Consider the following 281,430-nt stretch of genomic DNA (forward strand, 5'->3'; position numbering starts at 1 on the left):
GTGGGATTTATATCTGGGATGCAGGGCTGGTTCAATACCCACAAAACAATTAATGTGATATATGACATCAATAAAAGAAAGGACAAGAACCACATGATCCTCTCAACAGATGCAGAGAAAGCATTGGACAAAATATAGCATCCTTTCTGGATAAAAAAAATGCCCTCAAGAAAGTAGAGATAGAAGAATCATACCTCAAGATCATAAAAGCCATATATGAAAGACCCAACACTAATATCATCCTCAGTGGGGAAAAACTGAGAGCTTCCCCCTAAGATCAGGAACATGACAGGCCTGTCCACTCTCACCACTGTTATTCAACACAGTATTGGAAGTCTTAGCCTAAGCAATCAGAAAACACAAAGGAATAAAAGACATCCAAATTGGCCAGCAGCAAGTCAAACTTTCACTCTTTGCAGATGACATGATACTCTATACGGAAAACCCAAAAGATTCCACGAAAAACTGCTAGAAGTAATCCATGAATTCAGCAAAGTTACAGGATACAAAATCAATGCACAGAAATCGGTTGCATTCCTATACATCAATAATGAAGCAACAGAAATGACAATCAAGGAATTGATCCCATTTACAATTGCACCAAAAATCATAAAATCCCTAGGAATAAACCTAACCAAAGGGGTGAAAAGCTATACACTGAAAACTATAGAAAGCTTATGAAAGAAATTGAAGAAGACACAAAAAAATGGAAAAACATTCCACACTCATGGATTTGAAGAACAAATGTTAAACTGTCAATACTACCCAAAGCAATCTACATATTCAATGAAATCCCTATCAAAATAACACCAGCATTGTTCACAGAACTAAACCAAACAATCCTAAAATTTGTATGGAACCACAAAAGACCCTGAATAGCCAAAGCAATCTTGAAAAAGAAAACCAAAGCAGGAGGCATCACAATCCCAGACTTCAAGCTATACTACAAAGCTGTAATCATCAAGACATTATGGCACTGGCACAAAAACAGACACTCAGATCAACGGAACAGAATAGAGAACCCAGAAATGGACCCACAAATGTATGGCTAACTAATCTCTGACAAAGCAGGAAAGAATACCCAGTGGAATAAAGACAGTTTCTTCTACAGATGGTGCTGGGAAAACTGGACAGCCACGTGCAGAAAAATGAACCTGGACCACTTTCTTAAACCATACACAAAAATAAACTCAAAATGGATCAAAGTCCTATACATAAGACAGAAAGCTATCAAAATCTGGAGAAGAAAGCAGGCAAAAACATCTTTGAGCTCGATCGCAGCAACTTCTTACTCAACACGTCTCTGGAGGCAAGGGTAACAAAAGCAAAAATGAACTATTGGGACCTCATCAAAATAAAAAGCTTCTCCACATCGAAGGAAACAATCAGCAAAACTAAAAGGCAACCAATGGAATGGGTGAAGATATTTGCATATGACATATCAGATAAAGGGTTAGTATTCAAAATCTGTAAAGAACATCTCAAACTCAACACCCATAAAATAAATAATCCAGTGAAGAAATGGGCAAAAGACATGAATAGACACTTCTCCAAAGAAGACATCCAGATGGCTAACAGACACATGAAAAAATGCTCAACATCACTCATCATCAGGCAAATACAAATCAAAACCACAATGAGATACCACCTGACACCTGTCAGAATGACTAATATTAACAACTCAGGCAACAACACATGTTGGCAAGGATGTGGAGAAAGAGGATCTCTTTTGCACTGCTGGTGGGGACACAAACTGGTACAGCCACTCTGGAAAACAGTATGAAGTTTCCTCAAAAAACTAAAAATAGAACTGCCTTAGGTAGTTCTATTGCAATTGCACTCCTAGGTATTTATCCAAGGGATACAGGTGTGCTGATTCGAAGGGCACATGCATCGCAATGTTTATAGCAGCACTATCGACAATAGCCAAAGTATGGAAGGAGCCCAAATGTCCATCAACTGATGATGGATAAAGAAGATGTGGTATATATGTACAACGGAGTATTACTAAGCAATCAAAAAGAATGAAATCCTGCCATTGGCAACTGCGTGGATGGAACTAGAGTGTATTATGCTAAGCGAAATTAGAGAAAGACAAATATCATATGAATTCACTCATATGAAGACTTTAAGACACAGAACAGATGAACACAAGGGAAGGGAAGCAAAAATAATATAAAAACAGGGAGGGGGACAAAACATAAGAGACTCTTAAATACAGAGAACAAACTGAGGGCTGCTGGAGGGGTTGTGGGAGGGGGGATGGGCTAAATGGGTAAGGGACATTAAGGAAGACACTTGTTGGGATGAGCACTGGGTGTTATACATAGGGGATGAATCACTGAAATCTACTCCTGAATCCATTATTGCACTATATGCTAACTAACCTGGATGTAAATAATTAACTAATTAATTATGAAGAAAAAAAGAAGAGAAAAAAACCGATGCATTTGTAATGATATTCAAAAAGAGAGAACCAAAAAAAAGTAGTTATCAATTGCTGCATAAAGTACCCCCAAAATTCAGAATCAAACATCAAATGTTTATTACCTCACACAGTTTCTGCAGATCAGGAATCTGAGAGCAGCTCAGCTGTTGGCTTTGGGTCTGTGACCTGGGCTGTAGTCATCTGATGGCTAGACTGGGGGCTGGAGGATGCACTTCTAAACTCATTCAAATGGCTGTTGGCAGGGGTTTCATTTCCTCACGACGTGGGCCACTCCTCACAATGTGACAGCTGGCCTCCCTCAGAGTGAGTGATCTGAGAAAGAGGGAGAGAGAGATCAAGTTGGAAGCCACAGTCTCTTTTATAACTTAACAAAACATTAGAAGCAACATAACATCACTTCTGCCACATTCAACTGGTAACACAAACCAGTTCTGGTACAATAGGCACGGGAGCTACACAGGAAAAGAATCCTGGAAAGGTTCACTGATAGCCATTTCAAAGGATGGCCAACACATGGTCATGGCACCTAGGGCAAACAACTATTTACTCTGAATACTAGCAGTTAAATTAAAAAGAAAGTATTTATTTTTATTCCTGTATGGTTATTTCAGAATAATCAAATCACCCTGAATTGATAGGCTAATGAGAGAAAATCCTTCTTTTTAAAGAAATTTCTGTTCATAAATGTTGACAAGACCTCTGGACTTAGAAAAATCACAATTCTGCAACCCCTGATGAAATGGTTGATTTAGGAAAAGATCGGTAGGTGAAACCACCAAACGAAAGATTGATAGGGAACTACACATGGACAGACACAACAATCAAGAGCTGCACTCAGTGAACAATCTTAGCATCACAGAGTGTGGAACAAGTCGGACATTATACACCTCCCAATATAAAGCAAAAAGAAGTACATAGCCCCACCTAAAAATAATTCTTACCCATAAAAGTAAACCAAACTTGAACCAAACTTTTAGAGCTAACAGGAAATACAAGGCTAGAGTAATAAATGAAGATACAAATAGACAAAACCAGCAGCATGTGAAACATTTAGGACAAATACCCAATTTGTTCAGGGGGCGTGGAATAGAAAATGGAAGAAGGTACTATTCTAGATCTAAATTAAAAGAAAATTAAAAGAACCAAAAAAAAAAAAAAAAAAAGCATGTAGACTTTGGATCTTGATTAAAAAATAAGCATGCTTTACGTATTTGGACAAGTTTAGCATGGACTCAGTATTAAATGGAAACCAGGAACTTGTTAGGTGGGATAATGGCATTGTAGTTGTCAGAAAATGTCCATATTTTTTAAGAAATGCATTCTGAAAGAGATGGAAACAAACCATAAGAGACTCTTAACCACAGAAAACAAAGAGTTGACGGAGGGAGGTGGGGGATGGGCTAGATGGAGATGGGCATTAAGAAGGGCACTTGTGATGAGCACTGGGTGTGTATGTAAGTAAGTGATTAATCACTGAATTCTCCTGAAACCAATACTACACTGTATATTAACTAAGTAGAATTTTAAAATTTGGGGGAGAAATGTATTCTGAAAAGCACAAAATTGAAAAAGCATCTTTGGGTTTTGCTTTAAAATATTTTCGCATGGAAAACGGCAGGGAAACAGACCAAACCAGAATCCGAATCTTATTAAGTCTGAGTGATGAGCCCATTCGGGTTCATTAGTCTTCTCCCAACCTTCTCCAAACTTCCAACTAGGCTTAAATTTTCACAAGGAAGTTTTTAAGTTTTGAAAAAGGGCATTCCATTATTTATCTCGTGATCTGGGTTCCTAATTAAGTGACTTTTTCACCTATTTCTGTCTCCAAATTCCTGCGAAATCACCGCTGTGCGGACGCGCCGGCCACCGCCGAGGTCGCGGCCTCTGAACGCGCGAGGCTCGGGGACGCATGCGCGAGGGGCCCCGCGGGACTCGGAGCCGACTTCCCACCAGCGAGTGGCGCTTCCTAGAAAGTCGCCGGAAGTGGTTCCGGAGGACCAGAAAGCGGAGTTAGCGCAGGTGCCCGGGTATCTGGGCGCCCGGAGAGACCTGGGCGGGGAGAGTGGTGCCTCCACCCCGCGCGGGGCGGGGACGCAGCGGCGGGCTTTCGAGCCGCCCCAGGGGCGGCCCCAGGGTTGTGGCCGGGTCTGCGAGTCTCTCCCACACACACCTGCCCCGCCCCGCCCCTGGCTCCTGTGGCCCCAGCCGCCCGGCGCTCGTCTTTGTCGCCCGCGCCCCTGCCTGTATTCACTCTCTGAGCCGCGGGCGCGGGTGTAGACCGGGATTCTGCGAGCACGGTGGGCAGAGCTCAGGTGTTAGCGGGGCGCGTGGTGTGCGCATCCTAGCCCCGCGCGTCGCGGCGGGATGAAGAGCTGCTGAGCAGGCGAAGACACAGCGAGTGCGGCGTCGGGATCCGGGGAGCACAGGGCCCCGGGGTGTGTCTTCTCGGGATACCTTGGGAAGCTGGGGGGGGGTGGCGGGGGGGGGAGAGGGGGGCGGAGCGCCAGTGCAAAGGCCCTGCGGTGGGAGAGGGTGGACCTGGGAGGGGAGTCGTGAGACCGTGTAGATTACACCGCTTTGTGCGCCGCTGTGTATGAGCAAGGCGGACACTGGACACCAGGGGTTTTAGGCGGAGCGGAACTCAGCCGCCCAGGTTGTAGACAGGCCTCTCTGACTGCGGTACTGAGAAGAGACAGGCGGGAGACCCCGAGAGGCGATGCGGACCAGGCGGGAAGGGAGGAGGCTGGATTCCCGGGCACGCGACATCCCCAGCTGGCCTCCCCGTCCTGAACCCTCAGTGGCTCCCCCTTTTTGCGGTGTTCAGCTTCCTCCCTGTCCCTTGCCCTCGAATACGCAGGGAAACAAGGTACGAGATGACAGCGAGGTCAGTGCTGCTGATAGGCCCCGAGTCCAGGGCAGGTTTTGACGCATGAAGCCCAATAGCACCTGCCCTGGGGGTCCGCGGGGGCCTCTGGCGGGCACCACCAACACGTGTGTCCCAGAAGGCCGCTGGCGTCCCCCAGGCTACGTCGAACCGTGGCGTCCGGGCAAGGCCAGAACTGACGGCGGGAGCCTCGCCCAGCCAGCGAACGACCTGGCCAGCAGTGGAAGACCACAGAAAGCCAGGGAAGGATGCTGGGGGTGAGAAAAGGAGGGTCTGCAGCATGCGGGGGGGGGGGGGGGGGGGGGGGTAAGGTTTTCTGCTGTTAAGTATTGCGTTTCCTGGATGGCCTGGCGACCACCTAGGCTTTCCAGTAACAGACAGTAATGGGATGCCCTTTCTGTCTCTCCTCAGGGACGAGTCCCTGAATTCCTCGCCCCTCTTGATATTTCTGGGAGTTGACGTCCACAGACAAACCTTCATAGCTGGCCAGAGCTTTTTCCCCTCCCTCCTAACTTCCCGGAGTGTTTCTGTGCCTTGTGACAGGTGATGCTGTCAGACGGGAGTTCCGGACCACACCAGCCGGCCCCTGATGCCGAGCTCCTGCAGGAAGGAGGTGAGGCGCACAGGAGGCTGTGCCAGGAGCCCTGGCAGCTGAAACGGAGCAGGGGCGTGGTGGGTAGGGTGCTTCCTGGGGCCTGGAAATCTCCTTATTGAGCATTTATTGGAAGCCTTCTATTTTTTCTGTACTAGGCTTGGATCCGTATTGAGAGAAACTAAATTATTCAGTTTCTGCCCTCATCTTAAATCAAATTTGGAAAAAATAATAAAAGACTCTACAAAGCCGGAGATGCCTGGGTGGCTCAGTCGGTTAAGTGTCCAACTCCTGATTTCAGCTCAGGTCATGCGTGAGCTCATGGTTTGTGGGATCGAGCCCCACATCGGGCTCTGTGCTGACAGTACTATGGAGCCTGCTTGGGATTGACTCTTTCTCCCTCTCTCTCTGCCCCTCCCCTTCTGTCTCTGTCTCTCTCAAAATAAATAAACTTTAAAAAAAAGTTTTTTAAGGTACTTCAGAGCAGTTTATCAAGGAAATGGAATGCATTCAATCACTTGTTTTTTGTACAACTTGACACATATGATAAATAGCATATATGTGTGCATAAAACTTAAATAATTCAGTAACTCCTACCCCACCCACCGTGAGTTTTACCAACGTTTAAATTTTGAGTGTATGTAATTTTACTTCTGTAACCTTTTTGGAACCCTGAGATTTTAAAGGTATAGAATGAGTACCTGGAAACAACTGGCCAAGAAGGAGCAAAGGTCTTGTCGTGAAGCTTTGGGAAAATGCGAGGCTGGGTTTAGAAATGCTCTTTGATGGGACATGTGCAGAGGAAGGTGGACAAGACTGTATAGACGTGGCTGCTGGAAGTAAAACCCAGGGCCTGGCGTTTAGCAATTCTGGAGTCCTACAGGCAGACCCTGAATGGCACCGACTTTTGGACAGAGGACGAGGCACCAGGCACCTCAAAAGTAGGCTTTTAGTATTTATTATCTACAAGGAAAAAAAAAGTATGTTATTGGCACTTCCAAAGGAGAAATCCTGACATTTCTACTGTATAAGGAATCATAAATGAATCAATCTCATCCCAGATACTATCTGTGCCCAGCTTTAACAAATAGTTTTGTTATGGACTGAACGTGTCCCCTCAAAATGCACATGTCCCTGAACCCCTGTGTGATGATATTGAGAGGTGGGTGGGGCCTTGGGAAGAAATGAGGTTTAGATAAAGTCATAAGGATGGCAATGAAGAGAGTAGTGTCCTTATATGAGGAGGGGCCCAGAACTCTGTCTCCCCCATGTGAGAGGAGAGGGACGGAAGCCAGGAGGGGCCGACACCTGGATCTGAACGTCCAGCCTCCAGAACTGAGAGAAGTGAGCCAGCCAGCCTGGGGTATTTTGTTAGGGCAGCCTGAGCTGACCAAGGTAGTTTCATGTCGTGAGCACACAGCCTGTGTCCCAGATTCATTTTTAACTTGAGGGCAGAAACTGACCTTTCAAAATCTAAAGCTAAAAAAGCCTAAGAATCACTGTGGTGACCAGGGACTGGGGAGGGAGAGACACAGGCAGGTTGTGTGATGCATAGAGAGTTTAAGTTTTGCAGGATGAAAATGTTGTGGAGATGACTCACATTGTGTGTTTTCAACACTGCTGAACCATACACTTAAGAATGCTTACGATGGTAAATTTTGTCACATATTCTTTGCCACAGTTCAAAAAACTTTGGGGGCACCTGGCTGGCCCAGTTGGTGGAGCACATGACTTGGTCTCAGGGTCGTGAGTTCAAGCCTCCCATGGGGCACGGAATCTACTTTAAAAAAAAAACAGCATGATGAACACTTTTTTAAAAGAAGAACCACTATGACTTAATGACTTTCCCAATCTGTGAAGAAGATATAGTCAAAATCCAACGGGGACATTTCTGGAGGGGACTTTGGGCTAAATAGGGCTGTGCTTTGTCAAAACTCAGCCAATGGCACACTTATGACTTGTGTATCTTACTGTATGTAAATTTACTCAAAAGCAAGAATGTAAACACATACTGAACCCCAGTTAATGATATGTGAGAGAAAGTGTTTTGGGGTAAAGTTGCTCATGTCTTCATTACTTTGAAACTCAGCAAAGACGAGTGGATTAGTAGAGACAGGGCTAGTTAGACAGACAGAGGTTTATTGCAAACATTAATTGTGGAACATGAGTGGGGAGTATGTGGATGTTTACCAAACAGTTCTTTCAGCTTTTCTGTATATTTGAAAACATTTCACAATAAAATGTGGATTGAGGGGCACCTGGGTGGCTCAGTCGGTTAAGTGTCTGACTCCAGCTCAGGTCATGATCTCACAGGTCATGGGTTTGAGCCCCAAGTCGGACTCTGTGCTGACAGCTCAGAGCCTAGAGCCTGCTTCAGATCCTCTCCTCCCCTCCCCCATTCACATCCAATCTCTCTCTCTCTCAAAAATAAACATTAAAAAAAAGAAGAAAATAAATAAAATGTGGATTGAACAAAAAACCGAGCTGAGAGGTTACATTTTTGATGTCATGACGATCCTTGCAGAGCAGACCTGCCTCTGCTGTGAGCCCAATGGGTGTGGGACCATGTGCGACCAACAGTCATAGAATGCATGGGCTCGTAGGTGAGACATAGAACAAGAGAGCAGGACCCATGAGGACTGAGACACAGCCCAGGTCTAAACCAAAGAACAATGTTCTTGGGAAATTTCTCTGGGAAGAAACCAGTTTGCTCCTAAATTGAAGTTTTGGTAAAATTGGAATGAAATTTTGGGGACCTAAGTCCACAGGGTGATCCTAGAGTCTTATCAGTTGGTGACCAATCTCGCTGGTATCTTCTGAAAGAGACTGCTCAGACTCGGATTGGGGATGTGTTGAAGAACTTTCTAGAAAGGTTAGTCACTGCAAACACAAGCTAAGGAAAGGTGGAGCTGGTCCCTGAGGAGTGAATTAGGGCTCCCTAGCCAGCTATGTGGGCCGGCCGAGGTGGAGGGCCGAGGTGCCCTACGGGCTGCCCCAGACACCTGGACACCCATGCTGCATACACTGTGTGCACTGCAGCACGGTGAGGGGACGGTGGCTCCATGCCAGGAGCTAACGGGAGACTCAGAGTCGGGACACGTGCTGCTTCTCTAATAAGAACAAGGGAAAATGGCCCGAGGTAGGCCAGCTAGTAAGTTACCTAAAGGAACAAGCTGTGGGCCAATCCCCATCCATCCCCATCCCTAGTCCTTCTGGAGGAAGTGACCTCAACACTCAGATCCTGGAAGAAGGTCATCGAACCAGCCAGGAGTCAGTGATGTGGGCTTGGGGACAGGTGAGGTTATTCTAGGATGAAGAGCGACCACAGAAAACCATGTTGTAGGTGAGGGAGAGCAAGCATTTACCGTCAGCATGGCTGTGTGCCACGGCCTGCTGCCCAAACTGGAAACAGGCTGGAGAAATGAGGGGAAGGTGTGGTCTGAGACTTGCACGTTAGGGAAGAGGAGGAAAGCACAGGGTCTCGCCAATACCGTGCCAAGTTGACTCATTTCTCTTCCCTCAGCCCTGCAGGCTCCTCAGCATCCTGCCTTTGCCAACGACAGAAGCCACGGAGACCGGCCAAGAGCAAATACCACACCGGTGAGTGGGGCCCAGGTGAGCTGAGGCCCCTCCATCCTTCCTGGAAATACAGCACCATGTCCTGAATACGGCCTCGTTTTCACTCGCTCCCTGACCACCCCCCCCCCCCATCCAGGCATTCCACTCACAAGGAACATTTTGTTGGATGACACCATTCGTGGATTGTTCCCGGTCATGATTTTCGCTGTGCACAGCCTATGCCCCCTTCCACCGCAACCCCAAATATATGTGGAACAGTAACCACCTTTCATTTCTAGAAACCTCCTGAGAATCCTTTCTTCTGCGTCTGTTTCCTGGGGACTGGGGTTTCCTCCGGGTCAGCGGGAGCGTATCCTTGCAGGACGCGGTGACGTTTGAGGATGTGGCCGTGTGCTTCAGTAGTGGAGAGTGGCAGTGTCTGACCCGCGCCCAGAGGCACCTGTACACCGACGTGATGCTGGAGAACTATGGCAACATGCTGTCGGCTGGTGAGGACACCCCGTGCTTGGCTTAGTCCTTTTTCCTGTCCTTACTCTTTACTTGCTGTCTATTGACGTCTCCGGGCCTCCCAGTGAAAGTCAGAGCCCTCATTCTTGCCTCGCAGCCACAACGGGGAAAATACAACCAAGTGACTGCTTCCTGGGGTCTCCTCCTCTGCCCTTCTGAGCGTGACCTTTCTGAGGTCATCCCTACATGCTTGCTTACACCTTGGCAGACCCCCCCCCCCCCGAGTACACCCTTTTCTCCCCCCTGCTCACACTCTCCTCTGCGGTGTGAGCAGGAGGGTCAAGGCCGGGTGTTGGGACAGAGGTGATCTGCTATGCACACTGACTTCCCTTCTCCACGAGCAGGCCTTGCCTGCCCTAAGCCACCCCTCATCTCCCATCTGGAGCAAGGGGCCGTGCCCTGCGCTGAGGACCTGCAGGACTGGGGGTTCCTGACCTGCTCCTTCCCAGGTGAGTGACGGGGAAGCTCCAGTCACCAGCCGTGTGCCGTGTGACAGCTGGTTCTGGTACGTTCTTAGTGCTGCGTCATCCATCCTCACCCTCCTGGAGGAAGTCCACTTAGAAAACCCTAATGGAGAGAAAACAAACAGCAGCAAATCGGACAATTATCCTGTCATTAATCGCTTCTGTGCACCCTATCCAACAGGCCCCTTTGCGATGTGGTCCTCTGAAAAGCTCCAAGAATTCGGCTCCCTTCTGTGGATCAGTTACTCCAGGGCCCAGCTTTCCTTCAGGACCTTCCCCGTGTTGGGCTTCTGACCCTTCCTTTCCCTGTCCCCCTCACGCTTCAGCTCTGAGCCCTGAGGTGGATGCACACGGTGCTCACCTGGGTGGTCCGGCCACAGACACATGCAACACCTCCCTTAGGTGTCGGGGCTAGGATTTCAGCCCAGGTGCTCCCACTCCAGAGCTGCAGACTCCACCCCCCCCCCCATCTGTCTGGTTCACTGTGGAGCGCCCCGAATGGAGCTAGGATTTCAGGCTAGATGCTCCCACTCCAGAGCTGCAGGCTTTACCCCCGTCTGTCTGGTTCACTGTGGAGCGCCCCCGAACTATTTTATGCGGAGCAGTGGCGTGATAAGACCTTATTTTCTGAAAGAAGATTTGGGAAGCAGAGTAGAACACAGATGGTGGGGCTGCAGTGAGCAACCCGGAATGAGCTGATGACCCGGCACTAGAAGTAGAGGGCACAGGTCAGGGCGGGGGTCATGGGAAGACTGACAGCAGGAAGAGTTAACCCCTGCTGGCTTCTGTAAACACACACCTACTATCGTACTACTCACACTACTCGTGCTACTTGGGCATGTCAGCCCCCTGTGGGTCTGCCTGCCTCTGTCCCTCCGCCCCTCCCTCCGTGGCCCACTTTCCTTCTCAGTGGCTCAGTCCATGTGCCCACGCCTTCCCTCCCCTGAGCGGCTGGGGCTCTGGATAGAAGTGCGAGCCCAGAGGCTAGGGAGCAGTCCAGGGAGGAGTCCAGGGAGCGCTAGCCCAGAGTCCAGGGAGGAATCCAGGGAGCCGGGCCCAGACGCAAGGGAGGAGTCCAAGGAGCACGGTCCGGAGTCCAGAGAGCAGGCCAGGAGTCCAGGGAGGAGTCCAGGGAGCACGAGCCCGGAGTCCAGGGAGCGGGGGTCCGGCTTGGGTCGGCGCCGGCCCAGACCCCCCCCCCCCCTTCCCCGCCCTACCCCAGCAGCAGTCATACCGCAGACAGGCCCCACGGGGGTAACTTGTACAATGTCCGGGAGGGACAGGGTTGAAGGCTGCGTCTCCTGCCTGAGGTGGGCAGGCGTTTGGATTTGCCACTCGCTTCTCTGGAGAGTCTGGGGGGCGAGCAGGTGTGCAAGGATCTTCATCAGGTTTATTCAGTGTGAACAGCGCGGTACTTGGGAACCTGCCACTACCGAACCCGCCCCAGCCTTTGGCGGTCAGATCACCCGGTCCTGACCCGGCTCCACTCGCCCCGGTGTTTGCTTCCTCTTTTCAGTGTCGGCGGACCACACGCGGCCTGAGAACGGGGATCGCCGCGGGCCGGAGGCGAAGCGTGTCCTGGAGCGCGGAGGGGTCTGGGTCCCGGAGCCTGGGTCCCCGAGGAGGTCGCCAGGAGCGGACGGGGGGACTGGCAGGCCCGCAGCGCGCAGCGCCCGCCCGGCCCAGGGCCCCCGGCCATGTGCCCAGTGCGGGAAGAGCTTCCGCGGCCGCTCGGACCTCGTCCTGCACCAGCGCGTGCACTCCGGGGAGAGGCCGCACGCGTGCGCCCAGTGCGGGAAGGCCTTCAGGACCGGCGGACAGCTGGCGGCGCACCTGCTCACGCACACGGGCCAGAAGCCTTTCGGCTGCGCGCAGTGCGGGAAGGCCTTCGGCAGCAGGGCGGCCGCGTGCCGGCACAGGAGGGAGCACGGCGGGGACAGGCCGCACGCGTGCGCGCAGTGCGGGAAGGCCTTCGGCAGCAGGGGCCGCCTGCGCCGGCACGGGCTGGTCCACAGCGCGGAGCGGCCGCACCGGTGCGGCGTGTGCGGGAAGGCCTTCGGCCTCAAGCACTGCCTGACCGCGCACGGCCGGACCCACACCGGGGAGAGGCCGTTCGGCTGCGCGCAGTGCGGCCGCGCCTTCCGCGGGAGCTCCGACCTGGCCAAGCACGCGCGCGTGCACTCAGCTGAGCGCCCGTATACATGCGGCCAGTGCGGCCGGGCCTTCCGCCGCCGCTCGGACCTCCGCAAGCACGCGGGGGTGCACGCGCGCGCGGGGCCGGCCGGGTCCCGGGGGGCCCCCGCCCCGGAGAAGCCCTTCCGGTGCGGCGAGTGCGGCAGGGCCTTCCGGCACGAGTGCCGGCGCCGCGCCCACGAGCGGGGACACCGCGGGGACAGGCCGTACCCGTGCGGGCTGTGCGGAAAGGCCTTCCAGGACCGGCACTGCCTCACCGTGCACCAGCGGGTCCACACCGGGGAGAAGCCGTTCGCCTGCCCCCAGTGCGGGAAGGCCTTCAGCGGCAAGTCCAACCTGACCGCCCACCAGCGGGTCCACACCGGGGAGAAGCCGTTCGCCTGCGACGTGTGCGGGAAGGCCTTCCCCCAGAGCTCCGTGCTCACCCAGCACAGGCGGATCCACACGGGCGAGAGGCCCTACCCCTGCAGCCAGTGCGGCCTAGCTTTCCGCCAGCGCGCGGCCCTGCTCGGGCACCAGCGCGTCCACACCGGCGAGAGGCCCTACGAGTGCGAGCAGTGTGGGAAAGCGTTCCGGGTGAGCGCCAATCTGACCGGACACAAGAAAAGAATCCACCCGGCGCGCAGAACCCACGAGCTGGACGGCACCTTGGGGGCAGCCCTCGCCCCAGGATCGGCCTCGCAGACCCTGTCGGTCGTCGGGGACTGACCACCAGCACCCGGGGTTCCGCGCACTGGTGCCTCCCGGTTCTCGGGCCCTTCCCTGACTGGGATCCCCGGAGCCCATCCTGACCCGGCTGCTCAGGGACTCATTCCCAGGGCGTTGCCCAGTAGCCCAAGGCTTTGCCACGTCAACTCACTTAACCACAGAACTGCCCTGTGGGATGAGGAAGCGAAGGCATGAAAAGAGGACACTCGCTCAGGATCACTTCACCGGGCGGTTCTGCACCAACGCCCCCCCACCCCTCCACGCTCAGACTCGCCCGCACCACGTCTTAGATGCGAAGCCACAACTCAGCTCAGCATCCACGTGTTCTACCTGATGAAACACTGACCATTTTTTAGCAAGGTTTTTCTGTGTTGTTTTAACTTAAGGGCTGAATGGTACTTCCCATGTGGGGTCAGGATGGGAAAGGAAGGCAGATTTAGAAATCTGACGTAAGCGGGATGCACTGCTCAAGTAACAGTTTACATGGGAAAGAGCACAAAGCCCATCTCACTTTCCTATAAATACATCAAGATGTCAACGTGTTCATTTCTTACAGATTTGCTATATTTATTTGTGATGGATGAAATGCTCTTTCAAGTGTCTTAGAAATTTGTGGCTATTGTTTCACATTTTTCAATATCTCTTTATACTTTTGCCCTTCAAATGCCACAAGTACTTTCTACAAACAGAATTAAGACCCACGGTGAATAAGGCTGTCAGAGACTGAAAATCCTAGAAGATGCTCATGTCAACATAATTAGCATAATGACCATAACTGAGAATTAAATGTAGTTCTAAGTTCCTCAGCTCCTGGGGCGGGCGGGGGGAGGGGACAAGATGAGCAATGGGCTATCCAACATTTCTCAAAGGTGTTTTACACGTTAAAGTTTTCCAAATATATTTTTGAGAGAGACAGCGTGAGTGGGGGAGGGGCAGGGAGCGAGGGAGACAAAATCCCAAGCAGGCTCTGCACTGTCAGCACAGAGCCCAATGTGGGGCTCGAACCCAGGAAACCGTGAGATCATGACCTGAGCCGAAACCAAGAGTCCGACACCTAGGTGACTGAGCCACCCAGGCGCCCCTAAGTGTTTTAAAAGAACGACTTTAGGAAAGGCTGGCTAGGGGTGGCTTTTTTAATTAAAGACGTCTCAGTTTATGATATGCTAATATCTTTTCTAAACCTTGAAAGAACAATAAAAAAATTGCTTTCCAAAACTGACCACAGTCCTGTTTGAAGCATTTAGTGGGCTCCTGTATCACAGAAAACGTTTTGGGAAATGGTTACAGGTTATCTAATACTGAAGGACAAAGTGTCCAAGAGATGCAATTTTCTAGTAACAATATGGTTTATTTTTAAAAAGGATGGATTGAAACATTGTTCCTTAGGTTCAGTTTCTAATTTTTTTTTTTTTAACGTTTTATTTATTTTTGAGACAGGGAGAGACAGAGCATGAACAGGGGAGGGTCAGAGAGAGGGAGACACAGAATCCGAAACAGGCTCCAGGCTCTGAGCTGTCAGCACAGAGCCCGACGCGGGGCTTGAACTCACGGACCGCGAGATCATGACCTGAGCTGAAGTCAGACGCTTAACCGACTGAGCCACCCAGGCGCCCCTAGGTTCAGTTTCAACAAAAAATTTCTTTTTATTTGTGTGGCCATTTCTTACATAGTTTATTAGTGAAAGCCAAGATGAAAACATTAAAGACATAACTCAATGACATTGTCTCTATGGAGGAGAAAATTCTGGATACATGGCTTCTGGGTGAGAAAACATGACCTAAGGACAGAATTCACGGTATGTCTGGAGCACTGGCAGTGGTTTTCCAATAATTTTTTGAGTCTGAGGACCGCTGTTTGATGGTCAACAAATACCAGCAGCACTCTCCCCCACATGTGCACACATGTTGTACTTTAATGCTCGATGGCAAAATATCGTGCTTTCCTAGAAAATCTGAGGTTTTGTTTTTCACAGCAGGTACCTGCTCTTGGAAAATGCATATACATGTTCATAACATTTATTTCTGCACCCACACGCTACGGTGTACGTTGGGATTTGGGGCTCAAAGTCCTCAGCCCAACTTGAGAACCTGACGGTAAATCCTTCATCTCCCTTCTCCAATGAGTTTTAACAGAATCTGGCGACAGGACAAATCCCGTTTAAGTTCTGGACGGTCCTCGAGCGTGGACGTTTTGTGTTGTTGACTGGAGAGCTACATTTCAGACACCAGTTAACCACAGGGCATGGCCAGCCTGACAATCTGTTGTGAGATTCAGAGGACTCTGTATTGATGAGCCCACATAGCAGCCTTCTACACTCACCCGCACCCATCCATCTTCACCATGACTATGTTTTCCTAGAATTCCGCTATGATCCTGACACCTGCTGGAAAGACTCTCAGTCCTGCAGTGAGAAGCTCCCATTACTGGCTTAAACTCCGGGAATCTCCTGGTGTTTCCTGAGCATCAAAATGAATATAGTGAAGAAACACTGAAGAAAGTTCAGATATTTTACCTTTGGGAAAAGTCTGTACATTTAAAAGAGGTCTGCCATAAGGTAGTAGGTTTGGCCTGAATGATGTGGAAGGAATTCAAAGGTGAGCAGCATAGTTGAATAACAAAACATGTTAGTGTTGAAACCCTAAGATTCTTGTAACTAATTCTGAGGAGTTACCAAAACTAGAGTTATTGATTTAGTTATAATTTACTTAAAAACTCACCAGGTAATAGTTTTTTAACCTAATTACATTCTAAATGCAAAATCTGAGAAAAATTTCACACTAAACATTGATATAACGAGATTGTTTTCACTTGACCTTCACAAAGGAAGTAGAGAATGCCCACTTCACTCATTTTTCAAAAGGAGTAAGATACAGGTTTCAGATTTAAAACCACCCATGTACAGAAATGTCTTTCTGAAGCTTTTTTTTTTTTTTTTTTTTTTAGAGAGAGAGTGAGAATCTTAAGCAGGTTCCACATTGACATGGGGCTCAATCCCACAACTCTGGGATCACGACCTGAGTGAAAATCAAGAGTCAGATGTTCAATCAACTGAGCCTACTCCCAGGCACCCACTCTTTCTGTAGCTTCTACGTGTGGGTGCGGTTCGATGCCCTGGGATCATTACAGAGCAATGTTAACCCACTTCTCACAAGATACTCTTTCAAAATTTTCAAGACAAATCAAACATTTCTTTTTCCACCAGACAAAATACCTGAAATTTCTTTAGTGCTTTCTCACGAAGTTTATTTTTAAATGTTCAAGAAACCTCAAAAGATTCCTGGAGTCCAAGCCTGGAAGCAGGGTTTCTCACTGCGGGACTGAGAGTCAGCAAAGGATCTTTCAAGCAGGTGGCAGGACCCTAGCAGAATTCTAGGAAGACATAGTCACGCTGAAGAGGGGTTTGGGAGGGTTAGGGTCTGGAAGTCTTAGCCTCCCCTTCTGTTCCATTGGTCGACTGCCTATCCTTACACCAATGCCAAACTGGTTAATTACCACAGCTTTATAATATGTTTTCATCTCGTAGACGAAGTCCTATTTCTTTTTCTTCAAGACTGATTTGACTGTTCTTGGCCAAGACTATACTTGTTCATGCATTGGAAGACTCGGTGTTATTAAAATGTCAGTTCCCAAAATTGACCAACATATTCACTGCAACCTAAATAAAAATCCCAAGAGTGCATTTTTGTGGAAAATGGCAAACTGATTCTATAATTTATATTGCAATGTAATTCTTAGCCAAGAATTTGCCTTATGAAAGGCAAATTTTTATCCTTTTACAAGTAAATTTTGGATAATATTTGTATACCCTCAGGTCAAGAAAAGATTTCTCAAACAAGACACCAAAAAGGTTACTTTTAAAGAAAAATTTCTGATAAATTCAACTAGATTAAAATGAATTTCTTTCATCAAATTCACCATAAAGAAAAGGAAAGTACAATTTTCTCATGAATTGAAAAAACATTTTGAACTCACATACTTGGGCAAATAATTGTCATCCAAAATATTTTAGGGTTAGTCACATGAACTGCCATATTTAGAGGTTGAATAGTGGCAGTTTAATATGGTTTGACCTTATATAAAAACTCCTTTAAATCAATAAGCAAAAGACAACCTCAAAACAGGCAGAAGGCATGAAGAAGTGTTTCACAGGAAACAGAATGATGACCACACACAAAGGGTGTACAGTCTTGTAACCAGGGACTCTGAGCACAGTGACGGCTGTGAGACTCCGCTAGGTTGAGAAAGATAAAACGGACCTGACCAAGTTTTGGCAAGGACGCGGAGTTGTGGTACTCACTGGCCGTGCTGAAAACTGATGCAGGCACACTGGGAAACAAGCAGACTCTCCTGTAAAGCTGAACCATGCCCTACAACTCTGTGGTTCCATTCCTAGGAACGCGCCCCGAGAGGGTCCTGCGCGTAGGCACCGAGAGCCACGTGCAAGGATCTTCACAGCACATCTGCTCATAGTAGCAAAACCCCGGGAGCAACCCAGTGTTCACCAACAGTAAGTAGGAAAACAAACGTTGCCAGATTTAAATAATGAGTATGTCACAGAGGTGAACGTGCCCACGAACATGGGTAGAGAGCGGACGTTCTTGTCGAACGGGAAAGGCAAGTCCCATAAGACAACGTGCAGTTTGGTACCATTTTCACAAGGTTCAAAAACATGGAAAACAAAATAATACCCTGATTAGTGATCTATTCATAAGTGTAGATTGTTTGTTTAAGTAAAGGAATGATAAGGAGTCAGTGACAAAAGGAATCAGTGATAGGGTAAGAGAGAGGTTCATACTTGGTGTGAACATCTTAGTAATGTTCTAGCCCGGGCCGGTCCGACAGAGACAATGTGCCAGATCTGTGCTCGCATTCCTAAAACTTACAGTTGACAAATAAATTCACAAAGCCAAGTTGTCCCAAACATACTTAAAAGTTTTCCAGTAACAGAATGCAGAATTGTCTTTTAAATTTAACTTTTAAATAGTTAGAATTAAAAATTCAGTTCCTCAGTCACACTAGCCACATTTGAAGTGCTCCGTAGCCATAGGTGGCCAGTTGATACTGTGTTGGATGGTTCAATTCTAGATTTTGAGTGACAAGTTCAAAAGTGCTCATTTTAATATTGCACTTCAAAATTTTTATACTTGGGTATCTTTTATAATGTATAAAATATAATAAAAAGAAAGCACAAAAACCTAGAGGAGCAGTCTGGGGATCCCAGTTAGTAGAAGTTCCAAAACAACAATAAAAACAGACAGGAAATTATCAACATAATCACGTAAGAAAATTAGTTCCTAGAGAGAAAGCCCTGCCTAGCACACAATTCAGTGAACGGCAAAACATCTACACCAGACACACCAATGAGAAATCACAAAATCCTGTGCATAAAAGAAAGACTTCCAGAGTTTTCAGGCAGGAAAAAAAAAAAAAGTCAAATACAAAGGACAAGAAAATAAATTAGCTTGGGAATAAACAAGAGTAGCACTTGAAGATGACAGACCATAGAGCAATGCCTTCAAAATCCTAATGGAACATGTTTTTAACTTCAATTTCTATACTCAAAGGATTAACCCACTAGGAGGTAAAATAGGTATCTTAAAGACAGGAAAGGTCTCAAAAACTTTACCTCACATGCTTATTTTATCATACACTCCACCCAAACAAATCAATAAAATAAACCCATCAATCAAATAAATAAATATCCAAAAAGCAAACTTTGCAAAAGGAAGCAGCCAAGGCAAACCACTGACCCCGGCAGCAGCCGATCCAGATCAGCGAGGCAGAGAAGGCTAAGAGAAAGATCTCCAGGGAAAAATAATAACTGATGCATTGGCTACTTGGGAAAGAATATTTAGGAGTGTCACTGCTATTTTGAAGAATTAGGGGGAAATATCCAATAGTGGCAGGAAACGAATCAGGTGAAAACATAAGGTAACTAACAAATCCAGTACGATCAAATTGCACGAGATGGGAAATATCAGCTATCTCATCAATGGCATCATCATTTCATACCTGTTTCAGTAGGAGAAAGTGCACAGTACAGAGAGGAAGGAAGACAGAAATCAGCTGTGGGATAGGTGCACAAATTCCAAAGCAGGAAGAAAAGACAAGTGTTTAAAAGGACAAGGATGGAAACAGCAATAGGAGGATGATGACTGTTTGGCTGACCCCTGATGTACTCCTCACATCTGGGTCCTTTCGCAGAACTGTAATCCCTGGATGTGAACTGCAGCTTGTACTTATGTGGTACAATCTAAACACTAACATGTAAAAGTGAAAGCACTAATTTCTCTTTTCTCTGTCGGCTGACAACATGCATCTATCAAGTCTGATAAAGACACAGATTAGCCTGTCGGAGCATCAAGGGTGCGGGCAGAGCACAAGAGATGCAAGAGATGTAAGTTGGGCAAAACTCTACCTCCACTCTCTCGGGATCCTTACCTGGCCCGACATAGGGCAGGAACAAGACAAAAACACACAAACTGACCTCATGGAAGTTTTACACAACACATGAACCCTCCTAAGGAAATGAATATGCAACCAGTGGCAAAACTGAAATGCCTTTACATTAGGTTGAACAGAGAAGCAATTGTGGAAAGGAAACTAAAATAGGTGAGGCTAAAGGAAAAATTATTTTAAGGAGGTCTGTGCAGAATTCTCTCAACTTCAGCCTCCTGCCCTCCATGATAAGAATGCTACTTTTGTGTTGGGATATAAGGTGGACATCTTCCACATACGGGTTTTATCTGCTTTCCAGAAGAAAAAAGAGAGGGTCAGAACACCCTTCTTGCAGCTGTATTTGTAAGTGCCTTTAGCTCAAAATAATTCTCATGGCAAAGAATTATTCTACCACCCTACAGAGGCAAAGGACATTTTATTTCTCACCGTAACAGCAAGAGCCAGGCTCTCAGCCTCTACAGATTCCTCAAGCACCAGCTCCCACAGGGGTGACTCAGATGGGCTGAGATGGATGCCTGCACACACAGTGGGTAGCCACCCTGACCACAGGGAGCTCAGTATGAACGTCTATCCTTTGCACCAGATGGAGACACTATCTCTATCTTCCCAGGCCGTTCCTTATATGAGTATCCTTGAAAGACAGTGCAGGAGAGAGGGCAGTTACTGCTCTGGGGGATAATAAGAAATATATAATTGGTCTTTGCCCCATTTCCTGACATAGGTCCTAAGTCCCTTGGAATTTCCTGGGTGCCAGGAGCCTCTTTTGTTCTAACAAGGCCGTGTTGGTAGGTTTCAGAATGGGACTAGTCGCTAGAAAGACCAAGCCATAGTTAGAAGCCTGGGACTTTCAGCCCCAACCCCCGTCCCCAAGCTTTCCGGGAGGGGAGAGGGGCTAGGGATTATAATCCATCATCCCTACGTGATGAAACCTTCATAAAAACTCCTAAATGACAGAATTAGGAGCACTTCCCAGCTGATGAAGGCCTGGAGGTGCTGGGAAGTGCCCCACCTGGCGAGGGCAGGGCAGCTCTGGATCCCCCCACCCCCTGCCCACCTTGCCCTGTGCATCTCTTCCACTTGGCTGTTTCTGACTTATAGTTGTTTATAACAAACCAGTAAACGAAAGTCAGATGTGGGCCTGAGTTCTGAGCCATTTGAGCAAATTATCAAACCTGAGGAGGGAGTCTCGGGAACCCCCGATTTGTAGCTGGTCAGTCAGCTAGAAGGGAGGTCTGCGACCTGCAAATGGCATCTAAAGCAGGGTACAGTCTTGTGGGCCTTATGGGTGTCTGCAGAAAATCGGAGAATTGGTTGCTGGGGAGTGAAATCGGCACAGATACAATGCACGCAGAAACGGAGAGTCTGGTGAAAAACTGCCTCTTGTCCCAGCAGTAGCCACTGGGAACAGTGTGGTGTGTGTCCTTCCATCCAGCCTGAGCCCCTGCTATTCTCTAACTTCTCTGTTGTCCTAAATCCGGAACTTCAAAGTCCACTCGCGAACTCTCTTTTTAGGTAGACATGTTACCATATTTTCGTAATAACTTATGTAATGCTTGTGAACCCCACTGGACTCTAAGCTTCACGGTGGAGGTGGAGGTTCTCTGAGCTCTTCTCCATATCCCCTCCCTAATAGTAACCCTGTAGCTGATAGGAGGCAGAGGGAGGCCAGGGAAGGCATCCTGGAGAAAACAGCTTCCACACTAAGGACTAGAAGATGAAAAAGAGGCCTGTGTGCGTAAGATCTGCTCAGAGCAGGGAGCCCCCAAGCGGCAGCGACGTGCGGCGCAGCTGAGCAGAAGCAGAAAAGCACGCAGAGGGGAGGGGATCGCCTCTAGAAGTAGCACTCGGCGCTGGATGGCACCCGCCGCAGGGGGGCACTCGGCGATGGGGGCACCCGGCACTGGGGGTACCTGACGCTGGGGGGCACCTGCGGCTGCGGGGTACTCGCCACTAGGGAGCACCCGACGCTGGACGGTACCCGACGCTGGGACGCACCGGACGCTAGGGGGCACCTGGCGCTGGGGAGCACCAGGCGCTGGGAGGCACCCGGCGCTGGGACACACCTGTCGCCGGATCGCACCTGGCGCTGGCGGGCGTGTCCGCAGTCATGGGACCAGTACCCCCTCCGCGGGGGTCTCTTGTCGGATCTGCACAGGGTTCCAGACACGAGACAGGCCGCTGCCGGGGCCTCAGGAAGATCCGGGGCCATTCTGGACACATCTTATTCCTTCACAGGCGTCGGAGGATGTGCCTGGAGATACAAAGGGATGCCGGAGTCTGTCGTACGGTCCTTCGTACTGAGGACCGCGAGAACAAAAGCACCTCCTGGCCGGGCTGCGGCTGTATCCGGAGCAAACACGAGGCAAAGGAGGAGAAAAAGGGGCCTGTCTCAGGATGTGGGGACGGTCCACACTGCGCGTGAAGAAAGAAAAAGAAGCTCTGGCAGCGGTGGGATTCGAACCCACGCCCCCGAAGAGACTGGAGCCTTAATCCAGCGCCTTAGACCGCTCGGCCACGCTACCACTTCCGGCGCAGATGCTCCCTCCCGGCCCCCTAGAGGCGTGAACAGCAGCCGCCGGAGACTTCCGCCTCGCTAGGCCTCCGCCCTCTGACCGGCAGCCCGCCTCCCTCACTGCGGGCGGGGACCAGGCAGTCCCTGAGGAGCCGGGCGGCGGTGGCGTAGCAGTCTCTGTGTCGTCACAGAGCAGATCGGCTGCTAAACTGCGCCGCGTCTGCTCTGCGCAGGCGCGGGGCTGCCATGACCCGCACCTTTGACGAAGGCAGTTTGGTCCATACGTGAGAATACGCTGAGGGCATTTTATGTCAGAAATAAGGTCGCAGTAAAGTTAGCTGCAGTTTCTGTTTGATCTGCTTTTATCTTCAAAACTTTCACGGAGTGTGTTTGCGGACATTCCAAGGAAGCCTAGCCTTTGGTACCATTTCCCACACTCGTTCCTGGAACTCACCGCACGTTCCCGCGGCTCCCGTCACTGCCGGAAGCCGCAGACGCGCGTGCTCTCGCGGGGATGCTTGTGCTCTCGCGGTAACGCTCGTGGTCTCGCGGGACATGCGCTGGAGGGGATGCGCGTACTCCCGCGATCCTGGAGGCAGAGCTGTGGTGTCCTCGCGCGCAGGCTCTGGCGGAGGGGGTGGCGCCAGTCCCCTGGTGGCTGCCGGACCCTGGTTGTGGCCACATCCCCCCATCCTCCGAGGTCAGCATCCACGGCTCTCCTCTGTTCACACGGCCTCCGCCACCTACAGAGGTCACCAGCTGCGCCTTACAGGGTCAAGCTGGAGCACCTTCCAAATAAGCGTGGAGGGCACACTTCACCTCCCCCACAGGAGCCCCAGGGCACCCCTGGAAACACTAGTTATTTTACTGGGGTTTGGCTGGACCGTCATCCTTGAGAGAGAGCTGCGTAGACTCGGGTACGACCAGGCAGGTGTAAGGCGCTGAGGTTGTCTTGTGCAGCAATAACGCCCCTTGGAAATGTTGGCCTGATAACCTGCTGACAGAGTCCCAGCAGCCTTCCCAGGTGCGACAGCGCCCACACCTACTGTCCTTGACAACGTGTATCCACCTGGACAGGAATAGAATATTCCAGATGGCGGAATATTCACACTGCGGATGACAGGACCCTCTCCGGCCAGACCCAGGAGCCCCATACTCCCAGCCAGGCACGGGGTGTCTTGTTTTAAGTTGTGGTTAAAAACACATCACGCACAACTGAGCATTTTAACCGTTTATAAGGGTAGAGCTCAGTGGCGTTAGGTACGTTCACATCCCGCTCCTTGCGTTCTCTCCTTTCCATTTTGTAAACAACCGGGGGATCACAACTCAGAGTCACAATTTGCCCAGAGAGCCCCACCCGGTGTAGGGGTGCCATCCCATCGATGGGGCTGGGTCATGTTTGTCCCTCTTCCTTTCTCCTTTGAATGGAGAGAAGGCGGTGCATGAAACAGCCAGTGACTGTGGAAGGAGGCTGAGGGTTTCCCTTGGGAAGCAGATGGGAGAGGGAGGGCAGGTGGGTGATTGATCAATGAAGTGTTAGTGTGGCTTCAACAAACAAATGTATGTCACAAAGTGATTCACTAGTATCTCCTCATCCTTAGTTGCAATACTCTAGTAATTACCTGCAAAACTTCTTCAGGAAAATGACTAAGAAAAAAGATTATCAAGAGAGCAGAAGCAACATAGTCACCCTCCGAGCTAAAGCCTCCCTTTCCCTAGTCCCACAATATATCCCAAGCTGGGAGCCCCCTTCCTCACCTGTGGTGTCTGCTGCCCTCACCTGGGCTCCCCGTCCAGTGCTCCCTGAATCCCTCGCCACTACAGCAGTGTCCTCTCCACCATCAGGACTGTGTACTCCCATGGGTTCTGGATCTCCCGACGCGATGGCCAGAGCTTGGTACAGACCCACCACTTTGTGACCATATTTAATGCTTAGAGACACAGAGCAAGAATACCATCCTGCTACATGTTTATTGATTCAGTGTTTCACCAATTTCACCTTGATCCATCAAAGCACCAATCCAAAAACTGATTTCTCTCTCTAGTGTTTGCATTCCTGCATGATGAACTCAGAGGGGAAAACAGAAGGATGAAGTAAGCTGAGAGAGACTATACCAACAAGTGGACAACGACAGTCTACCCAGTCATTCAGCAAGTATTGACTGCTAGCTACAGAGGATAGTTTGCAGGGAGGGGGACAAAACGTAAGAGACTCTTAAATACAGAGAACAAACTGAGGGTTGCTGGAGGGGTTGTGGGTGAGGGGTTGGCTAAATGAGTAAAGGGCATTAAGGAGGCCCCTTGGGAGGAGCATTGGGTGTTGTATGTAGGGGATGAATCACTACATTCTACTCCTGAAATCATCATTGCACTATATGCTAACTAACTTGGATGTAAAATTGAAAAAAACTATATATATATATATATATATATATATATATATATATATATATATATATATATAATTAGATATATATATCATATATATTAGATATATATTAGATATATATATCATATATATATTAGATATATACATCATTAGATATATATCATTAGAAATAAAAAAGTATAGTTTGTCAGCTTCCAGTATATACGAGGCTATTCTGTGTCTTTCTGCCTTATGTTTCACAGGAAATCAGCCCTCTAGGCCTGAAGGTAATTGCTTCCTGAGCAATCTTTTCACATTGTCATATTTTGTCTTCTCTGAAGCAACAATCTTTGCTTCATTTCTTTTTATATCTATTTTTAGGGAGCAGTCTGGGTGGGAGCCCTGAAGGTGCTTAATGTCTTTTTTTTTTTTTTTTAACTTTTCCACATAAAGCTAATTAGATTAGGGACAAGGGACTCTTCTTTGAAAGCTATATGGTTTTTCTCCTGTTATAAGCTGTTACTTTTTCTCCATGGAGAAAAAAATTTCCCTAATCTGTATCCTAGCACAGTAGGTTCCGTTTACTCTCCAGACTGCTACCTGTGGGTTTTGGTTTTGTATATATAATCAGTGCCAAGCATAGTGCCCAGGTCTATGGTAGACAAACTTATTGGACAACTTGATCTTACATATGTGTCAAACTTTATTAACTGAGGGAGGTATTGGCAGGATGACAAAGGACTGCCCCAGCTCACAGAGGTTTGGGGAATTCATGATTTTATATAGAGGGGAAGGGGCGGGAATGTGAAACTAATCAGAAAAAGAGAACTGCTTCATTTAACATGATCATTAAAACATCGTGTCCCCACCTGTTGGTACAGTGAGATCGGGGCACCACGACCTCGTGTGGCAGCAGAGAGGTCACTGTGCATGGAACTCGAGAAATGAGGAGGAAACAAGCACTACAACGTGGCTGCGATCTAGACGAGCCGAGTAAGAAGACTGGTGCCGCCGCGGGACAGACGGGACTTCACCGTCGGCTTCCCCAGGTGTGCGTTCAGGGACGCGGCGACCCCTCGTGCGTCCGTCCCGGCAGTTCCTCGGGCAGCTGTTGCCACCGACGTCCCGGGGAACAGGGCGTCCAGGGGGACAGGGCGTCCCGGGGGTCAGAGCCACGGCGGGGGACAGAGCGTACCGGGGGAGGGGGGCGTCCAGGGTGGCACAGGGCGTCCGGGGGGAGGGCAGGGCGTCCCAGAGTCAGAGCCGCGGCGGAGCAGGCCGTCCAGGGGTCAGAGCCGCAGCGGGGGACAGAGCGCCCAGGGGGGAAGGGCCACGGCGGGGGACAGAGCGTACCGGGGGGGTGGGAGGGGAGGCGTCCAGGGGGCCACACGGCGGGGCTGGGTGTCCCGAGTGGCAGGGAAGGGCAGGACGGGCTGCCAGGAAGGCTTGTCCCGGGCGACCCTGCTTGCATCAGCCGCCGCAGTCCTGGGCGCTCGAGGGGGTGGTGGGACACCCCCGCCTGGTGACTTCCTGGCCCCTCCCGGCCTCCTGCCCGTGGTCCAGGTGCTCAGCTCGTTCCAAAGAGCCCCGCAGGTGACCGCTTCCCTCCGAACTTCCCGGCTCCGGAGCCCTCCCGTGGGGTCGGGGCCGCGGGACTCTGGGAACCGCGCGGCGCTGGCAGTGCAGCCGGGTGAGCGTTCTCTCATCGTTTTGTTTACACCACGGAATTATGTTGTCATTTTGCACGTGCAACACCAACACTTGTGGAGGGTTGCAAAGATGCCTCACGTGAAAATGAAAAGTTAGTTCTTGTAGAATTGAATGCCAAGGGTACTTGCTCCTGCCGGCCGGCGCAGGCAGAAAAAGTCACTTTCCCTGACCGGGAATCGAACCCGGGCCGCGGCGGTGAGAGCGCCGAATCCTAACCACTAGACCACCAGGGACGGTGTTGTTAGAGGCTCCGAACAACCCTACAGGCTGGATGCACCTGCCTCCGGCCTGTGAGCCGCTGCGCGACCTCGACTTCGGAGTCTATACCTGCGCGGGGACGCGCGGGGGGGGACGGGGGGGGGGGGGGATGATTGTGTGGACCCCACCCTCGGGAGGACGAGGGGCATGTGGACTCTATCCTCAGGGGGGACGAGGAGCGTGTGGACCCCACCCGGGCCCCACCCGCAGGGGCGACGGGGCGCATGTGGACCCCACCCGCAGAGGGGACGAGGGGCATGTGGACCCCGCCCGGGGTTCATGGCAGAGCTAAACCAGTCCTTAGGGCGGTCTTCATGGTAGCTACCTGGACTGTCTTCCGTGCCCCTCCTCGTCGATCGCGGAGGGATCCGACACGAAACCGTTCCGTTATCTTTGGTTTCCTCAACATGCTTCAGCGTGCTGAGTACGTAAAGACTCCAGTGATAAAGTCATCTATCTTAGAAGAGGGCTAAGTGGGCGGAGCCGAAATAGCTCAGTTGGGAGAGCGTTAGACTGAAGATCTAAAGGTCCCTGGTTCGATCCCGGGTTTCGGCAAAGAGCTCTCTTTTTTTTTTTTTTTTGGAGCCTGTAATAGTTAGAATATTGATTTTGACCCCAACAAGTGTCACAATATCCGTTGAACCGAAAAAAAAAAAAGAAAAAGGGCGACTTTTTCTGAAAACGTGCAGACCAGGAGGATGGTGCGATAAGGACGCCCTGGGAGAGGCCGGAAGAGAACGTGTAACGGGAGGAGCCAAAAGTGCTCAAGGAAAACCACTTCCCTCCCCTCTTCCCTGCGGCATCTGCTTCTCTGGCTGCAGCTCGGCTCCGCACAAACCCGCCCTCTCTTCCCGCCCGCGGACTCCATCCCTGCACCCGGAGCCCGAGGCAGGAGGCCCGAGGCGCTCCTTTCCGCGTCATGACCCCCTCCCCCACCCCCAGCCCCATTCTCTGCCAAAGGCAGGGACTGCAGGTGTACAGGGGGAAGGGAAGTTTAATAGGAGGAATAGCAATTCCATTTTATTCTCCATTTCACGTCCCTTCAACAAATATTTATTGAGTGAGTGCGCTCCACGCAGCTCTGCAGAGCAAGAGAGGCAGGAAAGGAGAGCACAGGAAAGGTTCCCGGGACAGGGAACTGGCTGAGAATGTACCCCGCCGAGGCGGGGCGGGGCGGGGAGCGCGGCAGAGGGAGCCCAGACGCTGCCTTAGCCTCCCTAGCCCTCCTGCTGACCTGCCCGCTCTGAGCTGGGCCCAGTCTTTGCCTTGCTTCTCAAAGAACAAGGTTTCCCTCATTTCCAAGGCTGATTAACACTCGTCTGAGCTAATGACCGCTCGGCCCATGCCATGCTGCCCTGGGTCTTGACCTCTCCCTTACCTGCCTCTTTTCACGGTAGGAATGCCTGAATCTCCATCTTCACACACCAAACACACACTTGCCCTCCTGCCTTGCCCTCCGGATTCTTCCCGGACTCCCCTTCACCCACCACCACACCCGTTGGAAGAACAGCATTTGTCTCCACTTCTTTGCCGCATCAGTCCCGCAGTAGCTGAGGTCTGCCCTCAGAGAACATTACCCTGCACTTGCCAGCCTTCAAATGCCTTGGTTCTTTTTTGGCCCTAAATTAATGGTGTGCAGGCTGCACACTGCTGGTGTCCCTCCCTGCCTCCAGCGCCTTCCCTTGGTCCTGGGACTTCCACTCCTGCCATCCTTCTCCCGGCTCTGTCTGCTCCGCTTCTGACTCTCCTCTTCCCCTCCTGTAAGGACCCCTAGAAATGGTTACTTTCCAGGTCCTGACCTCCATCATCTTTGAATTAAATTTTTAATTGTTAGACAACTGTAGATTCACATGCAGTTATAAATAAGGCACTGAGATCCCAACCAGGCACCGTTTACCTGGTTGCCCCCAGTGGTGACATCTTGCAAAACTTGAGTGCAATGTCACTAGCAGGTTGCTGATATGATAAAGTCAAGATACAGAACATTTCCATCAGCACTGGGATGTCGACCTTTTACAGCCACATCCACTTTCCTCCTGCCCCCCACCCCCACATATGTGGCAATCACTAATCTGCTTTCCATATCTATAATTGTAATTTCAAGAATGGGACATAAATGGAATCACAGAGCATGGAACCTCTTGAGATTGTCTTTTTGCACTCACTATGATAATTCTCTGGAGATTCATCCAGGTTGTTGAATGCATCAATGGTTTATTCCTTTTTCTTACTGAGTAGTATTCTCTAGTGTGAATTTACCACACTTTGTGTGAACTTCCTCCCACTGAAAGACATCTGGGGCATTTCCAGTTTGTTGCTATTATGAATAAAGCTATTATACACCTTTGTGTACAGGTTTTTGTGTAAATATCAGCCTGCATTCCTCTGGAGTAAATACTCAGGACTGCAACTTGGTACTTGCATGTTTGGTTTCTAAAGAAACTGCCAAACTGCTTTTCAGAGTGGCTGTGCCATCACCTGCCCACCAGCCGTGTACACAGCCTCATCAGTCTTTGGTGTGGTCAGTTTTACTCTAGCCATTCTGACAGGTACAGAATGATACCTCGCTGTGGTGGTAATTTGTCTTTCCCTAGCAGCTAATGATGTGGAAACTTTTTTCATCTGCTTATTTGCATTTATGTACCTTCTTTGGTGAAATATCTCTTTAGGTCTTTTGTCCAATCCAGTAAGAACATTTGTGCGCAGATTTTTGTGTGAGAAGCCGCTGAAAACAACTTGAAGTTCGGACTTGTTACCAACTGCCTTATTATATACTTGTCACAGCGTGCAGTTCTTATGCAGCTGTATTTACAAAATGTGATACAGCCTTACTGCTTTGGGAAAGGCCCAGGGCACCACGGAGAAATCCCCGCGATAATAGGCTGGTCAGAAGAGTGTCCTCCAGTCCCAACTGACTGCACCACCCTCCCCTGCATCAAAACCTAAACATCAAGCATAGGATAGTGTTTAAAAAATAATAATAATAAGACAACAGGCCCCAAAAGGAGTGGCTTATGCTAAGCACCATGTCACCAAAACAAGACTTAATTAGTTTTGGCTCTTCCAGAGATGGAATCTTAAACCAATCAATCAGGAATTTCCCGATCAGTGTAAGTGAGGTAGCCTGCCTGATAGACACCGCCCCCTCAACAAAAGAAGTTGGTAGCCAAAAAAAAAAAAAAAAAGGATTGTTCCGAGCAAGTGAACTTCCCATTGGGTAAGGGGCAGGAGAGTCTTAGGAGGATTACATCAATTTACTTTGGGGGGGGGGCGGGGGGTGTTGAGAAGGCCCAAGTGACAAATTACCTCTTTGGTGCTGATCAGAAAATTCCCAACCGACCTGTTGAGACTTTCACTTCCAGAGAAGGCTGGAACTGCAGTCAAGTTAGGTGTTACGCCCAGGTTTGGTGACTTGGCCTATATAACACCATTTGGGGCCTGTGCTTTCTTTTGAACAATAAGTATATATTTGGTCTTTATTGTGTTCCTGGCACTGAGCTCCCACACCTCATGGAATTTCCTAAATTGGGAGAACTACAGAGGTGTGCTTTGTTATGTTAATGAGGTGACTTTTGGATCCCCAGGGGACAGAGACTGGTTGCCAGGGAAACCAATCAGGAAATGCACCAGTTACTAGTTTAGCTCGAGAGAATCGGAGGTGCACGGGCCAGGCCGTTGGAGGGAAGGTAAGGATGAGGCGGTAACAGGAAGGATGACAGACCCACCTTGTGTAAAAGCCAGTCTCCAAAGACTGACCTGAATGTGGCACATCTGTCACCGACCGCCCTGTGGGCCGGTCCCAGTGAACCTGGGCTGACCTCCTAGAATGTCACTGAAGTGGCCCTGTGACATTTCTGTAAGAAAGGGCGGTTAGTTAGTCTCTAAGAGGAAGCCTGGAGGCCAGCCCGGAGGAGGCTGTGCACAGCGGTGGGGAAGGTCAGAGTCCTGGCCAGGCAGCACTTCCCGAGGACCCCCATCACACTAGACGGGCGAGGTGGCTACAAAGTGGGTCACAGTTCACACTACTCCTTCATTATAGGACATTAACATACCAAAATCTCCTCCCTAAGGGAGCCAGGACAGGAACCCGTAACCAAATAAGGAGGAAAAGAAGCATGTAGCCCTGCTTCCAAGAAAGCCCTGTCCCAAGTAAGAACATTCCAGCCCCTCCTTAACCGCTGTCAGTAAAAAATACAAACCCAACCCCCGGGGCCCGCAGCTCGCTCTAGCATGTTCCCGCTCTCTCCCTCTCTCTCTCTCTCTCTCACCCTCTCACATCTCTAGAGTGTACTTTTTGAGGAGGGAGCAAAAGGCAAGCTGACAAGCTGCAAACAGCACCCCCACCACTACCAACCAGGTGGGACATGTGTGATGTTCCTCGGGCTCTCCTGGATGCCCAAGAACAAAAAAAGGGGGAAAACAGAGGGTTAACTAGAGATCACAGTCCTGCAGGACGGGAGTCTCCATCAGTTTACAAATGCCTTAGTAACTAACAAGAAAAGGCAATCTTATCCATTGTCTAATCTCCAGAAACCTGTAGACTCTGTTTCCTGGAGCCCCAACACCACCCTCCCCTCCATAGTGATGTGGGAACAAAGGCAGAAGGAAATGGCAGGTAGAACTAAGTTTCCTTATAACCTGCAGCCCATTGACAAATACTTGAGAGTAAAACGTTTCTCCAGGAACCCCCTGCTGTCTCAATGCTAACGCTTTGCTAGAGGGAAAACCACCATACCTTGACACTAGCTAGGCCTCCAGTGTCCTGTGAGTCTTCTCTAGCACATGAGAATCTCGCTTGAAACTTCCCCTGTACTTTACCTGCCTCAACACCATAGTATACAACCAGTCTGTCTTCGTGGTCCTGGGCAACTCTTTCTGCCCACCAGTCCCGTCCCATGCTTCAATAAAGTCATGTCTTTGCACCAAAGACGTCGTCTTCAGGAATTTTTTCTTGGCCGTCAGCTCCAGACCCCACCATCACCGCAAAAACCTCATCCCTCTTCACTTTAATAAACTTAACGTGCTTGCGTCTCTCGTCCACTGCATTGTGTCTACTCTTGAATTCTCTCTCCTGAGGAGACCCAGAGCCTCAGCGATGTCTTTTGGACAGGCCAAGTGGAGGCCTCGGGGCCCAGGGTCTCCCCAGTTCCCCAACAACAGCTCCAGGCCTGAGGCCCGAGCCAGAAGAACCCTTGCAGCTTCTCACTTGGTTTCCTGGAAAGCTCCCCCTCAGAACCCGGTAACCAGACTGTGGGAAAGCAGCCACGTGGCAAGGCCAAGGCGAGGCCCCCCAGGGAGCAGCTTCAGCTGAGTCCTTGTGTTATGGAACCAGGCTGGAACGCTGGCAGAAAAACCAAACAGCACTTGGAGATCTTGGTGGTTCGGAAATTTATTTAACACCGGCGGGCTCAAAGGAGACCATTTCTCCAAAGATCCGAGCCCCGAACGCAAGCGGGAAGGGTAATTTATAGTTGTCAGCCTCCATATCTGTGGAGGTTTTCTCGGGCACAGCAAACAGGGCAAGAAGAACCCGGAAGAGGGGTCTCCAAGCCAGAGACCAGAGCTTGTTTTAGTCCCGTTGGCCATCTTTGGCGAAGTACTTTATTCATTTCTCCAACACTAGTAGATCAGAAGCATCAACTGCCCCTGCCAGTCAGGTGAGTGCGCCCTCGGGGACATCCCAGCCCAATCATGCCTGCTGGGGAGGACTGGAGTTCCTGCTCACATCACATGAAACAATTGCCCAGTCAAGCCCACAGAATCAAGAAAGAGAATAAAATGGGGTTTGTTTTGTTTTTGTTTTTAGAAATCATAGCACATTGCCCCAAACTTAATTGGCTTCAAGCAGCACAAACCTTGGACTCCTGTCGCCCCGGAGTCTGGTGTGGTCCCACCATGCTGAAATCAAGGTTTTGGCCAGTGCATTTCTTTCTGAGAGGCTTTAGACACTGATGTCTTTGTTTTCTGCTGGCTGTAGGCTAATGGCCATTCGTGACTTCCAAAGGCTACTAAGAGCCATCAGTGGGGTCCTTCTCAAATCACACCCCATGACCTACTCTCTGCTTCCCCTGCCACTTTTAAGGACTCTTGTGATCAAGGTCCTTGACCTTCATTGCATCCCCCAAGTCCCTTCCACCATGTAAAATTCACAGGTTCCAGGGATACATGGATACCTTTGTTGGGGGGTGGGGGGGAGGCATTATTCTTCCTTCCACAAGCCTCTATGCTTTGGAACTCTTGTTTACACTTTTATAGATCATCAGAACACATTGTGAGCTGTGTCTTGACAATGCTCCAGACTTTAAACTTGACCTCAAAGACCATGCGGAGACCGAGAAGCGTCCTTCTGGCCAGAGAGGTCGGTGTAACTGGTATTTTTGCAGGCTGGTCCTGCCAGTACTGTGGGAGCTGGGCCACAGCTGACACACAGGTGCCTTTATGCAAATTATGTGACCCACATGGATGGATGAATTACAATAAAGTACCAAACAGGGGAAATGCCAACTCTTTTCAAGGACTCAGGGCTGGGGTCTCTGGGCTCAGCCCAACGTCAGCCCCTATTCACCTTCTCCACAATGGCTTGCAGGACACGTCAAGTGACAGGCCCTGAGTAGAGCACAGAAGAGGGAGAATCCATGGGACCAGGTCGCTGGAGGAACATGGCAAGTAAAACAGAACGGGGGGTTGAAAAGGACAGGAACATGATGATGCCATTCACCTGCCATCACAGCAGCTGGTCTCCTCCAAGGCGATGCTTTTCTTATGAAGATGTGAGATTGGAAAACCAGGGTCTAAACAGAACAACAGGCCCAGTCCACACAGGTGGAGAAATGCCATTGTTCACTGCCACATGGGAGTCCCCAGGGTCAGAAGACAAGTTTGGAAGTGAATGAAAGGAAGCCAACAGAGCTGATGAGGACGTGTTGCTGGGAATCATCTCCTTAACATACTTGAGAACTGGCTCAGAACTGAGGGGTCTCAGCAGGTGGGGAGGACAGAGCAGGAGATTGAGGAGAAAAAGGAGGGGAGAAAAGGATAAGAAGACAATGACAGGAAGATATTTCAGGATAAAATCTAGGCTAGACTAATTGTCAAAGAGGGAAAGAAATATTAACAATTCCCTTAATCTGAGAACTGTAGTTTCTTCCCCCTTAAGAATCACAGTTTCAGTAAATTTGCCTGCATGATTCTGTCAGGAGCCAACTTCTATACTTCCACCTTCCCCAGGTACCTATGAAACTTGTGAGAAAAAATCCTACCCATGCTCTCTTCTCTTTCCCTGCAGAGAGAGGATACACCACAGCTTCCAAAACCTCGTGGAGCAAATGGGGCCCAGGTGTGCAAGCGGGATGCTGGTTCCCTCAGCCCTTCCTGCCATCCAACCCTCCTCTCTCTAGGCTTTTCACTGCTGAAGGTATTCTCTCCCTCCTCCCCTAGTGTTTCTCAAATTTCTTCTAGTAGGATCCGTAATTAGAAATGCTATTCACATCACAACCCTTACTTATTTGTAATGCATGCTGACATTTTGCAACCTATTCTTTCATCTAAATTGAAATTCTAGGGGCGCCTGGGTGGCGCAGTCGGTTAAGCGTCCGACTTCAGCCAGGTCACGATCTCGCTGTCCGTGAGTTCGAGCCCGACGGGGCTCTGGGCTGATGGCTCGGAGCCTGGAGCCTGTTTCCGATTCTGTGTATCCCTCGTCCCCCGTTCATGCTCTGTCTCTCTCTGTCCCAAAAATAAATAAAAAACATTAAAAAAATAAATAAATAAATTGAAATTCTAGTTGTGATCCACTGAAGTGATTCATGGCCCACAAAGGCATCACAACCTGCAATTTGAAAAACTCACCACCTTTGACCTTACACTTAAACTTCAAGTACCAACCCAAGATGTAAATTTCAATTATATCTTATACTGACCACTTCTTGCCTTTCTGGCTCATTTTCTCTTGCCTACTGGCAAATTATTTAACGTGTCTCTTTCGTCCTCACCTCTACACCTCCTTCCATATGCAGCCCAGGTTTCATGGGTAGTCATTAGAATTACTAGCAAGGATAGCCTTCATTTCCTTTCCCCACTCCCAGCCCCTGGACAAATCAAAAATGCGCCACCACTTTCTCCAGACTCTGACTATCTGTGGGTCAAGAACACCCCTGACTGTGCTCCTCTTTTTAACCCATTCTAAACCAGACTTCTCCCCCCACTCCACAGAAACCCTCTCGTGTCCCCGCAGACTCTATGCTGAGAAATCCAGTGGTCAATTCTCAATCTTCAGTTTGCCCACTTCTCAGGAGCATTTGGCCCAGTTGATATTTCCTCTTCACAAAAACACATTCTTCACTTTGCTTCCAGAATACCACACCCTCCCAGTTTTCCTTCTACTTAAACGCAGTTCCTTACTTCCTCATCTTCCCAACCTCTAAAATTTGGAGTTCCCCAGGGCTCTGATGTGAGTCCACATACGTTCTGTATGTACACCCGCTGCCTGCCTGAGCTCACCTGATGACGTGACGGTAAGAACCCTCTGCCCTGATGCTTCCCATACTTAGACCTCCAACCCCATTTCCCACCAAGTGTAGTCAGTGATGTGACTGATGTCTCCTCCGCTGAATGTCTAAAAGGCATGTGCTCACAGATGCCTTGATCTGCTCTCCAGCCTACAGAGCTGCTCCTTCTGCATTTGTCCTCATCTTGATAAAAACACAGCAGTAATTTGTTTTTCTTTTATTTGTTTATTTATCTTGAAAGACAGCAAGTTGGGGGAGGGCAGAGAGAGAGAGAATCCCAAGCAGGGTCCATTTGCACTGTCAGCGCAGAGCCCGAAAACACAGCAGTAATCTGAACTTGTGAAATAAAACTTGATTTTAAATAAGTTATACTTTTAGTAAATAAATCAAAAAAGTCCTGTTTCACCTGTTTGGCTGCCCTTTCCTGTGAACATTTTCTTTCTTTCCAAAGCAGTGTTATTTCCCGTCAACACGAGTCTGTGTCTGCATGTGTGTGTATAAACTTTTGTCACGATCTACATCATACCATCAAACAATGTTGGAGAAAGAGCATATAAATTTCTGTTTTATTGTGGTCCTTTTCGCTACTCTCACCCTCAAAGTGTTTCCAAATTAGAGGATATTCTATCTCACACTTTGAAAGTGAAGGTTTGACAGGAAGCCAGCGGTTTGACATTTTTTCCTATGGCAGATGGTACACAATAGCCATCTGGGAGGCACATGCCTCGGTCCATTTCTATGAAGTCGGAAATCTCATTCAGTTCTTCTGCACATTTTGAAGAAACTACACAGTGACCATAAAGCTCCAAAAACCACAACAGCCTCAATATCACGAGGAAACAAACACAATTATTTTTTAGCAGTGCTGTGTACAAGGTGTGCAGAACACTTACCAGATAATATCTTTTCATTTGCTTTGGTAAAAAGTTTGTAGGCTAAATAGAATTTGTCAAAATTTACATTTGTGCTTTTTGCCAGATATACAGATAGGCGGGCAAGGTCTAGTTTGTATTTGAACAAGGTACCAACAACCATTTGTTTTATGTATCTGGTAATTTCGTTAAATCTACATACTGACCGAGAAGAAGGTTTTCAATGCCATGATGCAAATAAAAGGCATAGGGGCTGGGGGAAATCTTCTGTCTTGCTGCTGTATTTTGACGCATGACTTAAAGTGATAGCACATGGCAGACAGCAAGGTCCTCTGAGGAATCAGCTCCAGGCTACCAGGGGCCAGCACGTGGTACTAACGTGTCCTCTCTAGCTCATGCACCTGCTGCAACCTCTGATCAGGAAAGAGAGCAACCAATAACATCATGCCTGTTTTTTCCTAGTATTAGACCCCATGCCATTTTCAACTGTTAGTGTCATTTGGGAGGTGAAAGATCTTTGGTTAGAACGTCATCGGACTTGTGGACTCAGTGTCCCTGTGCAGGTCCACACCTCCTCCTCCCCCGTGGGGGGTTCCAGATCCGCTTCTCTAGTGAGGTTCTCCCTGTTTTGATTACCTGGCTCAACCAGTTGTACCTGCTTTTTCATTTTAGAGCTTTTCACGATGTCTGGGTCGCACTGGGGCTCATACGGCAATCATTCTCGTTTTCATTACCGGATCTCTTAGAAAATGTGGTCACACTATTCACAGTCTTAAAAATCACACTAGCATGAGAATGAACAAGTCACTGGGTGAAAGGCACAGCCCCGGGGAATCAGCCCATGACATTGCACTAGCCTGGCCTGGGGACCGATGGTGGCTGCACCCGTGCTGAGCACAGCAGAGGGTACAGACTTGCCTGGTCGCTGTGTTGCACGCCTGAAACGAGCACCTGTGTGTGTCAACTATGCTTCAATTAACAGTACTTAAACTGCAGAATTTGATTCAAAGCACGCGAGTTAAGCTACAGGCAGAACACAGCTGCTCCAAAAATGCTCACTTGGCATATTGAAGTCATTCAGAGGGCGTGTCTCTAGAATCCCAAACTACAGCTTGCAGACAGGCAGGGGGACAGGGACTCAGGAGCAGGAGTCGGACGGACGACAGGGGCGGGGAGGCGGGGGCAGGCACTCAGGTGCTGGAGTCGGACGGACGACAGGTTCGGAGGTGGGCCAGGCACTCAGGAGCGGGAGTCGGACGGACGACGGGGGGGAGGGGGGGGAGACAGGCACTCAGGTGCGGGAGTCTGACGGACGACAGGTGCGGGGGTGGGACAGGGACTCAGGTGCGGGAGTCGGACGCGCCGCAGCCACCCCTCCCCGGACGCCTCAGCGTCTGGACCGCGCGGCCGGGGGTGGGGGGAGGCCGAGAACGGGCGGGACCTGGGGCTCCTCCTGACACTGGGGGCCGCAGTCGTGTGTGTGCAAGGTGGTCCCGCGGGCGGGCGGGGTCCCCGAGGGAGTTCGGGACAAGCTGGAGCGGGGGGCGCGCGTCCGGGTCCTGGGCCTCGGCCTCCGTGGGCCCGAGGGTTTGGCAGCTCCGGCCGGAGGGCGTTTTCTGCCCGGGGCGGGGACGGCGCGAAGCTGGGCCACGTGCAATCTGGGTAAAACCGTGCGCCGAGGGCGCTTCGCCACCTGCCTCCTTAGCGCAGTAGGCAGCGCGTCAGTCTCATAATCTGAAGGTCCTGAGTTCGAACCTCAGAGGGGGCAGCTCACTTTTGCGCCCTGGCGGGTGGACCCGAAGTCCCGGGGCCAGGGAGAGGGAGGGGGTGTCAGTTTTCTGGCTCCTGGGCCGTCTACACCCGCCGCGACTTATCCTCACCTCTTCCCAAGAGCCAGATCTTGCGTCCGAGTCCCTCTGATTTCCGTTCTTCCTTGGGGCAGTGGCCTTGACCGGTGCCACTCAGTGTGTTGCAAACAAGATGGGACGAGGAAACGAAAACCTGACGTTCAGTTTTCCCAGCGAGGCCTGTGGCCTCCTCTCACATACACCGCAGGTCCTGGCCGCGGCCTCCGGTGTAACCCGGCCCTGACTACTTTCCCACCTACACGCACCGCGCTGGCCGGTGCTCCACAGACATGCGTGTCCGGCGTTGCTGAGACCACCCCGCGCGGGGAAGACGCAAGGAAGGGTTCTTCCCCAGGACCTTCAGAGGGAGCGCAGCTCTGTCAATACCTTGATTTTGGACTCTAGCCTCCAAAACGTAATTAATCACTTGATTTCTGCGAATAGAAAATTAAGCTCTAATTGTGTTAAGCCACACAGTTGGTGGTGATTCGAGCCGGCAGCCCTAGAAAATTAACACACCACGCCTTCTCGGCCTCTGACCTCCCAATACATCAGAGCACCTGTGTTCTTGTCTTCACAGCACTTACTGCTGACCTGCCTCGTCCTTTTATTCAACACGCTTACTATCACCCACCCATGCCCTTACTCCGTACACTCCACGAGGGTCCTCCTGATTTGTTTTGTCCACTCCTGTAGCTCCGGTGGGTATGCCTCACTACCTGACCATGAGCCCTCGTCAAATAAATCCATGAGTTAATTAACATTTTAACTCTTTCTGTCTTCCTTCCATATTCCCTACCACTCTCTTACTCCAGGCAATCAACATCTCAAATTTGGATCTTTGCAAAACTGCTCACAGGGGACACACCTACTGAAATCCATCCTGCAGGCCACACCTCTCTGGCTTAGTGCTGGGAAAAGACAGGGCAAGACTTGGATTGTTCCCGCAAAACGTCTGGGCCTCCGAGACTTTGTATTTTGGGAGAGCTCTCTCAACAGGCCGCCGGGATGCAGACTCAACACGGCACATCTCAGTGTCTTCAGGCCCCTCAGCCTCTGGTTCCAGAAGCCTGTATCCCCACAGCTTAACGGATGCACTTAAAGATTTGGGAGACACCAGAGGGCTGGATGGGCTGGATCTTCAGGCAGTTCCTTAGGGAATGATCCTTCCTGGTGCCATCGCTGTTCAGAATCTGTTCCTCTCCTTTGCAGAAACAGAAACCATGTTAATTCACCCCAGAGTTTTTCAGGCCTGGAGGACAGACACACTGTAACCAAATGTCAGAGACATTCCAAGCCAGGGTGTGAACGTATTTCAGCCACATCTGTAGTCGATTAGCATAATCTCATCTATGTAAAGCAGACTGCAGTGGAAATCAAGTACATTGGAAGGTTGCTCCATGCATCGGTGATACAAATCAAATATCAATGAGTATGATACCAGGCAATGATGGTCTTGGCCCATGTGGTTGGCCCCAGGGCAGACATGGAAACCCTGAGTTCTGATCATAGCATGCTATTTTCTTAAGCAAGTTTACAATATTACGACACCCTTACAGAATAGTGTACAATACAAGGCTACATGAGAGTTCTGTTTAATTTGTATCCTTGTTACCCTTACTGAACTTGAAATGAATATCCAAAAACCTTCCTCAGCCCTTCACTTACAAACCAACTCTTAAAGACACCTGTGCCTCACTCAGAAATCCTACAAACAGCCAACCACATCCTTTACAAAGTGGGTGTAGTAACTACTCCAGCCTTTTTTTTTTTTTTTTCACTTAAATGAGACTAATAGGCAAAGATTATGATCTTGGTGCTATGTTCACGTTAGTTCCATTCACAAAGATCTCAGCTGTCTACATTAGTAGAAATCCCAGGTATTCCTACTATCTTTACTTTGTATGGGAGTCACTTACCCATTTTGTTAGCTGAAATATTTGACCCTTGGGGGTGTTGCGATTTACCTAATCTGTCCCTGTTTCTGCACAAAACATCGCCTTCACAAAGGTGGAGCCTGACACCAGCAGACACGCCCGAACAGGGACTTGAACCCTGGACCCTCAGATTAAAAGTCTGATGCTCTGCCGACTGAGCTATTCGGGCCCCTGCTGCAGTGTGTTTCCTCCATGTCCTAGTGTGAAATAAGTGTTTTGTCCAGAGTGCAAATGTCTTCCTTTTTGTTCATTCATTTATTATTTCTAACCCTTCCCTTTAAATTCTGTCCATGTTCCTTTTCCTTATTCCCAACCCTATTTTCACTCCTTTGAACATGGCTCCAGGCTATTTGTGGCCCCAGGTCACTGGGGAAAAGTAACTTACCAATCATCCACCAAAGACTGTCCTGTGGCTCATTTCTAGGTATGTGTTTATTCATGCCACCATTTAAAGCAGATTTGCCGTGGTCTTCACAACTTCACTATGATAACATGAAGTGGAAAATGTTAATGGACTTAAATTAGAATAAAGGAATAGAGGCAGAAAATTAAGAAAAAAGTATGCTCACTGTACACAGAGCCCCCCACCCTACCCACATCTCCAGTTCAGCCGACGGTAAAGGGACGGCACCTTTTCAAGGGGTAAGAGGACACTTCTCCCGGAAGCGTTGTCTAAACAGAGAATCGGAGGGTTGGTATAAGACGCTGGACAAAAATGTGGCTGGCTCCCGCATCCCAGGAAGAGGGAAGAGCACAGCACCTTCAAAGAACTGAAAGCAGACCTGAGGTGCTGGCAGGCAGGGCGGGTAGATGGTGGGGGAAGAAGGCAGGGACACACCCGAGAGGACAGGTCCTGAGGTTATGGCAGGAGTGTAGACTGGAGACCTCACCCCTGCAGCAATGCCTAGGTACTGGGCATTTCAGGCAGGGAGAAACAACCTGATCAGAGATGATCCTGGAAAGCGTATGCTGGCTTCACATAAAGAATGGGCCAGAAGGGGGCGAGAGGTGATGGGGACCCACGGAGGCCGTGCAGATTTGGCCTGGTGGCTCTGAGGCAGTAGCCGAACGGTGCAGAGCACGTCCTAGGCCCAGGACTCCAACATGTTGTTCACCTGACTGCATTGAGGTCTCCTGGCAAAGGGGCGGGACCTGTGGGAAGGGCAGAGGCCCAGCCCCAGCATCACAGCACAGAGAGCACAAGGATGGGCTTGAAAGCTGAGAGGGAATGGATTCACAGGGAAGGAAGGACACAGCTTTGCCTGGCACATGGTAGGCCCTCAGTAAATACCTGTTGAATATTTCCTACACAATAGGCTGAGAGGCTAAGAGCAAGATACTAAATTTCAATCGTGTTCATTTTTGTGTGAGTTGGGTGCTTATCTTGACTCTGGAAATATCACTTCAGTGTGTTTGCTTCTTGTCTCTCTGTGGGTGACTTAGAGTCCAGTAAAGGGTAAAAGAGCAAGAGAAGGGGACAATGTGGTGAGACTGGGGGCGGAGTGGGTACGGATTCCCTGTCTTGTGGGATGTCCCTGGTGACCTAAGCAATTCCAGAAGAATGGTGAGAGACGACCAATCGGTAATTAATAACAAAGGATTGCACCCCATGGTACACCCCCCCCCCAAACAGCCCTCCCTCCGCGCCTCCTCTCTGGGCCCCAGAGCCAGTAGGTTTCTTGACCCTGGTGTTTTTGTAACAAAAACAATTGCCAGGCCTATCTGAAAGGCATTTAAATAATGTCCTGGCTGTGTCTGAAGTTGGTATAAAAAACAACCGTTAGAATTTTGGAGCATTTGGTTCTCGGTGGAAAGTCACTATTTTGTAACTGAGCGTCACATGGCCCCGTTACACAACAGTGAATTAATTGTCCGTCAGTCTTACCCGGCGATTCCCGCGGTTGAAAAAGTACACTTGTGGGAGAAAGGGATGGAGAAGGAAGGCAGACTCGTCCCCCACCCCATCCCCCGCATTGTCGTGGGGTCGGGGGAAAAATACGTGCCCCCTCTGAGGTTCGAACTCAGGACCTTCAGATTATGAGACTGACGCGCTGCCTACTGCGCTAAGGAGGCGCCTGTCCTGTTCCTCTGCGCACACTCCTACAAACACACCGCAGGACCCAGCTCCTGGGTGGGTCGGGGTCGTGGCTGCGCCGGACAGGGAGGGGCGGGGGTCACGCTGCGGCCGCCCCGGGGCACCTCGTCCGGGCGCGATCGGGGCTTGCGCTCCTTCCTTGGCTGCTGCTGCTGCTGCTTCTCCGCAGCGGCTCCGGGGCCGGACCCGGACGGCGGGACTTGCTCGCTCCTGAGGCCGGGGGACTGACTCTCTGCCGGCGCCTGGCTCCCGCGCGGGTGAAGATCGGACAACGCCAGGAAGCCGAGTGCGCGGGTCGAGCGCGCGACCTGGGGCGGACGGAGGGGGCGAGGGGCACGCGGGAGGGCGGGACCTGCGCGACCTTGAGGTCGGGGAAGCGCGGGCAGCCCGAACCCTCAGGGCGGTAGCGTGGCCGAGCGGTCTAAGGCGCTGGATTAAGGCTCCAGTCTCTTCGGGGGCGTGGGTTCGAATCCCACCGCTGCCAGGATGCTTTTACTCCTCTGTCCACGTACCTGCCCGCTCCTTCACTCCCCGCTCTCGCCAGAGTCCCCCAACAGGGCATCGGCCCCCAGTCCATGATGACAGTGAGCGAGCCGCACATCGGCTGTGCGGGGTGGTGACCCCCCGATCCCGAGTACCCAACGTGTGGCACACCTCCACTTTACTGCTTTATTTTAGAAATACTTGGGTGCCTTCTTCGTGCGCCGCGTCCTCGCGGGCGCTCCCTCCGCTCCTGCGCGGTCCACTTGCTTCTGCCCTCAAGGTCTCGGCTTGGAAGGCGCTTTCCCCAGGAAGCCTTCCTTGATCTGTCCCTCCAGAATTCCAGCCAGTCAACGAAGGCACGTGAGGAACGGGAGTGAGGTTCCCTGCGCCGGTGCCTAGGAGGGGGACAAGCATTAGACACTTAATGGCCCCTGGATGACACAACTTCCGCAGAGAATGAGCTGAGTGACATTCTAGATCTGCTATCAGGACAAAGAATGTAATCGAACATACGACCGCACAAGGTACAGGGAAGGACCTTTCAGGGGCTCACAGTGTCGGAGGAGAGACCAGGGGGGGAGGGACTTGTTAGAGTGGGTTCTTGTGTGTCTCATGAATCGAATAAGCGGACTCATGAATTTATGAATGAACTTTTAAAACCCCAATGTGGTAAACACAGTAAAGGAGCAACGCAGCGCGCTGGGGAGGACGCAGCAGGCCCGGGCGTGGCCAGCCTTTCCGCGGCCGGCTTCCCTCAGTTGCGCCTCGCGTTTGGTGGCCCGCTCCCGTGGGCACGCCCGGGGCTCTTGGTGGCACACTGTGGGCACTTGGTGGCCCACTCCTGTGCGCACGCCCCAGGCACGCTCCGCTGTCGCTCAGTCGGTCTCTTGGTATTTACCAGAACTTTCGGAAACTTTTGTGTAGTTGTCTGCTTTTCCTCATGTGTCATAAGCTTCGTCAGATTACACAACCACATTTCTCTTGCTTCCCCATGTCATGAAAACTACGTACACGTTTGTGTTAAATTCCAATGAATAAATATATGAGAGAATAACTTGCTAATTTGTGAGGAGAGCAGGGTATACAGAGCTGAGGACCCAGCTCTGGCAGGGCCATGTGTCCCGAAGGCCCGTTTCTAGAGGACACCCCCGGTGAACTGGGTTGTGGGCGGCTGATTACACCACACTGACCTGATCCTTGGGGGCTCGCTCTGCTACCAGGTAACTGCAAGCCATTCTTGTTTAGGTCACCAGGGACCAGCTTGTTTCTGGACTGTGGGGCCCAATCATCTCTCCCCTTCCCCGGGTAGCTCCCCCTTTGTGTCTTCATTTGTTTGCTTCTGCCCTGCAGTATTTGTTAGCCACGCACCGGCAATCCAAGGAAAGGGTGCAGCCTTTTAAATTCCACACTCAAAAATAAACCAACCCCTTGCCTTCTTTTCCAGGTCTTACCCACTGTCCTTGCCTAGGGAATAAATGTGCTAAGGTTGAAAACCCAATCATTCCTACCCCTCCCCTTGCCTATCCTCAGAATATTCTGGCATCCTTTCAAAACGAGTGGACACTTTCTTTTTCTTTAAGAAATAAGGATGTAGCTCATCCAAAAAATAAAAACAAATAAATAAATAAATACAGGATGCCCCCTGAACTGGGAAAAAAAGACGGGAATTATTGGATCTAAGCTAGCTTAGACCATCTTTTAAAGACAGAGAACTCATGAAGAGGGAGAGTTATATGTGTGGACACTTACAAGAACTTTACAGTCACCTGGCCAAAAGTCCTTGGGTTTCACTGCTTCTCTCTACACCATATTTAATAAGCAGCTATTTTGTGACAGGCGCCTTGCTTGGCTGGAGATCGAGCAACAGGATGAATTACAGAAAATGACTCAGGGATTCCTTAGCAACTCAGCCTTGGGAGACTACCAGAGGCACATTGAGAACATGACCAATACTTAATATTTAGGTTGAATAAAGAGTAATTTGTACCTGAATATTTCATGCTGTATATGTGATCTCTTTGTTATGTGTTGTTCTTACAGTTACTAGGTAAATAATCATGGTATCTTAACAAAGTTAAGATTTTGAAAAATAAGTGAGTATGTCTAGCACGATCATGTCCTTCCGGTCTTGGTCACCAACGCCTGAGGACGCCCGTGTAGGGGTCCACATGAACACTGGAGTGTCCACTGGGAGCCGTGACCTGGCCAGCACAAAAACCAAGCAAAACCAAACCAAATATGCATCAGTCATCCCCTTTAGGCTTGTCAGATTTAGCCTATGGAGGAATGGGAAAGGAAACCCTCCCGAAAGTCTAACCCTGGGCTATCCCTCTGAGCAGTCATGCTCGCATCCTTTCGTCTACACCTTCAAGCAACAAGAACTGATGAGACTTCTATGCCCTAGCAGACTTGGGGCATCAAAGAGGAACAAGACCGGGTCTGACACTTAAGACATTTTGCAGTGGGAGGACACATGTTCAAATTCCGAGCCCATGATTACAGCTGAGCAGGGAGGTGCCAAGAAAGTCTAAGGTTGCTCCAAAGGCCTTGGCAGGTATTTTGAATAAATAACTGAGGCTATAGAAAGGAGATGTTATATTTTTCTTTTCTCCCTTTTGAACTGTGAGATGAAAATCCAATTTATTTTTGCATGGATCAGAAATGAAGGCAAACTCAAAACCACCAGAAGTAAGAATATCCTTAGGACTCCGTGCTTCCCCTGACATCGAGGGTAAGAAACCTGGGGGTTCGGCCCAGTGGAAGGTCAGTGCAAGCCCCCTCCCACCACCTGCCCCCCATCTGCCTCTCTTGTATTTGTCTTTTCCATCGCCTTCAGGCTGGAAAGTGTAGGAATTTTTCCATCTGCCAGAAAATGCCTTCATAAATGTAAAAAAGAAGGAAAGAAAGAAAGAAAGAAAGAAAGAAAGAAAGAAAGAAAAAGACAGGAAGAAAGAAAGAAAGAAAGAAAGAAAGAAAGAAAGAAAGAAAGAAAGAAAGAAAAAGAAAGAAAGAAAGAAATTAGGAGGAAGAGGCAGAGCTTTTGTTTAAAGTGGTGCTTGATTCCTTAAAAAACTACCCTAGACCCAGCAATAGCACCACTAGGTATTTATCCGAAGGATACAGGAGTGCTGATTTGAAGGGGCACAAACAGACACCCCAATGTTTATAGCAGCACCATCAACCATAGCCAAAGTATGGAAAGAGTCTAAATGTCCATCAACTGATGAATGAATAAAGAAGACGTGGTTTATATACACAATGAAATACTAGTTGGCAATGAGAAAGAATGAAATCCTGCCATTTTCAGCAACGTGGATGGAACTGGAGGGCATTATGCTGAGTGAAATAAGTCAGGCAGAGAAAGACAGATATCATATGTTTTCATTCATATATGAAATTTAAGAAACAAAACAGAGGAACATGGGGGAAGGGAAGGAAAAATAAGATAAAAACAGAGAGGGAGACCAACCATAAGAGACTCCTAAAAACAGAACAAACGGGTTACTGGAGAGGACGTGGGGGGAGGGGCTAGATGGGTGATGGGCATTAAGGAGGACACCTGTTGGGATGAGCACTGGGTGTGTATGTAAGGGATGAATTCCTGGGTTCTACTCATAAACTCTACGCTGGGTGCTAAGTAACTAGGATTTAAATCAAAACAAACAAAACTGGTGAAATGGTGTCTCATCTTCAATCGTTAGGACAAGGCCACAGAAGGAAGGTCTCAGATGGATGGTGCACAAGGCCTTTTTCACGTGGGGTTCCATGGTGTAATGGTTAGCACTCTGGACTCTGAATCCAGCGATCCGAGTTCAAATCTCGGTGGAACCTTCCTATTTCCGGTCCTTTTACATGACTTCGCTCCCAGGCCTGGACTTTTGCGTTGCTGCGTGGCCAGCCCAGGCACTCAGGGAAGGCCGTGCCCACCCAACAAAAAGCACGCCGAGGGCAGCGAGGTCGCGGGGACAGTAACCAGCACTGGGGAGTGGGTAAGGGGGTGGGCGGGAATGGGGGAAGTGGATGGGGGGGGAGGGGAAGGGAGGGGAGGGGATAGTAAGCGGACAGACTTCACGGGCCGCAGAAGGAAAGCGCAGCTCAAACCGAGGACAAAAACGGGGGAAAAAAAAAAGCATGTGTCAGAAGTGGGATTCGAACCCACGCCTCCACACGGAGACCAGAACCCTCGAACCGAGGAAGCGAAGCTTGAGTCTGGCGCCTTAGACCACTCGGCCATCCTGACACCCGGGGGTGCGCTCTGCGCGCGAACAGACTCTTTCGTCGTCTCCAGCGCGCGCCCCGTGCGCGCCCCCGGGGTTCAGTGCTGTGTGGGGTGTGTCCCTGGAGTGGAGGTGCTGCGCCCTTTCCTCGGCGGGTCGGAAACTCCGAGCTCCGGTGCTTTGCTCCCCGCCGAGGCTACGATTGGGGTCCCTCCCCGCGCTCTGCCCTCCCTGCGCCGTGGGTACCCCAGGGCGCAGGACGCTGGCACCCAGAACGACCCCAACTAGCCCTGGAGAAGCCGTTCGTCTACCAGCAGCGCAGAACGGGCGGAGCTCAGCGCGGGCGGGCGAGCGGGTGTAGACCCGGGGAGAACAGCGGCGGTCGGTGTAGACTGCAGCGGGGAGGGGCGGGGCGGGGAAGGTCTAGAACCGCCGGTAGCTTCGGGCGCGGACGCGGGAACCCGGAGCGGCAAGGAGTCGCGCCGCTGGGCTCTGGCGCCCCCTGCCCGCAGATCCCAGAGCCCGGGGACAATCCTGTTCTCCCAGAGCCCCGGGGACTTCCCTGTCCTCTCGGAGCCCCGGGGACGGTCCTGTCTTCCCAGAGCCCCGGGGACTGTCCTGTCCTCTCGGAGCCCCGGGGACGGTCCAGTTCTCCCAGAACCCTGGGGACTGTCCTGTCCTCCCAGAGCCCTGGGGGATGGTCCTCCCGGAGCCCCGGGGACGGTTCTCCTCAAGCCTGGGGACTTTCCTGTCTTCCCACAGCCCCCGGGGATGGTCCTCCCAGAGCCGCGAGGACAGTCCTCTCGGGGCCGCAGGGACGATCCTCCCAAAGCCTGGGGACTGTCCTTCCAGAGCCCCGGGGACTGTCCTCTGCATCCGCCTGGGGCCGGGGCTGGGCTGGGCTGTGCTGGCATCACAGAACAGACCCAGACCCTTGACCCTTGGAGGCCCCGCACCCACGCGGCCAGGTCCCCACATCAACCTTCTCCACCCCAGGGATTCCGCAGCTGGGCTCGTAGTCCTCACTTCAAACAGGAACCATCAGATGTCTGTGAAAATATTTCTGGAATAAAGACAAAACCAACAGGCAGGAGGTGGGACGAGAACTAAGGCGAAAGAAACACCTTCGGGAAACTGGATTTTAAAACCGTAACTAAGTCCCGAGTGACGTAGGAAACAACATTTATGAAACACGGCGAGAAGGGGAGGCGGGAAAAAAATTTAGCGTAGTGATTTCAAAGCAAGGTTGTGGAAAGCCCTGGAAGAGTGTGGTGCACGTGGAAAGCAGGAGAGGCTCCAGAAGGAAGTAGAAGGGTGTCTGCCAGCAGGTGTCAAAACCTGGGTTGCTGAGGGAGGAAAGGAAAAGATGAAGGGAAGCAGATAAAAAGGAAACACAAGGTTCTTTTCCAGAACGGAAGACTGAAATCTGAGATAAAAAGGGGCCCCCGAATGGCCTGGGTCCGGCGAGAGGAGAGCCCACAGCACAGAGCAGCATCACTAAGTACAGCAGCGTCCTCCTGTCCCACCACCGCCGGGCCTGCGGTGGGGCCTGGGCGGTGGCTGGACGTCACCCCCTGATGCCTTAACTATTACTGCTCTCACCGCCAGCCACAAAGGGGCTGAGGGGGCTGGAAACCATACACTGAGACAGGAGACTTTTAAATTTGGGGGGGAAAGTCTGAGGACACTTCTTGGCTTGTAACCCTTTGGTCTCTTGCCTGGCTCCCTAAAATCCCTCTCTTTTCAAAACTGTTAAGTTGTCTCTACTGTATTATCTGCCTACAAAATAACAGATGCTTGCAGTCAAAATAAAACACATCGCAGAAAAATGGAAGTTAGAAAGCAGACATCAGTCAGCATCTATGCCTCCTTCCAGTCCTGCTGACACGTCACACCCTTATTAATTGGGGTTAAATTTCCCTACGTATTTCTTTAGTGTGTGCACGTGTGCGCTATTCTCTTATAAAAAATTAATTCATTCCACACAATGTACCACAACTTCTTTCTAACATAGCAACTACCAGGGATGTCTTTCCACGTCGGTACACGCATGCTTTTTAACGACAGAACAACATCGAGCATGCACCGTAATTTTTAAACTAATACATTTTTGATGATTTTTTTCTGTGCTGCTTTCTTTTTAACTATTTTGGTTCTCCCTTTCTCACTAGACAAAAAAAACACAAACAAACAAGCTAGATTTGAGTAGTAAAATAAACCTGAAAATAGCAAGATACATGCTGTCTTAGAATGGAAGTGTTCAGACTCTGAGGAATGCACAAACTGTTATCTCCGAATGAAACATCTCAGGCTTCTTTTACTGTGAGAAGAGATTCCAGAGCCTGTTTGTAAACGGACCAGTATCTCTCAAAATCAAAGCGTAAATTTCTGGAACAAAACTCACTCCTTTATTCAGGCAAAACCATCACTGAAGTTTGAAGTTTAGAATAGAATACCCATTTCTCTGTGCTGAAAGGGTGCTTCACATGCTTGAGAATTCATTCGTGTCCTTAATACAACTTTTTTTAATTTGCCTTGGATAAGGAAGGTGTGCACGTGGTACAAAACTCAAAAGCTACAGAGGACTTTTCACCCCAACGCAGAAAGGCCCCCGGGGTTCCTGGGAGTCTGATCGCTTCTCTGCAGGGATTTTTGTGGGCCTGGCCAGCCCCCCACCGTGCTGTTTGCACCCCTCCCGGCCCCTCTACATCAGCATGAGGGCAAAGGACAGAAGGCGAAGAGGGCCGTTCCTCATGTGTCACTTTTACACGCTGCCCTGAAGTGCTCACCCAAGATGAGTGGTGGCAGTGCAGTTACCGGACTTGAGACACTTGGAATATTTCTGTTTTCCTCATCTTGTGTTCACGGTCGTTGTGCAGTAAGGAATCTGGCCTCATCTAAGGAGAGGTCTGGCCCTCATCTTCTCCTGGAAGTAAGCTGTAAACATATGAGGTTCCCCTAGGGACAGCAGCCCCTGTGGTCCCTGTGGGCCCCTCCCAGCACCTGCGACAGACAGACAGACAGACTCAGCCCATGGCCCACACACTCCTTGGGTTCTCTGCACAGGCACTCCTGGCTTCGGGATGCGGGAAGGTGTTGGAAAATGAAGACACAAGGACAAGACAGGCCCAGGGAGGGTTTGGCCGCAGCCATGTTTCACGTGCTATTCGGAGTGACTTCAGAGAGATGGGTGAAAGGCAAGAGGTTTCATAAAACTCTGAAATTGGGTCACAGACATTGCTAAATCAGGGCTGGTGACAGAAACTGCCAACAGCCATTTTCACCTTCCTCCTTCTTTGCCTAGGAACCCAGATGTTTATGCTGGGTCAGCAAATGTGCCCGGGAAACACTGCACTTCCCAGCCTCCTTTTGCAGGTGCCCAAGACATTTCAGTGAAAGTTGCTGTGGAGAAGAGCATTGGGAGTAGGATCCTCGAAGACCCTGTGATGATTTGTCTCAGTTTATCTGGGATGATGTGATGCGGTGTTGAGGTCTGGGAGCAAATAGTCAAGAAAGAATCTTGAACTATTTTCAGTACAAAAAGGTGGTTTTATGAAAGCACGAGGACAGGACCCGTGGGCGGTTGTGGGGTTGTGAGGAGTGACAGGTTACATACCCTCAGGTTGGGAGGGGGTCAGGGACAGCGTGAGTCTGTAAGGAATTTGGGAGCAAGGTTCCCAGGGCCTTGAGGGGCTAGCTGCTGTTAGGTCACTGACTACAGTGGAGCGAAACCTGGGTCCTGAGACCCTTCCGCTGTGTATCAGCGGCCATAAGCCTGGAGGATGATAGCAGGCATATACCTTGGGGGGGGGGGGAGGTGGAGGTAAAGGAGGTTCCCAAAGGAATTTTATATGTCAAAGTGGATGTTGGCTGATGTCCAGCTAAGGTTGCCTTTTGCCTCCAGCAAAGTGGGAACCTGGGGGCCGCTGAGCTTCCAGAGGAAGGTGGCTGTTTCAAGTACTTGTCGATGGGCTGCAATTGTAAGGAAGTTTAATTTTTCTGCATGTCTTTTGCCTTTGTTCTCCACATCCTGGGACACTTCTTATTTGAATAATGCTTTGTGCAGATTTTTGTGTGAATGTAAGTTCTCATTTCTCTGAGATAAATTCGCAATAACAGACACATTTGAGACTCCAAACTGTAGCAGCCGTTTGGTTCCCTCATAGGGGAGGCGCCCCCTGACTGCTCTGTATAAAATAACACCCCCATCACTGCTCCCTCCGCATCCTGACTCCTTTTTCACGGCATCTTCCACACGCTGCATTTATTTCTTGGTTTGCTTTTTGTCCATCTTTCTTTCTAGAAGGCAACTCTGAGCACAGAACTTTATTTTGTTCCCTGCAGTATCCTGGAGTCTGGAAGACAGTCAGGCACATCCTGGCCACTCAATAAATATTTGTTGAATGAATGAATGAGTGAATGAATGAATGAATGAATGAATCTCAGACATCTTTCCATATTCGTGTACTAAGATGTAACTCATTCCTTTGGGTACATACATAGTATTCCATGGCGGGTGTGCATTCAGTGTCTTCCATCAACCCATCCCCTCATGAAGCCTATTTATGTCGGTTCCAATGTTTTACAAACCCAAACAATGTTCGAATTATAGTCCTTATATAATCCATCATCTCTGTGCAGAGGGGGCAGAAGTGGACTGGATAGTTCAAAGAGTATGTGTATTAAGATTTTTTTAGCCATTGCCAAATTGTTCTCAACAATGTTCTCCCAGCTTACACCCCGCGTCGTCCTCGAATGCCTCATTCTCACCAATACCCAGTATTGCAGTTTTCTAATCTTTACTAATCTCATAGATACAAAGCATCACATTTCATCTCATTAACTTTGAGCTGAACTTTTCACATGTTTATGAACCAGTTGTTCTTCTTCCTACACTGTCTTCTCAGCGTTTTCTTTTTGTCTCTTCTCAGTTATATTCGTGAAAGTATTTTGTCTCTCAAGGAAATTCATCCTTTGTGTTATTTGCTAAAAGTACTTTTTCCTAATTTTCCTTCATTATTTGACTATTCGTTTGAGAGGAGGGAAAGGGGCAGAAAGGGAGACAGAATCCCAAGCAGGCTCTGTGCTGTCAGCACAGAGCCCGACCTTGGGACTCAAACCCACAGACTGGAAGGTCATGACCTGAGTTGAGATCAAGAGTCAGACACTTAACTGACCGAGCCACCTGGGGGCCCTGATTGCTCAGCTGTTTAAAGGTACTTTCCTGGGGTCGCCTGGGTGGCTCAGTCGGTTAAACGTCTGACTTCAGCTCAGGTCATGATCTCACAGTCCGTGAGTTCGAGCCCCTCGTCGGGCTCTGGGTTGATGGCTCAGAGCCTGGAGCCTGCTTCCGATTCTGTGTCTCCCTCTCTCTCTGCCCCTCTCCCGTTCATGCTCTCTGTCTCAAAAATAAATAAACGTTAAAAAAAAATAAATAAAGGTACTTTCCTGTACAGAAGTCAGTCGATTTTTACTTTTATGTAACCAAATGTATCCGTTTGATGGATGGCTTCTGGGTTTGTGGTCCTATTTAGAAAGACCTTCCTCTAGACAACATTTTTTTAAATCTTTTTTTTTAAAAGAGCTTTCATTGATTTGTTTTTTAAAATTTAAATCTTTCACTGATCTGAAATATAATTTGGTGTAATAAGAAGATGAGATTTTCTCCCCAAACAGGATCATTTGTTGAAGGTAGGACACCAGTCTGAACTTTCCCTTTTATCCAAACTGAACTCTTACTCTGATTTGGGTCCACAGGCCAGCTTCTATTTTGTCCCATTGATCTGGCCATCTATTCCTTAATTATCCTAGCCTTGTGTTTCTCCTGACTGGTCTTTATTTTTATTTTCCAGACTAACTTTGGCGTCACATGCTGAAGGCAGATAAGAGGAGCGGAGGAAGCAGAAATACCTTAGGCATCACCAGGCCCTACTCAGTTTGGAGCCCAGAGAAAGAGCAATCCAAGAAGGGAAGGGGTCAACCCTGTCAAATGCCTCAAAACCTGTAAGGTAAAGACTGATGTGTCCTCTGGGTTTAGCTAATATTAGGAGCTCATATTTAGCAGCTAGATTGAGTAAAGAGAGTAGGTAGGAATTTATTTTAAAATAAAATAGCTTAGGGGCACCCAGGTGGTCCAGTCTAATACGCATCTGACTCTTGATTTCGTGCTTAGGTCAGGATCTCACAGTTCGTGAGTTTGAGCCCCCACATCTGGCTCTGTACTGACTGGTCCTCCCCTGCTGGCTCCTGCTTGCGAGCATGCTCTCTCTCTCTCTCTCTGTCCCTCTTTCCCTCAAAATAGAGAAAAAAAGAAAAAGAAAATTGTTTATTAATAAAAACTGTATATTATTACTTAGGGTTGGTTTTAGTTGCATATGCAGACAGTCCAAGTAAGTGGCTTCAATAAGACAGTGGCTTTAGCGGACCATGAAGTCTGCTGCAGACACTCTGCAGTGTGTAAGGACCCAGGCTTAGTCGCCTTTCCACTACACCCTCCTAGTCGGCTTCTGGTGTTCCAGATTGCTTCCTGGTCCAGGACAGCCGCTCAAGCTCCTATCATCTCGTGCACATTCCAGGCTGGAAGAAGGAAGGACAAAGGTTAATCCCAGGGTCACAGTGCAGTTCGTTAGGCTCTAAGGGGAAGCCTGGAGGCCAGCACAGAGGAGGCCATGCCCAGCTGTGGGGAGGGTCAGAGGCCTGTCTGCCGCACTCCTTGAGAAGCCCCCGGTGGCACACCAGGACAGGAAGCTCCTGGTCAAATAAGGAAGGGAGCCCCCAAACCCTGCTTCCAAGAATCCCCGCCCCAAGCAAGGGATTCTCCACAGCCTTGTTAACAACTGTCAATAAAAGGCAGAAACCCAACCCCAGGGCATGCAGCTAACAGGCTTGCACCCTGTGTCCTCTGGCTCTCTCCCTACAGGCAGCTCTCTCCATCCATCCCTGTCTCCGGCTCTCCCAACTCTGTCTTCAATAAACTTTCCTGCTGTGTTGCTCGTCCACTGTGTTGCCTCTGCCCTTGAATTCTTTCTCCTGATGAGACCAAGAACCTTTGGTGACAACTTTGGGCGGGGCTGGGTTGAGGCCCCAGGGCCTGGAGTCTCCCCGGTTCACCTGATAACAACATATCCATAACCAGTTGGACAAGGTAACACTGCCTTCAGGAGGTACTTTCGCACTGGCAGCAAAGGGCCCAGGAAGTGTCTTTTATTGAGCATATTGAGCAATCTGGAATAAAATTGGAAGGTACGAGTGGAGACTGGCTGTAAAATATTATTCTGTTCAGACAGAAAGGCACTTATTAAAATAAATATGTGTACCAGAGCCCCAAACTGGAGACCAGGAGGTCAGTTTCTTCTGCAGAGATATTTTTACAATCTTTAGTTTTCAACACTTAAAAGTCATTAAAGTTTCGTATAAAACTCTAGATTCCTGCCTTCTCTTGAGCTAAAACTTTGGCAGTATGCTGGGCCCGCATTTTCAACGGCAATCTTTAGTGAGAGAGGAGAGTATCTGCCTCTTGGAAGGGACATCTGTCCTACAGTTAGTCACTGTCCCCATTTTGCCTATTGGTTCCTGGTCTGGGCTACCTAGTAAATTCCCCTCTTGCCTCTGGGCACCTGGGTGGCTCAGTCCATTAGGCATCTGACTCTTGATTTCCACTCAGGTCATGGTCTTGTGGTTCATGGGACGGAGCCCCACGTCCGGCTCTGTGCTGAGCATGGGGCCTGCTTAAGATTGTCTCTCTCTGCCCCCCCCCCCCCAACTCACACTCTCTCTCCTTTCTTTCTCTCTCCAAATAAAATAATAATTTTTTTAAAAGTCTCCCTTTTGCCTCTAATAGGCATGTGTGTTTGAACGCTGGTCACTTTACAACGGAATAAATAACAAATTATTTTTAGTCTGATTAGAGCAAGTCGAAATAGAGAGCATAGACAGTCTGGAGAGGACTCTCCTCTTTGAAGTACTTTAGCGTCTGGTATCAGTTTCCTATTTATGAAGTATGTTGGGCTGTGTGAGGGCTAAAGTCACTTCCTACTTTAAAAGTATGCTTAGGGGGTAAAATGGGGAAACATTGGGCGGGGGGATGAAAAAAGAAAGAAAGAAAAAAGTATGTCCTGCTTTAGAACTTTGATAGAGAGGTGAGGGTTCCATGCAAGGGAGCTGAAGTCTCTGCCTAGAAAACAGCCAAGTGCTCAGAATCTGAGGTTCCGCGTGAACGTGGGAGACTCACAGGGGAAGAGAGCCGTCAGTGTGCTGTTTGCTTAGGTTACACTCTGAGGAGGGGTAGGATCGGTGAGCAGGCCTGCAGAGGGCTGTGGTGGGCACCGCTTAAGCCCTAAGAAGCTGGGTTGGGGTTGTGGCTTCCTGAGAGGACAGTGAAGGTGTTAGTCTGCGGTGGAGGCCAGAGCGCTCCCTGGAACCTGGTGCTCAACGGTGTGGACAATGTCCGGGAGGCAAAAAAAAGGGTAGCTTTGAAGATTTGAGTGAGAAGTGACAGAATGAAAGGGGCATTTGGGGGCTTTTCTAAGGAGGAGTCCCATCCTGGCGGTGTCAGTAGGGAAATTACTGGAAACGCTCAGTCACCTGGCTACTAACTCACCTTAAAACGTCTGCAATCTGACAGTGTTGAAATAACTTCGGTCAAGGTGTAACAACGGAAATTAAAATAAAGAGAGGCCTGTAGAGAGAGAAAGCAAGGCGAGACTGTCCGGATTGAATGAAACCAAGAGGATGAGGACAGTAGTGAGGAAACAGCAAAGGAGACCAGGAAATCCCAAGGTGGGCACACTTGTCCAGTGGTGACCAGGAAGGGGCAGGCTTGCGGGTTTCTAGCCAATTCTGTGCCCGGTGAGCACTTTCGGTGTAATGGATAAACACCCTTATGGCTAAAACACTAAACGGGGTGGGCTCCCTCCTTGTTGGGCTGTAGTGATCATTCCCATTTCTCCGGAGAGGATGCTGAGGCTCTGGCGGTAAACCCGCTGGCTTGGGAACAGTGGGAAGGAGCCGAGCTGCATGGGTCTGATTCTGTGTTACAGAAATGTTGCCAGCACACAGGTAAGACGTCCTTTCTGGAAACAAAATTGCGAGGGTTCCGGCTGCTCGCATGCTCCAGTCTCCTGGAAACGCCACAACTGTCCTCGCCAACCCCACCCCCCCACCCCCGCCCCCCACAACTAGGCTGAGGCGGGGGGCCGGGCAGAGACCCTGAGCAAAGCCCGGGTGAAGGTGGGGGGATCCAGGCTCAGGGAGGGGAGGTCCAGGCCCGGGGAGGTGGAGGGGCGGTCCAGGGCTGGGGAGGTGGTGGTGGTGGGGTCCAAACGTGGGGAGGTGGGTGGAGGTCCAGACTCGGGGAGATGCGGGGGTGGGTGTCCAGGCCCGGGGAGGTGGAGGCGGGGTCCAGGCCTGGGGGGAGGGGGGACTAGGCCCCGGGAGGTGGAGGGGGGGTCCAGGCCCGGGTAGGTGGGTCCAGGCTCAGGGAAGTGGGGGGAGTTCCAGGCCCGGGGAGGTGGATGGGGAGGGAGGTGGATGGGGAGGGAGGTCCAGGCCCGGAGAGGTGTGTGGGGGCGATCCAGGCCCGGGGACGCGAGAGGCGAGGCGCGCACAAACCCGGGGCGGTGAAGGCGCGCGGGATCCCGGCCCAAACCCCGCCCCCGGGCCGCCCCTTCCGCTCGCGCCGGGATCCGCTCGGACGCGGCCACGTCGTCCTGCGCGCCCCGAGCGCCGGCCGCGCGAGTCCGGCCCGCGGCGCCCCTCGGCGGCCCCCCCCCCCGCCCCTCGCGCAGCCGCGGGACCCCCGCCCCCCCCCTTCCGGCCCCCCGGCCCCACGCCCGCTCGGCCCCGGGGGCGCGCCGCGGCGCAGGGAAGGCGCGGCGCAGGCGGGGGAGGCCCAGCGCGCGCGCGCCCCGGGGTCCCGGCCCGGGAGGCGCCGCCCGGAAGCGGGAGTGGGGCCGCGCCATGGCCTCCGGGAGCGTGGCCGAGTGCCTGCAGCAGGAGACCAGCTGCCCCGTGTGCCTGCAGTACTTCGCCGAGCCCATGATGCTCGACTGCGGCCACAACATCTGCTGCGCGTGCCTCACCCGCTGCTGGGGCGCGGCGGAGACCGACGTGTCGTGCCCGCAGTGCCGGGAGACCTTCCCGCAGCGCCACATGCGGCCCAACCGGCACCTGGCCAACGTGACCCAGCTGGTGAAGCAGCTGCGCACCGAGCGGCCGTCGGGGCCCGGCGGCGAGATGGGCGCGTGCGAGAAGCACCGCGAGCCGCTCAAGCTGTACTGCGAGGAGGACCAGATGCCCATCTGCGTGGTGTGCGACCGCTCCCGCGAGCACCGCGGCCACAGCGTGCTGCCGCTCGAGGAGGCGGTGGAGGGCTTCAAGGTGAGGGCCGCGCGGCGCGCGGACAAAGGCGGGCGGGGGGCGGGGGCGGGGGGCTTCCTCCTCCCCGCCTAGAAAATGGCTGAGCCGGACGCGGGCGCCGCAGCCGTCATTTCCTCCGCGGAGCCCCGGCGCCCGCGTGCGGGGGAAGCCGGGGGTCTCTCCGTCCCCCCCACCCCCGGGCACTTCCCCGCGGAGACCCGCCCCCCCTCCCTGGACCGAGCGCAGGATGCGCGTCAGACCGCGCGCTGCGCACACGGATCGCTCGCGCGGAGCACACGCGCACGGTGACCGGCAGGTGCTCGTGTCCCGCAGGTGCGCGTGCCTCCGTCCGCGCGCGTTTCCCCGGCCCTGGCCTGGGCTCCGGCCTGTTCTGGAAGCTCACGGAAGGCAGCGGGGTCCTTTCTTGCTGGAGGCAGTTAGGAGCCCCGAGGCTCCGGAGTCAGCAGCTACTATGAAGGTTGAACGAAACAGCACGAGTGGGTGGCCCTTGTGAAGCGTCGAGCCAGCACGCTGGCACAGCCAAACAGCCACATGGAAACAGAGTGTTGAGTGTGACAGTTGTCAGGCTATGTGTGGGGAACGCATGTGCTGTTGTCCGTGTGTTTGAGGGCTGCGGGAAAGGCACACGAGCAATGGCCTGTGTGTGTAGGTGAAAGTGACTACATTCATGCATAATTAGTCACGTAGCCTTTACGGTGCTTTCAGGTACATTATTTTATGCTGGCGATAACCTTCGAGGAGGCTGCGAAGGTAGTGGTCAGGGCATTTTCTCAGTGTGCGCCTCTGAAGAGCCCCCGCTTACCCCTAAGCCTCCACTCACCTTTTCACTGAAGGATGCCTTCCTGGGATAGGCAGGCCACCCGCAGGTTTAAGACACACACACTGACTGCCAAAGAGAGGAGTGACCCCCTGTGCCCTGGGGATGGCGGTGCGGTCCCAGGACAGGCTCTAACCAGGGAATGTGGTCTCGCGTGGGTAATAGGCACAATGGCCATGCTGAGGTCTGCCTAATTTCCAACTGTGCAACTTTTTGCTTTTGCCAGGAGCAAATCCAGAACCAGCTGGACCATCTGAAAAGAGTGAAAGACTTAAAGAAGAGGCGTCGGGCACAGGGGGAGCAGGCCCGAGCTGAACTCTTGGTAAGGGAACTCGGAATTCACTGCTGATCTCGCCACTGCTGATCTCGCCACTGCTGGTCACTCTGTCTTGTGTGAGGCTGTTACTTCCCTTAACGTATCCAGTCAAGGCATCCAGAACTTCTAGATGCAGATGAAACAACCCCACGTGGCAGTTGGGGACTCACCTGGAGAACCGAGGGGTTCCCACATTTGGGAAGAGCTGAGGTTGGGACCCCTGGAGATCTGACCTTTCAAAAGTGTAACCTGTTAGTTTCGTGTACTTGGGGTTGATCCTTGACAACACTGATACCCGTGAAATTCTTGGCCATGGTTAGCTTCCTTTGGTGCCATTCTGCTGACAGTGCCTTATGAAGTAGCCTCAGCAAGTGACTCATGTCCTAATTTGTGATCGAGGTGTGTGTGTGTGTGTGTGTGTGTATTTTTTAACAGCCAAAACAAAATAAACTAGAAGTACAGACTTTTTTTTTTTTTTTAATATTTACTTAGTTTTGAGACAGAGCACAAGCAGGGGAGGATCACAGAGAGAGCAAGACACAGAATCAGAAGCAGGCTCCAGGCCCCAAGCTGTCAGAGCCCATTGTGGGCTCGGGGCTCGAACTCACAAACGGTGAGATCATGACCTGAGCTGAAGTTGCTTAACCGATGGAGTAAACCAGGTGCCCCCATAGACTTTTATGATATATACTTATGTATCCACCATATAGGTGCTTGAGTAATTTTTTAAAATAGCAAATAAAATATTAGAAATTTCCTTGGGGTTGCCTGGGTCGCTCCGTCAGTTAAGCGTCCGACTTTGGCTCAGGTCGTGATCTCGCGGTGTGTCGTTTTGAGCCCTGTGTCGGGCTCCGTGCCGACAGCTTGGAGCCTGGAGCCTGTTTCAGATTCTGTGTCTCCCTCTCTCTTTGCCCGTCCCTGCTCACGCTGTGTCTCTCTTTCAAAAATACATAAAACAATTTAAAAAAATTTTTTTTTAAGAAATTCCCTAGAGGTGCTTACATCTGAAAGGCAAGTCTTAGACTAGTAGAGTCTGGCACCATCTTGTGAAATTTTGTCAGTCCTGGACAGGGAACTTCTCAGGATGCCTGCAGACACCGCCATTTCCTCTGCCCACACAATCCTCTGAGACCTTAGCTCGCCTTGCTTGAAAATAGTTCTGATGGATGGAGAGTGTCCTAGTGAGCCTGAGTGGACTCAAGTCACCATGCACACAGCCATTGTGTCCCCTGGGGGACGGTTGTCAGAGGGGAGGAAGACCCATCTCTGAGAACCAGGACTCTTGCACATGCTTCTTGGCCCTGACACTAGCCAGTTGGGTAGATGGAGAGTGATACGCCCTCCCTGGACCGGTCTGCTCCTCTGTGAAATGGGTAGGCTGGCCTCGTGGTTTTTCAGCAAGGCTAGTACTGCTCTCTCCTTCCCTCCAGTGCTGTGTGGTTTGGTTGTCACTTGAGGAACTGAGTGACTGGGGAGGGGAGGGCAGAGATCCTGAATGTCCTGCAACGGGACAACAGGGTCATGCCAGGCAAACTTGTCCCCCCACCAGAGTGCCAGTAACAACCCCTTTGAGAAGCACTGAGTCAATTGCTCTTTAAGGTCTGTTTCAGCTTTAATTTTCCATTTCTAAGATTACACTGTATCCTTTATATCTTTAAAAAACTCAATGTAGCTAAGGAGAGGTGTGACCTTGTGGGAAGGATTTAAAACAAGTGTGTGAGCATCACTGTCCCACAGTGAGTGCTTAGGAAGGGCGGTTAGTCGGATGCTTCACGAAGGGATATCCTCAGGAGTCTAGCTTAGAAAGCTTCTGTAAAGGGCCAGATGCTAAGTATTTTTGGCTCTGTGGGCCGCATCATCTCTGTCACAACTGCTCAACTCTTGTAACTTGACGACAGCTAAGTACAATATGTGAACGATGGGTGTGGTTGTGTCCCAATAAAACTTTACTCCACAGGAGTAAACAAAGGGAGTTGAGCACAGAGCTTTAAGGGAGGCCTGTCATTGGGAGGTGGGGTAGAGAAGGGAGGGCGGACTGGCTTTGGCAAACAGGTCTGCACCAGGAGGGAACACACCCAGAGCCAGGGAGGGGGTAGTTGATGAATACCCCTGAAGGACAGAAAGAAGGTACGGGTGACATGGGAAGGGCCTCAGTGACGTGGCCAGGGTCATGATGCAAGGAATAAGTGTTCCAGTCCGTCCCCCGTACCTGACCCGTCACTTCCTGGCAGTCTTTCATGCCTCCCAGCCCCCTGCCAGGCAGGTATGTTCTTCTCTCTTACCTTCTGTGGCTTCTCTGTCACTGCGTGTGCTCCGCGAGAACACTGGGATGGGATGATGAGGTGGGGGGGGGGGGGATGACAGTCCAGGACAAACACAAAGGGCGCTAGAAGAGAGCCTTCCCTCTCCTCAGTGCCCCTGCCTGTCCCCTGCGCAGAGCCTGACCCAGATGGAGAGGGAGAAGATTGTCTGGGAGTTTGAGCAGCTCTATCACTCCTTGAAGGAGCATGAGTACCGCCTCCTGGCCCGTCTGGAGGAGCTGGACCTGGCCATCTACAACAGCATCAATGGCGCCATCACCCAGTTCTCCTGCAACATCTCCCACTTGAGTGGCCTGATTGCCCAGCTGGAGGAGAAGCAGCAGCAGCCCACCAGGGAGCTACTGCAGGTAAGCGTCAGTGCACCTGTCCACACGGCCCGCAGGGAGCTCAGTGGGTAAGCGTCCTGCGTGGGCAAGTGCTGTGATCACAGGCAAGGTTCTTGGCTTCTCTGGGCCTCAGTGACCCGATCTCCTGGTGTAAGGAGGGGTTGGGCCCACATGCCATGTAAAGACCACCTCCGTGCAGTATCTCGTCATTTTAACATGCACACATGTGTGAGCACAGCCAGCAAACGGTCAGCACTGGAGCCGGGGTCATTGGCCCAAGCCGCCCTGGGAGTCAAGCCTGGGGTAGGGCCTGTGATACGGCTGGGTGGCCCCCCAACCCAGCCAGACCAGGACAGAGCTGGTGTTCACTCAGTGCGTGTGGATAGTCTGCTCTGGGTCAGGCACTGGTCCAGGCACGGGGTGAATGGTGCAGAGGCTCTGCTGAAATTCATCTCGTGTGGAGGTCGGACAACAAAGGAGTGAACAGCGATAGAAGAGATGTTGATAAATGCCGTTAAAAGGGAGATGATGGCCAAGGTCAAGGGTCAGCAAAGTGCTCCCCTCCTGTTTTTCTGTGGCCTGCGGGCCCAGTGTGGTTTTTACACTTGTAAGTGATTGGAAACCATCAGAATTTTATTTTGTGGAACGTGAAATTATATAAAATTCTAACTCTGTCGTGTGCGTGTTGTTGGCACGAAGGCCACACAGTGCGTCGTTGCTTTTCCACTGCCAGAGCAGAGGGTGCGCCTGTGAGACCCACACGGCTCGCAAAAGCAGAACAACGTGCTGTGTGGCCTTTGAGAGCTAGTGTCTGACTCCTGCTTTAGGATAAGAAGGCCTAGCCTTGAACCTTAATGAGCACCGGTATTTCTTTGCCAGGGAGCAAAGGAGGACTTTGCAGAGGGAACACGTGGCCAGAGTGTGTGGCAGAACGTGACCAGGAGGAGGGAGGGGGACAATAGGGTCCCACGCAGTCGAGGGCTGACATCCACTTGGTTTAAAGCCGTGGGCACCGCAGATGCTCTTCTGTAGGAACGCTGAACAGTGTGGGGCAGGACCCACGTTGGGGACAGTGGTCACTGGCAGGGTGAGGGACGCCACAGGGCGGGTGAGTATGTCGAGGAGTAAGACCATAAGGAGAGGCAAGGAAGTACTCGGAGGTGGGGTGGGGTCGTGGGGCTTTGTGGGGAGGGGATGCTTAAAGAAACGAGGTAAACAGAAGCAGAGTCTGCTGTAAGGATGCGGGTCGGGAACATCACTGAGGCTGTAAATCACTGCTGTCTGCCTGAGAGGGAGGGCAGAAGGGAAGGAGGACCGACGTGTGCATAGGAGTTAGTTGAGGAAGATCTTTGGGGGGACAGGAGGGTGAGGGGAGGATGCAGGCAGGGTGAGGCTGGACAGGCGACCCTGGTGTCTCTTCTTCTCTTGACTTTGGAAAGCAGGATCGTCTATTGTTACCGAGCAGGAGTTCGGGAAAATGTGGGCTTTGGAGAATGGGGGGAAGGTTTTAAATAATTGTTTCAGAGTCTGGGAAGACCAGGTGCTTTGTGAGACGTGGGAGGGTCACTCGGTCAGGGAACGTCAGTTTATCCTGGGGCCAGTCTGCCCTGTCGTGTGACTTTCTCTGAGACCACAACTGCTGGGGTACAGGCCCAGGGGAAGCTGGAATTTGCGTGTATCCAGGATTAGGGCTTTATTAGGTGGAGTGGAGAGGTTTTTTTCATTTTATTGGGAGAAAATTTACATAAGTTCATCATTTCAACCATTTCTTTTTTTTTAGTTTTTTTAATTTTTAATGTGTATTTATTTTTGAGAGAGCGACAGAGTGTGAGTGGAGGACAGGCAGAGAGAGAGAAACACAGAATCTGAAGCAGGGTCCAGGCTCTGAGCTGTCAGCACAGAGCCCGACGCAGGGCTCGAACCCACAGACTGTGAGATCATGACCTGAGCTTAACAGAGTCACCCAGGCGCCCCCATTTCAACCACTTCCGAGTGTAGGACTCACGGGGGCACCTGGGTGGCTCAGTTGGTCGAGGATCTGACTCTTGGTTTCAGCTCAGATCATGATCTCAGGGTCATAGGATCAAGCCCTGCATCAGGCTGAGTGTGGAGCCTGCTTGGGATTCTCCCTTCCCCCCACCCCCTTTCTCTTTCTCCTCCTCCTCCTCCACTGCTTGCACTCTCTCTCAAAAAAAAAAAAAAAAAAAAAAAAAAAAAAAGCGTACATTCAGCAGTATTTAGTAAACTCACAGTATTGTTGGGTCATCACAACTCTGTAGTTCGGGAAGGCTTTCATCATCTCAGAAGGAAACCTTGTATCTATCCATTTGTTGAGCAGTCAGTCGCTCGCTCGGTTCTACCCACTGGCGACCGCTAGTCGGCTACACGTCTCACGGGTTTGCCTGTTAGAGTCCGGCACCTGGAGGCCTTTCGTCTGACTCCTTTCACTTGCAAACCTTGTTCTGGGTTCAGCTGTGTCAGTGCTGCATTTGCTTTGGCGGCTGCGTAACGTTCCCCTGTGTGGATACGCAGCGTGTTTTGTTTCCTCGTGTGGCATTCCGTTCGTGAGTTGGCGGACGTTTGGCGATTGTGAATGGCGCTCTGAGCGGCAGCGCCGGACTCGCTTCCCGCCTGGTTGCGTCACGTGGTCAGGGGCCACGTTCCGGTCTGAGTGGATGTGCTGCCAAAGCGAGCGCTCGGGGTTTTAAAAATTATTACTTCTTAAGGTGGATGATACTTGCGAGGACGTTTTCGAAAGGGTGGATCTGTTGAAGAAAAGGGGCTGTGGAGGTGGAGGAGGGAGAGGGTCTTGATCACGACCAGAGTGGCTATGGTGGACAGCGTGGGAAAAGCGGGCTGAATCTTACTTCACAGGGAACTATCAGAAGCATTCCCCCTGAGGTCAGGGACAGGACAAGATGCCCGCTGTTGCCTGCCTCTACTTAACATTGTATTGGAGGCTTTTGTTGGTTTTCTCACAATTTTTAAAATGTTTTGTTTATGTATTTTATTAACTTTTTTTATGTTTATTTTTGAGACAGAGAGAGAGAGAGAGAGAGAGGCAGAGTGTGAGTAGAGGAGGGGCAGAGAGGGAGACACAGAATCCGAAGCAGGCTCCAGGCTCCAAGCCGTCAGCACAGAGCCCGACGCGGGGCTCGAACTCACAAACCGCGAGGTCATGACCTGAGCTGAAGTTGGACGCCCCACCGACTGAGCCACCCAGGCGCCCCTAAAATGTTTTATTTTAGTGTTCATTTATTTTTGATAGAGACAGCACAAGCGGGGGAGGGGCAGAGAGAGAGAAGGAGACACAGAATCCGACAGAGTCTCCAGGCTCTCAGCTGTCAGCACAGAGCCTGATGCAGGGCTCGAACTCCCAAACTGTGAGAACATGACCTGAACGGAAACCAAGAATCGGATGCTTAACCCACGGAGACAGCCAGGTGCTCCCAGAGTAGCAAAATTTTCCTAATTCGATATGCTGTTAGCAAAGATGTGGGAGAGAGAACTTCTATGCTGGTGGGAAGACCAAGTGTTTGGCAGTATTTAACAAAGTATGTGTGCAATTAGACCTGTACCAAGGGTCCTTGCAGGAATTTACCTAAGTATGAAAATAGGTACAAAAATGCATACACACAAAGTTACATGATGTAACATTGTAATAGCAAAGTACTGGGAAAAACCCACCTTCCAGACTCAGATTGGTTGAATCAATTCTGCATGTGTACACGCTATGGGATAGTAGGCAGCTGTACGGAAGAGGAAGGAAGATACCCATGAGACCCATGCACTGATGCAGTGTGTCCAGGAATGTGTTAAGTGAAAAAGTGCAAAATGCAGCATATGCTACTTTCTGTGGCAGAAAAAAGATAATTGAAAATCATGTATCTGCTTATTTTTGCAGAGGAAACCATGGAAGGATAAACCAGGTGGGGGAAATGGATGGAAAGGGATGAGGTAAAAAGTGACAGAGACTCTGGCCAAGTCTCAGTTTTTAGCACCAAAATAAATAAGAACAGTGATGGATTATAGCCTATTAAAGTAAGAATATACGAGTCCATACTAATAATAAATAGGAGGAAACTACTCTTTCCAGGAGAATGTCGATTAAGTGATATGGGAGGAATTTGGGGGCGCCTGGGTGGCTCGGTTGAGTGTCCGACTTCATCTCAGGTCATGATCTCAGGTTTGTGAGCTTGGGCCCCGCGTCCCGCTCGCTGCTGTCAGCACAGAGCCCGCTTCAGATCCTCTGTTTCTCTCTCTCTCTACCCCTCCCCCACTCGCACTCTTTCTCTCAAAAATAAACAAACATGTAAAAAATAAAATGAACTTTGAAGCTAGAAAAGGACCACTTAACAACCATCATAGAAGTTAATTCAGACAGTCGTTATCAATGGATGTTAAATCTAAGGGAGGAAGTTTGAGAAAGGTTGCAATAGTAACACAATTTCAAAGTATCGCTTTCACATTACTTACTAGTTACAAGAGGAAACACGGTACCTAGCCAGTGATCAAAATATCGCCAGTAAGGGGCCAGGGAATATCATGTGTCTTTAGGAGGATGCACCATACACTCCTCAAGGGGATACAGCCTGGATTTAATCATGAGGGGAGTGTCTGAAAGACTGCAAAGGACAGGAGACATTCTGGCGTAACAACCAGTGTCAATGTCGTGAAAGCAATGCTGGGGAGCCACTCCAGATGGAAGGTAGTGTCAGGATAGCTGAATGCGGCGAATGGTCCTGGGTTACTAGGGGGAGGGGACTAGCTGTGAGGAACTTTGTTAAGATGAACAGTTGGGGCACCTGGGTGGCTCAGTTGAGTGTCTGACTTCGGCTCAGGTCATGATCTCCTGGTTCCTGGGTTCGAGCCCCGCATTGGGCTCTGTGCTACCAGCATGGAGCCTGGAGCCTGCTTCAGATTCTGTGTCTCCCTCTCTCTCTCTGCCCCTCCCCGGCTCATTCATATTTTCTCTCTCTCTCTCTCTCTCTCTCTCTCTCTCTCTCTCTCTCTCTCAAAAATAAATAATAAAGATTAAAAAAAAAAAAAAGAAGATGATTGGTTAAAGAAAAATATGGACTGTGGGTTAGATAATTGTTGCATCCATGTCATTTTCTTGGGCTTGATTACTGCGATTGTGTAAGAAAACATGCTTGTCCTTAGGAAGTACACACAGAAGTATGAAGGGGTAAAGGATATAATGTAAAGAGTGATCTTAAATGGTTCTGAACATAAACGTGTTCATAGTGATTTGGTGACAAGTATACACGAGCTATGTACTAGCAGTTTTTCTGTGTATTTGAAATTATGTCACGATAAAAAGTCAAAGCAAGTTGGACAAGTGAACAGTTGGGGTGCATGGGTGGGGTACTTGACTTGGGAAATTTGATCAAGATGTCCTTGGCCGGTGGGGCGGGAGCCGGACACAGGACATGCTGGGACAGCAAATCGTGTGCCTCCTGGTTTCCTTGGCCCGATTTTTAGCCTCTTGACTGGGTTGTGTCCACATCTCCCTGGCTTCTCACAGGAGGGCCAGCCCATGGTTGGGTTTTCAACAGACATCCCTGAAAGAAAAGCGAAGTTACAGCTTCTCACAGTTACTCTTCTCCTTTCTCTCGTAGGACATCGGGGACACGTTGAGCAGGTACAGTGTTCTCTCCCCCCAGTGTCCAATTGAGTGCAGAACGGCATGTCCCTCACACTCCTAAGTCCCGAAAGGAGCCCAGAGCCTCGGAAGGATATCTTCCCCAAGTGACATGTCCTGCCCGTCTCTGGACTGAGTCACTGTGTGCAGAGAGCCACACGGACCATGGATCTTCTCAGTAAAACTCAGGAATTACTGACAAATTGTGAGGGTGAAGGATGGAATTGTGCTTGTGGTTTGTGAGGACACGTCTGGGGACCTAGTGAAGGCTCCCAGGGGCCCAGTCACTTCTTACGGGTTGCAGAGTCCTGTCCCCACCACCCCTCCTGGTTCCATAATGGGGAGAAGAGAATGGCTCAGGGTTACATAATTACTGCCCCGTTCCGGGGATCCCGGCCTTGTCCTCATTACTCCTGGGCTGTGTCCGCGATGGGGAGTGAGGGACAGCTCCCTGGATGCCGGGCCAGGAACGAGCAGGGGCACCCCCGTGTGGGCAGGTGTTTGCAGGGCAGACAGTGAGGGCCAGTGGGCTGGGCCTCGGGGACACGCTATTTGGTGCAGGGGCAGAGACTGACTTTGAAGGAGCCGGACGCTGAAGCTGCTTGACATGCTGAACGGTGAAAACCTCTGGGGGGCTGCAGCTGGGCCATGAGGGAGCACTCCCCAGGGGCCCTGAGGGAGCACCCCAAGAGCTGGGGCAGGGCCTCGTGCATCCGTGGAGTGACTTGGCTGGGAGGCCACGTGGATAGAATTATGTTGGTAAAATTGCGGGTTTTGAGGAGACGGATTAGAACGCGTCCAGTCCCAGCCACGTGGCCCCAGTGATTACGGCCCTTACTTGTTGCTTGTGCTGTTTGGTGCCACAGTCCATCCTGGCCCCACCTAGGGAGAGCAGGTCCTTCAGAGCCCAGCACCTCGTGACGTTCGTGTTTGGGTTTGGCCATGGGAAGTAGGGAACCCAATATCTCGTTGGCTTAGGGCTTAAACATGATGCAACGTGTGTCGCCGTGTAAGAGACGTGCAGGTAGGTGGCCCGGGGCTCGTCTGCTGGTTTCCTTGCCTTCGCTCTTCTGTGGTGCCCGAGTTGTGGTCCTGGATCTTACAGTCTAAGGTGGTCGCTGGACCGCTAGCCAGCCACACTCCTCTTAAAGCAGGCTTCTCAATGGACACAAGACCCTTCTTCCGTCTCATTGGTCAGAACTCAGCCACAAGGTCACATCTAGACCGGGCAGCCAGGAACCCAGGAAAGCTCGGAAGATGGGAGAAGGCGTGTCCGGGAGGCAGTTGGCAATCGGTTTTCACCATAGACCCACCCCCCCCCCCCAACCCCCCACAAGCAGGGAGCAGAGTGGGCACCTCTCTGAAGATGTTCTCCCCGTGTTTGGGAACCTGAGGGCACTGGGTCATTGTCCACCGTGAAGCTCAGGTCTTGGATGGAATCTGGTGCTTTCTGGCAAGTCAGCCTTATGTTCAGTTCAGGTGAACCTTCCTGAGGACAGGCCATTTGAAAATCCCTGAGCTACGTGCTGTGGGGGGTTTGGAATGAGCAAGATGTTTCTTCTGCTCTTGTTGAGAGGATCACGGTCTAGGAGGGGAGCAGGGAAAGAGTTGTGGTGGCTGCTTTTAAAGACTGTTTGCTAGTGTAACCCAGGCTTTGTCTGGGATCCTGAAGTTGTGGGGTTGGGGGACGTATTTACTCATTTTTGTTTTGTTTTGTTTTTTTAACTTAGAGCTGAAAGAATCCGGATCCCTGAACCTTGGATCACGCCTCCAGATCTGCAAGAGAAAATCCACATTTTTGCACAAAAATGTCTGTTCTTGACAGAGAGTCTGAAGCAGTTCACAGGTAATGCAAACAGAGAGATCCACTGGGGGAAATGGATTCGTGCTCTGAACATCTGCCTATTGCCTGAGGGGAAGATCGATATTCCAGCCAGCTGTGGGATGCAAACTGAATGTCTCCTTTTCTCCCCTTAGAAAAAATGCAGTCGGATATGGAGAAAATCCAAGGTAAATATGTACCTTTACTGGGCTTTTGATGTTGAAGTTTCCTGGGAAGATGGACATCTACTTAAAAAAAATTTTGTTTTAATGTTTGTTTATTTTTGAGAGAATGAGAGACAGAGCACGAGCAGGGGTGGGCAGAGAGAGGGGGAGACACAGAATCCGAAGCAGGCTCCAGTTTCTGACCTGTCAGCACAGAGCCCCACACGGGGCTTGAACTCACAGACCAGAGATCATGACCTGAGCCCAAGTCGGATGCTTAACCGACTGAGCCACCCAGGTGTCCCATTTAATAATTTTTTGTTTTTTTTTTTTAATTTGAGAAAAAGAATGAACAGAAACTATGCCAGTTGTACTTGATGTGATCCGGTATTTAACGTTATAACTTCTGCCCGTGGGCACTGGTGCTGACCAGGACGGGGGGTCACGCAGCACCTGCAGGGCAATGGCGGGAACAGGGTTTCAGGAGTCAGGCCACCCAGGGCCCAGCTCTGGCACTTACGAAGGATTCCACACTGTAGTTTCCTTGTCTGTAACGTGAGGAAGATAGTTCTCACCTCACAAGGCTGTAGAACTAAGTTAGCTACCATTTCTAAAGCCTTTAGAATGGGGCCTGACACATGATAAATCCTATATTTTTGTTTATTAGATAAAGTGTTTTAGGTATTTAAGAGAAGCCCCTTTAAATGTAAAATTTTCTGGTCACGAGCCACATTCAATTAGGAGTTGAGTTTATCCTAAATGCTAAAGTTCCTAGGTGGTCTTGTGGGATCCGAAACCCTTATATGGAAGTAAACCCTTTTCTTGTTTATTACAGCTTACAGATCCCCATACTCTCTGGTGGTTTCCTGTATGACGTATGCTAAGACCTTGTTTGCATTTTATCTTTCCAGATACACACTCTTTTGGCATCTTAGCAACACTTAGGTAGGGGACACCCAATGTCTTCCACAAGCAGACAGATAGGGAGAAACTGTACCAGAGACTGGATGATCCCAGAAGTGGTCAGTTCAGTGGTCAGTGCAGACCTGACCTTCCTTGGTATGGCTCTCCTGCCACTTAAAAGGCTCGTGAGAGCTCATTTGTGAACATGCTTTGTCCACTGGGAAGTGCCTTTCAAGTGAGTGGTCCTGTTTTCCCAGCACGGTAGCGGCTGTCACCCAGCCCCTAGAGCAGAGGCGGCTTGTGGAAGCCAAGAATTCTGTACTGTGTGAACATGGAACCCAGTTTCCCCCTGCAGAGCCAGCTGGCCCACTTTGGGGTGGGGTCCTTGATCTTGGCTCAGTTTGGCCCCGTTTGCTACCAGCCTCAGGCACGTGGTTATCCTTCCCACACACAGTTCCCAGCCCCCCTTCCCCTCGGATTCTTGCTTGAACGATGGAGTCACGTGCCCTGTAGAGAACTCTGTGCATGATGGCAGCAGGGATTCTGGGCTGTGTAATGAGGCCACGGCTTGATGGTGCCGGTGACCAGAGCCCCTTCTGTTAGGCATTTCTTGGAAATACTCACATGACGTCCATAACTTCTTCTCTCTTGTTCTTTCAGAATTGAGAGAGGCTCAGTTATACTCAGGTAGGTGATGGAGACAAAACTGTATGGAAACAGGAGTAAAAATCCTAAAGCCCAAACTACTGTTGTGAATGATTTGAGAAATTGCCTAAATTTGGGCTCTTCAGGTTATGTGTGTAAAAGTGATAAACACAACCAGATAAAAACCATTGTCTCTATGTGTTTGCAACGTGTTTGCTTCCTAAAATGCCCCAAAGCCGAAGCCAGTGGAGGAAGTGGAGGCCAGGAGCTTGAGGAGAAGCCTCTCCCCCTTCCCACCATGCCCTGTGGCTCTGCAGCCCAGCCTCAGGACCGCCGTGGGCTTCCACTTAGTGAGCTCAGCTTTTGTTCTCAGCTGGGGGTCCAGGAATGTCGGGTCCTCCCATCTCTGGGCGGGAACTGAACGAAGCCCCCTCCCCATGACCGTCACTGTCACCCAAGAGTCAGGGGACTGGGTCCCAAGGACCCAGAGGCACTACATCATGGGTGTGTGCTGTCTGCAGTCATGTGCACCCCCCCTCATGAAGACCGGTCTCTGAGCACAGCAGGTCTACGTTCGTTGGTGTTGGCCACTGTGATCCGTATTCTACTGTTTAAGCAGGTGCTAAGCGCATGCCTCACGTGTGTCCTGCCCTGTCTGACACTGAGCAGGGTGCCGTAGAGGGAACAAAAGAGCGGGAGACGCTGTTCTGCCCTGGAGTTTAGTGTCTGCTGGGAGGTTCAAGGCACACCCACGGCATGGCAGACAGATGACTGTGCACAGATTGTTGAACCACGAACCCAGTGTGGGCCCAGGTCACCTCCCCGGTTGCCCATCATGAAGCTTTCACGGGAGTCCTTCAGCCTGCCTGGGCTGTGGTTTGGAGTTTTCCTCCCGAGCAGGGTTTGACAGGCGTGTGAGAGCCCCTGGCAGTTCAAAGCGGGAAGTCCCCGCACGTTGGCAAGGTGCACCCAGGGGTGTGTCGTGGGCGATAAATCATGTCGGGCCTAAGGGAGGGAGAGGGTGCTGGCACGGCTGGCTAACAACAACTTTCTGATGAAGATGTGGGTCTTGCACTGGACGTTAAAAAGAGATGAGTGGGGTTTTTTGCACGGTCAAGTAAGGATACAAAAGAGTGATTTGAAAGGCGGGCAAATTGATAACAGGATTGCAGTCCCTTATTCACATACCTCGGATCCCAAAAGCTGTCTGGGAGATTCAGCCGACAATGGGTAATGTGGCTTAAGATGTAGAAGAAAGGGAATGGAGGTAAAACGTCGGCACTGTCGACCTATCTGGGCTTGGAAAGGTGATGAGCTAATCCGGAGTCATCTTGGGGATGTTGAGTCCAGGATGAATTTGAGGTGAAGGCGGCCTACAGGGGGCGCTCGTATTCTCCCCTTGGGGAGGTGGGGGAGAGGCCAGGAGCCCTCCAGGCGCTCTCCGGGCCCTTGGCTCACCTGCCCCTCGCCTCCCCTCTGTCTACGCAGTGGACGTGACTCTGGACCCGGACACGGCCTACCCCAGCCTCATCCTCTCCGATAACCTCCGGCAAGTGCGATACAGCTACCTGCAACAGGACCTACCTGACAACCCCGAGCGCTTCAATCTGTTCCCCTGTGTCTTGGGCTCTCCGTGCTTCATCGCTGGGAGACACTACTGGGAGGTGGAGGTGGGAGACAAAGCCAAGTGGACCATCGGCGTCTGCGAAGACTCGGTGTGCAGGAAAGGTGGCGTGACCTCGGCCCCCCAGAATGGATTCTGGGCCGTGTCCTTGTGGTACGGGAAAGAGTACTGGGCTCTCACCTCCCCAATGACTGCCCTCCCCCTACGGACCCCTCTCCAGCGGGTGGGGGTCTTCTTGGACTATGACGCTGGCGAGGTGTCCTTCTACAACGTGACTGAGCGGTGTCACACTTTCACTTTCTCTCATGCTACCTTCTGCGGGCCCGTGCGGCCCTACTTCAGCCTGAGCTACTCGGGGGGGAAGAGTGCGGCCCCACTCATCATCTGCCCCATGAGCGGGATCGATGGGTTTTCCGGCCATGTTGGCGACCATACTCATTCCATGGAGACTTCCCCTTGAGGAGGTGAACTCAGGCCACCGGGGCTGGCGGCCGCGATCCCACCCCGGGCGGCAGGCGGCTTGCTGCCTCGCCGCTTCTGTTGTCTCAGCCGGACGCCCTTAGGCTCCCCAGGTCCTGCAGCGGGACGCGGGGTGTCCACGTTCTCTACCCTCTCCCCCTTCCCGTGCAGATTGTGAGATGTAATGACACGTGCCAGAGTGCCCAGAAATAAAAACCGGATGTCCGCCTCCGTTCAGCCCGTCCTGGAGGGGAGAGAGTGTGGACGGCCCTTGGAGAGCCGCTGGGGACACTTCACCGGGGCTCCGCCCGGCACCCTCTGTTTTGGCCCCACAAAGTGGTCACGGATGTTTGCTGTTTTCTGGGCTGAGGCTCCTTTTTAAGAACCTGGACAGGAACCACAGGGCCCTGCCAGCATGGCTCCCTTGATCCCGGGTTCTCCTTGGGGAGTCGTACCTCTACCCCATTCCCATTCTGCCGTAGTTTTATTAACTCCATTAAAGAGGCCTCTGTGTGTTTTGATTAGTTACAGTTATTTTACAGTAACGGTGGGAAATGGTGCCACCTCTGTTATGAGATAATGTTCTAATCAATGTGCTCTTTGCCTCTGTCTGTTCCGAGGGCTTTGTCTGCTCCCTCCATTCTGACCGGTGCACATCATCCAGGATAATTTCCTGCCAACACTCTCCACTGTCCCCAGATCCCCCTCACACTCCTATTTGTGGACTGACGGTCAGTCATACCCCATCCCTGGAGTGATTCTGAGGCACTATTCCAGGGATTCATTGACTTTTTGCCTCCTTTTCTCCATTTCCTGTGGGGAATGACCTTTCTAGTACGTGTACCATTGAGGGGCAGCTCTATCCCCATAGCCGTCGGGTCACGAGGCTAAACAGATCACTTCAGCAGGCCCCCACGATGGCTCTTCGTCCTCCTTTCCTTTGGGTATATGCCCCTCTGTTTGAAAATAAAGTGACCATGGATGTTGTTTACATTGTTGTTGCTTTCCGGGTCTTGGTAGGATTGGGTTTAGATGTTGGGGCGGGGTTGAAGGGGTTAGCTCGCGGTGAGTTCCCTATGGGTCCGAATCCTGGTCTGGCCAGTGTTTTACTTCTACCTGGATGATAAAACAGGTTTGGGTGCCACGTTCCTGCTTTCTAATGGTGCCGAGAGAGCAGTGTCAGCTGTTCACTGTCTTGTAAGTTCACCAGGAAAGGGTTCTCAAGTCCTTCTCTTTTAAGTTTATTTATTTTGAAAGAGAATGTGAGCAGGGGAGGGGCAGAGAGGAGAGACAATCTCAAGCGGGCTCCGCACTGTCAGTGCAGAGCCCAATGCGGGGCTTGAGTTCACGAACCATGAGATCATGACCCAAGCCAATACCAAGAGTCGGACGCTTAACTGACTGAGCCACCCAGGTGTCCTTCCCAAGTCCTTTTTATAGCTGGCGGTGGGATAATGCAGCAATGCTTGGCATAGATCAGAGGGCCCAGAACCACCAACCTAAGCCCTTGGGGGTACAAAGGTCACCACGTACTGAGGAGGAAAGATCTGGCTGAGAGAATAGCTTTGTTCCAGGGATTTGGATCATTTCTGCTTCTGGACACGGCCTCAAGAAGACAAGACCTTATGGTCTGTACTCAGTCCTGTTCCCAGCGTTGTTTGGGAAATCATATAACTAGGGTCTACAGAGAGGGGCTTCGATGAGGGTGTAGGGTATGTATGTGGAGCACCACGAACTAGACAGACCAATGCACAGATAGTTCTTGAATGTTCCTAACAACCCTACAAAGTGGGTACTATTGCCCTTACTGTACAGATGCAGAAACCGAGGCACGGGGTGAATGGCTTACCCCAGACACAGCTGGGAAGCCGTGGAACCGGGACTCACACTAAGATGGAATGCTCGACCGCACACACCTGATCGCAGCCCTCCGCACATGTGGATTCTGCTTTCCCGAGTGGGAAACAGCGTTGAACAGAGGCCTTAATGGCACTGGTCCGTCGACCCGGGGCACCTGCCTTCAGCAGGAAGGGTCTGCAGCTGGGAAGCTGGGTGGGGTCCCCATCAAAATTGCATTCCAGTGTCACTTAATTTAGTCCACTGGGGCAGGGAGGAGGAATACAGGCACGCAAAGAGGGCACCTTGTGGGTATCCAAGAAAGAGTGTCTCTGGGGTGGACGGCGGTCCTCACAGCCAGTGCTGGGGCTGTCTGAGGGGCTCGCAGTGGGTCTCATTGGTCCCCAGTAGACCCAGAGCTCCAGGAGCAGCGTCGCGATGCGTTTTTGTTAGCAGCAGCAGCCAGAGCAGTGCTAAGTCTGTCCGATTCAACAAAGCTACTTCCCATGTGAATGTAGATGTGCCCCAAGAGTCAATGGTCCTAACCATGCTGGGTGAGGATGTGTCTGAAGACCAGATACCTTATGATTGATTCCCATCTTGCAATGTGAACAAAAGGACCGTGGGAGGATACCACAGAGGTGGAGGCTTAGGTTGATATGTGTTACTGGTTACCTCCCGTTCCTTGTGGTGGGTTCATACGTATTTAAAAATTACTTAAATTCTTACTTAAACAACAACAACAATCCTGCCATTTTGGATAAGGTTGAATGAATGTCCAGATGAGTCTAAAGGTACTCATCTGCAGAAAGGTGAGCAAAGCTTGAATTCAGTGAATCAGGATTTGGGGCCCAGTAGCATCCTTTTGGCTCCTATCTGGTTCTTTCCTCAGAACATCCCAAGTTAACTACACATTAGGATTCCAACAGCCCAGTCTTTCGAGCTTTTGCTGCTCCAGGCTGTTACTGTGTCTGCCTTCAGCTGCTTCTTTTTTCTTTTTTTTTTTTTTTAAATATTTACTGTATATTTATTTGAGCGAGAATAAGGGAGAGAGCATGCGAGCAGGAGAGGGGGCAGAGGGAGAGAGTCAAGCAGGCTCCACACTCCGCACAGAGCCCAACATGGGGCTTGATCCCACGACCCTGGGATCTTGACCCCATCAGAAATCAAGTGTCAGTCGCTCTACCAGCCGAGCCCCCCAGGTGCTCCTCTAAGGTTCCGTGATCCTGGCCTGGCAGGCCGAGAAGAGCATCTTCCCCAAGAGCAGACGGGCCTGCAAGAGCCCAGTTTGGAGAATAAAAGGAAAGTGTGCCTGGCCCCTGCCCTCCAGGATGTGCAGTTGAGAAGATGAGAAATACTTGGGGTGATTACTGCCTAACACTTAAAGGAGCCATGAAACTGAAAGCAAATCTCTGTCCTCACAGTAAATGAGCCACTTGTCAGGGCAGTTATCTGTGGTCCAAACCCAAGACGCGACGGAAATCACACATCTCTTCCCAGCAAAGAAAAAACTGAAAAGGTTCTTTCTTCGTGTACTAATGGTGGGTGCATTGCCTCTTCACAAACGAAGGACAAAGATTCTTTGATTCAAACGGCACAATCACCCAGTGTTGGGTACCCCGGCTGAACTGGACTCCCCAGGAAGACACAAGAGAACGTGGCTCCTGTAATAAAGTCAGTTAAGAGGAGAAAAAATAACACGATAAAGAAGTAGAAAGCAACAAAAGCTGATTTGTGGGCGAGGGGACCGAGCGCTGCAGACCTCCCTGTGCAGCCCTGGGGTCCGAGGTGGCCGAAATCCTAGGGCTCCACTTCCTAGTGGCCCCTTTTCTGGAGGCGGACAGGCTGGTATTCACTAGCTGAGGGCTGCAATACAATTCTACCTGACCGTGCAATCAGATCACTAAACCTGTGCGCCTCCTTCAGCCCGGGAGTGCCCCCTCCACGCGGCCTCGGTGAGGAAGAGCAAGGAAGCCAAACCAGTGTAGGTTACTGGGGACCTTTGCTAGGGTGTTCATGGAGTAGCTGGGTTTCAAACCACAAACTATAATGGTATTGGCCCAGTTACATTTCCTTGTTCTCCATTGAAGAGAAAAGCGGCTTATTTGCTGGCTTAATTTTACATTTGAAGTCTGAAGTGTAGCCAAGGCATGTGAAGGTATCTTTTTGAGGTATACTCCTCTCTCCCTGGTTCCTCATTCAGAACACACAGGATTTGTCTGGATAATAGTGGGGGAACAACTGCCAGACCCACTTTGGGGTTTGGATGCACAACAAGAATGTAATAGAAAAAGAAGATAATTTATTTTAGGGTAGAGATTTCACATTTTTCAACCTACACATTAAAAAAAAACCCAAAAAACTGGAGCAAAATATGCCAAAGTATTAACAGATGCTTTTGATGAGGTTATAGGTGATTCTCATCCCCACCCCCCATATTGAACTCTTCACTATGGAAACCTTTAAGCACACACAAAAAGTGAGGAAAATACACACAGAACTCCCCATGATACCTCCTAGCTTCAACAACTATCAATTTACGGCCAATCCCATTTCCAATATAGCCTCTTCTGCATTCCTACCCCCATCCCTGTTACTTTAAAGTAATTCTCGGACATGATAATCAGAGAATCAGATGTGTTTACCAGCGTCACATAAAACACTCATTTTGAGGATGGGAATTAAATTCCATTTTTCAGATTGGTGTAGACCACCACCATCAGATTTTCTTTTTAGTTCCCTCCACCCTTTAAACTTTTCAGGTCTTTCAAAGTCCCTCTTGTGGAAGATGTTTTCATAAAAATTTAGGGGGGCACCTGGGTGGCTCAGTCAGTTAAGCATCCCACTTTGGCTCAGGTCATGATCTCCTGGTTTGTGAGTTCGAGCCCCACATAACGCTCTGTGCTGACGGCTCGGAGCCTGGAGCCGGCTTGGGATTCTGCATCTCTCCATCTCTCGTCCTCTCCGCTGCTCATGCTCTGTGTCTCTCTGTCTCTCAATAATAAATAAACGTTAAAAAATATTTAAAAATAAAAAAAATAAATATTTAGGATGGGGGAGTCCTATTGCACGATAATTATTAGTAAATAGTAAAAATATTTACATGTTTAATTATACCTCACCTTATTCCAGAAAGGACTTCAAGCCATTTAAAAACCAAAATCAAGGTAGCAGCGGTTTAACATGCCATAAAAGAAGGAAGAGAGATAAGGATGGGACAAAAGTGACCAGAAATAAAAGTAAATGTATAGCATGATAAAAAGGACCTTAAATATGGACCAGAGTTCGATTTTTAAAGATTTATAAGGGAACCCTGTTAATTGTATGACTCATAGTTGGCTGAATGTTTAAGGGACTTAATGAGATTAAAAGGTAAAATATAGTGAAAGATAGGAATTTCTGCCTGGGTTCTTGATAAATACAAACTGTCACAAGGGTTTATGTTTCTTATAGTGAGTTTTGCAAATCAATACGGAGAGATGAACACTTCAGTTTGTTAAGCAATGTGAGAACCATTCAAACACGAACCTTGAACCTCACTCAGAGTTGCAGAATGATGTCCTGTCACCTTTCACCCGTTAAAATGTTTTGTTGTTTAATCAACCCTTTGTTGGCCAGGTTTGCGATATCCAGATGGCTTCAAATTTTCTGGTGGCGGCTGGACAGCATGTATCAAAAACTTTTAAGACTGGATAAACTTTAATCTAGGGACTCCACTTCTAGAAATGTAAGGAAATAATTATGGGTATTTGAAAATATTCATCTACACAGGAATGTTCCTTGAAGCGTTTGCTGACGAGAGTGAAAAATTAGAAATAACCCAACGTTGGACAGCACCCGGTTTGACCAGGTATCTGCAGGACCTTGCAATTAGGAAACCAGTAACAATCCCAGCTTTTTAAGAGGTTACAACTGCCACGCCTACCACATCTAGAATCACTTGTGGGATGACTTCCTTCCCACGGAACTACAGCTTCTTAAAGTACAGCAAACCTCACACCTTGCAGAGAGGGAAATTAGGAAACCATGTACTTCTCACTCCCATTTTCTCTTTCACTGTCAAAAACAGGTGTGAGACCAAGAGAGTCTGGGAATCTAAAACAGGGCCTATTAAACCTCAAATCAGTTCTTCTTCGTGAAGAAAAGAGTAACCTGTGCCTCCCAGAAAGAAAAACGTTTGTGTGTTAATACAGAAAATAACCCATCGGGACAAAATGTACTGAACACTCTCAAATCTGTCCCTACTCCCTGAGCTTAGCCCGAAGCGGAGCTGCAGAAACAAGGGTCAGATCCATTTATTGGGCCCCTACTTTGCACTCGGGCACCGTCCTGGACCCGCATCGGGCCTGCCAGGGTTTCTCCGCACAGTTTACCACACCCCCAGGGTCTCTCAGTCCAGCTGCTGGAAAGGGTTTTCGAGCTTGTGGTCCCGGCCCGGAGCTCAGATTACTCCGAGCAAAGCGGAGAAAGCGGGAAAGCCCGCGTGCGGAGGCGTGGCGCTGTTGTCCCCCACCTGGCAGCAGACGCGTGGGGCTCAGATCCCAGCATCCGGGAGCAGCCCGAGGGCGGGGAGGGGCTCCTGCACCCACACCTGCATCGGCTCCCGAACCAACACTCTCATCGGCACCCGCACCAATACCCTTATCTGCACCCGCACAGGCACCCGCACCAACACTCTCACCTGCACAGACACCCGCACTGTTACACCTGCACCCACACAGGCACCCGCACAGGCACCCGCACCTGCACCCTCACCCGCACAGGTACTTACACCTACACCCGCACAGGCACCCCCGCACCTGCACAGGGGGGCGCAGGCACTTTCGGAGCCCAACAAACTCCCCGGCGCGTGCGAGCACTATTGGGGAGGAAGAGGCCGCGCCGCGGAACTGAGGTGTTTTGTACGTTGGTTGTTGTTCCTCCCTCTCCTGAAAAGAAAACCAGCAGCGCGCCCGGAGGCTGGGACCGGGCCGGGGGCTCGGGACGCTCCGGCCGGCCGGCGCCCCAGCCGCGTTTACAGGAACAGCTCCTCGCCTCTCGCCCGCTTCCTCTCCCGGCCACAGGTGGCTCTCTGCTCTTCCAGCTGCTGCGGGCACCTCTGACGTCAGCGCTGCCTCCGGCACAAGCGTGTGCGTCACAGAAGCGCCCGGCCTGGACATCTACTTCAGTAGAAAATCTCTCCCCTTCCGCAGGGTGTCAGGATGGCCGAGTGGTCTAAGGCGCCAGACTCAAGCTCCGCTTCCCCGCGCTGGGGATTCTGGTCTCCGAATGGAGGCGTGGGTTCGAATCCCACTTCTGACACATCCTTTTTCTCCTCCTGTAATTTTCTACGCAACGGCATCGACTTGAGAATTATGCACGGAGCTCTCAGAGACATATAGTATTAAAAATTGACTTAAAATTTTCTCACAGAGGCCGTTAAAACACCGAAAATAGCGAAGGCGAAAGTATCGCGATACTTCTTGAAAGCCGAGTGATTTGGGAGCGGAGATCGCCAGACGTTGTAGCCGCTGAGGCATCGCGATATATCGGGAACCCGCGAGATTTGGTCCGCGTAGCTGCCGGCGCTGCGGCGCGGGGAGGAGGGCGGTGATGGTGGGTGTGTGTCCTCTTACCCGGTCCCACACCCGGCGCTGCCCGGCGCGCGAGGCCCGTGGACTGCCGCCCGTGCAGCCGTACACGGGTGCTTCGTGCTGCCCTGCGCTTCCCAGTCGTGGAGCTAGTCTCACGGGTGGACGACGCGTGCGCCCGCGGTCAGGGCTGTGTGCCCTCGGTGCCCTGGGCGCCGCGGCAGCCACACCGCCGTCCCCACCGCGCTCCTGCATCCCCACTCTGTCCGTACTTGCTCGCGTGCCTGCACCTGTGTTCCCGCGGAAACGCGGTCACCGCGCACACTCCCGCGTCCCACTTCACGGACTGCGTGTGAAGTCCGCCCCTCACGATCGGGGTGCTGCGGGTCTCTGCGTGACACGGACCCGTCCTGCTGCCTCTACCATCCGTCCAACAAGTGTTTAATGAATGCCTACTGTGTGCCAGGGGATGCAGCCCTGGTTGGGCCAGTGAAAATACAACATAGGATGGGACAGGGTGGGATAGGATGGGTGGGGCTAGGGTAGGATAGCATAGGGTAGGGTTGGTAGGGTAGGGTGGGTGGAGCGGGGTAGGGTAGGGTTAGGTAGAGTGCGATAGGATAGGGTAGAGTAGGGTGGGGTAGGACAGGAGAAGATAATTTAGAAATAATAAAATTAATTTCTGCCCTTGTGCTTATATTACAGTTAAATAACTTTTGGTTTTGCCTCAGGAACACATTCCAGCCTTGCCTTATCACTCAGGATAAGAAGTAAGTCCTGAATGTTGAGGTTAAATGTTTAATGCCAGGTCTAGAGGATTCATGTCTGAATGGCCATGTGTGTTCCTGTCATTGTGACCACTCATAACTGGACTCATCACATTATTGATTTTATGCTCATCAGTCAAAATGTGAGAGGCGGTGCAGGTAGGATTCCCAGGACATGCCCATCATGGACAGGATCCAGCGTTCCCATTTGGAGGGCCATGTTCTGAATGCACATAGCGGGAACCACATGGTTCAAGTACTACAAGACAGGCTCACTCCCTGCAGTATGAAATTAACTGTGGTCAAGAGAAATAGGTAATGAAATATAAAAGCTTAAGGGGGGGGGGAATGAAACTAATTCTGGCAAGGTGTCTCCTGATTAAATACATACACATACAGCACATCATGTATCTTACGCATGTATAACCACTGCCCTCATAAAATTATTTTTTGCAGGAGGAGACAAATGGATTTCTAAAGACTTTGGAAGAATTTGTAACTTCTGATAGAAAAGTGGGTGACTTAGAAAAGGACGGGAAGATAATGTGAGGGGGAGGAGATAGTAGCTGGAAATCTCTAGAAGGAAAAAAAATGCTGTTCTCATAAATGACTTTTTATATGCCTAGTATATTGGATCTTAAAAGTTTGATTTTAGTATGATTGCGTGCACCTTCACAGAGCTGCTGGGTGAGTGTGTCTACTGGGTTCCAGGTGTAGACATGAGAAGAAGGAGTAGAGAAAGCCCTTCTTCTAGTTTCAGATCTAAACCATGCTCTTTAGTCTACATTTGCCAGCCACAAGTTGGTATTTTGTTTCTGCCTTTGGTGTATACCCCGTTTCCAAATTGTTAAAAGACTGTGTTCTTAAAAGAAGGTAAAATTGTAACTCTCATCCAAATAAAAATGAGTATGTGTCAGTGTAACAACCAGTAAGAAAATTTGAAGTACTACATATTTATAAGCAATCTGGAATGCTGAAGTAAATTTATGAATAGATTTACTTTTTTTTACCTGTCAATTTCTAGGGCAATGATCTCCTGCATTCCACTGGACACGATTCATTTGCATTTCTGTGAATGAAAATCATTTGCACTGTTAGCAGTTTGCTACAACTGGAAGAGTTGTAAGGTAGCTGCAAATATATGACAATCTCTGTTATGGACTGAATGTTTGTGCCCCTCCAAAATCCGTATGTTGAAACCCTACCTCCTAACATCATGGCATTAGGAGGTGGGATCTGTGGAGGTAATTAGGATTAAGATGTCATAAGGGTAGAACCCTCCAGAATGGGATTAGGGTCTTGGTAAAGAATCCTGAGAAACCTGCTTCCTCACTGTGCTCTTCAGCCATGCGTGGACACAATGGAAAGACTGCCTTCCAAACACAGGAAGGGGCCCTCACCAGAACCCAGCCTCTCGGACCACCCTGATGTGGGACTTTACACCTTCTGGAACCAGAAGATACAAACTTTGGTTAGACAGACCACCTGGTTTGTGACATTTTGCTACAGGAGCCTTGCTAAGACAGGTGTTCTACTCAAGTATCTTGAAAACTTTGTCTCGTCCATTTCAAACTCCTTTCAAAACAGAACACATCCTTCCTTAGCTCGCTAGTACACTCACGTGGAATTGGGTTTTACAGCTGCATTTATTAAAGTGGAAATAGGCATTTATTCACCACATCTCAGCAAGCACCTCCAATTTGCAATAACTCTGTAGACAACCAATGTAATTATTTTTAAGATTTTATTTTTAAGGAATCTCTATATACATTTTCGGGCTTGAATTTTACAACCCCAAGATCAAGAATCTCATTTTCTACCAACCGAGCCAGCCAGGCACCCCAATGTCCTTCTTTTTTGTATGCAATAATAGATGTTTACTGAGCAATTCTACAAAATTTACATTATGTTACATGCAAGTGCTTTATATATGTTTTTCACGTAGCTTTGTTTCCATTTACACAAGGTAGCCATGTTGTCAGGTGCCCTAGGAAGACCCCAAGCCCAGAGGCCTCTGCCCAGCTGGTCCCAGGGATGTTGCCGGAGGATCCGGGTCTTGTCGCAACAAATAATTTAAGGACAGACCAGACACAATGGTTGAACGATGCAAGTAGGAATGTTTATTAAACTGAGCACACCCTCAAGATGTCAGAGCGGGTGAGCTCAAGGAAAGCCGTATGCCTCAGGTTGGGGTTTTGATCTCTTACTGACAGTTGTTGGCTGGGGGGTGGAGTATTTATTACTGGGGGAGGGGGTTTGGGGGCAGCTTTCCCCACCTGTTCTCCCTTAGTCGGTCAGGGTTTGCAGCCTCCTTTGTCTTGGGTGCGTCTGGTTTGATCTGGCTTCTTGTGGATTTGTTGTGGGGTGCTGCCAGACCAGTCTTGGACTTCCCCACAGCCGGGCACCACTATCCCTTGGCTGGCCTCCAGGCACCCTGTTAGAGCCTAACCTACTGCCTACTCTAACAGTGAAAACAAAGAAAAGGAGAACGGGAGGAGAAATGACTAGGACTTTCATCTAATTCAATCATTCAAGGTTTGAAGTCTTTTTTAATTACTTAGTTAATTTTTGAGAGAGAGAAAGCATGAATCAGGGAGGGGCAGAGGGAGAGAGAGAATCCCGAGCAGGCCCCGCACTGTCAGAGCAGAGCCCAACTCAGGGCTCGAACCCACAAACCATGAAATCATGACTAAGCCCAAGTAGGAAGCTCAACTGACAGAGCCACCCAGGCGCTTGAAGTATTAGCTCCACACTAGATGAACTTGGGCTAACAATTTCCTCCATGAAACTTCTGTTTCTCGATTCCTTCCCTCCTGTCCCCTTCCTTTTTCTGCCAGACCCCTGTTAACTCTGGAATCCTGGACACCTCTTGCACACTTCACCTCCTCAAAACTATCTTCCCCAACAAGAAAAATGAAGAGCAGATTAAATAAAGGAAAGGAGATTCAAAATTCCTTGCAAAGGAATGGGTATGGAGGAGGATGTGGTTTCTTATCCAGAATCCGTCTTATATGCCTGGATCTACTCTACTCCCTGTGATGTTCCAGTTTCTGATTCTTGCACGGAATGAGAATTATTCTCAGAAAAGCTTTCACAAAACTTAAAGAATCTCCCACTTGTCATACCCCTCCGTTTGCAAAGTAAAATGGCATTTAATCTACGAGGTAGGACACAGGGAATGCCTGTTAAATGTCTTTTCTTCAGAAACCTCCAAAGAGCCCCCTCCTCCCAATGTTAATGTGACTCCTTGAGAAAACGTAAGATAAACTCCTTGAGACAAGGAACCCAGGATGCAGTTGTACTGCACTGTGATGAGTGCAGGAGGAGCTCGAAGAGAAAGCTTTCTTGAAGTGCTGTGTAAGTGAAGACCTCAGTATAAGGCAGGGAAAGCCTGAAAAGGATCTCGGGGAGTCCGATTTTAGCAGAGGGAACAACATGTACAAAGGCCCAGAGGGACCCAGAGTACTTCAAAATGGTATTTGTGAAGTGTTTGCTGCAAGGATGTGGTGGGGAAAAAAGTCGGGGAGATTAACAGGGACCAAATCATAAAAGAAATCTCTACACCCACTGTGGGGCTCAAACTCACAACCCCGAGATCAAGAGTCCCACTCTCTACTGACCAAGCCAGCCAGGTGCTCCCAGAAGGCTTAATTTTGTAGTCTGGACTTTGCAATACTGAGGATCTCAGTCTCCATGCTGGGGCTGGGTGGGGTCATCTATGTCTATAGTCTGTTATCAGTTGAAAGAATCTGAAAGTGGAATTAGAAGTAAAGTAAATATGTAGTTCCTGAGCTGGAGAAACGTGTTAGAGAGCAGAGTTTGATCTGGACAGCTCAAGGAAGATGTCCTTACATGTTATGAAGGGAATGGGTATCAGATGGGTATTCCTTCCTTTCAGATCAAGACATTATCATCAGGAAAGGGATCAGAATAAAGCATGAGTTTGAACGGCAGCAAAATATACTTTTTTTGGCATAAGGATTACTTTGAGAAATAGCAGACACAGGAGAAGCCCAGAAAAGAGTACAGTTACCCTTTTGTAAGGATGTCTTGCTCTCTGTGAGGAAGAGAAGGTCGACCCCGACTCACAAGAAACAAGAAGGCACTAACAAACCTTACTCCTGTTCATACCTTTCCTGGTTAGCTCCCACACCTGGTCTCCCTTGCACGCTCTTTGTTCTGTCTTTAGCTGAAGGTGAGATTCCAGCCTGAATTCTCAGCCACCTCTGAGAGTCACTCATTTTTCCCTAGGTCTCTCCCACGTGTACGTGAGATATACACATTAATAAACTTGTGTTTCCCCCTCCTTAATCTGTCCTTAATCTGTTTTACCGGGACACCAGCCAAGAAGTTAGAAGGGTCGAGGGAAAATTGTGTTTTCCTCCCTTCCAAGCGTCAAAATTCTACACGAGCGTTTTCTGGGCGTGTCATCCATTGATTCATGTACAGGACGCTAGGGGAAGCAATGAACATTTGTTCAGGTTTCAGAGCCCACGCGAGCCTGGAGAGGGTGTGGAATACGAGATAGACCATCAAGGTGTCAGACTGCAGAACCCGCCCATCGTGGGGCTGGGACAGCACGGCGTCTGGGCACAACTGGAGATTTCTGGCAACAAGCTAAGGTTCTCCCAGCTTCCTGCCTTATTTCCAGCATCAGGGTGCATGCCTCTTCCCAGCACAAAAAAGGGGGTCTGCAGGCGCTCTGGGCCGTGTTGGTGGGAGAAGCAAACAACCCTGAAAGGACGGGCGCACGGTTGACAGCTGCGAGGCCTGGGGGCGCTCTGGGTGCAGCAAACGCAGACTACGGCACCACCGAGAGGGGGAGGCCGCCTGCGTCCTAGAGAGCCCTCCGAACCTCTAGGTTTTCCCTTGCCGGCTGCTCTAGGACCCACCTCGGCCAGACCCGGGGGCCGCTGATATTTACTTCCGGCTCCGCGGCGCGCGGCCCGGCTTCCGGTGGGAGGGGCTCTGCCGGCTAAAGGGGAGGGGAGCCTGCGCGGAGGGCGCGGCCGGAGCGGTGCAGAGGCCGGATTGGGGCCTCGCGGGCGCGCCCTTCCGCTCCGAAAGTCGCGTCCAGGCGGGCCACCGCCCCCTCCTCCAGGCAGGCCGCCCCCCCTACCCTCCAGGAAGACCTTTCCCCCCACTTCTCCAGGCCATCTCCCCCACCCCTCCCGGTAGGCCCCTCCGCCCTGCTCCAGGCCATCTTCCCCCCTCCTCCAGGCAGGCCACCCCCTCCTCTTCCAGGCGAGCTGCTCTCCCCCTGCTCTAGGCAGGCCATCCTCTCCTCCTCCAGGCAGGCCGCCCCCCTACCTTCCAGGCAGGCCACACCCCGTCCTCCAGGCGGGCCACCCCCTCCTCCTCCAGGCGGGCCGCCGTCCGCCCCTCCCTCCCCCCCCCCCCCCCCGCTCCAGGCAGGCCACCCCCTCCAGTGGGGCTCCCGAGTCTATCGGTTGTGTCGCACGGAAGACGCGTGAACCCGAGACCTTCCTGTTTCCCCCGGAGAACAGGGGCCCGGAGTTACTTGGAATTACTGATCATCTGTCTTCTGAGCTCCCAGCCTGTTGGGCTGTGACGTCACGGACGTGGGGGGAGGGGGAGGGCCTGGGCCCGGGTCCCCTCGACCCTCCCCACACGGTCCCGGTCGGGGAAGAGAACTGCCCGCCTCCAGCACACCCTGCAGGAACGCGGGCGCGGGTGTGGCCACAGGCTGGCGGACCCCGGACCAAAGCCGTCTGCACCCGGAGGGGCCCCAGCGCTGACCTCCCCCCTCTCCCCTCATTGTAACAGTAAATGTCACACCCGGGGTGGAGATCACAGCCAGGGCCCCCGCCTCCGCGCGCTCGCTCTTCACCCCTCTCCCGCCCACCTGTCCTGGGGTGAGCCCACCGTCCGTCCGGCCGCCTCCGGGATGCGGGGCAGCAGCCCCAACTCAGGCGAGCCCGACGCTCCTGGTGGGCCGCGCGGGTCAGCTCCTGCTGCGGGGCGAGCCTAGGGCCCTGCTGGGCAGCAGGAGCGCGTCAGAACCTGAGGGTGTACCTGTGCTGTTGTTGCGTAGACGGGGAGCTCAGCCCCTACACGGAGGTAGGCGTGCAGAGGGTCAGTCCCAAAGCGCAGGTGAGCAAATCCCTGGGGGGGTCACAGCTAGTTCACCGGCGGCAGAAACAGCAAGAATCTCAGTGTGGGGAGTTCCAGCGTGTGGTCCCTCGTCTCTGACAAGCTTTCTTTGCTTAGGACAGCCCCTCTGGAAATGTTTTTGGTAGCATGCAAGTAATTTTAGCATTTATTTTCTATTTCCGCGGTGTTTCCTGAGTTAGCATGTATCTGGCTGGCATCGAGCTCGTCCCGTTCGGAGCGTTTCCTGCTTCCTCGCAGCTGGAAAGAACCTCGAGGGAAATCTCTCAAGGAGAATGTAACGGGCCCTGTGTGGGGGTGTCTCAGTGCAGCAGATCATGAAATGAAGCCAAGCGCGGCTGGCGCTTTGACCCCAAGTTCCAGAGGAGCCGGTGGGGCTTGTGACCCTGAAGGTGAAGGATGAACATGTGTGGAAACGAGAATCCAGCATCGGAAGGAAGGAACCTCATTCAGGCAGTTTTGCTACCAAGAGGCGCCTGGGCCCCCGGGAGGCGCTGCGCCGGCTCCGCGAGCTGTGCCGCCAGTGGCTGAGCCCAGAAACACACACCAAGGAGCAGATCCTGGGGCTGCTGGTGCTGGAGCAGTTCCTGACCATCCTGCCCGCCGAGCTCCAGGCCTGGGTGCGGGGACAGCACCCGGAGAGCGGAGAGGAGGCGGTGACCGTACTGTAACGTCTGGAGCGGGAGCTGGACTGCATGAGGCCGGCCAACAGGTGGGGGAGAATGTGAGCTATCCCGCGAGGGGGTGGGGGGGGGGGTGGGGGGGGGGTGGGGGGGGTACGTCTCTGCTCTGGGGAGGCATCTACCCAGCAGCTGCAGGGTGAACAGGTTTCAGTTTTCTCTAGACAAATGCAGGGCTGCTAGCTTCAGGTTTTGTTCTTGTGCTGCCAGTGTTTTCTGGGATTTTTCTCTAACGTCCAAGATTCTTCACTCTAACCAAAGCCCTCCGAAGACAGTCGCAGAGTGCAGCGTTGCTTGGGCAAATACCTAGCTGCCAAAAGGAATACAGAAAGTGACCTTTTCAGCCTAGAAATGAACCTTTCTGTTGCAAGTTCGGCTTTCTGAATAGAGGGTTCTGGTGCCCAGTAATACCTAGAATGTGTGCAGGGACAGAGGCTCAGATTTGGTGCAGTTAGGAGGGACAGAGTGTGGAGCCAGAAGATCAGTCACACAAACCCTCACTAGGACTTCTACACAGAGAAACCAGGCATGGATGGTGGCTTGCGTTTCTTGCTTTTGTTGGTTGTTTTTTTTTTTCTTTTGAAGTTTATTTTGAAAGAGAAAGAGAGCAGCAGAGGGGCAGAAAGAGAGAGAGAGAGAGAGAGAGAGAGAGAGAGAGAGAGAGAGAATCCTAAGCAGGCTCCAAGCCCCACGCTGTCAGCACAGAGCCCATGTGGGGCTTGAACCCATGAACTATGAGATCGTGGACTGAGCTGAAGTCAGATGCTTAAGCCACTGAGCCACCCAGGTGCCCCTGTTTTTATTTTATTTTTTTAAGGTTTACTTATTTATTTTGAGAAAGACAGAGAGAAAGGGAGAGCGAGCATGTGCCAGTGGGGGAAGGGCAGAGAGAGAGAGGGAGAGAGGATCCCAAGCAGTCTCCTCCCACTCACTGTCAGTGCTGAGCCTGATGTGGGCCTCGAGCCCACGAACTATGACATCATGACCTGAGCTGAAGTCGAGAGTGGGATGCTTAATGGACTGAGCCACCCAGACGCCCCATGTAATTTTTTTTAAATCTCAGTTTTGTAGTTTTCTTCATATAGATGTTGCACATAGTGTATTAGATTTATACTGAAGTATTTCATTATTTTGGTGTCAATGTAAATGGTATTGTGTTTTTAATTTCAAATTCCAGTGGTTCGTTGCTGATATACAGGAAAGCAAGTGACCTTCGTTTATGGACCTTGATCTGTCAACCTTGCTATCTATAGTCACCTTTTAGTTCCTGGAGTAGATTTCTTTTTCTTGACTTTCTGAGACTTTGTGTATAGATTATCATGTCCTCTGCGAACAAAGACAGTTTTATTCCTTTCTTCCCAACCTCTATACCTTTAATGTCCTTTTCTTGTCTTGTTGCATTAGTTAGGACGGCATTGAATGGGAGTGTTAACAGGGGACGTCCTTGCCTTCTTCCCGATCTTAGTGGGAAAGCTCCTAGCTTCTCACCATTATGTAGATGGAAGCTCTAGGTGTTTAAAAATATTAGTTATCATCCTGAGAAAGTTCCCTTCTCTTCCTAGTTTGCTGAGAGTGGTTATCATGGAAGAGTGTTGGGTTTTTTCAAATGCTTTTTCTGTTCATCTTCTCTAGCCTGTTGGTGTGATCAATTATACTGATTCATCTTCAAATGTTAGACCAGCCTTGTATACCTGGAAGGAAGCCTATTTGGTGATGGTGTACAATTCTTTTTATACGCTAATGGGTTTGGTTTGCTGGTATTTTGTTGAGAATTTTTGCATTTGTGTTCATGAAAGACATTGTAGTTTTCCTTTCTATAATGTCTTCATCCGATTGTGGTATTAGGGTGATGCTAGCCTCTTGGAATGAATTAGGAAGTATACCCTCTGCTTCTGTCTTCTGGAGGAGAGTATGGGGAATTGGTACCATTTATTCCTAAAACTTTTGCTAGAATTCACCAGTGAAACTGTCTGGGCCTAGTGCTTTCTTTTTGGAAGGTTATTAATTATTGATTCACTTTCTTTAATAGTTATAGGCCTCTTCAGGTGATCTTTCTCCTCGTGTGAGGTTAGGTGGATTGTGTCCTGGGATTGGATCAGGCTTCTGGTTCCTCCCATCCTGGGAGTTCATTCCCTGCGATCTCCTTCCTGTGTTTTGGCCACGGGATCCTTCTGCAGCCCATATACCTAGCTGCTTTCAGGTTCCACTGTTCAAGTCCAGTCCTTTGAGACGCAACCCAGGAGCTCCTCCACACGAGGCGGCAGCGGGGGGCCGGGGTGGGGGGTACCTGCGGAGCAAGCTGAGGGCAGTGGGAGTGTCCTCGGCTGCAAGCATGTGCCAGCTGCAGGGTTCCAACTGGTTCTGTTCCTCATCGTTGTTCAGTAGAGCTGCGGCATACAATGCAGAGTTTAGTGGGTTGAGTCGTGTATTAACAATTCCCAACTGAGTGTCCGACTCTTGATTTCGGCTCAGGTCATGATCCCAGGGTCATGGAATCGAACCCCTCGTCAGGCTCTGTGCTGAGCTCTGTGCTGAGCCTGCTTAAGATTCTCTCATTCCCTCTGCCCCCTCCCCCACTTGAGCTCTCTCAAAAGCCAAAAACATTACAAATAATCCCAGTGTGGGGGTGCCTGGCTCCCTCAGGTGGTAGAACACATGACTCTTGACCTCGAGGTCATGAGTTCACGCGCCATGTCGGTGTAGAATCTACTTAAAAAAATGCACTCGATTGGTCTTACAATAATCATGTAGTAAATAAAAATACATTAAAAAAAATCTCAGTGTAAACATCAACAAGTCAGTCTCTTGTCCAGGCAAATTATTTGCATTATCACGAATCCTGCTTTGATGTTCTTGCTGACTACATGGTCACGCGCTCCCTCTCTTTCATTCTGCTGTTTGTTGACATTGCTACTTTCCTTACCCTTTTCCAACCTGACAACCAAGCACAAGCTTCAGGGGAAGACGGTTGAAAGCAAACTTGCTAAATTTTCTCACAACTCAAGAGAATAGCTCTCTTTTAATCTAAACCAGCTCCTTTTTCCAAGTTCTCTATTTCTGTCAGTGATGTTCTTGGTCCTCCAGGCTCCCAACCCAGAGGCTTTCCTTAACTCAGTTCAGTCCAACAGATGTCTGTTCAACTTTGTTGAATGTTTGAGACCCTGTGCTTCAGGAGAGGGTGATCATGACTGCGTCCCTGCCCTCCTAGCCCTGATTTGCAGTTAGACTGGCATGGGATGCCAGCTATGAATTTTCGTCACAGATCAGCAAAATGGTTAAGTGGCAAAAATAAGTCAACAAATAGTGGGTTAAGAATCTAAGATCTTCAGTGGCTTCAAGTTTGGAGCTATTGCAAAGACTACCACTAGGAATATCCGTTTGGTGTGCATGTATATGCACCTCTGGCTGTGCACCTGATGGTGGGAGGGCTGGTCCCTGATTATAGTAGTACTTGTTGAATAATCTTCCAAAATGGTTCTATTACCAGCAGATGGTTCTACTTTCTCTACAGCCTTATCACTACTCAGTTTTGTCAATCTTTTTACCTTTAGCCACTCCCATGGGTATCTAGTATTATCTCTTTATAGTTATCATACATGTTTTCTTGATGACTAATGAGGATGAGCACATTTTCATGTATCTACTGGACCTTTGGATGTCTCTTCTTGTAGCATGTGTATCTGGCTCTTTTGCCCATTTTTTCTGTTAGATTATTTGTCCACGGCTTTTTTAAGTGTCATATACATCATTTAATTCTTTAGTTTGTCTCTAAAAACTGTAAGGGCTGATAAGTTTTTATTAGTCTGTCTTATTATTTTTTCTAAGAGTAAGATTTCCAGTTTCTAAACCTGTTTGGACAGTAGCCAGGTCAAAGGAGAGAGTTTTATGTTCTGGGTCTTCTGGGCTCTCAGGAAAATCCCAAGAAATGCCTGTACAAGAGCTGTGTTCAGCACAGTGACCTCAGGGCTTGGCGGGGGAAGAGGCGTGAGGGTACTTGCTCCTGTAGAGAAGAGAGAGTGTTGCCATCTTCGTAGGGGTCACTGCTATCTGAAGACTCTGGCATGTGAACTAGAGGCAGGGAACATTGGTTGTTAGTGTAGAAAAGTAGATAAAAAGCCCTTAGAGCCAGGGACGTCTTCAAGGAAGATAGATTTTTGAAGAGAATGCACTGTAGCTAACCAAGGCTTTGGGAGAGTGGCAAGTGTAATAACAGCACAAAATCACTCTCCTACTCTTTAATCACCCTTCCTGTTCTCAGAGATCACTCTAGCTTTGTCTCTGAACATGATTCCTGTACACGTTGCTGTCAGAGATGAGATGCCCCAGGGACCCAGGCTTCCTCAACAGCTGTCTCATCTTCCCCATGTTACAGAAGCGAGTCTACTTTTGACCCTACTCATTTTGTGATTTGTATATGTCCAAGAGTTTGAACCTAGGAAAGACCGAAAGCAAGGATTTCCAGCCATAAGGTGCAGGAAGGGGTAGTTCCATCTCCAAAGGAAAAGTTGAGAAAAGAGGCTGATTTGGGAAAATATGATCACTGGGTTTTGAACAGGGAGAAGGAAACGGAACGTCCTAGTGAAACTGAGCTTTTGACCTCCGCCAAAGTACAAAACTTGAGCTTAAGCAACATTAGGGCTATTTGTGAATATATAGGCAAGAAAGATTAAGCTGTAACATTTGCAAGCCAGTCAAGTCAACGTAAAGAGAAGGGTAGTGGGGTACGGGCTGCCAGAACACAGCAAGAGACAAGAGACATAAAAGGGAAACCAGTCCTCTGGTTAGAAGCAGGACAGTCACTTCCTGGGAGCTTGTACATCTCATCTGGTCCTTGTAGCCAGCGGGTCAGTAAGTTCTACCCGACTCCCTTCAAATGTTTACACTCATCTCTGCCTCCTTCGATCTCGAATCACCACTTCCTTGGAGCCCTCCTACATTGTTCATGTGGCCTTGGAACCAGTGTCCCTGTCTCCAGCCCTACCCCCATCCACCTGTTGTGTGGGGGTCCATCTTCCACACCATCACCCCAGCGACGGTCGTAAAACCCAGAGCCAGTATCATGTACCACCTCAGCATCTGCCGACGGCTCGAGACTCTTCATGTCCGGCCTCCTCTTCCAGCCTCGTTGCCTTTCCCTTTCCTACTCAGTCTGTACCTCTGAGGTCCCAAAGGACCGTTTCCAGAATGCCCTGGTAACTGTGCATACGTTCCATCTGGAAGGCTCTTATGTCCCATGTCTAACCATCCGTACTCATGTTTTAAGACAGCCCAATCAGACTGTGCTTCATGGAGCTTTGCGGTCGATTGTCTCAGAGTCAGATCCCTCAAGGGCTCTAACCCTCCCCTTCGTCAGAGCACCCGCCATATCGCGTTGCACCTGCATACTTACCTGTGTGTCTCGTCCCTCCCAGAGCATCTTCTTGTTTCCTCAGGTACACAGCAAGGAACAGTGCAGCCTTGGTGCAAGCCACTATTCGGGTGTAATACACATAATTGTGGCATCCTAAAAACCAAGAGAGTTTCTAGAAATATCGAGTAACATTCTTAATCTTTTCTAACGTTTTGCTTACAGCAGCAGGCGGGTCGTGTGAGGATTCAGCTAACTGCTGGGTGGTGTTGGACAAACACACACCAGGGCACCAGAGAGTGAATCCCTCCTTACGTTGTGTACCCTAAGTGCCTCACTTGCCTCACCCCTGCTCTGATCCTGATATGAGTTGAATTTCTGAAGGATGAATGAGAGCTGAGAAAGCAGAGAAAACAAATATGGAAAGGCACGGTCGAGGGGGTTGCGATGCTTTCCTGAAACTGGAGGTCTCTGAATGTGACTAGAAAGGGGGGGGGGGGGGGCGGAGAGTCAGAGATGAAGCACCAGAGAGGCTGAGTAAGGGCTGAGCTGGGGGCGCCCGGCTGCTCAGTCGGGAGAGCATGCGACTCTTGATCTGCAGGTGTGAGTTCAGGCCCCACGTTGGGCCCAGAGCTTCCTGAAAGAAGAATTGCATTGTAAGGGCCAAGCTAGAGTCTTGTCAGCTGATTAAAAGCTAGAGTCTTGTCAGCCAGCAAAGCAGGCTGGAGATAGGATGGCAATTGATATTCTGTGTCTGACTTGGTAGTGACAGGTAGGGCTTGTGGCAAACACAAAAAGACATGCTCCATTCACGATCAACGTCATCCCCCCCCCCTCAAGAAAAGACAAACAGAAAAAGAAAAAGCACCCACTGGTGTGTGGGCCAGAGCTTCCCTGAAGCCTTCCACAATTATGTTCCTGGTGTTCGCCCTCGGTGCCTCTGAAGGCCGGTCACCGGGGACCCTTGAGGTTTTATACGAAGTCCTCAATTGCGTCCTTTCCTCTCCCTGACGTGTTCTCATGTCTAAGAAGGTTTGCACAATCATGGAAGCTTTACCACTCTCATTGTGTTCACAGCGGCCTCTCCGCGGCGTGGATTTGCTCATGTGAAACACACAGGAGCATGCATGTGCCTCGTGAGCCGGTGTCTGCAGAGCGCCGTTCTGTCCTCACAGTCGTCACAGTACCGGCCCCCGGCGGGGGCGGGGCATCATGACCCTGCCCACACGGGACGATTTGTTACCACAGTAACAGATTTATTAAGCGCAAAGTACTTGTTAATGTAACTATTCTGTTCTATATAAAACTATGATACGGTGTTGAATTTCTCAAGGTTACCTCTCTCCAGGAGATACAGTCAATGTGCTCAACTTCTTTGTGAAATGACCTTTTTTCACTTTTTTCACTTTACTGCGCTTCTTTTATTTATTTATTTTTTAATCTTTATTTTTGAGAGAGTGGGAGTGGGGGAGGGGCAGAGGGACAGGGAGAAACAGAATCCCATGCAGGCTGCATGCTGTCAGCACAGAGCCTGCCACGGGGCTCAAACCCACAAACCGTGAGAAATGACCTGGGCTGAAGTCGGACGGACGCTCCAGTGACTGAGCCACCCAGGCTCCCCGGGCTGCTGCTTTTAAAAGAAGCTAAGAGGGGCGCCTGGGTGGCTCAGTCGGTTAAGCGGCCGACTTTGGCTCAGGTCATGATCTCGCGGTCCGTGAGTTCGAGCCCCACGTCGGGCTCTGTGCTGACAGCTCAGAGCCTGGAGCCTGTTTCAGATTCTGTGTCTCCCTGTCTCTCTGACCTTCCCCCATTCATGCTCTGTCTCTCTCTCTCTCTCTGTCTCAAAAAACGAATAAACGTTAAAAAAAAAAATTTTAAAGAAGCTAAGAAATATGAATCTCGCTTCCAAAAGGGAATCAACTTTTAATTAAAAGGAAACTGCAGAGCCAGTCACATGAAACAAAACACTTTGTTTCTTCAAGCAGTAAATCGGCCGCCTCTGTGCTAACATTCAGAGCATTGCCACCTTCTCGTCTGTTTATTTGGGGCATGTTTTGGTTGTCACAGTGACTGGGCTGTGCCACTTAGGTTTCGTGGGTGGGGTCCAGAAATTCTTCACGTTACGGTATCTTATCTGCCACGTATTGTGTACTGTACCGGCAGTTGTACACAGGAAGAATTTTTCCACCCAAAAGGCTACCTCTGGTCCCTTTGGAAAACACTGAAGTAAAGAGTGGGCGTATTTCCAACGCAGGGAGACAAAGGTTTGCTCCTTAAACTGAGGTCAAGTTACAAGTAAGCTTAACTGTGCTCTCTTCTTTACCAAAAGTGACGCAGTGCTTTTAATGCCACATAGTGGGACGAATCCATTAGAGACGGACACGACAGACACCACGAGGCTGACGTGGCCCCGATGCCGTGGTGGCCGTGTAAGTAAACCCGAGCGTAAGCCCGTCGGTGCCTCCTCACTTTGCTGCTGCTCTGGTCCGCGGCCCTCCTCAGCTGCTGGGGGCCTTCCTGGCTGCCTCCGGCCTCGTGCCGCCTGAGTCAATCCAGTTGTGCTTCAATAAAGTCTTAAAATGTTTAATACGCCTCCGTTTGTCCGTTGTCCGGCGCGAAGAGAAGATCCCATGTGTTCTGCACCTGAAATGCAGACCCGTTGTGTCTGCAGAGAGATCACGGCTTGTGACAAGTGTGGAAAGTCACAGCCTCGGTGCTGGTTGTTGTCCATCGTGGGAGTGTGGTCAGTCAGCCGTCACTGACGCTGGTTTTCTCTTCGATGAAACTCAAGCTGAAATGAATTTACTGAGGCAGCTTTTCACCTGTTTTCCAGGCAAAGCCGCCTCCTGGTTTCACCCCCGCGTTTTCAGACGGCACAGCTCCTGGTGTTAGACTTCGGCCGCACGCGCCCTCCGCAGCGGTGAAACTAAAGGTGGTCTGGACACACTCCAAACTCATACACCACACGCAGCGTTGCTTAGAGCCCGTCGTCCTGTCACCCCTGCGAGCCTTTCCTGGGGTCCCCTACGGCCAGGCCCGGTGCTCCGCTGGCCTGGGGACGGAGAAGCATGTGGACACGGACAAATGGGGGAGGGTGAGTCTCCTTGCTCTGCCTGCTGGCGTGTGGGGACCGTGTGCAAGTCCTCCGGGAGACCGCTGCAGAAATAGCCCTCCTGCACTCCCCGCCTGTTGTGCGTGTCTGTGCACGAGGGTGCAAGATGCCGCTGTCAGTCTCTCACACACACCCTGACCCGCAAGCCCCTTCTGCACCCTCCGGTGTCCCCCATAGCACCCTGTGGATGTTACCGTCATAAGTTCCCTGGGCTCTGTTCCTCTGTAGGTTAACGTCCTTGAAGAAGGAATCATGTCTTTCATTCATCTGCAAATTCTCAGCGCTGAGCATATGACCCAGAAAATGGTACCGATACACGTTCACATTTCCTGCGTCTAACTGGTCCTGAGGTTTACTCTCTCCTGGTGCTTGGATCTGTCTCCTCCCCGCACCCCCCACCCCGGCAGGGGGGGGGGTCACAAGATCCCTGTTTAGCTCCAATTTCAATGTCGATTCCTCTCAGCTCCCGTACGTCATTGTCCCCAGCTCGTTGGCACACTGAGCTGTCGTCCTCTTAGGCACCTGTTCTAAATCTTTGGAAATTTATTCTAACCTGCTTGTCTGAAATATGACCCTTCCAGCTTAACTATAATTTCATTCAGTACAAACTTATTACAAATAAAACTTCCCCTCCCACAGCAAAGCTCAGTCTAGTTCACTCAGGGTAGACTCAGTGTTGTCTAAGTAGCAAAATGCAGTTACGTGTAATATTTTATTTACAATACTCCGTGTGGACATTGGAAAGACAAATATTGGACAGTACTTGAAGTCATCTTATATGATGAAAATCCCCAAAAGGGCAGAAGGCTGGGCCCTTAGTTTTTACCCCAAGTGACCTTTGTTGTGAATGCTTTTTGTTCTGTGTGATCTGAGACTACTTTGCAACCAGTTATTTTGAATAGGATTTGATATGTTTTAGTTAAATATAAAGCTGTTGGTCGGAAGTACACCTGTTTTTATTATAATCATGAACATCTAAAGTATCAAAGCAAAAGAAAAAGCATTTTAAATATCAGAACTGGAAAGCACATGACCAAGAATAAAAACCCTTAAACTAAGTATATCTAATTTTGTGGAAACTTGTCGCATGGTCTGCTTTTTTCTCCTTTCCTTACAGATGCATGAAAACATCATCACATGCATTTTTGGTGTTTATATTGAAAAACCAGTGTCCTCTGCTGATAGAGCCTTTCAGCTTTCTTCTGTCTCGCCCCTTCCTCATTCTCTTTATGTATGTATGTATGTATGTATCTACCTACCCACCTACCTACCTACCTACTTAGTAGCCTCTGGCACCCAGCATGGCACTTAAACCCACAATCCCAAGATCAAGAGTCACACACTTTCCCACTGAACCAGCAAGGGGCCCCTCTTTATCCTTTAGAAGAATAGACCTCTTGGCAGAATGAAAATTTAGAAAAACTATGAACTGGGGTGGACAGGGCTTTAGGACAACCATGGATTTTGAAAGAAATAGTAGTCATTCTCTCTGGGGGCCATCAGTGTTCCCAGCATTCAACCCCAGATCAGTTCTCTATATTTCCTTGGGTCTTTACACAGAGCAACTTGCCTGTAAATTAATCCAGTGGACTTGGGCAAAGCCACGTGGTTGTTGAGTGAGCGTAAACAAAGTAGGTGAGCTCAGGCAGTGGAAGACTCCTGGGAAAACCACAGTACAAGCGTCCAAACTTGATCTCTCTCTGGGTCATTAGGCCAGATTTCTTTCTGTCTCTTTCTCTTTTTCGTGCTTTCTTTCTTAGTTTCTTTGTTTCTTCCTTCCTTCCTTCCTTCCTTTCTTCCTTCCTTCCTTCCTTCCTTCCTTCTTTCCTTCCTTCCCTTCCTCCCTTCTTCCCTTCCTCCCTTCCTTCTAGTTTATTTATTTTGAGGGTGGGAGTGCAAACCAGGGACAGGCAGAGAGCGAGGGAGAGAGATATAATCCCAAGCAGGCTCCACACCATCAGCGCAGAGCCTGACATGGGGCTTGAACTCATGAGCTGAGAGATCATGACCTGAGCCGAAATCAAGAATTGGGATGCTGAAACGACTGAGCCACCCAGGTGCCCCTAGGCCAGGCTTCTTTAGTAGAGAATTCAGCTAAGTCCTTTGTGCTGGGATCATTCAATTTTTTAAATAAATTTGATGTGGAATTTATTGAAATGGGACAGTACTCCTATTTTAACTCCATTTCACCCAATTTTATTATGGACATCCCCCTTTCATGGAACATGAGATGAGAAAGAGATTGGTTCACCACTTCAAACAGTATGCTCTTCCTCAATATGATAAAGAGCATCTATAAAAAACCCACTGTGAACATCATCCTCAATGTTGAAAGACCGAAAAAGCGTTCTCCCTAAGATCAGGGATGAGACAAGGATGCCTTCCTCAACACTATGCTATCCAACATTGTACTGAATGTTCTAGCCAGAGCAATTAGACAAGAAAAATCAATCTAAGGTGCCCAAATTGGAAAGGAAAAAATAATACTGCCTCTATTCACAGGTGACATGATCACAAAGAATCAACAGGAGGTAATAAGTGAACTCAGAAAAGTTGAAGAGTACAAGATCAACACACAAAAATCAGTTCTGTTTCTGTACACTAGCATTGAACAGGATTCCATAAAGAAAACTAAGAAAGCAATCCCAGTTATAATAGCATTAAAGAATAAAATACCTGGGAATGAATTCAACCAAGGAGGTGAAAGATATGCACATTGAATTCTATAAAACATTCCTGAAATTAGGATCCAAAGAGGATGTCCTGTGTTCCTAAATAGGAAGACAATATTGTTAAGATGTTAATACTACCCAACAATATATATTTCAATATAATCTCTATCAAAATTCCAACAGCTTTTTTTTTTTTACAGAAAAGAAAAAGCTATTCCTCAAATTCACATTAAATTTCAACGTGAATTGCTGAAGCAATCTTGAAAAAGAAGAACAAAGGTGGAGGACTCACACTTCCTGATTTCAAGGTTCAGTAAAGACTAAGGCAACCAATACATGCCAGTATGTGGTACTGGCATAAGGACAGACATACAGACCAATGGAACGGGATTGAGAATCCAGACTAAAAACCAAATAATCCAAGTAAGAAATGGGCAGAAGACATGAACAGACACTTCTCCAGAGACATCCAGATGGCTAACAGACACATGAAAAGATGCTCAACACCACTCATCATCAGGGAAATACAAATCAAAGCCACAATGAAATACCACCTTATACCTATCAGAATGGCTAACATTAACAACTCAGGCAACAACAGATGTTGGTGAGCATGTGGAGAAACAGGATCTCTTTTGCATTGTTGGTGGGAATGAAAGCTGGTGCAGCCACTCTGGAAAACTGTATGGAGGTTCCTCAAAAAGTTAGAAATAGAACTACCCTAGGATCCAGTAATCACACTACTGGGTATCTACCAAAAAAATACAAAACCCCTAAATCAAAGGGATATTTGCACCCCTATATTTGTTGCAGCATTATTATAGCCAAAGTATGGAAGCAGCCCAAGTGTCTGCCGATAGATGAATGGATAGAGGATATGTCATATGTATGTACAATGGAATATTACTCAGCCATCAAAAACAATGAAATCTTGCCATTTGCAAGGACCTGGATGGAGCTACAATGTATTACACTAAGTGAAAAATAGCATATGATTTTACTCATATGTGGAATTTAAGAAATAAAACAAATGAACAAAGGCAAAAAAGAGGGAGAGAGAGAGAGAAACCAAGAAACAGACTCTTAATATAGAGAACAAACTGATGGTTACCAGAGGGGACATGGGTGATGGTGATAAAGAGTACACTTATGATGAGCACTGAGTAATATATAGAATTGTTGAATCACTAAGCTGTAGACCTGAAACTAATGTAACACTACATGTTAACTATGCTGCAATTAAAATAAAAATGTTAATTAAAAAAGAACTGAGAGTCTAGGGGCACCTAGGTGGCTCAGTCGGTTGAGCGTCCGACTTCGGCTCAGGTCACGATCTCACGGTTTGCGCCTCCCCTGCTCTGCCCCTCCCCGCTTGTGCTTCACCCCCCACCCCGCCTCTCTCTCAAAAATAAACATTAAAAAAAAAAAAAAAAGAACTGAGAGTCCAGGATCAAACCTCTAGGTTTATGGCCAAATGATTTTTTTAGGATGAATATTTACGTATGTATATATTTTAATGTTTATTTATTTTTGAGAGAGAGAATGCGAGTGGGGAGGAGCAGAGAGAGAGGGAGACACAAAATCCAAAGCAGGCCCCGGGCTCTGAGCTCTCAGCACATAGCCCAACGCAGTGCTCAAACTCGTGAACCGTGAGCCAAAGTCCCACACTTAACCTACTGAGCCACCCAGGCACCCATTATTTTTTCAATTGTGAATTTAAAGCCCATAAAATTTACCATCTTAACCGTTACTGCTGTTCAGTAGAGTTACGTATACCCATATTGTTGTGGAACAGATCACCGGAACTCTTTTTATCTTGCAAAATTGAAACTCTAAAACCATTAAACAACTCCTCTTTCCCCCACAGGATGGTAACTGCCATTCTATTTTCTGTTTCTTTTTTTTTTTTTAATGTTTGTTTATTTTTGAGACAGAGAGAGACAGAACATGAATGGGGGAGAGTCAGAGAGAGGGGGAGACACAGAATCTGAAGCAGGCTCCAGGCTCCGAGCTGTCAGCACAGAGCCTGACGCGGGGCTCGAACTCACGGACTATGAGATCATGACCTGAGCTGAAGTCGGACACTTAACCGACTGAGCCACCCAGGCGCCCCTCTATTTTCTGTTTCTATGAATTTGACTATCTTATTTATTTTTTTACGTTTATTTATTTATTTTGAGAGAGACAGAGAGAGCATAGGAGGGGCAGACAAATAAAGAGGCAGAGAGCGAGAATCCCAAGCAGGCTCCATGCTGTCATCGCTGAGCCCAACCTGGGGCTCAAACTCACCGATCTCATGACCTGAGCCAAAATCAAGAGTCAGACGCTCAATCGACTGAGCCACCCAGGTGTCCCCTGAATTTGACTATTTTAAATACTTTATGTAAGTGGAATGACACCACATTTGTCTTTTTTGGTGACTAGCTTATTTCGCTTAACAAAGCATCCTCAAGGTTGATGTATGCCTAGCCTGTGACAGGATTCCCTTCCTAAGACTAGGTGATACTCCACTGTAAGTACCACATTTTGTTTATTCATTTATCCTTCCAAGGACACTTGGGTTTCTTTCACCTCCTGGCTGTTGTGAATAGTGCAAACATCTCTTTGACACCCTGCGTTCACTTCTCCTGGATATACACCCAGGACTGGAATTGCTGGATCATATTTTTAATGCTTCTGTTTTTAAGTGTTTTGAGGAAACTCCGGGCTGTTCAGACCCATTTACGGCATTTGTTCACCTGTTGAAACTGAAGCCATGTCGGCTACACTAACAGGAGTTGATCTGGAGGACAGTTGGGTCTGGGATAAAAGCCTTTGGTGGCTTCTCTCCGAGATCATTGTTTGGGAGATGGTGGAGTTATGTGCCTGGCAGCTAATGACAATCTGGAGAACCCCGATTTCAAACCATGTTTCGAGCCACGGTCATAGGGAACCCTAGTCAGAGATCTTGTTCCCAGAAATGCAACTCAACCTTACCCCTTTTCATTGATATTTTAGTGAACCCCTCCTCCTCCCCCAACAAAAATGTTCGGTGATGTCAGCTTGGGGAAGACCAGGTCCCTCCAGGCACATCCCGCCTGAGGAAGCCCCGTCCCTACTCTCGATCTCAGCCTGACGCTCATCCCTTCCCAGGGCTTGCAAGTAGTTTCTGTTTACCTGATGCCACGTGTCGGGTCTACTGGAAAGAAAGCTCCGAGGACGCACCTGCTACCTCCGCCCGGTTCTTTCTGAGGCACCTGTCACCCAGGAAACATCTGCAACTGTCACTCCAGAGGACACTGCCCCTGTCACCCCGCGGACACCCGCCGGTTAAATGAGGAGGAAAAGTCTGCCCGCCGGGCTTGAAGCATCACCCGCGGAGGAAAACAGCGACCACGAAGGGACTCGAACCCTCAATCTTCTGATCCGGAATCAGACGCCTTATCCATTAGGCCACGCGGCCAGCTGACAGGTCGCCCCCGCCACGTTCGACACAAAGAGTAAGTGGCGTGGTGGGGAGGGGTCCTTGCGGCCGCGAGCTCTGAGGATGCTGCCCGGGGGGGTGGGGGGGGGAGCGTACGACCGCAGGGCGCACACCTGACCGCGGGGACCGCGGGGACCGCGGGGATGCGGGCGGCTTGATGGCGCAGACGGGTGCGGCCGTCACCTGCCGGGACCCGCCGGGGGCGCGGCCTGGGGGCCCCCAGGAAGCCGGCCGCTGGGTTTCCGCGCGCTCCGGAGAAAGGAGCGGGCCTCGGGGACTTGCGCGTGTGGCTGGTCCTGGACGCGCGATGTCCCCGCTCCGTCTGCGGCCTCATCCACGGTCAGGGCTCGGGAGGAAGCTCGCGGTCACCGGGAGGGAAGGGGGGGGGGAGGGTCTCCCGCCGGCGTCTCCCGGGTCTCCGGTTTCTCCGCCGCGTCTCCCCTGCAGGTGGGCGCGGTGCCCCTGGTCGCCCAGGCCTTCAGTCACCATCTTCGGCGCGCCCACTGTGGGGGCCGGACCTGGGGACGCGACCCGCGGCAGGTGCGCGGCGGGGCGGAGTTGGGGTGGGGGGCGGATGGCCCGAGGGGGCTCGGGCCCCTCGCTGTCACTAGGACACAGCGCTGTAGAAACTCAGACACCACACCCCGTTCATTTCAGGAAGGGGGTGAGGGGACGAAAACGTGACCCCCTTCGGGCCTCAGTCTGGACACGGAACGGACCAGTAGGTGGACAGGAGGGACACACATGTCTTTCGTGTCAGTTTGGGGTCACCCGGGAGCCTTCACAGGGAGAGGAAGAAACCGCGAAACCTGAGTGTTTCTATGCCGGGTTCGACGAAAAGGGGGCGAGGTGGGGTGGGAGTAGGACAGGCAGAAGGCAGGAGGCCACTGTGGCAAGTTGGGGAAACTCAGCCAGGCCCGCTTGTTCGGCTCCTTCCTGAGTCCCTCTGTCTCCTCAGGTGAGGGCGCTCCTCTCAGCACAGAGAAGGCGCCTCTCACTTGATGGGGTCTTTACCTGTTTGGAGGGTGGGGGTCAGAGTGACCTTCCTGCTTCTGCCATTTTCTCAAACTCCTTCAGCTGAAGATACCCAACATGCCAGGATGCCTCATTTTGGGGTAAGGCCCTGAACCCCATGGTGTGAAAGAGTTATAGTTCCTGTTCACCAAGCATTGTCACTCTAAAATATGTATTTCTGCAAGGGCTGGGGACCCTCAGTCAGTTACTCTGGGAGCAGGGCCACAAGAAAATAATTTCCGTGACTCTCAAGATCTAACCACAGAACTCCAAACCAGTCCAGTGCTCTGCCAACTGAACTGCTTCAGTTACTAAGAACATCGTATGGACGCTTTGCGCCACAAGTAAGGTGATCTTTGTGTTGATGGGCTTCCGAGTGGGCTAGTCATGATCAGGGAAAGCTGGCCGAGCCCTGGGGAAGGCCGCATAGACCGAAAAGAATGAATGCATCCTTTGTTTTCATACACCGAAGTAATAGTTGGGCCCATTTGCCACAAACCTCCCTGAAAAAAAATCTTCACACGTTCTCTCTAAATCTACTGGACCCTAACTTCTGTCTCTCTTCCTTTCCCCTCTTTTGCCTCATTAACAAATTTCCCATCCCCCATCCATAATTAGAAATCAACGTATTTGCAGGGTCTTAGTGTTTACACTCTACAGAGGGGGAAAAGGAAGAACGAAAAGAGAAAAAAAAAGGGAAAACATTCCTACATAATAGTATTTACATCTATAGTATCTTTCTTTCTGTCTGATCCCAATTTGATAAGTCACATGGCTGCACAAATTTCCGGCTTTTTTTGACCATGACGTACCCATCAATCCTTAGGTAGGCGGGGGAACGCTGCTTTCCACCAAAACAGAAACCTGGTTTCAAGTCAGAGCTTTACTCTGAAGGGGTGATGGGAGGGGGCAGGTTGGGGACAGACTACAGCCCTGCCAGTTCTGTTATGGCCCAAATGGCAGAGACGAAACCATCTGACACAATATTCTAAGACCAAGGACGTGCTAGAATTCATGATTCTAGTAAAAATCTTTAGGTCAAAGAGTGAGAATACAGACAGAAGGAATCTTACCACCCCTGGCAAACAAATTTACAAATTTGAAGGTGGACTGCAGATCCCAGCTGGAAATAAGTTTTGCATGACAATTAGGTAGCACTCTTTGGAAACAGGTGGTCACCGTCCAGAGGAGATAACATTACATTTCAGAAGTCTAAACTCTTCAGGGGATTCGTCTGGATTTTTATCTAGACGTCATTACATACATCATCCCTTCCCCAATTTTGCATTTTTTATTTCCTTCTTCCTTCCATTATTCTTGTACTTGGTTAGACTAGACCGACCACAGTTTTCCTTAAATATGATGTTGGCCTTGGATGCATATGGATGATCTTGTTTCCATTAAGAAAACATTTCCTGTTTAGTTTTAGGATACAGTAGAAGCATGGAAGCAATCTTCTCCAACCTACCTGGGATAGCTTTAGATTTCTGATTTTTTTTTTTTCCTTTTTAGTCACTGTGCTGCACATCACATGCCAGGACTTACTGATCTTATAACTGGAAGTTTATATCTTTCTCTCCCTTCACCCATTTGGCTCCCATTCTGGCAACTACTGATCTGTTCTCTGCATGTATGAGGTTTTTCATTTGTTTTGTTTTGTTTTAGATTCTACATGTAAATGAGATCTTTGTGTCACTGTGTCTGACTTACTCTACTTAGCATAATGCCCTCGAGGTCCATCCATGTTGTCACAAATGGCAGGATTTTATTCTCTCTTTATGGCTGAGCAATACTGCGTTCTGTGTGTGTGTGTGTGTGTGTGTGTGTGTGTGTATCACATTTTCTTTATCCATTCATCCATTGATGGACACATAGGTTTTTTCCATATCTTGTATTATTGTAAATATTGCTGCAGTAAACATAGGGGGCGCAGATATCTTTTCTATTAGTGTTTGTGCTTTCTTGGACACATACCCAGAAGCGGAATTGCTGGATCACAGGGTAGTTCTATTTTTCATATTTTGAGGAACGTCCATACGGCTTTCCAGAGTAGCTGCACTAATGTGGATTTTGAATTTTTCCAAATTCCTTTTGTTACCTATTGAGATCATGTCGTTTTTTTCTCCTTCAAGCTATTAATTCATCTTAGTAATTGTTTTTTTTTTCCCCCGATGATAAATCATTCTTGTGTTCCTGGAAAAATAATTTGTTTGGGTCAACATGGTGTTTGTGTTAACATGCCTGTATTTTATTCATAATTTTTGCAACAATACACATGAATGAGATTGGTCTTTGATTTCCTTTTCATTCAGCTTTGGAAAGTTTTGGAGTAAGGGTTACCCGAGCTACCGTAAATGAATTGAAAACCTTACATTTTTTTTTCTTACATTTTTTTTAGTACACTGCAAAAAAGCTTAAACGGTATTAGAAGTGTGCATAACATTGTTCCAAAGCCTGCCCTCGTTTTAGGTGACCACACTGCTTTTCCTTCACCAGCTCCTCAAGGATTTCTGAAAACTGTTAGTATGTCCTGAATATGTTTGGGGTTTTGTGCAGGATCTGGAGCTGTCTGAGGCTCCTGCCAGAATGAGCTGGGGATATTTAGGATCAGCTCAGTTTCCCTGAAAACACGTAATTTCAAACTTATTTTCTTTCTGGGTTACAGAATTTGTCCAATAAGAAATTGTTTCATGTTGGACTACCTCAGCTTTGAGAAAGTCCATCTCTAGCAGGAAAAGACAGTCACAACTGAGGTCAGGATGCTGACATTCAAATTGGCCTCAGGACCTTATCTTGCTAAGCAATACTGGGCACCAGGAAGCGGTGTGGTCCTAATCGTACTAATACTGTCTTCTCTAACACAGTCTAACAATTAGTGTATCTCGGCCACAAATAAGTCTTAACAGCAGGCTAGGTTAGAAGGCAAAGGTGTTGTGAGCAGGACTGGAGCTTGTAGAGGGGAGCCCCAGCCGGGTCCGAGCCCAACACCTTAGCCATGTGGTCATCACAGCATCCGATGTCTCAATTCCTTATGTATCTATATCAATCATAACATTTTGCTTCAACATCACAATGTTTTAGGTAAACAGGTGTGATTTTTAAAATTCATTGGCAGGGGCAGATCCATGTGTCATGAGACCTAAAGCTTATATATAATATCAGGGATCACCTTTAAGAAAAAATATTTGTATTCAAAACGACGAATACAAAGTCAACGGTGAAAGTAACTATTTATTTAGAATAAGAACATAAATAGAAACAGATTACAAACTTTAAAAAACTGATGGATTCCACAATCACAGAGTTAGCTTACTGATATACCTCTATAATATGTTTCTCCTACACTGCTTCGCTGCATTATTTTTATTACCTTTCATATAACAACAATTGTGTCATATTATTTTCTATAGGTGGAAGTAGATAACTCAGCCTTTCCTCTAACATGGCTGGATTATTTTGTAAGATATAATTTGGAAAAGGATGTTTTCAGCCTCACAACTGATTGTTAGCAAGGCCAAGCAGACTTATTTGTTGAATTGTTGTTCACATTGGGAAGTCCTTGAAGCTTTTTCACAATGAACTGCCCTTCCCACTCTCCCACGCAGCATGGGAAGAGAGGGAAGTCCTTGGTGAGTTAGGGCTGAGGTACCAGAAGCTCCCAGGAGCCTGTCAGCCAAGACCCCCAACTCTTGCTGCTTCGAGATCATGGCTCATCCTGGCTTTTCTGGTGTTTAAAAAATGATTAAAGAAGACGAGTTAGGTGATACAAACAAACTTCAGTGCTTCATGAAGTGGACAGTCTCCTTTCAGAGAACTGCAAAATGGGGTTAAAGGTAGAGGAAGCTTTTATAGCATAAAGAATAAAGAACAAGGAAGAGAAAACAAAACATTTCTGATTGGCTGGGGCCGCATGGACCTTGTCTGGAGAGAGAAGGCCCAGTTGACTGGGCGCTGGGGAGTGGCAGACTGGATACTCTGCGGTTCTGGTCAAGCAGATCATTCACAGGAACACGGAAGTTACCTATGTTTTGCAGACGTTTACAGATGTGCCTTCCCCCCAGCCCCCCACCAGCAGGAGTGGCTCCAACATGGGCCTGGAAAGCTATTTCAACAAGTGTTTATGTAAGAAGGAAATAATAGAGAAGTTACTTGGAAGAATGCCAGGATGACCTGAATCCCCTCAGTACCTTCAGTATTTGCTGACACTTGTAGGGATGCAGAAAAAGAGTCCAAATAAATAAAATCAGGAATAAAAATACCTGTGGGGGGATGGGCTAAATGGGCAAGGGGCATTAAGGAGGACACTTGTTGGGATGAGCACTGGGTATTACATGTAGGGGATGAATCACTGGGTTCTACTCCTGAAATCAGAATTGCACTACACGCTAACTAACTTGGATGTAAATTTAAAAAATAAATAAATAAATTTTTAAAAAGAACGAAAAATACCTAATTATCTGGACAGGGATTTGTAAGAATTCCCTTCTCTCTTCCCTTAACATGGAGCTGGAGTAATGGAGGCACAGGTATGGGTAATCACTGCAGCCTAGTTTCCTCCTTCCAGCCTTTGCAAGGACCTTTCCATGAGCAACTTCTACGTGGGGTTGGCTCTCTCAAGCTGAGGAAATTTCTCTTACAGCAAACAAAAAGACACAGAAATGGAAAGTGAAGAAATTCAGAGATGATTCCAGGTAGTTCAACAGCCAACTAATAGGAATTCTAAACAAGAGAAGAAAGGGAATGAGAAAAAAGAAGAAAAGAAGAAGGAAGAACAAAAGGGAGAAAATTATCAAAGAAATATTTTAAAAATATGTTCCTAGAAACGGGCACCATGAATTTACAGATTAAAGGCGAATTAGTTAAGAGAATGCCAACTGCTGTAAGACCAAACAACATCCCAAATATGTAATGACTTAGGCAGAAAGGAAATGTGTTTGCTGCTCACACACAGCAGAGACCGGGGGTTCCTGACCAGCACAGGGTGTCCCTGCAGTCAGGGACCCAGATCCTTTTGGTGTGTGGGTTTACCATCTTCCACACATGGCTTTCAAGTCTGCCTGCTTATCAGGAGAGGGTATGGAGAAAGAACCTGTAGGACTGGTTGAGATTCGGCCCTGGAAGAGGGACAAATCACAAATCACGTCTATTTCTCACGGGCCAGTCTTCTGCAGACGCAAAAATCAAACTCTCTAGATTTGCGCTGTCTGCAGACTTCCAGATACACGGATTGTAGTTTTCATCAGACATTTACCCAAGGCTGTCCCATATGTGTCTAAAAATTGTCCAAAATCAAACTCCATCTTCTGAATCCCGTCCCACTTACGACAACTAAAAACATATAGCATAAGCTTTATGCTATAAAAGCTTCCTCTACCTTTAACAGCAGAAATCCTATTGCTCCCAGCTAACTAGCTTGGAGGAAGACAAAGACGCCCACATCAGTCAAGCTATGTGTGTGTGTTTCTAAGGGCACGCTACCTTCTCAAGCCCACCAAGACTCTAATTCCTGTCCATTCACTCTCCTTGTCAAAAGGTCCCATCCTTCCCATCCCTCGCCTCTGCCGGTTTAGGCCTTGAACACTGCTCCGCCGAACAACCACCAGACAACCTCCTTCTGTACAGCAGGACAGAGCAGGGTTGAACGGCAACCGTGGCTCTCCCTCGTCCCCCCAGTTCTGCTGTTCGGATTTGTTGTTAGCCGGCAGGTGCGAGTACCCCGGGCCAGCCATAAATGTAGAGTCTCCAGGGCCAAGCCCGATTTCGATACCTTTACGCTTGGAGGAGAAAGATAATTTGCATGTCCACGGATAGAACCTGAATCTCGGCTCCTGCAATAAAATATGCTTAGATGCTTACATTCAGAAACTTCGTGTTTTGTTTTGTTTTGTTTTGTTTCCTGAGAGCCCTGTAAAGCATACGCATTTATCTACATTTGTCTCTCCTCATCCTCTGCCCCAGGTCCCCAGCTCAACACGCTGAAGCCACGCGAGCTCCCGGGGTCGGTATTCCCCGCTGCCCCAGCGGCCCGGGCCGAGGCAGGTGCACCCCCACCCCAGGACCCACATCGCGGCAGCGCAGACACACGGTTGGCTTCCCTGCCTCGCTCGGGAAAGACGCCCACGTGTGGTGACCGAGCAAGCAAGTGCGCGGGGGGGGGGGGGGGGGGGGCGGGGGAGGAGCCGTTCTCCGGAAGCGCAGACTTAGGGGATTTGGAGGGGAAGCAAATTCACCAAACGTAGGGACAGGCACGCTCGGCGAACACGTTCGCCCGGCTGTGCAGAGACGTCTTTCTTACCAAGAGTGGCAGCGCTCTTCGCGATAGGGGCCCCCGTCCAAACCCTTCGTGCAGCTCGTGACCGGGAAGGTCAAGAGCCCCCCGAGTCGGCAGTGCCTCGAGTGTCCCCAGCGGGAAAGAATCCACCCGCGGGGCGGCGCACCAGGACCCACACGGCGGGAGCGTGCACACGGCCGGTCCAAGGGCCGATTCAGGGAGCCGGGTTTGCAGACCGAGCCCCCTGGACGCGCCGGCCCCGCGCTCCTCGCAGTCTGTGCGGCTCGGGCCCGACCCGGCGCTGCGCTCCGCCCGCTCTGCCGGCATCCCTCGCGCATCTCCGGGCCCCTCGGGTCCTGGGGGTCCTGGTCCCCTCATTGCTCCTCCCCCTCGGCCCTCGGCCGCCTCTCCGGACACACAGCTCCTCCCAGACCTCCGCCTGGGCGCGCAGTGAGGTCCCACACGTGACCGCCGTGCGGCCCGGGTTCTCCTTCTCCCAGCGCGTCCTCGGGGCAGTCTGGTACTGGGCCCGCGCACCCGCCTCGGAACCGCGAAGGGTTGTGAGCCGCCACGGAAACCCGCAGCGAACATTCATAGGCATATTTCCGGGCCTCTGTGTGTGCGAGGGGGTGTAGCTCAGTGGTAGAGCGCGTGCTTAGCATGCACGAGGCCCCGGGTTCAATCCCCGGCACCTCCACTTTTAAAGACGCAGGTTTTGCTCCAACAGCCCTCCGGCCGCCTCGCTATTTATTAAAACGTGTCTGCGCCTCTCTCGTCTCTTTGTTTTCTTGCAGTCCTCCGAACTCACATGAAAAACAACGAGAACCACCCGACCCCACTCTGCTTGCGGTGCGCGCGCATCTCTGCTCCGGGACTGGGCGTAGCCGAGCCCGCAGCCACCTGCTGGCGGGTTCTGCACCCGAGAACTACCGCAGCAGCGACGACCAGGCGCACCTGCAGCGGCTTCACCTCGCGGTACCGTCGGAGAGCAAGACGCACGGAGGCGCAGCGCACTGGACCCTGTCCTTCGATGCCCTCCTTCTCCGAGCTGCTGGGGCGGCGGGGGGGAGGGGGCGGACGAAATTGGGCATTCCCAGCACCCCCGCCCCCAGTCACAGTCCTCCTTCCTCCTTCCGCCCTCTCCTCCCATCCCCTCTCTCTGCTGTTACACCTTTAAAGTCGTTCCTGACTTTGAAGAAACTTCTCAAGTATCACGTAAACTTATCATCTAGACAGAAATTCTTTGTGTTAAATAAACTCTATCCTTCTTATCTGACTGACTTGAAGAAGCACCTGCTTGGCTAATACTGATAGATGAGTTAAGAGGGGAATCAGAAAATAAAGAGACAGCCCCATCCCCTTTCTTAGCACCCCCGGTTCCATCCCACATTTTGAAGGGCTTTTGTACATTCAACGTGTGAACACCTCAGCACACACTTCCAAGCTTCAAACACTCCACTTGGCAAAGAGCCAGTCCAGGGCCACCTCCTAGGCCTAGAAGCATGCATGCTAATGGCACGGTCTGCCCTCAGAAGGATGGCCTCCGAAAGGGGGGTGGGTGGGTGACGTCTGTTCAGGCCCTGGAAGAGGGGAGGGTCTGGGCTGTTTTGATAGAGAATTCTGGGAGCCCCCATACATAGAGTGTGGACCCAATACCCACAGGAAGAGACATGGCCAGGAGGGGCCCCAGGACATAATCATCTCTTGCCCATTGTTAAACATGAAACCGAGTGGATGCCCCAGAGTTTAAGGGGATATTTGTGTTTAATCAGACTTTTCCAATGTAGGTCTAAGGTTAACGTTACAGGCTATCTTTTCCAAATTAACCAGTTTCCTGACTCATGTATGTGTGTGTCCTGTAGTGTCTCTTTTGAAAATACAACTTGTACCTGAACCACAGAACCGTGTGCTTAACATTAGATTGTGATAATACCTGCAAAATTAGAAGGTTATGTAGGGGTCGCAAAAGATTTCCTCAACCCTCTCAGGGTCCCTGGCTGGGTCTGAACATTAAAAAGACAAAGGCAGATTAACAGGAGAAAAACATACAAATTTACTTAACATAAGTTTTACATGACACCGTGACACGAGAGCCTTCCTAGGGAAAGGATGACCGAAGGAAACAGATGTGAGTATGTTTGGGTTGGGTTGGGTACACAGTGGTCACCCGTGGAGGGATGTGATAGGTTAAGGAGGCTGAGGTAATCTGGCAAATTGGGGGAAACTTAGCAAGGTTGTTTTTCAGGGGCGTCCCTTTGTCTCTGGAAATAAGGATGCTTCTTTCAGTCACAGGGCGGGCATCTCTCACAGGTCACCTTTTATGACCTGTTTCAGGGAAGAAGGGCAATAGAGGGAGGCCAGAGTGACCTTTTGCTGTTTTCTCAGATCCCTTCAGCTTAAAATATGTAATATGCCGAAGTGCCATATGTTGGAGTAGCATGTCCTGAACTCCATTGGTAATAGGATAGAATTTGTCAGGGAAGAAATAATCTAAACTTTATAGAGTTCTCCAGCGATGTTACACAGTATAGGTTTGTGAGGATTTTGTTGTATTACCTTAGGACTGTTAAATCAATTAAACAGAGAGGCCAGTAGACGAGGGGGCTCTAATGCCTGCTTAAGCAGATTAAAACTAAGCCTGTATATTCTCGAAGGTTCAGAAATAGAAACAATAAGGACAACAAATCACAAACAGCCAACGAGGCTTTAAGCTCTAGCCAGTCGAATGACTTCCTTTCTTGTCTTCTGCTCTGTGTTTATACCTGCTGTCAGAGGGGCATCTCTAACCACCACAAGCTTGCCCCTAGCAGATCCGAGTTGATTTTTGCTCAAATAAACTAAAAATTTTTCATATGCCTCAGTTTATCCTTTAATAGGTAGAATTTTAGGGTAAAGAAAGCTCTTCTGAAAATGTTGATTTTAAAAAAACATGAATTTCATTTGTACTGCTTTCTTAGGTTGGAGAATGAGGACAATGAAATGTACGTTTTAATGGGAGAATCTTAAGATTCATCAGAGCTTTAGCATTGTTGTTGTTTGGGGAAGGAGCTTATGATAAATAGACATAGAAAAGATTCGGCCACCCAAGGAGCTTCTTGGGTGTACTTTTCTAAAAATAAAGTGAAGAGCTTGGAGGAATCTGTCCTTGACCTTGTGAGCACTTTCAGGTATTGAGCACATCCATGTTCTGGAGAATGGCGTGGGCACCACCAAATGGCCATCTTGGGAACATCAGAGTCCTTTGCTGTGCATGAGAGTTCTCAGACGGCAGTAGCTTTCTTTAATGGTAGATTGTGGTTTTTGATTATGTCCTTCTGGATTCTCAAAATCACATCAAGAAACCGTTTTTACAATGTGGATAGTAGTTTTCTTTTCTTTTTTTTTAACGTTTATTTATTTTTGAGACAGAGAGAAAGAGAGCATGAACGGGGAGGGTCAGAGAGAGAGGGAGACACAGAATCTGAAACAGGCTCCAGGCTCTGAGCTCTGAGCTGTCAGCACAGAGCCTGACGCGGGACTTGAACTCACAAACCGTGAGATCATGACCTGAGCCGAAGTTGGAAGCTTACCCGACTGAGCCACCCAGGGGCCCCTGGATAGTAGTTTTCTAGGGCATTTCCTCTAGCTTCAAAAGTCTAACTCCCCAATATGCTTCAACACTCATAATTGAGCTTTTTTTCAGATGTGCATTTTCCTCTAATAAATCATTAACATTTTCCAATTTTTAATTAAGTTTCCCAAGACAGTTAAAAATCTCTGTGTTTCTATAGTGGTGAGCATAGCATAATGTACAGAGTTGTCGAATTATTTGTTGTGCACCTGAAACTAACATAACAGTGTGTGCAAACCATACATCAACTTAAAAAAAAATATGTTTCCATATCATAGCATTTCAAAATCACAGTCTGAAGTCACATGTACTGTCAGGATAGATGTGAACTCTTAAACCTTTAGCAGGTTAGAACATTAGTCCAGCCATCTGAGTGGATGTTGGGCAAAGGGGTAGGTAGCTTCTTTTACCCAGTTTGAAAAAGTTACAGCACATCCAGCACAAAGTACACCTTGAATCTTTAAGGATATGAATCACAGTTGTGCAGGGGGGCTATCAGCACACGGCAGTCAGGACATATCCCCCTTTCTCTGTCTGACAAAGAGATCAATGAGGCTCCTTAGTAGACTCCTATTAGATAATTCTGGTCACCTCAGTCTCCTTCACCAGCTTGTAAATACACTCATGCCTGACCTCACTAGACCTTTCGCCTCGAAAAGCTTTGGCCGTCAGCACCGTCGACAGCCCCCTTGGCATGGGTCCTAATAGGATTCTATGTCAGAACTTCCACTTTTGTATACTCTTGCTCATACAATCCACGTTTTCGTAGCTTACAGACACTGGTGAATCAGAGGAAGGTTTTTCTCTCAGTGCGTCCTTCCCCCTCTCCTCTGAACTGTGTGTAGTTCTAAGCTTTCCCCTGGGACAGCCACCAAGTATACTGTCCTTGCCATGGAGCCCGGGGGCTGCAGCCCAGAGGACAACTGAGGAGACCAGCAAATGCACCAGCGGGAGACCAACAATTAGCTTTCCCCTAACGTGGGACTCAAGCTCACCACCCCGAGACCAAGAGTCTTCTGCCCCACCAACTGAACCTTGTGCAGCAAGGCGGTTCCTTGCCTCCTTTGAACCATGCCTCAGGCCACAAGCCTAGAGGACCAGCTGGGATTTAAATCAGAATCTGCTCATAGTGGTTTACAGGAAAATTGAAAGGCAACAGAACTCTTGTCATCTATGATTTTTTTTTTTTTGACTTTTTGGTTAAAACAGCTGCACAGAACCAAGTAAACTATATAGAATCAACGATTTGCTCTTTCTCAATCAAACTATTTAACCCTCTACTCTCATTCCTGATTTTCAGTAAACGCCCAGAGAAACAGGCCCTGGATTTCTGTCCTCCGTATTATCAAAGTCTTACTTGTTCCATATCACGACTTCATTTCTCATAACTCCAGAGTCCCCTACAGCCAAGAGAATCAAAGTAAAGTAGAATGGGAGGGGCTCTTTAGAATACAGGAGGATTGTGACACCAAAAAGTAGGACAAGAAATATTATGCTGAGAAGTGTCTGTCAATTCTTATTTTACTGAGTGCTTTTAGTATATTTGTATTAGTTTTTTTCTTAAAGTTTATTTATTTTTGAGAGAGAGAGAGAGAGCCAGAGCATGAGTTGGGGAGGGGCTGATAGGGAGACAGAGACACAGAATCCAAAACAGGCTCCAGGCTCTGAGCTGTCAGTACAGAGCCTGACACGGGACTTGAACCCACGTGCTGTGAGATCATGACCTGAGCCAAAGTCAGACACTTAACCAACTGAGCCACCCAGGCACCCTACTTGTATTAGTTTATTAGGGCTGCTGTAACAAATTACCACAAACTTGGTAGCTTAAAACAACAGGAATTTATTCTCTCACAGTTATCTGGGCTGGAAGTACAAAATCAGGTGTCAGCTGGGTTATGCTCCCTCTGAGTCTCCTTCTTTGCCTCATCTTCCTTTCCGGCAGCTCCCGGTACCCCTCCACTTCCAATCTCTGCCTGCACCGTGGCACGGCCTCCTTTTCTCTGTGTGTCTCTGTCTCTGACATGTTTTCCTCTTCCTAGAAGGACACGAGTCAGCGGATTTAGGGCTCATCATATTTCAATATGATCTCCTCCTAACTAAATGCATCTACAAAGACGCTATTTCTAAATAAGGTCACATTTTCAGGTTCCAAATGGACACGAACTTTTGGAGGACACTAAGTCCTCCAGTAAAATATTAAACATACGTTGTCTTTTGTCAAATGCTTTTTCTGAACCTATAGAGATAATCATGTATGTTTTTTCCCTCCTTTTCTCTATCAACATGATGGTCTGTATTAATGTTGTTAAAGATAAGCCAGAGCTGATTAGTAGCTATAATAGCAGGAAAAACAGACTTTATTCAGGAATATTGTAATAGGGGGAAAGAGGCCTCAGTATAGAACTATCAATTCCAAATACAGTGTTTGGCAAGTGGGAATTTATAGCCAAGAGTGGGGTGGGGGTTCATCAGTGGTTAGGAAGTTCCCGAGAGGAAACATCAGAGGTAAGGAGGGATTGTGGCTGAATGGCCCTAACAGGATTCTTGCTAGAAGTGGGCCACAGTGACCCTATGTCACCTGGGGGATGGCGGAGGATAAGGGGCCCAATTAGACATGGAAGGTGATCAGATACGGAGGATGGGGGACACCTAGCTAACCCAACTAAGGACTCTTACAGAAACTGGACAACACAGAGATGAAAATCAAAGACCCAAAGCCAAAGCCTAGTTGAAAAGGAGAGCAGGGGGCCCGGCATAGACTTGTGTGGAGAAGGGAATCTTTGCCGATATCTTTCTTAATAATGAGTGCTCTGTGCATTTCTGGAATAGCCCCCAGTTGGACATCCTGTATTATGTGAAATAGGCTTATAGTTTTAATTTTTGGTGCAAACTGAAAAACGTGGTTAATATTATTATACTCACTTTATGCACCGAATAGGAAGTTTTTCTTCTTTTTCTATGCTTTGAATAATCTAAGTAGCATCATGACTTTCTGATATTTAAGTTTGGTAGAATTTGCTTGTGAAAGTATTTTTGCCTGGTGCCCTTTTGGGGGCGTGCCTGTTCAACTACTTTCTCTGTTTTTCTAGAGCAATAGCCTGCTGGCCTCCCGTCTGTACAAGGATTAACTTGGATATGATATTTACAAAATCCACTTCATCTAAGTTTTTAAATCATTTGCTGAACTGTGCTACGATGCTTCTCACGACTTTGAAAGCCCTCTTGTTTTTGAGGAGGGCACCTTTTGGGATGAGCACTGGGTGTTGTATGGAAACCAATTTGACAGTAAATTTCATGTATTAAAAAATAAAAAAAATAAATAAAAATAAATAAATAAAAGCCCTCTTGTTTTGATGGGGACTTGGCTGCGGTCCTGATTTTCTCTTTTCTTAATTAGGTTAGCTGGAAGTTTGACTCTTCTGTTGCCTTTTCAAATATCTAGCTTCTTTATTAGTTCCACTTTTTAAAACTCGTTATTTTCTGCATTCGTCTTTATCAGCGCTCCCTTCTTTTAGTTTATTCCGAGTCTTCTGGTTTATCACGCTGTTCGTCTTCTAACGTCTTGAGCCGAGACTTCGGTGGCTTTTTCACTGTTGCCAGCGTCCTTCTAGCCTCTAATTGGAGAGGCTGGGGAACCACACTGTCTCTACCCAAAGAGCCACGTCCGCACCGTCAGCCTCGCAGGTGCGCTCCTGGGGCTGGAGGGAGGGGCGCGGCGCCTGCCGCCCGGGCGGGGGGTGGTGGTGAGGCGGGGGAGGGCGACAGGTGCACCGCCCGCGCGGTCTCCCGGGAGGACCGACCCCGGGGCGGCGTCTGCGCGCCCCCCGCCTTTTGCACCTGTCCTCTTCGGTCGCCTCCCTGCGCACGACTTCTGGCAGCCGGGAGAGCGGGAAAACGAGAGCGCGGAGGCCCGAGAGAACGCGTTCGCCACGGCCTCGCGGGCGGATCCGGGGCTCCCACGGGCTCTGGCCCGCAGCGCGCTTCGCTCGTCTCTCCGCGGAGCGAGCCTCTGTCCCGGCTGCGAGGTTGCGGGGCCGCCGCATCAGGCGCCGCGGACCCGGCCCAGGCAACCTCCGGGAACCGGTCGCCGGCGCCTGCGCTGCCCTTGAATAGCCTCCCGGGAGAACGCTTTTCCTGCGGGGGTGTAGCTCAGTGGTAGAGCGCGTGCTTAGCATGCACGAGGCCCCGGGTTCAATCCCCGGCACCTCCACTTTTGCTCCGGGTCCCTCCTCACCGATACGGTGGGCGCGGGGGCCCCGCCTCCATTTTGCTGCTGTATTAACCGCGCGGGAAAGGAGAGGCGAGGACGGAGAGGCCGACTGGGGGAAGGGCGCGGGCTCTCACACCGTCTTCCTAGCTCCCCTGCTTCCGGCCGCGGTGGCCGCGCCCACAGCCCTCGGCGTGGGTGCAGCGCCGCCCGCAGGCGTCCGCGCAGGGTCCCCGCGCCCCAACACGGGTGCCAGCCGAGTTCCGTCTGCACCCCTAGCGACCCGGCCCGAGGCAGGTGCGCCCCCATCAGTGCGGTCCTCGCACCAACCGTGGTGGCCCCTGCGAGCTGATGAGAAACGCGGAACGTCCGCCCCTGCGCAGACCCGCTCAACCACGACGTGGATCCCCAACCGATTCCTTTGGGAATCGCCGGGTTGGGTGATTTGGGAAGCTTTGGGAAGCGCCGGGTTGGGTGCTGGGACGTGGCTCAGGAGGGTATACATTTTAAGTGCATGCCTGTATTCTAATCTTTTCCCAATTTCCTATTCCAATGCAGGAGATACAATTGCAAAAATGTACTTCTATTGTCGAACCATTTGTGCGGCCTGATAATGGACCTTGTTCTCTCCCATGGTAATATAATATTAATATTTTCTGAATCAACATACATAATTGAATTCGAGGTGAAGTTTCTTTTTCCTTTTAATAAACATTCGCAAGTTTTGCAATCAACACTGTGCTAACTTCCAACATGTACTGGGAACTTTTTGTCTGTCTTTGTGCTCAGCAACATTTAAAATAGCATAGTATCTTGTAATCATTTCCATACTCAGAGCTGCCTCGTCCTCATCAAATCTTTAAGAGCTTTGGTATTAATACCAAAATTAACAATTTGGCTAATACCAAAGTCCCCTTTCGTGTACTAAGCCCTGTGATACATTTTGAAGATCCCTAACCCTTAGCTACCACAATGGAAGTGCGGGCTGAGGGACTGCTCAGGTATTGGGAATCCTGGTTCCCTGAACAAACATAATGTCAAAAGTTTCCCTGTGAAGTGATGAGGAAATTTTTTCTTTTTCTTTTTCATTACTTTATTTTTTGTGATTAGGGAATTTTCAAAGGATAAATAAGTTCCAAGGACAATTCTTTCTCAAGTTAAGATGTCTTGGCTTTGGGATTTACATCTCCATAAAAGATTCAGAAGTAGTGCTCAGGAGCCAGACTTTCTTAAAGCGAACGATAGTTCTCTTTCTATTCTGCTGTCATGTTTTCCCTCCTCTTGTTTTCAAGGTACAATTTTACAGTGTCTTTCTGCCACTTGGACCCACCATGTCAGGAAACTATGGGAATTCATGAAGTCACAAAAAGAAACAAGACAAAACATGAGAAAGAATATCTTGAATTATCACGACTGCCTTTCTGTATTATATTAGGGCTCAGCCCAAATGTGGGGGTGGGGGGAAGGCAAAAAAAAAAAAAGGAAAAGGGAAAATGCTTCCTTCCTTCCAACCATAGACTTCTCCATGGAAACCCACCTCTGTGATTTAAAGGAGAAGAGAATATAGTAAAAAGGTCAAAAGCTTAGTATGAGAACGCTTTAGAAAATATTGGATGGAAAAATTTTAAATTATAAAAATAAATAAAATAAAAATAACAAAACATTATAAAAATAAAACAATAAAAACAAATAACGTGCTGCCTGAGCTGTCTGAGGTACTTCTTTGAGAGCAAGTTGTGTCTAACTTTGACTCAGAATAAGACTGACTCATTTTAAAGTACACTGTAGATGAATTCTGGAACTTCAACCATGTTTTATTTGGGTGTTCTATCTCAACAAACTTATCTTTTGTTTAGCTTTCTCAGGGAGAAATTACAGATTAAGAAACTCTTAGAGGAAAGGCGATGTGGTCATGTGTGGGACCATCTGTGAATGTGCAGGAGGCAGCAGTTGGGTAGGACCATGGGCTGCACAGGAATGTGGGAGCAGACATGATCCCTTAGGCCATGTAGACACTCTAACTGAAAAGGCAGTGCTTTATTTTTTTCAGAGGCACATTTAATTGGAGAAGAAGGATGAGTTAATCATTTACTACCTAGTGTAGAAAGTTTCTTCACATTCAGTCAAGATAGGAGACTTATTAGAGCAGTATAACTAATCTTCTCTGTCCATGTTAACAAGGTGAGACATTGTAAACACACACGGATCCTAAGTGTGGATTGGAATTCTGGAGCACAAAAGCTCCCCACATAAAAAAGGACTCCTGCTGGCCTGCCACCTTTTTAAAAATGGCACCCAACCAGTTACAATGTTTCCACCTGTCCTAGATGCACTGGCAATACGCTTCATGTGTCTTCAGGGTCTGAGTTCTACTTTATGAGATAAATGGTTATTTCACTAGAAGAATCACGTTTGAAACTCATCCTACTATCTCCCTCGGAATAGATATTTTCAATCATGCGGTGGATGGAGAGTCTGAATGTTGTCAAAGAACATTGATTAACAATTATGCTGTTCAGTGTACCTTGGGGCAAACAGAAAAAAAGAACCCCAACCTCTTTGTGAATCACTTGTAGTACTCCTGCTGATATGTAGGTTTCTCCAGGAGTGATTTAAGGGGTAATTACTGGATGATCCTGGGAGTTTTCACAATTGTGTTTCCACAGCATCGAACAGCCTAGATAATATTCCAGCCATCCTCTTACACTTACACACACACACACACACACACACACACACACACACACACATGCACATACAACCACGTACCAGAGCTTGCAGAGTTCGGTGGGGGGCACTTCTCAAGCACTCGAGTCCAGTGAAACCTGCCACTTGTGTTTCCTTCTTATCTATTCTAGCAGCCCCATGAACCAGCCAAGAGAGAAATTTTGCCAAACCAATAATGTCCTTTCAATTTCAAGAGGCTCAGTGACACACTTACTTAAAAAGATGTAAAACGAAGAAGAGAGAATACCAACTAGGAGCCTGGTGTCAGGAAATGAGTCTTTCTGGGTCTCCCATGGAAGTTTCAAGGCCGCAGGGCTAACCAGTGTGAATTGTAGGGTTCAGGGTCAGTCTGGGAAGAAGTCTCCCCCTCAGAATCCCGCCCCCAGAACCATCAGTAAACGAGTTCCTGAGTCCACATCTCCCAGGACACTCAGCTCTCTTTCTGCTATTATACTTGTTCTGCTCACGCCCACCCACCCCCACAGTCAGGTCTGGGCACTGGGCGGGGTTCGCCGTGCGGCACCCCCAGGCCGACCTTAGAGACGGATCCCTTAACTTCCACGTGCCCCGAACCACACCCACCCCTTCCTCTCCACGCCCCACCCCCCATTCTCTGGAAGATCAAGGACCACAAATCTCTGGGCTGAAGGACGGGTCCCTTCGCGCGTCTCCATCTGGGTCTCGCTCTGTAAACCCAGTAGGTCCCTATCCCTGTGCGGCCACCGAAGCGTTATTACCCTGGACGCCCCCTCCGGCCTGCTCAGTTGCCTTCAGGCTGTGATAAATCCGACTCTGAAACTCCGAAAGGCCTGTGGTATGGATTCCCACCCGGGTTTTCCCAAGAAAATCTTGCCCTGCCCTTCCCTTCCCCGTGGAGCGGACAGCAAACAGCAAGACGTGTTCAAGCCAGGGAAGAGCCGGCCACTTTTCTGACAAGCGCTTCCAATATTCTGTGCCCCCTTTCGAGCTCTGTTTGCTAAAAGGCTAGTCCCTCCGCCCCCCGCCCCCCCGCCCCCGCCCCCCCCACACCTGCGGCTCCTCCACCCCATGGAGACAGGTGCGGGGGGCCTCGGCGGCCGGGGGGTGTAGCTCAGTGGGAGAGCGCGTGCTTCGCATGCACGAGGCCCCGGGTTCGACCCCCGGCACCTCCAGCCGCCCCCCCACCCCGTCTTTAGGAGGTGCAGGTTGCACTGTCCTACCTTCTGCTTCTTTACTCCCTGGCAGAACGCTCACCAGAAAACCAACACGGGACCCAAGACGTTAATTTTTACTCTGTTTAGACCCCACGAGCCTCAAAGCCACCAGAGGCTGCGGGCAGAAGAGGCGCGCGGTCGGTTCCCTCCGGCAGGTGTAACGCGTCACTGCGCACGCACAGGCTGAACGCACAGGTGTGCGGCCCGGCTCCGCTGCTCACCCTGCGGCCGCATCTCCCCACCCCTGCCCCCAGGTCCCGCTGGCCTCCCCCCTCCGCCTCCCTCCTGTAAGGACCCCTGTGATCGGCTGGGCCTAGCGCACAATCCAGGGCAGGTTCCGCGTTTCGAGACCCTTCTGTCCTCACACCCGCAAAGACTTTGCTTCCCTCCGCGGGAACGACACCTGGGCTCGCTGGGCGCCGGTGTTCCGCCTACGACCCCTCCGCTCGACACAAGAAGCCTGCCCCCATAGTAACAAAGTTGTCAGTTCGCCCCTATTCCCACCACTGTTGAGAGAAGGGCAAACGGAAAAAGGAGGAAACCAGAGGCCTGAGGCAAAGTAGTTCCTTTGTTTGTGTGAAGTTTTTAGGAGGAACCACAGTCTTCTCTCGACTCCTCCTCTTCTGTCTCCATCACCCGAAGTTTGAGGCAGGTGCTAAGTGGGTGGCCGCTGCCGCCACAGGACAGCACAAAGAGGCCAGAGTCCTGCCAAACATTAAAAAAAAAAAAAAAAAAAAAAAAAAAAAAAATCTGCTTTAAATGACTCAGTAGCCTGCATGGGCCCGACTGCTGGCTCAAACCGTCCGATTTCCTTCCCTCCAATCAGTCCCTTCTTTTAAAATCCCTGCTTAAGGACAGCTGGGTGGCCTAGTTGGTTAAATGCTCTTGACTTTTGACTTGGGCTCAGGTCATGATCTCACGGTTCACGGGTTCAGGCCCCGCATCAGACAGCGCGGAGCCTGCTTGGGGTTTTCTCCCTCTCCCTCTCTGCCCCTCCCCCACTTGCTCTTTTTCTCTCAAAATAAATAAAATAAAAAATAATAAAGTAAAATCTCTACATAAAAGTATACCCAGAAATGTCAGTTAACACCCACCGTGCTACTATGAAGAGGTGGCAGAAAAAAACTTTTTGTTTGCGTCAAAATGGAAATCATTAGCCAAAACAAGAAGACATAGTTCGCAGGTGTCTAAGGCATCCTCGCTGCTGCGAAAGAGCAGCCATTTCTTCTTCTGCTACTTGTCCAAACTTCTACTCTGCGTTTTCCAGGCACTGCTCAAAGTTTCTAGTCCACTGATGGCCCCACCAAAGGGCTGTTATGGTTTCAATCCCAAACTACCCGCTCCCATCACTGCCGCTGAATAATAGAGGGAGGAGTGTTGGGTCTCACAGCCTCACTCTCTCTTCCCAGCCAGGCAGGCCCCGCTCGCTTCCCAGCTCTGGAGAAAGAAATTCATCCCTTTCAGATGTCCTTAGATGAGTAACTCACAAGCAAGGAGTGTGAAAGCGAAACAGAGCAAAACACCTGCTAAATTCTAACATTCTAAGTTGGCAAATTCACAACTTTGTCTCTGCTTAGCAATCTTTTCAATACGATGGGAACCACCTGAGAAGCACATACTGTCCAAATGTTGGGATCATTTCAGAGCACCGTGTTGCCTCTCCCTCAACAACCAATAAATCCCTATCTATCTATCTATCTATCTATCTTTCTTTCTTTCTTTCTTTCTATCTACCTATCATGTATCTATCTATCATCTATCTATCCTATTGAGAGACAAAGGGAGAAAAACATTATTCTTTTCTAAACTATTTCAAAACCATTTTTGGATACTGTGTCTTTTTATCCACAATCCTTTTATTGTAAACCTCCATCATAATCTTTTTATTATGCACTTCAGCATGTATTTCTTAAGAGCAAGGACATTTCCTTACCACAGCACAAATTTTGAAGTCAGGAAATTTAACACTGGTTAAATAGTATTGTCTAATATGCAGTCTTATTAGCTTTAATTTTGCTAATAAATTCCTTTGTAGAAATTTCTGTCCCAAAATTGGGTCCATTACAGCATCATGTAGGAATTTACCCTTTAGTCTTTTTAAAATCTGGAATGGTTTCTCACACTTCTTGTTTTTCATGAGATCAACATGTTCCCCAGTTAATGTTGTGATTAGACTAGCTTTGGGTTGTGAATATTTGGGGGAATGTCACAGGAATGATGTCTCCCTGCATCACACCAGGCTTATTAGTCATGTTTGCTTTGATCACTTTGTTAAGGTTGTGTTTACCAGGCTTCTTCCCCTTAAAATGATCATTCCCCCCTTATAATTAATAAACCTGTAAGGAAATACTCTGAGACTATATAAATATTCTGATCATCATCAAAATTTTACCTATGCTTTTAACTGACTTATGAATTTTGCCTGACTCTATTATTGTTCTGATGGTGGCAAAGTGGTGATTTTCTAACCTTATTATTACTTCTATTATTAGTTCACACCCCACTGTAAGGAAAACTTTCCCTTCTTCCATATTGATTTAAGTATCCAAGAATTATAATCACTTGTCATTATTCATGCTGGAAGTGTCTCTGATTTGACCAGTGAGAGGCCCTTCAAGTTGGCCTCTGGATCCTTTTGAACTGCCCCCTTCACTTTTAAGCACCTACATTATAGCACAGAAAGATATCTCAGATTCATCTTGTACTTTCCCTGGTCCAGTCCTAGAGTCAGTGATTTCTAAAAGTATCTGGTTCCTTTGAGTGGGGAATGGTATTTAAAAAGCAAGATAGCGGGCTAGCATTGCTTTTTGTTACAGAAGTATCATGTCTTCTAGGCCCTGTTAGCAGACAGATCTGGGGGGAAGTGACAGATTTATATACAGTTTCATACTGATGGCTCTAATTCCTGTCCAGAGTCAACAGGACTATGCCTTCCTTTCTTCCTTCTCTAATGAGAGAGCCTTGATTTCCAACACCAAATATGTATTCACTTTTCCAATCACACAAATTCACACACACACACACAAAAATAAATAAAATTCACACAAAATATCACAATTGCTATACTCTTACACACTACAAAAAATAATAATGATAACCCTGCTACATAAAGGTTAAGATTCGCTTTTTCTGTCATTACAATTAAAACAAAATACTGTGTAAAACATTTGCTTGTATCTGTTCTTCCTCTATGTGGTTATTCTATGTTCAATTTGTTTCTGTTTGTATTCAGCTTTAGAGTCTTCGGACACACACTTGAGGGAGTTTAATTTTTTTTTTTAATTTTTTTTAATTTTTTTTTTTTTACTATATAAAGCATTGATGTATCCAAGAGTCAAAGGACACCGAAAGTAATACTGGGAAACCCCGCAAGAGAACGTCGTGTCCCAGGATGCACCCAGGTGGTGGACTGGAAGAGCCTGTGGGCAGTGGGATCCCAGGGGGAGTGGACTCTGGGAAGGGCTGCTCATGAGCTGACCGTGAACAAGGAACTGAAACGCCTTTTTTCCGGGGCAGCCGAGCCTCAGAGGGGATGTAGTGTATGGAGTATAGAAAGGACGGAACTAAACATAAAGGCTTGGATGATTAACCCTGAGACTCAGGCAACTGCAGTTACAGTAGGGTCATGAAAGGGCTTCAAGGCCTAAGTAAGAGTGAGGGGGTGTAGCTCAGTGGTAGAGCGCGTGCTTAGCATGCACGAGGTCCTGGGTTCAATCCCCAGCACCTCCAGTTTTGTTCCACCGTACTTCTAACCTCTACCGCTGCTCCAAATATCTCCGTGAAACTCTACTTGATGCCGCCGCTCATTCTTAACCCCTTTGGGAAGCAGGGAGGTGGCCGAGCTCATTCACTGAGGTTATTTGTTGTTGATTCTGTTATCACCCAATCTGCAAGCACTCTCAGCGATCACCAGCACCTGGGCCCCATCAATGCGCTACAGGAGCCAGAGGGTAGTGTTGTCAGGTGAGCCTGGGAGACCCCAGGCCCTGAGCCCTGACCCAGCCATGGAAAAGATGTCGCATTCAAGGGGAGACACCACGGTAGATGAGGGGTACGAGCAGGAACGTTTATTGAGGTGAGTACAGTCTTGAGATGTGAGAGCGTGTGAGCCCAAGGGGTCGGGGTTTCTGTTACTGACAGTTGTTAACAAGGGGGTGGAGAACCCACTACTTGGGGCGGGGATTCTTAGAAGTAGGGTTTGGGGGCTCCCTTCCTTATTTGACCAGGGGCTTTCTGTCCTGGCTCCGCCACCCGGGGCCGTCGGGGGTGATGGGGCTTCTCTGGAGTGAGGCCGGACGGGCCTCTGACCCTCCCCACGGCTAGCCACGGCCTCCTCCAGGCTGGCCTCCAGGCTTCTTAGGGCCTAAATAACCTCGTCTAACAACAGCAGTCCTTCCAACCGCGCGGGGTCTGGTTGTGGGACCTGGAAGCACTCGGCATGGGGTCTGTGTGGCCCAAGGGAAGAGCCATGTGGGTCTGGATCAGAGTTAAGCACTCACGCTGTCCTGCGGGTTTACAGTCCTACCTCCTCCCCAACCCGGATGACTTATACAAGCCAAGTCTACACGGCTTGGAAACTTGCACGCAAACCTTCCTAGGTTCACGGCCAGCGGTTGATGGTTGATGTGCAGGTGGCCACGGCTTCTGTCAGAGACTCTCACACTCTGGGGCTTAGTGATGGAAAAGCCGTTAAGCTGCAAAGGATGATAAGTGTGGACACGACAGTGGTCCCCTGTGCTGAAATCGGGGCGCCCCGGGGCGTTTCCGTCTGAAAAGGCAGGCACCGAGGTCCTGGGGCCAGGACCAGTCAGGGGACGCTCAGTTCTTTGTTCCCCCAGAACTTAGGAGCTCTTCTCCCCACCGCAACACCATACATCTTTTTCGGCCTCAATCTCCTGAGTCTCCAGGGCCACCCTCTGTCTCTGGAACTTTCCAGAGTTCTGGATTCTGATGTCAAGGCGCCTCAACAGAAGCCCACAGGAGGACACGCCATCCCGTCTTAGAAAATCAGTCACCTGGGGCGCCTGGGTGGCTCAGTCGGTTGAGCATCCAACTTGGGCTCAGGTCATGATCTCGTGGTCCGTGAGTTCGAGCCCCGCGTCGGGCTCTGTGCTGACAGCTCGGAGCCTGGAGCCTGTTTCAGATTCGGTGTCTCCCTCTCTCTCTGACCCTCCCCCATTCATGTTCTGTCTCTCCCTCTCTCAAAAATAAATAAATGTTAAAAAAAAAAAAGAAAGAAAATCAGTCACCGAAGGAAAAAGCAGTCGAGGTTCCAAGCATCCAGAGAGCAGAAAAGCAGCCTCCTTCTCCCTCTAGAGAAGCCAAGAGACCAGGGATCTTCCAGAAAACTCCCTCACCTTTTCCTACCTGTCTACGCGGGGTGGTCACCAACCTTCAGCTGACTCACCCGCACTGCCCGCGTGCTGGCCCGAGGATGGGGTGGCGGCCGCGAGCATCAGCCCTGTCGGGGCCCCGGGCTCCCCAAGGCCGAGCCCCGCTCTTGGGACGCCTGCTGAGGCAAGGGCCGGGTGTGAGAAGGAAAGGAGCGCGTCGCAAATGCCAGAAGCGTTTCTTCAGGAGAAAGTCGGGTTCCAATACGCTTCTGAGAGTTGGAAATAAGCGGGCCAACAAACGAGAACATTCTTACCTTTTGCATGTCAGGCAAAACCTTACAAAGCACCACGCTTGCAGCGTCTTGGCTGTGCCGATCCCAGGGGCGCGGGCGGGACGTGCCCCCACCGCGTCCACGTACTCCCGGACTCCCCGAAGCTCCCGAACTGCGACCACACGTCAGCCTCGCGCGGCCTCAGAGCGCGCACCCTGTCCGGCCAGAGGCCCAAGGAGAGGTGAGGCTCCGAAGCCACCAAGGTCCGAGGCAAAATGGGCCACATCCCCTCTGGGACAAGCCCGCGTCCCTTGAGAGAGAAGGCGCGCCTCTGCGGCCTCACACCGGCACGAAGCTGCGGAGAGATGCGGGCGTCCACTAGCCGCTGCACCTGCCCGCAGATGCTGTTCCTTCCCAGGATGCTTTTCCTTGCGCTCCTCCCCTTCGGCCCTGCCCAGCGCCTCGCCCCTCCCTGCCTCAACCCTCCGCCCCCGCGGTGTGCACTCCAAGCCTTCCCTGCAGTCCAGCGCACCCCCGCGTCCCTACCCGCCCGCTTCAGTCTCTGTGCTGACTCCCGTCCACATCACTTTGTACTCTTCTTCCTTCCCTGTGCTCCCAGTTCAGGCCGAGCCCGGGCCTGGTTGGCGCGACGTGCGGGGCTGTGGGTAAACCCTGAGTAGGTAATGTTTTCTGTGCTGGGGAGAAGCAATCGGTAAAAGAACCAAAATAGTTTGGGAGATTTTCATCCCAAACCTTACATCCAAATTTTACACTCCTACCAACTCTTGGCTAAAGGCAAAAAAAAAAAAAAAAAAAAAAAAAAAAAAAAAAAAAAGCCTGGACGTGGAGACTGGCGTTTGAGGACCCATGCAGACACGTAGGGTTTTATTGAAATTCAGTCCTTCACTGTATTTCCTGGTTCCAGAGAAAACCGTTCCCGAAATTCTGAAAATCGCGGAGATTGTTGACAGGAGTGAGGGTCCTGGCTCTGTGAATTGTTGCGGGAGCTTCTAGTGCTCACAGAGGGCAGCAGCCGGGAGCCGCAGGTTGAAAAGCACTGGGGAGACAGGAGGTACTGGAGGCAAGGAGGTTCGCAAGGACATCTTTCCTTCTTTCTTCTTCTCTTGTTACATAAATCGAGGCTTAATTATAAAGTAAGATGCATAAACCTTAATGAACGAGCTTGATGGGCTGCGACTATGCAGACGTCCCGGTAACCAGCACCACGGTAACCAGCACCCTGGCAAAGACCCAAGACTCTTAAGCTCCCGGAGCTTCCCCCTCTTACCACGATCCGCTCTGCTTTCTGACCTCCACCACCAGAGATGTGTTTTTCTCCTGTTCTGAAATAGAAATAGAATCATATGATATGTACTCATTTGAGTATTTCACTCCAGTTTTAAAACAATTAGATTCATCCATAGTGATGGTCGTGGAAGTTTTCGTTGCCCCCTAGGCGTTCCTTTGGATGGAAACTGTACATCACAAGATAACACCACAAGGTATTGATTCCCTTCGCTGCTGGAGCACATTTGGAGGGCGCTGGGTGTTGGCTGAACGTCTAACGTGGCCACAAGCACTCCTGTCCATGTTCATGTCATTCTAGTGTAGGTGAAAAATTGTCCCTTTTCCCTTTCTGGATTCTATGCTGGTCCAGTAATTAACGTAAGACTTCTAAGATAATTAGGAATGCTTCTAAATTCTACATTTGTACTCTTTTTTTTTTAAATTTTTTTGACGTTTATTTATTTTTGAGACAGAGACAGAGCATGAACGAGGGAGGGTCAGAGAGAGGGAGACACAGAATCTGAAACAGGCTCCAGGCTCTGAGCTGTCAGCACAGAGCCCGACGCGGGGCTCGAACTCATGTACCACGAGATCGTGACCTGAGCCAAAGACGGCCGCTTAACTAACTGAGCCATCCAGGTGCCCCTCTACATTTGTACTCTTAATTCAAGTTCTTCTCTCATTTTCTCAAATAACTGGGTTTATGCTAATGTTCTGTGATTTAAAACAGGTGTGGGACATGTGAGTCGTGCACTGACAGAAAATGACAGAAAAATGTAGTTTTAGCGTTCATGAGCAAATGCAACAGCACTTAACAACATAAATTAATGTGAGACAAATTACAGGGGGAAAACAAATTTAATTCTTTATATATGAGAGCCCCATAGAAACACGAAACTCGAAGGAGTGACAAGACAAAGGGGTTTGGGCTTGGGGTAGTAAACGGTGGAGAAGTAACGAGGTTCATTTATCTGACTTTCTCTGCCCTAAATCCCCTGTCTCTGGTGCTGAGATGCTTTGTGCCCTCTTGGTACAGGGGACACTCATCTGCTTTCAGAGACCAAGGAGAATCAGAGTGTCCTCACACCAGCTGTTTGTCAAGTCCCTTTAGTTCCAAGTAATCAAGATGCCAAGGTGGCAGATTTCGGGGTGGCAGTTCTGCACCCCTCCACAAGGGAAATACTCATGCGTTTCTCTTAGGCACACGCACAGGTGTGGTCTCGGGGCCACAGGTCATATGCATATTTAGTTCCAGCCAATATTTCTGGGGGCGCCTGGCTGGCTCAGTTGGTGAAGCACACGACTCTTGATCTCAGGGTTGTGACCTTGGGCCCCACTTTGGGTGTAGAGATTAGAAATAAAATCTTTAAAAAATTTTTTTCAAATAGTTTCCCAGCGCGGGTGTGTGGGTGGCTGGAAAGCCTGGTCAGAGATGCCTGAGACTTGTAGCTGCTTCGCACCCTCAGCAGAACCTGATGCTGGTGAGGAGTATTTCACTGTTTTTAAAGTTGAATCTCCCTGCTAGCAAAAGACGTTGAGCACCTTTTAAATCGCCTACTGCTATATGGGGATCCTCTTTTGTGAAGTGCGTCTTAATTTGCTCTTTCTTTTCGAGATTTTAGTCTTTTTCTTAGCGTTTTGTAGAAGTGCTTCACATATGCCAGGTAAGAGTAGTTGTAATTTGTAAGTATTGAAATGCCTTCTGAGACTGTGGCTCATCTCTTCCTAACGCGGAGAGGGCTTGACAAACTTTCGAAGAAGGGGAAAGAAGAAACGAAGGGGAGAGAGGTTGAGGACACAGGAGAGAGTTCCATCCGGAGATCTCTGTGGTTTTTCCGTGCAGGAAAAATGCCCTGGGCCTTCGGCGGGGCGGGGGCCTTGGGAGGGACTGATGGGGAGGGCGGTCCTTGAGCAGAAGCGCCGTTATCTGGCCTGCCTTCCTCTTACACTTCTAGCACGGGGTCCCGTTCAGAGGTTTAGGGCACGGCGGCGTTTGACACGGTGGATTTTCTGTCCTTGAAGACTCCTCAGAAATGTGGCTCATGTTTCCGGAGGGTGAGGGCATTTCTGCAGTGAGAGGTGTGGCTCAGGGGGGCTCCGCCCTTTCCTAGAGAGCGGGTTCATACCCACGCTCTCGCGTCTACCTGTCTGTCTCCGGCACTCCAGTACTCGTCTCCTTTGAACAACTCCTCTTGCAGGCTGTGGCGAAAGGGAGGGCCTCATCGGCCTCAACCTGCGCCCTGGGTCCGCGCCCGGGGTCTTTCCCTGGGTCTCTGCCCAGGGTCTCTCCCTGGGGTCTTTCCCTGGGTCTCCGCCCAAGGTCTCTGCCCAAGGTCTCTCCCTGGGTCCCCGCCCAACTTCTCTACCTGAGTCCCCGCCTGGGGTCTCCCCTCGGCCGCCGCAGTGTCCGCTCCGGGAAGCCAGGGAGGAAACACCGGCTCGTCCGGATTTCCTGAACCCCGAGCAAGAAGCCAGTCACCACCCCCACGTGCCCACTAGCCCTGTTCCTGCTGCTCGGCCCCTGAGGAGCAAGACAGAGAAAGGACCGGAGAAGACTCGGTAATTCCGTGTTGAATTCCCTGCATCCCCGAGCGGCATTCGCGTCGTGGGGAACCCCAGGCGACCACGCAGGGAGCACCTGCTGACCCGTTTCTACCCGCCCCTCCTCCTCCAGCTCACCCGCTGCCTCCGAAGGCCTTCTCCTCGCGCAGGGTTTCCGGGATCCCTTCCCACCCCCCCCCCCACCCCCAACTCTCGGGGAAGCGGATGCCTGCGAGCAAAGTGGGAGCGGACACGTTGGGGGGCGGGGGGAGGAAGGGTACCCTGGCCCCGCGATGCAGACTTTACCAATTGGAGAATGACTAAAGGAGGGGCCTTCCAGCAGCCGAAATAGCTCAGCTGGGAGAGCGTTAGACTGAAGATCTAAAGGTCCCTGGTTCGACCCCGGGTTTCGGCAGCTTGGCTTTTGCCCCGGCACGTGGGGGAGGGCGGGGGCGCGTTTTTGTCACACTCTCTTGGTTCCTATTCACTGAGGTCTTGGATGAAACGTTAACTGACATAGCGAATATTTCATTTAAAGTTTTACAACCTAAGAAATTCCAATATGTTACATGCCATTACCCTTACAACTCATTTCTGTCTTGATGGGTGTGTGTGTGATGTTTTTAATCCACACAACAATTGCAGGGGGGAATCTGCAGAGAAAGAACCCCTGCAATGTTGCAGTAGAATGTGTGTGGTGTGTGCTCGTGTATGTACAAGGACAATTCTGCAACCGGAAAACGAGAGTATCCATTATTATGTGGATATATGTGTGCATAAAGAACTTATACAACGCAACACCGAAAAACCAAATAATCCAATTAAAAAATGGGCAGAAGACATGAAGAGACACTTCTCCAAGGAAGACATCCAGATGGCCGACACATGAAAAAATGCTCAACATCACTCATCATCAGGGAAATACAAATCAAAACCACAATGAGATACCCCCTTACCCCTATGAGAATGGCTAACATTAACAACTCAGGCAACAACAGATGTTGGTGATGATGCGGAGAAAGAGGAGCCCTCTTGCACTGCTGGTGGGAAAGCAAACTGGTGCAGCCGCTCCGGAAAACAGTATGGAGACTCCTCAAAAAATAAAAAATAAAACTACCCTACGACCCAGGAATTGCACGGCAAACTCAGTTGGAGAGAGATAAATACCATATGATTTCACTCAGGTGTGGAATATAAGAAAACAAAACAAATGAACAAAGTGGGGGGAAAAGACAAACCAAGAAACAGACTCTTAACTACAGAGAAGAACTTGATGGTCACCAGAGGGGAGGTGGGTGGGGGGCCGGGCAGAATAGGTGAAGGGGATTAAGAGCACAGTTGTCCTGATGAGCAGTGAGTAATGCATAGAATTGCCATATCCCTATATTGTACCCCTGAAACTAATTTAACACTGCATTATCAACCATACTGGAAATAAAAGAAAATAAAGGAAATAAAAGTTCCATGAGCCAAGTGAGAGAACTAGTCTGCCAGACAAATCTTATTCCTCCAATTTCAGAAAGGACTCACTGTCATTTTAGGAATATTAGCAAAAGCTCATATATGGGGAAACCAGAATGTGAAACACTTAACCACTAGAAATCCGGTACCAGGAAATGGGTTTTCTCAGCATCTTCTCATGTAGTTCAAAGAACACAGTCTTAACCAGGATAAGTCCCAGGGTTCAAGAAATGTCCAGGAGTGAACGCTAATGAGCACACTCTTTGGTCTTTACCTGGCTTCTCATTCTTGGGTCTCCCAGTGACTCACAAACCCAAGGCTTGAAGCCCAGGTGATCCTGAGTTGGCCGTGTAGCATCCTCACAAGTGCGCTGCATGTATCTCAAATTTAATGTGAGCAAAGCTAGCTCATGTTCCTTATGTTCCCATCTTCCCCCCTCCCTCCATCTCCAAAAGAATTTTTATAACCTGTTTTCTGCACTTCTGTTTGATAATGGCATGATGTTTCCTATAAATAAATAGATAATTTTTCCCTTGACCTTAAAATCTTGTGTCTCTTTACCTTTGGTCTCACTCTCACAATCCAACATTTCTCTCCATCCCCAAAGCTGTTTCCTTCATGCCTAATGAATGCCTTTTGAAAAAGAGATTTTGGACAATTGTCAGGGCCTCCTAAGTTTGAAGAGAAACGATCCTTTCAGTGAAATGCTGAATGCATCACTCTAGGGTTTCCTTTTAGGGTCGTGATGCCTTTTCCCTATTAAATCTGATACTTAATATTCCAATGGAGCAAACAAGAAATATTATGAACCATTTTAGGCCGGAAAATGCTGACTTACCAAAGCCTTGTGTCTCAGGGTAAGACATATCTGAAGGAAAGCAAAAGAGCTGAAAACTGGGGCTTGATTAATTCCTTGGCAGGAATGGGAGAAGGAAACTGTAAACACGTGTTGAAGCCACAGGAGACACTTCTTGGCTATCACCGGACACGTTTCCAGGGTCTTCCTTTCCATCTCGAGTTCTACACTCTGAAGAATCAGTGCCCCTCTTTGGTTCTTGAAGGTCTCCTGCTCAAAGTAGCCGCGGGAGCCCCGTTAACACTGAACCACCACAACAGGCAGGAATCAAGGGCCTCAGAAAACAAAACTTATTTCCAGATAATCCTTAGCAAGGAGCTTTCCCAGAGGGGGGTGTAGCTCAGTGGTAGAGCGCATGCTTTGCATGTATGAGGCCCCGGGTTCGATCCCCGGCACCTCCAAGCTGTAGCTTTTTTTTTTTTTTTTTTTTCTCTTCAAGAAACACTGATCTAGCACTCCTAACTTTTTGTCCCATTCCTGCACATATGGAGAGAAAAACCTAATGGGTTGTCTTGAATTCTCCCTCATCTCTTGCTGTGAGCCCCGACACCACCCAGAGGGACGGGACCCTAACAACATCCCTTGAACCCGAACAAAAGCGCGCACACGAAGTAGCGGTTCACCGTGGTTCCCACCGTGTGCTATTATTAAAGAGAGGGAAATACAACAACGGAGAAGAAACAGCATCGCCCTACCTACATTTTCTTTGGTTCTTTCTGTTTTCTGGGCCAAACGCAGAATGAGAGCAGCATTACTCCTCTGGCTGCTCTACAGGACCCCCAGCACTTGCGGACCCCAAGCCCTCCGGGGTGAGCGAGCCGAAGGATGCTGGACGACTGGGCGGGGGGGGGGGGGGGGGGGGGGGGGGGGGGTTGGCCAGGGACCTCAATAGGGGCCTTCCAAACATGAAAGAAATAAACGTGGATCAACGCATTCTCAATCGATATTCCATAATATCTGCTTCCCTACATTTCTTCACTCACCCCGTTTTCACCGTTGTTTTAAATCTTGAAACAAAACATTGCCTGGAGACCTCCGTTAACATCAAATGAAGGCCCTCACGTGAGGAAGTAGGAAAGGCTTTTCCGTCACAATGGGAAAGAGATGCAAAGGTGACGAGAACACAGATGTGTCGGCCGCTTTTGCGGGTGAAGGGCAGCCACTTCCTCTGTCCTTTCGCCTCTGCTCTGTGTGGCCAGGGAACACCTAGGAGTTCCTGACCCACTGGTGGCACCTGCATTAGTCGCTAGGGTCACCATAACAGAATACCACAGACTCGAGCAACAGAAATTTCTTTTCTCACAGTTCTGGGGGCCAAGATCAAGGTGCCACAGGGATGGTTTCTGGTGAGCCCTTTTCAGGAGGCAGCAGACAGCGGCCTTCTCCGTTTGCTGTCCCATCGCGTGGCTTTTCCTTCGTGTGCACACGCCTTGTGTCTCTTCCTCTTCCTGTGAGAGGCACCCTTATCTCACTGAACCTTTATTACCTCCCTAAAGACTCATCTTCAGATACAGTCACACTGTGCAGTTAGGACACCAACATATGGATTTGGAGATGGGGAGGGGGGACACACAATTCAGTCCCTAACAGCACCTTTTCAGGAATTTCGATGCGGGATGGTTTCAAAACTGCTGCTCTCTGTGGACTTATTTCCTGGCGGATCATTTGTCTTTGGGAGGGAATTAAATTTGTTTCCAGTCTCTAAGTCTAACTTTCCACCAGGCTGGATGTCCTTATTTCCAGATTCCCTTCTCCGGTGACAAAATCTACAGCGGGCACTCCCGAGGGGGACTGCCTGGAGTCTGCCTGGCTGCTGATTGGTGGTGCTCCCTGGGGCCAATTACTTGTTCCAGGAGGCCGTTTTCGAGGGGGGTAATGTGGTCATTCCACGTATTCTCTTTAATCTGAGTGCTTTCTCTAGCATTTAAGCACATGGAGTGTGGGGTGTTAGTGAGAAAGGACCTGGAGAGGGCATGTGGAATTAGGGTGCTGTTGAGCAGACTTCCAGATTCCAGGTCCAATCCCCTGGACAATAATTTAGGTGACTTTGTGGGTCCCATCACACAGCCCCTGAGTTTTCTGTGGATGAGCTCCAATGGGCGCCGGGAGACCTGATCTACCAAAATGCCAGGGGTTCCATCAAACTATTTGGGGGTCTCAGAAAGCTAAACTTGGAGGACTTCTAGCCCTATGGCAAACACCGAAATGTCCTCTCCGTCCCAACTAATTTGGCCAGTTCTCTCGTCTGGGATCAAATTGCTAAAAAACTATACTATGAGTGAATTGTGATTAAAATATCTCCTTCCGGTATGGCTGCTTGTGCAGCGGGCCGAGACTTGTTGGCTCGCAGGCCACTCCTCCCTCCATGGAAGAAATCCTGCGCCTCCCCCTCCCCCTGCTGCCTTCACATCTGTACCTTGTCCACTAAGCCTAAGTCTCTGCTTGTCCCCCTTAGCTCTTACAAGGGCTTCTATTACGAGGGGGCCGTGACAGGGCCCTCTCCCTGTGCCCCCAAGAATCGGACACGGGCAACGCCGGGGCCCCTGCAGAAGCGGGGTGAGATTCTGAGACAGACACCTGGATTCCAGAGGCTTGCTTACATGACAGATGTCACCGCTCACGTACAGTCCCGAGCCGTCGGCCCTTGGACCCAGCCGACACCCTGCACCTGTTCACACAAGGTGCCCGCCGTCCTGGCACCAGTTACTGCCTTAGGGTCCGTGCCACGGCTTCTACCTCAACACTCAACGTCCAGGAAACACTCGTTCCTCCCGCTGCCCGACGGGCGGACGCCGGCAGACCCCGCTCCCACCTGCAGCTCCTCTCGGGCCGTCACCGCGCAGGGATCAGACCCGGCCGACCCGCCGGCCCGGCCGGGCGCACCGACCCCACCGACAACGCTGACCCCGCCGACCTCACCGACCCCGCGGACCCCGCTCGCGCACCCACCGCACCGACTGCGCGGACCCGCCGACCCCACCGACCCCGCCGACCGCACCGGGCGACTGACCCCGCCGACTCCGCCGCGCGCCTCCTCTCCGGTGCGACCGTCCGGGGAAAACGCGCGCTCAGCTCCCTTCGGGACCGGGAACCGATCTTCTCCCCCCCCCCCACCCCCGGCCTCTCGCTCCCACTCACGCGACCCTCCGCTCGCCTTTGTCACCCCCGCCCCGCCCGCTCCCGGGCCCCCGGGGCCCCCTCGCCTACTTCCCGCGCCGAGCTCCCATTCCCCGCCCCCCCAGCCCGGCCTCAGTCCGCGGCGGCGTCTCCAGGCCTCGGCCCGACCGACCCTCTGGTTTTCAGAATCAGCTGCGGCTTTTAAACAGTGTGGGTCCCCGACCCCCCGACCCCACAGGACCCGGGATCCCCACAAACCCAGTGACTGTCGCACCGCATTATGGGCGAGGCTGGAAGGGCGCGCGCCCTTGGCTCAGGTTCCCGCAGCAGGTGCGGCCGCCCGGGACGCCCCCCGCCCCCCTCCGGCGCCCTCCCTCCGTCTCGCCCTCCGCGCGCCTCGGAGTCGCGCCCCCTACACGAACCCGAACCCGAACCCGGGCGGGACCCGCGACGGCGCGAACCAGGGACCCGACCCGCGACGGCGGCTGGACGGCCGGTGACCCCCCTGCGGTCCGCGGGCAGCGCGGCTCGCGACCTCCGTGGTCGGTGGGTCGGTGCTTTGCAGACACAGACACGGCTTCCTGTGCCAGGAGCGACCGCCACCGAACCCGGATTTCTCCGCTTCAATCGTTTTGCCACATTTGTTTTTTCTCTTCCCCCCAAAAGGAAACACACAAATTATTATTTTTTCTGATTTTAGAATAACGTGCATATTGCCAGGTCTTTTTTCTAATAGTTAAATTTCTGAAATGTTAGCATTAATAGCGTACTATGACGTAACACCCAGCTGTACTTGAATTCCACCAATCATTAAAAAAAGTCCTTCTGAGCGACTGTCCCCAGTCTAGGACCCGGTTCAGGATCATGCCCGGCAGGTGGCTTTCTTGTTCTCTGTGTCCTTCAATCTGGGATGGCTTCTCAACCCTTCCTTTCCTGACGCTGGTGGTTTTGAGGAACTCAAGCCAGTAGACCCTTCAGTTTGGGCTTATCTGGTGTTTCTTCATGATTGGGTTCGGGTTACACACTTTGGCAAAAATACAAACGATGCTCGTTCTCAGTGTATCACATAAGCGTTTTTCATTTATGAGTGGTGTTAACTAAATGTAATGTTTCCCTTCAGTTAGTTTGTAAAATGGGCAGAAACATTTGAGGTCAAACAAGTACTTCATTCCTCACCAAAATTTTATCCATCACTTAAAAAAAATATTTACTTATTTTTGAGAGAGAGAGAAAGAAAGAGACAGAGCATGAGCGGGAGAGAGGCAGAGAGAGAGGGAGACACAGAATCCGAAGCAGCTCCAGGCTCTGAGCTGTCAGCACAGAGCCCAACACAGGGCTTGAACCGAGAGCTGTGAGATCATGACCTGAGCTGAAGTCAGACACTGAACCCACTGAGCCACCCAGGTGCCCCCTTTTACCCACAGTTTCAAAATAGGTGGATAAATTTTCTATGGTAATCAATCATTACCATGATGGTGGCACAATGGTGACACTTTAGCTCTATTCTTTAAATCTATTCTTTCACATTTATTTCTTTTTAAATTGATATAAAATTGACCTATAAAACTATATTAGTTTCAGGTGCACAACATAATGATCTGATATTTGTATACACTGCAAAATGATCATCGCAGGAAGTCTACTTATTATATCCATCGCCACACATAGTTACAGTTTTTTTCTTGAGATGAGGATTTTTAGGATCTACTGGTAGTAAGTTTCATATGTGCAATACAGTCTTGTTACCTGTAGGCTTCCTGAATTACATATAACAGGGCGTGAGTGTGTTCTTTGCCTTGAACACAATGTTTAGATCTTTAAAAGATTCTCCATTGAGAAACTGTCCAGTACCTCTACAAACACGGGCGTTCCAATAGCACTGTGCGTACACAGTCCAGCTACTGTAATAGATATTCAATAAACAGTTCCTATGGTGCTCATGGGCAAACAGGAAAAACAAAGCCCACGTCCTTAATATAAATATCGTGAATCCAACCAATATCCAGATTCTTCCTGTGTAATGCAAAGAAACATCACTCAGTAATTCTGGAGACTTTCCTAACTGTGCTTTTATGTGACCAGAGAGCTCAGTACATTTCTTGTCCTGCCACCACCAGCATTTTACACACATGCACACACACTCACACGTCAGAACTCAAAGATCTTTGTGTTTGATACTTTTCTAGATTCTTCCTCAGTGAAGTCCATCCTTCTTTCTTATCATCCTGTTCTACCAGCTCTGCAAGTCAGATAAGGGAATTTCTGCCAGACAAATCAGTTTCTGTCATTTTCAAAATAGACTCAATAGTATTTTTACAAATATGCTCAGTAAGCTGAGCCTCCAACTCTTAATTTCAGCTCAGGTCATGATCCCGGGGTCGTGGGGCGGAGCCCGGTGTCAGGCTCTGCACTGAGCATGGAGCCTGCTTAAGATTCTCTCTCTCTCCTGCCCCTCCCCCCTCAAATTATATATATATATATATATATATATATATATATATATATATATATATTCTTATGACAGTTCTTATCACAAAGAGAAACACATATTTTCTCTTTTTTTTTTGTATCTATGACATGATGAATGTTAACTAAAGTCATTGCGATAATCATTTTACAATACATGTAACTCAAGTTGTTACGCTGTATGTGTTAAACGTATACAGTGCTCTATGTCACGTACATCTCAATAAAACTGGATAAGAAAACTGGGTTTTGGGAGTGCCTGGGTGGCTTCAGTTGATTGTGTGTCTGACTTCGGCTCAGGTCCTGATCTCACAGTTCCTGGGTTCAAGCCCTGCATTGGTTTCTGTGCTGACAGCTCGGAACCGGAGCCTGCTTTGGATTCTGTGTCTCCCTCTCTCTCTGCTCCTCCCCCACTCATGCTCTGTCTCTTAAGAATAAATAAACATTTGGGACCGTGCGAAGCGCCTGCGCGGCCGCCTGCCCGCGTCCTCCTTCCCGCGGCCCTCGAGACTGCGCTCCACCGCAGGGAGCGGCGAGGTACAGGATGTCTGAAGGTGACAGCGTGGGAGATTCTGTCCATGGGAAACCTTCTGTGGTGTGCAGATTCTTCACAAGACTCGGCAGATCTATCAGTCCTGGCTAGACAAGTCCACGCCTTACACGGCCGTGCGATGGGTGGTGACGCTGGGCCTGAGCTTCGTGTACATGATTCGAGTCTACCTGCTGCAGGGCTGGTACAATCGTGACCTACGCCTTGGGGATCTACCACCTCAACCTTTTCATAGCTTTTCTTTCTCCGAAAGTGGATCCTTCCTTGATGGAAGACTCAGATGACGGCCCCTCGTTACCAACCAAACAGAATGAGGAGTTCCGGCCCTTTATTCGAAGGCTTCCGGGGTTTAAGTTTTGGCACGCGGCGACCAAGGGCATCCTCGTGGCCATGGCCTGTACCTTCTTTGAGGTTTTCAATGTCCCGGTGTTCTGGCCCATCCTGGTGATGTACTTCATCATGCTTTTCTGTATCACCATGAAGAGGCAAATTAAGCACATGATAAAGTACCGGTACATCCCGTTCACGCACGGCAAGAGGACGTACAAGGGAAGGAAGACGCGGGCAAGACGTTTGCCAGCTAGGCGCTCAGCTGGACCCATCAGAGTCTGAGGACGGTTCTGCGCCATTGTAACAATGCCTTCTTCCTTCACATGAAGTAGTTGATTTCGAGGGAGTCGAATTTTCTTTTTAAAAAGGAGCTTCAATTATTTGTAACTGAAACATCAGTTCTTGAAGAAACTGACATTTAAACCAAATTGTATTGATTTATTTTTCAGTGACGTTCAAGTGTTCAAATGGATGGAATTCTAGTAAACTGCAGGCTGGGAGGACTGTCGGGTGGGGTGAGGGGTGGGGCGGGTGGTCTCAGTTGTCGTGTGGTCCTGGAACGGACCTGCAGGGAAGGAGCCCCAGCTGCCCCCCCACCCCCGCACCCCTGGAGGCCATGGCCACGACGCCCAGCTGGATGATGATGCTAACCTGATTCCTGCGCTTTGGAAGAACATTCGAAAGGTGATTTTCAAGTAACTCTGGGGTTCTAATGCCAGTTTCCCAATTTCATCTCACGAGAGATGTTTCAAGTTGGTCTCTATCATAATGACTCAAAACTCTGTTCTTAACTACCATGATTGCTTTTGAGGGCCTGGAATTATAAATATATATATTATATTTTAAAATAAATAAATAAATAAATAAATAAATAAATAAACATTTAAAACAATGAGAAAAAAATGGATTCTGTTGGCCAATAGTATTTTTGCATTCTTCTTTATGCTTGATCATTTCCTGTTCAGTTGTATCAATTATTCTGAGAGAGGTTTTGAAGTTTTCAAGTATAATTGTGGATTTGTCTATTTTTCTTTTCTTTTTTTAAAAAAAAATTTTAATGTTTATTGAGAGAGACAGGGCATGAACAGGGAAGAGCAGAAAGAGAGGGAGACACAGAATCTGAAGCAGGCTCCAGGCTCTGAGCTGTCAGCACAGAGCCCGACGCGGGGCTCGAACTCACGGACCGCGAGATCGTGACCTGAGCCGAAGTCGGCCGCTTAACCGACTGAGCCACCCAGGCGCCCCAGACTATTTATATCTAATGCAATTATTGATACATTAGGGCTTAAGTCTGGCATTTTATTTTTTTGCTTCTGCTTGGTTCTGCGATTTTCGCTTTTTGTTCCTTTTTTTGTTTGTTTTATGGACTACTTGTACATCTTTCGGATTCCATATTCCTTTATGTGTAGCTTTTTGGACTGTCTCCCTTCGCATAGATCTCAGCAGCTGCTCAAGGACTTACATCATGTGGATTTGCCTTCCCACGGTATCCTCGTGTCACCATTTTGCCTGAACTGTAGTAACCTTACCTCCCTTCTTGTCACTCTACCCTTCCTCATTTGTAATGTACTTGTCTTAGCAATTTCTTTTACATACATTAGAACCATGTCAGACAATGTTATACCTTTTCCTTCAAACTGTCAAACACTAACTTAGAAAGCTCCAGATGATGAAAATTTACTATATTTGCCATGTTTCTTGCTTACAATGTATTTTCTTCCTTCCTGATGCCCAACATTGCTTTCTGTATCATTTTCTGTCTGTTTGGAGAAGTTACTGGAGCCAGTTTTAGGGTAGTTCTGCTGCGAGCAATTATCTTAGTTTTCCTTGATCTGGAGTATCTTGTTTCCCCTTCATTCCTGAAGGATATTTTCTCTGGATATAGTATTTTGGTTTGACAGTCCTTTTCTTTCAGCGCTTGAAAAAGTGCCATCTTGGGATGCCTGTGGCTTGTCGGTTGAGTGTGTCCAACTCTTTTTTTCAGCTCAGGTCATGATCTCAGGGTTGTGGGATCAAGCCCCACATCAGGATCTGCACTGAGCGGGGAGCCTGCTGGAGATTCTCTCTCTCCTCTCTCTCTGACCCTCCCCTGCTTGCACACTCTGTTGCATACTCTGTCTCCAAAATTAAAAAAAATATATGCCACTCTTTCTGGCCTCTATGGTTTCTGATGAAATTGCCACTGTCATTCAAATTATTTTTGTGTCAATTTTTTTTTCTTGTTTTTAGAGTTCAGAAGTTTTGGTTGCTCTTCTTTCCAGTCACCTGACGACTCTTCTCTAAAAACCCCATAAAAGTGTGAATCTCCAGGCCAGCAATCTCCATAGAGGTGGCGCCTACAAATCAAAGAGTAGACAAAGTTCCAGTCAATGTGCAAGAAGCGGAACCCTTCTCTCTTACACCCTTTGGGTGCTCAGAGCAAAACGAGAGTGATACGCCTGAACAGGGACTTGAACCCTGGACCCTCAGATTAAAAGTCTGATGCTCTGCCAGCTGAGCTATCCAGGCTCATGCACCACTTCCTCTCCGTGCGTATCTAATATTGGTTTGCACATTGGGGCACTTCCTATCGTTTTGTGTCCTGGTTCTCAAATAACAGCCTTTGAATTCTCCTCACTGGGAAAAAGTGCCCTTAGAGACACGTTACAATCTCCGGGACCTTTTCCTCTTTTTCTCTCCTCTCTGTCCCCCACCCCCCAGTTGTTCAGAACCAAAGATGCACCGTCTTCCTGCACCAGGAAGCCGGCAGGTTTCAGAGAGGAGGCTCTGGGTTCTAGCCAAGCACCGGCACCTGAATGTTTCCCGTTTGCACGCGCGCTGCTCACACGGCCCTTGTTTGCACCCTTACACGTCGGAGGGGCAGACTGTGAAGGAGGAAGAGCTTGAAGGCGCAAGACAATGTTTCACAAGGGACCCCTCCCTCTGCTGTTGGGTGGGACCGCCGCCCCCGCGCAGGGCGAGCAGTCCCAGGGCTGAGAGAGCGGGGACAGCCGCGGAGCGCTGTCGGGGTCGGCCTGAAGGCAGCGCCTCCTCCCTGGGGTGGTCGCGGCCCAAAGATTTCAGAAATAGTAGTGCTGACAGAGCGACCTCGTCCTGCCTCGTTCCTCCCCCAAACACCCACAGACAAGGGCGGTAATCAGTCCCGACACGCGCTCAACCTCCGAGTGTCTGCGACGGTGCACCTGAGTGGGGGCGGGAGGGGGGTGTCTCAGCAAGCAGGGGGCCTGGGCGTCATCCTCCGCACCTGGGGCCTTCCTTCAGGACCAAAGTCCTCCTTCCTGTCGTTCCTGTGATTTTCCCCTTCCTCCTCCCCCTCCCTCCCTCCCCCTCCTCCTCCTCCACTTTTCCCTGTCTCCTCCTCCCTCCTGTCTTCCCCCTCCTCCCCTTCCTCTCTCCTCCCCCTCCTCTTCCCCCTCCCTCCCCCTCCTCCTCCTTCTCCCTCCCTCCCCCTCCTCCTCCTCTCTCCCCCTCCTCCTCCTCCCTCCCTCTCCTCCTCCTCCTTCTCCCTCCCTCCCCCTCCTCCTCCCTCCCCCTCCTCCTCCTCCTTCTCCCTCCTCCTCCTCCCTCCCTCTCCTCCTCCTCCTTCTCCCTCCCTCCCCCTCCTCCTCTCTCCCCCTCCTCCTCCTCCCTCCCTCTCCTCCTCCTCCCTCCCTCCCCCTCCTCCTCCTCCTTCTCCCTCCCTCCCCCTCCTCCTCCCTCCCCCCTCCTCCTCCTCCTTCTCCCTCCCTCCCCCTCCTCCTCCTCCCTCCCCCTCCTCCTCCTCCTTCTCCCTCCCTCCCCCTCCTCCTCCTCCCTCCCCCTCCTCCCCCTCCCTCCCTCCCCCTCCTCCTCCCTCCCCCTCCTCCTCCTCCTTCTCCCTCCCTCCCCCTCCTCCTCTCTCCCCCTCCTCCTCCTCCCTCCCTCTCCTCCTCCTCCCTCCCCCTCCTCCTCCTCCTTCTCCCTCCCTCCCCCTCCTCCTCCCTCCCCCTCCTCCTCCTCCTTCTCCCTCCCTCCCCCTCCTCCTCCTCCCTCCCCCTCCTCCTCCTCCTTCTCCCTCCCTCCCCCTCCTCCTCCTCCCTCCCCCCTCCTCCCCCTCCCTCCCTCCCCCTCCTCCCCCTCCCTCCCTCCCCCTCCTCCCCCTCCCTCCCTCCCCTTCCTCCTCCTCCCTCCCCCTCCTCCTCCTCCTTCTCCCTCCCTCCCCCTCCTCCTCCTCCCTCCCTCCCCTTCCTCCTCCTCCCTCCCCCTCCTCCTCCTCCTTCTCCCTCCCTCCCCCTCCTCCTCCCTCCCCCTCCTCCTCCTCCTCCTCCCTCCCCCTCCTCTTCCTCCTCCCTCCCCCTCCTCCTCCCTCCCCCTCCTCTTCCTCCTCCCTCCCCCTCCTCCTCCCCCTCCCTCCCCCTCCTCTTCCTCCACTTTTCCCTGTCTCCTCCTCCCTCCTGTCTTCCCCCTCCTCCCCTTCCTCTCTCCTCCCCCTCCTCTTCCCCCTCCCTCCCCCTCCTCCTCCTTCTCCCTCCCTCCCCCTCCTCCTCCTCCTCTCTCCCCCTCCTCCTCCTCCCTCCCCCTCCTCCTCCTCCCTCCCCCTCCTCCTCCTCCTTCTTCCTCCCTCCCCCTCCTCCTCCCTCCCCCCCTCCTCCTCCTCCCTCCCCCTCCTCCTCCCTCCCCCTCCTCTTCCTCCTCCCTCCCCCTCCTCCCCCTCCCTCCCTCCCCCTCCTCCCCCTCCCTCCCCCTCTTCCTCCCCCTCCCTCCCCCTCCTCCCCCTCCCTCCCTCCCCCTCCTCCTCCCTCCCCCTCCTCCTTCTCCCTCCCTCCCCCTCCTCCTCCTCCCTCCCCCTCCTCCTCCCCTCCCCCTCCTCTTCCTCCTCCCTCCCCCTCCTCCTCCCTCCCCCTCCTCCTCCTCCCTCCCCCTCCTCCTCCCTCCCCCTCCTCCTCCTCCCTCCCCCTCCTCCCCCTCCCTCCCTCCCCCTCCTCCTCCCTCCCCCTCCTCCCCCTCCTCCCCCTCCCTCCTCCCCCTCCCTCCCTCCCCCTCCTCCTCCCTCCCCTCCTCCCCCTCCTCCCCCTCCTCCCCCTCCCTCCTCCCCCTCCCTCCCTCCCCCTCCTCCTCCCTCCCCCTCCTCCTCCTCCTTCTCCCTCCCTCCCCCTCCTCCTCCTCCCTCCCCCTCCTCCTCCTCCTTCTCCCTCCCTCCCCCTCCTCCTTCTCCCTCCCTCCCCCTCCTCCTCCTCCCTCCCCCTCCTCCCCCTCCCTCCCTCCCCCTCCTCCCCCTCCCTCCCTCCCCTTCCTCCTCCTCCCTCCCCCTCCTCCTCCTCCTTCTCCCTCCCTCCCCCTCCTCCTCCCTCCCCCTCCTCCTCCTCCTTCTCCCTCCCTCCCTCCCCTCCTCCTCCTCCTCCCTCCCCCTCCTCTTCCTCCTCCCTCCCCCTCCTCTTCCTCCTCCCTCCCCCTCCTCCTCCCTCCCCCTCCTCCTCCCTCCCCCTCCTCCTCCTCCCTCCCCCTCCTCCCCCTCCCTCCCTCCCCCTCCTCCTCCTCCCTCCCCCTCCTCCCCCTCCCTCCCTCCCCCTCCTCCTCCCTCCCTCCCCCTCTTCCTCCTACCCTTTTCCTCCTCTGCTCCTCCCTCCTGTCCTCCCACTCCTCTCCTTCCTCTTTCCTCCGCCTCCTCCCTCTCCTCCTCCTCCCCCTCTGTTCTCCTCCCTCCTCGCCTTCTCCCCCTCCCTCCTCCTCACTCCTCCCCCTCTTCTTCCTCCTCCTCCTCCTCTCCTCCCTCCAAATTCACCATCTCTTCCTGCTTCAGTCTTCTCTCACTGTCTGCTGCTCATATTGAAAGTAAAGGTGTATCCAAGGGCCTTGGGACCACTGAACTGTGGTGAAGCCAGCACAGGGAATATTGGATTGAGGAGAGGACAGAGATACAGCTTGCTCAGGATCCCTCCAGCAGGAGGCAATAGCAAGCCAGCTCCACGTAAACCAGCACTTGTACCTTTGGTTCCAGTCTCAGCTTTATTAAAGAGCAAGGCGGAAAGAGAAAAGGTATCAGAAAAAGAGAAAGAGAAAAGAGAAAGGTTCAGAAAAGGTAGCCACAGGCGACTTCCTCTCCCTGTTTCCCCAGCTGTGTCTGCACCAGCGAGCAAGCAGGTGGCAGGTAGCATAGAAAACCTGACATTTCTTTATCCCTGACTTCATTGTCGGCCCGCTGCGCACACAGCACGTGGGGTCAGTGCCCAGATCTCCAGGGCTACAGACGTTCTTCCTGCGGGATTGAGCAAACGTATGGTTCGAATCACAACTCACAGGACATGCTGCGCTTTCCGAATTCAGAACTTAAGAATAGGCCCTAAATTAAGTGGCTGACATGACCAAATTGGGAGATTCTTGCTCTAAAGGTGTGAATGCATATTTGATCCAGGGTTTGGCAGGCCCTCTGATTTAGTAAAAATAAAAATAAAAAGGAAGGAAGAACCCTTTTCCAAAACTACAGAGGCCTCTTCTGACTAGGGACACCCTCTGCCACCCACGTCCTCGAGCAAAATATCCAGACAGATGCAGCAAGAATACGACTTCCACACTCTCCAGTCCTCCTTGGATTCCTCACAAAATAGTTCATGGAAAATTTTTAAGATTTTTAGAGAAATGCTGCCTGGAGCACATCGGATAAAACTCTCAGAGAAAGAAGCATTGAATGGCTTTGGGGGGAAATCGTATCATCCCTAGAAAGAAAAGTTTATGTTTTTCAAAAGCTACCTATGGGCTGCTTAGTACCATTTTTAAAACATCTGTGCCCGTCTTCGTGTCCTGACGTCGCCGCCTTCTCCGCAAGAAAGAAATGTGGACGGTTTGGCCCAGTCCACCAGCCTTACTCTGCTGCTTATGCAGATCGTGAATTTGTTCCTCCCCCAAACTGAACAACAAAAAATACCAGTTTTTAAATATTTGGTGGCGTTTTGAGGTCTCTGTCTGCTATTCCTTGAGCACAAAATCCACAAGGGAGAATTAGAGGAACCGCAGCCGAGACCCTTCCCAGCCTGTGAAGGAGCTTGAGTTCGCAGGAACTTTGGTGCCGGGCCTCCTTCCCGCAGGTGAAGTGGTTCCGTTCCTCCTGCCGGTGCCCTGAGCCTCCCCAAACGGGGATCCAAGGGACCGTCATCCAGTCTTCTCACTGAACCCATCTCCAGAAAGAAAGGAGTTCAACTGAGTCAGATGCATAGGAAACATCTGGAAGCATCTTGGTCCAACCAGACCCACCGGGGCCAGGCCTTAACGCTTAGCCTCCTCTGGTCTCAGAAATGGCGACTCATCCTGGCAAGTTCGGTAAGACAGAACATCCCATCCCGAGCATGGCCTAAAGCGGTTCTTCAGCGTGACCTAACCCTGCCTGCCCAGGGGATCCAGCAACTGACCGGCAGGTGCAGAGGCGAGAGGACTAGTGGAGGAAAGACGGTGCTGGGCACGGGAAAAGAAAGAGCAGTGTGGTCTGTCTGGACTCTTCCAGAAACCCAGAGGATAAGGAACAGGGAGGATCTGTCATTGCTTTACTTCGGGAGGTGGTGGTGGCTGTGGGGGGTTCTTACCCGTCCTACCCCGACAACTGGGCCGCGCACATTTCACACGAGGTGGCCCCCGGTGGTTCCGGGGGGTCGATGCGCGGGGGGTGCCGGGAATGGGGCAGCCCTTGGGCCGTTAGGGTCCAGGAGGCCGACGCCCGTGCACGCGGTTTGCGCCCTACCCCCTCCCCACCTTGGAGCACTTCGGGAGTCAGCACAAGGCACCTGAGCCAGCCTCCGACGGAGATCGGGGACCAGCACCCCGCCCCACTGGGGGTGACCCCTGCCCTTGAGGGTGCAGGGTCAGGTTGTTAACGCCGCCTGCACGAATGAGTTGTGGTAAAGTGTTTCCAGCGTGCGAAAGCAGGACGCGGCGGCTGCCTTTCCCCGGAGGAAGCCGGAAGGGCAGGGCCGACCAAACCCGGGCGCTTCCCCACCCTGGGGTCAGCGACCCTGGGGCTCTTATTTCTCCCCCCGCAAATCCCCCCCCCCCCACGCGTGGTCTTTGCCAGCGACTGAGGCAGAGACCTTGGAGGAATCACATCCCTCTGTCCCCCTCCGTGCACCTGTTCTAAGGAATGGTTGTTAGCGATCCCGGATGGGGTTTTGTTCCTTTTTTTTGGGGGGGGAGGGGGGTTTGAAGGCTGATAATTAAATCCTCCTCCAGCTACAAAATTAAATCTTAGAAGGGAGACATCTCAGCTTGTGGGGTTGGAAACCCTTCCCCCATGGGCTGGCCGCGTGGCCTAATGGATAAGGCGTCTGATTCCGGATCAGAAGATTGAGGGTTCGAGTCCCTTCGTGGTCGCTGCTTTCTTGCTGGACAAGAAACGGTAACTCTTTCATTTGACTCGCAATGGGAAGGACCCCTGAGAAGTTAAAGTTAGTCTTTATAAGCTTTTTTGTAAAGTCTTCGGAAACCTAAAGTTTCTTCAGAAACCTAAAGTTAGTCTTTATAAGCTTTTTGTAAAGTTTTCAGAAACATAAAGAAGTCTTTTGGAAACTGGCAAGCCTGTGTGCCAGTGAGTTACCAACAGCCTGCATTTTGCTAGTGGCCTCTAATCAGTAAAGATAGCAGTAAAGCACTAGTGAATGAATAGTCACCAACATTGTCGCGCCCTGGATCTCCCGACTTAAAGCCCCTCACTAGAACTGGCTGATAATGGCCCAGAAAAGGAGGCGAGGGGTGGAAAAGCCAACTGTTAATGCTTCTCTGGAAAGCCGGGTTTCAAAGGGCTTCTATGCAAGAGTAAGAAATACCAGGGGTCGGGGATACTGAGGCCAGAAGAGGCCCTTGAAATCTGAACACTCATAGTGAGTGTCTGTCTGTTACTTCTCAGACTGAACTATCCGGGCTCAGGGATCCAACTTTCCCTGAGAATTTAGTCAAAGCCAGTAAGTCAATTATTCTCTAATCTTTCCATTATTTGTCTTTATTACAAGCGCACAGTGTTGGTCTTTTCCATCATGTGATTTGTGGGAAAAGGTGTGAAGGACAGGACTTGATGTTGACCAAGACCAGCGTCATCTTACCAAAACTTGGTTCTGAACCAGGGACCAAGTCAGCCCCAGGCTGTCCCTTCTGATCTAATCTCAGAAGGATCAATATTTCAACTGCTTCTTCAACTGTTCACATGATTTGTAACTTTCACTTTTGGACGACTTCCTATCCCTTAAGCATTGCTGTTTTCCACCACCCACTCACGCACTTACCACTCACCCAGAAAGATTTGGGATCCAGGTTTTGGTGGTGCCGAATGGAAGGGTGGGGGAGGGAGCCAGAAGCAAAGAGAGAGGTAGGGGAGCTCCATTGGAACATCTCTGCTTCTCTGTTTAGTGTCTGTTTCGTGACTCAAAATTAGACTCAACAACTATGTCTGTTAGGCACTTTATTTTTCCTCTCCTTTCATCTTTCCCTCTCTGTTCCATTCTTCAATGTTACTGAAAAATAGAACTCAAGGTGAACTTGTAAGTGTTGGGTAGGTGTTTGCTTCTTGATGGAAATACGGTGAGTTCTCCCCCCCCCCCCTTTTTTTCTGTCTTATCTTGTCTTCCTTTTAGCAAAACAGCCGTCCTGTGTGGTAGCAAAGACTACAGAGTAGGACCTAGGACCACGTGGCTGCAAAGACAAGGAACATTGGATCATTGCTTTTCTTGTGAGGTGAGCAGGGAGTCATGAGAACATGAGTGAAAAAGTACAAGAAAGGTTTGGTTACATGGCAGAGAACACATATAGAGATACTGGGGTCGTATGTCGGTACTGAAGCCCAGAGAAATCAGCCTGTGCTACACATCTTTCATAAAGTATCAGTGTCATTTTGGGGCAGTTTTGAAAAACCTAACAATTGGCAAGAGAAAGTTCACTAATTTTGAAATCATTAAGCTAGAGCCTCTCTGGCATTTCTGATTCAAGAAACTTCCCACTCCAATCTGAGATTTGTACACAGTAGCTCAAATATATTTACATTAAAACACCTGGGGGGGGGGCTGGGTCACCCAGTGGGTGGGGAATGCAACTCACGATCTTGGGGTTGTGAGTTCAAGCCCTGCATTGGGCATGGAGCCTACGAGAAAAAGTGTATTTAAATTAAAAAGCATTTACCCATTATATGTAATAATTAATTATATACAATTATTTATATAATTAATTTAGCTGGGTTTTTGTTCTCTTTTGAACTAAGGAATTTGTAACAGAAAGCATCACAATTATTTTTCTGCTAACTAACGATGTGGGACACAGCAAATACAGCTCATTACTTTTGGGATTTTTCTCTACAAAGTGTGGGAAAAATATTTGGTGTAGTCCAGCAGTTGCTTCGAAGATGCCAAAGACAATATTTTTTAAAAATTCTCTCTTTTTAAACATATTTATTTTTGAGAGACAGAGAGAGCAAGAACAGGAGAGGGGCAGAGAGAGAGGGAGACACAGAATCCGAAGCAGGCTCTAGGCTCCCAGCTGTCAGCACAGACCCTGACGCAGGGCTTGAAGGGCTTGAACTCGTGAACAGTGAGATCATGACCTGAGCCACCCTTAAAAGTTCTCCTTTAACATCAACAATGATAAGTCATGCTAGTCATATATACCCTTAATATGTGATGAAAAATATATGTAGATAGATCTATAAATATATAAATATTTATACCTTGTGGTCTTCCTCCCCAGAACTCAGCGCCCCAGCCTAATCATGTCCAAAAGAGCAGACAATTCCAGCAGAGAGCATCTTACCGAATACCTCACCAGAGTTCCTCTAAAGTATCAAAGTCATTGTGAAGGCCAATCTTGTGTGTCCACTTGACCCGGCTAAGGGATGCCGGGAGAAGTGCTAAAACATTATTTCTGGGTGTGTCTGAGAGTGTTTCCGGGAGAGGTTAGCATTTGATTCAGTAGACTGAGTGAACAGACCTGCCCCCACCAATGAGGGCCCAAGAGGAACAAAAGGGCAAAGGAGAGGAGACTGTCTCTCGCCTGAGCTGGGAAATCTACAGTTCAATCTACATGTTGAAAATCTACATTCTCAGACATCCTGAGCTCCTGGTTGGAAGGCTTTCCAACTGGGACTGATGATGCCACTGGGTTTTCTGATTCTCCAGCATGTAGATGGCAGATTATAGGACTTCTCAGCCTCCACAACTACATGAGCCAATTCCCACATGAAATCTCTTCTTACATATATCTTGTTACAATAAAGTAAAATGAGAATACCCTCAAAAATCCCCCAAGCAAACAAAACCCTGCAAACCACATAAGTGAACCCAAATCTAGCTTATTTCATGAATACAAGTAAAACTTAATGGAGGTTATTTCCTGTAAATGTCTCTAATAATCATAAAAGAAGCTTGTCATCTTCCTAAAATGGTATAAGATCATCACTTTTAACCATCTCCTGCTGTCTTGAACCCCCCGATGTAATAACCGGTCATTTTAAAGGTTAAACAACAACCTCATTTTCACTCTATAAGCCGTCTTGTGATGTCATGCCCCTGAGCTTCTTATCAGTGTTGGAACTGAAGACTGAGTTCAGGAACTGTTTCTGGTGCACAGTAAACCCTTACTAAATACGATTTCACTGCTCTGGCTTTGATTTTTACTGTTTCTGGATTTTTGACAATCTCTATGTATCCTACTGGCTTTGTTTCTCTGGAGAGCCCTGATTAATACAGTCATCAAAACCAAGAAAAATCTAAGAAACTGTCGCAGAAAAAAACAACAACAACAACCCTGAAGACACATACAAGTAAATGTAATGTCTATTGTGGATCGGACAAAGGCTATTAGGCTAAAAACTAAGGAAATCTGAATAGACTACGGAATTCATTTAATAAAATATATCAATTGGTTTATTAATTTAGCAAATATATCATCTTAATGTTAGAGAATCATAAGCGACACTGGATGCTGGGATAGAAGAAATCTCTAACATTCTCAGGGGTTTTTTCTTGAAAATCTATTACTGTTCTAAAATTAAACGCCATTTACAAAATAAAAATGACTTCTGTCGGGACGTACAAGAGAAGAGAGTGTTTAAAAGGGTTTAGAGCCAAGATTCCTCCGCAGGGTGAATGCGCGCGCGTAACCGAGCTCTGTCCCCCTCAGCGACCACACTGACACGAGGGTGACTTGGGGCGCGGGTGCCCCTGATTTCTGTGCAGGTGTCCTTCCATCCAGCGCGGGGTAAAACAAAACGGCAATTGTGTGGGTGGAAGAGTGCCAGGGCGCCCCGCCCCTGGGCTCAGCCCTCGGCCTACAAGAGTTTCGGAGAGGTCGAGAGGTCGTGGGAAGTGAAAGAATGCGCACGAGGCTAGCAGTGGATCAGCTCAGGGCCTGTGCGCCCCTGGCAAGCTCGGGAGCGCGGCGGTGTCTAGTCTTCGTTCCAACCACACCGTTTACTCACTGCTGAACCCCGCCCCCACCTCCGTTCGTCCTTGTGTTTGAAACCCAAACGCGCTAAAAACCCGTCGCTGCCGGTGAGGTGCGCGAGCAGAAAGCCGGGTTACAACGTGTTTCTAGACTCGGCGCTGCTTCCACGTGGGGTGCGTACATCGTGGCGCCCCCAAATCCCAGGACCCCGGCTCCTGGTGCGGATCCACGACCCGGGCTGCGCCCTGGAAATGCGCGGCCTCCGTGCGCCGCGACACAGGCCGCGGGACACTCTCAGGGTCCCAGGACCTTCGGCAAAACCAGCCGAAGGGACTTCCCTTCTCCGAACCTCCCTCCTCGGGGCCTGGAGACCGCGTGGCGGGACCGGGCCTCGGTCACTTTCTACCTGCACATGCTCCCGGTCTCCCCCCACCCCCAGGCCTATCCCCCAACCACCCCTCCTCAGTCTTCCCCCTTCTCCTCCCCCTCCTCCCCCTCATCTTCTTCCTCCTCCCCCCTCCTCCCCACTCCTCCCCCCATCTTCCTCCTTCCCCTCCTCCTCCCCTCCTCTTCCTCCCGCTCCCCTCCCCCTCCCCCTCCTCCTCCCCCTCTTCCTCTCCTCCTCTTCGCGGCCTCTTCTCTCCTCCACCATCTCCCCTGCGCTCGCCCTGCTCCAGCCCTCCGCGGGTCCGCTCCTCAGCTGGGTCCAGGTCGAAGCCCTGGGCCTCTCCAGGGCGGTAACAACGTGACCTCTGCGGGCACCTGTCCGCTCCTCCCCGTCCCCTCTCCGGCCAGAGGGTTTAGGATTTTCTCCAAAACTCGCATCTGCGTTAACATTTGCACCGAATTTTGCGTAAAGGTGGGAAGTGACGACTCCGCGCCTCGGGGACTGAGCACAGTCGGGGACGCGCGGGCCTCGGGAGGGGTCACAGAGGGCGCGTTTGTGTCGCAGTTTGCTCCCAGCGTCCCCAGGCTCCCCTCGGTGCGCAGAAAGCTTGTGCAGGGACGCGGTCGGGGCAGGGCCGTGTCCTCTCGTGTGTTGTCCTCAAAACCAGAGCCACCGCGGCGCCCGAACAGAGGCGCTGTCGCGTCTCCAAAGCCGGTGCTGAACGTGGCCAACACACACCCTTGTCGCGTGTGGCGGGTCGCGTGCTGTGAATGAATTCCCTCTTGTCCCAAGTCCACACCGGAGCCGATCGTCTCCAGGGTGCCCACGGGGCGCGTCCTTGTGTCCCCGCGCTACCTTTTGTCTGTCTGGTGGCTTCGTGGGCAGAGAAGGACGTTTTCTGAGAAGGGGGATCTGAAGGTTCAGCAGGCCGCCTTGGGAGGAAGGTGGGGGCCTTCGGTTCCGGACGCGTTTCTCCCCGGGCGCAGCTGCGAGGCAGGATTCAGTCCGAAGATTTCGGAGGTGGAAGGACCTGCCAACCGATCCAGACGGTGCAGTGGCCATTCCCGAAACCCCTGCCCCCGAGGGGGTGTAGCTCAGCGGGAGAGCGCGTGCTTAGCATGCACGAGGCCCCGGGTTCGACCCCCGGCACCTCCAGGCGTTTGGAGCCGGGTAGCTCGGCCCCGCACTTTTCCGTCTCCGCAAAGCGCGCACTTTAGTTGTCCCTTAATCTCCCGACCAGACTGCTTCGCACAGTACAGAATCCACCCGAAGGGAGAGCACGGGACCGCTTTCGTTATTACTAAGATTTATTCGTAATTATTACTAAGAAGTGGGAAGAAGAAAGACAAGGAGGCCTTTGGAGAAACTACCTCAGACCCCGCCCCCCGTTTCCCTCAGCTGTGCTTGCCTCAGTGGACACACTGCTGGCCCAGGAGACACCTGTCCTGCCGGTCGTCCGGTCCCCACTCGCCCCTGCACCCCCGCCCACCCCCCAGAATCTTGATTGGGCAGCAAAACGTCGGCCGGTCAGCAGCCCCGGGCGCTGGGACCCCAGCTCGTTCCTGTGACGGGTGTTTAGGCTTGCGTCCAGGGGAGGGGCTTCGGGTGCCTCGGAGGCCCCCTGAACCCGCAGCGGGAACGTTACCCCCAGAGGTAGCGAGCCGCCCCCAGAGCCCTGACAGCCGGGGCAAAGGGGGCTACGCGTTCCCGTGGGGCACCCGGGGTTGAGCCCACTTCTCGCAGGAGGACGGGAACCTGCGGGTGGGAACAGAGACGAGGCGCCCCCCCGCCCCCACCCCGCACTGCAGCCTGCGCTCTGGTGGAGATGCGGGTGCAGAGACCCACCCCGCGGCCCCTCTGACCCTTTTTTCCTCTCCGAGTCCTGCGCCACCGCCCGCTCCTCCTTTCCGCGCTCGCCCCCGTGCCGCCTCCTCGGGCAGCTCCGCTCCCTTCAGCTCCCGCGGCCGCGCTTTCCCGGCTGGCGATTCTGGAACCTTCGCGGTGGACAAAGAGGTCTGGGGAGGCGCTTCGATCCTATGGACGCCCCCCTACACCCGCCGCCCGTGGGGGGGGGGGGTCAGCGCGCACCGGAGCCGTCTGGGGACAAGGGGATGCGCGCCGTCGCCAAGTCCCCGCACGGTCCCCAGGGGGTCGGCAGCCGCTGAGTCCTGCTCCAACATCTTGTCTCCGATCCACAGGTCACCTCGGGGCGACGGGGTTATTCACCGCCTTCCTCCTCAAGGTCGTCTCCCTCCGGGCGCAGCTCTCCGGCCACTTCCCAGCGACGACGGAGCCTCGCCGGGCGATTCCGGGCAGAGGAGCGCAGGGGTGAGCCGGAGAGCGACACGCGGTCAAAGGAGAGAGTCAGGAAGGTACAGGTTCCGCACGGGGACAAGAGAGCCCGATGGAAAGTGACAGGAGAACCGACCATCCGGGATCACTTCCAACAACAGCAGGGAAGCCGCTGTGGTGATCGAGGTTGGAATATTTGTCCACAACCCCCGGGGGGGGGGGGACTGTTGTGACTGTGAACCTGCTGAGAAGAGGTCCTTGCTCTGCGTCCAGAGCGCCTCCCTGGTGCCTCGCTGTGGGTCTCCGGAAGGCAGGCCCAGGCCCGGGGCCTGACCCGATGTGACAGCATACACATACTGGTTTTTATGTGGGATCTGTACCCTCTTTCCATCTGGGTCTAAGTTCCCTGAGGCAACGTTTCGGGTTCTGCCATTTTGTGCCCTTCTTGTAGCATTTCCTGCCCGGGTGACAGCGAGAAGCTTTGGCGGTGCAAAGGCCCCGGGGTACTGATGCGGGAAATCTGTGATACAGCCAGACTGCCCCGAGGAGGAGCCGCACGTTTGGGGTTCCAACCTGAGTTGAGGTGGGCCATGCATGTCCGGGTCTGCGGCTTCTAGGTTCTGGGGTCAGCTACTCCCTCCCCCTGGAAAAAGTGTATCCCAAATACGGATGCCCTCGTGAATTACATGGCCCGAGGGGGACTTACTGTCTGTCTTGACTTTTATTTAGCAGCTGCCCGAGAGCTTCCCTGAGGCAGTTCCAGGGCTCCACACCAATCACAGCGAGGCCAAGGCCATAAAGAGCAGGAGCAGGATCGTGCCCGGAGAACCCGCGCGTGGCAAAATGGAGGAGGGTGGTCCCAGCGGTTTCCCCTGCTGGTTCCTGCGCCCAGTCGGGAGTCAGGAGGAAGAATCACAAGGGACGCTCGCTCGCTCAGCCTTTGCTCAGGTAATTTCACCAGCAGCGTGTCGCCAACACGCCTGGATGACCACAGCCCAGCGATGGCCGTGGCAGGAAGTTCTGTGGCCTCGCTGGTACAGGGTCCGTCTGCGGCGCGAGCCCAGGAGGAAGCCCAGCTGGGGGGGGGGGGGGGATGGGTCCCTGTTCCCTCTCGTGATCCTGGAGGAGCGATGAGGAACGTGCTTTTAGTTTTTCCAAAGGAGGGGATTTAGGCACCATCTTTCAGATTTGTCGACGCCCCGGTTGAAAACACAAAAGGAGCAGGCGAAGGCTGGTGCGCTCACCCACGGGGCTCGCGCGGGAGACGGGCGCCTCGCAGAGATGCTCCCGGTTGCGCCGTCCACGCCGTCTCTGTAACAAGTGTTGGTCTGTGTGAACACAGGACCTTTGTACACCCGCCCCATCCCACCAAGACCCCGGTGGCCCCGTCCCCGCGGGACTCTGGGTGTGGTGCTCCCAGGGGTGTTAATCCACCTAAAGATTTAAGAATAAAATGTCCGGGTCCCCGAGACTTAGCTCCAGGAGGCGTTTTGGTTGAGGGGGTGGCGGGGTTAGTTGGGGTCTTCGAGGGTGTGTTCTGGGTACACTTGCGAGAGTCGCGCCGATTCGGAATAAAATACAAAATAACCGAGCCGCCAACCCCAGGACCTGTCCCTTACCGTCTCGCCCCGGCTCCCAAATTACGGCTTAAACTCCCGCAGGGCTGGTAGGCGCCCACTGCCCACCCCGCGGGAGCCTGGCGGGGTTCGCACCGGCGCGGTCCTGGCGTCCCCGGAAGCGGGGGCGCGGTGGGGGGCACCCTGGGGGCGAGCTGGAAGCAGAGGAGCCCGGCCGCCGCGCCTTGGACCGCATGGTGCTCCTCAAACCCAGGAAACGTCACAGACGAGTTCTTTCCCTTTCCTGCCCTGCTCTTCAGGGGTTCTGCCAGGTGAGACCCGCGGTAGACGTCCCCGTGGATGTGGCTGCCCCGTGGGGCTTCAGGCGGCCTTGCGGCCGTGCCTTCTTCTCCCGCGTTTCTTCGAGAACGCCCGCGTCCCGGGCGGCACCAAACCCCACGCAGCGGGAACGACGTAATAGTGGAGGAAAAAGCACGGGTGGAGGAGCCGGGGGTCGAACCCGGGGCCTCGTACATGCGAAGCACGCGCTCTACCACTGAGCTACACCCCCAGCCGCAGGGGGCGGCATCACCTGTAAACTGAAAACCGCATCCGCGGCTCACGTTGTATTTCCGTCGGAGAAAGGAGACGCGCCCAGCTCGGCGAGCTCAGGCTGCACCCGCTGTAACGAGGTCTGCGGCTCAGTGGGGTCTCAGCCTCTCAACGAGGGTCGGAGTTGCGGCCCCTGGAGTTGTTTCCTGTTTCCTCTGCATTATTTCCAGCTTCTGTACGGAAAGGGCGCCGCCTAACGACCGCCAGCGTGTCCCTCCTCTTGTCACCGCCCGAGGGCTCAGCTGGCTTCTGAGAAGCAGGGCGCTGAGGGGGCGAGAGCACGAGACAGCCCTGACGGGTGCGATCCAGCGACCTCTACTCTGTCCTCATCTAGGCACGCAACTTCCGAGGTTCCTTCGAGGATCCAGACGAGTTGAACAAGAATTTAAGGGTGAAAGGCAAGGGAGAGATCTGGAACGAGGAACGAGGTCCAATCACAGGGCTCGGGCTCTTCCTAGAGCAAATACTTACACCTAGGGAGCCCTGAAGCTTGAATTGTGCAGATAGTGACGCCTTCTGCACAAAATAGTAGCTATAGGAGGAGGGGAGACAGTTCTGTTCTTTTTGTCCTTGTTGTGACTGGTCTGTTGATTTGCTTTTGCTTTGGGCGCGTATGTGGAGCAGTAAGGGGGAAACGAATAGTTTGAGTTTGACAGGCATATTTCAAGTATCTACAGGATAGCCCCTTGAGGGTGTCTCTTAAACACATTACAAGCGGAGTCTGGAATTCTCGAGACATCTCTGACCCTGAATTTCGGACATTCACGTGTCTGGGAGGAGAGTGCCGGTTAGGAGTGGGTAGAGTAAGGACTTAAAGTTGTCCATTAAGACCAGAAGATAAAGGGGGCACCTGGGCACCTGGGTGGCTCAGTGGGTTGAGCATCGACTCTTGATTTCGGCTCAAGCCATGATCAGGGTCGCGGAATCAAGTCCCAAGTTGAGTTCTGCACTGATAGCACAGGGCCTGCTTGGAATCCTCTCTCTCTCTCTCTCTCTCTCTCTCTCTCTCTCTCCCCCCCCCCCCCGCCCCCTCTCTAAATAAATAAACTTAAAACATTTTTAAAAGACTAGTAAAGAACTTATTGGTATTTGTGGAAAAAAATGAGATTGCTCCTAGACTGATCTCATCTGTAAAACATTTATACTTCTCATCATGGCCTTACATTTTCCTGAGAACACCAGTAAAAGTCCCACTCCTGCTATCAGCTTCCGGATAAGGTGGTGATGTCTTCTTTGCCTATCGTTGCCAGTCTGGGACAATTTTAGTTATACAATGTTGTGTATCAAACTCCTCAAAATCGAGTGACTTTAAACAGACATCTATCACATTTGCTCACAATTCCCTGGGTCAGAAATTTTGGCTGGGCCTTCCTCTGCTCCTATAGCCAGCTGGGGTATTCTCTGCTCTTCCCGGAGCTGGTAGCAAGGCTGGCCTCACAGGTGCCAGGGGGCACCACCCTGTGCGGTTTTCTGTTCCCTTCTCTCCTCACGGTTCTAGCTCGGGCTCCCTCACAGTACAGTGATCCTTCGTGGACGCCTCGCAGGGTGGCTTCCCGGAGTGGCCACTTTGAGAGAAGCAATCACAGAACGTGCAGGTCACTTAGGCCATCAGTTCCACCAGTCCCCAAAGGACACTCTTTGAGTAGAAATACTGTCCACGGGGCCGGTTTATTGACAGGGAGGGTCTCCTGCCTCCACAGCACACCTAGGGCTCCTCCACCTTCTTTAGACGCAGTGGGATGGGAAGATGGGAAGGACACAAGGGCGTGGTTGACTTCTTAGAAGACGAGAGCTCTCCATTCCCTGGATTTATCGGAAAGCGAAGCATTCTCTGCTGCAGAGGATGAACATTACTTTGTCTCCAAAATGAACGCAGGTCGAGTTGGGATTTTCCTTACTCTGTCATTTTTCAGGCTCTTACTGAAGAAACAAACAAAAGTCCTTGTTGGGATTCATGTGTTCTATTCCTGGTATGTGATGAAGGTTCACCAATAGTGGTTTGTCCAAGGCTTTGGTTTGCCGGCCAAAGTACTTTTCCAGAGACAGTTGGAATCCTGCTCACGTCACCCTAATTTTTCCCATGCCTCGGTCTTTAGGATTAGCTGTTCAGGCTAATGAAATTGGGTTCCTCTCTCTCTCCCTCTCCCTCTCCTCTTCCTCACCCCCCCCCAACTCTCTCCCCTTCTCTCCCCCTCTCTTCCTCTTTCTTACCTCCTTTTGTAAAATGATACTCTGTGTGACAAAGCTGGTTATGTTGGCTGCACTCGGGGTTGTTGAATAAGTCTTTATTCCCCCTTTCTTCCTTCTGATGTTGCGCCAGTCATGTTTACTTTCCGTGAGAGCAGAAGAAAAAAAAAGTAACAAAAGGCAGGAAAGCAGATTTGGTTGGTGACTGGGGATAGGAAAAAGGGAGGTGCCCCTGGAGGTGCTGGGCATCGAACCCAGGACCTCATACATGCAAAGCATGCGCTCTACCACTGAGCTACACCCCCAGGTGAGAGCTGCTTGTTTTGTGATATGTTAGGAAATACAGCTATTTTCTGTATTCTTGGGCAAGGCTGTGTGTGTGTGTGTGTGTGTGTGTGTGTGTGTGTGTGTGCGCGCGCGCGCGCGCGCCAGAAAATGCATTCTGTTAACTCCGCTAATTGTATTTCTAAATCGGAATTTGTTTTTTGGCTATACTCAAGAATAGTAAATTCTAAATCCAAATTGATACTATTGCTGCTCCTAAGTTCTTCCCTGTCAGGGTCAGTCTTCTCTAAGATCTTACCGTCCTAATGCCTGTATTTTGTTTTGTTTTTGAGAACCGCTGCCACAGAAAGTCTCCAGTTGGAAGTTTCACTTGACTTCATTCTCTTTTTCTCCACGTTTTTTTCCTCCTCCATAGATCATTGTACCTAATCTTCACTGACCATCTTGTCTGCACCCACCCACCTCTTCAAGGGTCTGTACTCATTCTCCTCCCTTACCCTCTACGTGGAACCTTACCTTTCTCACCAGCCATTTTCAAGACCGGGATTTCATGCTCTGGAAAATCAAGGAAGCACTTTGACATCCTACGTGCAAAATGAAAATAATTATCACTTATTTCCAATCCTGCTGCTTCCCTCCATTCCGTATCTTGAGAAATGGTCTTAACCCCACGGCTCTCTGGCAAGTCTAGAAAAGAGAAGGAAAGAGGGAGGGAGGGAGGAGGGAGGAGGGAGGAGGAGAGAGGGAGGCTGGGAAGGGGAGAGAGAGAGGAAGAAAACGTTTATGGGTTCCCCTTCTGTCATACTCCTGCCTGCCTCTCCAACCCCAAGAAACCGGTCATCTAATTCCTGTCACTATACATTAGTTTGCTTCTAAAGGTTTACACAAATTGAATCATATATTTACTTTTTTGATCTTCTTTCACTCATCAGAATTATTTTGAGATTCATCCATGTTGTACATATCAATAGCTTATTCCACTTTATGCCAAGGAATATTCCATGGTATGAATAGACCACAATTTGTTTATCAGTTCACCCAGGGAAAGGCATTTGGGTTCTCTCCCATTATTGGCTCTTACAAGCATATGAATACTTGTGTGCCAGAATTTGTATGGACATAATAGTTTTATTTTTTTCTTTTGGATACATACTTAGGATGTGAGTGGCTGCATCACGGGGAAGGTATATCTTCAACTTTTTAAGAAACTGACAAAGTGTCTCAAAGTAGTGCTGTTTTCCTTTGCCACTAACAGGATATGAGAGTTTCATTTCCTCCGCATTCTTGCAAACATTCGGTACGCCTGGCATTTTTAAATTTTAGCAAGTCATAAGTGCAGTGGTATATCATTATGGTTTTAATTCATGTTTTGCTTAATGACCGATGTGGAACACCTTTTGTTTATTTCCCATCCTTATTGCTTCTTTGGAGAAGCATCTGCTTAAATATTTTGTCTGTTTTAAAATCATGTTTTCTTTTTGTTGGCTGCTTAGAGCGCTTTACACATTCTAGACGCAAATCCTTTATAAGATACAAAGGTGCAAACATGGTTTGCAAAGGTTGTCTCCCAGTCTGTGACTGGCCTTGCTGTTCTCTTAAACAGTTTTGCACAGAGCAGGATTGAAAGTTTTTTGATGAGGTTAAATTTATCAAACTTTTATGCTTTTGCTGCTGTATCTACAAAATATTTGTCTGACCCAGGGTCACAAAGACTTTCTCCTATGTAAGGGACCTCACGAAATGTTTTCTTTGGTTTCCTTAATTTTCTGAGATGTGTCTGGATTAGCCAAGTTGCAGAAGAGCAGAAAGGCTTTCGGAGGAAACCCTACGCCTCTTTTCTGTCTTCCTCCTGCACCCACCTTCCCACCTGCCAGGAATTATATGCAATATTAATACAGGCGGGAGACAAGAGATCCCCCAGATTTCTGGATAGGTACATGTATTGGACGATTAGACTGCAACGCTTGAAGAATCTGAAATCTCCTAAATTGGAAGTAGAAGACAATCTAAGTATTGCAAAACCAATTATCAGGAAACCTTCCTCTAGGCAGCCGAAATAGCTCAGCTGGGAGAGCGTTAGACTGAAGATCTAAAGGTCCCTGGTTCGACCCCGGGTTTCGGCAGGTGGAGCCTTTTGTTGATCCTAAAATACAGACGACTCCAGTAACCCCGAGATCCACCCTGACCATCTTGAAACTCCATAATAATGACACCTTAAAACTTATATTTTGTTAGCTGATGTAGGAAAAAAAGTTGAACAATAAAATTCATGCTGATAATTCACAATGTTAATTCTACTTAATTAGAATGACATTAAGAAAGCAAGTGAAAAATACATTGACAGGTGGAGAGAGAAGGAAGAAAGGAAAAAAGTTTATATTTTATTACTTTTAATGGTATTTTCCCTCTCCTTAAAAAAATGTATTTATTTATTTATCTATTTATTTTCTGAACGATGGGTACAGTCAAGAGGAAGAACCCATGTCGGGGAGAAAGCCACGAACTATTGCCCCTGGGATGACCACATATTATACTCCAGACTCTTATCTCAAAAGCACGAAGGCGCGGCCTCTGCACAGCAGAAGAGATTCTGGATTTCTGTTAGAGCACAGCAGATATGAGCCCTGATTTGATGCCCGCCGAGGTTGGGGGCAATTCTGATGGCTGGAGTACAGCAGGTGGAGAAGAGACACTTAGGGCCAGGCTGGCAGTGAGGATGGCTTCCTGTCCATTGTCTCCTTGCACTGGGCCCAACATTCAATCAACACTCACAGTACGCTTTCACACACGTCTTGGATTCAGTACACCCACCTCCACGGCCACCCCAGGGTCCCCAGGGTTGAATTATAATACAGTTATAGTTATAATTATGACATAGTTATATAATAGACTATAAGTATAATTATAACATAGTTATATAGTAGACTATAAATATGTTATAATTATAGCACAGTTGAATTATAACCTCAAGGGCACTGGCCACCACCACATTAAGATTCATGCCCGCAGTCTGTATTCCCTCCCCGGACTTCGGCTAATCCGTGCACAGCTCTTTATACGAAATCAGGATTGGAATACACTGCATGGTGCTTGCATTCACGAAGAGGCACCCCGAGAAAACAGAGTAGCAGGCTAAGATCGTCGCACAGCTCTTTGCTTTCTTACACTCCTGCGTTGTGTGGCTGTTTCTGAAGTCTGTTCCATTTTGTTTCCGAAGTCTTGGGATTTTCCTTGTCCAAAGTCTGGGGCGGCGGGGAGACGGTCGGGAAGTGTGGGGGGGGGGGTGGGGGGGGGGGGGGGGGGGGCCATGGTAGAAAAAAAAGCTGCAGAAATCGCAGTGTAAAGGAAAGGGCCAGCACCTCTCAGTGGAAAGGGCAAACCCACAGACACTCCAGGCCCCGCTGGGACTCGAACCCAGGATCTCCTGTTTACTAGACAGGCGCTTTGACCAGCTAAGCCACGGGGCCCTGCCGCCGGCCAGCCTGGGTCTCTCACCAATAGGGTTTTGTCCAGCAGGTGTCCAGGGAGGGCCTCACCCCTTCCTGGGCTTGCGTCCCCTCGGCCTTTGACCCACTCAGAGCCACCCGGACCACCTGAACCCGCACACGGGCTCGTCGGTCTTCCTGCTGCCTTGTGCTGGTCAGCTCACCGCTGAGGGTCAGCAGGGGACTGGGGCAGGGGCCTGCGGTCAGCTCAGCGCTGAAGGTCAGCAAGGGACTGGGGCAGGGGCCGGGAGGGGCTCCGCGCGGATGTCCTCCCGCAGCACGGGGACCCTGGAGGGGAGGCCGCGGGGGGGAGGGGGCGCGGGTCCCAGTGCGCCCGTTTTATCAGGGGACCAGGCCCGCGACGCCGCATCGGGGCCTCACACCCTCTCCCTGTCCCTCTGCCTCTGCCCCGGGGGTGTCTCAGCCCCTCGGGGGAGTGGGCGCCCAGTCCCCAGGCCCCCCGCGTGCCTGCGCACCAGGCGTCCCGCAGGCCGGCCGCGGATCCCTGCTCTGCTCCTGGGATCCCGGCCGCGGCCACCTGACCTGCGCTCGGCGGGGCTGCAGGGACCCGGTGCGCGGAGAGGCCCCGGGATCAGGCACGTGGGGGAGGCGGGGACCTCCAGGCACCCAGGCACCGAGCCCGGCAGGGCGGGGGCGAGGCGGGAGGATGCCAGAAGCGGGGCCTCCACCCCAGGGCAGACCCTCCCCTCCGACAGGCAGTCTGTGAGCAGGGGCTGTCACCAAGTGAGGAGCGCGGGCAGGTGGGCGCCGGCTTGTCCTCTCCGTCCTCCTCCTCGTCCTCCACGCCCCTCCTGTCCCCTCCTCACTGACCACCCCGCCGGGACAAAGATATTGGGCAACTGGACAGTCGCACTTAAGGAATCCAAAAACACCCAAAGACACCCAAAAACTTGAAAACGGTCCAAGTACTGGCGAAAAAAAAGACAAGAAAACACTCCCAATAAGGAGCCGAAATAGCTCAGCTGGGAGAGCGTTAGACTGAAGATCTAAAGGTCCCTGGTTCGATCCCGGGTTTCGGCAGGTGCAGTTTTGGTTCCCCTGAATGAGCCACGTGGGTGTGTTCCAATCACACGTCACACGTGGACGCGGAGATCCGAATTTCTTACACATGCCACGTGTCACCAAGCGCTGTTCTCCTTTTACCTTTCCGCCTCTTACGACAGTAACAGGTGCTCGCTGGGGTCGCACCTGCACGCGGTGCGCGTTGTCCACTGCGTGAGCGGGGCTGGGGCTCCCCTCCTCCTGTTCCCTCCTCACCGACCACCCTGCCAAGAGTCCGAGCACCGTGCACGGAGGAAGACCGCAGACTCCGAGACTTTCTGGGTGGACAAAGACATTGGGCAACTGGACAGTCGCACTTAAGGAATCTAAAAACACCCCTCAAAAAACCGAAAGTTCAACAGTCTAAGTATGGGGGGGGGGGGGGGCGGGGCGAAAGGCCTCTCTTAAGGAGCCGGAATAGCTCAGCTGGGAGAGCGTTAGGCTGAGGGTCTGAAGGTCCCTGGTTCGATCCTGGGTTTCGGCAGGTGCTGTTTTGGTTTCCGTGAACAAGGTGTTCATGCAGACGACTGGGCTACTGAAAAGGGCCGATTGCACAGAAGCTGTGCTGTCACTCAGGAACAGGGTCGCGATCGCAGCGCACTTTTGTTGTTCCCACAGCTGTGCGAACCTTGGTCACAGGAAGGAACAGGGACGCGGGACCCTGACAAAGTTGCGGACGACGTGTCGCTGTCACTGTGATGTAAGGAGGGGAGGGGAGCGGAGGCAGAGGGGGTAGAGGAGGGGAGCCGAGGGGAGCGGAGGGAGAAGGGAGGGAAGGGGAGGAGAGCGGTTGGGAGCAGAGAAGAGGGAGTGGAGGGGAGCGGAGGGGAGTGGAGGGGAGGGGAACGGAGGGGATGAGAACCTAACTGAGGGGAGCAGAGGGGAGCGAAGGGAGGGCTCCCCAGCCCCGCTCACGCAGTGGACAACGCGCACCGCGTGCAGGTGCGACCCCAGCGAGCACCTGTTACTGTCGTAAGAGGCGGAAAGGTAAAAGGAGAACAGCGCTTGGTGACACGTGACAAGTGTAAGAAATTCGGATCTCCGCGTCCACGTGTGACGTGTGATTGGAACACACCCACGTGGCTCATTCAGGGGAACCAAAACTGCACCTGCCGAAACCCGGGATCGAACCAGGGACCTTTAGATCTTCAGTCTAACGCTCTCCCAGCTGAGCTATTTCGGCTCCTTATTGGGAGTGTTTTCTTGTCTTTTTTTTCGCCAGTACTTGGACCGTTTTCAAGTTTTTGGGTGTCTTTGGGTGTTTTTGGATTCCTTAAGTGCGACTGTCCAGTTGCCCAATATCTTTGTCCCGGCGGGGTGGTCAGTGAGGAGGGGACAGGAGGGGGTGGGGATGAGGGAAACCCTGGAGGCCTTCCCCCCTCCTCTGTGTCCTGTGAAGTGTCCCAGGCACCACTCAGAGAATAAACGAAACCGAAGGAAATACATCTTGTCTCTCATTTTTCTCTTCTTTCCGTTGTTTCATTATCTCCAAGAATGCTGAGAAATTTCTGTGATCAGGAACATTAACTTGGAACTCCAGTTAAAATGTCACCCCCAAAGATAATTCCATTCTTTGTTGGTAGTAATAATAACTGTACTCAAATATTACTATACTTTAATGTCATGCTTAAAAATCGTTATATAAGTATCTATAGCCTTGATTTTGCCATGTGACCTGCAAATTCTACAGTATCTACTTTTTGGCCATCTACACATAGTTTGCCAACTCCTGGTCTAGAGGACTCTCTTCTCTGAGTCCTTGAGGAATGTGTTGGTGAGGAGAAAACAGCATCCTTCGTAAAAGTGTCTGCAGGGCTACTCTCTGCAGGCCCGGAGGGACAGATGGACGTTACAACTGCAATGGCTCCCAGACTCAGTTGTGATGATGGGATACAGGAGTGGCTGTGTCTACTGCAGCAAGGCATCCTGGGTCTCGAAATAGCTATGGGGCAGACTCAGGGATCCAAATAGGGCTGCAGTAAAATAGACCTGATTCTACTCTTCACATGACCTCTATAAGCCCCCCCCCCCCCCCAACCATAGACCACAGTGACATTTTAATGTGTTCCAATACCTAATGTCAGCTCAGAATCGTGTTCAGTCATCTGCAAACATTCTTACAATCGCCTCAGTGAGCGGACTTCCTTTGGGGAAGACTTGAAAAGTAATACTGACCGTGTACATTTTTAGCTGTGTGCCAAGTTCCCTGCTCAAGTGGCGCCAGCCTCCTCTCGGTTCGAGGAGATCTGAGTCGGGTTCCTGACGTGTGAGATGTTAAGTTAGGAAACGCCAGTCGGGAGCCGTCAGAGTTCTCTCCACTTGCGGAAATAATATTTGCGAAGGATACTGCGGTCCTGGAAGAATTCCAAATACAAGAACCACCGGCAGGGACTTGAAAGATGCAGAGGGTGGTGATTCTTAGCACTTGGCCGTCCCGCTGCCTGTCTGGCCTGTGCAGAGAGCAGAGTCATGGTGAGAAATGGCAGCATGGTATCGTGAGCCGAATGAAGCGGTCGCTTCCACGTCCGGTAGGATTTCCCTCCTGGAGCAAATGTCGCGGCCACTCGTACTTCATGTGCACCTACTGCCGCAGAAAATATTTCACTCCTCGTGTCGATGGAAACTGACCACTGCTCCGCGCTGACTTCTGTCTCTCCAAAATTCTGTGTTGAAGTCCCAACCCACAGAGTCCCAACCTCAGACTGTGACTGTACTTAGAGATAATTAAGGTAAGATAGGTCATATGAGTGCGGGCTAATCCGGTATGACTCAGGTAAGGACCGTGACCTTACAAGAAGAGGAGACGAGGACGCGCACAGCACACACACCCACACAGCACGCACACCGAGGAGAGACGTGAGGACGTGGTGAGAGGGCTGCTTCCAGGAGAGAGGCGTCAGAAGAAACCAAACCTGCTGACGCCCTGACGTTGGACATGTAGCCTCCAGAACTGTGAGGAAATGAATTTCTGTTGTTGAAGCCACCGAATCTCTGGTATTTTGCTCTGGCAGACCTGGCAGAGTAACACAGCCATCAGGCATGGTTCGCCTCCGACTGGCAGGGCCGGTGAGGTATTTCCAGTCTCACCTAGGAGCACAGGGCATGCCTAGCCTTTGACCATCGAGTCCTGGGACACCGCTCACCTCTCCATTGTGCAGGATATCGCGCTGGTCCGTTATATTGATAGTAACACGCTTATTGGACCTGGTTTTGAGTCCTTGATTACAAGCAACCGCCAGTGTAGACTCCTTGGTTAATACGAGCAGGCCTCAGTGTGAAAGCACAGCCCACAAGAGTTCAGGAGCCTGTCATCTCTGTGACCTATCTATCGACCATGTTGACATAACCCTTCAGGGGTGACCAACAAGCTGTTGCTTCTGGCTCGTCCCACTAGAAAAGAAGTAAAATGTCTAGGGAGCCTCCTTAAATTTCGGAGACAATACAGAGTCATTTGTACTTGAAAAGCTACCAGATTTGTTTTTTTTTTAAAAACCAGTTGTTTTTAAATTGAGGTATAATTCGCATATGACATTCTATCAGTTTCAGATGTACAACATAATGGTTGGGTATCTGTATGCTTTATAAAATGACCAGCACAGTTGCTCGTGTTGTATACTGTTACAAAATGGTTTTTTTTCTTATGATGAGAAGATGTAACGTCTTAGCAACTTTCAAATACGCAGTAAGGTATTACCAACCATAGTCACCGTGCTGTGCCTTACATCCCTAGGACCTATTTATTTTATGAATAGGAATCACTCCTTTCACCCATTTCGCCCCCCACCCCTGCTTCTGGCAACTACCAGCCCCCTCTCTGTGTCTAGGAAAGCTACCTATTTTGTGTGAAGCCCGGAACAAAGGAAGTCTGTAGCAGCTCCAGGCTGTATGAAGGCCACAGTGACAGCTGACCTCTGTGACCCAGCAAAGCATTCAGAGTGTCTGTGGAAGACGCACATGGTATTTGGAGTTTATGCATTTTTCTACAAGTGAGTCACAGGACACACCTTTGGGATTTGGAGGAAAGACTATGGCATCCTCTGCAAATTGTTATCCTCTTTAATAAAATAGTTTGTAGCTTGCTACTGGGGCCAGGAGAGCTTGGATTCTCGAGCACAAGTCACCAAGTTACAGTGGGACCGGGGCTTCCAGTCATGACGGAGGTCTCTCTAATCCACACAGCCATAACACTGGGCATGGACAGCATCAGTTCATCACAAGCAGAAGCAGAGTATCTGAGCAGGGTCGACAACCACGGACCACAGGCAGAGAAAACAGCTATGTTCCCTTGGCTCTTACACTTGGGACATCTTCTCTACGTTTTCAGCCCACACCCTCAGTCTCATGGGGTGTTTCCCACAACTGAAGAAGGGAAAAGACCAGCCGGGCTTCCAGGTGGTTCTGCTGTACCACACGAAAGCCAGCAGGTTCCAGTGTACTTGATGGCCAGTGGGGAAGGCGGATCTTCCCAGGGAGCATTGCTTCACTCAGGCACCTGCTGGCTCTGCCTGCAAGGACAGAGGTGATATAGAGTCCGTGCTAATTACTGAGAGCAGCTCACAGTTTGGCTGGATGATTACAGAGAGGCTTGGAGGGAAAATTATTGGGGCCGTGGTGACAAAGAGGTCTGGGGAGGAGGCCGAGGGTTAGATTTCTCCAAAAGTACAAAGTCTAAGGGCATTTCTTCCCCAAGTGAATGCTCTCCAAAGAGCACTGTCCTCAGAGGGGAATCTGAATAGGCAGGTGGACAAGATGACCCATTCTGCTAAGTCTGTAAGCTTCTCCTGTCCTTGCCACCACTGTCCTTGTTCAAGGAGCTGGGAAGTCACTGTGGGCTCAGCAAAATAGATCTGGTTCGAGCCTCTTCGGAGTGACCAAACTCACAACATCACAAACCCTGAGTCTTCACATGTTATTATTCCACGGAGGAACCAGTTACCCACCTCGCATCGGGTTCATTACACCTGACCAAGTTCACACTACAGGGTTGGCGTATGTTGTCACCGGAATAGAAACTGACCCTGGGTGGAGATTTGCCTTTACCTCTCACAGTGCTCTGGCCAAACCACTATCCATGAATTTGCTGAGTGTCCTTTGATTGCACAGCATTCTTTCTGAGATAAGAAACCATTTCAGGAGCAGATGGAGTATGGCGGTGGGCTAATGTTCTGGAGTTCGCCATCTCTCTGAAGCAGCTGGCCTACTGGAATGGTGGACTGCCCTTCCAAGTACTTGGTTATGGTACGGGCTAGGAGACAACAGTTTTCTGGGAGCGGGGGTAATGACATCCAGGATATGCTAGGTGCTCTGAACCAGTACGTAGCACTGTCTCTCTCTCATCGGGATTCGTGGTTGCAGGAGTCAGGGAGAGGAGATGGGACTCAGTCCTTTTGCTCTTATGGCTAATGGCCAAGGGACCATTTTGCTTCCTGTCTATGCCATTGACGACCTTCATTCTGACTCCAGAGCCTTTAAATGTTTTTCCAGTGCTCTCTATGTGATCAGAACTTCTGTATAACAGGCATGACCTTATTTAGAGAGTTAAAAACAGTGGGGGTGGGGGGTTAGTGAGGGATACAGAGGAGAACCTGACGGCATGAAATCCCTAAGTTCCCTATGTCAGAGCTCTGAAGAATTCACCTCAGGAACCGGTGAAGGAGGACGTGGTCTGTTAAGTTGTGTACAAAGAGCGGAGGGATGAGAATGTTTTTGGACAAAAACAGTACTTTTCCTACATCCAGTAAGGAGGAGAGACCTATTTTGGTTGCACCAGAACACTGTGGATTCACCAACCCCCTGACTCCCACCCCCACGTTTCTCAACTTTGGAAGCAGAGTGATTAGTTCTCTTCTGTGGAGGACCCCACTTTACTTGCTTGGAAAGCGTCACGACCGTTGCTTGCTCCTTCTGGTGACTGTACAGGATAATTTCTAGCTGAAGATAGAAGGGTGGGGAGGGAGGGGGAAGGGACTGTCACCAGGAAGGTTTGTTTCTCCTTGGCCTGCAGCTAGTGCATTGACCCAGGCACAGTTGAAAAAATAATGCCCTTTAAGAGATAACTGACTGAGAATCTCATCTGTTACTTTTTCTTTCTCTTTCTGTTTTCTCTTTCATGCCTCTGCAAGATATTGCCAGTGGAATCGAGTCCTCAGGCTTGATGTAACTTTGTCATCCCCAGTTCCAGATCTTTCTCTTTTGTTTCTTTCAATCAAATATTCCTTGGGAAGACAGACATCATCAGTAACGATGAGGCCCGTGGCGTTGAGATGGGTCAGGAGCAAAGGCAACCCATGCAGGGTATGAACCAAACTCTGATGTAAACAGGGCAAAGTGAGTAAATTAATTCAATGAGAGGAAAGTGAGGAAAGGCTGTCCATGTGTGGTTTAAGAGATGGAAGGGGAAGGGCAGGAATGCACTCGACCGCTGAACTACACTGCCTCATAATCCGAGAAGTTCAGAAACATACCTGTCTCTGCTGACTTCCATTAGTTGTTACTGGTTCCCCATGAAATGAGTGTAGACGTGGAAATAAGGACTTAAAAATGCTGGGGAATCTTTTGATGGCTTTCACCCCCACGTGCATACCCAGAGGACCTGGCTCACCTAACAGTGTGTGGGTCTAATGGGGGCTGTCCGCCTGCTCATTGAATAGAACAAAGAGAGGGAAACAGACTAGTACAGGGGAGCAAAACTTCACCTCTACCCATCCGAGGTTCTCAACTGGGACTCTAACCAAAAGGTAGATGAATAAGAGAAAAACAGAGTTTATTAACGTGTGAAGTATATATCGTGTGGGATTAACCTCAACAAACAGTAGCTGAAAACATCAGCTTAGAACTTCTTAGCATCTTCTACAAAGAGCAGGAAATTTTCAGAGAAACAACAGGACCAACAGGACTGAGGAAGACAGTTTTAGGCGATAAGGGCAGCAAGGCGGAAAGTAAAGACATGGCAGGAAACTAATGGGGAAAAGGTCTGTTTGCAGCTTCGTCTGGTGCCTCTCCAGGCTGGTACATGTCCGTCTCCTGTAAACAGAGACTTTAGATCCTGACTTCAGGCAGAAAGGGGAAGGGTAGAGAGATATTTTGTGTTTGCTGCTTCTTAACTGCCTTCTGGTCAAAGTAATTTTTATGTCAAAGTGGAATATTTTAGGTGACATATTTTGGTTTACTTCACTAGTCACGTGTAGTGGGACCATATTGTGGCACATGATATTTTAGGGTTAACTTGTCAACTAACCCAAAAGCATATGAAAACCTGAGAAATTATGTTTTTTTCGTATCTTGTTATATTTAAGTGTTCAGGTCTATTTTTAAAAATTTATAGTTTAGGGGAGTCTGGGTGGCTCAGTTGGTTGAGCATCTGACTTGGGCTCAGGTCATGACCTCACGGTTCATGGTTTGAGCCCCACATTGAGCTCTGCACTGACAGTGCAACACCTACTTGGGATTCTCTGCCCCCTCCCTCGCTTGGGTTTTCTCTCCCCCTCTCTCTCAAAAATAATAATTAAACATTTTTTAAAAACTTTTAAAATTTTACAGTTTAACAGTAGTAGCTAATTGGAATTTTAAAATTATACATATGTTTAAAATTTTTTAATGTTTATTTATTTTTGAGGGAGAGAGAGACAGTGTGTGAATGGGGGAGGGGCAGAGAGAGAGGGAGACACAGAATCCGAAGCAGGCTCCAAATTATATATTTTTTAAAATTTAATTTATTGAAGACTAAATTAGGTTCATTTGATGGTTTTCTTTTTCTTTTTCTTTTTTTTTTTTTGTCAAAAAAGTGGTAGTATCTCAATAGGATGAGGATAGAAATGATTGCAAAAAATGCAGACCAAAATTGGTCCTTCTGGTTTTAGGTGGACATGTGATCTTTCATAGGTTAAGTTTAGTTTTGTAGTTTTCATTGATGGTGAGGTGCTAATGGGGTTATTTGCAGAAACGTGTTGGCTGATCAAGGAACAAAGCCATTAGAACTTAAGTTATGTTAACACCAAAACATAAAACAAATTCAAAATAAAAAGAGCTCTTTGAAAAGAAGACTGAATTAAAAAGCTATGGGGGCAGATGTTCAATATTTTACATAAGAACGTTAGTGATCCAGGCTACTTTTATAAAATGCTACTTTATTAAAAACTGTAATTGCCAAGACATTAGCGAAATGTTGCATCAAAGATATTGGCCTAGAAATGTCGAATGAATATATGGCAAAATAAAATAAAATGATTTAGTATCTATAATAAGGAATACCAAGAAGGAAGTTATTGATGTCAGTGAATGAAATTGGTTTTCAGGGGCACCTGGGTGGCGCAGTCGGTTAAGCCTCCGACTTCAGCCAGGTCATGATCTCGTGGTCTGTGAGTTCGAGCCCCGCATCAGGCTCTGGGCTGATGGCTCGGAGCCTGGAGCCTGTTTCCGATTCTTTGTCTCCCTCTCTCTCTGCCCCTCCCCTGTTCATGCTCTGTCTCTCTCTGTCCCAAAAAAAAATAAAAATAAAAAACGTTGAAAAAAAAAATTTTTTTTTAAAAAAATTAAAAAAAAAAAAAAAAGAAATTGGTTTTCAGATCTGAATCTTTATGACCTTGGTTGTCATCTGCTTTCCATTTTTAAGTTATTGATTATTTTCTCAAATTTTTATTTAAATTCTAGTCAACATTTTTAGTATTCTAATCTCAGTAGTTAACTTATCCTTCATTTAAGAATGGTTCATACTGTTCTTTCCCGGAGCCCTGAAAAGTTAGACATTCCAGACAGGGACAAAACTCTACCAGTAACGGTAGGTTCGCTGCAAGACTGTTTGGCAGGAGGGAGAATTAAAAGGCTCAGTTCATTGTGCAAATGGCCAGTGATGTTCAACAATTTTCCCCATGTCACCAGTGAAACCAAGATGGCCTAATGCCAAGTAGTTTCTCATAACAACATGCACACCACAGTGACACACACACACACACACGTACGCACGCGCGCGCACGCACACACACACACACACACTATAGAGATTCTTCTGGGTATTTTCACTGTGCCTATGATTGGCCATCACCCCACATGCACACGCATATAACATTCAAGGTAGGAATGAATGAAAAAGGGTGTTGCTGAGTAGCATACTGGAATCCCCCCCCACACACTTCTTGAAGATTTTTCCAATTACAGTTTAGATTTTTATTTTTTAATTTCTAAATGAAATCACGATCAGAATAGATCAGGCAACATAGCACAGTGCAAGGATGTATGATAGTCCCATTTGCATCACCAAGTTTTGGTAACAAGCTCTTTATTAGAAAGGGGGACATATTAGAAAGGGGGACGTATCACAAAGTCTGGGAGACAAGCCGATTTTGATGGCACTCTCATGATTGTGTGTGTGTGTATTCAAGCATCTGGAGTGGAGAAGCCTGAGCCAGAGACCAACTTCTGCCATGAAGGTGGAGACAATGACCTGAGAGATGAGAGGAACAGGGGAGAGAGACAGGGATAGGATATTAGGAAGACGTGAGGATCACAGGAAGAATGTTCCAGGAAGAATGTGTAAGCGGCAACTGACGGCTCCATCAGAAGAAAACAAAGTCTTTCATATAATTCATTTATACTGTAGATTTCAAGAACGTGGTCTTGCTAAAGTTTAAGAATCATTGTCATAAGGAAATTATCTTCTCAGGACTCCGTAATAGATACAAACATATAAGTCATTTAGAATTTTCTTTAGTATGCCTTCGATTATTTATAACAATTTGAGAAACCCACAGCATTTACAGACTGTAGTGTGGCATAAAAACATTTCTGTCTTATGAATAACTACACATTTATAATATGTACAGAATTAAAATTAATGAAGACATTTGGAGGAAACAATAAATGCACGTGATCTTAGGACCTATGTTTGGCTGAATCGCCGGGTGTGCGGGATGGGCGGACCCAGAGGGCCTCAGGTCTCGGGAAGAGTGGACAGCACGTCTTCTGCGGCTTGGATGTTGAGGATGTTGTGTGCAACCCGGAGGCACGGGATTGCTTGGGGGCCCTTCTTGCAGGAAAGGAGCGTTTACTTTGGGTGGAGCATGTCCGCTAGAGCCGATGTGAGTTAGTACACAGAAAACTGGTGATTTTGCGTGACTCTCCAATGTCGCCCTAATTTACGGGGCCTTGGAGGGCGGGGCAAGAGATACAAGGTTCCCACAGTCTTGAAGAAGAGCCTTCATAGCACCTCTCGATTCATACAGTGGTTTGGTTTCCTGAGAGTGGCTCATTATCTGCGACAAACACTGAATTAGCCCACAGCAAACCAATCACCTCTTTCGTGATCAACGATAGAAGCTCTTGGGCCACCTGCCTGGCTCAGTTGGTACAGCCTGGGCTGCTTGATCCCCAGGTTGTAAGTTCAATCCCCACCTTGGGTGTAGAGATAACTTCAAAACTAAGTTAGCTGCTCTTTCCCTCAAATCTCTTGCTTCGCATTCAAGTCTCTCCGTGCAATATTTTCTCCTGGTTTAGGTCAGGCATAAAGACTATTTTACTTTATAAAACTGGGTTGTATGAACGAATTCATATGGATTTACCAAAGTTACTATGTTATCAGGACTGTGGATTGAAAAATTGTGGAGAAAGGTCCAGTCGCCCCACAAGCAAAAGCAATTGCCCTAAATCAGGGGAGAAGGTGAGCGGCTTCTCTGATTCTCCTGTAAGTGCTCATGGCACCTGCCGTCCTTCTTCTCTTACAGCCTTTCCAGGAGGCCGTGCTCTGCCAGCTACGCGGAGTCTGAGCTCAGGACCAGTGCGAGGGGGATGTTTCCCCCACTATGCCCTTATTTTGGAATCCAAACAGGGCAGGGAGAGCAGCAAGTGCTTGCCATGAGTGGCTACCTTCGGTGTCCTTGAACATCTCGCTCTCGGTCTTTCAGGGAATGAGCGGCCTAGGCTGGCCTCCCCCCGGTCTGTCACCCGACATGTCATCAGGGCCAGCCGCAGTCCCTGACCAGGGCCCAGCAGATTATGCAGCCAGCCGGGCCACCTTTCATCACTGGGCAATCCCGTGTTTTTTGTTGCAGAGCGGAAACCTTCCTCTGAAGGTACCGAAGCAGGTTGACTTTTTCAGATTTTCTAGGCCTTTAATTTTAGACTTTCCCTCAAATCCAGGAAAACCCTGTTGACTTGGCTCCTGATGTTCGAGGTGCAGGAGAGGCTAGGTGGGTATGGTTTCACTGTCTTAGCAGATGCCCTTTCCGGTCAGAGGGTTTCCTGCTTTTGGAACTCTGACTTTCCCAACTTAGTGATGGCGGAGTGAAGACCTTGGAGAATGCAGCGCTGGTTGCCGAGGGTGGGCGGAGGATGAAAAAGGCTGACGTTGAGTGAATGAGCACGAAGTTCTACCTTGTGTTCCAAAGTGGCTAGAATTCTACCTTGTGTTCCAAAGTGGCTAGAAGGTCGCCACGATAGCATCCTCCTCCTAGGAGGATGGAGACTTGCAGACAGAAACCTGGATTTTTTTCACTCCAGGATCAAAAGATCCCTCTTCCAGGAGATATAGGAGCCTGGGGAATGGAGGTGCCGGGGATTGAACCCGGGGCCTCGTGCATGCTAAGCACGCGCTCTACCACTGAGCTACACCCCCGGTGTGGGCACGCCTTTTTCAGAAGCATTTTCACCGCAGCCATCTACCCGCTGCGCGTCCTGAGGACACGAAGCTTTGAGCGCCGACATCCTTACACACGACTCCTTATTTCGGGGAACCCCCTAGACGGCGTCTCTTGTGCAGCTGCGTGAGGATGAACGCGATGGTGCTCGAGTGAAAGACACCCTTCCCGAGACCCGCTCATGCTCCTCAGCCCGCCCTGACCTTGGGGCCCCTCGAAGCTTCATGAGAAGACGGCAGTGAGGAGCCGGGTCATAGGTCTGCCAGCACAGAAGCACAGAAACAGTGCTGCCCTAGTGACAACGAGGAGGGCTAGTCTCCTATCTTAATTTCTCTTTTTTGAAGATTTATTTATTTGAATTCAAGTAAGTTAACATACGGTGTAGTCTTGGCTTCAGGAATAGAACCCAGGAATTCATCACTTACACACAACACCCAGTGCTGGTCCCAGCAAGCGCCCTCCTCAATGCCCATCTCCATCTGGCCCATCCCCCACCCACCTCCCTCCCTCATCCCTCAGTTTGTTCTCTATCTTTAAGAGTCTTATGGTTTGTCTCCTTCTCTGTGTTTATCTTATTTTTCCTCCCCTTTCCCTATGTTCATCTGTTGTATTTCTTCAATTCCACGGGTGAAATCATATGATATTTGTCTTTCTCTGACTTGTTTATATGTATACATACCATCTTTTTGCGTGTCTTTATCCATTCATCAGTCCATGGACATTTGGGCTCTTTCCATAATTTGGCTCTATCTTAATTTCTTAATACAGATCCCCGCTAGCAGGAACCAAGGCTGCTGGAGGAAGTGGCTGTCGCCCCAGGGCTGGGGCAGGGGAATCACAAGAGGACCCTAGACCATGTCTCTGTGCCAGAATGTAAGAAAGTGCTCAAAAGATGACGGTAGGCTCAAAAGGACACGGGGCCTCTAGAGAAATGTTGGAAGCACTGAGTATTAAAGTGGAAAATGAACAATGAAGGAATGTAATCTAATGGATACAATAAGAAAACCTGAGTCTATACTGGTAAGAAAGAGAGAGAAGAGAAAGCTTTCTTTATAATGGTTTGTGCGTTACTACGTGTGGAACCACGGATCCTCATGTGTCTTCAGTGGAAGTGGCCCTGAGTTCAAATGACGACCCACCTACACTCTGGGCTTGAACAACTTCACTATGAGTTTTGGTGTGTTCTGTACGAAGGGGCTTATAAAGAGCAAATTCATTTCTTTCCTTCCTTCAAGTTTCCCTGGAGAGCATTTTCTTCTGAAAGAGCCTCTATGTACACAGGAGTGTGTTTTCTAGTCTACTTTCCTGTCTTCTGTCCTTCCGGCTCTCAGAACGAGACGCAGCGTCTAGACAGAGTGAGGACCCCACCTCCCTAGACACAGATGTTTGGCACAGCAATTTAGGGAAGAAGTGACAGACACACTCTGCTCCTCATTTCACACCAATATTGTGAAGTACTGACTCCACATTGTCTCCCAACCTGGACCTCACTTTCCTGAGTGGCCTCACCTTACTGGTTTGTCCTTTTTTTCTTTTCTTTTGTTCTGTTCTGTTTTGTTTTGTTTGTTTTTAGCGCTTGATCCTATACAGGTACTGTTTTTGTGTATCCCCCGCACCACTTTTCTTCTGAGAGCTCTGCAGATAGGAGGGAAGGAAACTGAAGAACCAAGAGAATGTTCCATCCTGAAACTCTCCTTGGTGGTGGACAGGAACTTTCACTCAGGAAGTCGGCTGCCTGCAGTCCTCTGAGGGTCAGTTACGAGGCTAATTGTGTTAAGGGCTTTGCAGGTTGGAATGCAATGTGTCCTCTCTCGAGTGCGTCTGAAACAGCAGGGTTGTATGCAGTGGGTCCTGAGCTGTCAGCTTAAATCTTGGTGCACCTGCAGATAATAGGGGCGACCAGTATGGTGGACGCCACAGGATCCCACCAGGAGGGGGTGTAGCTCAGTGGTAGAGCGCGTGCTTAGCATGCACGAGGCCCTGGGTTCGATCCCCAGCACCTCCATGCTTCCTTCCTGCAGGTTCACTTTTGACCGAACTCCACACTGATCTGAATGCCAGGACAGGCATACCACTGACAGAAGAATAGCCGTGTTGTCTTTACCTAGCGCAGGTATAATTACCGCAGTGTTGAAGCAGTCCGTTTGGAGGAACCAAGCCCTTAGGAATTGAAATGACTAAGTATTAAATTATCAACCATGAAAAGGAAAGATAGAAGAATCCTGGGACAAATTGCACCAAATTTCTTCTCTGTCTCTTTCTCACTATCCTCAAGTGAATACACAGAGAAGAAACTTTCCCTTTTTTCCTATTCCCTGCTCTTCCCTATCCTTCCACACTGTGCCTGGCTATTCCCTGCTCTTCCCTATCCTTCCACACTGTGCCTGGCATGAAAATGCCACCAGGGAAAGAAAGAGTGAGATGTCAGGTTGGAACTCCTTCCGGAGTCAAACCCATGGAGTTCGTTCAAAAGCTTGCCCTCGCGGATGGCCATGTGGAGGTGCTGGGGATTGAACCCAGGGCCTCGCGCATGCTAAGCGCGCGCTCTACCACTGAGCCACACCCCCTTCTGGTAGAGTGCTCTGGTGTCCACCATACTGGTGGCTCCTATTATCTGCAGTTGCGACAAGAATTAAGCTGACAACTCAGGACCTACTGCATACAACCCTGCTGTTTCAGACGCACTAGAGAGGAGAGGTTGCACTACTATAAAATGGGGTTACATAGGGAATATGTGTAGAGCTCAAGGAGATTTCCCAGGGGTACCTGTCAATGACCTCATGCACTGTGATTAAAAAGTCAATGAAAACTGTAATAACCTGATATAGGGAGCACTGCTAATGTGACCAAACTTTTGGCAGTGTGGATGAGCCTCACTCGGCCAGCTGGAGTGCTTGTTGATGGGAAGGAAATATGGAATAGAGGTGGAGCGGACGGCTATGATGACCAATACTCGGCAGACACAAGGACTAGAAGGGCCAGAAGCACCCCTCTCTCCTGGCCTTCCTGGATTTGCAGCCTTATCAGTCCAAGTCTCTGTCTCTGGGGTTCCGTGTTCAAATTTCCCTCTTCCTATGAGGACACCAGTCCTATTGGGTTAGCACCCATCTAATGGCCTCATCTGCACCTGATTACATCTGCAAAGACCCTATTTCCAAATGAAGTGACATTCTGAGGTCCCAGGACGCCCATGAATTTGGAGGAAGAGGAAATTTCAACTGAGTACAACTACCCCATAACATAAGACTAGTCACTGTAGTTATCTTTATGACCCAGAATTTGAGTAACAGGATACCAGGGAGTATTTGTTAGGACACATAGAAACATCACCAAAAGATGGCTGACTGGGATTTTGTGTTTTCTTCGTGTGGAAGTTAAATATGGCTTAAAGAGGTGTGTGAGGGTGCCAGGTAAGCTGCGACATTGTTTAAGAAACAGGGCTTCCCTTCATCAAAACTCACCCAATATTAAAACAAAACAAAACAAAACCCAAACAAACCTTTTTTAGTTTAGAGAGAATGTGTCACTGAACCCCAAGTTCATCTGCCCCTGGCTTGAAAAGCTAATACTTAAGAGACCAGATTTGACTGGAAAGGAATATGACCTTTATTCAGGAGCCCAGCAACCTGGGGAGAAGGCAGACTCTTGTCCAAAAGCCACCTCCAAGGTTTCTGCCTGGCCCAGGGATGGGGTTTTTAAGGGGACTTAGTTAATCAGTTAAGGATGCAGTGATCTGTGGCAATTCTTGATCATGCACAGTTTTGATGGCGACAGCTACAGACATTATCTCAGGGCTCAAGGTCGTGCAAGAGGGTTTGCTTCCTTGGTGCCCAGGGTGGTGCAGGAGAGCCTGGTGATGGGTAGGAGGCTCCGTTCTTTTTAGGAAAGAATTCATGATCTTGATCAAGATACAAGGAAAGGCTTAAGTTCATCAATGACATGGGCTAAGGCTACTTGCTCAAAGTTAAAGACGATTTGGTTGGCTGGAGGAGCTGAGGCGGCTTCACGAGGAGCAGGAGTTAAAAAAGAGAGAAGAAAGAGGAAAAGGAGAAGCAAATGGAAGAGGAAGAAAAGGGAGAACTTCCAATCCAAATGGTGATTTTTTAGCACCGAGAGAAGGAATGGCAACACTAGATTTAGAAGAAGCCGGATTGTGCTGCTTAAGCTCTAGTGGTGGAGGCTTCGACAGTACTTAAATTATCGCAGCACGTTCGAGGTCTGAAGCCATCATTCCTCAGCCCCTAAAGGAGAATTATAAACCCAGACCAGAGAAATTGGTGATTAGTGGAATTTTGAAAAAAAATATATTATGCACTCATTGTGTCCCTCCAAGAAGAACAAAAAACAGCAGCTGTGCACCCATTACCTTCCACTCATTGTGTTAGAGTGGGCAGTTAATTAGGTTCTAAGAGGAAGCCTGGAGGCCAGCACGGAGGAGGCTGTGCCCAGTCGTGGGGAGGGTCAGAGGCCTGTCCGGCCGCACTCCCCAGAAGCCCCAGCACACCAGACGGGCCCCAGATGGCGGAGCCAGGACAGGAAGCCCCTGAGCAAGTATGGAGGAGAAGGCACACGATCCTGCTTCCAAGAAATCCCCACCCCCAGGTAATGAATATTCCTCCTGCTTCTTAACAACTGTCAATAACAGATAGAAACTCCAACCCCCGGGGTGCTTGGGCTCTCACTAGCTCACCTATCTCCAGAGTGTACCTTTTGCTTTAATAAACTTTCCCATCTGTGTGGCTTGTTGACCGTGATGCGTGTCTGTCCTTGAATTCATTCCCCTGACAAGGCTCAGAACCTTAGAGGACTCCTTCGGGTTGGCCTGGGTGGAGGCCCCAGGACCAGGGGGCTCCCCAGTTCATGCCGCAACAATTCAATCAAAGTCTTGTATCTGCTACTTATATTGAAACAATTATTGGGTTAATCACTTGACTTAAAGTGTGAATGAAGTAGTCTCTGACCTCAAGGGGTTGGGAGTACAAAAGATTAGAAGGCAATTACATCAAAACCCACAAGAATTCTTGGTAACCTACTCTCCGGTCTTACCAGCTGTAGTGTGAAGCCATCTCATAACTACAAAGTTGAGAGAAAAGAGACCACTGGAAATAGGAGACATTTTTGTTTTGTATATGGTAGTGCTGAAGTTCTTCTTTCCCAGGAGGTATTTCCTGGGCTTTATTGATTGCAGGTGGAGAAGGCAGGCATGGTATAGAAAATAAAGCCACAAGTCAACTGTAGACAGATGACACTTGAACACGGGTGTGGACAAGATGGTCAAGAAAGACTGGATTGGAACTGGTTTGTAGCACGAGAGAAAGAAACTGTGGAGAGGAAGAGAAAGTTCCATCTTGGGAGTTTCGTGGGTGTGGCTTGAAAATAATATAAAAAGAGGTTTTAGGCCAGTGAACGGGTGTCTGGGAGAGACTGGCCAGGCAGGTAAGGTTGTAAGAGCAGGATGGTATCATACAGTCTAGAATTTATTATCCTTTCTTTATGGATCTAGGTTGAGGTTATAGATATAGTGGGTTTAACACAACGGACTTAAAAAAATAACATCTTTTTGCTAAAGTCTTATTAAATCCAGTTGATTTTTTATTTTTTTTAAGTAAGCTCTACACCCAAACATGGGGCTTGAACTCATGACCCCAAGATCAAGAGTCACATGCTCTACCAGCTGAGCCAGCCAGATGCCCCAAGGGAACGGGTTTTTAGTTTAAAAAGTGAGGGTTTCGAAGAACCACAGAAAATAAGTGAAATATACACATATTTTGCAGGATGCTGCAAAAAACCTGCCACTGTCAAAGATGGTTCAATGGGAGGCTGTGTTTCTGGCATTTGTGAAAGTTCTGGCTTGGGTTCCTGACGGATCTAGGGCGGCTCTGTCTTCCCCTGACTCTGGAAATAGGGAATTGTCTCCTTTCTCCCCCTGTCTTGTCACAACATCCAGTGGGTTGTTCCTACACAGGGTGATAGGCACAACATAAGAAAGAAATGAGTGTAAAGCCACAAGTAGCCACGAGATTAATCAGCTTTTCCAACCAGAGCTACCATTTTGCAACATTGCTGAAGAGAAAGGAACATAGAAATGAGAGAGCAAAAAGAACTTCTGAACTCCCTGCGGGTCCTTGCTGTTACTATTTTAATTTTTTTTTTACATTTTTATTTATTTTTGAGAGAGAGACAGGGCACGAATGAGGGGGGAAAGAGAGAGGGAGACACAGAATCTGAAGCAGGCTCCAGGCTCCAAGCTGTCAGCAAGGAGCCTGACGTGGGGCTGGAACCGACTGAGCCACCCAGGTGCCCCCTTGCTGTTACTATTTTAATCTATACAAACTTCATTGCAGACTTGATCGCTGGGGTCAGACATCTCTACCCTGAGTTGGTCATCCATATTAGTGACTTAGGTGGGCATTACTGGCAGGAAGCCTGACACTTCTTTTCACTGTAGAGCCTACTACATCTAAGTAACAATTTATAGAGGTTTCAGAAGGCTCTAATCTCTGAGTCGGGAACTCTGTAGATATCTCTTATCCTAAGGATGAGGATCCTAAGGATCCTAAGGCCCTCCATGAAAAGGAGGGCCCTTGGAGACTAGGTGGTAAGAAGGGCTCAAAATTATCCATTGGTATCAGAAGATAAGGGTATCGATCCAATTTCAATTGTGAGCTCTTAATTTTCTAGTTGGAATTAAACATTGTATCCATTAAGCTACATTGTTAATTCATGCCCAAGTTTCTCGATGCTAACACAAAGCCTAAAGCCACATAATGGTGTCAAGGATTTTCTGTTTCTTGCTTCTAATGCAGAAACAAATTAACCTAAAAACAACAAAAACCTAGAAGAAATCCTGTTCGTGCCTCTGTACTTACTAGCATAATACACAGTAAAACCTTGGATTGCGAGTAACTTGTTTTGTGAATGTTCTGCAAGGTAAGCAAACATTTCTAATATGTTTTAACTTGATAAACAAGCGATGTCCTGGAGTATGAGTCGTCTGTGACACCAAATGTCACGTGATCACAACTGAGCCAATGGCGCGCTCTCTCTCTCTCTCTCTGGGATTGTGGGTGATCATCTCTCATGCTCAGATGCTGGGTCTCAGGCTGCTGTGTTTGGCAGAAATCAGTGATTTTTCAGCACGTTGGAAGGTGCCCGTAACTGGCACTAGTGTATTTTTTGTTACTTCCAAACACCTATGGACAGTCCTTTGCTTTTCCATCCAAGAGTGAGCTTAGGAATCCTTTGCTTCATTTTAGGTCAGGCTGCCTGCAGATGTAGACCCTTTCCTCTGCTGCCTTATTGCCAGTTACATTAAATACAGTCTATGATGAGTATTTTAATTATTTAAATTTAAGTATTATATTATTAATACTGTGCTGTAGTCAACATCCATGCAAGCATATACAATGGCCCCTGTGCAGGAAAAGGTTCCATTGAACCAAGAGATAGCAGTGATTTTGTTACTGATAGTGAAAGTCGTCCTATGCAATAATCCTCCTCTCTTGTCTCCCTCACACCAGCCACCAAGGTTCTCAAAGGTAAGTGCAGGCCAATTTGTTTTTCTTTATATTTTGTATTTTCTTTATTATTTTGTATTATATTACAGTATTGTAATTTAACATCGTAATCATTTTTATATGAATATCTTTGGGTTGTGGAACAAATCGTCTAAATTTCCATTATTTCTTATGGGGAAATTCGCTTTGATATGCAAGTGCTTTGGATTACAAGCATGTTTCCAGGACGACCTATGCTCAGAAACCTAGGTTTTACTCTAAGTCTGGTCAAGCCACCTAGAGGTCTTTTAAGTGAATCCCTCACTCCCCAAATCCAACATGGCTGCAAATCCTGTGTCTGTCTACACTCTTCCTTGTTCTCAAATCTGTCTTTCCATTTTCACGCCTACATCCACTCTTTTGTTCACCCGTCTAAATCTTGTAAGAGTCTCTAAAGAGGATTAGTGGGTTACCTACATTGGAACAATGGTGTTCTCACTCTATTGCAACTCTGGCTTTGCCCCCTCAAAGTCTTGACTTTAGAAGCCAGTTGAGAAGAGATGAGGCTGTATGGACAGAGATGCCCACACTATAAACACCATAGTGAGTTTCCTAAGAGAAAGCCAGGTTTCAATTAGCTTCTTCTAAGACTTAGAAATGTGTAGGGGAAAGGAAAGAGTAGCTTGAACAGGGCCTGAAATCCTGAAGTCTCGCACCAAAGACTAAACCTTCACCAACAGAGCCATACCACTCCCTAGGCAAAGAGATCATTGATGTCTAGTCATGTGGATTTTTGCCTTGTACTTTTTCTTTATTCCAGGTATTCATGTGGATTTTGCCCCCACTTATACCAGAGACGTTCAAGCCTGAATGCCGCAGTCAACATGCTCCCCACACAGGGACACATGGGGTTTCAGGAAAGCTGGCTTCGTGTGGTTCTTGCAGGAGCTACCTGTAACAGAGGCTCTTGCAAGGAGGTCCCCCCCACCAGCCCACGCATGCTCACAGTGTTCTCCAGCAGCAGCACGAGCAGCCTGGCACTGCCCAAGCCACGACAGCTCTGGACTCTACAAGTCGGGTCTTCCTGTGGGACAAATGTCATCATCCCCTTCTCTTTCCCGGAGAAAGGGGACATTGCCCATTGTTTTGTATTCAGAAGATGGGGAGAAGGATGCGGTGGGCCACCTGTAGATACGTCTCCTTTTGGATGATGGCACTTTTCCAGTAAGTTAACTGAATGCAATTTCTGGGTGCTTGACCTTCCAGGCTAATGGTTCCTGAACTGGCCGATTACTAGAATCACTGGGGAGACTTCAAAGTCACGGAAACTATTGATGGTTTTCCTCAACGGTGTCCAGCACTTCATCCACAACTCAGGGCTCTGCGTTCTATGTGATGAAGCTGAAGACTTCTCTAGGCCTCTGGAGGTTTTCCAAAGTCTTAGATTTTGCAAAGGTTTTGTAAAACCTAGTGTCCCAGCTCACATATTTGCCTCTCTGTGCTTTCTTTATTTAGGCGAGAATCTGTCCAAACAAGGCTCTGCGATAAATTGTAGCCTTTTCTTCCTTTCCTCTTCCTTCGTCTTTGTATGGGGGTCTCCTGAACTAGAGCTGAAGCATCCACTAACTGGGTCTACACCAGGGATTACTAGAGCAGTGACTGTGAAACACACTGTTCGCCACCTATGACCAAGTTTTGTGACCAATTCAGTCCTCTTCTGTCTTATCTCCCCCACAGTAGCCTAGATTTTGAGATCTGCGTTTACATCACTCATCTCGCTATGCTTTGTCTCTCTCCAAGGTTCTTACTTTATTCCACTTGTATCTTTTCTCCAACCTGGATGTAATTTCTCTGAGGTGACACACTGCTAATCTTCTATCTGCCCCTCTGCACTATCTTACCGGTTATCAAAAACCAGAAAATTAAAATTAAATTAAAAACCACCAAATCGATAAAATCACATTTAGTATGAGTTTATTGTGCATACATAATAGCTCATGAACTGGGAGCTTTCAGATGTAAAGCTGATACAAAGCTCAAGGCATGACATCACAGGATGGCTTATAACGTGAAAGTGGGGAAGCTCTTTAATTTTTTAAAATGCTTATTTATTCTTGAGAAAGAGAGACAGAGGGAGGGGCAGACACAGAATCCAAAGCAGGCTCCAGGCTCCAAGCTGTCAGCACAAAATCTGAGCAGGGCTCGAACTCACTAACGGTGAGATCATGACCTGAGCCAAAGTCTGATGCTTAACCGACTGAGCCGCCCAGGTGCCCCGATGAAGCTGTTTAATTTTTATAGGGATTGGGTATTGCAGTGATTTCCAGATGGCAGGGATTGGTTAGAAGTGATTATCTTACACCATTTTTAAGCAGATGACTTGGTTCTTTTCAGGCATTTACAAGGGACAACCCACATTACACTTGTGTTCATGAGATAGGCTGCATTTACTGTGGCTTATGTGACTTATGTGGTCCTGTCTGCTCAGGCAATTTTCAAGTCTGGTCTCTATTTTGTATTTAATTTTAACAGGGTCTTCCTTGCTTAGAAGTCACAACAGAAGTTGAAAGAAAAGGGAACTGGAGACAGAGGTGAATATTCCACCTGGGACTCCCCCTGGAACTTGAGCTGACCTTGGAGTCGGCTGCACTCAGGGGATCTTAGCCGCGGGATCTTTGGTCTAGCATTCAGATATCCTTCTCACTGCAGAGGCGCAAAAAAGATTCGGGCTAAGATTTTGTGAACTAGTGAAGCTAAATACAGCAAACCTTGTTCTACCAACTGTGAGATCCTAGGATAACCCGGTAGGCAGGGCAACCATCCACTGTACAGGGTTTGCTGGAGTGTGGGGTGTACCCAGGTGCCCAGCTCGGGCTCACCTGCAGGAGAGGCTGGGTGTGTTCCTGGATTCCTTCAACACAGCTTCCCTCTTTCCCCTTCGAGGTTGTGCACGCCCAAGCAGCATCAGCACAAGGAAGACCAGAAGGAGTGAGCAGGAAGAAAGACCACGCTCACTCGGGGGTCTCTGGAAAGGAGAGGAATAAGGGTGCCATCGCCCCCACGAAGAGGCTCATGCCCCTGCCCATGGCGCAGCTCACCAATGAACCGGAGAGAAAAACAAAGACCAAAGAAGAGGACGGCCCTCGCACAATGTTTGTCAAATTTCCTTCTGGGTTCTCAGTTGCACTTGTATGAAGCTTGAGGCGCAGAAGACGTGCCCACTGATTGTCCCCTCCTTTTCCTTAGTCCAGATCAATCACCAATCGTGACAGGGTATGGACCCCAACTTCTTCTCGAGGGAGCAAGGGAGGGATTTCTCGAGGAACGCAGTGCTTACTGAACTGTTCTGAACACGGAAACTATCAGTGTCCATGAAGGTGGAGGTGTGGCCGAAATACCCGGGGAGAGCCCGGGAATGATGGTCTAAAAGTCCCAGATCTCCCATTTGGAAGGTCAGGTGTCTCCTTACGTGTCACCTGATTGCAAACATCCAGACGCGCTCGTGTCTCCGGTAAATCTTGCAGAGAATCAAGGGGGGGGGGGGGAGGGCGGGGCCCTTCAATTACACTTAACGTCCTCCGGTCTTTAAACGCAGAACCACCCGAAGGACATCCGTCAGCACTCCACGGGGCTCAAGTCGGTAAGCAGGCCGCCGAGCGAACGGCCTCTTCCTCGGTCTTTCCCGGACAGACCACTCCCGCTTGCTTTTCGGGGTCCAGGAACCCCCCCCCCCCACCCCCACCCCCAAGCACCCAGGGCACCACTTGGAGGTCTCCCCGCGTTCCTTGATTTTGTTCTTTCGAATATCTGCACCCACAGCAGGCTTTCCGCTGGGTCAGCGGGTGTCCCAGGGAAGGACTTTGCCGGCTTCGCTCGGTGCCCCAACTTTGCTCGGCTGCCCCCTGCCTGCCCTGCGCCCCGGTTCTTCCCTCCAGTGCGGGACAAAGTCACTTCAGTTAAAGTGGGGGCAGTTCTGAGGCTGTTGTTCGTACAACCCCTTGTGGACCTGACCCTCGGGAGGGGGACCCACAGGGACAGCGGAGCGGACGCGGACGTCTCCCAGCGCGCGGCGCCAGAACACGCAGGTGCACCTGCGGCCGCCGCGGCGCGGGGCGCGGGGCGCGTCCGTCTGAACGTCGGCGCTGCGGTCCGGGTGGGAGACGCGAGCTTTCCCGGCGGAGGCCACGCAGACCCTGCCCTGAGGAGCGGGCCCGGAGCAGGTACCCGGGTGGGGGTGGGCGGCTCTCGGGTGGGCAGGGGCGCTATTCCGACCAAGCCGCTAAATGCTCTCCAGTTTGGCGAATTTGGAAGCAGCGAAGTTTAGCCCAGTAGACTCTGCAGGCCGGTTCTTAGATGGTAAAAAAAGGAAAAATAAAAGTGCTATTTTATGAAGCAGGAGAGAGGGACGCAGGCCGGGGGTGTAGCTCAGCGGTAGAGCGCGTGCTTCGCATGTACGAGGCCCCGGGTTCAATCCCCGGCACCTCCAGCCCGAGTTTTCTCCGGGATCAGGGAATCTGCAGGCTTGTTTTTCTTGTCACGCACCACCCCCGCCCCGCGCCCGCAGCAGGTGAAAGAAGGAACCCAGCCCACCATCCGACCTCCTCCACGGTCTAATTACGGACGGTGTCCGGAAAGCGCAGGACGCACACAGGACAGGGAAGATGAAACCTGAACCCGCGTTCAGGTCCTGTTCTGTGACAGCAGGGGGTCTGACCCCACACCGCGACCCCAGGCCTCTGCGTGCCCCGCGCGCGCACCCCTGCGCGACCACCGCCCGTCACCGCATGGCTGGGGTGCGGGGGCCGGAGCCCAAATCTGCTGGGGGGCGACCCGGAAAACACCCCGCGACCCAACCGCTGCACCGGGGGCCGCGGACTCGGGAGAAGCCCCACTTAGGAATGGGGGGCGGATTTCCTCAGGCCTCGTCCGGGGGGTGGGGTTCCCTCGGGTCTCGGCCCCGGGCGGGGGGTTCCTTGGGCCTCGCGCCGGAAACCCCCGAACTGCGCACGCGCGCAGCTGGCATAAAATCCTCGCGTGTCCGCGAGCAACCCTTCCACGCCGCTTCCACCCGCGCACGGGGTTCTCGCTCCTCAGGTGCGAGTCCCTGTCGGGGTGACCTGCTTGACCCGAACCGCGGTCCCTGCCCTCCCGCCCCAGACCAAGTCCCCGCGGCCCCGGCCCATCCGAGAGTTTCCACCTGTCGCTGTCCTGGAAGTCTTCTGCCTTCTGCCCCACTTGGTGGTCTTCTGGAAGGTCACCGCGCACTCGTGACGGATTCAGTAAGTTTGCATCACCTCAACCGGCTTCTTCAACCGTTTCTAGCACTTGTTTCTAGAACGCTAAGGAAAGTCATAAAAGCGAACACACGTGTTAAGGTCCCAGCAAGGATCGGAGAGAGAGATGAAGCCCAGAGGGGCAGTGTGTGTGTGTGTGTGTGTGTGTGTGTGTGTGTGTGTGTGTGGTTTGTCTGTGTGTGTGTAAGAGTGGTCGTGGGCACACGGAGGGAAGGGTGGGAATAGAGAGATGTGTAAGTTCCCTGTGTTTCCTGAAACAAACAAGGTGTGGGTAACAATTACAGAATTCCTTCATTTCTAAACATGATTCTACGTTGGGTGGATGTATCACAATGCGTTACATTTTCATTTTCTTTCGGGTGCTAGTCGGTGTATCACAGGGTAGGAATTCTGCAAAACCTGAGTCTCAAAACAAGCTTTGCTGTCCCCTGAGTACAAACAAAATCTCCCCTCTCCCAGGCTACAGGGCCAGAAGGGGTGAGGCTGGGCCGCTCACAGGCAAATGGAACAGACACGGGCTCAGGGGGCCCTGTTGTTACAGCAGCTGTCACCTGTGTGTCCGTCACACTGTCACCTGTGTGTCCAGCAGCTGTCACCGCCTAGAGCACAGGCGTCCCAGGCACCCAGACCCTCCCAGCTCAGAAACACTCTTCGGACGCGCGTCTGTGTCAGGGCGCGAGGGCTGCTCTCAGATTCCTTTTCAAGTGACCTGGCTGTTGTCTTCAATTTTCCTTCTGGTGATTCTTGGCAGAGAAGAGACCTGGCACTCGGTGTTTTCCCTTCCAGGAGCACCTATGTGCTTCCCGTGACTTTCGTAACCTCCGGGGTTAAGTAGGAAGGCTCTATAGGGCCTCAGGCTCGGCATCGGGGCAGAGCCGAGAGCGCCTGCAGCTCTGGGACCCCCGCCAGTGTCGTCTCCGAGGGAATCCACGTGCTGGGCGCGCTTTTGGGGAAATGGCTGACAGCTGGGGCCCTCACACGGCCAGGCCACGTGACGCAGATGGCCCTCCAGGTCTGTCAGTCCCTGCGGGGTCAACCTCCGTCATTACCTCGGGCGTTACCCGCCGTCATAGCGGGGTCCCTGACGCCCCACTGCTCCCGGCTCCCACAGGCCTGCTAGAAAATGCGCAACAAAGGGTACAAAGGGAAAAACTCAGTTGTCTCTGGAAGTCTGGGTCCAGATGGGAAGAGAAGACCGAAAATCTTCATCCACTGACGGAAACGGGGCGGGATGGTGGGGGGAGGGGGGAACGACCACGTATCTGGCAGTCCTGGAACGCGATGGACCTGAACCGGGTAAGAAACACCACCTGCGGGCGATGGCCGCGTCCGCGGAGAGCTGGCGTCCCGAACCGGGTTTCCACCTGTAAGGGGAAGGCAGAATGGTGACGCTGAAGTGACAGAGCCCTGAGCGCTGGACTGGGGGGTTAGGAATTTCTGGAAAACTGAAGAACGGCTGCTTGAAGCTGGTTTTGGAGCCTGGGGTTGGCTGTTCCTGCTTCAAGGGTCTTTCTGCGGCGGTCGGCTGGCGCCGGGTCCCACTGATCCGTCGAGAAAGCGTTTCCGTTCCATCGGGGAGCCGGGCGTGGGGCGCAGGGAGAGGGCCCGGGGCGCGGGGGAGCGGGGCGCGGGGGATGGGGCGTGGGGGGCGGCGCGCGGGGAACCGGGAGCACGGTGCGGGGCTCGGGGAGCCAGGCGTGGGGCGCGGGGATCCGGGAGCGGGGTCCAGGGCGCGGGGTTGACGTGAGGGCCCGTGCGGGCGGCGCGGCCACAGCCGGACCCGCGGGCGCCCGGGGGACGCTCTCTGCCTTAGGCCACCGAGTGTCGTAGCCCCGCGGGACCGCACAGAAGGATTTACTACTGAGAAGCTCCCCGGACTGATAATCTAGCAGAGATCCGGGAAGCCCCGACTCCGAGACCTTGGGACCCCGGAACCCGGTAGCCGTGGACCGCGAAATTAGGAAGGCTTCCTGGAGGAGGAGGCGGAGGGAGAGAGGGGTGAGGCGTGGGTGATGCGGCAGAGGGCGGAGGCGAGGTGAGGCTGCCACCCGGTGACCTGAGGACACCCGGGTCCGGGGGCCTCGACCCAGCCGGACCCGAAGATGCCCGGGAAGGTTCTGGGTCTCAGGAGAAGGAATCCAGCACAGACGCAACACAAGCAGGAACGTTTACTGAAGCGGAAAGTACAGTCTGCAGATGTGAGAGCAGGTGTGTGCGTGTGTGTGTGTGTGTGTGTGTGTGTGTGTGTGTGTGTGTGTGACAGAGCGCGCGAGGACGAGCCGCCATCCCGAGGGGTTGGGTTCCCCTCCCCCATGTTTCACCGCCGGTTGGGAACCGGGGGACAGAATGTTCAGGACTCGGGGCTGGTCTCCCACGTTTCCTCCTCTCTTGCTCAGAGCCTCCCGTGCTGGCGCCGCCACCCGGGGCCCGTCCGTGAGACGGGGCTTCTCGGGGAGCGCGGCCTGGACGCGCCTCTGACCCCCGCTCCCGCTCCACCACCCCCCCCCCCACCCGGGGCTGGGCACGGCCTCCTCCGCGCCGGCCTCCAGGCTTCCTCTTCGAGCCTAAGGAACCGCCACCCGACAAGGCGCGGAGGGTTTGCGTGCGGATCTGTACACGGAAGGAGGATGTGGATAGGTGGGTGGGGGGCCCAGCCGGCTCTGCATCTTTTCTCTGCCCTCCAGGTACGAGGAAGGACCGGGGGCGGACACTTCTGTCCCACGAGAAAATCCACCCGTTTTTACCCAAACTGTGGGATTTGAGGTCGTCGGGGGCGGGGAGATCCTTTCCAAACCCACTCCCGCCTTGGTAAAGGGGACCCCATCCTCCTCAGAGGAGGCACCACTCTCCGCCTTGGTGAAGGGGCCCTCATCCGCCCCAGTCGGGGCACCACCGCCCCGCCTGGATCCAATCTGCTTCACACGGGAGGGAAGAAATGCTCAAACACTTTTTGGATGTGAGAATTCAGGGGAAAAAGGTCAGCCTCTCCGCCCGAACAGGGACTTGAACCCTGGACCCTCAGATTAAAAGTCTGATGCTCTACCAGCTGAGCTACCCGGGCTCCCGTACTGGGGCTCCTCTGACCGCCTAGGAAAGGTCAGGGCAGTCGCCTAATGTTGACCGTTTTTCTGTTGACGACGTGTCGTAAGCAGCCGCTTGCACGCGGAACTCAGGTGCCCCGTGTGGGATAAATGGGGTCCCCTTTATTAAGACGAGGGGTGGCGCCCCGTCTGGGGCGGATGAGGTCCCCTTTACGAAGCTGTAGGAAAAGCACCTCTCCCGCTGGTTGGTACGTTGTGGTATTTCCTCCAGAAGTGAAGAGGAACTCCTGAATTCCTTCTGATAAGATGCTTCATATTTCATAATCTTTCTACAATCTCTTTTCTTTCTGATATCTAAAGGCTGATACATTTTTTCTGTGAATGATCTAAGATTGTCTTCTAACCAAATCATTCACTCATAAAATGGGTGTGTTAAGATTGGAAAGAGGTTTCTGACTTTCTGCCAGTACATATTCCCTCCATAACTTCCTGCAGGCAGAAACCCATATTTAAAATGTCCACAACCCTCGGAATCCCTTAATATTCCAGAAATTACTTTGCAGTCCACTGGGGAGAGAAATTCTTGGGTTCACACACACACACACACACACACACACTCAGAAGGTTGATAATATACTTTTCAAAAGCTATTCGAGTATGTATTTGCTTTAAAAACAAAATGTGTAGCAGTAAAAAGATAAGATATATATTTGAAAAGAGATTCAGATATATGTACTTTCAACAAGGGAAGTTATCATAAACAAGGTGAAATTCACATCTGAAAGGACACTTAGACATACATTTGAAAAGATAGCAACTCAGTACATATCTTGGGGCAGTTGAAATAAAGGAAGTTTCCAAAGGAATTTTTATAGGTTAAAGTAGACTTAAGGGTTCTGGGTTGGGGGTGGGGGGCAGTCAGGATAATGTTAAGCTAAGGTTCCCTTTTGCCCCCAGCAAAGTGCCATCATCGAGGCAGCTGACCTCCTAGAGGGAGGTCACTCTGCTGGTTTCAAGGACTTGCCAATGTCTGTAGGCAGTAAGGGAATTTAATTTTTCATTTGCCTTAGTTTCCCCCATCACCATGGCCAGCACTTAAACCCCTTTCCTTAGTTCTTGGGTGGCCAGGAGTGTCCGAGGAATATCACACATGTCCCACCTGGGGTGGGTGGGGGAACGGGTGCTGTAACCTGTACTTTGCCCTCAGCTTGCCCCACGCTCCCTCATCAAAGCCAGTGAGTTGTAATCTTCCATTATGGGTAAAGATGGTCTATTTAATAATTGAAGAGACAGAATTTGGGTAGTTACCTGGAGAAAAAATTGATTCCATATTCCACAGCGTGTAGCAGAATGAATTCCAAATAGTGTTTCCAGTTGTGATTCAAAAATCCAAAATTATTTAAAGAAAAATACTGACAAATTTTATTTCAAGAGAGCATCTGAAAGACTGGTGAGAGTATAGTAGTTTTTCTTCAGTATATTTACTCTTTTCCTACTTTCCAAATTTTATACAATAAATATGTACTATTAGAATAATCATGGAGTCAAACAAAACAAAACCTTCTGTAGGACAGACTGAAAACCCACAAGCAAAGTCAAAGAGAAATCTCAGACTGGGAAAATAGAATTGCCATTCATATCACAAAAAGGATAGTTTCCACACGTCACTAAGTGTAGGCTTGATTAGGGTGTAAGAGAAAACATGCACAAAATCTCAGTGACTTCACAATAAAAGCTTATTGCCGGCACATTACATCCCCCCCGCCCCCATCCGTGGGTGGCTGATGGCTCTCCTCGCCAGCATTCTCAATCTGGGATTGAGAATTAGGATGATAAAGCAGTGTAGGGGAGGAAAAACATCTTTTTCTCCTACCCAGTTTAAATTCACCGCCTGGGGCCCTGCAGATTAAACTGACCTAAAACACGGACAAGGGGAACGTGAGCAGACGTGGGCTAAGGCATGCAGCCTGTGTTACGTGGCACTACTTCACGATGGAACTAAAACGTGGGCCGATCCAGCATCTTAGCAGAGAAGAACACATCTGTAGAGAAGTGACAAAATGGAGGAAAAGGGCTTGGGACTTCCCTGCAGCAAACTGCGGGAAGGTCTGTTGGTGCACATGCCTCGCAGCTCCAACCTTCTACTTCTCCACGGCCAGAAAACTTCCCCAGGAGGGGGGATTTGTGACAGCCCTCATTTCTCAGAAGTGTCTGCTTTTACTCCGATAAAGGAAGTTGTGGGAACGTCTTTTCAAATCTGCTGATTCTCATTTACCTCCAACTGAAAAATAATCGTTTTGCCAAAATGGCATATTCTGGGGTGGCAGACTTCAGCTTCTATCTAGAATAGTGTCCGTTGCTATTTCAGAGGGAAAGTGAGCTATGAAGAATTAGGCACCTGCTTTTGAAGTTCAAGAGAGAAGCCACATGCATCCATTTACTCATTTGGGTGGGGAAAAAAATGGTCACACCTAACTTCAAGGGAGCCGAGAAACATGTTCCGAACGTACACCCAGAAAAGGAGAAGAGACGTATTTGGGAAAATACCAATTACTACACCCCCATACATATAAAAGGAGCCTATGTATCAATTAGAAAGATATCCAAGATTTAGCAGAAAATTTGGCGAAGAATATAAAAAGATGGTTCACAGAAGGTAGATAGAAATGGGTCTTAAATATATGAATGTATGAAAAGATGCCCAAACTCATCGGAACAGAATTGGACACCAAAGCTAATCCGATTATGCACCAAATGGGTTGGTTATGAGTTGGTATTTAATAAAACTGAGTAATGGATATGCGGAAATTCATTATAACATCCTTTTTTGTTCTTATCTATGTCAAAATGTTCTTCAGTAAAAAGGAAAGGAAAATTACACTAATTAATTTACACAAAAAGAAATAGAAAGGCTACATAAATGCATATATATTACAGAAATTAAATCAATAAACAATGACCTTCCAAAACAGAAAGTACCAGAGCCAGATGGGTTCGTTGGGGAATCATACCAAACATTTAAGGAGGAAGTTATGCCAATTCTCAAGAATTTCTTCCAATAGATAGAAGCATCAGGAATACTTACTAATTCATTTTATGAGGCCAGCATCACCCTAACAGAAAAACCAGACAAAGGCATTCCTATAAAGGAAAGTTAAGATCAATATCTTTCATGAACATAAATGCAAAAATCCTTTAAAAAATAGCAAATCAGGGGCGCCTGGGTGACCAGTTGGTTGAGCATACGACTTTGGCTCGGGTCCTGATCTCGCGGATCCGTAAGTTGGAGCCCCGCATCGGGCTATGTGCTGACAGCTCAGAGTCTGGAGCCTGCTTCAGATTCTGTGTCTCCCTCTCTCTGCCCCTCCCCCACTCGTGCTCTGTCTCTGTGTCAAAAATTAAATAAATAAATAAATAAATAATAGCAAATCAAATCCAACAATGTGCAAAAAAGAATTAAACATGATGCCCACGTGGGGTTTACTGCAGGTACGCAAAGCTAGTTGGACGTTTGAAAATCAGTTGACCTAATCCACCACATCAACAGGCTAAAGATAAATCACATGACCATATCAATAGATGCAGAAAAGCATTTGATAAAAATCCAACTCTCGTTTATGGTAAAAATTCTCAGCAAACTCAGAATAGAAGGGGAAATCTTCAGCTTGATAAAGAGTATGTAGCTTGTCTGGTGAAGTCCCACTCGTCACTTACTCCTTTTATGGATCCTGCGCCTTCGCTGCTGTCACAGTTTCTTCTGAACAGTCGCTATTCTCTCCTGTATAACTTCGAGGTGAGAGGAGACCCTGGAGGGTGGCTGCCGCGGGGTCTGCGGTAGTTCAGGGGGGTCTGGTGCGGGCTCCCTCCGCTCAGCCTTGCGGTGGGGGGGTGGTCTCAGGTGAGCTGGTGTGGGTCCCCCTCTTCCGTGCAGCCCTGCGGGGTCTCAGCTGGACGCGATCAAACAGAAGCTGGCACGTGGCCAAGAAAAGAGGGAAACAAGGAATCGCCGGCTTCTCAAATGGAAATGGAAGACTCTTCACGAAGTCCAGGTTCGCGGTGTCCGCCGCGGTGTCCGCGGGAGCCGAGCCGTGGCCTCCGGGGACGAAGATGTGGGCAGGCTTTCCACGTTTTCATCTACCTGGACAGGTGTTTTCATCTACCTGGACAGGTGTTTCTCTGGGCGGGATCAGGTCGGGGGCGGCACCTCCCCAGATTCATTCACCTTTCCAACATGTGGGTCGCATTTTCCGTAAGTCCTTGGCTGGTGGAGGGTTCTCGCCAGGGTCCCCGAGGACCCCCGCGTGCGCCCTGCCCGGTGCTCGGTGAGGCCGGCGGGATGGGAAGCGGGCGTCCGCAGCTCTGCTCGCTGCAGCCTAGAGCTGGAAGCTGGCGCCGCGTGCGGGATGCAGGCCCTTGGTGACACCCAAGGAGGCTGCAGATGGGATTCTTCCTCGCCGACCGCCGCGCGCAGGCCCAACGCCGAATAACCCGCGCTTTTAACAGGACAGGGAGGCTGCCCAGCCGGCGCCCTGCGCTAGGGGATGTAGCTCAGTGGTAGAGCGCATGCTTCGCATGTATGAGGCCCCGGGTTCGATCCCCGGCATCTCCACGGTAGCGTTTTATCCCCATCCTCCCCCAGTCCAGCCTCTGCTCTGGAATCGCCAGAGAAAACAGGTTTTTTTAGCCCGTTCTCATTTTTGCTGTTACCATTCTCTTTAGGTCGAGCTATTTCCCGTCTGCCTATTTGTCTTACTGCCATTTCATTACTAACATTCCCTGCTTTCTGAAAACTCCCCTGGGGTGCAAAGCCAGAGGGGCCATCTTAAAAGTTAAGTTCATCCTATGAAAGCGTCCAGGAGGAGGGAATACAGGTGCGTAGGACAGAATGATTTGGCTCCATTCAATGAGGTCCCATCCATTCCACTTACCCCTGGAAAATAATCAGTAAACGCAAAATAGCTTTTAGTAATTATTTTAGGGGAGGGAGGGGGGAGGATTCCCGGTGTTGAGGTGGGAATTGGGTGTCAGTATTCAAGGGTCCACCCGAGGACCATTAGAATAATTTCTTCATATGCTGTCCTTACCATTTCATTTCTGTCTGGTTCTTTGGCTTTACTTAAGGATTCTGGGCAGGGGAGGTCTGGTCAGTGCAGGAGGTTCGGGAAGGCAGTAAGGTTAGAAATAGCCCACGGGTGGGAAGAAACCCATAAAAGATTGCTTGACGGCCCTGGAGGCCCAAGTGGCACTGCCACCTGGCATCTCTCATCAAAGGATTTTTAGGCTTATGTGATTTCCGATTGCACTTACATTCATTCCTTGATTCAACTCAGTGCTTTGAACTATTGATAATAAATAGCAACAATCTACCGTTTCTGTTCACATTTAAAAATACGGTAAACTAGGGGCGCCTGGGTGGCTCAGTCAGTTGAGCGCCGACTTCGGCTCAGGTCACGATCTCGCGGTCCGTGAGTTCGAGCCCCGCATCGAGCCCCTGTGCTGACAGCTCAGAGCCCGGAGCCTGTTTCAGATTCTGTGTCTCCCTCTCTCTGACCCTCCCCCGTTCATGCTCTGTCTCTCTCTGTCTCAAAAATAAATAAACGTAAAAAAAAAATTTTTTTTAAATAAAAATACGGTAAACTGATACCATGTATTCGCCTGCCCTTATTATAAGGAAATCCAATAGTCTACTTATTGAGGCTTTGTCGGGTGGCTTTTGTTTATTACCGTGTAACCGCACTATGAATCAGTGGATGGAGCTGAAAGGAGAGGAAGAGACGATTTATAAGCCGGATTTGCAGCTCTCTCATGAGCACCATACTGGAGGTTTGTAGGAGACACACTGGGACACAGCAGAGGCCGGATCGATTCTTCTCGAGGAGGTGGGTCAGGCAAAGCTTCACAAAAGCAGAGACTGGTGATGGGTATTAGAGAACAAGTGCGAGGTTCACAGCGGGAAATGAGGATCATAGAGTTACTGTAGTCGTAACAAACATCGTGTGCCCGGCATGAAGCCGTGGCAGAAAACGTTGGAAGACTTGGGTCGTTATGTGAGGCTGGATCACAGGATTCAGTAGGGAAATGTGGGAGATGTAGGACTGGGTGGTTCAGCGAGATTTTGGACTCTATCAGTCAGTGTTCTCGGTTGCAAAAAGCAAACACTGCATATGGTTCACTTAAGTGGGGAAGAATATCTGCTTGGCCAGGTTTAGATCCATGCCAGCAGCCTTGAAAGCAAGCATCTGACTCTAAAACTGTCAGATTCCCTGAACATAATAAAGAAGCGCAGAACACACACACACACACACACACACACACACACACACACACACACCACATTTCCAATGACCATGTCCCCATGTATGGATGCCTTCCCAAAGGATCCAGTAGGCAATGCAGAGACAATGAAGCCTTGTAAACAAGACATGGCCACAATCGGATTTTAATTTTACAAAGTTAATTCTGTAATGTGAAAATGGATTGGGAATGGAGGTGAGAGAAGATGAAAACAATTCAGTCATTATTGCAAAAGTCCCGAGAGCCTGGGGACCTGCACTGAGGAGTGAGCTTCAGGACATCAAAACCTGTGCTGAGACCATTCCTTAGGAACCCAGGAGTGAGAAAGCCAGAGGCTGGTGTGCTCCCAATGACCTGGACAGTGGGCACAGCTGACTGTCTCAAAGATTGAGGTCCAGCAGGGGATCCATCTCTGGGACGGAGCTAAATTCTAAGAGCCTTGTCTGTTTGAATCTTTTAATATCTTAATTAATCATGCCTTCTTACCCATTGTTGTCACTTCCAATGGAATCTTTTCGACTGTGGGGAACAGTTAATTGACTTAGAAACCATTTGACCGCTTAACCCACTGTCTCTCATTCTTGCTATCCCAGTTCACCACTCAAGACAAGAACCCCCCCCATTCTCTACCCCGTCTGGTACCTTCCAGGATAGACATATCCTCTGTCCTTCCAGTTTAATGACTTAAACGTGCAGTCTGTCTCCCCTGAATACTTCGACTCCACTCGTTATAACTCAAGTTTCCATGTTTAACAACCCATCTAGCCAAACCTTCTTGCTTTAACTTAAACTGGCTCACCCTAATGACATTGCTGCTTCAAGCAGATCCAGCACATCCTTCAGCTTCAGAATCAGGAGGGGTTGGGACCTTCCTGAGGCCACATTTCCAATTTCCGAACCATTACGTTTCTACCTGCGTTAAAACAACAACAACACTCTGGCCCTTGGGAGCTATGGTCTATCCATTATCTCACTTTTCTCATCAAGAAGATTCTTCCTAGTTGAATGGATACTGAGACTGGAGCCTCACTTCTTCCACTGGGTCTTGGTGATATCAGCACCCAGGTAGACAGGTCACCAGATCAACAGCTTCTGGCTCCTTCCATCTCTGTTTTCCCAATCACCTTTGCTTCTACTGTCTTTAGCAGCTCACTTCCGTGGCCATCCTCTGCACCTGAGCAGGAATCAAGATTATGCTAAAATATTAAGTCCAGGGGCACACCTGGGTGGTGCAGTCAGCTAAGCACCTGACTCTTGATTTGGGGTCAGGTCATGATCTCAGGGTCCTGAGATCGAGTCTTATGTCGGGCTCTGCATTGAGCATGGAACCCACTTGGGATTCTCTCTCTCTCTCTCTCTCTCTCTCTGTCTCAAAATAAGTAAATAAACATTAAAAAAAAAAGACCAATAGGACTGTCCCAGCCAGTGTAAAAAATATATACTAAGTCCATGTGGAATATAGTGATTTTTTAAGAGCATGACCTCTGGAAACATAATGCTAAGGTTTAGATCCCAGCTGCCCTGCTACTGTGGGATCTGAGGCAGACCATTTAACTGACTTAAGCCTCAGTTCCATCATCTGTAAAATGGGGTGAATAATGATGCCAACTCACAGGGCTGAGTAAATATTAAATAAGATAATATATTTAATGTACTTAGCGTGATAACTGACTCATGGGAAAAAAACTCAGTGAATATTAAACCTCTAGTATAAGGATTAAGTGAGTTAAATCTTGTAAAAGTACTTGTGATGATGCCCTGGAGTAATGTGTGTGCTCAAGAGTGTTAGCTGCTATTATTAACAGTACTGAGATCTGCGTTAGTCCCTGAGAGCTGCCGTGAGAGTAGTGTCTTCAAACAACACACGTTTACTATTTTATATTTCTAAGGATCAGAAGTCTGAAGTGGGTCCCATGGGGCTAATACCAGGCTGTCATCAGGGCTGTGTTCCTTCTGGAGGCTTCAAGCAAGGGTCAGTTCTCCAGGCTTTTCCACCTCTTAGAGGTGCCGGTGTTCCTTGGCTTGTGGCTTCTCCCTCGCTCTTCAAAGAATCTTCCAATCGGTCTCTGAGTCTGATCCTCCTGACTCCCTCTTTCCCTTAGAAGGACCCTTCTGGTGACACTGGGTACACATGGGTCATCCAGAATAATCTCTCCATTTCAAGATGCTCAAATCAGTCCATCTTCAAAGTCCCATTTACTGTGTCAAGTAGTATTCACAGGTTTGGGAAGTAGGACACGGATGTCCTATGGGACCATTACGCCAGGCACTGCACTAGCTTACAACCCAATTCTAATCTACTTCCTGGCAATCTCATCCCGTTACTTCCACAACTTCTGTTTTTCTACTGAATTGAAGCTCCCAGTTCCCTAACTTTTCTTTCTCCCTGTGAATCTTCACTTCCTACAATTTCTTCTTTCCCTGTGGCTATAGAAGGAATGTTTGTGACTGCCCAAGATTCACAGATTGAAACCTGGTCCTCTGTGTGATGGTGTTTGGAGGTGGAGCCCTTGGGACGTGCTTAGGTCTTGAGGGTGGAGTCTTCATGACAGGATTAGTGACCTTGTAGAGGAGGCCTCAGAGCTGTCCTGTCCCTTTCACCCTGTGAGGGCACAGCAGATCCCAAATCTGCCTGCACCTTGATCTTGGGCTTCCCAGCCTCTAGGACTGTGAGAAATGCATTTCTGTTGCTTATACACCAGCCGATCTGCAGTATTCTGTTACAGCAGACTGCACACTCTAAGCCCCACTCCCAGCCTAGATTCTTTGACCCTCCCCTTCAAGCACATTTTGACAATGACCGCAGACTCCTTGGTTTCCTATGAGCACCCTCCCTCAGAAGTCTAACTGTAGATGACTCCAAACACACCTTCTTATTGTTTGCACAAAGATGACTGCGTACAGCTGGAGAACATGCCATCAGGAAAGTTAGTGCCCCTCTGAGAATTGAGTGGGTCGTCAGTGCATGGTCCCCAAGGGCGGACCCAGAGTCTCCCCTGTGTCCCCACCCAGCATGAGGCCTGGGGAGCTCGGCTGCTGTTGCGTCCCCCCACCCCCGCCCCCACTCAGAACAAAAACAAAGAAGCCAGACCTTCTTCTGCAGGGGTCCGAGAGGCAGTCCATACCTCCGTCTCCTCCTGTGTAGGGATTCAAGCTGGCGTCATCTTCAGAGAGGAGAGAAGGAACAAAGACCAATGGCATCATTATGAATTTTGTCCCTTTGGGTCCGAATAGGACGTTGGGGACTTCAGTCCAAATTTCTATCTTTGAGGCAGAGAGAGAGGTGACTTCTGTTACCTTTGCCAATGCCACTCTTCCTCTGTAGTTCCCTAGTAAGATTTACAGTAGCTGCTTCAGTTCCTTGAAACATCTAATCCTACTTTCTGTCCCTTCTGCTAATTTTGCCTCCTACTTTAAACATAACAATTCAATCAACTGAAGGTTCACATAACTTCTTTCACTACCTTAAAAAACATGCGTATCCATCCTTTTTAAATTGCTGTCTGCTAAAATGAAAGAAATATCCCTTGTCTCAGTGCTACTCAAGCTTGACTATCCACACAAAATCACCTGTGAATTTTGTTAAAATGAAAATTCCAGGGGCATGTGGGCAGCTGTTGGTTAAGTGTCCGACTTCAGCGCAGGTCATGATCTCGTGGTTCATGGTTAGTGAGTTTGAGCCCCGCGTTGGGTTCCGTGCTGATGGCTCGGAGCCTGGAGCCTGCTTCAGATTCTGTGTCTCCCTCTGTCTCTATTCTTCCCCCCACTCCGGCTCTCTCTCTCTCTCTCTCTCTCTCTCTCTCAAATAAATAAACATTAAAAAAAAGAAAGAAAATTCCATGGGTCTGGGGCGAGATCTGAGATTCTACATTTATAACCAGCTCCCAGTGATGTCAATGCTGATGAGGAAGCATAAGGCAGCCTGAGGGCCAAGCAAAAGCTAAGAATGCCCTTCCCCCTACCCCAGGTGGGATAATGTGTGATATTCTTCAGGGTCTCCTGGCTGCCCTAGGACAAAGGAAAGGACAGAACACTATGGTTGAACTGACAGAGACAACAGGACCTGAGTCTCCATCGGTTCACAAATATCTTCGTAAATTACAAGAAAAGGGTGATCTCTTGAGTAGCTTCATCTCCAGGAACTTCCTACTGTCCTAACGTTGATGCTTTGCTAGAGGGAAAAACAACCTTTGCTTGACAACAGCTCGGCCTCCAGTAATCTGTGAGTCTTCTATTAGCATATGGAAATCCCTTTAAGAAACCTCCTCTTGACTTTTTCTCCCCCAGCTCCACAGCATATAAAGAGTCACCCCTCAGCTCTTTCTGCCCATGGGTCCTGTCCCCGTGTTTTAATAACATCACCTCTTTGCACCAAAGATATCTTCAAGAATTCTTTCTTGGCTGTCGGCTCCAGAACCCACCATTACCCCCAAACCCTATCAAATGTCACTGGTCTCCATACTACACTTTTAGTGGCAAGAACTGAACCCCCCCCCCCCCAGGTCTAGTCCTCCAACTGTTCCAGCCATCATGTCCTGCGTTTGCAGGGACCCTGTTCTGTCAATCGCTCTTTCTTTTTTCTTACATCTCTCCCTCTCCACTGGCTTCTTCTCATTATTATCTAAAATGGCTCAAGTTTCTCCCCTAGCTGCATGTTCCCTTATGGTCCCCACTCTTCCTCTTCTCTGGACGCCAGCTCTATTTCTTGAATTGCCAGTCTTTGCACCCTGTCTCTATCCCTCATCTCACTCCCCCTTCTCAGCGCTCAAATATGGCCTTGACCCCTAGAACTCCAGTGAATTGGTTACCAGAGTCACCATTGAGGCCTTTGTCTCTAAATCTAATGGACATATTTTGGCGAAGGTTGGACCTAGATGATCTTTCTTCCTACACTACACATCCTTCCTAAGCATTCTTGTGTACTAGATGGCTCTAACGCCCTCAATAAGCTGACACTTCTCAAAATATATCTTTAGTCTAGCACATCTCCACTTAGCTGCCCCATGGGTGCCGTGCCCTGTTTTGCCCACACGTATCTAATCAATCACCCAGGACTCCCAGTGCTACTCTCCATTACCTCTCAAAACCATATGCTACCTCCCTGCTCATTCACTCTAGTATGCATCTCCAGCCATTCTTCAAACTCCTAAACACCCACAGATCAACTTCCCTTCCCTCCTTGCACTGGGCTTTGTTAGCAAGGTCCTTAATTGAGGTTAAAACTAACCATGCCAATGCCTGGGAAGCCAAAATTTTCCAAAGAAAAACACCTAACCATGCTCATGGGAGTCATTTTAAGTTCACAGAAACAAATATTAAATGGGTAGACACTGCTGCCTGGTGATCCCAATATTGTCCCCTAGTCATTTGCTTTCCCTGTCTTAATAATTGCTATTTTTCATTGTGGCACAACAAGAAATATCTCCCGTTTTTGTCCCAGGTTCCTAGCATAGAGCTTCTAAAACCCTTGTACTCTCCCAAATGATAGGAATGTCTTTTGTTACCCATAAGGAGCCCCTTTTAAGCGCACCTGAATTTATGCTAATGTGGTAGGTTAGAAAGGGACCCCTCCATGGCCTTGGATTCGCTGGTCCCAGAGCAACTGAGTGTTTACAGTGTTGCAATGTTCAGCCTCAACCACTGGCCTCTGGGAAGACAAGGTCTGAAGACTAACCACTATAAAAACTATTGAACAACAAGATTTGATGACTGTCCGTCTTGGTGAAGCATCCACATGCTGGGGGGGGGGGGGTTGCACCCACTTCCATGGGGACAGATGCTCCCATGCTCAGGACCCTTCCAGACCTTGCCCTATGTGTCTTTTCATCTGGCTGTTCACCTGCATCTTTTATTATATCTTTTATAAGGACTTGGTCAAGTAGATAACCTGACATCAAGTACTAACCTGGTAAGTAGAGTTCTGTGAGCTACTTCAGCAAGCGATTGACAGCAAGGCAATTGTGTGAACCTCCAGTTTATATCCAGTCAGTCAGAAACACAGGTAACACCCTGGACTTGTGATTGGCATCTGAATTGGGGCCATCTTTTTTTTTTTTTAATGTTTATTTATTTATTTTGAGAGGGAGAGTGTGTGTGTGCGAGTGGGGGAGGGGTGGGAAGAGAGACAGGGAGAATCCCAAACTGTCAGCACAGAGCCTGACGAGGGGCTCAATCCCACAAACCTGTGAGATCATGACCTGAGCCGAAACCAAGAGTCGGACGCTCAACCAACTGAGCCACCCAGGGGCCGTCTGGTGGGACTGAGCCCTTAACTTATGGAATCTGATAGTGTCTCCAGGTACATAGGGTCAGATCTGAATTAAATTTGTAGGACACCCAGTCAGTGTCCGCTGATAATTGGAGAATTGCTTGGTGTTGTTGGGGTGGGGAGGGGAACACATCAGACTCACTGTTACCTGACACTGGGTTTATCTTGGGGGGGGGGGGGCATCAGCCAAAAGACACAACCAAGCCAAAGAGTAGGAAAAGGAAGGGTTTTATTTGCAAGAAATAAAGGAGAACACCAGGGATATTTCCCAAAGCAGTGTCTCCTCAAAAACAAAACTGGGAAGTTTTAGCCTAAGAGTGCATCCATATTCATGAAGGGGCTTTCACAACGGGGACTTCCGCATGGAACTGGGGCAGAAGTCATGTTAAGGTGACAGACCAACTTCTTTATTTCCCCCATTTTCCAGCCCCTGACAACCACTTTTCTGCCCTGTTTTTTATGAGTTTGACTTTTGCCCACCCTGATTCCACATAGAAGTGACACCTTGCCATATTTATCTTCTCTGTCTGGCTTATTTCATGTAACATAATGCCCTGAAGGTCCACCAATGTTGTCACAAATGGTAGAATTTTCTTTCTCATGGCTGGATAATACTGCACTGAATATATATGCCACATCTTCTTTGCCCATTCATTTGTTGGTGGACACTTAGGTTGTTTCCATATATTACTATTGCAATTAATGATGCAGTGAACATGGGTGAATAGATATCTCTTCGATATCTATCTTAATTTCTTTTGAATATTAAAAGGTGGTTCTAATAACCAAATTCCAGTGTGTGTGTGTGCAGGGAATTTCCCAACACCAATAAGCAATGCTCTGTGTGTCAGCTGAGTGTCCTAGTGTTCAGCTGTATTCTGACGCTATCTACCTGGAGATAGAATTGGGTCCCATAGCTTAAGGGCTCCATCCCACAGAACTGCCTCTCCTCTCCCCTCCTCTGCTTCAGACACCAGTCACAAGTCCAGGACACCACCTGTACTTCTCACTGACTGACTATAAACCAGAGGTTTCCATGACCCTCCCTCCTTGGGTTTGATTAATTTCCCAGAACAGATCACACTGCTCAGAGAAACAGTTTACTTACTGAATTAAAAGGGTATAACTCAGAACAGCCAGATGGAAGAACTGCTTAGGGAAAGGGCATGGAGTTTCTCTGCCCTCCAAGTGTGCCACTCACCCTCAGTCTCTACGTGATCACCAACCCAGAAGCTTTGTTCCAAATCCTGTTCTTTAGGGTTTCGGTGCAGAGAAATCTCCGTGCTTAGGCACGACTACGCAGGCATGATCGATAAAATCGTTGCCCATTGGTAGTTGATTTGACCTTCAGCCCATCTCCCCTTCCTGGGAGTTAGAGAGGTGGGGCTAGAAGTTCCAACCTTCGTTGCTGCCGGGCTGGTTCTCCTGGCACCCAGCCCCCAACGGCAGGAGCCGTCACTATTAACAAAACAAAACACATCTTTGCCGCTCTAATGACCTAGGAAATTCTGTGGGTTTTAGGAGCTGTGGGCCGGCAACAGGATGAAAACCAAATACAAATTTTTTCTTATTATAAAGCACAATATCACAGACATACACACGCGGAAGTGGAGTTGCTGGATCATATAGTAGCTCTGTTTCTAATTTTTGAGGAGCTCTATAGTTTTAGTGGTGGCTGCTCAAATTCCCACCAACAGTGTGGACGGGTCCACTTTTCTCCACATCCTTGCCTACAGCCCTGACTTTTTGCCAATAGCCATTGGAACAGGTGTGAGGTGATATCTCGTGGTATTTATTTGCATTTCTCTGATGATGAGTGCCGTTGAACACTTTTTCATGTACCTGTTGGCCATTTGTAGGTCTTCTTTGGAAAAGTGTCTATTCAGTTCCTCTGCTCATTTTTAAATTGGATTGTTCGATTTTGCTATTGAGTTGTATGAGTTCTTTATATATTTTGGATAGTAAACCCTTATCGGATAACTAACCAGATATATGATTTGCAAATATTTTTGCTTATTTTATAGGTTATCTTTTCATTTGTTAATGATTTTCTCTGTTGTGCAGAAGCTTTTTAGTTTGATGTCGTCCTGCTTCTGTATTTTTGTTTTTATGTCTCTGCTTTTGCTGTCCAATCCAAAAAATCATTGTTGAGACCAGTGTCAAGGAGCTTACCCTGTGTGTTTTCTTCTAGGAGTTTTATGGTTTAGGTCTTATACTTAAGTGTGTAACCCACTTTGAGTTAATTTTTGTGTACAGAGTACGATGGGGGTCCAGGTTCATTTTGCATGTGTCTGTCCAGTTTTCCCAGCACCATTGATTGAAGAGACTATCCTTTCCCTATTGTATATTCTTGGGTCCTTTGTCATAATTCATTGGCCATATACGCAAGGGCTTATTTCTGAGCTACTTTGTTCCATTGATCTATGTGTCTGTTTTCATGACAGTATCATACTGTTGGTTCCTACAGCCTTGTGGTATGGTTTAAAGCCAGGAAGTGTGAAACTTCCAGCTCTGTTCTTTCGGGATTGTTTGGCTCTTCCATTTCTTTTGTGATTCCATACAAATTTTAGGATTTTTTTCTTTTACTATAAAAAATGCCATTGGGATTTTGATAGAGATTACATTGAACCTGTAAATTGCTTTGGGTAGTATGGGTACATTTTAACAACATTAATTCTTCTAATCCATGTACATGGATATATATCTTTCCATTTTCTTAATGTCTTCTTCAATTACTTTCATCAATGTCTTATAGTTTTTAGTATATAGATCTTTTCTTCCTTGGTTATGTTTATTCCTAGGTATTTTATTCTTTTCAATACAGCTATAAATAGGATTGTTTTGTTTCTTTTTTCATGTAAAAATTTTTTTAAGTTTTTATTTAAATTCCAGTTAGTTAATATACAGTGTAATATTAGTTTCAGGAGTACAATTTAGTGATTCAACACTTCCATACTTCACCCGGTGCTCATCACAAGTGCCCTCCTTAATCCCCATCACCTAGTTCACCCTTCCCCCCACCTTCCCTCTGCTGACCACCAGTGTGTTCTCTGTAGTTAAGAGTCTGTTTCTTGGTTTGCCTCTCTCTCTTTTTTCCCTTTGCTCATTTGTTTCTTACATTCCATATATGAGTGAAATCATATGGTATTTGTCTTTCTTTGACTTATTTCACTTAGCATAATACTCTCTAGCTCCATCTATGTTGTTGTAAATGACAAGATTTCATCCTTTTTTATGGCTAATATTCTATTGTTTATATATACCACATCTTCTTTAAAATGGGATTGTTGGGGCGCCTGGGTGACTCAGTTGGTTGAGCGTCCAACTTCGGCTCAGGTCCTGATCTCATGGTTTGTGAGTTTGAGCCCCGTGGGGCTCTCTCGAGCCCGCGTGGGGTGGGGCTCTGTGCTGACAGCTCAGAGCCTGGAGCCTGCTTCAGATTCTGTCTCCTTCTCTCTCTGTCCCTCCCCACTTGTGCTCTGTCTCTCAAAAATAAATAAATGTAAAAAAATTTTTTAATGGGATTGTTAATTTCTCTCAGATCGTTTGTTATTAGAAACACGACTGATTCTTGTACATTGATTTTATATGCTGCAAGTTTACCGACTTGTTTATTAGTTTTCCTAGATTTTGGTGGTGTCTTTAGGGTTTTCTATACATAGTGTCATGTCATCTGCAAATAGTGAGTGTTTTACTTCTTCTTTTCCAATTTGTATGCCTTTTATTTCTCTTTTATTTTTTTATGTTTATTTATTTATTTAGAGAGAGAACATGAGCGAGCACAGGTGGGGGAGGGGCAGAGAAAATCCCAGCAGGCTCTGCGCTGTCAGCCCGGAGCCTGGCGTGGGGCTCAGTCTCACGACTGTGAGATCATGACCCCGGCAGAAATCAACAGTCAGACATTCAGCCGACTGAGTCACCCAGGGCCCCTGATGCTTTTTATTTCTTCTTCTTGCCTGACTGCAGGAGCTAGGACTTCCAGTACCATGTTGGATAAAAGTCCAGAGCGTGTTTCCTCCCTGTACTTACCATCTGTCTTTCCAAACTCGGGGGCAGTAGTTGCTGATTTTTCAGCCTGTTTTGGTTTTTACTGGTTAGTAGGATGGAGTGGTAACTTCCAAAGTCCTTACCTATGGAATCAGAAACTGGAGGTCTGTTGGCTGGGGTTTTTATTTATGTTTTTGCCTCTGTGTTTGTTAGTGAAATTGTCCTGTAATTTTTCTTTCTTAAGTTTTCTCCATTGAGTTTTGGTGGCAATATTATACTTCTCTCCTAGAATAACTTATAAAGCTTTTCTGTTTGCTGGAATATTTTGTATAACAGAGGCTATCATTTCCTTTCAGATTTCATATCCCGTGCCAATAAAATAATATCAGACTAGAAAATATATTTTATGGAAATGTTGCTCAAACTCTCGATTCAGCTTTTTAAATGGTTGTATGTTGAATCAGATTTTCTGTAACTTCTTGGGTTGGCTTTGATAACTGGTACATTTTTATACATTTTCCATTTCTCTCTTGGAATTGAGGGGACTGAACGCAAATTTCATGATTTCTCCCATTTGAAATCTCCTAAGTGGCCACTGAAATATGCTGTTGGTTTATTTATGCAAGCATCCATCTGTCTATCCATTCACTCATTCACTCTTAAGAAAAATGACTCAGATATTTACTTAGGCCAGGTACTGTAGGACTGGGGATAGCAGTGCCTTGGCCAACCTTCAGGAAGGCACGCAATGATGTCTACCTCCAGGTTACACAGTAGATAGCTAATAGTCACCGCAGGCCTTAAACACATTTTCTCTTTAGTAAATAATAATTGCTCACAAAAAAATAATTTTTATCCTTTCCTTTAAGATAGCAGACTATTATCAGGAACCACACTCCCGGAAAATCGAGTTGCAATGCTAAACGAAGACGCGTGATTGCCCTCTCGTGTTTCTCTTTTTATCCCGAGAAAACTGGTCTTTTTGCGGACTGGCTAGTGTGTGTGTCCACCAGAGGGTTCTGTACCTTCCTTGAAAACCATCACTGGCCCCGGGGAAGGGAAGGGCCATTGAACTCGATTCGACTCAGTTTTGCGCAGACTGTGGGGGCCCACCACCCCCAGTGCGGGAACACCCCGCCCCCCCAGCGGGGAGGAAGGGTGTGGGGTGCGGGGCGCGGGCCGGGGGCTCCCCCAGCCGGGAGGAAGGGCGCGGGGCGCGGGCCAGGGGTCTAGCTGAGCGCAGCCGGCCCCTCCGAGCCGCTCACACGTCCGCGCCTCTGCGCGCGGCAGCCTCAGCTCTGCTCTCCTTTCTCCCCGCATCCCCTCCGTCCTTCCAGATTTGTTCTTGGGTCACCGGGTGCGCGCACTCGGGCGCCAAGCCTCGGCTCGCAACCCTTGGGGAGAAAGGGGCCCCGATGGCCGAGAACCACGTCTGTGTAGCAGATAAAGCCCCACGGAAGCCCTCCACGGTATCGCCTCTCTCACCTCCTTCCAGGCCCTTTGTTTCAAAGACGCAGAACTCCCAGTCTCCGAATTTGGGTTGCATTCTTTGGATAAAATGGGGGCCACGAGCCGAGGGCAGCACTCTACATCTCCGCCCTTTGGCTCGTCAAGTCGAGGGGAGAGGAAGCAGATCGTTCTTGTGACAGAGTTCCCTCCACCGGCCCCGGTTTTCTAAGGAAAGGTGGGGGGCTGTTTCTGGATCCCGGGAATAGGGTACAGGGCGATTGCTGGAGCCCGGGGACGGGGTGCAGGGCTATTTCTGGATCCCGGGAACGGGGTGCGGGGCGATTTCTGGATCCTGGGATGGGGTGCAAGGCTGTTTCTGGATCCGGGGAATGGGGTGCAGAGAGGTTCCTGGAGCCCGGGGACGGGGGACAGGGCGGTTTCTGGAGCCCAGGGACGGGGTGCAGAGCGGTTTCCGAAGCCCGGGAATGAGGTGCAAGGCTGTGTCTGGATCCCGAGAACGGGGTGCAGGGAAGTTCCTGGAGCCCGGGGACCGGATGCAGGGCGGTTTCTGGAGCCCGGGACAGGGTGCAGAGCGATTTCTGGATCCCGGGAATGGGGAGCAGGGCGATTTCTAGATCCCGGGATGGGGTGCAGGGCGATCTGGAGCCCAGGACGGGGTGCAGGGAGGTTTCTGGAGCCCGGGGACGAGGTGCAGAGCAATTTCTGGATCCCGGGATGGGGTGCAGGGCGGTTTTTGGAGCCCGGGGATGGGGTGCAGGGAGGTTTCTGAAGCCTGGGACAGGATGCAGAGCGCTTTCTGAAGCCCAGGAATGGGGTGCAGGGCGGTTCCTGGACCCTGGGGACGGGGTGCAGGAGGTTTCTGAAGCCTGAGAATGGGGTGCAGGGCTGTTTCTGGATCCCGGGAATGGGGTGCGGGGAAGTTCCTGGAGCCCGGGGACGGGGTGCGAGGCGGTTTCTGGAGCCTGGGGATGGGGTGCAGGGCTGTTTTGGATCACGGGATGGGGTGCGGGGCGGTTTCTGGAGCCCGGGGATGGGATGCAGTGAGGTTTCTGAAGCCCGGGACGGGGTGCAGAGCAGTTTCTGAAGCCCGGGAATGAGGTGCAGGGCTGTTTCTGGAGCCCGGGGGCGGGGTGCAGAAGTGGGGGGATAGTTGGGGGCAGTTTGGAGGGTCCCGTTGGCAAAGCGGTTTTTCCTTCCCTGAAGCACCTGTCCTTTGGCCCACGTGCCTCCAGAGGGAAGAGCGAGGCACTGACGGGGGGAAGCTGTGGGAGCGTGTTTCTTACAGGTTCCCCAAACGCGCGTCCCCGCGGTTACTGCGGGGACGGCTTGCGGGTCAGGGTTCCTGGGCGGTGGGTTCCCGCAGACAGAGATGGAAATCCGAGTTCCCGAACCACAGACGCATGTAGAACGTGAAGGGGGTAAATTTGTATCGTTCTGTGAAGACAGTTTGGAAAAGCCGGCTCACTCGCGGAGGGGATGTAGCTCAGTGGTAGAGCGCATGCTTAGCATGCATGAGGTCCCGGGTTCGATCCCCAGCATCTCCAGCCTTTTGTCCCCTCGCAGGGGACACGCTTCCTTCTTGCTTCCGGCCCGGGTCCATCCCCGCAGAAGCCGATTCATCTTACCCCCCTCCCATCCCCCGCGGCAGCGGGGTGCGGGGCTGTCCACGGAACCCCTCCACCGTCTCCACTGCGTGCCTGGCCGCGCTTGCCCACAAAGCGAATCAGGAGCGGCTCCCCCCTCCCTCCCGCGCCCATGCAGGAAGAAAGCCTTGGTGACTTGGTGACGTTTGTCCGTGAAAAGTCTGCACCAGAAGGTTTGCGGATGAATCCGTATCTTCGCTGAGTTTCCAGGCCGTGGCCGCCAGAGGCTCCCCGGGGTGGGGGTGGGGTGCGGACGCGCGACAGGGAGGAGGGTCCCTCCCCCAGGTGAGGCGGTGCGGACGCGCGACAGGGAGGGGTGTCCCTCCCCGGGGTGGGGGTTTGCGGACGCGCCACAGGGAGGGGGGTTCCCTCCCCGGGGTGGGGGTGCGGACGCGCGTGGGAGGCCCTCCCCCCTCCTCCCCAGCCCGACCTCTCGCCCCCGGGTGCGACCCCGGGAGGGCTGGGTCCGGGTGTGCTCTGCGCGGACCGGGTGTGCAGGTTGGAGACTCAACCCGGAGAATCTATGCCAGTAGACGCGGCGCCTGCGGGTGAGGACCGTCCACCGCCGGGTCCGCCGGGTCTGCCGGGTCTCCGAACGCGGCGTCCTGTTCCTCGTGCCTCAGCCTCCACCTCTCCACCTGGGACCCTCTGTCACCTCTGCCAGCAGGGGGTTTAGGGAACGGTTTTCTGTGGCTTCGCTCCCCCCACCCCCAGGCAGGCCTCCCTAGAGTCCCAGGGACCGCAGACACGACCCTGAACGTCCCAGATTCCTAGCAGGTGCAGGAGCCCGGCCTAAACTGTGACCGTGGCCAGCATCCTTTATGTCAGACCTTAATACCCCCGTCTGTCACCACGGCTGGCCCCCTGACTCCAATGGTGTCTACTGAAATTCTCTCCAAATACCCTCAAAGGTGGGATGAGGGATAAGGCAGGTCGTCTGCAGGTTTTTTCCTTTCTCAGTTAGGCTAAACTAATCTAGAGACCACACTGGCCACTCAGATGGTCGCAGATATCTGAGCAGTCCCCAGGCTGGCCACGTCAGGGGCAGCTGGAGGCCACCAATCAGATGGAACTTAAGTTCTCCACATTCAGTTCCATTAAGTAGAGAGAAGAGGGCTCTCTCTCCCTCTCCCCCACCCTCCTTCCCTCTCTCTCCTCCTCCCTTTGTCTCCCTCTTCCACACATCTCTGTCACTCTCTCCCTCTCCCCTCCTCTCTCTCTCTCCTCTCTCCCTCTCTTTCTTCTCTTTTTTTCTCCTTCTTTCCCTCTTCCCCCCTCCACCTCTCTCTCTGTCTCTCCCCTCTCCCCCTCTCTCCCCCTGAGGTCCCTAGTTTGCAAAGCTGGTCATTGGGAAGAAAGGAGATTATTTAATAATTGAGGGCCATCTGGGACAGAAGGCATATACCCTAAACTCTGCTCCCCCAGATTTAAATTTGGAGGTATCTCTCAGTGCTCTAAGAGACTCTGATATAGACTTACAAGTTTCCTGAAATAAAATTACTCCTGGAATGCAGGGGTTGATATTGGTAACTTGGGGCTATGTCTTCATAAAGGAGGGCTTGTTTTTTTTGTTTTCAACTTTTTTTTTTTTTTTGGGGGGGGGGACAGAGAGAGACAGAGCATGAACGGGGGAGGGGCAGAGAGAGAGGGAGACACAGAATCGGAAACAGGCTCCAGGCTCTGAGCCATCAGCCCAGAGCCTGACGCGGGGCTCGAACTCACGGACCGCGAAAGGAGGGCTTGTTTTAATGTGTCATGTGATTCTGGCTCCCTGATAGGAAGATAATAATGTCTTTAACAATATTTCAAGAGATGACTATTTTAATCACATAAAGCCAGATCTCATTTTTTGTAGTTTTTTTTTTTTTGGCCCAAAGAATATTAAGAGGAGCAAAGATAGAAAGCAATGCAGCTATTTTCTAAGAACATAGAAAGGAGCAGAGCTGACATCTGGGGAAAATGAGATTTGCTGATCTTTATTCCGTAGCATTGAAAAGGCTAAGGACTCCTTTTATTTAGGAACAATGAAATTTCTCTGAGCCCACACTGAGTTTGACTCCATTTACCAGTTTCTACAGTCTTGTGGCTAGAGAAAATTAGAGGTGAACCTAGGTAGTTTCATGAAAAAGAAATACACCTTATTCTTTTCATTTCAAGGAGAATGAGACATAGCCGACCTGCATGGTAGTACTGGGTGATCCTCGCACAGTTTAATCTTAAATTGTGACCACGGGCCTCTTGGTCATTGAAAATAAGATATGTCCAGGTATGTAGATAGCACAGAAGGCTAATCTCTTTTCTTTCCTGTCTGTATTGGGTCTTCAGGTACGAAGAGAGGACAAACCAGATGAGGAGACAAGCCAACTGCACTTCTCATGCAGACATTTACATAGAACCAGACTGCATTCTGGGCTCCAAGATGTCAGCAGAATGCAGCAAATCTGGGAGAGCTTAAACACTCAGCCCGGGGTCAGGTTTAAGAGCTAGGAGTTCCTTGAGCCCGAAGGTCTTGCTGGTCTCCTGGGAGCTGTACAGGTGTTTTCTCTTAGCAACTGAACATCTTACTTGGTGAGCTAGTCTGTGTTCTCCAGAGAAATATACCAGTGTTGTGTGTGTGTGTGTGTGTGTGTGTGTGTGTGTAGAGACAGAGAGACAGAGAGACAGAGACAGAGACAGAGAGAGCGAGAGACTTATTTTAAGGAACTGGCTCACTCAGCTGTGGGAGCCGGCAAGTCTGAAATCTGCTGGGCAGGCTGAAAAGTCTGGCAAGAGTTGACAGAGCAGTCTTGAGTGCAGAGGCAATCCAGAAGCCGAATGTGTCCTCCTTGGGGGAACTACTCTTAAGGCCTTCAGGTGTTTGGATGAAGCCTACCCACCTTATGGAGGGTAATCTGCTTTAGTCAAGGTCTACTAATATAAATGTTAATCGCGTCTAAAAAAAATATGTTCACAGCCACAATGAGACTGGGTTGTGACCGGATAGCCGGGCACCACAGCCTAGCCGAGTTGACACATAAAATTAAACTGTCACACTTTGTTCTTAGGTCCTGGCATTCTCTTGTGTAAAATTTTATCTAACAAAAGTCTGCCAATTCTCCAGGGAAGCAATGATCCCTACCTTTGTCAAGAAATAGGAATCACTTTGAGGAAGAATGGCGTGTGTTCTAGGAAAGCCACAGTATGGTGGCCCACCGATACATTGTTTTGTATCTAAATGGAGCCACTTAGGGACAAAGACCATTTCTCTACCCTTTGCTACTTTCCTCGGGCATTGGATTCATAGATTTGGAAGTCTAGAAATGGTAGCAACACTTGATTATGGAAGAGGCTCTACTACGTGTAAAGCAACCAGGCTCATGCTCGGAGTTTGCAGGTGCGCTGGCCTCCAGCTCTACGTCCATATTCTTCTTCTAATGTGATCATGTGAAAGTTTATGCAAAACATTCTGTTATTAAAATTAATTATGAGATATTTAAGATATTAATACAGAGAATGTTACAATAGACCTCATAAACTCATTATCCAAATCTTTCTTTTTCTGGGAAAATGATGGACCCCTACCTTTTCGTTTCCCTTCCTCTCTCCATGTGGACCCTTGCAGTCTACACTTCACACTAGAAGCCTGTTGTACTGACCCCCTAACAGCCCACATTGCCCTCTGCACTGCCTGCACCTCTCCTGTCTTCTTCAAAGTGCCTTTTCCTGCACCTCCCCCCCCATCCTGGTGCGGATTGCCCGCCACCTCCATCCCAGATCTCACTCACCCATGCTCCCCACATTCCCCTCTCTTTCGCCTCCCCCCTCAACCCCCCTTGGAGGCTCTGGCCTCTGTGTGCTCCTCACTCAGTCTTTGCTTTTGCTCCCCTTGTAATGGCCCCTTACCTGGTTACCCCCATTTGATCCTTCTCCCCCAAGCCTCCATGGTATCCCTGTTCTTAACTTTTCCTTCCCAGGCTGAAGCTGTCCCCTTCCCAACACATCAGGGGTTCCAATTCTGAGTGCCCCATATTTCTTTCCACGTCTCCCCACCTCTGGTTGTTTTCTGGAACTTTGGACCTGATCACTGATCAGACATATATTTCTCCTTGTGCTTGCCTGACTGCCTCCCTTTCTTTCTCTCTCCCTCCCTCCCTCCCTCCTTCTTTCCTCCCCTCCCTACCTTCCTCCTACCCTTTCCCTCCTTCCTCCTCCCTCCTTCCTTCTTTCCTTTCATTTTCCTTCCTTTCTCCTTTCCTCTATCCCTCCCTCCTCCCTCCCTTCCCTTCCTCCCTCCCTTCCTCCCTCCCTTCCTTCATTCCCTCTCTCATTCCTCCCTCCTCCTCCCTCCCTCTTCCCTTCCTTCCCTCCCTCTTCCCTTCCTTCCCTCCCTCTTTCCTTCCTTCTTTCCTTCCTTCTTTCCTTCCTTCCCCGCCTACTTCCCTCCTTCCCTTCCTTCCTCCCTTCCCTTCCTTCCTTCCCCGCCTACTTCCCTCCTTCCCTTCCTTCCTCCCTTCCCTTCCTTCCTTCCCTTCCTTCCTTTATTCCTTCCCTCCCTTCCTCTTCCTTGCTTCTTTCCTTCCTTCCTCCTTCCTTTTTTACTTTCCTTTTCTTTTTGCTTTTGAACTTGAATTTTTGTCCAGCTTTTTAGTTAGGACATAGGAACCTCTTGCACTTTCCTCCCATTGCCCCTTATTCAGTAGTTCCCTTTTAAAATAAATTTATTTCAGTTAAGTTTGGGGCAAAACACAGGAAAAAACTTAGTTCTTCCTCAGAGGAGGATGCCTAGGACAGCCATAACCAAATAACACAAACTATGTGACTGAAACAATAGAAGTCTATTACCTGGCAGTTCTAGAGGCTACACATCCAAGATCAAGGTGCAGGCAGGGTCTTTCTCCTGCTCTATGCTCCCCCCACCCCCAGCTTTTAGTGGTTTGCTGGAATCTTCTTTGTCTTGTGGATGCATCACCCAGATGTTGGTGTTCATGTTCACACGTGTGCATGTCTGCCTCCAAATCTCCCCTTGTACAAGGACAGGAGTATATATGGATCCATAGTACGTATATAATATATCAGAGAGCCCCACCCTACCCCAGGGTGACTTTATCTTCACTAGTTATACCCCATTCTGCAGGCCTGGGGGTTAGGATGTCAACATAGGGATGTTTAGGGGGACGTAGTTCCACTGATAACACCCGTTAGCTAGTGGTACATCACCTCACCCTATTGTCAACAGAGAAAGCACTCAGAGGGTCATGAGAAATAACTGCAATCACGAAAAATCTCCAGGCTCTAGTATCCGTGCTCCCTTATGTAGCTATTTTGCGTCTAATGTCAGTCAAGCAATTTTACATCAAATTGGCCCGTAGTCTCATGTTGTTTGCTCTTTCAGTCCAGTCACAGTCCTTTCCCTGTGCAAGTCTACTTCTGGGAGACCCTCGCTGGAATAGGTTCCCCAGCTTCTGCCTCTTTTTGCTCTCATGATAATTTTACTTAAAGTGCCTTCCAGACCTTCCCACCACTGGACCTTGGTCAGGTTTATTTCATTGCACCTCAGCACAGATTCCTATTTTGGTTAAATGCCTGGGATTAACTTGAAAGTATTACAGATGTTTTTAAGTGCTACCTGTATCATTTATACACACACATAATTTTTTTTCTAGAAGAAAAATCTAATGAAGAGCAATGACCAAGAAAATGTACTGAGCCATGTACATAGGGAGTACTGTGTACTTAACTATGTCACCGGCCCTGTTAGGCGTTCATCTGTTATCTTGTATTTCTTTTATTGTAACACTTACAATGTTCAGTAACATTTCTCCTTTCGTTTCCTACCATCTGTGGCCATCTTGTGCCCAGTTGTATCCACAGAAGTCATTTCAGCACCTGACACATGCTAGGTTCTCAGTAGTACAACTCTTGTTGGCCATACTTCACTGAAAATGTTGACATTCCAATTGAACTTTTTTAAAATTATTTTTTTTATTTTTTATTTTAGAAAGGGGGGCACATAATGGGGAAGGGGCAGAGGGAGAGAGAGAGAGAAAGAGAATCCTAAGCAGGTTCCACGGCTCAGCACAGAGCTCATGTGTGTGTGTGTGTGGGGGGGGGGGGAGGGGGCTCAAACTCACCACCCTGGATCATGACCTGAGCCTAAATCAAGACTCTGATGCTCAACGACTGAGCCACCCAGCTGCCCCCCAATTGCACTTTTGTGACTGAAATTTATTCAGTCCTTATCATAAACAATGCAGCTAATTAGAATTCAGAAATGCCGGGGTCCCTGGCCCAATTATGACTTGGGGTGCTGGTTTCCACACTCAGTAAATCCACAGTATCCGGAGTATACAGTAAACACCGTCCTAGCCATAGAAGTTTGCTAACAGACTAAGTTTAAAAGTGATCATCTGGTTCGCAGACATGTGTTTACACTCTCTACCAAAACACTGTGAGTGGAATAGAAAATGGCAAGGCCAGAACATTTGATTCAAGAAAGGAATTTAAAACGACTTTGCGATTCGAGGGCCTCCTCATGCAGAATTCCTTTTAGCCTTGCTTGGATGGATACAGAATTCAGGAGTCCTCGGTCTTGCATTTTAACCGGGCAGCGGGAGCGGGGCGGACGTGCAGCGTCACCTTCTAAACCGGCGACTTCACTCCCCTCCCTGGTAGCACTTTCTTCTAATTAAAGGCAGAAAACCTGGGTGCAGTCCTTGACGGTTTAAGAATGAATGCTTGGTTGTGTGATGTTTATTTACACAGTCAGCTGATGCTTGTTGAGCCCCCACGAGCCGAGAGTCCACGAGGAAAGTACAGAAGGGCAGCCTCTGGAAACACCAAAGCGAAGAGGAATTTCCTCCGCCGCCGCCGCCAACTTCGCTTCCCCCTGTGCACCTGCCGCGGCCGGCGGCGCGCTGGTGGGCTCGGGCCCGCGAGGGCGGGGCTGCGGGGCGGCGACCCCGGAGCAGCCGCCTTGCTCCGTCTGCTACTTGCTCGGGCACAGCCGCCCGGAACCTTTAGGCGCCCGGCTGGTTTCGGTTCGGCTCGGTTGTCCGAGCGCAGCGCGCGGTCCTCTGCGCGCCGGGATGGAAGCCGCACCCACCTGCTTCGCGGGAGGAGCCGGCCCCTCACCCGGCCTCTCACCGGAAGGTTCCCGAAGACCGCGATCGGTGTGACGTCACGCGGACGAGCCCCTTCCCGCGCACAACACTCAGCTCGGCTCTCGCCTTTCCCGCCGCGAGGCGGGTCCAGGCTTTTTCCCCGGCACGGGGAGGGTGCGCGCATGCGTGCTGTCGTGCAGGTGCCCGTCCAAGCTCCCGGGTGTCCCGCGCGAGCCCCCGCCCATGCGAGCGCGACCTCCTCCGCTAGGGCGAGCGCGGGAACCTGGCGGAAGTGGCTTTCCCCCTAATGCACCGCGATTTGATCACCAAAGTCCCTCCGCCCGCCGCGCAGCTGGCTCTGTGGCTTAGTTGGCTAAAGCGCCTGTCTCGTAAACAGGAGATCCTGGGTTCGACTCCCAGCGGGGCCTGCAAAGCTTTTTTTTTTTGTTTGGCCATTTACTCCAATTTTTTAGTCTGAAATCATCTCTAATCTCAATCTCAAATCTGTTTGGAGCTCTAATCTGGTTTACAGTCCTGCGTGAGGGAGCGTTTCCAATAGTTCCTGATTTCTCAGGAAGGGATTAATGACTTGTTGCTGAATAGTGCGCTTGTTGGGGGAAGGAGGGTCCAACTCTGACATGTTGCGGATGTCAGTCCTCCTCCCCCCATGATGCCCTTTTTAGCAAAAATCTTTGATTATGTACTGAACTCGTTTGTCGTTCTCTTTCATCTTTAACCCGTGGGCTTTCTTTTTCTGACATGGCCATTTTCGAAGAGTACAGAGCAGTTATGTTGTAACATACTGCATAATTTGGGTTAGTCTGCGGCCTCTTCACAATTAATTTAGGCTCTGTATTTTGGGCAGGAATACAACTGATGTTGTGTCTTTTTCAGTGCATCACATCAGTGGACATATAATGTCAACTATCCCATATTGTCCCGTTCTTGCTGATGTTAATGTTGGTCACTTGCTTATGATGATGTCTTCCAGATTTCTCCGTAACTACTTTTTTTTTTTTTTTTGCAATTAATAAGTATCTTTTGAGGACATGCTTTGAGACTATGTAAAGGTACTGTTCTCATTCAACTTTTACCTATTTAATTTATCACTCGATGATTCTTGCCTAAATCAATTATTAATGTAATGATTTCCAAATGGTGATTTTCTAAACCCATCATTCTTTCTATATTTATAATTTGACTTCTTAGTATAAGAAGAAGACGATTTCTTTCTTCTTCATTGACTTATTTATTTGTACGGATTCACAGGTTGTTATTGTATCCAATAGGTTATAGCCCATTACTATCAGTATTTATTTTGATATTTCTTAACCTGAAGCACAATTCAGAGTTCAGTGTAGTAAACAGGAAGCACTCTAAATGTCTTAAGCAGGAAGGATTTAAAAACAGGAAACTGGATTAGTATAAAGTCAGCAGAAGTGATTGAGAGACAGACTTCAGACTGGACCTTCAAGTAAGAGTCCAAGAAATATCCACAAGACTGTGTTTGTGCTTTCCCCTGATTACAAGGATACACATATCTATAGAACTGCTTTACAAGGGAAGCTAGTGATGACATTGCTGAGCTCGTGGACATGCCACCATGTCTGTGAACCATGAGGTTAAGCTTAGGAGACCGCCTTGTCTAGAACCCTTCCCAAACTCAGGAGCTGTGACGGCACATTGGAACGTGGATGATGGCATTGGCTCTGTCACCGCTCTCTCTCCTGTTCTACAGAGGCTGGGCTTGTAACATTGCTACAGAGAAAGCATGTGTCCACAGTCTGGCTTGCCAGCAGAAAATGGCCAAAATGAGCAGGATAATATCCTGTTTTGTAAACCTCAGAGAAGTGTGCCTAATAGTTGTTTTAATATCATTTGTATCAAGGTCCCTAGGTGCAAGGGGGTATGGGACATACCCTTTGTAGCTTTCCAAGCCCTCCAGTAAAGACTGTCAACCAGAAGAAAGTAGGAATGCATGCTGAATGCCAATACGTATCCAACAAATGTACACTCTCCTTTTATCCCTGGGGTGTGAAGACAGTAACAATAGCACTGCCTCCTGGGCACATTTAGAATTGTGTCAGCTTTCTAGGGCTGCCGTCACAAAGCCCCACAGACACGATGGCTTAAATAACAGGAATTTTTTTTCTCACAGTTCTTGAGGAAAGTAGTCTGCAATCAGGTGTTGGTTGGGTCGTTCTTCAAAGCCTTTCCCTTTGGTTTGTGGATGGCAACCACGAGTGTCTTTATATTAAATACAACCAGGCAAATGAATCAATATTTTTATTTATGTAGGGTTTTTTTTTTTTTGGTGTCTTAAATAGGCTTTCCCTATAGAAAGTTCAAGAACATTAATTTTTACTTTATTTAAAGACCAGTCTCTGTTTCTTAGCCTCACCATATCAATTTTTTCGCTTCTGTATTAGAAAATGTTAAATAAATTACAATTGCTGAATCTTCACACATAAAAGATGAACTTAATTCTTGGTCAGGCAATGGGGGAAATGCAAACAGAAGTACAGACTTTGGCCAAACGAAGCAAGAGGCATCGTCATTATAGGATTTGGTGGGGAAGGGGAGCGAGTTTAAGTTTTAAATATAATAATATAATATAGTATAATATAATCAAAACAGTGTTTTATAGAATCAAAGCAAATCAGGACTGTATATAAAGTGGCAGCATCAGGCAGGCCTGAGAATTGGACTCACATCCTGTTTTCTTAAAACTGCAGAGTTAGAGGGGCATCTGGGTGGCTCAGTCTGCTGAGCGACGACTCTTGAGTTCAGCTCAGGCCATGATCCCAGGGTTGTGGGATGAGGCCCCATGCTGAGTGTGGAGCCTGCTTAGGACTCTCTCTCTCCTTCTGCTTCTCTGCCCCCATTGGCATGTGCTTGCTTTCTCTCTAAAAAAGTAATAAAGAAAACTATACAGTTATAATAAATTTTAGAAGATGTTCCTGAAAATCCTTACTGAAACTCTGGAAAGTGGTTGGAAATAGAGTCTAAGTTTCTATGTCAAAGTCATAGCAACATTTTTGTCAAAGCCAAAGTCATTTAAGCCACATCAGTTAGATAATAAGGATACTCTATTGTTACTGACATGATTTCCAAGAACAAATTTTCTTAGCCTATGTTTTTAGAGGACACTGTTGGCCTATGTCCCTGATGATAATTGGTAAGAGCAGTTTTTTCTGGTTTACAAAAAGAACCAAGGAGAAGCTAATAAAACCTTTTGCTCTCTGCATGGATTTTTTTAAATGTTTATTTATTTTTGAGACAGAGAGAGACACAGCATGAGCAGGGAAGGGGCAGAGAGAGAGGGAGACACAGAATGGGAAGCAGGCTCCAGGCTCTGAGCTGTCAGCACAGAGCCCAACGCAGGGCTTGAACTCACGAACTGTGAGATCATGATGTGAGCCAAAGTCGGACGCTTAACCGACTGAGCCACCCAGGCGCCCCTCTCTGCATGGATTTCTAACCAAGTCTCTCTTTCCTCTTGTACCTGAAGACTGTTCTTGGCCTACAATTTCTCCTTGTTACATTCTCAGCTTCCAGCAACCAACTCATTAGAAATTAGTCATGTGTTTACCCCATTTATACCAGTGGTGGACTTCCTAGTCAGCGGCTGGCTTTAGATGTGATCTCCTCTAAAACAGAAAGAATGAGACGTAAAGCATTTCTTTGGTTATGAACGGTAGAGGCACTTATGACAAAGTTCAAAAAGTTGCTGACAAAGCAAAGTTGCAGAAGTGGAAATAACCAGTCCACCGTCTCAGCTTAATCTCTCCTTACCCTCGCCTCTGCTCCTTGTTCAAGGGGAACAGAACATCAGCCTGTGCCCTTGGCAGAGCAAGTCGAGTATTTTCTTCAGCAGCATATTTGGCTTTCCAGCCAGAGTGAAACCTGACTTAGTTGCTTCCAGTTTAAATTGCTCAAAAGTGTCAAAAGGGCTAAAAGCCACAGACATCTGGTTCAAGATGTAGCATGTTAAAAAGGCGTGCCACAAGCAGCCAGAGACTGGAGATGCTGGGGATCGAACCCAGGACCTCATACATGCAAAGCATGCGCTCTACCACTGAGCTACATCCCCAGAACTGTAGAGTTTATGGGGCACAAAAATACCTTTCTTTATGAACATACATCAAGTTTTCTGTAAAATGTATTTCACTACACTTTGTTGTGCAAGAATTATATGAATTTTACAGGTCTTGAATGTTAGAAAGAAAATGTTTGTAAATCAATATCACTAAAGGCTTTAGATTCACCTTAATCTGCCCAGGCCCAGCTCAAAACAAGCAGGTGGAAATGTGGGTTTTATCCTAACAATGACCAAGAATATGTCATTCAGATCATGAGACTTTTGGAAAGGCTGGCATGAGAAAAACTAGACCCACAGATGGCTACAGCAACCCCCTGGGAAATGTGATGGACGGACAAAGTCCTGGGTACAGGACGGAGACAGAGTCATCTTGCAGGGTCCACTCAATCTCAGGTTCTAGGCTTGGAATTGTCCACAGTGTGTGTAAATCTCGGCCCAAGAAGGAAGAGCCCACTCTGTAGACTGGGTGAGTAAACCTGTATCCTGTGGAATAGAAAGTATAAGAAAGACGCTGAAGATTCAAACATAAATCCAGGTTTTAATACTTTAGAAAGGGTTTTAGGGTGAGGCAACGGCTCTCAAAGCATGGTCTTTGTATCCGCAGCATCAGCATCACCTGAGATCTTGCTAAAAGTGCAAATTCTTAGGCCCCATCTCGGTGAGTCCAGAACTTGAGGCATGGGGACCTAGCAACCCTTGTCCTGACAAGACCCGGAGGTGATGCTGATACACGCAAAAACTCAGGAACAGTTTTTGTACAGAGCTTTTGAACAGTCTGCTGTGCAGAATGCTACCTTACTACATCATTTTCCAACAACACTGCAGGACTAAGGTACGTCCAACATTTAAAGATTAAGCAATTTAACATAAGGTCTGAGTTTTTATAAATATTTGTGTGTAAGGGAAATCTAAGTTTTGAATTTATGTTTTTAATACACTGTGAAAATAGAGTGTGAATATTTACAAATGTTAATTTTTAAAGCTTAATGAATTGTGCACTGACGTACAAACCATATCAGACCCTTCTCTCGATGTTGGAAAGCCCTTGAACGTCAGATGATCTGTCCACTGACCATTCGAAGAGAAGAGGAAGATAAAGACGAGCGAAGGCAGATTAAGAACGGCAAAAGGCCGAAAGAAAGCGCGTCTACAGGTGTAGACGTCCGGTGCGTGGACAGACCAGGGATGAACCGAGGACCTCAGGCCTGCATCGAAGGTCACGTGGGAGGGAGCGAGGGCAGGAGGGCAGACCGCCCTGTCCAGGACTGGACTCAAGCATCCAATCGCGGTGCCGGCCGGCACCCAGGGCAATTATGACCAAAATGATAAAAACTCCTGTTCCGGGGCAACAGTTGCACCCCATGATCCCACCACCGACGGGATTCAGGGGCGTAGAGGTTAGCACCTCCCCTGCCGGTCAGCGCAGTCCGCGGGCTGAGCCTCCAAAACCCCCGAGGCCGAATCGCTAAGAATCTGGCCAGGTTGACCATCCGGGGACCACGCAGGAGTCGTGGCACACGAGTCTCGCTCCCTCCTCACTAGACCGGCCGCCGGCCCCCTCGCTGTGGCCCCTGGCCCTGCCCCAGGCTGGGGGAGAGCGGCCCGCGGGGCTCCGCCCGCCATCTGCGCACCTGCGCCCGGCCGCTCGCGCGCGCCGCCCTCCGGTACCCGGCAGCAGGTGTCTCAGGCTCCTTCTCCCGCACCGAACCTTCATTCTGGCTAAAATCCCACCGGCGCAAACCTGCGAATGAGTCAGGGGGCGGGGCGGGGGCTTTCCCGGGGTCCCGGAGGAGGGGGCTGGTGGTGGTGGTGTGCACGGGGTGGTGGTGTGCACGGAGTGTGCATGGGGTGGTGGTGTGCACGCGACGGTGGTAGTGTGCACGGGGTGGTGGTGTATGGGTGGTGTGCACGGAGTGTGCATGGGGTGGTGGTATGCACGAGGTGGTGGTGTGCACGGGGTGGTGGTGTGAACGCGGTGGTGGTGTGCACGCGACGGTGGTAGTGTGCACGGGTGGTGGTGCGCACGCGACGGTGGTAGTGTGCACGGACGGGGTGGTGGTGTGCACAGAGTGTGCATGGGGTGGTGGTGTGCACGGGGTGGTGGTGTATGGGGTGGTGTGCACGCGACAGTGGTAGTGTGCATGAGGTGGTGATGTGCACGCGGTGGTGTGCACGGGGTGGTGGTGTGCACGAGGTGGTGGTGTGCACGCGGTGGTGGTGTGCACACGACGGTAGTAGTGTGCACGGGGTGGTGGTGTGCACGGAGTGTGCATGGGGTGGTAGTGTGCACGGGTGGTGCTGCGCACGCGACGGTGGTAGTGTGCACGGACGGGGTGGTGGTGTGCACAGAGTGTGCATGGGGTGGTGGTGTGCACGGGGTGGTGGTGTATGGGGTGGTGTGCACGCGACAGTGGTAGTGTGCACGAGGTGGTGATGTGCACGGGGTGGTGGTGTGCACGCGGTGGTGGTGTGCACACGACGGTAGTAGTGTGCACGGGGTGGTGGTGTGCACGGAGTGTGCATGGGGTGGTAGTGTGCACGGGTGGTGGTGTGCACGGAGTGTGCATGGGGTGGTGGTGTCCACGGGTGGTGGTGTGCATGGAGCGTGCATGGGGTGGTGGTGTGCACGGGTGGTGGTGTGCACGGAGTGTGCATGGGGTGGTGGTGTCCACGGGTGGTGGTGTGCATGGAGCGTGCATGGGGTGGTGGTGTGCACGGGTGGTGGTGTGCACGCGACGGTGGTGTGCACGGGTGGTGGTGTGCACGCGGTGGTGGTGTATGGGGTGGTGTGCACGGAGTGTGCATGGGGTGGTGGTGTGCACGGGTCGTGGTGTGCACGGAGTGTGCATGGGGTGGTGCTGTGCACGCGACGGTGGTGTGCACGTGGTGGTGCTGTGCACAGGTTGGTCTGCACAGGAACCACTCCCCCGGCGGGGTCTGCAGGTGGGTGGCGGGCAGGTGAGGTCCGGGACCAAGAGAAGCTTGGGGACAGCTGGGGGCTGGCGCGAACTGCAGTCGGCAGAGCGAAGGGACACCACGCGCTTCCGCAGGGAAGTCGGGTCCTTTGCGCACGTCGGTCGGGAAGTGGTTGGCACGGCTCTCCTGGAGGCTTGCGGTGAGGCGTCGAGGCTCGCCGAGGGCCTCGCGTCCTGCGGGGGTAGGACCGTTGGCTTCATTGCTTGTTTTTAGACACTTCTGTTTATGTTTGTGTCTCCCTTCCCGGTTCCAATTTACCTTTCCTTCTCTGGCTGTACGTCCACTGTCCTTCCCTCCCCAACTCGGCCGTGCCCGGGTGCGTTTTCGGGACGCGCAGGGCACCATCGCCGCTGTGGGCATTTTCTGGGAGAGTTCCAGGGCTTCGGGGTCACCGGGAGCAGCCGGACTGGTCACAGAGCCCGGCTCGCTCCAAACACCGAGGAGCCGCCCGCACGCGGCAGTAAAGCCGGTAAAGGCCAAGGAATCTGCCAGAAGGAAAGGCCTGAGGGAAGGCGAGGAAGTGTGAGGCAGACCGGGGCACGGGCTGAAAAGGTGACCTGGCTACGAACGCTGGGAGCGACCCCGGGGAGTCCCGGCCGAGCCCCGCGTAAGGCAGAGGCCGGGTGGTGGGCCGCGCGGCGAGAACCTGAAGGCCGAAATCGCAGCCCTGGGAGCGGGCGGCAAGGGCCGTGCTGCGCTGGCTGACGAGCAGGACGGATGCAGGTGTCTGGGCGGGGAACCCCCCGGGGGTCGGCCCCCGCGCGCCCAGAGCACCCCCACCCAGCGGCCGCCCGGGTCTCGTTTCTCCCGCGCATCTTTGCAGAGGACGCGCTAGGTGAAACCCACGAGTGCGTTTCAGAGCCGCACCTGCCCAGACCCTGGGCGGACCGCTGCGGGGGCTCACCGGGGGCGTCCACGCGCCACCTGCGCGCAGAACTTCGGCCGAAATCGAGAAGCGTCGCCGCCCACCGCTGCGAGCGCAAACGGGCCTTTGTTCAGGGGGCCGGTGTCTCCTCAAGGGTGCGCGGAACGCTTGCCCGTCCGGTGTGGGCCGGAGCGCCCGCCCCGCTGCCCTGAACGAGCTATGCGCGTACTTCGCAATCCGCCTCTCCCCCCGCGCACTTCACCGCACGGTTCTCTGCGCTGCGACAGGAACCCCGGACCGAGGTCACCTCTCCGGCATCCCTCGCCACCCTTTGCTGAGGGGCTGCTGCGTGCCAGGCTCGGTGCTGCCGGCTGGAGGTAGGGTGACGGGGAAGGACACTCAGGGCTCTGCCCTTCTGACATCACCCTAGGGGGAAGCAGGCAGACGTAACCAAATAACATAGGTCTGCAAATATAAAACGCGCATTAAAGGGGAGCGCGGGGCAGTCTGATGTGTTAGGTAATAAGCGCCTGTTAGATCCACCCGATGGTGATTCTGTGGAGGAGGGAGGACCTGGGTCAGCAACGAAGGAGGAGGGAGCGAGCTTCGCGGCGGGGATGTAGCTCAGTGGTAGAGCGCATGCTTTGCATGTATGAGGCCCCGGGTTCGATCCCCGGCATCTCCACTTTAGCGACGCTCCAATTCGCTTCTTATTTAGCCCTTGGCAGGCCCCTCTTCAAATACTGAAGTGACTGAGAGAAAGGAGTTTTCTTCCATCCGGACTTCTTACTGGACTAAGAATTAAATTGGCTCGACACAGGTTACCAGGGGGAAAAGAGGCTTAATAGTGAGACTGAGAAGCACTTTAGACAGAGAGAAGATGAATTCGCGAGGAAATGACAGGACGGAGCAAACAGACGTTTTGGGGACTTTGATTAGTAAGGGATTTTAAGCGGAATTTGGGCTGAGGTAGATTTACTGAAAAAGTAACGAGCTTATATAGCTGTCTCAATTTTAAAACCCGCGTCTCTGGTGATAAGGATGTCTTTTACTTCTTAGTACAGGAAACTCCCTTTCGTATGGAAAGTTTATTTCCTGCTTCCAGGGCACAGAGGAGGGCGTGATGTCCTTGAACCTGCTGTTTCCCAAGTAGCTGCAATTACAAGTAATTAATATGCCGTTGGGGCGCCTAGGTGTCCGTTGGGGACTCTGGATTTCAGCGCAGGTCATGATCTCTGAGTTAGGGGAGCCTCCCCTGGGGCTCTGCGCTGATGGGGTGCAGCCTGCTTGGGATTCTCTTTCTCCCTCTCTCTATGCCCCTCCCCCACATGCATGTGCGTGTGCTCTCTCTCTCTCAAAATAAATAAATAAAACGTTTAAAAAATAATTGCTATGCCACTGAGGTCCATTTGGGGACATCCATTTTGGAGATAAAGCCCCATATCGGGCTCTGCGCAGGCATCGCAGAACCTGTTTGGGATTCTCTCCCTCCCTCTCTCTCTCTGCCCTTTCCCCACTTGTGCTGTCTGTCTCCCTCAAAATAAATACATAAAACTTAAAAAACCCATATTCTGGCATTCCCAATACTTACTGTAATGTGTTACTGGCTCCATCTGCTTGGAGAAAGCAGTAATCTTTTAAGGCAAGTATTTCATTGGTGGGGCTGGGCGTGTTCTGTTTTACAGCATAAGGAGGCACGTGATGTGTAACCCTCTCGCTTCTAGCCTCATGGAATTGATCGTTGGTTTCAGGTGATGTCCACCTGTTCTATCCGTTCTAGGTTTCCCCGTCCAATTTCTCCTCATGGTTGTAGCCACCATCGATGATCGCAACCTGGATGCATTACAGCAATATCAGTAGTAAAATGTTGACTGTGGTTTTAATTCTTCCTCCTGCATTTATTAGCTGTGATTCTTTGATGGAGAAAATCTTTCCCTTACTAACTATATGTATCTCCTAAAAAACATTCCATATTATCCATAAATACTTGATTCTCTCCCTTCATTTGTCAGCGTTCAAGAGAATGAGCTGTTATCCAAAAACCTCCAAAGAACTAGTGTGTGTGTGTGTGTGTGTGTGTGTGTTGATTTTACAACCAGTTTCTCTAAATTCTCTATTTGTAGAGAAAGGTGATTTCCAGATGTATAATACTACCAAGATCTAGAAAGGTAACTTTGTCTCTATTCAGTGCCGAATCCTCTATTCTTCCCGTATCTGAAGGCCTTGATTTATACCTTCATCACAGCGTTAAATAGTAGTGAAGTTAACGGACGTCCGTGCCTAATCATAAACAACTTTAAATCTGTTTGACCACAAAATACCTTAAAGAGACTAAAATAGTGATACAGATCGTAAAAATCTCTGAACAACACATATTACCCAGAATTATTTTCCAGGATGAAAAATAATCCCTAGAAATGAATCAGTTTAACAGTGATGGCAGTCCCCGCCCCCCCCCGTCTTATACTATGTATTCAACTATTATTTCACACTAGCTGTGGCCTGGGCAAATCAGTTGTCATGTTGGAATTGGTTAAGCGATGCAGGTGTTACTTGTGGGATGCTTGTCTGGGGGCAGTGGAAGTGGTCCTTTAGTCAAATTTATGTCTACAATGAGCCTGACACATCATTTACTTTGATTGAAGTTTTCTGGAACAAGAGCTGTTTACATCTGCTGCACAGGGTCCAGGGCGCATGTGGGACAGGAATCGGGAGTCCAGGGCGCGTGTGGGACAGAAAGTGGGACAGGAATCGGGGGTCCAGGGTGCGTGTGGCACAGAAAGTAGGACAGGAATCGGGGGTCCAGGGCGCGGGTGGAACAGAAATCGGGGGTCCAGGGCGCGTGTGGGACAGGAATCGGGGGTCCAGGGTGCGTGTGGGACAGAAAGTGGGGGTTCAGAGCAAGTGTCGGACAGAAATCAGGGGTCCAGGGCGCGTGTGGGACAGGAATCGGGAGTCCAGGGCGCGTGTGGGACAGAAAGTGGGACAGGAATCGGGGGTCCAGGGTGCGTGTGGCACAGAAAGTAGGACAGGAATCGGGGGTCCAGGACACGTGTGGGGCAGGAATCGGGGGTCCTGACCGCGGGGCGCGCGGGTGGAAAACGGAAGAGGGTACCGGGTCTAGCGGGGGAAACGCCAGGCAGGTGTTCTGACCGCGAGCACGACCCCTCAAAACTGCTGGAGGTGCCGGGGATTGAACCCGGGACCTCGTACATGCTAAGCACGCGCTCTACCACTGAGCTACACCCCCGACTGTGAGCGCGCCCCTTTGGATTCCTGTCGTGATTTATAATCATTACTTCCTGGTCTCCTAAAGATTTGGTAACCTGCAGGGAGCGCGCGGTGCGAGCTGCCTCGTTTGCGAAACAGGCTGAGAAGCGGTTTCAAAACACAAAACAAACAAAAAAACCCCTCAAAAGCACAAAGTGAGATTCCAAACGAAGAAGGAAGCTGAAAAGAGACGGTCAGTCTTCTCTCGCTCTTCCCCGCTTCATTTCCCGTGCTCTGCACTCCTTCCCCCACTCCCGCCCCCAGAGGCCGCAGCAGGTGCGGCGCAGCGGGGGGCGGGTGTGCAGGGGGGGGGGACAGCCAGGGGAGGGGGAGGGAGGCGCGCGCGCAGCGGGGGCGTGTGGCGGGGGGAGCCCAGGGGGCGCGCAGCGCCTCCCGCCTCCGGGGGTCCGAGACCCTCAAATCCTCCCCATCTCCGGGAGGCAGAAGCCTCAGCTGAAGGCTGGGCGGTGGTGGAAGGGACCGTCCCCGCGGGGTCACCCTGTCCTGGATGGACCCCGAGGACAAGCCGGGAACCTGGGTGGCAGGTACCCCTGCCCTGGGGCCAGCGGAGGGCGGCAGGGGTGCTGCTGGGGGGGAAGGGTTGAGCTGGCCCAACAGCCCTGACTTCCTCCTCCCCACTACCCCCCCCCCTCCACGGTCAGACCCCCTCAGCTGTGAAGAATTCGGGGTTCCTCGGATGGTTTGGGGGACCGCTCCTCACGCTGTAGAGTTGGCCGGGTCCGGCCCCACCCCCAGTCGCTGATTTCCCTGGAGTCTTTCTCTGCCTCTGAAACAATTTCAAACTTATTAAAAAAGTAGAAAAAAATAAAAATAGTACAAAATTGCCCCTATTCCCTTGACCCGGATTTGGCTATTGCTAATATTTTACTCCATTTGCTTTGTGGTTTGACTTCTCTTTCTCTCATTAGGGAGTATCACATGTTCAGTTACCCTTAAACCCTTGACCTCATGACCTCAGGACTGTGGTGAACGGGAGAAGTTAACCCTAACAGACAGCTGTATTTAATCTACGGTTTGCATTTGACCCAACTGACCCGATCGCCCCTCCTACAGCATCTAGTCTGGGGATGGTATTGCATTTAGTTGGCCTTTTTAGTTTTCTTTAATCTGGAACATTTTCACAGATTTGGAGGGGGGGGGGGGCTTTTATGACATTAACATGCCATTTGAAGCATGTCCTTTTTTTATTGTTTGTTTGTTTCTTTTTTTAATAGAATGTCTTTCGCTTTGGGTCTGTTTTCTTATGATCACATTCAGGGCATGCATTTCCCACCAGAGTACTACATAGCTGATGTGGGGATACTTATCATGGATAATGTGGGGGTAATTACCTGGAGACTGTGCCTTCCATGGATCACCTGGTTTGTGGGGCAGCAACCTAAGACCCCAAACATCCCGCTCTTCATCAAAATGTTGAGAGATGATGCCAAAGTGTTGGTCCAGAATACAGCCAAAGTAGTTAAGAAATGGAACAAAGTCAGCCGTGACAGACCAGACGAACCTCACCACAGGTCATTTGCACCTCCTCCCGTCAGGGGGTGGAGTCTAATTTATTCCTCTGAACCTTGAATCTGAGCTGCTCTGACCAGTGGAGTACAATGAGGTAATGTTGTGGCACTCTCAAGCCTGGTCTCAAGAAACCTTGTAGTGTCAGCCTTCACTTTCCTGGAGCACTGCTATCATTGTGTAAGAAAGCTGGGCCACCATCTAGAAAGAGCACAGTAAGGAAACCTGATAAACCAGAAACAGTCCCTGCCTACTGTCGGATATGGTTGGGGCTGTCCTGGAGCCGTCAGTCTCCAGCTGACCTGCGAATTGGCTGCAGAGAGACTAGTCCAGCTGACCCCACAAACAGAAGAGACGATACAGCCCATGTGAGCTCTGCCCATATTACCAACCCCTAGAATTCTGAGAAAATGAGTGGGTGTTGCTTTAAGCCCCTGAGTTTGGGGGTAGTTTATTACACGGCCACGGAAAATGGATAAAAGAACATAGTAGAGATATAGGATCAAATAAGAAATTCTGAGTATATATAATTATAGCCCAGGAATAGAAGAAGAGAAAAACGTAGGTGAGGTCATATTCGAAGACATAAGAGATTAGAATTTCCCAGAACTGGAGAGAAACTTTTTATACGTAGATTCAGAAAGCTCAGTGTATCGCAAGCAAGGAAAAGTAAATAACCATAACTTCACACCTCACACTGAAATTGTGTTACCAAAGAGAAGGTCTGAAATCAGCCAGAGAAAATGGACGGATCTACTGCAAAGGAGGAACAGTTACAATGTTAACAAGAACCTTAATTTCCATAACAAACCAGGGAAAAAGGAAATCTATTTTAGAAGGATTGAAATAAAATAATTGTCAATCTAGACTTGTGTGCTCATCAAACTAACCTTCAAGAATGGGAGCTTTTTAAAAAAAAGTTTTTAAAGTTTATTTATTTATTTGGAGAGAGGCAGAGACAGCATGAGTGTGGAAGGGGCAGAGGGGGGCGGGGAGAGAATCCCAAGCAGGCTCTGTGCTGCCAGCATAGAACCTGACACGGGGCTTGAACTCACCAAACCATGAGATCATGACAGGAGCTGAAACCCCGAAACCGAGTTGGATGCTTAACTGCCACCCAGACGCCCCAACAATGGAAGCTTTTTAACACCATTTACAAATAAAAACAGGGAGTTTAAAACCAAACTGTCACAGCTGACTTTGTTCCGTGTCCTTAACTATTTTTGCTGTATTCTGGACCAACATTTTGGAGTCATCTCTCAATGTAGTAATTCTTTCTTAGGCTGTAGCTAACATGCTGTTTAGCCTGACCTATCAGGAATTTTTAGCTTCAACTATTGTATCTTATTTCTTGAGTTCTAAATTTTTATATCATTCTACTCATTCTTCTGGCATACTGTCTCCTTAATTTGTTGATGTATATCCCACATCGCTGTTCTTTATCTTGTATCTTAAAATCTCAACATCTGCTGCCGTTTAGGTCTATGTCACCTTTTGTACGTGTGGATCCATAAGCATAGTGGTTTATCTTCTTGCGTCTGTGGTCATCCTTACTGTTGGGAGGGTTGTGTGATCTTACTATGATGAGTCCTGCAGGCCTAACTTGGGGAAATTTTCTCTCACAGAGACATGTTATCAAAACATTGGAACTTACGTGAAGTTAGAGAGAACGATATAATGAATGTCCATATGCATCTCAACCTGGTTCAACAATGATTAACATACACCATTCTTATTTTATCATCCTTTGTTTTCTGAAGCATTTTAAGCTACTTTCAAGCATCATGCATTTGATCTTTAAATATTTCTGTATATAGTCATTTAAAAAACAATAGAGAATAGAGAATAGGTAATAGATAATAGATAGTCATTTAAAAAACAAAATTCCAACAAAATTCACATCTAAACAATTTAACAAGATTCTTCATACTATCTAATACCCAGTCCATGGTGAATTTTCTCGGTTTTGTGAACATGCCTTTTTTGTTGTTGTTGATTTGTTTCATTCGTAATCTGAAGAAGGTCCACACATTGCTTTTGGTTGAGAAAATCTCTTAAAATTCTCAAGATTAATGGGGTCTCTTTTATTTTTTTTTATGCTGTTCACTTGTTTATGCAAGTGGGTAATCTGTCCCATGGAATTTCTTATGTTCTAAGTGTGGTTGATTTCACCGTTGCGGTACCACCTAATGTGTTTTTCTTATTCTCCATATCTCTTGTAAACTGGTAGTTAGACAGTGAAGTTTTGGTAGACTCATATTCGGTTGTTTTAGGCTAGAATACATTATGGGTTTTACGGTGGATTTCCTATAGTATCACATCAGGAGGCATATAACCTAGGTTTTCCCACTTCTAATTACGCTAAGGCTGTTTGGTGGGTTCAGATCCACACCTTTGTTTTCCACCTAATGGCTTATTCAACCACTGATTATTACTACCTAGATTCATTATGCATTAAGGGTTATAAAATGGTGATTTTTAAAAAGCATTTCTTTTGCATTTTTTATCTGTAAATATTCTACAAAGAGTCACCTTTCTTAATCACTTATTGGTTATCTTTACAAAGGCAAGGTAAATGGTAGGTTAATTATTAAAACAACCTCAAAATGATATACTTCAGAGAAAAAGAAAAATACTAGAATGATAGTCTGAAATGCAACAATAAATAGAGAACAAACAAAATGTGAGCATGTAGGAAAATTTGAACAATAATTATCTGAATAAAATAATAGTAGTATCTAATTTGTAACCATAAAAAATGGCGAGCAGGGGCATAACCAGAGACAGAGGAGGAGGGCACTCCAAATATCCGCGTCTCCACTAAAGCGACGATTAGGTGGCAAAAAACCAGAAACAACTTTTGCAGCACTCTGGAATCTAATAAAAATAGCAACCAGAGAATGCTGCCTGGAGACAGAAGCTGCTTATGTTAGGCTACAAAACAAGTTTCAGCCAATTTAAAGTGATTCCAATCATACAAAGTGTATTTTCCAACCACTATCGAATGAAACCAGAAATCAAATAACAAAGCAAAAACTGGAAAATACACCAATATGTGGAGTTAAAAACATACTTGTAAACAGCTACTGGGTCAAAGAGGTGGTCATCAGGGAGATGGACAAAATACTTGGCTGGAAGAAAATAAAGACAAAACGCCAAGTTTTATGGTTTTATGGGACACATTTATAGCTGTAAATGCCTGCATTAGGAGAGAAGAAAGATCTCAGTAAGTAACATAACTTTCTACCCTAAGGAGCCAGAGAAAGAAAAGCAACTTAACTCAGTGGAAATGGAGGGAAGGAAATGATAAAGATTCGAGCAGAGATAAATGAAATGGAGAGCACAAAAACGATAGAATCAATGAAACCAAAAATTGCTTTTTGAAAAGATAACAGAATTGGCAAATCTTTAGCTAGTGAATAAAAAAGAAAGAGAAAAGACTCAAATGACTCAAGCCGAAAGTAAGGTGAGGATATTAATGCTGATCTTACAGAAATAAAAGGATTATAAGAGGGTACTATGAGCAATTATGCACCAACACATCAGAAAACCTAAATAAAATGGACAATTCTGAGAAACACACAGTCCCCCAAGACTGGATTGTGAAGAAATAGAAAATCTGAGTCGATCCAGAAGTTAGAACTCTGGACAATGCTAGTGAGAATGTAAAATGGTGTGGCAGCTGTGGAAAATGGTGATTCCTCAGTAAGTTAATAAACAAGAAGTGACCGTAGGACCTAGCAATCCCATTCCTGGGTGATACCCAAAAGGTTGAAAACAAGTGTTCAAACAAAAACTTGTCCACAAATCTACATGGCAGCACTATTCACAATAGCAAAAAAAGTGAAAATAACTCAAGTGTCCATAGACTGATAAATGAGTGAACGAAGGTGGTAAATCCATAGGATGGAGTATTATTCAGTCATCAAAAAGGAAGACTACAATATGGACAGACCTTGAAAACATTATGCTGAGTGAAAAAGTAGCCAGACACAAAAGGCCACATTCTGTGTGATTCCATTTATAGGAGATATCCAGAATAAGTGAATCCATAGAAAAAACAAAAGGCAGATTAGTGATTTCCAGATGCTGGGGGTGAGTGCAGGCTTGAGGAATGACTACTTAATGGGTACAAGGTTTCCTTTGGGGTGATTGGGGTGATGAAAATGTTCGGATAGTGGTAATGGCTGCACAACGTTGTGAAGCGACTAAATGCCATTGGATTGCACGCTTTAATTAAAACAGTGAATTTTATGTTAGGTGAGCTTTACCACAATTTTTTAAAAAGTGGAAGAAGAGGGACTAAAGTGTTTTGAAAGACTTTATGTTTTTTAAAAAGATCAAGAGGGGTGCCTTGACTTCAGTTCAGGTCATGATCTCACAGTTCATGGGTTCAGGCCCCGCATCGGGCTCTGTGCTCATAGTACGGAGCCTGCTTGGGGGTCTGTCTTCTCTCTCTGTCCCTTCCCTGCTTGCCCTCTATCTCCCTCTCAAATAATTTTGTTTTAAAAAAGATCAAGATCTTTTTCTTTATATTTTGTTAAGATAATTTTATATGTCACTTCAAATATTCACTAAAACAATGGAAATGGAATGATTACATTCCAAACAAATGGAGAAAAAAAGTTGTAAAAAATTAATAAGCCGGGGCGCCTGGGTGGCTTGGTCGGTTGGGCGTCCGACTTCGGCTCAGGTCATGATCTCACGGTCCCTGAGTTCGAGCCCCGCGTCGGGCTCTGTGCTGACAGCTCAGAGCCTGGAGCCTGCTTGGGATTCTGTGTCTCCCTCTCTCTCTGACCCTCCCCCATTCATGCTCTGTCTCTCTCTGTCTCAAAAATAAATAAACGTTAAAAAAAATTAATAAGCCACCAAATAAATAAAAGAAAGGGAAAAAAACTCATACAATATCTGTTTAAGCAAAATAATGACAGGAGAAAAAGGTTTTAAAAGTGCAAATAAATCAGAAGTCATTTTAAGCAGAAATTACCTCCAACTGCTAGTTAAGTGACAGTTAAATTGTATATAACAAGACTTAACTTATACTATTTATGGGAGTTTTGACTAAAGCTGACCAACTTCTTTCACTCAGTAATATGCATTTAAAGTTGCTCCTTGTGTTTTCACGGCTTAATGGCTCATTTGGGGGGACATTGAATAGTATTCCATTGTCTGGATGAACCAGTTCACTTATCCATTCGCCTACTGCGGGATGGTTGCTTCCAAGTTTGGCAATTACAAAGAAAGCTGCTGAAACATCCACGTGAAAGATTTTGTGGGAGCTCAAGTTTGTCACTCATATGGGTAAATACCAAGGAGTGCAACTGCTTCCTCATAGGATAAACCTGTGTTGAGTGTTATAGGAAATTAACAAGCTGTCTCCCAGAGCGGCTGCACCATTTTGTATCCCCACCAGCAACGAATCAGAGTTCCTGTCGCTCCACATGCACCCCAGCATCTGGCGTCGTCAATGTTCTGGACTTTGGCCATTCTAATAGCTCTGTAGTGGCACCTCATTGTTTAAATGTGCAATTCCCTAATGACATATGATGTTGAGTGTCTCTTTTTTTAAGTTTATTTATTTATCTTGAAACAAAGAGAGTGCGAGCATGCACAGGGGCGGGGCAGAGAGGGAGAAAGAGAATCCCTAGCAGGCTCTGGACAAACCCTGAGATCATGACCCGACTGAGATCAAGAGTTGGTCATTCAACCTACTGAGCCACCAAGGTGCCCTGATGCTGAGCATCTTTTAATGCTTTCCTTGCCATCTGTACATCTTTGGTCAAGTGTCCAGATCTTTTCCCTATTTTTGTAAACAGGTTGTTTGTTTTCTTGTTTGTGAGTTTTAAGAGTTCTTTGTATAGTTTGTGTACCAGTCCTTTATCAGATACGTGTTTTTCAAATATTTTTTTTGTGGCTTCTCTGTGGCTTGTCTTCTCATTTTCCTGATACTGCCTTTAGCAGAGCATATGTTTTTAAATTTTAATAAAGTACCACTTATTGGTTATTTCGTCCAACAATCATGCTTTTGGCGTTGTATCCAAGAACCCATTGCCAGAGTTGACACCACCTAGATTTTCTCCTGTGTTATCTGCTAGAAGTTTTATCGTGATAAAGTAGCTTCCTTGTGGACCGACTTGTTAGGAGAACAAAGAGCTCCTTCTTGCAAAGGAAGCTCTTCTACCTTGCATTTTGGTGCTTGGCGGTGCTTTTATTAAAAATCCAGATTTTGGGGGCGCCTGGGTGGCTCAGTCGGTTAAGCGTCCGACTTCAGCTCAGGTCACGATCTCACGGTCTGTGAGTTCGAGCCCCGCGTCAGGCTCTGGGCTGATGGCTCAGAGCCTGGAGCCTGCTTTGGATTCTGTGTCTCCCTCTCTCTCTGCCCCTCCCCCATTCATGCTCTGTCTCTCTCTGTCTCAAAAATAAATAAACGTTAAATTTTTTTTTTTAAATCCAGATTTTTAAATTCATTCATTCATTCATTCACTCATGCATTCATTCAAGAATAGCTATTGTGTACTACATTTCAGAATGGCTACTTTTCCCCTCTCCTAGCCACAGGCAAGAGGGTATTTTTTCTTGGTCTTCAAAGTGAGAGCCTGGTGGGGCTCCTGGAGGTAAAACTCAGGAAAGCAGAGGGCTCTCCCAGGACAGAGCCTCCTTGCAGTGTTCAACCTTCAAGCTACTCTACACTGAGCCTCCAGCAATTCATTAATTATGGTTTAATTTTCCTGCCCTGGTATTGATTTCTGCTGCCACCTCCTGGCTTCTGCTCTGGAAAATTGTGATCATTTATCTGTCTCTCCAGTTTGGGGGCAGCAGTTAGTTCTGTGACCTCAGTTCTCTGATGGGTCTAAGAAGGGTTGTTTCAGCTCTTTCCTTGTTGTGAGGATGGGAGTGACGCCTTCCAAGCTCTCTACATGTTGATCGGAAACCAAAAGTCCTATCTCCATCTATATTTACATAATTAATGCATGTTTGAGACTAAAGTAAAAAGTAAAACCTTACAAAAATGATATGGAAAGTGCTGGAGCCCCGTAGCTGCAGCCCTGGATATAACGACTTTTGACAGTCCGTATATATTCTTGCAGGCATTTTTTATGTCAATGCCCATCATGGTTTTTCCAAAGTTGCAAAGGGCCTGTGGCTTTTTTTTTTTTTTTTAGTTTTCTACCATATTTAAAATAAAATACAAAAAGAATATTCTAAAAGTTGGGATATAGTTGAAATAATTATATTTAAACATGAACTCTGTTAACATCAAATAAATATACAATAATTGTATGTATAATGTACTTTGGAGATACCAAGAAAAGTCTATATTTGAGTCTTCATAAAACTGAGGCTGAGGCTAAGTGGCCTCACTGATATTATCTAAAACTCTATTAATTTATCTTCATATTTACTTAAAATAATAATGATAACAAAACTACACATACTGTAGTTGGAGTTACCTCCCTCCTACCCCTACTTGATAGTTGGGTTTTAGGAAGGGAAAAAGGATCTAAGTTTTTAAATTTCAATAGGTCTTATAAAATTATCCTTTAATGTGTTTGTGCCAAGTTACAATTTCACAGCAGTATTTCAAAACATGCTTTCCGAAACTCTGGCCCAGATCTGTTATTATGAATTTTGTAAATACTTGTCGGTCTAATGGAGGGGAGAATATATTACTATTTTAATTAGCATATCTTTAAATATATGTGAAGGGAAGCTTCTTTTATTATGTTTGTCGTCTGAATTGTTTCTACTTCTGTGGATTGCCTGCACACACTATTGGTTCATGTTTGCTCTGCTGGTTGTCTTTTCTGAGGGATAATAATGATAATGCAAAGCATTTACATAGTGATTGCAGTGTCAGGTATTACATTTTTTTAAATGTTTATTTATTTTTTGGGGGGGGGGGGAGAGAGAGCATGAGCAGGGAAGGGGCAGAGAGAGAGGGAGACACAGAATTGGAAGCAGGCTCCAGGCTCTGAGCTGTCAGCACACAGCCTAACATGGGCTCGAACTCACCAGTGATGAGATCATGACTTGAGCTGAAGTCAGCCACTTGACCACCGACTGAGCCACCCAGGCGCCCCCAGTGTCAGGCATTTTAAAGCACTTTACATATTCATTCTACACGCTGATGTGCTGGGTGTAAAATGATGAATAATGAAATATGATCCCTGCCCTCTGGGGAGTATGGCGGGAGAACTGTCTAAAAGAAAAATCTTTGTTAATCTAACAGGTAACTTTTCTCTTGAAAAGTTGTCTTGAGAAGTAGTTTTGAAGTCACTGGTATCAAATCGGATTTCCTTGGAACTGTGAACAGGACAATGAGAAGGGATGCTTCAAACAACAAAACGGGAGTCCTGACTCAAGGCTGAAGGAAAATCATAACAGCCGACCTCATTCGAAAAAGTGATACGATTGTTTGACTCACTAAATGAACAAGTCCTCAGTCCTCTAACCCGTGGATTCCCATGATGGGCGGTGCATGCAAAGGTGAGTTTATAAACTCGGTAAGGGACCCTGGGAGGGAGACCAGAGCTCAGAACACAAGTAGAGGTTTCATAGGAAGGAAAATGCAACGGCATCTTGGCAAGTAAGAATCTTCTCTCTTCCATTTCTCTCCAAAATCCTGCACAAAATATAGAAAAACTAACGTAGTCTAGTGAGTGAAAGGAGTTTCTGAATGCTGGTTTACCTGAAGCGGCCACGGTGGGCTTCCTCCGGGGGAGAAGGGTGGTGATGGAGTTGGCTAGGTGGCCTGCACCGAGTGTCACGGAGAGCGGGATGGAGCCCGGGCCTCCCCACCTGCGGCTCCCTGGGGCTCCGACCTCCCCACCTAGGGCTCCCCGGGGAAGGGGGGGGGGGAAGGGCTCCCCACCTGCGGCTCCCCGGGGCCCCGACCTCCCCCCCTGCGACTCTCCTGGGCTCCGACCTCCCCCCCTGCGACTCTCCTGGGCCCCAACCTCCCCACCTGCGGCTCCCGGGGTGGAGGGGGGAGGGCCTCCCCACCTGCGGCTCCCCGGGCTCCGACCTCCCCACCTGCGACTCTCCTGGGCTCCGACCTCCCCACCTGCGGCTCCCGGGGCCCGAAGAGCGGTGGCGGCCGCGCCAGGTCAGCCCTGCCTAGGTTCCGCTCTGCTCTGGCGCCCACGCCTTCTCCGCCGGGCGCCCGCGTGTAGCCTTGTTTCCAGCCCAGTTCTCCCCGGTCTCTGTTCGCGCCAAGGCCCCGAGAAGCGAACCGGAGGGAAATGCAGGTGTGCCCCGCGGTCTGACGCATTTCAGGGGCGAGTCCCAGAGATCCCGGCCTTTCCCGGGGTCCGGGCGCTCCCGGGGCGCTGGCCACGTGCGGGCAGCAGGTGTCCGCGCGTCACACGGCGGCGCGCTGGCTGTGCCTGCTCACGTAGCACCTGCTGCGGTGAGAGGGACACGAAAACGCCTGTCCGGGGTCCGGCGGTGAGGGTGGAGGCGGCGTGGGGGGAGAGCAAACGCGCGGAGGCGTCACCGCGGTACCCTCCGCGGGGCGAAGAGTCCCGCCGCGCGGTGCGGGCACCAGACGAGGTGGCCGAGTGGTTAAGGCGATGGACTGCTAATCCATTGTGCTCTGCACGCGTGGGTTCGAATCCCACCCTCGTCGGGAGGTTTTCTTTGAACCCCAGCCGGGGTGCACACAGGAGGGCTCTGTGAGAGCGTCCGGGGTCTCCCGGGTAACGCTTGGTCAGCAGCACCCGTCAGAGTGGGGTCACTGGATCCAGCGTCTGAGATGCGGACCTTCTGGAGAGAAGAAAGATGTTTATACTCACCGCGGAGTCTCTAGGTCTTTTGAAGAATGGTCCACTGAGGGATATAGAAAAACACTTGCCTGACTTAAATGACAAAGTCACCCACAAAGATATGCAAATGATTGTTTACATTGTACTTTGCATGAAATTTTCAGCTATATATGTATTTTAATTATACTGCAATTTTCAACATGTTTAAAGTGTCGCCTCAAAAAAAAAAAAAAAAAATCTCTGGGGCCCCTGGGTGGCTCAGTCGATTAAGCGACCAACTCTTGATTTCAGGTCAGGTCATGCTTACCCGATCATGGGAGTGAGTGTGGAGCCTGCTTGAGATTCTTTCTTTTCCTCTGTCCCTGCCTGTCCCCTGCTTGTACTCTCTCTCTCTCTCTAAAATAAAAATAATTTAAAAAACAAAGTGTCCCATTGCCCCCAACGTGTAATTTCGACTGTGTGCTCCTGTAAATACTGCAGCATACATTTTAAGAAATGAGTTTGCTGGTCCTAGGTTATGTGCATTGGAAATATTTATACAAATTGCCAAACTGCCCACCAAAGGAATTTTATTACTCTGCACTCCAAACCTATAATCTTGCTCCCCTCCCCCTCCCCAACAGAGTTATCTTGTCAGCTTGGGTTCTCTGTTCATTTAGTAGGTGAAAGGGGTATTGCAATACAACTTAATTTCCATTTCCCTTATTATGACAAAATACTTCTTACATTTATAAAAGCAGAATTATTTTTGTTTCAATTCATTTGAATTTTTGTTTTTATTGTTTTAAGCTGAGAGCAATATTTGACGTATGATCTCTGGACTGCTTCAGCTGCAGAATTCTGGGCCTCACTCAATCTATTAAATTATGATCTCAGGGACTGTGTGCTTTGGAGTCTGTGATTTAATAAAGCATCAGATGTTTCTTCTGTTGACCCGGAAACCTTGTATCTGCCTTAGGTATCTACATGTTATATCTAATCACCCAGAATTCTCTTTATTTCTGTAAATGTTCAGCCCGGGAAAGCTGTTCTGGTTTTTTATCTTCCCAGCCACATCTCTCCTATCTTGTACAGATTTTAAAATCTGTTTTCATATCATCAGAAAATTGGCTACTGTTAGTTGATTCATTTTACCCTGGACAGACCTCTACACAGTCGATTGCAGCTTGTTTTCTCTGGATAAGAAATATTCCCAGAATGTGTCTGTAAGTTCTTTGAGGGACCTGTCAAAGAAAAATTGCACCAGATGGGGTTAAACAGGCAAGGAAGACTTTATTTAGACTATTGAAGTAGAACAGGGAGACTGACCTCCCCTTGGAACACAATGAGGGCAGCTGGGGATTCATGGCCAATGGGCAGGGAGAGGGAGTCACTGGATGGAAAATTGCTAAAACAAGACAAAACAAAATAAAAGCAAGCAAAAAAGACTTGATTGAATATTTAGTGGAGCAAAAGGAACTTGATTGGCTATCAAGGGTAGGGGGTTTCCCACCTAAACTGGTTTAGCAGGATTCATGCCCAAACTGGACTCAATAGGATTCGTTATTAAGACTGGGCTTGACAGGCCAAGGATGGAGCCCAGTTCAGAAGTCTCAGAAGAACCTGACCAGTTTGGCCAAGGAGGGAGCCCTTGTCAATACCCATAGGGATTCCCTCCGCTTCCTGAAGGCATAGGAGAGCCATGGAACACATGAGGTACAAGCACAAGTGTCCACACTCTTTCCCAGCCTCCGTCATGTGCCTGGCTGGCTCTGCTCCGGTGGCAGCTGCTCTGTGGCCTTCTCTCCAGTCCTGGGTCAGCTGGGTGCAGGCACCCCTCCCCCCAGGCCTTCCGTTACCTTAATTTAGAGGCTTGGAATAAATCTGAATTATTGGATCTGAACTAGGACAGGTGTATGATCATAATGATTACATCGTTAAATTCCTCTTCAATAGTTAAGAAGTGGTTCTTCCTTCTGTTCCTTCACTCCATCTGTTCCATAAAGTTCCAGGAGGGCAGTTGGAAGTCCAGGGTCTATTTGCAGTATGGACTTTGTGTTGGTTAGGATGTCAGTGCCGCGTGGCCGAGAAAGCCGCAGGCTGCAGGTGGACTTGGCTGGGAGAAGGACTGCGGATATAGACTTCCCACACGGGCAGGGCTGTCGGGCCATCTCAGGAGAGAGTCAACACTGTGGGGCCTCTTCACACTAGCACCCACAAGGTGGAAAGAAGACACCACCTGTTGCTATGGCAGCACCCCAACAGAAAAGATTGATTCCCTCTGCAATCAGCCTGATCACAGACCTGGTAAGCGGAGGTGCCTCTTATGACATAGAAGAGAGTCATCTTTACAAAACACACATACCTGTCGCTTCCTAATTTAGCTCTTGTCCTGCTGAAGGAAATCTTTCCTTCCTGAAGCCCTGTTTCTCTCATCATCCTAAAGGTAAAACGAGGGGCGCCTCGGTGGCTCAGCCGGTTAAGAGTGGGACTCTTGATTTTGGCTCAGGTCATGTTCTCACCATTGTGACACCCAGGCTCAACCTGGAGCCTGCTTGAGACTCTTTCTCCCTCTCTCTCTGTCCCTCCCCAGCTTGTGTGTGCGTAAAATAAAAAAATAAAAATAAACAAAGGTAAATTGAGTGTAGGGACTTCCTAGTTCTGATCTTTACCTCCAGTTTGTTCCTGTCTACACAGTGACAGTAGTGTTCCGGAGGCACCCACTTGTCCCTGAGCCTCAGCTCCCTGTGGGTCAGTCGCACCGATGCTGGTGTGAGGACAGCCCACCCTGGGCCGCCTGTGATGGACTGGAAGCCTTTCCTGCAACCCCCACGCTGCCCTCCAAGCACTGGGGGCAGGGGGCAGGAATGAGGAGGAGGGAGAGGTGAGAAGTAACCTAGGCAGGGGTGGTGCTTGGAGTCCCCTGGGGGGGTGGGGTGGACTGAGCACTCTGGGGACATGTGTGTCCTTGGAGATGTTGAAGGTGCTGGGCACCCCAGGAGGGTCTCCAGGTCTTCAGGTGAACTTTAGAAAGTGGAACTTACTTCCCAGGGTCTTACGTTTGTTTGGTGAGAGTAGGGAAACTGAATACCACTGAGCGTGCAGACGCCATCCCACCAACTACAAAATATAAAAGGTTCTTCTCGAGAGGAGCCATTGAGCGAAACTCGATCTCAGATTGCAGATTCAACATCCAGAAAGCCACCTGTTATACCAGGGACCAACCAAAAGGGCGAACACAGCCATCTGTAGTCTCGGCTAAATATCCCCTGGGCAATAACTGCGAGCTCCGACCCAGAAGTAGGTCAGACTTCCAAAAGGCCAGGCTGAGCACGAAATCTGACGCTGTGGTGTCGTTGAAGGGGCGAGGAGCAAAATGTATCTCAAGGCAGTCGGAGCACTTTCCTGCGTGCCTCCGTTGGTATCCAGATTTTGTGAGGTCTGAAGCTTACACCTTTTAGGGGGTCCTGCTTAAGAAAAGGAACAGACATTATCTGTACAGAATTAGATACAGCCACTCTAAGGCCTAGATGATGTAACAGGATAAGTTGCGGTAGAAAGAGGCAACAGTCTTCACTAGTTTCCATTATAATATCTTTCTGCAACTTTTACAAAAAAACATACATCATACAGGACTATCCCTTCCAGGCCTTGGATAGGGTGCATGCAAATGGGGGGGGGGTCATGATAAATACTCTTCTGAAGGGATGTTTCACAATATCTTTCAAAATAATCTTTCAACAATTTTTCTTTAAGCACAAAAGAATTAAAAATATGTTCAAAAATGTTCAGTGTAATATTTTGCAATATCAAAATGTGAAAATGCGCCCATCTGCTTAATGGAAATAATATCCAGCTACTAAAAAAGACTGGGACAGATGGAGGTGCCCACATGTTGGCTTGGCAGTTTTGGGAGAGGATCTAATTTAAAACAAACAAATCCCAGGGGCACCTGGGTGGCTCAGTCGGTTACGTGTCCAACTTCAGTTCAGGTCATGATCTCACAGTTGGTGGGCTCGAGCCCCACATCAGGCTCTGTGTTGACAGCTCGGAGCCTGGAACCTACATCATCATATTCTGTGTCTCGCTCTGCCCCTACCCCAACTCATGCTCTGTTTCTGTCTCAAAAATAAATAAACATTAAAAAGTTAAAAAATATATAAAACAAATACCAGAAATTTCTGACTTGTGATATATAGCATGATCTAATTCTGGTTAAGTCTTAGTGTGTGAGTTTACATATTCATTTTAAAATAGGTTTGAGGAATATATACTAAATTCTTGGCATGAGTATTTCTGAGACATGGAACGAGGGATGAAGGAGCTTTTCATTTTTTGCATGTCCACTTTTGTTATACACACACACACACACACACACACACATATAGTTTGTTTACAGGTGTATGCCACTTTAGATGTTAAAAGTGAAAATGTACCAAAAAATTAAAGCCCCTACGTAGAGGACTTAAAAGTCATGTTTACTTCATATTAGCTGCCTACTGTGCTCAGCACGACCATGATCAAAGTATACAGAAAGTGAAAGGGACAGAAGACAGAATCTTTGACTGCAAAGGATTAACGGTTGGTTCGGGGAAAACCACAAAAGATAAACGCAACACGTTAATAGTGGCTAGGAAACTGGGGGTGGGGGTGAGGTGGGGCTCCATCTCATCCTTTGAAGGTCTGATGACGAGGGCACATAAGTATTTTACATATAATTTCATTGGGTTTAGGGACTCGTTCAAGACCATTTACAGAACCCAAGGGTAAGAATTTTTGATTTAGAGCTTTCCAAAAGAAATGTTGATTCTTCAAAACCTCTTGCATCAGAAATGCCAAAATGTGAGTCATCACTAGGGACCAAAGTAGAAGGAAACAGAATGGGAAGAGGACGCCATTCAGCAGTTCAACAAACGCTCTTGGGGTGGGACCTACCGTTCTCTGAGCGCTCTCAGCATAGCCGAGGGGCCATCGGGGTGGGGAGAAGGAAGAGGAATCTGGGCGGGGGCCTGAGACGCTTCTAGTGCTCTCAGGCCTCCTGCTCGGCGCTTTCCGCGGGGGCCTGGGGAAGCGGGCACCTGCCGGCACCGTCCTGTGGAGCGCGCACCGTCGGCTGCGGACCTGCGGGGCGCGCACCTGCGGGCACTGGCCTTCGGGGCGGGCACCTGCCGGCCGCGGGCCTGGAGGGCGCGCACGTGCCGGCACCAGACCTGCGGGACGCGCACCTGCCGGCACCGGCCTGCAGAGCGTGCGGCCCCGAGCAGCTCGCAGCGCGCAGGAAGCTCTGGTGCCCTCCCGCCTCTTGCCGGCGCTCTGGAAGCGCGCCGGGTCGCGCAGGTGCGCCTCTGGGGCGGGTTTCCCGGCGGCTGCGGTACGGCTCGCCAAGCCGGCGCCGCCGCGTCACCGGGAGAGGCGCACGCTGTGAGTTGCGGGTCTCCCACCCGTAAAATGGAGAGAGCACACCCGCTCTCGCAGTCCTTTTCCGAGCCCGACTGGCGGCTGCTAGAACAGGCCGGGCAAAGCCTGCAAAACCGTCCGTCCCGCTGGTCTGTTCAGAACCGCCGGTCGGAGCGCCCAGCAAGCCCCGGGCAGCCTCTGCACCGCGAAGCGCTCCCCCGCGGAAGATCGCGGAGCCGGGGCTGCCGCGCGCTCGCCTCCGGGGCGCAGCGGTCCGCCGCCACGACCACCGAGAGCTCGCACCGCCCGCAGTCCTAGAGCGGACCGGAAGTGCGCGCCGGGCCGGCGGGGAGGCGCGTTTCGCGGCGGGAGCGCGGGGCAGTCCCGCCGGCCGGGACGGCGGCCCTCGGAGGTGCGGGCTGCGGCCGCGGGGAGGCGGCGCGTGCGCGGCGACAGCCGGCTCCGTTCGCCGCGCGCCGCCCGCAGCCCCGGCCCGTCCCTGCCCCCGGCCGGCTCGGCTCCTGCGCGCGGGGCCACGGCGGCCTCGGCTTTGCGCCTCGCGGGTAGCGGGCGGCGCGGCGAGCGGCCCTGCGACCCCTTAGCGGCTGAGAGCCCGCCGCTTCCGGGGCGGGCCGGGACCGCTTCCCTGCGGACGGAGCCGCTCGGGGGGCCGCCCCGTGGGGCCACGGAAGCCGGTCCCCTCTCTCCGCGTCTGTCTTCTGTGTTTGACGGGGTTCCTCCGTGCAGAACTTCCCTGAGGAGCGGGCGGGACGCCCCGCACCTGCCCCGACCGCAGGTGGCGTCCAGCATGGCCGCGGCCTGCGCGCGCGTCCCGGCCTCGGCTAGCCCCGCGTCAGAGGCGCACGGGGACATCATCCAAGTGAAGGTTAAGGAGGAAGACCATGTGTGGGATCAGGAATCCTGCCTGCAGGAGACTTGGTGTCACACCAGGGAACTCTGTCGCCAGCGCTTCAGACACTTCTGTTACCAGGAGACGCCTGGACCCCGCGAGGCGCTGCGCCGGCTCCGCGAGCTGTGCCGCCAGTGGCTGCGGCCCGAGACGCACAGCAAGGAGCAGATCCTGGAGCTGCTGGTGCTGGAGCAGTTCCTGACCATCCTGCCCGAGGAGCTCCAGGCCTGGGTGCGGGAGCACCACCCGGAGAGCGGGGAGGAGGCGGTGACCGTGCTGGAGGATCTGGAGCGGGAGCTGGACGAGCCTAGACAGCAGGTGAGACATTGGCGGTGCCTCTTCTGTGCAGAAGTTGAGGGCGTGGGTCCAAGCTGGAGTACGTGCCATCAACTCCACACTGGTGGCGGCACATTCCGCTTTGGGGCATTATTATTTGATCGCCGGTGTAGATGAATAGATTCAGGCTTATGGATAACAGTGTGCACGTAAGTGACAGCTAATCCACAAAAGTAGATGATGTAACCACATGGGAAACCTTGAGCTATTGCTTATCAGTAGAAAATACACTTTATTTACTGGCTGTGAGATTAAACTCTTCTGATGCCCACTACTTTTACCATATATGAAAATAAATCAGTATCAGGATATAAGGAGCACCTTCTGGGAAAGACAAATAGAGAAGTAGCCACTAACTAGAAATATCAGGAAAAAGGGAATGATGAGATTTGGGTTCCATAATAGGCCCTGTCACTAATTAGCTGTGTAACCTTTGGCGTATCAAACCTTCTCTGGGCTTTAATGTCTTCGTTTGTAAAACAAAGAAATTAATTCCATCATTTTCTAGATGGTTTTCAGTACTTGGAGTTGTTGGTATGTGAAACGTATTGAGTTCAGTATTTGGTCTTTCACCCTTACGCTAGAGGTTATTTTTAAGGGAGCATACATGCCTTCTAGGACAGTAATTTTAGAACATTTCGGATATTACCAGTCACATTTCTATAATGATCCTATCCATACATTTATCCGAACTCCTTAAATATGAACATTTTACGTATACAGTCTGATCCATTAAGACATGTTTTTCTGGAATGCAGATCTTTCATATGAGATTGATAAATAAGGAAATGAGTCCATGTAACATTGAAATCGTTCTGGCACAGACGTGAATTTTACCAGCAAGCTGATGTTTGGGGCCGCCAAGTGAGAGCAGCTGAATGCAAGGCGTGTGATTATAGCGGATGCAGCAAACTGTGAAGACGGGCAGCACTGTGCCAAACGCCCGTTTGCCCATTCACCTCCACATCCTTCCTCTTGGCCAGTCTCTGTTTTGGAAATGCTTCTTTGCATGGTTCCCTCCCGACTGTGTGCATTTTTTGTTCAACTTCTTTGTGTTCCAGAAAATGAGCAAGCAGAGGGGTTTACAAGTGCCACAGAAGCAAGCTGGTGATGAAATCTCTGCTAGCGAACATAAAACAACAGCTTTAAGAATTGAAGAAAAGCCCAAAATTACAAAACGCTTTTAAAAAATGGAAGCATCTGTGACATTGTGCAACCGGCGTAAAGGAGTCAACGTTGCATGCTGCTAGAGACAGTAGAAGAACTGGGAAGTAACAGAAAGTTCTGTAGCTGGAACATCTGCCAGCACTACAAAGTTTGTTTGGACGAGGTGTAAGGACATGGAAAAACCGGAACATTGGTTAAGTGTGTGGATTGAATACCAAACAAAGAAGGAATCAGAGGCATCCTTTCTCAAATAAAGGGAAGTCTTAGCAATATATGAAGACCTTCAGGAAAAAGCTACAAGTGCAGAAGTATCTTCACTTAGCGGAAGTAGTGGCTGCTTTAGTGACTTCAAGAACGGCCGTGTCTTCCAGTGCTAAGCCCTCTGGTGAACTGTGACTGCGGATAGAAGAGGCTGTACGGTTCTCCCAGGGTTAAGAAATCTGATTGATGAAGAAGGCTATTCCCTGGATCAGATTTTAATTTTGATGAAACCAGGCTGCACTGGAAGCACATTCCCTCAAGGGTCTGTATCTCTAAGGAGGAAACGCACAACACACACGAGGGCTTGAGGCCACGCGAGATCATGTGATGTGATGCGGGGTGCAAATCCCAGTGGGGATGTAAAGCTGAGGATGAGCTTTGAAAGGAGTCGGAAAGACTGGCCCGCTGTAGTTCTAACAAGAGAGGCTGGATAACAGGCAGATATTTATTGGTCTTCTAGGTGATGTTTTTTTCTACGTGACTTAAAAAGGTAACTGCAGGAGGAAAAAATTATCTTTCAAAAGTCTTAGCATACACCCATCCCTCCTCCAACAGTTGCTACCCTTTCATCAGATACTGAAGTTCTCTTTTCTCTCCTGGTACAACTTCTTTACTCCAGCCCCTTGATTGGGGTGTGATTGCGGCCTTTAAAGCTTATTACTTAAGGAGAACATTCAAGGTGTTTATTGCACCTACAGCGGGTGAAATGCACACACAGTTTTTGCTTTCTGGAGTCAATTGCACATTAAACCTGCCACTGATATTACTGTGGAGGCCTGGCATGATGGTTCAGGTAGGACGGAGGGGGAGCGGACGGCTCACTTCTGTCACCTGAGGTTCAGGTAGGATACAGGGGGAGTGGACAGAAGATGATGAATGACTGCCATGCAGAGTGCCACAGGATTGTGCTTCATGCATAAGGTCCCATTTGGAACCATGTAAGCAGCTCCTTTACAAAACAAGGGAAATGTTTAAGCAGCAGAAACTGCATCTGTAAGTCAATTTCAAAGAAGTACACACACGATTGATGAGCCAGAACCAAATCATGGTTTTCTAAAATCACTGCATTTCTTGGAAGATGTGCAAATGCTTCTCCTCCTGAACTTCTGATGACAGAGTCTCTACTCCTCCTTCCCCTTTCCTGAGCCCACTTTGTGGCACAGTAGCATCACCTCACTGAGGTACAGTGCTATACGGGATGTAATCATCCTTTATAGTATCTTTCTGACTAGGCTTGTATATTACTAGGACCATGGTTTTATTAGCACTCTGGTGACAAAGTTGTGTATCTCTGAAGTAGTCTATCCTGTAACTTTATTTTCTCCATAAATCCTGTCACTTTTGTGTTTAGTTTTGTAGAAAGCATGTATTTTCCTCTTCCCTCCAGCCAGCACACCTCCTCCTTTTGTTTCAAAGAAACAATATAGTTTGTTTTTTTCCTGCAGATGTGCCTGTTTCTTTAGAATTTTCCTCTTCTACTTTGTTGAGAAATGTGGCCATTGGTAGGACTTGGTGTTTGGTCAGTTCTGGGTAATGTTCGTATTTGATAGATTTTCATATGACTCAGGGTTATAGAGCTCTCCCTAGTCTTCTAGAATACTAAGTTTGCATAAATGTTTCTCATTTTTCTTGTTTCTGTGTAATTTCTGGAAGAAGGGGAAATGCCATTGTTGCAGACATGCTTAACTGCCCTCTCGGAACACAGGCACCCCTGCTTTCAGAAAGTGTGGTTTCTAGCTCTCCACTTTATTCCACTTTGTTTTTACAAAAGACCCGCATCAGCACGGTAACCGCTCTTTTTCATAAAAATGAAAATACTCTGTGGATTCTTCAGGTCAGTAAACACAGGAACTAGTGTAACTCTTTTGTCAAGCCAGCATGGCCTATATGAACTTACAGAAAGTGGGGATACTGTTCACTCTATGCCCTTTCTGCTTCCAACAGTTTTCACAGGAATGCCCTACTTTTGTGTATCAGGGGAAACCTATATCCCCCCCACACATACACACACACACTTGCTTCTTCCATAAAAAGTGTTGATTTTGTTCATGTTGGCCATGTACCTACCTACTTTTCCAGCTTTCCTCCTACTGGAGTTGGCTATGCAACACAGGCCTGGCCCGGGAGAAGTAGGCACAGTTTCTGGCAGTTTCTGTGAAAGCTTGTACTTTCCTTGTAAGATGGGGCAGGTGTGTTTATTCTGTCTTTGCCCACCGCCTGTCGTGAACATAGTTGGTGTCCAGGCCTGCACAATGGTGGGCACGAGCAAGAACCCCAGGGTGGTGAGGACAGCTGCCCTCCTCACACCTCTTGTCATGTGACAAAAAGAACACCCCCTCCCCCCATTTTTTAAAGCCAATATGAGTTAAGTGTCTAATTGGGAAATATATGCCTTTCTAATGACTGTGGCCGCATTATACCACGATTTTACAACCAGAACTTTCGTATTAGAAAATTTTAAAAATCAAATCCAGGAATCATAGAGTGAAAGACAAATGACCGTCATAACGGGTTTGAGGTTAATTTCATTTCTGTAATTCGTTACTGCCGCCTGGAGTCACCCTTTAAAGTCCGGTGGTGGACGTCCTTCCGGGACCTGGCGAGTCCCTCCGCTGCATAGACAGAAGGGTGTGCGCGGGCGAGGTGGGGGAGGAGCGGCCGCAGCCGCAGGTCTTCGGGTTCGTGTTTTAGTTGCTGTAAGAGTCTTTGCAGAACTGATAGGATTATTGAACTATAAGCAGCAGGTTCCCCTGTCCCCCGGCTGGGATATCGTCTTCACTCCACGACTCTGTTTCTCCCAGTTATGTAAAGATTCGGGCAAATTGAAACGTAGCCTATTTATTATACAAACCAATCTACATAGGATGTCTTTTTCTTTTAATCCAGATTTTTCTTTTTCTCTTTTCTTATTTTAGAGAGAGCGAGCACAAGTGAGGGAGAGGGACAGAGAGAGGGAGAGAATCTTAAGCAGGCTCCACACCCACCAAGGAGCCCCGGGTGGGACTGATCCCATGATCCTGGGATCCTGACCTGAGCTGATATCAAGAGTCAGCTCAACCCACTCAGCCAGCAAGTGCCCCCACATATGATGTCTTATTCTTAAGATCAGAGAAGGGAAGGGGCACCTGGGTGGCTCAGTTGAATAGCCCACTCTTGATCTTGGCTCAGGTCATGACCTCGCGGTACGTGGGTTCAATCCCAGCGTTGGGTACTGTGCTAACAGCTCAAAGCCTGGAGCCTGCTTCAGATTCTGTGTCTCCCTCTCTCTGCCTCTACCCTGCTTGTGCTCTCTTTCTCTCCCAAAAAATAAAGTAAACATTAAATTAAATTAAATTAATTAATTAATGAAATTTTTTAAAAAAACATGTGAACTTCATTCATACTGTAAGCATGAAAGAATCACTGGAAAAACTTGAAAAGAAGGAAATAGTCTTACTAGATACTAACCTACCGTAAAGCATCTTTAGATGACATCATGGTACTGATACATGAGTAGATGGATCAATAAAGCAATAGAAAGTACAAAAGTAGACCCAAGCACATACGAAAATTGTACAATCCATTTGCCATCTCAAATCACCGTAAGGAAAAATGGACTTTTATTTTATTTATTTTTTTTTTAATTTTTTTTAACGTTTTATTTATTTTTGAGACAGAGAGAGACAGAGCATGAATGGGGGAGGGTCAGAGAGAGAGGGAGGCACAGAATCTGAAGCAGGCTCCAGGCTCTGAGCAGTCAGCACAGAGCCCGATGCGGGGCTTGAACTCACGGACTGTGAGATCATGACCTGAGCTGAAGTCGGACGCTTAACCGACTGAGCCACCCAGGTGCCCCAAAAATGGACTTTTAAATAAATGTTGAGATGGGGCGCCTGGGTGGCTCAGTCGGTTAAGCATCTGACTTTTGGCTCAGGTCATGATCTCATAGTTCGTGAGTTCAAGCCCCGCATCAGGCTCTGTGCTGACAGCTCAGAGCCTGGAGCCTGCTTCAGATTCTGTGTCTCCGCCCCCCTTCTCTCTTCTGCCCCTCCCCCACTCATGCTTGGTCTCCCTATTTCAAAAATAAATAAACGTTAAAAAAATTAAGTAAATGTTGGGATAAAGGGACATAGCCATTTTGAAAAGGCACATTAAATCTATGCCTCATACCATATATCAGAAACAATAAACTTTAAATGTGTCAGAGATCAATACATAAAATTTTAAATACCCAACTACTAGGATAAAGTGTGAATGACGTATTTTATTATCTGGGTGTACAGAATTACTCCAAACCCAGAAATAATATCAAGAAATTTTTCTTTATGAAATAATTTAAAAATGCAGGACAGAAAACCCACACAGAAATAAAAATGATAAATTTTAGTGAAAATATTTGTAAGATTTATCATAGATAAAAGCTAATCTTTTTGGCAAATGCAATAAAAATGATCAAGAGACATGAGCAGTTTTCATAAACAGATAAATGAATGACTTTTAACTGTACAAAAAGATGCTCCACTTCAATCATAAAATTGCAAATCAAAACTACATTGAAGTACTTTTGTCACCTGTCAGATGGCAAAATTTCAAAAGCTTGGCAACACAGTGTGGTGGCCTGACCGGAAGATAGGTCCTGTCATATGTCGCTGGTACACGTACAAGATGGCTCCTTTCCTTTGGGGGTGGGGCAGATTTGGACACCATCTAACGCCTACTTGTGCATCTAACACCTACTTGTGCATCTAACGCCTATTTGTACCCTTTGACCCACCCAGCAATACCCTTTCTGGGAATTTACTTTGAATATACACATCTACAAAGAAGAGACGACATAGACATAGTTTTTCATTGCAGCTATTTGTAAAAGCAAAATGTTGTAAGCAACCTAAATGCTGATCCATGTACAGTGACTGAATAAACTGTGGCGCATGAATGTAACGTGGGACCATGTACATAAAAATGAAGAGGGTATCTATGAACTGGTATGAGATGACCTCTGGAGAATATTCTTCTAGCAAGTGAAAAAAGGAAGGTGTGAACTACTGTGTATAGTATAGAAAAGTATAGACACATTTGCATTAAATTTGTATATATTATGTATATATGTATATAAGTGCAAATATTGGTGTATATGTATGTATATATGTGTTTTACATATTTTTGCAAAAATAAACTGAGGGTAAACCGTCACCAACAAAAATGGTTTCTTATGGGAGTGAAGGGGGAGTAGAATATAAGCAATATTTCTCTGAATATGTATTTTGATTTTTGGGGGCATCTGGGTGGCTCAGTCGGTTAAGTGTTGGATGCTTGGTTTTGGCTCAGGTCATGATCTTGTGGTTTGTGGGATTGAGCCCCACGTTGCTCTCTGAGCTGATGGCACGGAGCCTGCTTGGGATTCTCTGTCTCCTTCTCTCTCTGCCCCTCCCCTCTCCCAAAATTAATTAATTAATTAAAAAACTTTTTAAAACTGTATGTTTTCATCTTTTGTACCATTTAAATGCTTCAAATATTTTTTTTTTTCACTTGGATACTTTATTGGGACTTTTACTTTCCTGTCATAACTTCTGCATTTGGGAATGCTATGGCAATTTTGTATTGTTACAATTTTTCAAAGAAAAGATACATTGGCTTCTAGAGTAAAGATACATATAGCTTTTTTTTTTCTTTTCTAAATTGGCTTAGAAAAAAGTGTTTTTTTCATGACACTTAACAGAAAGGCAGAAACTTGGGAGTCCCAGTACCGGCTGTTCAGAAATATCTCCTAGAGAAAAAAATTCAAAAGCAATGCTTCAAATACTTAAAAAGCAATGTTAAGGGGCAGCTGGGTGGCTCAGTCAGTTAAGCATCTGACTTCAGCTCAGGTAATGATCTCACAGTCCGTGATTTTGAGCTCTGCGTCGGGCTGTGTACTTACAGCTCAGAGCCTGGAGCCTGTTTCGGATTCTGTGTCTCCTTCTCTCTCTACCCCTCCCTCGCTCGCTCGCTCTCAAAAATAAAAAATAAAACAAAAACAATTAAAAAATAAGAATAAAAAGCAATGTTAAAGTCAAAGTGATTGAACACAAACAGATGAACTCAACTGTATATCAAATTATTATTAATAACAGAGCAAAAAAACAATTCAAGTAACTTGAACACAGTACTCTGACTGTATGCTCTTAGTGGAATACTTACTGTCTGTGTACATATAAAGCTGCAAAGATATTGATTTCACATAGTAGGTATGTCGTTGGAAATGTGCTACAACACAAAGCATTGTAAATTCTGAAACTGTTCTGTGCTTATTGTAGGTGAGGGCAAATGAGTAAATATATACATACTGAACTAAGTTTTTGTTTCACCATGGGAGAAGGTATATATTAAAATGGAATATAGAAAGGTGAAGTAAATCTTACTGTGTTGAAATTGGATTGAATTCGTGATATTCTGTAAATATGTTTACCAGCTCTATCCATGAAAGTGCCTGGAGGGGACGAGGCATCATTAACAATGAGCCAACCTCCTACTCAGTCTTTGTTACTAATACTGTTGCTCCAAAATGAATCAAGACTTCTTGGGAAAACCGTTGAAACTAGTCCTGATGCAGGGAAAAGACAATGTGGTCATGTGTTTATTTTTCTGGAAAAATGGATGTGACCTAGCAGGGTCATGTTCGCACAATGCAGGAGCCTGATCAAAGGGGCCCCAGGGGCCAGATGGGAGACAGTTGGTGACCAGCATGAGTAAGGAAGGAATAGATTACAAAATAAGTCTATAGTGATATTCAAAATGATAGAAAGCTCTTTATAGGAAATTGCTAGCTAATAAATGTAGAAGAAATTATAAAGGCAGGCAGTAGCCCCCAGTATAAAAATTGATTCAAGCAAAAATCATCAGTGAATGCCAAAAACATTGGGGAATAGGCTATTGATGTACATGCATGCTCTTACCCCATTGCTGACTTAGTAATTACAGTGGGAAAATGAGTGGATAGATCTGGTGATCACGGCCTTAACTAACTGATCAAATTTAGCATTATCGATAATGGAATAACTTGATAGCATGTGCCCTGTGACATGACACCATAAGTACACATCACTTACGTAGTATTCTTCCAAAAATTACTCACCAGAAATGTTTGTGAGGAAATAAGACAAATCTCTGACATTCTATAGGATAACTGGGTCTGACTTTTCAAAATTGAATGTCATAAAAAAGATTCCTGTCTTTTTTAGATGAGAGGAAGCAAAAGGTATAATGTATAAATATTATGTATAATATTATTTCATGGACTTAAAACCATGATGAGAGGAAGCAAAAGGTATAATGTATAAATATTATGTATAATATTATTTCATGGACTTAAAACCATGATGAGAGGAAGCAGAAGGTATAATGTATAAATATTATGTATAAATATTGTTTCATGGACTTAAAACCATAAAATATATTTTGGGGACAGTTAGGGAAATTTAGCTATAAACCATACGTGAGATGGTTAGCGTAAGGAGCAGATGACGTTTTCTTTTTCCCCATGCATAACACTGGGCCGGTTTTCCACATTGACTCTAAAACAACTGTCAGATTCCTTTCTAGGTGCAATAGTCCCTATCAGATAATTTGCATAACCCCCATCCCAAATATTTTTAATTGCTTACACTGAAACCCATTTACAATTTTCTTTTAATTGTCACAACTTAGGATTCCTTTAATGTTTGTGTTGTTATTCCCCAAAACCAAAACCACAGGGATGAGTACCGACTTCTGTCCAATGGAGAGAGTTTCTGTTGCATGGCTCTGCTTTATTAGTCCCAGCATTTTTTTGATATCTCTCCTCATTCTGTTTGGCATTTGTCTTAAGAATTCAGCAAAGGGGCGCCTGGCTGGCTCAGTCAGTTAAGCATCCGACTTCCCTTCAGGTCGCGATCTTGCAATTCATGAGTTCAAGTTGAACACGGGCCGGAGCCTGGAGCCTGCTTTGGATTCTGTGTCTCCCTTGCTCTCTGCCCCTCCCCCACTCGTGCACGTGCTTTCTCTCTCTCAAAAATAAATAAACATTGAAAAGAAAATTCAATGAAGACTTTTTTTCTTCTCACATTCTATTTCTGTACAAGAATGTTCTGAGGTTTAGCTATGCTTTGTGCAGCGATCACCTATATTCATTTCCAGATGTATCGATTTGTCCCCAGGTCCCACAGGACACAAATGGGCCTGAAACTCCTATGGAGGAAATGAGTCCCCTGGATGCGGCACAGGAGTGCCTGGGTACCCAGCTCCCATCTACGGAAGACAGAATGGAATGTGCATCTCCAGAGCCACGCCCACTGCAGGATAATGGTGAGGTCCAGAAGGAGGATGACGTTTGGGAGCGGGAAGGGTCTCCTTGCTGAAAAGCTATGAAATCTCATCCATTGCAACCTTACTGAATTCATCTGAGGGAAGGTCAGCCAGTGTTGGGTGATGCTATTAAAGGAGTTAAGCAGCCAGGTAATAATGTAAGAAATCATTGAATACAAGATTTTTGATGGATATTTTGCAATGGAATTACGTCCCTGTGGATAAATCAGTAGGGATGCTGAGCACTCGTCCGTGTGCCCATTGGTCTGATTTCTAAAGCCTCTGCCCCAGTTTTTGTCACACATGATGTTTAAGACTTGGATTGCTACTCAGAAATTCTACTGGAGAAAATGGAATTTCTGGTCTATGCCCCTTAGCATTTCAAGGACTGTTAATAGGATAAGGTGTAGTGGAGGCAAGAGCACAGGCTGACTGTTCTGGAGCAACGTCTTTTCCAGAATCTCCAGTATAATCAACCCGTTCTACGTCTTGTGAAGTCCTAACAACTCCCCAGTTATCCTGCACCTACCAATACCCTCCTTGCTTCGGGAGCTCGTGTTCTGGTTCTCATGCACATTGCCCTATATTCCTTTCTTCCCCCAAATTCATCCTGCTTCACCCTCCTTTCCTACTCATGGCTCCATAGCGTGACACAAAATGTATTCGCGTGGAAAGAAGTTCTATCCGTATGGTGGTCTTTTCAGTCGCGTTTCGAGACATTGAAACATAAGCCCCAAATGTTGCTGTAACAGTTAACTTGACTCAATAGGACAAAACATGGTATAGTCTGGGGCTTTTTAAAAAAAGATCTATTACTGGGGCACCTGACTGGCTCAGTCAGTAGAGCACAAAACTCTTTGATCTCGGGATTGTGAGTTCAAGCCCCACGTAGTGTGTAGAGATTACTTAAAAAATAAAGTTTTAAAAAAAATCTATTACTGTATTGCTGAGGCTTTTCTAGCCAAAACAAATCATCTTTTATAGTTAATAAATAAATAATAACATCAATTTGCTTCTTGTTTTACATAAAACAGTACTTTAAGGCTAATCCCAGATACTGCTCTGGAAAGTCACATCTCTTTACTAGATCAGAACTTTTTGTTCCTAGCTTGGGTTCTTCATTTACCTTCTATTTCTCCAAAGCTGAGCTCCCTAACCAAACCTGTGTTCCCCCAACTTGTGTGCCCACGCCTCTGTTTCTACCCCAAGCTCTAGTGACTGCTTGGGCAGTGTATATGCTTCAAACGATATTCCCAAATATTCTAACTGATTTTTTTCTCTATATTTTAGGGTCATTTTTGTGGCTTTCCATGATGTCTCAAAGGGTGGGTGATGATAACCCCAGTAGCTTAGACACTAATGAACCAGAAATGGAACCAGAAAACATGAGAGAGAAGTTCTTCAGGAACTTAGCAGTGTTGCTGGAAAACAAAAGTAATAATACCAAGATATTTTCCAAAGCAAAGTACTGTCAATTAATACGGGAAGTGAAAGAGGCTAAAGCAAAGGCAAGAAAGGAGTCTGTTGACTACCGTCGCTTAGCGAGGTTTGATGTGATCCTTGTGCAAGGAAATGAGAAGCTGATTGAGGCTATAAATGGGGATACAGATAAAGTTCGGTATTACTTACACAGTGAGGAGTTATTTGACATTCTGCACAACACACATCTCAGCATTGGGCATGGAGGACGTACCCGCATGGAAAAGGAGCTACAAGCAAAATACAAAAACATCACAAAAGAAGTTATAATGCTGTACCTGACACTCTGCGGACCATGCCAACAGAAACATTCGAAACTCAAAAAAGTTATAACATCCAAACCAATTAAGGAAGTTAATTCAAGATGCCAGGTGGATCTTATAGACATGCAATTGAATCCTGATGGGGAGTATAAGTTTATTATGCATTATCAAGACCTTCGTACAAAGTTGAGTTTTTTGCGGTCACTAAAATCTAAAAGGCCTAAGGAAGTGGCACATGCTCTTTTAGATATTTTTACAATTATTGGAGCTCCCAGTGTCCTACAATCTGACAATGGGAGGGAATTTTCAAGCCAGATTGTCTATGAACTCAGTAATATTTGGCCAGAGTTGAAAATTGTCCACGGGAAGCCTCAGCCCTGTCAAAGCCAAAGTTCTATGAACCAAACTAATGATGATATCCAAAACAGGATTATCTCCTGGATGCAAACTAACAATTCATCACACTGGGCCGAGTTTTTGTGGTTCATTCAGATGATCCAAAATCAGCCCTATCACAGAGGTATGCAACCAAATCCATTTGAAGGCACATTTAGCTCTGAAGCTAAACCAGGCCTCTGTCATCCTCAGTTAACCGAAGAACTCATTGCCAGCCCAAATCCAGAAAGTGAATTTGAACCAGCTGACAAAGAATTAGAGAATCCACCAGGAGCACAGTATGAAGAAAATGTTGAGACTGGAACCGAGAGTAGCGATATTGAAGAGAATCTTTCTATTACTCCTACGGTGGCCATGAAAAACCCTCCTGAAAGCAGATTAAAATTTTTATCCTGTGTAGTTTGTGAAAGAGAATGCTCAGGTACTAACAGTTGCATATCACGTGATGGAAGTGTCCATGCAGTCTGCGGGGTGCCCTCCCCACATGGGACTGCGGGCTACCATCACAGAATAACGTGCAGTCTTTGCTACGAGACCACCACAATGAAAAGGAAACATGATGAGATCCAAAGAAGTTTGACTGGTCAACCTTCCAAAATGCTAAAGCCTTCAGAGACACCATTGTCATCAGACAAAGTAGGGGATTGGGTGAGAGTTTGAGTATCTGTTGTAGATGAAAGCAGGGGAAGAGCTTCATTACTCTTCACTGTGCTCATGATGAGTGAGAATGTTTGGCAGGGTATATGCTAAATAAAGCACAGGGTGGTCAACTTGGATTTGTTCTCTCCAGAGAAAAGCCCATTACTTCTAATTCCTATCTCCCCCACCCCCCACCACCACCCTTTTATCAGGTTGGAAGTTATAACCTTGAATGCTGCTTTATTTTTTGTGTGGGGTGATGACAGTCTCACTCTGTCCTGGTGTGAGGAATTCCTTGGGGGGATAAGGAAGCTAAGATCTAGGGGGTAAGTGGTGTGTGTGAGGGTGTGTTTCTACGGGAGGATGAACATGGGAAAAGCTGAACTTAGTGTTACTTTGGGTGGGGAGCTGAGCCAAGAAAGGGCATCTTGGGTCAAGTGAAGTGATTAGGAAGGACAAGAGATGACAAGTTGGATTGCGAGATACGGGTTTGTGTTGAGAAAAAGTTCAGTTTTCGGATATAAATGGAGAACATGAGATAAGGCCAAAGAGCTTTATTTTAAATCCGTAGGTTTTATAGAGTTAATGTGTGTTCAGCGTTGAGTTTTGAAACATGGGGGCTACACCTGATTTGGGCCAGTGGTACTGGAGTGTGATCTTCGGATCAGCGCTGGTCTGCAAACTTTATACCAGTCCACAGTGGGGCAAGTGTACTAATCAAGAGTATTTAGAAACTAGCCACAATTTGACATTGCCGTAGTGCCCAGCACGTGATTACTGCACTTGTGTTTCCGAGTAGAATGCTGGCAGGTATGGATGTTGACTCCTAGGGCAAGTCGTGTGCTGGCATTGTATAGCACTCAAGCACAGTTACAGTGCGTGGTATTTTATGGCTAGTTTGTCTGCTGTAACTCAGAAAAAAATGTAAGCATTTATTTATCTTTATAACTTCATTTTAAAACCATTTTTAAATTTTTAATCAAACCTAGTTTTTAATTTGTTTAACATTATTAGACAAAGGAGGAAAGTAACATTTGTGTTTATTTATTTTTAATCCTGATTTTCAGATGGCAAAACGAGCTTCACTGGACTTGTTTGTCAAGAAAAAACATAGCCTTTCTGAATCTGGGGGCAGGAGTAGAAGAAACGGTAAAGGTGGAAGTCAGCCTGAGGAAGTGAAAGGCAGAAGAGTTCACACAGGTTTCACCCGGAAATATGACCCCTCGTACATTGAGTTTGGGTTTATAGCTGTAATTGATGGTGAGGTGCTGAAACCACAGTGTATTATTTGTGGAGATATCCTGGCTAATGAAGCAATGAAACCATCAAAACTTAAGCGGCATTTATATTCAAAACATAAAGAAATGAGTTCACAACCAAAAGAATTCTTTGAGAGGAAGAGTAGTGAATTAAAGAGCCCATCAAAGCAGGTGCTCAGTGTTTCTCACATAAACATTAGCGCCCTGCGGGCCTCCTACAAGGTGGCGCTGCCTGTGGCCAAGTCCAAGACGCCGTACACGATTGCGGAGACCCTGGTGAAAGACTGCATCAAGGAGGTCTGCCTGGAGATGCTGGGAGAGTCGGCTGCCAAGAAGGTGGCTCAGGTGCCCCTGTCCAATGACACCATCGCCCGGCGCATTCAGGAGCTGGCCAGTGACATGGAAGACCAGCTCATAGAGCAAATAAAAGAAGCAAAGTACTTCTCGCTGCAGCTGGACGAGTGCAGAGATATCGCTAACATGATTGTTCTCTTGGTGTACGTGCGGTTTGAACACGATGATGACATAAAGGAAGAATTCTTCTTTTCAGCCTCTTTGCCAACAAACACAACTAGCTCAGAACTGTGTGAAGCTGTGAAGAATTATGTCGTCAACAAGTGTGGTCTGGAACTTCAGTTTTGTGTAGGCCTGTGTTCTGATGGTGCGGCTTCGATGACAGGGAGACGGTCCGAGGTGGTGGCCCAGATTAAGGAACTTGCGCCGGAGTGTAAAATAACACATTGCTTCATTCATCGAGAGGGTCTGGCCATGAAAAAGATATCAGCTGAACTAAATAGTGTGCTTACTGACACAGTAAAAATTGTGAATTATGTAAAATCTAATGCATTAAATTCGAGATTGTTCTCTTTGTTGTGCGACAATATGGAAGCGGATCACAAGCAGTTGTTACTGCAGGCGGAGATGCGGTGGTTATCGCGGGGGAAAGTTCTATCAAGAATGTTCGAAATACGAAACGAACTCTTAGTGTTTCTGCAAAGCAAGAAGCCAGTTTGGTCCCAACTTTTCAAAGACGTGAATTGGACAGCCAGACTTGCTTATTTATCTGATATCTTCAGTATTTTTAATGATCTTAACGTTTCCATGCAAGGGAAGAATGCAACATGTTTTTCAATGGCTGATAAGATTGAAGGACAAAAACAAAAGTTAGAAGCTTGGAGAAACAGAGTTTCTGTGAATTGTTATGACATGTTCCATAATTTAACAACAATTATCCATGAAGTAGGTAATGACCTTGATATTGTCTATCTGCAAAAAGTTATCAATGAACATCTTACAAATTTGTTAGATTGTTTTGAATTGTATTTTCCATCGAAAGAAGATCCACGCATAGGGAACTCATGGATCCAAAATCCATTCCTCTCATCAAAAGATAACTTAAATTTAACTGTCACCCTGCAGGATAACTTGTTGAAGCTGGCTGCTGATGAAGGACTGAAAATGAATTTTGAAAATACAGCATCACTTCCTTCATTTTGGATAAAAGTTAAAAATGAGTATCCTGAGCTTGCTGAGGTTGCTTTAAAATCCCTTCTTCTGTTCCCCTCAACGTCCCTGTGCGAGACCGGGTTCTCGACTTTAAGTGTCATTAAGACAAAGCACAGAAACAGTTTGAATATACATTATCCCCTGAGAGTAGCATTGTCATCCATCCAGCCCAGGTTAGACAAACTAACAAGCAAGAAGCAAGCTCACTTATCACATTAAAAACTTAAAGGTATTCAGTCAAAGTGTGCATATACGCATTACGGAATACGAAAGTTATTAAAATAGCAATTCTCTATATAAATTGTATGTACACTTTCAGTTACGTGTACAGTTTTTATAATTCTTGATATATTTCTTATATTTATTAAAATGTAATTTTAAATCTGTTGTTTCTAATATTAAAAAATTTTGGTCTTGTATTTTGTATGTCTTTGTTATTGTTGTGTTTCATCAGGATATGAAGATTGTAGGACGACTTCTGGATGGCAGTGATTTCTCTGAAGTGGCAGATTAGATCAGTGAGGGGAAGTGAACTTAAGGCTGGAATTGGAATCTGAGTGTCCTGGGTGGTCAGGTGGGAAGCTAATGTTAGGTTTCCTTTGTTGCTGCATGTTTACACACAGTGTTTACGTGGTGAGGACAGGGAAACACCTATCATAGTGTCATAGTGATGAGTTTAGGTCAGGTACAGACTTTTAGATTTTGCTTGAGCCGATTGCTGTTCAGGTTCTCTGGGACAGAGCCAGGAATGACGAGCTCTTCAGGTAGATTTATAACCTCTACGGTGCGGAGATGATTCAGAAAAATGGCACACATATCTGCTCTCCTGTCTGCACTCACTCGGAATTATGGAAAACAGACTGTTAGCACATGGCAGTTTCTTTAGGGTAAAAACATGCCAAGATCCTTGAGGAAAATGAGTCTTTTCCTAGACAGAAAAGCAACATAACAGTAAGTGCTTATTTTCAAAGAAATGTAACATTGAAAGTTGAAGACGGGAAAGAGATGTAGTCATACGAAATGTCACTAATATTTTATTGATTAAAAAGTTTCATTGGAATGGATCCCAAAAATGTTAGAAAGCGGAGGAAACATTTTTCACATTCAATTCTGAACCTTTAGTAGGATTATATTTTATTGTGCATGTTTTGATAAAATCTTACGGCTTCTCAAAAAAAGTGGTATTGGTGGATAGATATACGCAACAATGGTTTAATTTCTTCCACCTACATTTTATGTGTCCTGTCTCCTATCTGACTATATTTTGGAACTAAGGGACTTACATTTAAAAAATTTTACCATTTGTTTTATTGATTGAATAAAGTATTGTGCTTCCAATTTTCAAAATTAAAAAGCAATATATGTGTGGTGATTTTATATTTATTTCTATAAATAGCTCAAGTGTCTGGGAGAAAATAAACTGATGGACATAAAGAATACATTTTAAAAGAGAACTAAGTCCTCTTACTTTATCTGTAAGAAATATAAAGTAGTAGATATTTGAGAACAGAATTAGAATATCTGGGCAGAATTTTTGGTGTGAATTTTGGCCTTCTTGGATATTTTCTTTGCTGGCTGCCTGTTTCTCCTGCAAATGATATGCTACCAGGAGGCTGGATTGCTTTACCTGTACTTTTTCACATTTTGGGAAATTTGACTTTCTTCTGTTTCCTCCTCCCTATGTGTTTTATTATCTTACTGTACATTTTTTTTCAATTCAACAGCTTTATTGAGGTACAGTTTACATGAAATCTTAACATGAATTGGGTGACTAGTGACTGTAAGTCATGTGATCTTTTTCTTCCTATTTTCTGTTTGTTGTGCAGTGAGTTCACATGTCTGTAGACATGCCAGGAAGCACCTGCTTTGATTTTGCCAGGAAGTCACTTGTAAGTGATCCTTCAGGACGAAGGGCCTTGCATTTCACTCCCAGATTGGGCGTCGGGTTAGGCCGAGGATGTGCTCATGGGCCCTGTGGCTGCCTGAGCAGGAGGAAGAGGTTGGAGAGCGGTGGTTATTCCTGCAGATCAGCTCACGATCCCACACTTTGGAGTGACAAAGGGATGCAAGTTCCCTGTGGGTCGGCTGACACCAAGGAGTGGAAGTCTGAGCCCTCAGCTAGTGTCCCGCTCAGGACAGTGGTCCTGCAGCGGGAGAGCCTTCCAGCAAAGGCTGATGACATTTACAGCTGCTGGGGTTGAAAGAGGTGAAAGAAGTTAAGCTGAAGGTCGATTCTCTTTCTGTACATATATTTGTGGGCAAGGCCCCCGCAAATGCCCTGAAAAATATCTCCCGTGATCCCATGAGAAAGCTAGAATTCCAGGGTCTAATCAGAGAGCAGGTTACCAGTTGACTCTGTGTGTGTGTGTGTGTGTGTGTGTACATACTTTGACATCTTTCCACGAACCTGGCCTCCTAGCAAGGTTTATTGCCATGAGTAGGGCTGAGTTTGGGGGAAGCAGCAGGTCAGAAGAGGGATATGCAGTTGGAGGCTTTGCAGAATTTATGCCCCGATTCAGAGGACCTCCTCCCCATCAGCCCTGGTGGTGACAAGCCCGAAAAAGAAGGAAGTGAGGAAGAAACCCAGGGCAGGGCTTTGTGCAGGGGGGAGGAGGAGGGAGGGAGAAACTGACTGGTATTAGTGATGCAGTGTGGCCCTGGGCCTCCCTCCTGGGCTGGCCGGCTCCCAGGATTTTTCAGACACTGAGAAGGATTGAGTCGGGTTGGGAGGCGCCGGGCTCTGTGGTGTTGCTGTGTCCCTCCTGCAGGGGGTCCGCTAGGACCCTGCAGACTGGATGAGGAAACCAGCCCAGTTTGTACCCTTCCTGGGCACTCCTAAGTAATAACTTCCAGAATGTCTTTCCTGGTTTCACACCAAGAGAGAAAGATTATTGTGAAAGCTCCAAACACCATAGAATTAGGCATTATTATGATGAAATAAAACATGCATTTACTGGCTCAAAGAACATGCTATGTGTTTTATATTCTGCTATACTTGTGTTACACTGAATACAACCAATTATTACTATTATTTATTGATACAATTATGGTTTTAATTAATTAAACCTTGGGTTCATTAAAAAACGTAAAAAGGAAAGAGCATGAGGCTGTTGTGGACTGTATGATTTTTAGGAGTGTGATTATGATGTGCTTTATCTTAGTAAACACAAGTTAATTTCTGACTGAAATCTCTTTTGCATCTTTAGGAGGGAAATTTTTTCCAAATTACCATTTCCCATCTGAAAGATCTGTCATAGTTAACTCGAGGAACCAAGAGTGAACTCTGGGCAGAGCACAAGGGCGTGTGGGGTGCTATCGGTCAGGAAGGAGGCCGGAGGTGAGGAGGCCGCAGAACTGAAGCCGGTTCTCGAGGATAAACCCAGGTAAGGAGCATAGCCTTCATCCGGGAGACACTGGGAAGCACTGAAGGGATCATAAATAGAAGGTGACCCGAATTACAGTTCAGCAAGATTTCTGTGCCTACAACATGGGAAGTAAAGTGCAGACTGAGAGGCAAGGAGGCCATGAGGCCTGTGTGATCGATCCTGGAGACAGTGGTGTGGATGGGGACGTGTCACTAAGGAGAAAAGCAAGGGGACATATTGAAAGGCTTGGCGTTACAAAGGTGCCAGTTTACAGTCCTACTGAATATGCCAGTGCAGGTGTTATGCAATATAACAAGTATCTGTATACACGAGAGCTAAGCGTCAGACTGGCTAAGAACATTAAAACTCGTTATAAAGCTATAGTGTGTGAGACATGGTAGTATGAAGACAGAGACAAATGAACCACTGCGGTGTAACAGGGATCCCAGAAGCAATCCCACCACCATATGGAAACCTGATACAACAGGACTGTTCCTGCTCAGTGGAGAAAAGAAAAAAATGACTATCCATTTGGGAGCATATGGAATTGGACCCCTGCATTCTAAATGCATTAGAGACGGAAATGTGAAACACAAAGCTGTAAAACTTTGTAAATGAGTTATTATTCAGTACATTTGAAGATGTCCACGCCCTGAAGGCTTACCACGTCCACCGTTGGTTATGTGTCGAGCCCTGGAGGAGCCGTGCATCTGAATGGTTATGACATCAGAGTGCGTAAGAGCCCAAGTGGCAAACAACCCAAATGTCCACTCACAGAATACAACGTACTATGTTACTCAACAGCTAAATTACAGCAGTAAAATCACATCATCACTGAGACAATTTGGGACATGTGATGAAATATATATATATATATATGTCAAAATCCATCAAAATTATGTAATTAAAATGGGTGCGTTTTATTGTATGTATGGTATACCTCAATAAAGTTTACTTGAAAAGGCAAGTGACCTGGGGGCGCCTGGGTGGCTTAGTCAGTTGAGTGTCTGACTCTTGATCTCAGCTCAGGTCTTGATCTCAGGGTCTTGAGTTCAAGCACCACGTTGGGTTCTATGCCGAGCATGAAACCTACTCATGTGTGGAATTTAAGAAACACAACAGATAAGCTTGGGGGAAGGGAAGGAAAAATAAGATACAAACAGGGAGGCAGACTGTTAGCAGCGAGGCTCTGAAGTACAGAGAACAAACTGAGGGTTGCTGGGGGGTGGGGGGGCGGGGCTAGATGGGTGATGGGCATTGAGGAGGGCACTTGTAGGGGTGAGCGCTGAGTGTTGTATGTAAGTGATGAATCACTGAGTTCTACTTCTGAAGCCAAGACCACACTGTGTGTTAACTAACTTGGATTTAAATTAAAACAAAACAAAACAAGTGGCTTATAATTACACACATCAACATGGGTTAAATTTAGAACATAATATTGAAAGAGAAAACAAAGTTGCAGAAGAATGCTGAAGTATTGTTCCATTTATGTCAAAAAAAGCTTCATGATGTTTTTTAAAATATGAAAACCTCAACAGCACAAATGAGAGATATGAGGTGGTAAAAATGTAAAGAAAAGAGAACGCTACAAAATAAGAAAACAGAGTTTCTGTCGGAGGTGCCCTGTGTCGGGTGGGGGAAGGAGGAGGGCAGGGGCTCAAGGAGGACCATTTTGGTCATGATTTGTTTCTCAACATGGGTGGTGAATAAAACAGTGTTCAACATACTGTTTTTTTTTTTTAAATACCTTGTATTGAGTTATAAATATTCTTTGATATCTTTTCAAAGTTTAAGGTACAAAATAGTTGCTGGAATGTAAATCTGACAAAAGTGATGCTGAAGACAGGATGAAAAGATTTTAAAAAGGAAAATTATGAAAGAACTGACATTATGAAGGAAAGACTGAGAATCTCCAACATCTATTTATAAGAGAATAGAGAAGGGGCAGTGAGGGATCTTTGAAGAAATGAAGCACAAGAATATTCTAGATTTGAGAACGGCCTGAGCCCTCAAAATCAAGCTACAAAACAGCCCAAAGCCAGATAAATAAAACTAAATTTATACATAGATCCATCATAATGGGAAAAATATATTAAAAGCAACGAGGGACTTAAAAATAACAAATAAATAAAATTGACTTACAGTAGGTTTTTCGACAGCCATGACAGAAGCCAGAAAATGTTGAAAAACGTTTTCAAAGAGCTGAAAAAAATAACTGTCAAACTAAGATAGATGCAAGCCACTAGTCACTGTGGTGTTCAAGAATGAGAGAGGATTACCAAAAAAAAAAAAAAAGAATGAGAGAGGAGTACAAACATTTTCACAAATGTCAGGAGAGACACGATACCAACAAACTTTCAGTTAAAAAAAAAAAAAGCTGTTAAAGACATAAGTAAGAAAGAATAAAATTTAACCATGAAGGAAAATCTAAGCTCAACAAGGAATGATAAGCAAAGAAAAGAATAAACATCTGGGAAATCTACATAAACATTTACTGTAAGATAATATTAGCAAGAATGTGAACTTATTAGGGTTAAAACGCCAAGAAGGAACTTGAAATGCTAAATAACAGGTAAGTTGGGCAGAGCAGAGTGCTGAGAATTGTTTTTTAACATATATAAGGGACCGAGTTTGCTTTAACTTCTGTCCAACAAATACAATTTCCTACAGACGAGATATTTCAATGAAAGTCCTAAGTCCTAATGGCAATTACTATTAAAATCTTTGAATTTGATAGGAGAGTTTCTTGTTCATCTGAGCAAATAAACTAGCAAGAAATTCAAATTTATGATGGAGATATGCATGTATCTAACCTAGTCTGACTGTAACCCATCTGTAAGTGTTTTCTGTACTTGTGTAGTAACTGGCACGTTAATATACCCAATCTTTCTTCACAACAGGGAATAGCGACTTTATCTTATCAATAGCACTGAGTCAACCCTCACCCTTTCTTTCTGAGATTTCTGTTTCGTTACAAATAACTCCTACTGATCTCTCTGACTTTGCCCTCACTCCTGTTCAGTCCATTCTCAACAGCCAGAGAGATATTCTGAAAGTGTAGATTAAATTATATCACTCTGCTCAACACCCTCCCGTGTTTCCCATCTCATTCCAAATAAAACACAAAGCTTACAGCAGCTTGGACTGCCTTATACAATCCACCCCTGTCTGCCCTGGTTTCCTATTCTCTCCTTATAAATTTTTCTGTTTCCCACTAGAATATGGTAGCCATGAGTGGATTTTTTTAACGTTTATTTACAGAGGGAGAGAGAGCAGGGAAGTGACAGAGAGAGAGGGAGACACAGAATCTGAAGCAGGCTATCAGCCTAGCTCAGTCAAGCTATCAGCACAGAGCCCGACATGGGGCTCGAACTCAAGAGGTCATGACCTGAGCCAGAGTCAGACACTCAACCCAATGAGCCACCCAGTCACCCCGAGAGTGGGGTTTTTAATCTATTTTGTTTATTGCTATATCCCCATGACCTAGAAAAATACCTAGCACATGGTATTGTTCAATAAATATTTGGTGAATAAATGAACACATAGATGTCAATTTAGGGACTCAGGATTGTATTAATACTTTGCATTGTAACAAATGCTAATATTCTACTTATGATAATTTGCCTTATATTTTTCATGCACAAATTGCCTTCATAAGTCAAGGGAAGATTGTATTGTAAAAATGATGTTTCAAAAGAGGAAGCAACAATTACCTCTGGGATAGGAAGCTAATACTTTGGAACAAATGAAGACCTTTATTTTAGTACTTTCACCAAAATATAAATCCCAGATATATTATTGTTTAAATGTACTTTTTAAATGTTAGGATAAATTTAGATGATAATTATGTAAATAGTGGGAGGGAAAGTCATCAAAGAATGACTTCCAGGAAAGTTACTATAAAGAAGCAAGCATTGGATTTAACCCATTGAAAATTTATAGTTCTATGTTGAAACAAGTATTAATAAATATAAAAAAAATTAGTAATTGGGAAAACATTTTGAATACATAGTACATAGATACACTTGCTCTATTATATGTTTGATGGTGATCTTTTGAATAAATAAGAAAAGTGTTGAACAGAGTAAAAGAAAAAAGAAATGGGTCAAGGACCCAGTGGCTTAAAGTAAGACATTTGCTCCTCACAGGTCTGTTGTTTGGCTCCGTTCTGCTGGGCTCAGCTGGGGTTGGCGGGGCTTTTGCTGTGTTATGTCTATGTCTCCACGTGTCTTCTCATTCCAGACCAGCAGCCACCACGTATGCCCTTCTGCTGGTATGATGCAGATGGGCTGGAGAGCTTGGCCATGACTTTGAAAGCCCAGCTCAGAACCACACAACCCCCTTCCACCCACATCCACTGGTCAAATCAAGTCCTATTGCTAAACCCAGTGTCAGTGGATTGGGAAAGTATACCTCCTTTTTAGGGAGGACACAGCAAGGGCAAAAAAACAAAAACATAAAAAAAAAAAAACAAAACCAGAATATTCAGCTAAAAGTCTTTTAAATCATAAACACATTTTTTTTAATGTAGCAAGATAAAGTGGCCTCAGGATTATTTCAATAACCCAGAAATGTGGTCAGGGAGCCAGGTTTTCTGTGTTCTGTCCTTTCCTGTCTGTTGGTCTTTGTCCTGATGTTGTCAGAGGTCACAGCTGGCTTTCCCAGCTCACTAGCAGAAAAACAGCTAAGTAGGAAAGAACCTTCTCTGGAAACTCTTTCACCAGTAAGAAGAAGTCTTTTCCACAACCTCCAGTGGTTTCCCCTTCAACTAAACAGCGTAATTGGGTCACATAACTACCCTACCCATCTCTTTACTTAAGGGGAAGAGGATTGCCATGGCTGCCTTAGAAAAATCCGGATTCATCCCCTATACCAGGGCACTGCCATGCAACAGGAATTCTGTCACCCAGATGACGGAGAATGGCAGAGAGAGGCAACCCTCCACGTCCGCCAATACTGGTCAACATGTCAAACACTTTCTGGATGCTGGCTGGACGGAGAAATTCTTAGGGCTACAGCCTCTCAAGACAACGATTTAGAAATAAGCATGGAAACATTTAAAAACTTGGCAACATTTTACCAACAACTAGAATTTTTAGAAAATTATGTAACCTATGCCCCAAATCTAATTGTGAGATTAATATGTTAGGAGAGTTTATATTACTCTCCACAAAAGGAAATCATCCAGGAGCCAACTTCACAGGAACCGTTTAGTCAAGTAATGCTTCTTTGATACATTTAGATTCTAAGCAGTCTTTTGTTTTTTTTTTTAACGTTTATTTATTTTTGAGACAGAGAGACAAAGCATGAACGGGGGAGGGTCAGAGAGAGGGAGACACAGAATCTGAAACAGGCTCCAGGCTCCGAGCTGTCAGCACAGAGCCCGACGCGGGGCTCGAACTCACGGACCGCGAGATCATGACCTGAGCCGAAGTCGGCTGCTTAACTGACTGAGCCACCCAGGCGCCCCTAAGCAGTCTTAATAATAAAAATTTATATGTATTTTCTTCCATGGGAAACTGGTCAAAATACTGTATTAACTGAAAAAAGATTATAAAACAGTTTATGTAGTGCAATCCTAAATTGGACATTGTATTTCATGTGTATTAAGAAGTCTGAAGAGTTATTTCCTCAAAAATTTAACAGCAGATATCAAGACAGGGAATAGATTTTGCAAAATCATTCAGTCATGAATGCATCTAGGAATATACATTTGTAAGCTTAAAAAAGTACTCTAATTCAACTTTGGTTAAAATGAAATTTATTTTCAAAATTATAATCACAGTAGAATTTAATTTAAAAATCTTGAAAGAAGAAGGTGATGGTTTACTCAAGTGCTTTTGAAAATACAAAAAATCATTTTGTTATAAAGAAAGGGGAGAGGATTGGAACATATTTCCATTCCAATTGCTACAAAAATATAGAGCATTTGCCAGGTGGAATTAAGGTCATATTAAGGTTTTATGTATATATAATTTAATACATATTAAGTACATTAATGCATATTTATATGTATAAATATAACCATCTTCTCATCAACAAATTGAATTACTGGCTAATATATTTGCTGAGATGAGCAAGAAGCTGTCCTATTAAATTCAAGGATTTTAATAGTAATTGCCTAAATTTAGGACTTGTTAATAAAATATTTTGTCATAGGAAACTGTATTTATTAAAGATATATGTTTAAAAATTGAGTTTGTTCTTTAAAGTTATAAATTATGTTTTTTCCAACAAATTTCCATGCCAATCCTGGTTAATTAACCCACTGTAAACTTACTGATCTTGTTATACTTAATTTCACAGATAAGTAAAGCCAGAAATTCTCTATGGGTTAGGAAAAGTATACTGTCCAAACCTTTTATAGAAATACAGATCTCGGGGTGCCTGGGTGGCTCGTTCGGTTAAGCGTCCGACTTCGGCTTGGGTCATGTTCTCGCGGTTTGTGAGTTCGAGCCCCGCGTCGGGCTCTATGCTGTCAGCTCGGAGCCTGGAGCCTGCTTCAGATCCTGTGTCTCTTTCTCTCTCTACACCTCCCCTGCTCTCACTCTGCCTCTCTCTCTCAAAAATAAATAAACATTAAAAATTAAAAAAAAAAAAAAAAAAGAAATACAGATCTCTCCTCTTTTCAAGGAGAAGGAAGTTTTCTTCATGTTGAAGGATAATCAACTGAAAACAACAGGTGTAGAAATGAAACCTTACATTATTTCACAAGGAACATACCTGTAATCATACATAGTAGCGGTTTCTTTAGAAAATTTAAAAATACCTGATTTTTACAAAGATACTTCCATAATATGTTCATACAAATTTTCCCTAATCCCCGTGTGGCCTATCTTTGACCTCGGGACAGCTACTGATGTTATTTCAGTGATTTAGGATCAAGACACAGGGAAGGTCTGTGTAGGAGGAACAGACAAAAAAAGATAACCTTTTTTGACTTGATAAGTTTGAGGCATTTGTTGGGAAAATCAGAGTTCCAACAAAAGGCTAAACTACAAATTTGGAGTTGGATGAAAGGTTTTGACCAGCATGAAACTCAGTAAGATTATCTAAAGGAGAATGAATGGAATGGTAGGAGAAATTCCTAGGACCAAGTTCTTGGAATGCTGTATGTAAGAGTCAGGTAGGAAGAGAGCACTCAACAAGACGTGGGGAAGGAATCCTAAGAAGTAAGGAGAGAACTGGGGATAAGATTTTAACGGGAGCCAAGGAATGAGAGAGAGGCATGCAAGTGATTGTCAACTCTACAAAATGCTTGGTAAAATGAAAGTTGCTAAGAAGAACTCTTGGTAAAACAGGAGTCTGAAGGGAGCCTTTACAGACAGTCACCTCTGCACCATGGCCAGCCTGCTGCTGGGAAGTCTTTGCCTTCCCCTGCCCTGCCCTCGTCCAGCTGTGTGCTTGGGCCAGTGCTGTCACCTGATACAGATGCCCTGACTTGGCCAGGCTGACATGACCCGGCTCCTGGCTGCCTCTTCAAGGATTTTTGGATGTGGTGGAAAGGAAAGGATCAGGACACATCCTGGCTGTTGGTTTAAGCCCAGTCATAAACCTCGAGACCTTCTCTCTCACATAAAGATAGCTATTGTCCAGTAAAAGAGAATAAAGCTTGAAAGACACAAAACTAAACATTTTCAACACAAATAGGGAGGAGATGAGCAAACGAAGAAAACTTTAAAAGAAAAAAGAAAACTCCTGGGTTTTGAAAGTGAGAGAGAATACTGGATTTTTGTCGTTGTGGTAGATGATTATTCAGAAGTATTTGCTGCCTCTTCCTGGGGTTAAAGATGATTACTCCCAGGGGCAACGTTACTTCCTGGAGTACAATGATTACTCCCAGGGACAAGGTTACTTCCTGGGGTCAGTTGATTACTCCCCCTCCCCCCCATCTTTAATTGCCTCATTCACTTCACCCTGGATAATGGAATGTGAGCAGAATCGACAGGTTACTTTTGAGCAGCAGCAAACAAACAGTCCTTGATTTGGCCTTTTTTACTCCTCTGTTGAGAGAACATCAGTGCGTCAGGTAGAGGTGACCCCACCGCCCTGGGCTGGGTCACGATGGACAGAGGGCATGAGCAAGAACTAGACTGCTGCTTTTGTAGTCCCTAGGATTCCTGGGCTTCTGTGATCCACAACACTTGGAAAATGCTGTACTAACAATGTGGTTGGATGAGCGTCAGAAGAGGAGCTTAGGTCTTGACCCTGGTGTTTGCCTGAGTGAACCTGAACAAGTCCCTTACTTCATTGGTGTTGAATGTAAAATAGGGACAATAATGTGCTCAGCACCTTGGGGTTGCCATTCGAGTTCAAGGGGGAAATGCATTCATTCATTCATTAATTCTCAAGTCAGCACACAGTTTGGTTTTGGCTGCAGGAGTAGAACCCAGTGATTCATCTCTTACATACAACACCCCCGCGCTCATCCCAACAAGTGACCTCCTCGATGCCCCTCCCCCATTGTCCCCACCCCCATCAACCTTCAGTTTGTTCTCTGTATGTAAGAGTCTCTTACGGTTTGCCTCCAAAAGGGGAAATAAATTTGAAAGCTTTCAGTAAATTGTAAAGTGCTATAGAAACGTGAGACATTTACAGTATTATTTTCACTTGAAGTCTGGACTCAGATACGCGGTCTGAGTGGCCTCATTTCAGCTCCTGGTTCAGCCACCGCAAGGCACACAAAGTGCCTGCATATGAATGAACCCAGCACGGAAAGTCCTGTTTCTCAAAACAAAACACAAGGTGCGGCGGGGGGGGGGGGGGGGGGGGGGGGGGGGAAGACGTGAATTAAAAGGTACTTATCGAAGCTGGTATTTTGTTTGGCTCCGTGGCTTAGCTGGTTAAAGCGCCTGTCTTGTAAACAGGAGATCCTGGGTTCGAATCCCAGCGGGGCCTGGCCGCTGCCTTTTAGCTGGGGAGGGGGCGCGCGGTGCTGGGGGCCACCTCCTGGGGTTGAGCCCACCCTTAAGACCAAGAAAGAGCTACCACCAGTTTTGAGGATTTTCTGGAACAAAGGTTTTTCTGACTCGGGCAGAGATTCCATAAACCGGGAACCGGTGATTGACGATTAAAAGCGGGGCGTCTTCGGGGCTATGCTGGCGCATCCGCTTGGACAAAAGAGCGCGCCGAGCATCCGGCAGAGGTCGTGAGGACGCGGCTCCTCCCCCCGGGGCCGCCGCACACGCGCGGTTTGGCTGCGTTGTGCGCACGAGCCGAGTTCTCGGCCGCGTTTGTGGAATGAATACACGAGGCTTGAATGAGTGAGGAATGGAGCCTCAGGGCGTCGTCCCCTATTTCCTACCCGGTCCGAGGAAGGTCTCTCCCCTCTACCGCCCCTCCCTTCCCCGCCTTGTCTCCTGGTGTCCTTCCCCCGCTCTGCCCACACCCCTCCCCCAGCCCTCCTGCTGTCCGCCTAGTGTCCTTCCCCCACCCACAACTCCATGCACGCCCCTCGCCTAGCCCTCTGCCCTGGGATGGAGGCCTTTAGTCCTCGGCCTGGGTCCCCCAGGGGGCCGGGAGCGGGGGTGAGGGGAGAGCGTGAGAGCGCAAGGTCAGCAGAGGGGGGGTACCCGCACCCCTCCTCCCAAAAGTCGCAAGAACAATATTGTAGTAACAACATATTTCGGTTTTTAATCTCCCAATGGAAGGGTGAATGAAAAGCAGCAAATCAGAATACTTACTCCAGTATGATTTTATTTCTGTACGTTTAGAAACACAAAACTGCTGTGTGTGGGTGCGCATGTATTTAGTCAAGCAGAAAACATGAGCGAAAAGAAGGGCAACCACTACGGGGTACTGGCTACTTCTGCAGAATGAGATGGGGCCGCGTCCTCATTTCCCATTTCTTCCACAGACTTCCACTGCAGCGTGGGGGTCTCCGCGGCAGTATAAGCAGGGGTTCCCGGCACAGTCTTTCCCGTAGAAACCCCAAGGCTTTTTCAACATTTACTTACTTACTCGCTTAACTTACTTACCAGAAGACCGAGTTTTTGGCCTGTAAGGAAGTATCTCCTCTCAAGTACGAGAAGATTGGACACCTGTTGACAAAAGACTCAGTGACTGTCCTTAATTTGCTCCAGTGACTGATAGCTTTGGGACAGAGGAGCACAGTCGTCTACTGACAAGGTGGGATTGTCCACTCCCAATCGGCAGGTCTCACCCATGGCCAGCTTGAAGGAAGGACACACTGGGGACAACGTGAATTTCGAATGTATTGCCCTCCATCTTGCCACTGCCTGTCACTACTGATGCCAACTGACAAAAATATTTTAAACCTAAAGATAAACTCTTTTTGGAAATAAGTTTGTTGGTAGTTATGGTGTGAGCCTGTATACAGACATACCTTCAACTGGTCTGAAAACGGGGTGTGCGTGAATATAGGCACACTTCTGCTGAACCTGGAATGGACGTGGTCACTGAAAAATATACGTGTCGATGGCACATTCCCTTCTCTCTATGAACTGACGATACTCCACATGCTCTGAGCTCAATGAACTGGGCAGCCGATATAATACTTCTGGGTTAATTAAGAAAATATGGAGCATCAATTTTTCCAGCATCCCCCTGCCCCCGGCATTGCTTTTGAGCACCATGCGTGGACTAGAAGAAGAAGGAGTAATACTTGGGTGTTACCAACTGGGTGTCTGGGTAGCACCCAAGCTGGTGTGATGTCAAAGGCACCGTATTGGTCTCTGAAGCTGTGGCCTGATCTTGGAGGAAGCAGTCTGAGGAAAAGATGTCAGATAAACCACAAGTGCCTAAGAACAAAACTTGTGATAGCTTTATCTACGTCATCAATGAGAGTATCCATACTTATATATTAAAAGATAGAGGGATACTTGGGTGGTTCCATCGGTTGAGCGTCTGAACTTCAGCTCAGGTCATGAACTCATAGTTCGTGGGTTTGAGCCCCACCTCAGGCTCTGTGCTGACAGCTCAGAGTCTGGAACCTGCATTCGGACTCTGTGTCTCCCTCTCTCTCTGCCCCTCCCCCACCCATGCTCTGTCTCTCTCTCTCTCCTTCAAAAATAAATAAACATTAAAGTGATGTGTGATATATCTTAATTTCTATGTATTTTATTATATATGAATAAGATAATTTTAAACAGTAATAGATAGTGACATGTAGGCTTTAAATGTTACCCTTTAAAATATTATTAATCTTATCAAGCATATTTTAAGACTGAGTTTTTACTACTTTGATTTTAACACCAATTTGAATGTTATGAAGAACAAGTGATTTTGCATATTGACAAGAGTACGTCAGGAAAAAAATGTGCTGAAGAAGTACTCTTTTTAAAATTAAGACTATTTTACATGGGGTCCCTGGGTGGCTCCATCGGTTGGTCGCCTGACTTTGGCTCAGGTCATGATCTTGGAGTCTGTGAGTTTGGGCTCTGCGTCAGGCTCTGTGCTGACATGCTCAGAGCCTGGAGCCTGCTTCGGATTCTGTGTCTTTCTCTCTCTCTGCCCCTCCCTTGCTAGTTCTCTGTCTCCCAAAACTGAATAAAAACATTTTTTACAGGGGCACCTGGGTGGCTCAGTCGGTTAAGCGGCCGACTTCGGCTCAGGTCACGATCTCACGGTCCGTGAGTTCGAGCCCCGCATCGGGCTCTGTGCTGACAGCTCAGAGCCTGGGGCCTGTTTCCGATTCTGTGTCTCCCTCTCTCTGACCCTCCCCCGTTCATGCTCTGTCTCTCTCTGTCTCAAAAATAAATAAACATTTAAAAAAAAAAACATTTTTTACAAAATTAAAATTGAGACTATTTTTTTTTTTACAACCATTTCAAGTTCACAGGAAAATTGAAGGAAGGTACAGAGATTTCCCATAAGATGCAAAGCCTCCCCACCTGGGTGATGCGCTTGTTATTACTCAAAGTTCATCATTTACATTGCAATTCACTCTCGTACATTCTATGGGTTTGGACGAATATGACATGTGTCCATCATTATGGTGTCCTACAGAATAATTGCACGGTCCTAAAAATTCCTGGTCCTTCCCCTATCCATTCCTCCACTCTACCATGAAACCATGGCAGCCACTGAACTCTTTCCTGCCTCCATAGTTTTTGCCTCTTCCAGAGTGTCGTGTCATCCGAATCATACAGTACACAGACCTTTTTTTTCTATTTTTATTTATTTTTGAGAGAGAGACAGAATGCGAGTGGGTTTGGGTTGGGGCAGAGAGAGAGGGAGACACATAGCATAGGGAAACATAGGGACACATAGGGAGAATCTCAAGCAGGCTCCAGACTCTGAGATATCAGCACAGAGCCCGCCACGGGGCTCAAACTCATGAGCCATGAGATCGTGACCTGAGCCGAAGTCCGACACTCAACCGACTGAGCCACCCAGGTGCCCCAGTACACAGACTTTTAAGATTGACTTCTTTCACTTAGTAACGGCACTTAAGGTTTTTTGATGTCTTTTCATGGCTTGACAGATCATTCTTTTTTATCTCTGAATAATACTCCATTGTCTGGATGAACCATAGTTAATTTTTCCAGTCACCTACTGAAGGACATCTTGATTGCTTCCAAGTTTGGGAAATTATGGGTCAAGTTGCTATCAACACCTGTATGCAGCTTTTTGTGTGGACATAAGTTTTCAACTCCTTTGGGTAAATAACAATGAGTGTGATTGCTAGATCATGTGGTGAGAGTGTGTTTACTCTTGTCAGAATCCAACAAACTGTCTTCTGAAGTGGCTGTGCCACCTTGCATTCCCACCAGGGATGAATGAGCGTTGTTGTGGCTCCACACCCACGCCAGCATCTGGTGTTATCAGTGTCCTGGATTTGGATCCTGCTAATTGGTATATAGTAGTAGCTCGTTGCCGCCTTAATTTGCATTTACACAATGATGTATTATGTGGAGCATCTTTTCTATGCTAATTTTCCATCTGAATATCTCCTTAGTGAGGTGTCTTTTCTTTCATTTATTTTTTATTAATTTTTAAAAGGTTTTAATGTTTATGTATTTTTGAGAGAGAGAGAGACAGCGTGAGCGGGGGAGGGACAGAAAGAGAGGGAGGCACAGAATCTGAAGCAGGCTCCAAGCTCTGAGTTGTCAGCACAGAGCCCCACGTGGGGCTCAAACCCACGAACCGTGACTGACTGAGCCAGCCAGGCCGCCCCTCTTTGATCTATTTTTAAACAGTTTTTCTTTTGTTTTTGAGTTTTAAGGGCCCTTTGTATATCTTGAGTATCAGTTCTTTATCAGATATGTATTTTTAAAATTTTTTCCACTCTATAACTTGTCTTCTCGTTCTCTCAACATTGTTTTTTTGCAAAGTGAAAGATTTTAATTTTAATAAAATCCAGCTTATCAATTATTTCTTTTGTGGATCATGCATTTGGTGTCGTATCTAAAAAGTTACTGCCAGACCTAAGGTCATCCGTTATCTTCTAGGGGGGTTGTAGTTTTGCATTTTACATTTGGGTCTGTGATCCATTTGGGGTCATTTTTGTTAAGCGTGTAAAGTCTGTGTCTAGATCACATTTCATGTGGATGTCCAGTTGCTCTAACAGCATCTGTCTTTGCTCCATTGAATTGCATTTGCTCCTCTGCCACAAATCAGTTGACTTTATTTGTGCGTGTCTATTTCTAGACTCCGTTCTGTTCCATTGGTCGGTCTGCCTATCCTGATGACTGCAGCACACCGTCTGGATGACTGTGGCTTTGCAGAAAGTTTGAGGTCAGCAGCGTCAACCCTCTCTTTGCTCTTCTCCAACACCGTGTTGGCTATTCTGGGTCTTTTGCCTCTGCATATAAACTTTAGAATCGTTTTATCAACATCCACAAAATAACTTGCTGGGATTTTGACTGAGATTGCACTGAATCTATAGATGAAGTTGGGAAGATCTGGCATCTTGACAATATTGACTGTTCCTGTCCATGAACATGAACTATTTCCCCATTTAACCAACTTTCCTTTGATTTCATTCATTAGAGTGTTGCAATTATCCTTGTATAGGTCTTTACATATTTATATTTCTTTTTTTGGGTGCTAAAAATGTTGTGTTTTTAGTTTCAGATTCCACTTTCATTGCTGGCATATAGGAGAGCAATTTACTTTCGTAAATTAATCTTGTATCTTTGACCTTACTAGCATCACTTATTCATTCCAGAGGGTTTTCCTCTTTTTTTTTTTTTTTTTTTTGTGAATTCTTCTGGATTTTCTACACAGATGATCATGTCATCTGAGAACAAAGACAGCTTTATTTCTCCTTCCCAATCTGTATACCTTTTATTTGCTTTACTTGTCTTATTGCATTAGCAAGGACTTGTAATACAATGTTGAGAAGGAGTAGTGAGGACATCCCTGCCTTGTACCTGATCTTCATGGCGAAGCTTCCTCTTTCTTACTACAAGTGTGATGTTATCTGTAGGTTTCTTGGATATATTCCTTATAAGGGTGAGAAAGTTCCCCTCTATTCATAGTTTACTGAGAATGGGTGTTGTATTTTGCCAAAGGCTTCCCTCTTTTTCTGCCCTTTGTGGTTTTAATTGAGCATTTTATATGATTCCATTTTCTCTCCTTTCTTAGCATATTGACTATGCTTCTTTTTGTTTACAAACTTGTTTTTAGTGGTTGCCCCAGAGTTTGCAATATATATTTACAGCTAATGTCCATTTTCAAATAATGCAATACTTGTCATGGGTAACGTGAGTACCTTATAATAACAAAACATTCCTGGTACCCTCCTCATGTCCCTTGTATCATTCCTGCCATTCACTTATCAATAAGCAAACATAAGCATATATATATATACATGAGATATATAAAGGAGCATACATAACTGAACACATTGTTGCTATTGTTATTTTGAACCAAACAGTTATTTGTTAGATTAAGAATAAGAAAAACAAAAGTTTTTATTTTACCCTGACGTGTTCCTTCTTGAATGCTCTCCCTTTTCTAGTGTAGATCTGAGTTTCTGACCTATATTGTTTTTCTTCTTCTCTTTAAAAAAACTCTTTTAACAATTCTTGCAAAACAGGTCTACTGGCCACAAATTTGTTTAATTTTTGTTTATCTGAGAATGTCTTCATTTCTCCTTCACTTTTAAAGAATAAGTTTGTAGATTACAGAATTCTAGTTTGGTGAGGTTTTTTTCTTTCAGCATGTTAAGTATTTCTTGTTTGTATAGTTTTTGAGGAGAAATCGGATATAATTCTTACCTTTGTTCCTCTGTCGATAAGATGCATTTTCCTCTGACTTCTTTCAGAATTTTTTCTTATTTTCCCTTCCTTCCTTCCTTCCTTCCTTCCTTCCTTCCTTCCTTCCTTCCTTCTTTCTGTAGTTTTAAGATGATATGTGTAGAGGGATGCCTAGGTGCCTCAGTCGGTTGAGCCTTGACTTCAGCTCAGGTCATGGTCTTATGGTCCCTGAGTTTGAGCCCAGTGTGAGGCTCTGTGCTAACAGCTCAGAACCTGGAGCCTGCTTCGGATTCTGTGTCCCCTCTTTCTCTTATGCTGTCTCTCTCTCTCTCTCTCAAAAATAAACATTACAATTTTTTTTAAAAAAGATAAGATGTGTAGGTATAGTGTTTTTTTCCGCTGTTGTTGTTTATTTTGGTTTGATTTTAGGTGGTGGGTTTTTTTCTGCTTGTTTGGGGTTTTTTGGTGTTTTCTTGTTTTTTTGTGGGTTTGGGGGTTTGGTTTTTTTGGTTTGTTGTGGGGGAGGGCATTTTTTATGCTTGGTGCTTTCTGGATCTGTGATTTGGTGTCTGAAATTAATTTGGGAGGAATTCTCAGTCATTATTATATCAAAAATGTCTCCCATTACCTTCTCTCTTTCTCCTTTCCTGTATTTCCATCATGCATATGTTACACCATTTGTAGTCGTGCCTTGGTGCTTGGAGGTTCTGGTCTGGTTTTTGTTTGTTTAGTCATTGTTCTGTTTGCTCCTTGGTATGAAGGAAAAAAAGACGTTAACATTTCTCTCTCCTCAACCTTGACCACAATTGCCACAAGTTCTTTCTGAAAGACTTTTAGCAATTTCACTAAAATGCTCATCTACTTAACGATGTTACTTATGTTAAGAATTCTGTACCACCAAGCCAATTACCTCAAACTGAACTCCCTTCTGTCTTTCTGAACGACCAATTTTTATCTGAGAAAGTAATTGCTTTAATTACACAAAGTGCACAAGAATATTGGCAGCGGTAGATTGAAACTGATGTCCTCAAAGAGACTGGAGCGTAACCCGGGACGTGGGGTCCTTTAGCCCTCTACCGTGTTGGAGACGTGCACGCAAGAAGTAGTTTTACTTCTAAAAGATGCAAGAATGTATTTTGTAAGAACGCAGAGTTGACAACCTAATTCTCACATCCCCCACTATAAATACTGGTCAGGGGCTT

General features: G+C 48.6%; 3 protein-coding genes, 5 long non-coding RNA genes, 40 other non-coding genes and 2 pseudogenes across 54 annotated transcripts; 32 read left to right on the forward strand and 18 right to left on the reverse strand.

Moving 5' to 3' along the window:
* Positions 1-4,453: 4,453 nt before the first annotated feature.
* On the forward strand, positions 4,454-13,376 carry ZNF311 (zinc finger protein 311). Its single transcript, XM_042937465.1, has 7 exons — positions 4,454-4,884; positions 5,452-5,590; positions 5,877-5,946; positions 9,449-9,525; positions 9,866-9,992; positions 10,356-10,460; positions 11,992-13,376. Exons 2-7 carry the CDS (start codon positions 5,582-5,584, stop codon positions 13,374-13,376), a joined length of 1,773 nt encoding a protein of 590 aa, XP_042793399.1. The 5' UTR covers positions 4,454-4,884; positions 5,452-5,581.
* Positions 13,377-22,275: 8,899 nt separating this feature from the next.
* On the reverse strand, positions 22,276-22,357 carry TRNAL-AAG. The gene has a single exon. It is a non-coding gene; the product is annotated as a tRNA-Leu (tRNA).
* A 444-nt stretch (positions 22,358-22,801) lies between these two features.
* Positions 22,802-34,271, forward strand: LOC122219334. Its single transcript, XR_006202342.1, has 4 exons — positions 22,802-23,047; positions 24,393-24,551; positions 25,597-25,764; positions 33,969-34,271. It is a non-coding gene; the product is annotated as an uncharacterized LOC122219334 (long non-coding RNA).
* On the reverse strand, positions 26,587-26,658 carry TRNAE-CUC. The gene has a single exon. It is a non-coding gene; the product is annotated as a tRNA-Glu (tRNA).
* Positions 27,166-27,238, forward strand: TRNAF-GAA. The gene has a single exon. It is a non-coding gene; the product is annotated as a tRNA-Phe (tRNA).
* A 3,486-nt stretch (positions 34,272-37,757) lies between the features above and the next one.
* On the forward strand, positions 37,758-37,830 carry TRNAM-CAU. Its single transcript has one exon. It is a non-coding gene; the product is annotated as a tRNA-Met (tRNA).
* A 2,112-nt stretch (positions 37,831-39,942) lies between these two features.
* Positions 39,943-40,015, reverse strand: TRNAK-UUU. The gene has a single exon. It is a non-coding gene; the product is annotated as a tRNA-Lys (tRNA).
* Positions 40,016-41,846: 1,831 nt separating this feature from the next.
* On the reverse strand, positions 41,847-41,919 carry TRNAM-CAU. The gene has a single exon. It is a non-coding gene; the product is annotated as a tRNA-Met (tRNA).
* Positions 41,920-42,343: 424 nt separating this feature from the next.
* Positions 42,344-42,425, forward strand: TRNAL-AAG. The gene has a single exon. It is a non-coding gene; the product is annotated as a tRNA-Leu (tRNA).
* A 3,758-nt stretch (positions 42,426-46,183) lies between these two features.
* Positions 46,184-46,255, forward strand: TRNAQ-CUG. The gene has a single exon. It is a non-coding gene; the product is annotated as a tRNA-Gln (tRNA).
* A 303-nt stretch (positions 46,256-46,558) lies between these two features.
* Positions 46,559-46,664, reverse strand: TRNAL-CAA. The gene is made up of 2 exons: positions 46,627-46,664; positions 46,559-46,604 (listed from the first exon to the last, which is right to left on the reverse strand). It is a non-coding gene; the product is annotated as a tRNA-Leu (tRNA).
* A 9,865-nt stretch (positions 46,665-56,529) lies between these two features.
* Positions 56,530-73,050, forward strand: TRIM27 (tripartite motif containing 27). 2 transcript variants are annotated; one of them, XM_042937508.1, is made up of 9 exons: positions 56,530-57,018; positions 58,062-58,157; positions 60,589-60,819; positions 66,420-66,442; positions 68,173-68,288; positions 68,420-68,452; positions 69,992-70,018; positions 71,465-71,753; positions 72,231-73,050. In XM_042937508.1, coding segments are annotated over exons 1-9 (1,236 nt in total). In that variant the 5' UTR covers positions 56,530-56,598; the 3' UTR covers positions 72,232-73,050. The 2 variants fall into 2 exon arrangements, with proteins under 2 accessions (XP_042793442.1, XP_042793441.1); XM_042937507.1 differs by having other exon boundaries at positions 71,465-73,050.
* Positions 73,051-79,090: 6,040 nt separating this feature from the next.
* On the forward strand, positions 79,091-79,196 carry TRNAL-CAA. The gene is made up of 2 exons: positions 79,091-79,128; positions 79,151-79,196. It is a non-coding gene; the product is annotated as a tRNA-Leu (tRNA).
* On the forward strand, positions 79,101-81,907 carry LOC122219337. Of its 2 annotated transcripts, none has more exons than XR_006202344.1 (5): positions 79,101-79,494; positions 80,171-80,235; positions 80,396-80,547; positions 80,689-80,745; positions 81,257-81,907. It is a non-coding gene; the product is annotated as an uncharacterized LOC122219337 (long non-coding RNA). The 2 variants fall into 2 exon arrangements; XR_006202345.1 differs by having other exon boundaries at positions 79,101-79,490.
* A 2,779-nt stretch (positions 81,908-84,686) lies between these two features.
* Positions 84,687-86,189, reverse strand: LOC122219336. The gene is made up of 3 exons (XR_006202343.1): positions 86,099-86,189; positions 85,754-85,906; positions 84,687-84,966 (listed from the first exon to the last, which is right to left on the reverse strand). It is a non-coding gene; the product is annotated as an uncharacterized LOC122219336 (long non-coding RNA).
* Positions 86,190-86,547: 358 nt separating this feature from the next.
* LOC122219287 lies at positions 86,548-87,059 on the forward strand (annotated as a pseudogene).
* A 14,485-nt stretch (positions 87,060-101,544) lies between these two features.
* Positions 101,545-101,617, reverse strand: TRNAR-CCG. Its single transcript has one exon. It is a non-coding gene; the product is annotated as a tRNA-Arg (tRNA).
* Positions 101,618-109,548: 7,931 nt separating this feature from the next.
* On the forward strand, positions 109,549-109,620 carry TRNAA-AGC. The gene has a single exon. It is a non-coding gene; the product is annotated as a tRNA-Ala (tRNA).
* Positions 109,621-116,671: 7,051 nt separating this feature from the next.
* TRNAA-AGC lies at positions 116,672-116,743 on the forward strand. The gene has a single exon. It is a non-coding gene; the product is annotated as a tRNA-Ala (tRNA).
* A 3,803-nt stretch (positions 116,744-120,546) lies between these two features.
* TRNAA-CGC lies at positions 120,547-120,618 on the forward strand. Its single transcript has one exon. It is a non-coding gene; the product is annotated as a tRNA-Ala (tRNA).
* Positions 120,619-124,317: 3,699 nt separating this feature from the next.
* Positions 124,318-124,389, forward strand: TRNAA-AGC. The gene has a single exon. It is a non-coding gene; the product is annotated as a tRNA-Ala (tRNA).
* A 2,759-nt stretch (positions 124,390-127,148) lies between these two features.
* LOC122218923 lies at positions 127,149-133,464 on the reverse strand. The gene is made up of 3 exons (XR_006202171.1): positions 133,394-133,464; positions 127,554-127,608; positions 127,149-127,407 (listed from the first exon to the last, which is right to left on the reverse strand). It is a non-coding gene; the product is annotated as an uncharacterized LOC122218923 (long non-coding RNA).
* Positions 130,436-130,508, forward strand: TRNAF-GAA. The gene has a single exon. It is a non-coding gene; the product is annotated as a tRNA-Phe (tRNA).
* TRNAA-UGC lies at positions 132,740-132,811 on the forward strand. The gene has a single exon. It is a non-coding gene; the product is annotated as a tRNA-Ala (tRNA).
* Positions 133,465-138,537: 5,073 nt separating the features above from the next.
* On the forward strand, positions 138,538-139,192 carry LOC122218924 (annotated as a pseudogene).
* A 2,116-nt stretch (positions 139,193-141,308) lies between these two features.
* On the reverse strand, positions 141,309-141,381 carry TRNAK-UUU. The gene has a single exon. It is a non-coding gene; the product is annotated as a tRNA-Lys (tRNA).
* Positions 141,382-147,113: 5,732 nt separating this feature from the next.
* Positions 147,114-147,186, forward strand: TRNAR-CCG. Its single transcript has one exon. It is a non-coding gene; the product is annotated as a tRNA-Arg (tRNA).
* Positions 147,187-151,869: 4,683 nt separating this feature from the next.
* LOC122219338 lies at positions 151,870-157,091 on the forward strand. Of its 4 annotated transcripts, none has more exons than XR_006202348.1 (5): positions 151,870-152,095; positions 153,823-154,102; positions 154,368-154,499; positions 154,646-154,864; positions 155,793-157,091. It is a non-coding gene; the product is annotated as an uncharacterized LOC122219338 (long non-coding RNA). The 4 variants fall into 4 exon arrangements; XR_006202346.1 differs by lacking the exon at positions 151,870-152,095 and adding an exon at positions 152,243-152,673; XR_006202347.1 differs by lacking the exon at positions 151,870-152,095 and adding an exon at positions 152,243-152,568.
* TRNAA-AGC lies at positions 152,708-152,779 on the forward strand. Its single transcript has one exon. It is a non-coding gene; the product is annotated as a tRNA-Ala (tRNA).
* Positions 155,972-156,043, reverse strand: TRNAA-CGC. The gene has a single exon. It is a non-coding gene; the product is annotated as a tRNA-Ala (tRNA).
* Positions 157,092-158,504: 1,413 nt separating the features above from the next.
* TRNAA-UGC lies at positions 158,505-158,576 on the reverse strand. The gene has a single exon. It is a non-coding gene; the product is annotated as a tRNA-Ala (tRNA).
* A 2,030-nt stretch (positions 158,577-160,606) lies between these two features.
* Positions 160,607-160,679, forward strand: TRNAF-GAA. The gene has a single exon. It is a non-coding gene; the product is annotated as a tRNA-Phe (tRNA).
* Positions 160,680-161,949: 1,270 nt separating this feature from the next.
* TRNAT-AGU lies at positions 161,950-162,023 on the reverse strand. The gene has a single exon. It is a non-coding gene; the product is annotated as a tRNA-Thr (tRNA).
* Positions 162,024-163,009: 986 nt separating this feature from the next.
* On the forward strand, positions 163,010-163,082 carry TRNAF-GAA. The gene has a single exon. It is a non-coding gene; the product is annotated as a tRNA-Phe (tRNA).
* A 432-nt stretch (positions 163,083-163,514) lies between these two features.
* TRNAL-GAG lies at positions 163,515-163,587 on the forward strand. The gene has a single exon. It is a non-coding gene; the product is annotated as a tRNA-Leu (tRNA).
* Positions 163,588-164,213: 626 nt separating this feature from the next.
* On the reverse strand, positions 164,214-164,286 carry TRNAF-GAA. The gene has a single exon. It is a non-coding gene; the product is annotated as a tRNA-Phe (tRNA).
* A 10,350-nt stretch (positions 164,287-174,636) lies between these two features.
* Positions 174,637-174,708, reverse strand: TRNAA-AGC. The gene has a single exon. It is a non-coding gene; the product is annotated as a tRNA-Ala (tRNA).
* A 1,955-nt stretch (positions 174,709-176,663) lies between these two features.
* On the forward strand, positions 176,664-176,735 carry TRNAA-AGC. Its single transcript has one exon. It is a non-coding gene; the product is annotated as a tRNA-Ala (tRNA).
* Positions 176,736-177,225: 490 nt separating this feature from the next.
* Positions 177,226-177,297, reverse strand: TRNAA-AGC. Its single transcript has one exon. It is a non-coding gene; the product is annotated as a tRNA-Ala (tRNA).
* A 9,343-nt stretch (positions 177,298-186,640) lies between these two features.
* Positions 186,641-186,712, forward strand: TRNAA-CGC. Its single transcript has one exon. It is a non-coding gene; the product is annotated as a tRNA-Ala (tRNA).
* A 3,796-nt stretch (positions 186,713-190,508) lies between these two features.
* Positions 190,509-190,581, reverse strand: TRNAK-UUU. Its single transcript has one exon. It is a non-coding gene; the product is annotated as a tRNA-Lys (tRNA).
* A 4,517-nt stretch (positions 190,582-195,098) lies between these two features.
* TRNAA-CGC lies at positions 195,099-195,170 on the forward strand. Its single transcript has one exon. It is a non-coding gene; the product is annotated as a tRNA-Ala (tRNA).
* A 14,882-nt stretch (positions 195,171-210,052) lies between these two features.
* On the forward strand, positions 210,053-210,124 carry TRNAA-AGC. Its single transcript has one exon. It is a non-coding gene; the product is annotated as a tRNA-Ala (tRNA).
* A 7,532-nt stretch (positions 210,125-217,656) lies between these two features.
* Positions 217,657-217,730, forward strand: TRNAT-CGU. Its single transcript has one exon. It is a non-coding gene; the product is annotated as a tRNA-Thr (tRNA).
* A 3,593-nt stretch (positions 217,731-221,323) lies between these two features.
* On the reverse strand, positions 221,324-221,395 carry TRNAA-UGC. Its single transcript has one exon. It is a non-coding gene; the product is annotated as a tRNA-Ala (tRNA).
* A 4,463-nt stretch (positions 221,396-225,858) lies between these two features.
* Positions 225,859-225,930, forward strand: TRNAA-UGC. The gene has a single exon. It is a non-coding gene; the product is annotated as a tRNA-Ala (tRNA).
* Positions 225,931-228,423: 2,493 nt separating this feature from the next.
* On the reverse strand, positions 228,424-228,495 carry TRNAA-AGC. Its single transcript has one exon. It is a non-coding gene; the product is annotated as a tRNA-Ala (tRNA).
* An 11,093-nt stretch (positions 228,496-239,588) lies between these two features.
* Positions 239,589-239,670, forward strand: TRNAS-GCU. Its single transcript has one exon. It is a non-coding gene; the product is annotated as a tRNA-Ser (tRNA).
* A 6,205-nt stretch (positions 239,671-245,875) lies between these two features.
* Positions 245,876-263,013, forward strand: ZBED9 (zinc finger BED-type containing 9). Of its 2 annotated transcripts, none has more exons than XM_042937510.1 (4): positions 245,876-246,410; positions 256,010-256,157; positions 257,448-258,943; positions 260,002-263,013. In XM_042937510.1, the coding sequence occupies exons 1-4, from the start codon at positions 245,991-245,993 to the stop codon at positions 261,916-261,918; spliced, it is 3,981 nt and encodes a 1,326-aa protein (XP_042793444.1). In that variant the 5' UTR covers positions 245,876-245,990; the 3' UTR covers positions 261,919-263,013. The 2 variants fall into 2 exon arrangements, with proteins under 2 accessions (XP_042793444.1, XP_042793445.1); XM_042937511.1 differs by having other exon boundaries at positions 257,448-258,931.
* Positions 263,014-273,888: 10,875 nt separating this feature from the next.
* TRNAT-UGU lies at positions 273,889-273,962 on the forward strand. Its single transcript has one exon. It is a non-coding gene; the product is annotated as a tRNA-Thr (tRNA).
* The last annotated feature ends 7,468 nt before the right edge of the window (positions 273,963-281,430 follow it).

Source organism: Panthera leo, chromosome B2 (genome assembly GCF_018350215.1).
Source record: "Panthera leo isolate Ple1 chromosome B2, P.leo_Ple1_pat1.1, whole genome shotgun sequence".
Lineage (NCBI taxonomy): Eukaryota > Metazoa > Chordata > Mammalia > Carnivora > Felidae > Panthera > Panthera leo.

Coding starts and splice junctions, on each gene's coding strand:
- ZBED9 (XM_042937510.1), top strand. CDS start 245,991: ATGGCCGCGGCCTGCGCGCGCGTCCCGGCCTCGGCTAGCCCCGCGTCA. Junction 256,158..257,447: donor ACGCCCACTGCAGGATAATG/GTGAGGTCCAGA, acceptor TCTATATTTTAG/GGTCATTTTTGTGGCTTTCC. Junction 258,944..260,001: donor CAGACAAAGTAGGGGATTGG/GTGAGAGTTTGA, acceptor CCTGATTTTCAG/ATGGCAAAACGAGCTTCACT.
- ZNF311 (XM_042937465.1), top strand. Junction 9,526..9,865: donor CAAGAGCAAATACCACACCG/GTGAGTGGGGCC, acceptor GTATCCTTGCAG/GACGCGGTGACGTTTGAGGA. Junction 10,461..11,991: donor CCTGACCTGCTCCTTCCCAG/GTGAGTGACGGG, acceptor TCCTCTTTTCAG/TGTCGGCGGACCACACGCGG.
- TRIM27 (XM_042937507.1), top strand. CDS start 56,599: ATGGCCTCCGGGAGCGTGGCCGAGTGCCTGCAGCAGGAGACCAGCTGC. Junction 60,820..66,419: donor CCACCAGGGAGCTACTGCAG/GTAAGCGTCAGT, acceptor TTTCTCTCGTAG/GACATCGGGGACACGTTGAG. Junction 68,453..69,991: donor GGATATGGAGAAAATCCAAG/GTAAATATGTAC, acceptor TTGTTCTTTCAG/AATTGAGAGAGGCTCAGTTA.